Below are 231398 nucleotides of genomic sequence, written 5' to 3'. Positions count from 1 at the left end.
GTCTGAAATATGTTTACTCATGTCATCAAATGTAGAGCTGTACTGATGAAGCCGATTTTGCCAATATTTAGTTGAATCGGTTTTTTTGCCGACTTCCGATACGCTTGTTAATTTTCGGCCGATATTACTGAAAAAAAACAAGAGAGACTGCCATAACCTAAAAATCCACGAGTACCCTTTTCACTTTTCGTAGTAGTACTGCATTCTTTCAGATCGCATTATTTCTTCGCAACATGTGCCAACCATACATATAAAAATTTAACATGCTTTTTTTTTTTCTTTCAATGTTCTTTAATTTTAATATGTCATAAATAAATGCATTTCCATCACAGTAAATATACATCTCGGTTGTTACGGTAATTATAGTGCAAATGTGGTAGCTATCTTGCTTCTGTAGTATTATGGTATCTACAAAGAATCTTTAGTTCTTTTTATGGTAATTATCATAAGATAATAATTGGGTTTGTACTGTAGTTATGGTACATCATCCATAATTCTTCGTAAGTTGTTGTTCATTTGTCTTTTCTTCATGTTTACGTGCTCCATTACTTGGCTGAAGATTTAAGGTGATTTTTACTACTTCTGTATACAGTCGTTACTGTTTTTATGACTGTTTCTGTCTAAGAAATGGTTATTTCTGCAAAATCTTTATGGTTAAACGATCATCTATTATAATTTATAGTGACAGGACCACATATTTTGTACGATCAATGCGGACAAAACGATAATTCGAACATCGGTACAAGCGGACTTTTTTAACCTTAGTTGTATGGCAATTTTGCCGGGACTGTAGACAGTATACGATAAACACGGACAATTGATACATGCAGGGTGTCTACCGACCCTGGAAAACCTGGAAAAATCAGGGAATTTATGTTTGGTAGGTTGTAGTTGGCAATATGTTTTTTTGTTTATTGATCAGCTTGCATTGACGTAGCATCAAGTGTATCCCCTCCCATTTTTATTTTTGAATGGCGAATAACGAACAGTTCCCACGTCCATTTTCTTTTATTTTCCATCGGATTTGGAAGTGGCTTCAAATCACGTGATACAAACTTATTCAAGCTGGTCTGTTATCCTGCTGATGTGACGTGCTGCAGCATGTAATTCCCACGTTCGGATTATACAGACAGGTGCATTTAATTTTAAGTATCTATGGATGCCCTCAACGTAAACTGGGCATTTTTTTAGCTTTGGAAATACGTATCACAGACACTTTTGGTGAAGATTCGCCATCGTTGCTACAAATTGGTAGCTGTGGGCTTCTTACGGTCCATGGTGCTTTCAAAACTGGAATTTCTGCTACACAATGGGATGTTGTTAGTTTTTTGAGGCACAGTTACTGTTTGTTCAAGCATGTACCTGCAAGGAGGGCAGATTACATTAGAATAACTGGATCAGAGAGAGCTTTTTTCCAAGAAATGTTGTGCAATTAGATGGAATACTGCAGTTGCTGAGCGTGCCATGAAAACGTTACCCCACCTAAAGAAATTTGTTAGTGAAGTTTCTATTTCAACTGTCTCAGTGTAGTGAAAAGTGCTCTTGAAGATAATCTTCTAGAAGTAAAATTGACATTCTTCAACTCTTTGGCATCAGAGCTGGAATTGTTTCTCACAATGTTCCAAAATGAAGCACCCATGGCACCTTTTCTCTATGATTCACTGGTATACACTTTATTAGCATTGGCAGGAAAGTTTTTGAAACCAGAGGTACTGAAGAGCTTTAGGGAGAAACGCAATGTATCTCGATTGGATGTAGATAACCAAGAAAATCTATTGACTGCTAACAATATCAAGCTAGGTTATGCAGTATGCCATGCCATCAAGAAAAAGTACCCGAAAAGTCTTGTCCTGTTACTGAAAAATGATGTTAGGACTTGTCTAAAGGTTATGGTAAAAAAACTTCAAGACAAAAGTCCCCTGAAGTACAAACTTACCTAGGGAATTTCCTGCTTATGTCCGTCTGTGGCTTTAATAAATTCGGGTGTGAGGAAACAGCGTGTGTAGTACAGTTTAGAATATTCTCTTTGAAACAGGTGGCTATCAGGACAAGAAGCTGATAACATTGAGTGATCATGTCGGTTGGTATGTTCCTCACAAGATTCTGAAGCACTGTTCTCGTCTTTTTCTCGAGAAGACTGGCGCCTTGCTCATTCTTAAGGCACATACAGTAGCTGCCAAAACAGGTCTTCTAAAGTTTGTGAGGATGATGTTGGTACTTTCCCATGGAAATGTATCATTGAAAAGAGGATTTTCAGTGAATTCTAATCTTCTGACTGAAAACTTGCAGGAAGAAATACTGATCGCACAAAGACAGATGTACGACTTTGTTCAACGTTCTGGAGGTGTAGAGCATGTTGATATCACCAAGTCCATGTTTCACTATGTAAGAAATGCTAGTTGTAGGCTTAAGTAAGCCCTGCAAACACAACAAAAAAGAAAAGGAAGCTACAGACAAGAAGGCAAAAAAAAAAGAGTTGAAGAGGAGATCAAGGCATTGCAGTTGAAGAAGGCTCGAGTGTTGGATTTGGCTCGTTCTGAAGCAAGTTCAATAGACGCAAAAGTTGAGTCACTGCGAAATTGATGGGAGCTTCCTTTTACTAATGGTTTTGAAAAAGTAAGTGTGTGAAATATTTGTAGCAGTGTGTTTTATTTGCCATCAATTGAGTCATTTTGGCCACGTCTGTAAGAAGGTAATTTTTTTTACTAATTGAGTTGAAATACTTTGAAACCCGTCAATGCACTGTTATGCAGTTTTTTCAGTTTCGTGAAATGTCGTAATTGTTTTAAAGAAAACCTGGAAAAATTCAGTTTTAGACCTGGAAAACCTGGAAAAATCAGGGAATTTCATTTACTAGATCTGGTAGACACCCTGTACATGGCCAGTTCGATAGATAGAGGCTTGACTGTAGTAAACTATTTCAAACCTTTAGTGATGAATAACTTACTTTCATTGAATTTAATATTCAAAAGATTACACATTTTTCATTAGTTAAGTTTCAATTGAAAATATGTACTGATTATTTGCATGATTTTAATTGCATTTGAATGCTTTGTGGTGTATTAACTTGAATTTCAGTGTTGCATTGTGTATTGACAAGTTTTTCGATGTTTGGATTTTTATTGCAATCCACCATGTAATTTTATCCCTAGTATGAGACTATGTAATTTTTTGACTAAGCTGTTCCTATCTCTGTTAATTCTTGTCTTTCAGTGGCAAGATTCAAGTTTGCGATTATGTGACCTCTGCTTTTAGGTTCAGTTTTGTTAATCCCTACATATTTGGGTACATACAAAATCATTATTGTATTGAAAAAGAAGCACATAGAAACCGTTTGTAGTGCTTCTCCAGACATTTGTTGTAGTTTTGGTGTAAATATTCCTCTGTAATAGCACTTCGTTCTCAGAAGAGGATTATGGTTGGGAAACAGGTTAAGAAAGTGATGCATGTCTGGTGGAATGCTTTTTTTTTGTACTCTTGTACCATTTCCTTCCCCAAGAGAGAGAAAAGATGACAGTGTTGTTGACATGAAATGTTGCAGTAGAAGGCAGGGGAAATCTCACCCGAAAAACAATGTTTGAATACATTTGCATCAAAAAAAACCTGTTGAGATAGATGTGATTGTGTAGGGTGCCAGTTCAGACACTTACCATGATAAGAGGCTGGATAGTTTTTAGATTTTCCTCTCTAGCCGAGGGCCAGCCCAGTGGCAGACGGCAAAGTCGTGCAGCCGTCCTACAGCCGGACACAGCTTAACAGCACAGTTCACGATGCTTTATATGCACTGCTGAGATATTTTAACTTAACAATTTACACTTACTCGTAATACATTTATTAAAATCAACAGGCTGGTTAGTTATGTACGTACATATTCAACCACACAGTGAAATATTAATTTTTTTGACCCCAAATAAAAAAATTGGCATAAAATGTGCGACCTAAAAACTGGTAAATACAGTACAGGCCTATTAAAATAAATATATACAATATATTACTGGCCTATTGTCAAGTCATGTTATTTTTCATTGGAATTTAATTTAATACTAACAGAAATAAAGCGTTATTTAAACTCGAATGGGAAATATGCAGCACAGGCGTTCCGAGCAAAAAAATGTGTTTGTGAGAAATGGTTTGTAAATGAACTACAGTCCAAGGATATTAAATTTGTTTCTGCAATTAGTGATGTCAAACAGGGTCTTAAGTATTAACAAAAGTTATATTTGCAATTTTTCATTACCTACTTGACATTTTACCTACATGAATGTTATGTAAATTTTCGCTGTGTAGAAATTTGAGACTTATTTAATTGTGTTTTGTAATATGTTCTATTACATAGTTTCCTTATAATTTAATACTTTTTTTTCACACTAAATATAGCAAAAATGTGTCATGTTTTGATTAAAACAGAACTGTGGTGGTAGACTATGCACATTTATTCATGCAAAAGGATATGTATTCCGGGTTTGACATGCACGCCAATTCAGTTACAATTGATTGGGAAAATAAAGGTTATATTTACCCCTCCCTATCTCACAGGCAAAAATCAATTTTCACCCCCAGTATACACAAAAATTGATACAAGTTGTAGCCATGTAAGAAGTAACTAGACTAAAACAAAAGAGGTCTAACCAACATAAATAAAGGGTAAGGACAGATGAACAGAATACAGAAGAATTTACACATTTTCATGAGATTCTTTCCTCATTATGATCGGCCATTTACCAGTGTTATCAACACAAATCAACTATGCCACTTCCAAAGTGACTTTTCTTTAACCTGTAACTGTCTGTTGATATCCACTTAAGCGATTTCAAGAATAGGCTTTTAGGTTCTCTACCGGAATGAAACTACTGGATCATTCCCTAGAGGAATTCTGACAGCATCCTGCACTCCTTTATCTATCTGTTCTTCCCACCTCCTGTTTGGGGTCTCCCCCCCTGTGTACTTGAAATCCATAATCTTCCTGGGCCGCCCCTTTTCTCTTCACGTGACCTAACCATCTCATTCTTGCATCATTCAAGTTCTGTATTCCTACTCTTGTTGGCACCATCCTGTCTACTTGTACTTTCAACATAGTCATGATAAATTTAATACAGTATTTACTCATATGGATGGCACATTTTATACTGATTTTTAGTTTAAAAAATGTAGTGCCACACTTATGTGAGAATTTTACTTTGGGTTAAAAAATATTGTACTGTGCAGATAAGTAATCTATGTTGGTTTTTAATAAATATAACTACAAGTGAGTTTAACTTGTTTAATTAACATATCTCAGCAGTAGTGTGAAGCTCCGTGAGCAGCACATGTCTTCTGTGTCTGCAGACTGCTCAGTCGGTGCCTGGAGGCAAGGCGGGGAAAATCTAAAACAATAAACTAGAGAGAGCATGTGTGTGCGTGTGGCCATTTGGCAGTGTTGGTTCTCCTGTTTCACCCTACACAATTAATATATCTGGACCCCCCCCCCCCCCCCCCAAAAAATTGTTTTGGCAGGAGATCCCAAACTTTCGGCTGAAACATTCTGTAACAAAACTGCAGCCATCATTGGTGTTTTTATATTCCTCCAGCCCTCCACAAGTTTACCGATAATATGAGTGCTAGTTTAAATATAGGAGGAACTGACAAAAGAGTGATGCGGTAAATGGATGGGTAAAAAAAAAAATAATACAATAGACGAAAGTGAAACAAAGGTGCATGTATTATCTTAAGTTTTATCTTCTAATGCTGGGTTGGCCACAACTAAATTTTCTAGAGTCTATCTCACATTGTATTGCGTCAATGAAATGATTCTTTTTTGTTAAAAATCTGCGCAACTATACTTCCTGGAGCAAGGATACTCTCATAATTTTATTTTCTTCCTTGTTTAGGAACTTAACTAGCCTTTCAATTAGGGATGGGGCGACCGAATCCAATATCCGCCGAATCCTAGGGATTCGAAGGTTCGGCGGGTCTGATATAGGATTCGTCAAAGGATTCGGTTGTTTACTATTTACGGGGAAAAAATTCAGTAAAACTTGCTTACGAGGTCCCGCATGGTAGGTTTTTCCGTATAAAGCGTTTAAATTGCCCGAGGTCTCATCATTTACGCCATTAAATGTGTGATATAATGTCCGTTAAAATTTTTTCTGAAACTTCCTGTCTCAAATAATGGCCCACGTAAATATAAAGAAATGACAAATGAACAACATACGAAGAAATATGGATGATGTACCATAACTACAGTACAAACCCAATAGTTATTTTAAGATAATTACCATAAAAATAACTATTAAGATTCTTTGTAGAATACCATAATTACTACAGAAGCATGATAGCTACCATATTTGCACTATAGTTACCGTAACAACTGAGATGTATATTTACCGTGATAGTAATGTATTATTTATTTATGACATATTAAATTAAAGAACATTGTTGGGAAAAAGAAGGATGTTAAACTTTGATATGTAAGGTTGGCACATGTTGATAAGAAATAATGCAATCTGAAAGAATGCAGTACTACTACGAAAATTGAAAATGGTACTCGTGGATTTTTAGGTTATGGCAGTCTTTCGTTTTTCAGTAATATCGGCCGAAAATTAACGAGCGTACTGTATCGGAAGTCGGCAGAAATGCCGATTCAACTAAATATTGGCAAAATCGGCTTCTTCAATACAGCTCTACATTTAATGACATGAGTAAACATATTTCAGACTTCAGGATATTGAAAAAGACTTTAATTTCCATGTAGGTTTATTGTGTGTATGTTTTTTCGCAAGTGTAAATTGAATGAAGTAAAATGCTTTTATTTTTATTACTTTCAATTGATTAAACTTTAATGACCAGTTACAGATATTTATGACACTAATTTTGAGGTTAAGCAATTTTACTAAAGCATTCCAGCCAAGCAGATTGCCAGCGAGAGACGCTTCTCTTTTGCTGGAAACACTATCTCCAATCGTAGAGCTAATTTAACTCCTGAACGTGCAGAACAAATTATTGTTCTGCATGATAGATTAAAGAACAGAATTTAATACTCTGTGACAATCTCTCTCAGAATTATTGTGCTGAAAAGTGGAAATGTTGAAACAACATGATTTTTGATGCTAAGTTTGTTGAAGCTCAGTAAAGACTCCAGAAAAATTGACAAAGATGAAATTTTTCCAAAGATCATACTTGGTTATGTTAGTTGGATGATATCAGTTACTAATTAACCAATGGAAACAGGTAAGATTCAATGGAAAAAAATATTTTTTTTATGGCAGTGCAATATGTAAACACACTCTGTAATTAGTTACCCAAAATTAATAAGCCCACTTCATTTTAATACTTTATTCCAACATTATACTAAGTTTAAGATAAAAATAATTTCCCAAAAGTGAAACTGCACACAAAAGCTCGAGCTAGGCTCGAAGTAAAATTCTTAGGCTCGCAGACCTCTAGCTTATTTATAGAAAAAATCCTAACTGCTAATCTGTACTAAAACTGAAATTTCTCACGAAAAATTTTTTGTCTTTACATACACTTATACCAGAAATGTACCAAACTACATGTGATAAAAGTCAAGGGACTTTTAGTGCAAGCAGAATACATCTCACTTACATTAGATATGTGGACATCATCTATTAAAAGATTCAGGTTTGGGTTCGAGATTCGGCAATTCCAGTCAAGGATTTGAGTTAAGATTCGGATTCGAGGAAATCAGGATTCGCCCCATCCCTACTTTCAATTCTCATTTTCTATTTTATTAGGTTAATTTCATAACACAAGCATTCCTGCCTTCCACAAGGTTTATTTCATGTACATATTTTTTGTCCTTCCTCCAGTTTTATTGACAAGTAAAATACATGTCTGCACATAATCCTTAACCACCCAATGGGTTACGATTCTTGTTGTCCCAAACATCCTGTTTGTTTACTGCATAACCAACACACAATCTCACACTCCCACCCATTGCCATAGCTGCCAACCTAGATATTTTTCACCACAATGTATTACATTACAAAGACTGAGGGACATGGTTAATGGCAAGCCCTCAAATGTGAAATACAATTGGATGATGCCTCAGTGACCCATATAACAAGACAGTTGAAAATGTATCCCATTTTAACGATAATTCGGACCACTTTTAGCATTTGATGCGTGTACCTGTCATTGTCTACCAAAGGAGAATCAAGGTTTTTATTTATTAAACTGGAAGGCATAGTGGGCGACTGCTTACAATTCAATTTTTAAAACATGTGTACCGTATTTACTCGCATATAGGTCGCCATCGCATATAAGTCGCACCCATAATTTGAGGTCTTGAATTTGGTATTTAAGATTACCCCCCCCCCCCCCCCATATAGGTCACACCGGTAATTCATTACACATACACATTGCACCACAGTAAAAAAAAAAATTTAAAAAAAAAAAAAGGGCCGCAAATTGATGGAAATTTACCGTCAATAGCACGCCGTGCGCAGAGAAAGGTCATTGTACTCAATCAGCTGTTGTTATGGCGCGGCGTAGCCGCCGGCTGGCTCTCTCTGTTCTCTGAGTTGCGCTTGCGCAGTATAACTCACTCTATGCTCCGCCCAGACTCGTGACGACCTTCCATCAGCAGCCAGCCAATAGATGCGAGCTTAGCGGAAAAAAATATAAGCTCCACCTCCCGTGTACCAGTTTTGTCCAGTTCTAATACCAGTTTATTGGTATATGCACTAGTTTTCTCGCTGCCGTGACATGTTCAAGTTTAAGTTCATCTTGATACCAATAATTAATTAATTAATTACGATCCCCAGAAATAAATTGTTAGTTTGAAAAATATGTGTCAACTGTACAATACTTCCGAAATTATAAAATACGTATAAAACAGTTACCAAGACTCCGTTCATTTTATCTTGTGAAGTTTGTCTCTTACCAGTATTTCGGCTAAGTTGTGACATAAATACAGTATCAGAACTTAACAATCAGCCACGTTTATACATTCGTGAGTTTACGTTTTTCCCTCGTGCATTTTAGATTGTCTCCTGCTATAATTACTCGGACTTCTACACGCACAGGCTTAAATTATTACATGTTTAGGAATAAAAGCAACTTTTCATGTTATAAAATATGAATATTTTGCGATTTAAAATGTTCATTGCCGACTATAAACGTTACGTTTTTCACGATGTTTTTAGGCCTACTAGCTAATCTTATCTACTCTTAAAGTACCCACAGTATTTTCTGGTTGTTTATGGTTGTTACGTGATGTAAATAGCAGGATGGATTTGATTTTTGAGACATAATTCACATGAAAGTATTGTATTGAACTAAATAGGCACTAAACGGGACCTGAAGAATATAGTGCAAATAACGGGAAAACGTAAATACGGGGTTTCGTTGTATGTGTACATTGTAAATAAATTTGCCTATACCTATATAAACTTCTTTTTTGCATTTTAAAGCAAAATATTGCAAAAAAAAATCAACAATTTTAAAAAATTTTTCCTCACATATAGGTTGCACTTCATTTCCCCCCCGTCAAATCTGGTAAAATTGCCGCGACCTATATGCGAGTAAATACGGTATTCACGATTGTGTTGAAACCAGTGAACATAGGGTTAGAAGTCATGGACCTTGTACTCTATAACAGTTACTGGCTTAAGTGAAACAATGATAATACTAATTCAAGCTGTATGCTATACTTCAAAACATTAAAGTTTGGCTTTTGTTAAAAAAGTTATTTAATGTGAGTTTATGTTTTGAGTCACCATGAAAAATGCTGCCAAATTATGTTTAGGAAAAATAACTTTATTGTAAATTGATATAGTATTTTAATTTATTGGAATTTAATACTTGGAATCATTTTTATTACCTTGTTTTATCGCATAATCGTCACCAATATTTTAGGGCATCAAAATTTGGATTAAAAAATCTCTCAAATAAACTTCGCATGATGTTTTTGGTCCTGCTATTAGATTCTGAGCACTTTGTGTAGGTAATTTTTGTATAAAACTATGTATTTTAAAGTAGAAATATAATATTTGTTGAGACATTACCAATTATTTAATTAACTGAAATACGAAGTTGTCTGATGTGTAAATTTTCTTTTAAAGACATTTTTAAACGTTAACAATGTTTGTCTGCGTTGCTGTGGTGTACCGCTTGTAAAAATATAGCCAGCGCTAGTTGGCATCATTCATGTTTGATTATGTTTCTTCCCGTATAGAGCGCTCACACGTAGTCGAATATCGATATTGATATCTCGCTGATTGCATGCAATGTGCACACTCTGTTGATGCCCGCAATCTTTCGTGGTCTTTAGTTATGCATTAGTTCAGGCTCGCAAACCAGATTTAGTTTTTCTATTTTAAGTTGAAGAAAGGTTTTTGTTGCACAACTTATTAATTTAACTGTTTGGCGTGCTGTTTAAATAAATGTACTTTCCGTGGGTGGGTTTTGTTTTTATGAATAACTTTACCTAACAAACCAAAAAAAAATTTTGAATAAAAATAGCACCCCTACTTTTCAAACTTCATTTTGGTATAAAATGTGTGACAATCATGCAATACAACACGGTAGTCATAAACATTCAACAAAACATCTTTGAAAAAACCTGGAATTAGTATTACCAGGATAATGGCCACCCTGCACTTGCTTATTTTAAAATATTTTAAATCAAAATCAGAGCTTAGATAACATTAGGTCAAACAGTAAAATATACAGTATATAACAGTAAAACAATAAAATATACACAATATTATTTACATATATAACATTTTGATACTTTTAAAAATACTAATACTTTCTTTACTAAAATCTAAAATATACCTAGTGGTATCACAAAACTTGTACTTTTGCTCCCACTTGTATGTTATAAGATGGGTTTTCACTGCACTGCTGTGTGAAATACACTCCGAACCTCATCTTTCCTTGGAGACAAGCTGCCAGTGTCCGTAGTGGCTCCACTGTTTTCTCACCGGTCGACTGGTCGATGCATATCATTTGGCATCGAGTACACAAACCTGCCGACTGAAACACGTGGTTATAATTATTATAATATCAGCATGAAAGAAACTATGACTATCTGACAGCAACAATGTAATTTTACCTTTAATATAGCATCACCAATTCGAACTTTCTCCCAATCATGCTCTTCAAATGGCATACCACCATAAACCACCAGGTTACATCTGAATCTATGGAGCAAACTCTCCTGCAAAAAAAAAACACATACAAGTAGCTTAATAAATAATAAATACGTGTGTGTATGCTGACAGCACACAGTTCATTACAAGGATGTAAACAGACTGTATATAAGGGCTGTTCGACAGTATGTTGTTTAACCCTAGAACTATGTCTACCAGTATTCAATATCAATCACTAAAGTATATGCTTTAAAAGCACATATATAATTTTTGATTGTATGTAGCCTTTTTTCATCCTGTCAATTTTTGTTGCATGTTGCGTGCACATCATAAAAATTCATTCTCAACGTTTTTTTTTTTTTTTTTTTTTCGTAATGCACCTAAAGTATAACCTTACCTCACTTACATACACACACTTGAAAAAGTTTATAAACACAACTATTACTAATATTCACAATAAATAAATGTTTTTTTTTTATAAATATATGGACCAGTTTTCAATATCAATTATGAAAGTACGAGATTTAAAAGCACATGTAATTTGATTCAAAAGCACATGTAATTTTTTTATGTAGCCTTTTTTTCATCCTATGTAAATTTTGTTGTATAGTGCATGTGCATCGTAGAAATTCACTCTCATAATTTTTTTCATAATGTGTTTATAAGTATCACTTCAAAAAATGTATAAACAATTAAATATGGTTATGAAATTATTTAAAACAATGTGCAAAACCACAAAATATTAAAGGCAAAGTAATTTAGGATACTACCCTCCCAGGCTGCTTTGTCCTCGTCTGCCATAACATGTTTTCATTTGCACTCACCTTGCCTCCACAACTAGTCTGGTGTCTGCATCGTGCAACCAATACTGGGCCAGACATTGTACTAGATAAGATAACTGATGAAACAGCTGTCAGCTAGGTGCTCACAAATTAAGTCAGACCGACGTCATGACCCTTGCCATACGATCATCATGACAGTGATCACTGCCACTAAGGTAAGCGGTCAAGCACTTTTTAGAAAATGGTTAAGTATTTTAGAGCTTACAAATAATTTTAAAAAAGGTAAAGCTGAAAATACAATAGTCAGTCACCTTTGTCCATCACGTGATGTTCAGCCAATCATATGGCCCAAAAAATTCCTTACGTTCATAGCTTGGTTAATTTCATAATTTTTATGGACGGATGGATGAGTTTATTACAGTAAGTCCTCTATTTACGTCGTACCGATTTACGTCGTTTCGGATTAACGTCGCTAATGTTTGAGTACTCATGTTTCAATTTAAGTTGTTGCCAATTCACAATAACGTCGTTTACAATGACCGTAAATCTTTATTTTAACCAAAACACTGTATATAATTCGTTTATAATTCTTTGTTTCCTTCGGTAGTTAATTTATGCTATGTAGCGTAAGCTACACGTTCACCGCCTTATCATACATCATGAGGGATGCTTCTTTCTCTTATGTACAGTATGTACTATATATCTGTTTTTATATTTCAGTCAATAAAGGTAATAAAGCAGCTGGTTAAATAACCATTCTATAAAGCTGAGAAGTACTAGTTGGACTTGTTTCCCACACTGTCGGTTGTCATTTGCTGATAAAATTGCCTGTTGTCACGTCTGTATGCCAGCGCTTCCGGCCGACCTTGGACCGTGGCCGGCCGGTGGCATGAAACATGGCTCATTTGGCGTAGTTTCTATTTACGTCGCGGTTTTCAGGAACGTAACCCCGACGTAAACCGAGGACTTACTGTACCTCCAAATGGTTGCAAGGGTTTTGCATGTCAAATTTTATGATATTACTGCAGACTTGCCAACCTTTACGATTTTTTCGTAAAATGTAGGAAAATCACGTCTGTTTTATGATTGTACGAGGATGTCTGCATTTTTTACGAATTTTAAGTACGAGACGTTTATTAAAACATGTTTTTTCCGTCTGTCTTAAATGTTTTATTGTATGGTTTGTGAAAGCTGTTGCCATGTGATTTTGCTGTGGAAACGAGTGCGGTAATTGAGTTATATTATTGGTCGAAGGCCAGCGAACCACGTAATTTGTTGTTCAATTGTATATCCTTCCTTGTTGGCCGCCTGAGTTACATTGATGCACTTACAACCAATCACGAACCAGTTTAAATAGCATTTTTAGTTTGGCAATATGGTGTCGTGCATAAGCTTATGTCAGTTAAAGTTGAGCCAATTTTGATTTTGTTTATTACAGGTTAGGAAACAAATGTATTGCATGTTTTTAATAAAAACGTGTTATGTGCACAATTAACAGAAGTGGAATCAAGTGAAGAAGAAAATGCATTATTCTCAGGCATTTTGTGATGCATACACGCGGGATTTTCCGTGTATTCTTAAATCAAGCAAGGGAACACAGTTCACATTTTTTTCAGTGTGTAGATGCGACATCAACATTGGGCACGGCGGAAGATATGACATCAATCTCCACGTGAACTGTTCAAAACATCTTGCAAATGTTAAAAGTGTCGCAGTCAGTTCAAAGGTTAGTGATTAGTTCGCTAAAAATAACAGCACAGACAATGCTGTAATACGTGCAGAATGTATGTTTACAAACTTTTTGGTTGAACATAATATTCCTTTAAATGTTTCGGATCACGCCGGCCCGTTATTCAGAAAAATGTTTTCAAATCCTGAAGTAGCAAAAAAAATTTGGTTGCGCAAGAACAAACTCGACTGCTTCGTGAAAGAAATGGCAATAGATGCAACTATAAAATTGTTTGTATTTACAAACTGTGGCATTTTCAGTCGCGACCGACGGCAGCAATGACTCTGAATCCAAATTATATCCACTAGTAGTAACATTTTGTGATGCAAGTTTGAAAATGATAGTGTCAAGGTTGCTTTCATTGCCAGTACTCCAGGGAGATTCTACTGAAAGTTAACTGATATCAGTGTATATTGTAACAAAGGTACAATCTGTTGATTTGTAGGGTACCACAAGGAACGAAGTTTTTTCTTTGATGTGATACTAAGCAAAAATGTTTCCATAATGGTAAATAATGAGAATGATTGTTGGTCTGCAATGTTATTGTATGTTAAAACGATTACATAATTTCGATTTCTAGAAAAAATGTGATATCATGAAAGTTTATTAATTTTTTCAATTGCCGCGAGCAGTTTACGCGTGTTACATTATTTTTTATGTATTTTACTAATTGAGGGTTTCAAAAGTTGGCATTTCTGCCAAGGTTTTGAAATTTTTTTTAAATCTTCAGATGCCTAAATAATAATTTTTTAAATTATTTTTGAACACATTTTAAAGTATGTGTTTCTAAACTATGTATAATTGTCTGATTCACAAAAGTGTAATCATTTACGCATAACTGAAAATGTTGAATTAAAAAAAAAAAAGTGAGAGGTAATGAGGTATTTAAGTGTAAAGCTTACATAATTGTCAACCTAATCTAATTGTACAAGATAAATTTCCTCCAAAATTTAAGTTTTCTGAACAGTTGGCAGCATATATGAGGGAAAATTTTATGATGGATAAATGGAGTGTTGTAAATCGCTCTATGGCCAACATACAAACGGATGAAGGGCAATGGACAGACGCAACTGGCTATAGTAATTCTGGATTTAGAGAGATTGGTGAACAGCTCCCCAATGGAACACCAGGTCTTTAAAATATATTGCAATTTTTGAGAAATGAAAACTGGCTCTCTCCTTTGAAAGAGCTGTGAACTAGCTGCATATTGTGTGTTGGGCACACATTATCTCACTTTGGTACAGTCAGAATCATCTTCTATCTTCTCTCCAAGCCAGTCAATGGTACGTTGATTGAGAAGCAGAAACTGTGCTTGATTGGACAGTGAGAGTGATGGTTTCTGGTCACCACCTGTTAACATGCATAAATAAACAGTGTACGAAGTTTGGAAAGTTAGCTTAAAACACCTCCCCAGAATAAGTATAGATAAAGTGACAGGTTATTTGAATATACATAATAGCAAAGAACATACATAAAGTTGCAATACCGGTTAAAGCAGCGTGTCTTCAGAGTTTAAAAGTAAAGTAGAAAGATACACATATTTTGGCAACTCATGAGTTAAATTCTTTTAACAGACCTCTATTCAATGGTGTTTGTTTTGGTCTACGACTGTATAGCTGGCCCTCAGATTGAATGAATAAAAAAATTAGAAATTTTACTATGGCTTATTTTCATTTTTAAAATTTATATTTTTGTTCCTAAAAATTGTATTTTTATTAATATTGTTACTAATCGTGCACTAAGTGTGCCAGGTTCGGAGCTGGCTGACGGCCCTGCACTGCCACTAGCATCACACGCCGATCACGTGCCGTCCACTGACATGCCACGCGTGCCTGGCCGGATTACAAGGATCGACGCTACACCCTCGCCCCTCCGCTCCCTGCACATCGTCCTGCCTCGACGCTGTCATCTATCTCTGAGCGGCCTTGGGAATGAATGGACGCCACCCTTCTGGACTGTTCGGGCGAAGGGTCGGTCCGGGATGACGCGACTCGTCACAGCTGCTCTCGTAGGTTCTGGAAGGACAACCCACTAGTATTCAAGCAGCGACGCTGGCCTCCTAGGCAGTTCCGAGTGAGTTCCGTGAGTGAAGGGAAGTGCGACATCGGTGAAGAGGGTGAGAGACCCCCCCGCCGAGAGTGGCGCAACGCGGAGTTCAACTAGATCGCGAGAGTGCGACTGAGTGGCGCGAGGCTGTGTGTGTGAGGACAGGCGCGAGGTAAGGGACGAACCACTGTTGAGCCTAGCTCCAGCGAGGAGTGTGAACCCAGGAACTTGACTGACATTGAGTGACTTGAGAATAAAAATTTTTTTAAGTGCCAGTGATTTATGATCGGGAAATTTTAAGTACAATTATTTATTATTGTGACGCCGCCGTCGGTGCTCCCTCTGAGAGCACAGGCTGTTATGTGACCTCAACACCTGAGCCAGTGTCAGTGCGCCGAACACGCCCGCGCGGGTAGCTTAGTGCAGTGCCTCGAACGGCGTGACGTCAGTCACGGCTGGCTAGGTGTACAAAGCGCCCGGCCGGGTGTGGCAATGCGCATATGTAATCCAGTGCACATGTAAATTATTTAACAAACAGAAACTAACAATTTTAATAAGCATAAAAATTGTCGTTAATTAATTAATGGTGTCATATGTTTCCGCTCACAAAACTGGCCGGCATCGCCTTCTCGCGCTCCGTCGTTTTTCCCGCGGGTTTTCCTCCCCTCCCTGGCCCGGTTGCCAGGGAGAGTCGTCAGTCGCCATCCAGCACTCGCCAGGGCCGGCAGCTCCACGCACGGGGAGCCTCCAATTTTCGCGCCAGTTTCCACGCTTAGCATCAATAAGTAATTATCTCCGAATCCTCTTTCTACAGCTCCCCGGTTGGCCCTAACCGGCCATACAACATATCGTGCGGCCCTTAGATAAAGTGTGCAACCCGACCACAGGTTTTTCAGCGTAATATGTAATTCTGTGTTTTTAGGCGGCCCGCCGAGGCGTCTGCGCCTCACGCTATAAAACCTCCCCACTGAGGATTAGAACTTTTCCCATGCAGGGCGGCATTGTGCCAAATGCGTAAATGAACTTACGAACGCTTCAACCCCTGGGACGTGCAACGGACATGAACGAGAGACCACGTTGGGTCCCGTCGCGCCAGTTCACAGTTTAAACGTGGCTCACGCCACTGCGAGAACCAGTCTCGCATCACGTGATCATTAGACGTCTGGAGACCGTCCCCACCTCGAGTCCGGGACGTACTCATAATTATTCAGTGTTAATTGCCGTGTTTAGATTAGTGTGTGTCGTCATCATCATGTCCATGTGTAAGTCAGTATTAATTGTTAATCCGCATAGACAGTAACAGATTCACGTAGTACGTGTATCACGAAATATTACGTGTTATGCACCAGACGTGCTGCGCCACGAATAGTCATCACCGTAGCTCAGGTTAGCCTGCACCCCTCAGTGGAGCAGTCCTCGGAACACCGTGAGACGTAATCAGTGCCGCCATTCGAGGGCCGTGTAGGCAGAGTGAAGGTTGACGACAATACGGCCAGTCACGTGCCAGTGCCTTGTGTAACGTTCTGTAACGTGTGCTACCGGAATAAAACAATCAAAGTTACGTATTTATTTCACTGATACGGCGTCCTGGGAGGCCATAACAGCCCGGGGGGCCCTTGTCGACGCGTCCCTGCCTGCAGCCACGAGGCCAGGAACCCCGCCCTTGAGACCAAAATTCACTTTATATAATTTTAATTAACCAAATTTCAGGACAGGCAGCGTCAAATGTAAATATTAGTAATTAATAAAACTGTGAAAAAACCTAATTGGGCTATCCCTTACGAACCCAGTCCTCACCACATAGGTCGCACAATACACCAATCCCTCACTTAGCACGACTAATTCGTTCCTAAAAATGTTCGTGTTAATCGAAATCGCGTATTCTGAAGCATTAGTCCACATAAATATAAGGCTAAATTATTTAATGTGTTCCAAGATGTGTAGGGAAGTAATCTTTACATAATATAAATGCGTAGAATAATACTTGAAAATGCATATGTCATATCATTTATCTTTTTAAGCCTACCACCGAATACGTTAGATAAAGAAAACATGGCACAGTGTAACGGGAGATAAGTGGTAACATATTTACCGTCAGTCAGCAGGTTGGCTTGCCCGCCCAGGCGTGACCTTCAACACGCGCGCGCGTCTGTCTGCCTGCTGTTGCAAGCAGCTGGATCCTTTGTTATTACGTTTAAAACTTAACAAAATTAAAACACTTTAATGAAATTAAGAACCGGTTTTATATAACTTTAAAACACACAGCCATATGTAAACATTTAGTTTGTTATGCACACCTCTTATAAAAGCGGCTATGTAAACAAATCAGTTAACAGATAAACAGATTTAGATTTTCCCTAGAGCACAAACATAACATTAAAATACGGGTACACTCCCTATTTAACGCGGTTGTCAGGGTACATAACTTTTACCCGCGTTGTTGCATAACCGCGATGTTTCGATGTGACCAAGGTCAAAAGGCATAAAACACCGCCTGTGTTCTAATAGGTCGGCAAGCACGCACAGTATAGACGGCCCGCCTTTGTGCGGACTTTGCATCCGCAGTTTCCACTAAACACGGGTGAAAAAATAAAAATAATAAATTTTACAGATAAATATTAAATGTTGAATTGTTTTTATTTTTCCGCGTGCCGCGCACAGTTTGTCGCACGGCCTACGAGCGCGCCACACGCCGCCATACACATGTGCGGCACACAAGCTGCTGCTGCCAGTCTCGTGATGTTAGCCACAGTATCTGCTTCGTCAGTGTCCGTAACAAAGTAAGTGCAGTGTGTGCGGTTACACACGATTCTGTGGTCAAAGTCTTCTAAAAAGAAAGGCCGTAGTGATACTTCAAACCGAATATGAATCGCAAAGTACCGAGTTTGATTGACAAAATAAAAATTCTAGATTTACTTACAGATAGCTTGTCTTTTGTAGAAGCAGGCCGCAGATACAGGAAAAAAACGATTCTAGCATTCGTACAATAAAAAATAGTCTATCGTGTCAAGTGGTTAAACTTTATTATCCATGCTTACAGTAAATTATAAATGGTCACATGTGGGAAACAAAAATTGCGCCAATTTAATTTTAGCGCCAATTTAATTTTAGCGCAATCAGTGACGCCGTATTAAAAACCGTGTTAAACTTTGTCTTTACTTATTTCACCAAATGCTGTGTCGAGTTGCTGAGTGTTGTGGCTCGGATCGGCAAGTGTTATATTCCCCAGCCTCTGTTTAAAGGTCGGGAGACCGCTACACATAAACATTTCCGGGACTTGTTTACTACCTCACGGCAAAAGTGGTACAGTATGGTTCACGTAAATATTGGACCACTGGGAATTCCTGGGCAAAGATTAAAAATACGCTAGCCGATTTACTTTACTATTTAATGTTAAAACATTATACCAAAGTAAAAAGATGAACTTGTATAATACAATGAATTACCCAATAATATTACGTCTGTAGGTTTAAGTTGTAACAAAACATTTATATACAGATGTCCAGTAAAGTACCAATTAAGATTCTGGAGTGGAATTTTAAACACCGGACTACCTGATTTTGCCTTGTACGCAGCGACGCTGCTCAGTCAAGTGACTCATGCTCTGCCTGTGTGCTGTGTGAACACATTCCCTCCCCCACTCCCCCTGGTGTTTCTGCCCGCTCTAATCTCTACCTCTCTCCATGTTCTCGGCTCGCCTCTCCCTACCCAGCGCTTGCCGACAACCAAGCCTATCCAACATACATCCCTAGCCGAGTTACACTGGACAATGTCGCTGGATGGTGGGCTTTATCAGGTCCCCTGTCCGATGCTTCATTTGTGAGATAAAGCGACGTTAAGAACTAGTGTTTCAGAAAATATCACTGGGCTGGATTGGACCATAATTTGAAAACCCTACAAGCTAGAGTAATAATGTACGGAGATATCTTGTTTAGAATTTTACTGCGGACATTTTCTACGCCTAGGCTTTTTTCTGCCCGATGCTTAGTTTGTTAGTTACAACGCAAAATTATCCTAATCGGCTGTCAACCATTTATTCCATTATTATTATTCATTTCTGACTGGGGGACATGGTTTGACCCGCGATATACCCGATTCTGCGATCAATCGGGGCGCAATATACCGGGAGTTTACTGTATGTACAATATGTACATATACAAAACATAAAAGTTAGTTAAATATTTTCTGGGGTGAAATTAACACTATCATCTTGCTTTTTTTTAAAAAACGTGTCCAGTTTCATTTGCTTTGGTTTCTGGTCTGCGGCCGGGCATCAACAGTATGGCCCGGTGTTTGTTTATCTGCGTGCGCATCTCTTTCCCCTCGCATTCCAAACCACTCTTCCCCCCTCGAATTCCATACCTGACGTCGCGTCGTTTCCGAGATTTTTTTTAGCCTGTGGCGATTTCGTGCTAACTGAAATTTACAGACGTGCTATTCGAGACTAGGGCAGTAAAATTTACATCGTGCTAACTGAATTCGCATTAAGTGAAGACGTGCTATGCGAGGGATTGGTGTACACGTTTTTTTTAAAAAAAAAGCAAGATGATAGTGTTAATTTCACCACCAATCCCTCGCATAGCACGTCTTCACTTAATGCGAATTCAGTTAGCACGATGTAAATTTTACTGCCCTAGTCTCGAATAGCACGTCTGTAAATTTCAGTTAGCACGAAATCGCCACAGGCTAAAAAAAATCTCGGAAACGACGCGACGTCAGGTATGGAATTCGAGGGGGGAAGAGTGGTTTGGAATGCGAGGGGAAAGAGATGCGCACGCAGATAAACAAACACCGGGCCGTACTGTTGATGCCCGGCCGCAGACCAGGCCGTACCGTTGATGCCCGGCTGCAGACCAGGCCGTACCGTACAGAAACCAAAGCAGATGAAATTGGACACGTTTTTTTTAAAAAAAAGCAAGATGATAGTGTTAATTTCACCCCAGAAAATATTTAACTAACTTTTATGTTTTGTATATGTACATATTGTACATACAGTAAACTCCCGGTATATCGCGCCCCGATTGATCGCAGAATCGGGTATATCGCGGGTCAAACCATGTCCCCCAGTCAGAAATGAATAATAATAATGGAATAAATGGTTGACAGCCGATTAGGATAATTTTGCGTTGTAACTAACAAACTAAGCATCGGGCAGAAAAAAGCCTAGGCGTAGAAAATGTCCGCAGTAAAATTCTAAACAAGATATCTCCGTACATTATTCCTCTAGCTTGTAGGGTTTTCAAATTATGGTCCAATCCAGCCCAGTGATATTTTCTGAAACACTAGTTCTTAACGTCGCTTTATCTCACAAATGAAGCATCGGACAGGGGACCTGATAAAGCCCACCATCCAGCGACATTGTCCAGTGTAACTCGGCTAGGGATGTATGTTGGATAGGCTTGGTTGTCGGCAAGCGCTGGGTAGGGAGAGGCGAGCCGAGAACATGGAGAGAGGTAGAGATTAGAGCGGGCAGAAACACCAGGGGGAGTGGGGGAGGGAATGTGTTCACACAGCACACAGGCAGAGCATGAGTCACTTGACTGAGCAGCGTCGCTGCGTACAAGGCAAAATCAGGTAGTCCGGTGTTTAAAATTCCACTCCAGAATCTTAATTGGTACTTTACTGGACATCTGTATATAAATGTTTTGTTACAACTTAAACCTACAGACGTAATATTATTGGGTAATTCATTGTATTATACAAGTTCATCTTTTTACTTTGGTATAATGTTTTAACATTAAATAGTAAAGTAAATCGGCTAGCGTATTTTTAATCTTTGCCCAGGAATTCCCAGTGGTCCAATATTTACGTGAACCATACTGTACCACTTTTGCCGTGAGGTAGTAAACAAGTCCCGGAAATGTTTATGTGTAGCGGTCTCCCGACCTTTAAACAGAGGCTGGGGAATATAACACTTGCCGATCCGAGCCACACACACTCAGCAACTCGACACAGCGTTTGGTGAAATAAGTAAAGACAAAGTTTAACACGGTTTTTAATACGGCGTCACTGATTGCGCTAAAATTAAATTGGCGCAATTTTTGTTTCCCACATGTGACCATTTATAATTTACTGTAAGCATGGATAATAAAGTTTAACCACTTGACACGATAGACGATTCTTTATTTTTTATTGTACGAATGCTAGAATCGTTTTTTTTTCCCTGTATCTGCGGCCTGCTTCTACAAAAGACAAGCTATCTGTAAGTAAATCTAGAATTTTTATTTTGTCAATCAAACTCGGTACTTTGCGATTCATATTCGGTTTGAAGTATCACTACTGCCTTTCTTTTTAGAAGACTTTGACCACAGAATCGTGTGTAACCGCACACACTGCACTTACTTTGTTACGGACACTGACGAAGCAGATACTGTGGCTAACACCACGAGACTGGCAGCAGCAGCTTGTGTGCCGCACATGTGTATGGAGGCGTGTGGCGCGCTCGTAGGCCGTGCGACAAACTGTGCGCGGCACGCGGAAAATTAAAAACAATTCAACATTTAATATTTATCTTTAAAATTTATTATTTTATTTTTTCACCCGTGTTTAGTGGAAACTGCGGATGCAAAGTCCGCACAAAGGCGGGCCGTCTATACTGTGCGTGCTTGCCGACCTATTAGAACACAGGCGGTGTTTTATGCCTTTTGACCTTGGTCACATCGAAACATTGCGGTTATGCAACAACGCGGGTAAAAGTTATGTCCCCCGACAACCGCGTTAAATAGGGAGTGTACCCGTATTTTAATGTTATGTTTGTGCTCTAGGGAAAATCTAAATCTGTTTATCTGTTAACTGATTTGTTTAAATAGCCGCTTTTATAAGAGGTGTGCATAACAAATTAAATGTTTACATATGGCTGTGTGTTTTAAAGTTATATAAAACCGGTTCTTAATTTCATAAGTGTTTTAATTTTGTTAAGTTTTAAACGTAATAACAAAGGATCCAGCTGCTTGCAACAGCAGGCAGACACGCGCGCGCGTGTTGAAGGTCACGCCTGGGCGGGCAAGCCAACCTGCTGACTGACGGTAAATATGTTACCACTTATCTCCCGTTACACTGTGCCATGTTTTCTTTATCTAACGTATTCGGTGGTAGGCTTAAAAAGATAAATGATATGACATATGCATTTTCAAGTATTATTCTACGCATTTATATTATGTAAAGATTACTTCCCTACACATCTTGGAACACATTAAATAATTTAGCCTTATATTTAAGGGGACTAATGCTTCAGAATACACGATTTCGATTAACACGAACATTTTTAGGAACGAATTAGTCGTGCTAAGTGAGGGATTGGTGTACTATTTATTTTAAAAAGAGCACTATTTTAAATGAATAAGTAGACAATTATTTTGTAATAATTGTTTCAAGATGCATTTTTCAAAGGAAATCATTTCTATATGCCTTTTTAGGGCACATTCACTATGTATAATACCATCAAATTGGCAAGCAATTATCAGCAACCTACAAAACTAACCAAACTTAAAGTCTGTTGTGTTTCATGCACACAACCACCGATACGGCAAACCACATAACTGGAATCCAGTGTATCTCACTGTACACTCTAATGACTCCCATAAAAAAATTATATTCTGGACTTATATTCATTGACATTTCATGACCACATGCAGACACAGCTACGAATGTTGGGAAGGGCGAATGACAGAATAGTTTAAGTGGATGGAATACCTCCAGTTACATGAGGAGTCCAAAATTTCGAGAGAAAAAATAATAGTATTAGTCCCTTAAACTGCTATTTTAATGACATTTACAACACCTTGGAAAATCATTTTCAAGACTACATTTTATCTAATTTTTAAGAGTAGTAAGATTAAAAGAAATACTTGCAGTAAAGTAGCATTTAAAAAAAATGTAATATAATACGTTCTTACACAAAAATTTGAATCAAATTAATAGATGAGGTGCCAACTGGAGTAGATTACTGATAATTATCTCAATTTTTTTGTTTAGGAGGGGTTAAGGGGGTGAGGTAGGTGATTGCCCACATTGCTTTTTCCATAGGACCGCCACTGGCATGTTCTGCGTATAAAACCAGTTTTAAAGTAGTTTTTTTTATTTTTTTAGTTATAGAATATAAATGACAAGTTCATAACTTTTTCAATTAAAATACTAATAAATAAAGAGGGAAAAAAAAAATTAGCGTGTTAAGTACGTGAAGTAAAATTAAAAAGGAGATGTGAATGTCAAGAACAATCCAGTGAAGAGTGAGGGAAGCTCACCGCCGCGGCTGGCGACTCTGGAAGGGCCGTCCAGCTGCCTGATGAGGCGCACCCCGTCCCGGAGCAAGGCCTGGGACAGCCAGCACGCCACCTCTTCCCCGCAGTCCGCCGCCTGCACCCTGTCCCGGCACACCTTGCTGTGGCACACGCCCCCCTCAGCTCCCGCGTCCAGGGGCACGTCCGCGGGGGGCATCCCTGCAACAAGCTGCACGCCTCACGCACGGCCGGGTGCAGTCTCACTCCCATCAGCCCGACAGCGCTCAAGATACATCGTCACGGTACACTTCTGACTGGTTAGGGTCCCGCCTAGTCAGGGGCGTATTTGTGTTAACGAGGCGCTGCATCTAGCGCGGTATCGCCTCTAAGCTCACTGCTCTGAACTGGCACGCAGTCTCCTCGTCGTGCATGGGGCAAACGTGAAATTCGAGTGGTATATGGTGGATAAATTATGACAAAATATGTAATGCAAGGCCCTTGAGTGTTTTCAAGGATCTGTACCTGGTGTTTCATACCTAAACATTTTTTTTCTGAAAACACACACTTTAGCCCTTTTCAGATACAGAAATGCAGATTGAAAACAAAATACGGAAACAACACTACTCATCCGCCTTTAGTGTATTCTTAAATACTTTTCGTAAACAGACCTCAATCAGATATCTTATCAGGTTTTAGGTAGAGTTAAAAGAATTACTACCCATTGTGGCCATTACCATGGTGCAACTTCCAGAAAACTTTTATGTAGTTTTTCGTTTCATGGTCCACAGACCCCAAAACCATCAACTCAAAACTTTATATGTATATATATCACAATTTTGTGGACACAATAACTGTGCCAATTATTCTCAAATCACTTCCAAACTGATACACAAAATCTAGTAGTGGAAACTCTCTGTCGAATTCGTTGATGGGCAATATCCAACCAAAGAAGTAGAAATGGGGAAGGTTTTTTTAAAAAACAGAAAAATCGTTCTAACTCCCGTAATATGGAAAATATCACATCCGTTTGAGCATTTTATAACTCATAGGAGTAATGTCAAAATCTTTTGATTCAACAAATTTTTGATACGACCAAACATAACTGCAAGGGATTGAAAAAACAGGGGTTGGCGGACAAAAAAAATCATAATCCTGTTTGTAGACATAGCATTGAATTTTTACTAGTTATGAATTAATCTTATAATTATTATCTAGTTAAAAAAATAAGGGTTAAAATTTAAAAAAAATATATAACTCCCTTAGTAGATATATCAAATCCATTCAAATTGTTTATATATCTTATAATTCGTACCTAAAACTTTTGTCTGAAACAATTTTTGATAAGACAAACTGTTATTGCAGGGAGTCGAAAAAATAAAGGGGAAGAATTTTAACAATTTTATATTTTTGTACTATGACAACTGTTAAATCCATTCTGTTTTACTATAAAACATTAAATATTATCTACAACTTTCATCAGAATAATTTTTATACGACCAACCATTACTGCCCACAACACGTGGACCAACGAGTGTTCCGGATAGGCTGCAAACCTCTATAGCTCTCCAACGCGGGTGCGTCTCTTGACAAGCCACACTGGGCTGAACAGTCCACACTCTGCCTCACTGTGAGGCTGCTCTCCCCTGAGGGCTGGCGCTGAGCAATCGTCACTATCATCATCAAAACCTGCTGGGTGACGTCCGCCACAACTCCACACACTCCTGGTGGAGACCGGCCCGCGTCAATAAAACTGAAGCTGAGCTTCATGGTAAAGCTATCTCAGTGCAACAAATTCTTTTGTCCCCTAAAATTCAGAAGAAGACTGCATACTGAAATATATTTAAATTTCATAATATTCCAAAACAAAATATCTAATTTTTCTGCACGAAGCCACTCAAAATGGATACTGTGCACACACATCGCAATAAGTTATATGGTGCAAAAACATTTTTTGCAGACAACCAGAATTTGTATATTCTTTAGGCAGTATGTATTACATTATGTAAAAGTTTTCTTATTGTCTTAAATTCATATTACAAAAATAAAACGCTACTTAAAATGGACATTGTGTGTGTGTTATCATCGCTAACTGATATTGCTAGTTTCGTGGCACTTGGTGATTATTCAGCCATTATTTTTACGATAACAGGAAGTTGTTTATGTCATTTTGAAGTATAGTTTTTCAGTAACATATGCCTATTGAAATGTATACTTAGTCAATAATAATGCTGGGTATTTTTGTCATGAAGGAAAAAATTAAATAGGAAATTACTTGTGAATCTTAAGCTGCAATTTAGTCTGCGCTTAACTTGGCTTTTGTACATTTAAAAAGGTAATAGGAGATTGTAAACTCATTATAATGTCTACATATTGATTAACATATCTATCGTGATTTTTCTGACTATATATTTGTATTGTATTATTCTTAAAATATTGGTCATGTAAAGTAAATTAATTTTTAAATAATAAAAACTTTGAAATTCTCACATGATGCCACTGACAACAGATATTGCACAAGCTGGTCACTGAAACATATGATGGGCTTGGTGTAAACACTTTTTTTTTCCTTGCAACATTAGGAGAGAACTAGTTCTGACGGACCCTGAAAATAATTTTGTGCAACGGGAAAGAATAGAAAATTATGAGAACGTGAAGTAAAAAAAGCAAGAGAGGCAGTCAAGACTATAGCAAAGCTTGCTAATTCCAATATATCAATGCATGTGACATATCTGGTTCCATATCTTTCACCACAGAATAATATTCCAGAAATGTTTGGAAAGAATTGAGCATTAGATGGTTTAGGGGGAGGATTTAAGAATAGGGTGTTACATCGCACAGTTACACACAGAGGCTTCAATAATGACAGGATAAAATTATAGTGGGCTCCGTACCACTTGCATTTTGACATAATCACTTTGGTGCGGCTACCCAAGAGCATGTGCGGTAAGAGTATGAGGTAAAGAAGCTGAAGTTGAGAATCCAACATTTTTTTTCCACACTTTTTTCTCAGCAAAAATCTACTTAAATGTTAAAATATGTTAATTTTAAGATCACACTGATAATTTCTAGCATGTAGTGGCAGATAAATGAAAAGGAAAATATAGGATTTTTTCTTCTAAGTCCTGCCTAGGTGGAATCTCCAAGATGGGAGAGGGCTTCAAACCCAGTGGGTACCAACTTGCAAACATGTGTGCACTGTTCCAGGCATGGGACCACAGTGGTTGAGTGGTCTGATCACTCGTTTCCCACCAAGCCAATACAGATTTCATTCCTAGCAGGGTCAAACCCAGATTGTTTGCAAGTGGGAAACGTGACAAGACGTTACTGTGAACATCAATTAGGTACATTCTCAAGAAGAACAAACCCCACATACCTGGATAGTTTAGGCGCAGCCGATTTCTTTCCAAATCGATGAACGGTTGAATCAAACACAGCTTGGTTTCCTGTTTCTGAGTGAGACACACTCCTGAAGCAGTCACAACCATCCACTCGCGGTCGTAGATGAGACCGCGCGGCCCTATGGTCCAGCTAGAGACGGCCAAAGCCGCACACGACTTGACAGGATACAAGAAAATGTGCGTCAGAGTCATGTGCTCTGCCAGAGTGGAATTTCCTGCATCTTTTGGTCTTTCTTGGTCACCCGCAGTAACGTCCATGCATAAGGCAAGACTGAGAGATGGCACATCACTGCAACTGTCCGATCCATTCTTTCTCTGAGAATGGATTCCGTTATTATTTGTACCAACTTGTTCCACGTCTGTGCACTCAGGCTCCTTAAAAAATTTGCTCCTGTACATCTCCACATGTGATGCCCACCACTCTGGTATTTTATTTATAGCAGGTTTTTCAACGAAGCAGTTGATCACCAATGACAGCAGTTTGTCAACATCTTCCTTACTGGACATGTACCCAAAAGAAACCCTCACAGATCCTGTTGGCTGCCCGTCCACTAGATCTCTGTCATCTCCACAGACATGACCAGCCTGCAACACCAAACAGACACATATGAAATGTGGCAAGATATCATTCTTTAAAAGTGAATTGAAGTGAAGAAAAAAAAAAGACATTAAATTTTTTTAAAATAAATACAAGTCAAATAAACATTCTTGAAATAATGTTTGATACGAAAAAATCTGGCACATTAAAAGAGTTTGTGCCATCCTTCAAAAACATTTTTTAACTTAATTATTATATACTAGCTGATGTACCTGTGCTTCGCTACGGAAGTCTACAGGCAAAAGTGAATGAGTGAGTGAGTGAGTGAGTGAGTGAGTGAGTGAGTGAGTGTGTGTATTAATCAAATTCTGAAAATTCCCTAAACCACCCCGCTTCGCCAAAAATTTCACTATTCCAAGAGTTGTTATTGCAGGTTTTCATCTGATTTTATAAGTTTTTGTCACTATTATAAAATAAAATACATTTATAGTGAGTGAAAGTTCTAACTCTTAACATCATAAATTAATAAACGTTACTCCTTCATACTCATATTAAAATAATTTTACTTCAAGTTTCATTAACAACATTATTTTACTATTAAAAAATATTGGTTAAAACAGCTGAAAATTTTTCTAAATCTTCACTTTTATCAAATACAAGCACTAACAAAAATGTTATATTATGGTATGATTATAATTATTAAGACCTCTATTTACTGAAATTAATTTATAACAAAAAAATATTATCAAAGTATCCTGTAAAGAACCATGGAAAATGTACTTCACATAAGCAATACTAAAACTATGGATTTCTTTGTGACAAAATTGGCAGTTTTGTGAAAATTAAAAGTTGACTATACTCCCCTGTGATAAAATTTTGATAGTAAGACTATGACCGTAAAAGATATTTCATCTTGCAATAAGGCACAGAATATAGACGCAATTTCTTGTCTACACACCGGTTCTGCACTTAACATCAAAACACGTCAGTAGGTACAAGGGGAAATATCTCTCTCCTACCCCCTCGTCCTAGTTCATGATAACAAGTATGATGTCATCGAGAGGAAGGGTGACTTGCATGATTGCACACTTGCATACATGCATACTTGCACACTTGCAAACTTTGCATACTTGTGCAATAGCATAATTCAATGCTGCCATAATTGCATAAATTTGTTTTTGATCTGCAACCTCCGCCAAAGAGAATTATTTCTTATACCTAATAATGTAATAATATAATAAGCAAGAAGTTTCACTTCTGTCACACATGGACTCAACGCACAATTTTTTTTTGTATCTGCAGTTATTTTTAGTTATGGGGGTAGTTGGGATGGGGAGCAGGCAATTACTCCCATAAGAGCACCACTGAATGAAGCTAGGGTCACTAGTATCAACAAGTACAAATGAATGTGATGGCCTGTGTGCCAACATTACGAGCAATTGTGTTTGTTGAAGCAGGATATTTAATGCTATCTTCCTCTTTAAATTTGGGTAGAAGTAAATGCTTATTAGTTGACAACAGGTGATACCTGGAAGTGATGCTTGACGTCTTGCGAAGAGTGTCCCAAGTGTTTCTGACAAGCTCCGGGGTTACAGAAACAACCTGTACGAAGCTGAATTCCATGAAGATTGGCCATGTTAAGAATCTGAAAACATTTTGTGCATTATACTTGGAGGACATTATTAAACACATAAAACTCACAAAAAATATGTAACACTTTTTAATGTACATACATATATATTACTGTTGAGTTTTATCAGGAGGGATTACACATGGTATCTTTATTTTAGAATTCAGAAGTATATATCTATGAACAATGATAAAATGATTTGGTTTAAACTAATACACCAATTAATGGGAAAACACAAACAAATTATCTATTAAAATTTTTTTTATAAAAACCTGTACCTCAATAAATATGTTATATGAAATTACAGAGTTTAGTTGTATCTATCAATACTATTTTTAAATTTTATTTCAAAATAATTAAAATCACCTAATGCTGTCAGAAAAACACTGTAAATTAAATTTAAAATTAGGTCATAAAGTTAAGATAATGAAAATTTAATTTTTTTAGATAGAATTCTGTTATGTAAAATCCACCCATTTTTAAGCTTTAACTATAATTTTTTTCAGGTCCAGTTAGATACTTATATATTTCATTAAATATTAAAAACAACAATGTGGGAATGTCATACACAAGCCAGCTGTGCTGTGCAAAAATATTCTGATGTCACATCAATTTAAGTAATCTCTCCCCATCTGATTGGGGAGAGCTAGAGGGAGCTAGAGGCAGAGCTAGAGAGAGAGATAGACAGGGACGGATCTAGAGCAGACGAGGGGAGGAACCTACCCTGGGCATCAGGTCAAAAGGGGCGCAAGATGGGCCAATCAATTTTTTGTAGACTAAATAATTATACAATATCCACGAATTATTTTATTTTACTCATTATCAATAATCATGTTTTCAGTGAAGATCTTTAATACTCAATTTATCATTAATTTTTATTTGAGTTTTTCTAGCTACATGATTGAGTAGACAAATTATTATTATTTTAATATTTGAATTTCCATTGAATCTTGAACACTACATATTGGTATAAATACAGTACGTGAAACATACACTGGTAAGTACAAAGGGTGTCATAAAATCTAACTTAAAATAATGCAAGTGGTGTTCACAGATGCAAAATAAATTTTACCTGGTATGTTTATTGCTGTGTATGTAAGAAAGGGGGGGGGGGGGGGGGGGAAGGTGGGCACTAATCATAATTTCTGTCCCGGAGGGAAGAAAGCCCAGATCCATCCATGGATATAGAGAGAAAAAAAGAGTGAGAGAGAATAAAGTCAAGCCTGACATTTGGGTCCGTTGTCACTAGGATTAGCAGTTGTTGAATCATCCCCGTTTATTCCATTTGTCATGTGAAAAAACACAACGCTTATTCTGTAGGTGATAAGCTAAAAATATTTGATAGCATGAACAAACAAAAGACTAAAGTGAGTTCATAACATGAGTGGAACTACTTTATGTACAAGAATATCATCCACCAGTCCAATTTTACATTAAATTATCTTTTCTCTTTCACATGACGCTCAGCACCAATCTATGTAAATATATTTTAAAAAAATTAAAGGTTATTTTGTAGCGCTTGACAATGGGTCAAAAAATGGTGAGTTTTTATATTTATTTATCAAAGCATATTACATAACTAAGCAACTATTCTAAATCATAAAAAAAACTCTTTTCAATACAGTATGTGCTATCTCAATAAAATTGTTGGATAGTTTTTTTATTATGGTGGAGAGTGGCAACACAAATATAATCTTTATACCTCTAATTGTTTGATAACAAATGAGAAACAATCTAAATGCAATTATAGCTTGTGATAATTTGACTCAAAATGCCTATTTCAAACCGATGACTGACAAGCATGATTGAAGGTCTCTAAAGGACAAATTGCATCTCTTTTACATAAGTATCAACACCACAAATCTCTATGTAAGAATTTTCTGCTGCTGACTTTAATAAAGCATTCATCATTATTGAAGAATCAATAATTCCAGGTTTAACTATTGCTTCAATATTATTTATTTGTATTGAAAACTTCTAATCAAAAATTGAAAACATAAAAATAATTATTTTATTGCATTTTTTTATTATTTTTATTTTATGTGAGTCTAATTAGTTCATAACTAAATTCATTATTTAAAATATAAAGGTAAATTGTCTTCAGAAATTACAATAAATTTATAGTTCATTATCATATCCCTATACATAAATTTGAGTATTCCCTAGTTTCATTAGTTGGTGAAAATTATTGCCTTTCAAAGTTTTCTACGGTGTAAAGATATATACCAAGCAAAAACTATATTTTATTTATAAAAGATAAAGTGAAATACCCAAAAAACAATTTTCAATAGTGAAATTACAAATGAACAGAGATGAAATCATTAAAAAAAAAAAAAACACTGAACTTTTAAGTTTTTCCTTTGCTCTATTAATTACCATATTTACCTGAATATAATGCTACAATTATTACCCAAAGTATGGAAACCAAAATCGGGGGTCACAATATAATATAATTACAAACTCTATCATTCCATTGGGAATGGCTTAGTTGAAAAACTACAGGCTCTGCCTCTTAAATGTGTCACTTATGCCACTTTAGACTGACAGATGAGTTTGTCAGTGGTTTATTTCTGATGTTCTTCACTGTGACTGCTGGTGAAGGCGATACCTCCCACTCCTCTTTCACCCTCTCAGACAACCACCGTACATCATCACATTCTTTGCTTTCTGAACAGCCACCGCTTTTGAACTGCAGTCCTAAAACACAATTTTTTTCTAACTATGGCTAAGTATTTAAAAAGAGACCATGTTAATCAATCTACTGGCAAAAGTGGCACCAGAAAGGTTCAAGTAAATGTGAAATAAATTTATTAGTTTAAATAATTTTCAAGTGCTATGTACTTCTATTGCGATTTACAATCCATAAAGTCTTTTCATTAACTCATAATCAAAACATTCGGGGTCATGTTACATTCAGAGCCGCATTATTTTCGGGTAAATATGGCAGAAAATTTTTCTATAAGACAACAAACTTAGTGATAAAAATAAAAGCCAGTTATAAAATAATTCATACTGACATTGTCTGGGGCTTCGCCCCTACTGAGCCCGATGTAACACCACCCCTCACTACCCTCCTATCCTCATGGCACTTCCCACCACGACAAATGTACTTGAATGCCCCTAACCCCTGTAACTTCCTCAAGAGGGTGGATTAATGTCAGTGCCTCTTCCATAAAAAACTAATTCATACTGTTGCACTGTAGTTAGCGACAAGGTTGGCCAGACAGTCCTTACGCAATGCAAGTAGTGCCCGCCCATCTTCTACCAGCACCAGTAATCAGATTAGCGCGGCACCCCTCTCTACCTCCCACAAAGGTTTGGCACATTTCCAGAGCATCGTCTGCGTAAAGTGGTGTAACTAGAATGCCATTGTTTTTGGAGCTTTGAGTGTTAAGTCGAGAATTCTGATGACGCAACACTTCAAAGGGCTACTAGATGGCAAGGCTGACCTGCAAGGTAGTAAAGAGGGTAGGTGACCCCTTGGCAAGCAATAACAAGCAAGCTTCATGTAAGAAGGCTGGTGTATCTGGGCCTGTGTAGCGGCATGAACAGGTGAGTAGTGCAGAGCAGTATATTGGGACCGAGGTGCACGGAAAGAGACGACCAGTAGCGATAGCCACTTTCAAGCCCAGCTCCAGTGGAGAGAGTGAATAGTGAACTGATTAAAAGTGTGATTACTTTGTGGATAGACAATAAAATTGTTATGATTTAATTAATAGCATAATTATTGGTTAGTAAATAAAACTGTAGTTAATTAATTGGGCTATCCTTTCAGACCTGTTTTCCCCACTCGTAACAATATTATAAACCTTTCTTTTTCACCCCAAGTGTTGTGTGTTTGTTTCAGGATCCTACAAACATTCTACATGTTTATTATATTTAAATTATATTAACTACAAAAACGGGCCCAAACTTGCCAAAGTATTTTATAATTTTGAACAGTAATCTTTACACATAAATCATTACATAACTTTTATGCTTAAATATCTTTACAATAATTTTGTGAGTATAACTGTGTTTTTACTTTAATACGATAACTGTATGAATTTGAATGACTTAACTGTCCATTTAACTTGGTGTCAGTACTTCGTCCAGAGCCCCCAGAGGCCAGCTCTCGCCTGAGTCACATTGCATTGCCACCCGAGGTAAGACGCCTTCCCCACTCCGTGGACTTAACAATTTTGTACCTCAAGTGGTCTTCGCCATCCCAATAAAAATAATTAATCTGATTCGCTTTTAACTTTCCTCGGAACTTACTTCGGTATATCTACTGTTTAGTTAATTTAATTGTAATCCTCTAGCCGGAGTTCAGACATCACGCAAGAAACTTTATCCAACTACAAAGTGGCTCTGGACATCATGCAAACCGATTTGTGCCGTTAGGCTTTTCTACAGTTGTCATTTGTGGCTTCAATGTATGAGAAGCATGAGATGCGAGGCAGTGTAATAAATCTCATCAACAAATCACGTGTACTTATTTCTGTGTTCATCCATTGTGGGATGCCTATAAGACAACTTAATTAATAACATCTGTAAGCATACATGACACTGAGAGCGGGACCGGTCCTGGCACATCAAAGTATTTGCACCAGCAGGACATGAGTCACGCTTCCACATGGGCAATGTCATGTCCAGAGAACAGTCTCCGCCAGGTCTATATCACCTTAATATGGTGCACCCATAGTTTCCGCATTCATATCTTAAGCGAATACTGATTACATTGATACAAACACCAAATAAACATCTGTAAGACCAGAGCTAACAATATTCAACAATAAATAGCTTCCAGGCTAAATGATTATAAAACAATCAAGAATTCAATAAACTATTAAACTATTAAATTATAAAATAGGCTTTTAACTCAAATATGCATGCATCAAAACCACTCACAGCATAAATGCAGAGATCCATGCTCAAAGCAGTTACACATAACAGTGTTTAAGCCCATTACCTATGCTATAACACTTACAGCAAAAAGATAAAAGAGAGAAACAAAATTTAAATACAGTAAAACTTTGATTAACCGTGACTCATTTAAGTGTCAGCTTCTGTTATCTGTCATTGTCAAAAAAAGTGTGAATACAAACAAACCAACAGACATCTTTAAACACTTACTGTATAAAGCTCGAAGTATATGTGTGTACTATTTAATTTTAAATAGTACAATGAAATTATGTAACTGTACATATGTATTTAAATATTTCTGCTATCCATCTATTCAGTTATCCATCACAGCCCTGGTCCGGACAGTGACCATTAATCTAAGTTTTACTGTAATCAATTAATTAATACAGCATTTTAATAAAGAGACTGTGAGGCAATCTATCCCATTGCATTACCAGGTCTAAAGGGACGTGCGTCCAATCCATGATAGCATTCTAAACACATTAAATGTTGGAAGTCATCATCATGCTGACTTGAAAAACGATGAGAAGTGACGGAATAGTACTTATTCAAAATAAGGTGAAATGACTTTTCACAGAATTTCAATGCTCAGGAAAGATGACACAGCAAAAACCTACATAAATCAAGAGAATACATAACACGTAAGAACACCAAGTACCGAACCCTAAACATAGACAGAGCAAACAAACATTAATTAGTTAATAAATATTATGATATTCTTAAAAAATTACCAACTAGGCCTAATGTAACCATTTATTACTTTGCATGCAAATTTTATATAATAAGTAGGGCCAGTATTTTTCATGAAAAAATATGATCGCTCATCAGACAGCAGTAAGGTATGCCAACATTAGCGATTGTTTCCATGTGATTCGCAGCTGTCCCCAAGAGAAGCCCTATCTGGGCGGGAAAATCAGGACTTGTGTGCTTCTGCACTGGATGGCTGTGATTGGTGTGCTGACAGTAAACATGTACCTTGAAATAAACCCAGCCAACCTCGAAACAGACAATGCTACAAAAATTTACACACACACAGCTGGTCTGGAAATCATTTCACGAAAAATACATGGCCCTAATATTAAGCTAACATGATAACTGTTATTTCATAAAGCACTCATTGCAAAATTAATCTGTAAAGTGCAAGTGCAAATGGAACCACAAAATGACATGCAAGTGAGTACAACAAGAGATAAACCCCCACTCACCGTAAAAGTGACATTGTCTAACCTCAACGAAGCCCACATACTCCTTGTTGGCCCTCAGCAAGTTGAAGTTGACGATACCGCCCTGCGTCGACTGGTCCCGATAGTCCGTGTCCCCGTACAGGACGGCAGCCGGCCGGCCGTTGGAGTGGTGCAGCGTGAGCAGGCTGTGGAACAGCCTCTGGGCCAAAGCAAACGTGTGCTCTGCCACGCTCTGCATGTCTCCGACGAGACGCTTCAACGTGTCGAAACCATGCTGAACGGACGCTATTGAGAGGAATGGTATAGTGCCATCTTCAAACCTGTGGGAGGTGTGTGTTCAATTGTTACTATTTTTTTTTCCATTAATCAGTACCTTAGTCGATTAATAAAGGTTTCTGGCTTACTAAAAGGAGTTTTGTTTGAATTTTCACTGTTTTGGTTAAATAATGAAGCTATAAAATTAAATGGAAACCAATTCAATTAATAATGGCTTATATCATTAAAAACATTGGTAATGAGTGAAATTTCTAACACTTAATTTCATAAATTAATAAACCCCACTTTTTCATACTTTATTTATATTTTATTTACGATTCAGTTAGTTTTTTATAGCAAGTTCCCATCATATATTAAATTTAATCATTCAATGAATTTTTGCTACGAGTATAAAATTACAGAAAATTTATGTAACATAAATACTGTTACTTAATATATTAGGTTGAATATATTTTAAAATAAAATACAAATATCTTCGGTTTTGTACCTGTACAACAGAAACACTGACACCGGCACACACAAATAAATGCATTTTGGGACTTTCAGGTAATTGAAAGTATAATGTCCCATCTTTATGAGCTAATTATTATTATTTGTAGTTATAAATACATAAAGGTTTTTATATCCAAGTACAAAGCTCAAAAGAAGTTTTATTAGCATTAGGCCTATTTAAAGAGAATACAATCTGATTGAATTACGATTCTTTAAGAAATGTGCTATCTTAAAAACTTTTTCCATATGTATATGTATTAACATTCTTTTCAGCTTCACTATCAAGGATGAATTCCAAACTCATAAATAACGCTGTAAAAGCACGTGTCAAACATTTTAAACAATATTATTTGTCATAATTTTTTGTAATATACAATTAGGGCCATGTACTTTTTGCAAAAATATTTCCAGACAGCTATGTGTTTAAAATTTGCAACATTATCTGTGTTTCGTGGTTGGCTGGGTTTATTTCAGGCACATGTCTGCTGCCAGCACACTAATCACAGCCATCCGGTGCTGAAGCAAACGCTTCCTGAATGGCCAAATAAGGAAATGGCTTCTCTCGCAAACAGCCGCCAATCACAAGGAAACATTCACTAGCACTGGCATACCTTACTGCAGTCTAATGACCTATCAGATTATTTCATGAAAAATACATGCCCCTATGTATGAGCCATTAAAATTTTCTCATTTCAGATACATTAGTAGCAATGTAGTGCTCACCTGTCACTCAGGAGCGGTCGTGGCACGTGAAAGTTTTCACAGCTCAGTGCTATTAGCACGGTCCCACCACCAAAATACTTCTTACGTAAAACATTAGCGCTGGTGTTCCGCACCAGCAGAGCTCCAAGTCCTGTTGGGTAGCCAAACATCTTGTAGAACGAAATGCACAAGAAATCCGGTTTAACCCGAGAGAGATCTATCGTCTGAGTGGTCACGTGAGATGCTGCGTCCAGCATGCAAAACCATCTAGAGCATTTATTTTCCCTTTTATTCCCGGCAGATCTGCTGCATAAGACCGTCTCCAGACGGCCATCTTGAGCCTGAGCTATCCACGAGAGAGGATACTTTACTCCTGAGAAATTACTTTGCGCTGGGTACACGAAGAGTGAGTTGCCTGCGTGGGCAGCCCCGTGAGTCGACTCATCTTCAATGCAATTCGTTGAAAATGCATCGAACACATCAGAGTCTGACAAACAATAAACACTTCCACACTTTTCCGCTGCCGGCACTCTCATTCCAAGGACGGAGGTGTGGTTGTCCTGCAAGTACACAAAATCACCTGCCTCACCAGTGTAGCACGGTCGTTTCATTTCCTTCTTCTCCTCGCGTTTCCTTGTAATTTCACCATTTTTTATGGTGGTGATATTACCAGTACCATTTCGCGAAACACCTGACTCCTCTCCCTCCAGATCTACGCCGTGTGGGTTTTCTGTTCCTTCAAAGTATTCCTCCGTCCAATCAAAGCACTCTGCCACCATTTTCAAAGCTGCTGTTGCGCCAGATGTGAACACCACACTGTACTCTTGCGAGTCTGTGTTAAAATGTTGAAGAATCCTGAAAAAGTGAATACAAATTATGCAAACTTCAAAAAACAGCATGCTAAATAATTGCACCTACACTACGGAAGCCACAAAGCTTGACCGAGTAACAAAACAATTTTTGTAAAGGATCTTTGCTAGAAATATACAATAATTATTTAGCTGATAATGCTATGTAAACAATTTAGGTTACAGATTAAATAATTATTGCTTATTTTGCATACACTACATGAATTTCCAGGGGAGTAGCTATCGGGATGTATCCATCACCCCCTCCTACTACAACTCATAGTTCTGCATAATAGAGGCACTCTTTGTTATTGCAGTTTCTCTTGCGTAGTAGGGACAGGGGCACAGAGGCTCATGCCCTTAACCACCCTTCCCTTCCGGAGGACCAAAAAATACACAGACTAAAATTATACCAATATTTAAACATTTTTAAAATGTTTATTTTATGACAACAAACATCCCAACCTGATGTGAAATGTACCACAGCCACTGTGTATCATTGCCACTTCTCCTTCGTGAGTGCAGCGATAAGGCGCAGTTGTAAGATGAAGATGATGGACTCACATTCCAGGCGACTTGGAATTACCTGTCTGGCCATCCTGATTTTGGTTTCCAATGATTATTCCAAAATCAATCCAGCAATTGCTGGGACGGTTCCATAGTACAGATCATGGCAGACCCCTTCCCCAGTTTACTTGCACTGCGTTGCTGAGTTTATCCATCACTAATTAACTCACTGGCAACAAAATGTTAAAACCAAATATATTTTTAAAAAAGCCTCCACTTGAGTTTGCTAAAAAAAATTACTGGTGCGTCTTTCTACGTTATTCTTGATCACTACGGCGAGCCCTTAAATTGCTGAACACTCCGTATCAAGGCCGTCGAGTGTCAGTAAAAGCCCTGGGTCATAAAAAATTCAATCATTTGTAATTTTTTTTTGTCCTTGGAAACGTATGCATTTAGTGTCTTCTCACAACGATATAGTGCACTTTCTTCTGATTGAATATGATAAAAAAAAATTGTTATATGTTTGCGATTGGCAAAAGTTTCGTGTTGTCACATAGGCAGTGTAGTTTCTAAAGCAACAATAATAACATTGGGTTTTTGTCACTCTATAATCAATCCTGGATCTGCGCTTGTACAAGTGCGTGCCCTAAAACCCTCACACCAGAATCTGGCTCATGTTTCTTCCACCTGAAACAGGGATGTTGGCTAAGAAAAAAGAGTTCAATAGAAACATGTTCCAAACAAAACTACTTGCCAATCACTGGCTTTCGCAAAGTTAAAAGTTCTTTCAGAATCATAATATACCACTACACAACACAGTGATAGGCTAATTGAAAGTAAGCTTCCTTATCCTTGCTTCAGATGTACTTTAGTGTGTTAAAAGTTGTGCTGTAGATATTTTTACCAAAACTGTAGTACCATCATTTGGGCCAAATAGCGGACTAGGTAGTTGTTCGTTATAAAGTGGCAGCAGAAAAAAATTGCAATTCCTATTAATAATTCACAGCCATTGGCAGGCTAGTCAGTCTAACCTGTTTATGTAGAAGAAAATATTTCTAATTATAGTTCATAATTATTTCAAGATCAACATTGCCAGAAGTCATTATCTCTGTTAACTCGTGGACAACAACATTTTTGCTCCTTTAAATGATTAGATGCGATTATTTTTTATTTCATGAACTCATATGTCTAAAATTACATGATTAGATTCTTTGTATGGCTATACTGTAGAATAAAGTATATGACTGCTAATTATAATTTGTAGTGTTTTCAACCAAAAGGCTGATGAATATTCTTCAAGAAAATTATGTAGTCTTTAAAACTATTTGTAATCATTAATTCTTGTTTTCATGTTTACAAGTTGCTTCAAAATTTTAATAGGCAAAAAGCACTTCATAGTGACACCTGACTAGGTTAAGAAGCATGTGGTGCTAGTCTGCAACAGGACCAATCCCATCCAACCCCACAAACAGGTAGATACATACAAGTTGCTACCTGAAGTGAAGTACCTTGGTAACATCACACACCCTAACCTAGCCACACGGACGTGTGTGAAACGCTCTCAACGTTCATCAACACACTGATTGGCTATTGACCATGCTATTGTAAAAGCCACCATAGAGACAACCTAACTGACTAAGCTCATGCAAACAACGGCATGATAACAAAATTGACTTTTTGATGTCATACTTTTAAGAAAATAAACTTTATTTTGGAGATTTGTAAAAATTATGATATTTCCGAGCATTGGCTGCCTGAAAAAATGCTGTATTTTTGACAGGGTTTCATACAATTCAATCATTTGGTTTATCATAAGTTTCTTATTAGCTTCAAGTCTTCAAGTGCAGTCCATCAGGCAAACTAAAGAAAACAAATGAAAAATTTTTGTGCTCAAGAATGCTGCCAAATAATAAAGCATACACTGCACATCCCTGCCTGTTCTCTAACATGACAGCCTCGCATAAAATTTCTTCTTTATTCATTGATTTGTTCGTATTAAAATTTTTATTAAATTTTTATTTTTTTTCCATCTATGAGGTCATTAAAGACGGAGACATGAATCTCTCTTAAGGGATATTGGGATAGGACTTAGCATGGCCTGTGATACAGATGACTGAAATAACATAATATGAAATTTACATGTACCCAACATTTTCAAGATATTGGAAGAAAGATTTTTTAATTCAGTTCTGCATATAACATATCATTGGTTTTGTAACAACAAAATATGTTATTTTACCCCTTTAGAGTACAAGAGTTGACTAACGGTAATGCAGGTTTGTAACAATGCACCGGTGCTGTGAATCAATGGTACGGTTTCCTCATGTCTATCCACAGTTCTCTAACTTCCCCTCTACAGCCAAGAAGTGTACATGCAGGAATACAGCACAGGGACATTCATATTCTACCCCTACAGCAAGGGGAGAAGGTGGTTTAGAGCCAGGATGTGGTTCAAAGAACAGATAATTGGCCATGTTGAAAAATTAACAACTAATAATTCATGTTGAAAAAACTAAACATTTCTAGATTTAATTATGTAGCAAATAACAATACCTTTATAATGTTTGATTTTTATGGTTACCATCATGAAAGTAGTTGTAGTTAATAAGCTTACAGTTGTTTAAGTTACCACTGCAACTTGTAATGTTAGTATTCCGTGACAAGTAGCCTACCTACTTGTCACATTCAGCATGCATTTACAAATAAAAAAAATGCATACCTGTATCTGACTTGGTCTATCACATCTGTGGTATAGCGACTGCTCAGAGACAGAGAATGTGGATTCCCGTACACATTATTACACAGATCTTTAGTGACTGCTTCAAGCTGACGTTCAGAATATAATGTTGCTCCTGCATGATCCAAGTAACATATATCTGAAAGATTAAAAAACACTTATAAGCCTGGGCAAAACCAAATTATTGAGCTTTCAAATATGATCATTATGACTATAATTAGCATTAAAACGTACATCTAGACTTAAGGTGAAGAAATAACCATAACTTTTATTTCTTTACATATGATACCCAATTACTTTGAAATTTAAGCAGGGTCTAAACACATGTAGTTTTAAACTCAACTTTTAGGTTTCTTAAGTTTACTCTGGTCCATGTGCAAAGTAAAAAAAAGCACAATAAAAGCTCATTTCTTATTTGTTACAAACAATATTAACATTTCCACTATGTAGCGCCAGGGTTCGAAGACACAAACTAAATACCTTAAGATCGGTAAGCACAACCAATAACTTAAGATAACAAATTAAATTAAAATAAACTTATTACTCTTTCCTTACACTTCACGACCTTTTGAAAATACCGCGTCCAAAAATGAGAATATAGATAAAATAATCACTTACTTTTAAGTCTAGAAAATTCATGGCGTATTTTTTCTTCTTTATTTCCGGAAAACATTAAGCGGTTAGTGTCAAATGATTTAAATTCCAGATACGGAATTATTAAAACTTATTTTTTTCTCCAGCTTATAATTGACTTTCAAGCGGATTAACCACAGGCTTGACAACTGCCTCGACGGGAGATGCTATATGCTGTTTTCTGCCTTGGTTGCAAACGAAACCGAAATGCGCTGTTACAACGTCATACGTGCTGTTTTGACAAGACTGGACACAATGTGTAGCTAACGAACCAAAACAACAGGAAATGTTTCCCCATTATCAACTTACATGCTATGCATTACGTAATGTTAGGTTATCGGTTGTATTGCAAAATAGACAACAGAAACCAGTTACGCGCAGGATGTGGATATGTTTTTTTAACGCATTATTCGAGATTTTTTTTATTGAAAACATAGCATTTGTTCTATAAAAGATTATAAGTAGGTACCGTCCACAAAACCACTTCATTATAATATACTGTGTTTTAAAAAGTTTAAAACACGAACGTTGAGATACGATACGGTAAAGGCAAGTGGAATAAATTTCTCAGGAAATTTACGACTTTACGACCAATTAACGCTCTCTCTTATTATTGAAAAACTTTTGTAAATACAAATAAAAAATATTTTTGACACTTAGACGCCCGAATAATCCAAATTTCAAAGAACCGCTTACGTATATTTTCGGATTTAAAAAAAAAAGTAAAATTAGGTTGTCGTTGTTGCAATAGAACTCAGTTTCGCAAATAAAGTTCTAACTAAAAATTTGTTCTTCTTTTTTCAATAAATATGTTTACCAATGAAAATAATTTCATAATATCATGTATTTTATTATAAGTGATAGAAATAACAAGAACCTGTTTTGTGTTAATGCATTGACACAGTGATATTTAAATTATTTTAAGATATTAAAATTAACACAAAATGTTCGTCTGAAATTTATTTTACGAAGGTAAGTTGTCGCATGTCTAAATGATTGTAAATTAAATCTAAAGTTGGTTTAGTTATATGGGAAATATTTTTAATAGGAACTCTAAAATCAACTTCTTCGAATGATTATTGCAGAGGGAAAAAACAAAATTTATATAAATAAATATATATGTTTTCTCGAAATAAATAACAATTATTCTTCTGTTAACGCACGACCAAACCAAATCTGTCGGAATGATACGCCAGTTTCATACTGATAGACAGCTAAACATAAATTCTTGAAATTACTATAGTGGCTATCGGAATCATCATTATCGGATTGATGAAAAGTCTCAATAGAAGTGTGGCAATGTTGCTTTTAGTATTGACGACACGGACCATTTCTCATGAAAGTGTGTCTATTTTTGACGTGACAACGTCTAATAAATCGATGAACGCCGGCTGCACGCACGAAAAAGTGTCCCATTACGCACATTTTCCCGTTACACTGTGTCCCATTTTGCTCATCGTACGCTTGTGCTGTATCTATCTCTCTTCCACTCGATTGGAACAACCATCGATTTGACTGTTTCGAGGCACATTAAACTTGAAACACTCCCATTTGTTTCCTACTTTTCCTATCATCGTCCTATCCTTAACAGAATAACCCAGATTGGAAGAAGTTAAATGGCAAACATGTATAAAAGTTATAGTTAAAATTATCTCTTCGTTAATGTAATAAACATATTTGAATTAATGAGTGCAGATAAAAGTAAATTTATCAAATAAATTGTAGATTTCATTTAACTTGACGACAATCGTCGTACCCTCCCAGATGCAGAAGCCGTACCTGGCCACCGACGTGGGCCTGAGGGAGTTTGTCCCCCCAGTGCACCATCGGTGAAGTGCGACGGCCAGGGACGCACCCGCGTGCGCCCTAGCATGCCAGTGAGCTTCTTTTGTGTGATAAATAATTCTGTGTTTTATATATTTTTTCCAAATGGTCACGAGCCTTGATAACTGTGGATATTTGTAATCATAACTAATTATCTGATGTGTAAATTCGCTGTTTGATTAATGTCTCGCTAAGTTGTGTAAATAATTTTGTAACTTCTCTCAAATGTTTCGCAGTGTTAGTAATGTAATCGCAGCCTGGCGCGTCGCGGAGTGGGGCCTCTCCCACGCCGGCCGATTTCTCCTCCCCTCCTCCGCGGCCCGCGGGCGTCCGCCTGCTAGCGGGCGGGGAAGGGCAGTGGTGTTCAGGGCGCGATCAGAGACAGACGTGCACGCCGCTCCGCGCTGCTCGCGAGGCGCGTCTTCTGAGCTCGTGGTCCGACGACAGGGTAACTTCACGGGTTGTCGCGGCAGCTGTGCTGCATCCGTCGAGTCGCTCGCCCTGTTGAGTTTTACGAGTTTTACGAGTTACGTCACCAGTCGAACGTCCTAGAACGCGTAAGCGCAGTTACGAACCGCCGAACCTTCACCGTCATTACGAGACTTTTTACGTAACGGACCGCGCACGTGTTGAGCATCTTTGCGGATCAACCTAAATCGGGGACATTGTTACGTGGGAAAATTTCCAGTTTGTGTCGGGACATGTTAACGGACGGGACGGTCTTCCGGGAGTCCGGGTCATCGCGAAAGGGGCGCTCGTTCTGCGACAGGTCCGCCAGGCTGCGGCAGGCTCTCAAAACGACAATAAAAGGGGCTCGTGGAACTGTTAACACCGAGTTATCCTTGGAACCGCCTACCATTCTTCCTCCTCACCTCACTCTCCCTCCAGGTCCCGTAGTTCCCGGTCCCGACCACGTTGGCCTGGACCCACACCTCACCGACGAGAGCAGTACGGCCACAACAGGACAATTACGTAAACGGGGAATCAGGGACCTAAAGTCGAGGGATGTCAAACTCCTTCATTGTATCCATACAAAATAGTGATAATTCAATAAAAATGATTCAATTTTATTCATAAAAGTATGCAATCATTTCATAAATGTTTTGTTATGACATCACATTAAACTATCGTCTGTAAACCGACTTTACAGACAATTTTTTTTTATGTACAGTAGGAAAAAATGTAAATAACGAAAAATTGTATATATAACATTCGTTGCCAAAAATTTAAAAAACTGATGTTGTCAATCACAGAAACAAAATTATATTTTAAGCCTTTCAATTGTTGCTCAATTACAAGCTATTTCTCGTCACGAACATATGAACTTTAAAGGTTGAGTTGGCACTTGTGTTGCAATTTTTGAATAAAGTAAATTGAATATATTCTTAAATCCATTGCATATGAGTTTATATACATTTTTTATTTATTACATATATTATTTTTTAACTTTAAGGGCGCGGTTCAAGTCGAAAAAATCGTCACTGTTCCGAAACATTATTTTGCGGTCGTGATGTCATTAGGGGTCTCAAAGCGATGTCCCCCACTACTCCGCGCGCTTGTATTTAGGCTAGGGCCGGTCCCAGCTCGGTTCAGTCGCGAGAGAGTCGTCTAGCGGGGAGGATGTATCGCTTCTCTGTTCGGCCTTGAAACCGGAGCACGCGAGCTCTGGGAAAACTCCCTTCTCCCCTCGCCCATGTGTGCCAACCACCTCCGCGCAGCGTTGCCAGCTTGCTCCCTCCCCTCCCCGGGGCGCGCGGCTGTCAAGCCCGGGCGGCCGCTGAACGCGGTCCGTATGGTGTAGCGAGGTTAGGAGAATGGACGGGACAAACAATATATCAAAAGAACTTTATGAAAGACACATTATCTTACACTATGATTATATTCTCATTATCCTTTTATGTTGATTTGCAAGTGACGGTAGACATTATTTCATAGCCAGATATTCGTTGCGACATCCATTATTTTACTGGCGCTGTCACTGCTAGTAATTCTGTTGGTAAATAACCTTTAAAAATAAACTTCACGAAGGTTGTTAAGTTACAATTACTTTATTATCCTACAAAAATGTTACATATATTTGGCTGCACATTATATTTAGTGTCACGTCATGAAACAGTATAAAAATGAGGTAGTAATTAATGTCCAGGCATAGATGCAAATCATAGGCCCGATGAAATTAGTAGTAGTTACCAAGTTACCCTATATTAATTTACAAATTTGGGAACAATAAATGTAAAACATTAGACACATATTAATTAATCTACAAAAACAAGCCACATCAAAATACTCACATTTGCAACAAAAAAAATGGTTTTCTCTAAAAGTACCATAGCATGCATGCAGAACAGACATAGGAAAAATGTATACACAACACTTCAAATTATTGTAACACGCAAATCATGTTTTGCAACGGACCAACATTTGTAGGATGCAATGTCTTAGTAGGCATGGGCCAGCCAGTAACATGGAGATGGTGTTACAATCTCACATGGAAGATACATAAGTCGGATATTCTCCTGAATAAGATCATGCTACAACTGGCGCTACTGAACCTCCAAATACATAGTAGTTGTCACTGGCCATGTTTGCGGACCAACATTATGGTTCCAAACGTTCTCGTTGAACGAACAGTCTAGATCCCTTGCATGTTCACTGGACTTGGCTCGGAGGGTCACAGTCCTCGGCTACTATGATCTTACTCTGTGTATTGCAGCTATAAATTATTGAGGGATACTATGTCCGAAGTGGTACATCCGCACATGTATTCTACATAAAACGCGAATGGGACACATGTTAGGCTACTGCGATACAGTGCGACAACCTTTGTTGTACGAATACTAGCGCCATAAGCTCATGCAGTTCTGTTTTTTGTATGTTTTAAGAAATGAGTTTATTTTAACTGCTTGAAACAAAGGCTGATAATAAATAAATTACAAAAAAAAACGTTTCAGTGTTGCAGAAACAAATAACAATTAAGGTTAATTACTTTGGTAACTTTTTCTATTGTAGGCACATAGTGCATTTCACTTCATAGGCCGTAATTTTTAACTTTGAATTCCGAAAATATGAAAACAGTGATTCACTAAAGTAACATTAATTATCGGTATAAAAAGTAAAACGATAAAGTTCTGCATGAAAAACGTTTTAAACACTGTTATATTCAAAATGGACAAATGCCCATTATCTTGATGGTAGTGAGTCATTGTCAAAGGTATCACGGTAATTTATTACGACTGAAATAACAACTATTTCACAAACATCAGCAGAGATCAAAAAGATTCATGCACAGTCTGCTACTAATCAAGTGTGTAATATCGTAAATGCTACAGGAAAACTGACAGAGAGCCATTTGTGAAAGTGGGGATTTCATGTTTAAAAAAAAAGAGGTTTACATCCCCGACACTGATCGTTACATTATGTTTCATCCGAAAATCGGACGCTTAGCAAGTAGTAGTTTAAGACTAATTTTAGAAACTGAAGCCAGTAGTACATTAGTGTAATTACTTTTCTTTTTAGTCATGGAAACATTACCTTAGTTTCAATTACAGTAACCTTCAAAACATTTTATTACTAATTTTTGTATTTTAATCACAACATTTCCTGCAGAATTGCCTCAACGAAAATAGTTAATCATTAAAAACAGAAGCTACTACTATAATAGCTGTGAAAATGATACGGGTTTGATTCCGGGTCGGGCAAACAATTTTTTTTTCAATCGTCTTAACAAAGTTGTTGGTCGGCTGGTTTTCGCAAGGACCACAATTTTTTCTTCTCCCTTTCGTTCAACTATTCCATGTTTGAACCATTCATCACACATCTTAAATATAGCTGCTGGTCCCTTCCGACTTCCAATCAATAAATAACTATGTGTGTATATATATACACACACTCTCTCAATTATAAAAAGATTGACTGTTGCTGTTATCGTGAGGAGAGAAATCGAAATGCCATGTACGTGCTACATGTGGAGAAGCACGGAAGTGTTTCATAAAATTTAAACCAAACAATATAGAATTATGTATATATCATACTTATGTATAACAAAGGGTGAGATATCACGCGAGGCAGACATAAGATAGTGCGCACCGCCAAATTGTAGGATGTCGCAGGAGAAAATGACTTTGGCGAGGGGAAGGAACAGGCGGGCCGAAACGACACAGCAACACGCACAACTGCAGCTCGTCGCGGCTGTAACAGTATATTTCACTCAAATTTTTTTAAACAGTCAGTAACTTATCGCAGTTTCTTCGTATTTTGCAACTTTTAGGTGCTCAAATAAGCAAAAAGTAAGTAAAATAAGCTTTTGTAGTCAAAGGATACATCAGTTTGCAAAATGCTTACATAAATTTGTGTATGGTATGGCAGTACATATTTTTTTTTCAAAGTGTTCAGTTAGGAATTATTTGAATACTTTGCACCAGTTAAAACTAACTCCCTATCAGGGCCTTGACCCCTCCCCCTTCGGCAAATGATATTACCATACTATTACTTATTGAAAGCGTGATCTGCCACGAAGGCAGGTATCGACCCGAGAGGCGTCGGGGAGAGAACCACTGCCCTCCAAGGTTCTCTACGTGACATGTTTCTGCGATGGTTTCGCTATTGCCTTCCGCAGTATGGCGTGAAGAACAAACACCACAACAGCTCTGCCCGAGCCGGGATCCGAGCCCGGGTCCTCGTGCACCGCAGGCCGGCGCCTAGCCCACACTGGCCGCTGCCATTCAAGTGTTTACATTTATACAGTTCTGCAACTATTATTAGTATGGTAAAGTTAGAATTCTAGAATAAATAAAATTTACAAACAAGAAACGAAGTTCTCAATTATATCCTTCACTTGTATTTTTTTTTTTTAAGAAAATGTGTTCATCCTGAAAACAATAACCACTTGGAATATTTCGAGCAACTGCAATTAACTTACGTGAAAAACATAAAACAAACACTATGTTACCTAATTCTATGTTAGCGTAACAATAAGCATAACTAACAAAACTGTTTATAACAGTGATGCAAGCGGCGATTGCTCAATATCTTCAGTGTTATCGTCATTTGATTTTTCAATTTTCTTATTCCGAAAGTAAAATTCTCTTGCGACAGCTTTCTTTGATTTCATTAACCGGTGATAAGAGCTTTTCTCTGTGCCCATTCTCGTGAAAATGAACTAATTTTTACATTATTAATTAAATCAGAGACTAAATTTGCAAAGTTTGTTTAAGTAGTCTCCCTCACAAGGTAATTATTCAAAATACGTTATTTAAATATATATGTTATAATAATAACTGCAGAATTAAAATTGTGCTAAATATCACATTTACTGCAAAGCAATACGGCAGCAGATCTCAAAATTCTCGTTCTTCTCTCTCTGTGAAGACACAAACTTTGGACTTGGCAACACTGAGCGTGGCCTTCGCCGTTTACTACTAGTAGCTAGAGGTGGGTCGAAAAGTATAAAACTGATACTTTGGCACTGATACGCGCCTGTATCAGGAACGGCAAACGAGTACACTTGAAAAGTATCAGAGATTTTAGTATCAGTACAGAATTCACCTGGAACAACACCACGGCCAATGAGCGCAGTACCCGATCGCACGGAGCTTGTGAAAGGGGAGGGAGCAGGAACGACGAATAAGGGATAAAGAAGGGAAAGAATGTAGGGGAGGAAGCGCAGGGGAAGGCGTTGAAGCCTTGAAGGAGAGGCGCAAAGCGATATTGTTACAAGCAGGGCTGCCACTCATGGGTTTTTCCACCCAGATCTGGGTTTTTCCAATGGTGTTTGGGTTTCTGGGTTTTTAAATAATGAATTCCAACAATTCTAGGTTTTTTTATAATTTTAATTATTTTTATACCTAAAACAATAATAAAGGTAGTAGCTACTGTATCTGTTGCAATATCTGTTTGATAAATGCAAACAAGTCTATGTGTTTCACACACAAAAATACATATAAACACAAAACTAGTTTTCAAGAAGCTAAGTCGAATATTAAATTAGACACATTCTTCAAAGAGGCTTGCAGAACACAAAACCAATGCAACAATTAACCTTCAAACCAATCTTGTAGAATCAGACTCTGAATAAAGACTAACGTACATGATGCAGTTTTATAAAAACAATTACCGGTTTAAAGAATGCAGTGATGGTGTTTGTTTTGTCATGTATATATTTGTAGGTTTTTTTATGATATGTGCTGGTCCAAGAATTACTTATACAGCCATTTTGCTGCAGTGTAATTTTCTTGTATTGGTTGTATTTAACCGTTTTCAGTCTTGTAAGGTTGTTTTATATTAAAACCAGTTATGTTTATATTTTTGAATTAGTACGCAAACATTTTCAACGATAGCATTTTAGACGCATCTGGGTTTTTTACCCATGTGTCTGGGTTTTTTTGTAGGTTATCTAGGTTTTTCATGAATATCAGAGTGGCAGCCCTGGTTACAAGTCGTTTTGTTTATTGTCCTACTTCAAAGTACGCTCAGTGCGCAGTGCGTGCACCGTCTCGTTCAATAATAAAACTAATGAAATTTTAATATTAAAAAGTACATTAATACAAGATATAATATTTATATTTGTGCACCTAACAGCTATGAAAATGCAAATAAATTCTCAGTTGACACTAATAACAGATGTAATCAACATATGGACTTTCTTTTTTCGAAAACAATTAGTAACTAGTGTTTTTATGCATTAAAAAATTAACGATTTTATCAAAAATAAAAAATAAAAAAAACATATAGGTACATTAGTGAGCATACTATATCAATGTTTACGTTTCAAATGTTTCTTCAGATTAGTCGATGATTTATAACTCAGTTTTTGTTTACACAAATTACAATTAGCAAACTCATTATTTTCCGTGAAAAAATTCCACACAAATGAAGTCTTTTTCGTCGGCCAGGACGAACTGCAGTGAATGTTGAATGATTTATACTGGTTGTATCAGGTGGGCATGAGAGTATCAGAGGTAGAGAATTACCAGGCGTGATAAATAATGTATCAGAATCTCCTTCCGGTCGCACGGTCTGCGTACGCGGAGCTTTGTTGCCTCCTGGGACCGTCTGATACAGAAGTATCTGAGACTTGTAACATGGTACAATGCTGTATCAGTGTCAGGTTGTTACAGATACCGAAAATCGCTGTCACAACCCACCTCTATGCTGTAGGGGATCTAACTCCCCGGGTGTCGCAGAGCTCGTTGGTCGTCAATAACTTATTACCTTAACCTTTACAGCACAACTGTTAACGCTAGAGGTGGGTCGAAAAATATAAAACTGATACTTTGGCACTGATACGCGCCTGTATCAGGAACGGCAAACGAGTACACTTGAAAAGTATCAGAGATTTTAGTATCAGTACAGAATTCACCTGGAACAACACCACGGCCAATGAGCGCAGTACCCGATCGCACGGAGCTTGTGAAAGGGGAGGGAGCAGGAACGACGAATAAGGGATAAAGAAGGGAAAGAATGTAGGGGAGGAAGCGCAGGGGAAGGCGTTGAAGCCTTGAAGGAGAGGCGCAAAGCGATATTGTTACAAGCAGGGCTGCCACTCATGGGTTTTTCCACCCAGATCTGGGTTTTTCCAATGGTGTTTGGGTTTCTGGGTTTTTAAATAATGAATTCCAACAATTCTAGGTTTTTTTATAATTTTAATTATTTTTATACCTAAAACAATAATAAAGGTAGTAGCTACTGTATCTGTTGCAATATCTGTTTGATAAATGCAAACAAGTCTATGTGTTTCACACACAAAAATACATATAAACACAAAACTAGTTTTCAAGAAGCTAAGTCGAATATTAAATTAGACACATTCTTCAAAGAGGCTTGCAGAACACAAAACCAATGCAACAATTAACCTTCAAACCAATCTTGTAGAATCAGACTCTGAATAAAGACTAACGTACATGATGCAGTTTTATAAAAACAATTACCGGTTTAAAGAATGCAGTGATGGTGTTTGTTTTGTCATGTATATATTTGTAGGTTTTTTTATGATATGTGCTGGTCCAAGAATTACTTATACAGCCATTTTGCTGCAGTGTAATTTTCTTGTATTGGTTGTATTTAACCGTTTTCAGTCTTGTAAGGTTGTTTTATATTAAAACCAGTTATGTTTATATTTTTGAATTAGTACGCAAACATTTTCAACGATAGCATTTTAGACGCATCTGGGTTTTTTACCCATGTGTCTGGGTTTTTTTGTAGGTTATCTAGGTTTTTCATGAATATCAGAGTGGCAGCCCTGGTTACAAGTCGTTTTGTTTATTGTCCTACTTCAAAGTACGCTCAGTGCGCAGTGCGTGCACCGTCTCGTTCAATAATAAAACTAATGAAATTTTAATATTAAAAAGTTAATTAATACAAGATATAATATTTATATTTGTGCACCTAACAGCTATGAAAATGCAAATAAATTCTCAGTTGACACTAATAACAGATGTAATCAACATATGGACTTTCTTTTTTCGAAAACAATTAGTAACTAGTGTTTTTATACATTAAAAATTCACGATTTTATAAAAAAAAAAAAACAGATAGGTACATTAGTGAGCATACTATATCAATGTTTTTTCAAATGTTTCTTCAGATTAGTTGATGATTTATAACTCAGTTTTTGTTTACACAAATTACAATTAGCAAACTCATTATTTTCCGTGAAAAAATTCCACATAAATGAAGTCTTTTTCGTTCACTTATCCATTCCTTATTTCACTATAAAGATACTAACTACAAAGCATGACAGCCGGCAACAATGTACATGGTGATACACGGCCAGGACGAACTGCAGTGAATGTTGAACTGATTGATACTGGCTGTATCAGGCGGGCATGAGAGTAACAGAGGTAGAGAATTACCGGGCGTGATAAATAATGTATCAGATTCTCCTTCCGGTCGCACGGTCTGCGTACGCGGAGCTTTGTTGCCACCTGGGACCGTCTGATACAGAAGTATCAGAGACTTGTACCTAGGTACATCACTGTATCAGTATCAGGTTGGGACTGATACCGAAAATTGCTGTCCCAACCCACCTCTAGTAACGCCTGTGCGCACTAGGCACACAGGCACCTTTCAAAGATCGTCTGCTGCCAGCTGTGATAACACTGAGAAGTGCTATCAACAACTGTACAAGCAAGACCGCTGGAGCTGCTCCGGGACATGTCCGTCGTCAACGAAGGCCATTTCCGATGTACTCACGATTTTTTTCCTAACCTAACTAACAACTAAGTGTGTTTGGGAGGGGTCCGGGTTAGGGAGGGACCTAAGTGCATCTCAGGCCGAAGCCTATCACGCCTTAGTCATGCTGGAAATAGCCATGCAGGGAGAGGGTCACATGCATCGTGTGCTAGGAGGGGATTGGCCAGCCATGGCAGCGATTGTTGCCATGACTAACTCCCCTCGCTCTTATCTCTAGTCTAAGCTTCAAGTTAAGTTGGGCCCAGGTAAAACCTGCATAGACACAGGGAAAACACCCCAGGCACTTTCATGTACTCACCAATTTGTATCTAGCTTAAATACAACTCCTCCATATAATGGTTACTGATACAAGCAATACACATTATAAAACAGGTCATCAGTTGTCCACTCAGTAACCCGCAATCAAGAACACTATTTATTTATAATATCACATAGAACTGACAAGCATCTTACATTGTACATTAATTATAAAATACATACGTACTGTAATAAATGTCAATAATGCTTAATGCTATCTAGGTTTTGGTTGCGGTACCACTCATCGTCTATAACCCAAGGCTTGCGTAGAGAAGCCTGTGGGATACTGCGTTTTTTGGGGGGCGGCCATGTTGGTTTCAGAGGGGAGCATGTCGTACTCGCACAAGGGGCCGAGGCCAATTGCAGGACACGACAAAGCCTTTACTGTCTCATAAAATGGTGTGGTTTCCCGCAGGAATTTGATCGTAAGAAATGATGAAAGTAATCTAAGCATAATTTTTGAAATAAGTATATGAAAGTATATCAGAAAAAAATAGCTAAATAAGTTTTGTTAATTAAGTTTTAGGTTAGCTTAAAAATGTTGTTTTAAAGAATTTAATTCTCAAAAATTTTAAGGTCGGATGACTATTCCATAACTCGTCTACATTTTTAAGTATCCTGCTGCTAAAAGTGGGTTTACTATTGAAAATTAAGAATTAAGACTTAAGACTTAGTCGTGTACTTACCATATGACTCTATGTAAACTAGTGGAATGGTTTATGATTGTCGTGTGTGAATTTTGACGGGTCGTGTGCGAACCATATGATGACTTAAGACTTAACAGAAATGGTTATATTTTATATTTTTCGTTAAGACTTTTAAGGGAAGCGACCAATCACAACAAACCGGAACCTTTCAACCGGAAGTTTATGTCTTATTATTGGACCGAGCGAGGTAGTATTTTGGGTTAGAATTCGTATATTTGTCATTTGTAATCATCATCCATTTCGAAAAATAGATATCCCATTTGTCAATAACCTATTTCAAATCTGCTTCTCAGTTTCGAACAAAGGCCGACCATGTTTTTTGTGCTGTGATTGGTTAGAATTAACGACCTCTATGTGAATCATAAACTGGCAAATGTAGTTTTGACTTAGGGCGCGGTTACACGGGAGTCTGAACTACTTCAGGTGAACATGTTCAGCTGTGGAGTGCGGTTACACACAGTCTGAACATGTTTCGTTCGAGGCCATTTCTCATTTAACTTAAACAGGTTGGCAAAGTAGTTCAGATCGACATATCTTCTACATTAGCCTCTGATTGGCTGGTTAGAATATAAACAGTCTTTTGCAGAAATTCTAGATGGAAAGTGTTTCTGGCACAAGTTCGAGTAATATTTTACCGAATGCAACAAAAAAACCAACAGATAATTATACATATTTTTTAATTTATCCTGACCTTAATTTTCTTAAAACTGAGATAGGTACTCTCGCTCAAAAAATAATAAAAAATAAGTTTAAAAATTTTACTGTGCATGTTTGAATTCCCGATTTGTAAAAAAATATTGAGCAATATGTAAACACATTTCATTTCTGCTGATAATGCTGTATAAACAAGTGAGAAAATCCCGCGTTTTCTGGATGCAATTAAAAAATAGAGATCAACAACACAGTCATTCGTTGACAGTAGACAATCGGTTTTAGAGCTAAACACACTTTTCAGCAACTACCGTGTAACCGCACACTTTCGCGTTTGTAAACGTGTTTACTTAAACATGTTCACCTGAAGTAGTTCAGGGTCCCGTGTAACCGCGCCCTTAATCGTGTGCTCGATGTTAAGTTATAATTCTTAAGGAAATCAATCGTAAACCCAGCTTTAAGGCCCTTTCCAAAAATATAATGGTCCCGCAAAAGAAAATATCCCATGGCCCTGAAAAATCTAGGATTGCCATATGAGCCAACATTGCGAGATTGAATCATAGGTGGATATATTGTTATTTTGTTTATTATAATTGAATATTTACAATATTTTGACGAATTGATGTTGATTTATGTTCTTTAAATATACATATATTTATGTGTATTTATAAATTTAAACTTAGGAAGAAAACAACTTTATAAGTTGGATTAAACATATATATTTTTGGAAATAATTTATTTTTAAGGTTTATGTAATAACTTTGGTATAATGAATATTTAAATATTAATTATTTTAGGAATTCTATATCGTGCAGATTAACATAAAATGCACTCGAATTTGAACCAGTTTCCTTTGTATCTCGTTTTCGCTCAGCCCGTTTATCTATGGACCCGACTACTTGGCCATTGGCTATGCTATTTTGAGCTTCGAAGTCGCCATTTTAACGTTATCATCATATTCATCGCGCTGATTGGGTCTCTTGGGTCATTGCTGCCAGGCTGTCATTCCAGTGTTTCCTTCACTTGTGACCTGTATCCTGGAAACAATTCCCGGCTTATCCTGGACCTGCCAGTTAAATCCTGAAACAATCAAGGTATGTCTTTAGTACTTTTCCTTGTTCCATTTTTTGGTTCTGTAGTGAACACTCCTGCAAGCAATAGACCCATTTCTACTCAACATTAAATTGTTCCACAAAAGTTTACATTGTGATGTTATTGTATTAATTAACTCACTTGTTGCCGTATGTGTTCACAATAATTTTTTTTTTTTAAAAATCGATTTTGTTAGTATTTATGGGAAAGAAAACAATTGTCTTCACGTGGTGATGTATAGATATGGCAGCACGCCGCATACCCTTGACCTCGAAATATATTGTAGGTTTTAAATATCGGCACTTATTTTGGGAATGATTAAAATTAAACTTATTTTAGCTGCATGGTAGGCTAAGCTTCGTCGGTATAAGTGTTAAGTAAAACGATAGTTCCTTATTGCGTATCCAGTTTAATTATATTAAAGCTTTTTTAGTTTTTCAAAATCAAATATGATTTTGCCATGTTACCCTGGGAATAATAATTCCATGAAACGTGTCCAATTGTAGCTAACGCATAATATTAAAATATAGTATACATTTAAATATTTGTTGCAAAACAGTACCATAACCGAAATCATTGTTTTGTAAACATGAATTATGAATCTTTGATAAAAACTGGATACGCAGTAAAGAACGATTTCCCAAACCCATTTAACTTTACGTTAAATCAACCTATACTTCAAACACACATGAGTAAAAGCTTTAACATGTAAGGCCAGGCAAAAAGTGTTGGCATTCTTAAAGCAGTCTTGTACTATTAACAAAGTGGCAAGACAAATGGCGTAAACAAAACATTTCTTAAGCAGTTGTCTAGAACAAGGATTGCCTTAGGTCAGTGGTCAACAGACCGCGGCTTGCTTGAAGCATGTGGCTCTTTTCCTATGATTTTACGGCTCAACAACTCGATGCGCTTCCGCAGCAAAAAAAAAAAAAAAAAAAAAAACTGAACAAAATTTAATGGCACAATCAAAAAGCATGTCGTTCTAAATGTGTGCGCTCGCACCCCTTCCATTGCACCACCCTGTTACTGCACCTGCCCAGGTGCTTTTTATTTGAATAATTATTTAAAATAATTAAGGTTTTATCAGTAGAGCTCAACTAATGACTACCATATTTTTTTTTTTTTACATTTGTGTGTTTTTTTCCTAGTCTTTATTTTTAAGACTTTATGTTGACTTTATGAATAAAATATTTTGATTTATCTCCTTTTTTTATAATCTTTAAATTTTATGTAGATACAGAGAAAATACATTTTGTGGCACTTTTAAAATTTTGGAGATTCTGTTTACTTACTTATTATTTGGCTCATTTCACTTGAAAGTTTGCAACCCCTGCCTTAGGTAAATGTGTATGTAGGAAAAAATAGTTAGTTGCTTACTGTCCACTCACCATGAAAATGTGCCTTAAGTAAGAAAAAGATACTTTGCCTTCCAATGTCTTTGCCTGCCTGAAGGATGGCTTGACTGCAGCTGCGGACATACTGGATAGCATCTCTACCTATGCCTTGTGTGCAGCTTGTAGCACCGCGATGGAAGATCTCTGTGGATCCTTCTTGTTTCGCAGGCTGATGGCTGGGCTCCATGGAGAGTAGTTACTCGCCCTCGTGTTGGCACTTCTTTCTCGGGTGTTGTCCTGGCATCCTCGAACCACTGGGGTGGTACACCTCCGTAGACAGCGCCACTCGCTGAGCAAGTGATTACTTACTCAACATGTAGCTACTCGCTCCTCAAGTATCCTGTTTTGATGCCCCCAGTGTGGCATGAAGACGTGGCCATTTTGAATTGTTTATATAAGTGCTGAGTTCTACTTAAAAATTCAGTGCCCTGCCCAGGACTTCACTGGTTGCTATTGGTGCCGGATCTCCTTTCTCCTCCTTCCAGGTTTCCTGTTGACTGCCAACACAAGTGGAAAATACTGTACACTCTCGGGACCATCGATTACTCGCTCCATTCATTGTCTTGGAGTTGTCGTGTTTCATCATTAACCCTCAAAACAACTGCTTTGCAGACTGCAACTAACACTTGCTGTATACTTCCTCCATCACATTAGAGTCAGGGTCCGACCATCCTCAGAGACTTATGACGATCTGACTCCTGACTAAATATAAAAGCCCACTCAAGGCCTTGTATACCCCCAAGACTGTTGTGCAATTGATTCCAGAATGTTTGATACAATTCTAACTGCTTGCAGGTTCTCACTTGTTCCCTCATGTTCCCGAAGATTTGGCGTTAGTTTCACTGACTGCTACTGAGTGCAGCCATGTCACTGCTTCACCAACTCACAGTAGAGTAGATGGGCGGGCTCCTAGCAATCATTTCATGGAAATGAGTAGACTTTCTTTGTGAATGTGCAACAAAATAATACAAATTTATTTTGGTAGTTATTGAGTCAATTGGAAATTGTTCTATTTAAAACTATTAAAACATACTTTTTTCTTTTTTTTTTAAATTTAAATGGTAAACATCCTATTACATAAGCCTACTCAAAAATGTGCCTAGATATCTGGGTTGGAAAAAAAAACAGTTTTTTTTGTTTAAAACAATATCGTTGACTAAGCTCTCTAAAATAAACACACAAGCCGATACAGGTAAACAATTAATAGTGGCGGCAGTGGCATTTTACAGATATTGAAATATGAGCTATAAAATGGTATTTCTCAGAAACTAGTTGTAAATTAGTAACACTGTTTACAGGAAGATCTCTAGTGTTAGAAAATGGTATTTTCGTAATTTTATTTTTACTTTGCTGAAAAGCTGCGATGTAAGATATTTACAAGTATTTCCCCACAGGAAGAAGATTCTTCATAGATTGGGTGTTTCCCACAGAAAGGAGATTTACAGTAGTCGGGGATTTCCCACAAAATAGGATTTTTTTTTTAAAATAATAAATTTAATTATTATTTTTTTTACTTTTGACTACAATTTACAAATTAATTTAATTTTAGATAGTATTTAGCTGGCTTTAACTTACAACTTATTCAGATAATTTAAATAAGATCTTTATTAGTATATAATTATTTGTTCCTTTATGTTAAGAACATAATGAGCAAAGTGTTGTTTTTAGAGTGAAATTAGACCTTTCATTAAAATTTATTAAGATAATATATTAAAAAGTTAGTTAAAAAATATTTGGTTTTTATAAAAAAAACACTTTATATAAACCATGGTTTAAACCATTGTGGTTTAAATTAGCTAACCTGGCTAGATATAGTAAGTGGTTAAAGTTATTGAAAACTGACTGCAATCACACTGCCATCTATTATCTTTTGGAGTTCAGTGGAACTTAAATTAACTGCCAGACGTAGTGTTGAATATTGGCTCAGCGGTGCAGCCGTTTGAATCTGATTGAAGGACAAACATTCAAATAAACATCTTTTAGTAAATCACATTAGGTTTGGGATAATGAAAAGTATTCTATGTCCTATTTCACAATGTAATTGACTTCTATACCAATTTTTATTTGAATATATTCAGCCATTTGAGTGTAATTGAGGGATAAACATTCAAACATATTTTCAAATTTATAACATTGTCGCAAAATGGTAAACCGTACAGGAATAATTTAAATAAAATCGGTAGGTAGGATTCTATAAAGAGTTGACTTTATAACTTTTTTGGGGGAAACTGTAACTCGAGGTAAACTCGCTTGGCATCTACTTAAAATTTGCGAAAGGCATTAGTCTTATAGCCTAATGCCTCTTAACTCTCTACTCTCTACTTTAATTGATCTAGAATCTGCACCACGTATGGGATGTCTAGAGAGATATAAATAACTTAACACTATTTCAAAACCAACTTACATTTATTATAAAATTTCTAAGGTTCTAAACCAGTATCTAGCAGCAGGTAGTCTTTACAGGTTATGATTAAAATTACATTTATAGTTCACAACAATTATCATTCAGTAATGACTCGTAAAAAAAAAGACTGAACAACCAAGCAATAGAGAGATTCTCACTAAACTCTACCCTAATCCTTTTTTTGACACTTTATTTTAAGAATCTATAAAACCATAATTTATTAATATAGTTTGGAACTCTCATTTCTGAAGAAGCAGAACATTTCCCACTCTTTAACACTTAAAATCATTCATTATGGCCTCTTCTGTCCTTGAAACTTAAATGAACTCTACCACTTAGTTACTCAGACGGGCAGCATCAAAACCTGGAAGCCTACACGTTAGTTACATCTCTAACAAGGGTACTCGTTGCCTCCGACGAGAGGCGTAGCCTCCGCCGGAGTGAGCCCCAACCTCTCTCTAACTGCTGCTTAGATCTTTGTGCACTGCCGCACCTATCAAAACAATTCATGGTTATTGACTCCAAATTTACAAACAACTAACCAGGACAGCTGAGCAGGCTACCCTCTGCACCCAGACGTGCGGCCACACAGCGTGGCCTGTTGTTACAGCCTGCGGCTAGACAAACAAACTAACTTCAAAAGAATGTGCAATCTGCAAGCCAGCAGCCAGCCCATAGTCCCATCAGTAAAGTCCCCAAATTTGATTTCAAAAACTCTGGAAAATTTCAAATTGCAACAATATTATTAGGATTAGGATATTAGGATGGTTACTGCTCCACTTACTCTCAAGGCTTCCACTACAGTGATGAGAGAAAATCTAAGTAGTTTGATTCGTATATGCTTTCCGCAGTCAGTGTTAAAATAGCATAAAATTAAGTCATTGTATTCTGAAAATCTGATATGCAGGTGTTTTTTTTGTCTAAATCACTGAAACTTAAATATATCTAGCTTAAAAATAGTACTAATTTGTATCTCCATAAACACTCAACTGTTAAGTTTTTAGTAGTTCCTTTTTTGTAGCGGCCTTAACGGGAAGGGAGGGGCAAGAAGTTATAGTGTAGGGCTTTGATGGACACTACCATTCAGCTTGTGCACAAAAATTGTGCTTGTCTGTTGCAACCTTCTATTTACCAACCTTGGGCTAAGCATTGAGTGTGACTATAGCCCGTCCCACTCTTAGATTGCAGTACACGGCTTATGGCGCGCTTTTACCAAATCTCTAACACATTACGAATTTCAGGAGATGCGTGTCTTTGTAATTCGGATCGAACAAGAAGCATTTTAAGAAATCATATCGTAATTTATAATATTTGATACTATTACACACATAAATTTGTAATGCCACTTTTATGTAAATTTCAAATAAAAACTACCTATTGTAGACGAAAATTTCTTATAGTTTTTTTTATGTTCTAAAAATCCCATATATATATACATACATATATACACACACACACACACACATATATACACACACACACACACACACATATATATATATATATACATATACATATACATACACACATACATATATATACATATATACATATATACAGTAGAACCCCTGTCATACACTTTTCAACGGAGGGCACAAAAATGGTGTATGATGCGGGAAAGTGTATGAAAAGGGAATGGCAATAATAAAAAAAAATTTCAATCTAGCATACCAGCCCAATGTCAGATTAAACTTAAATACATAATGTGTAAATAATTTTTTTTTATTTTTTTTATTTATAAGCCTCCATTTCTCCAGGCAGATATGAATTCATCATTATATATACATGTAATAAAACTACCAGAAATGTAAAATACAGTCCATAATCAAGTAAAGCAGTCCTTTCTTGGAGAGGGGAAAAGTCACCAAGCCTAAATTATAAATAAAAAAATTAGGCTATTGTAAAAAGTAAAACAGAAATTTTTGCTGGTTTGTTTCATTTTACAAACAACTTTATGCAACAGAACAATTTTTAATAAAATTTTAACTTGAGAAACGTAAAATATAAAACAATCCGATCGTAAGAAAACAATAACAAACAAGTATATTCAGTTCAAAGATTAATGAATGCACAAAATATGAGATCCGTGCCTTGGTAAATCGCGTGCACCATTTTCATAATCATTCGCGCCACTAGTCTCGCTTGGTGCTGGCCATAGATGCTAATAGCGAAGTGCACAGTCTTCCCGATACTATCCATATCTATGGTGCGATAAAGTTATTTTCTTACGTTTGCAAAGGTAAACAATGAACGTTTTTCAAAATAAAAGCATTAAAACGTAGTTTATCAGGAGGAATATAACAAAAAAATTTGTGAATTTTAGGACTTTTCCACTTCGAAAAACTTATGAAACGGGAAATTAAAGATTTTATAAGTGTATGTTCCGGGAAAGTAAACCATTGTAAATATAGAACTTTCGGCGGGACCAAAATTAATCGGCGTATGACACGGGAAAATGTATGAAACGGGAACGTATCATCGAGGTTCTACTGTATATATATATAAAATCACATTTTCATGGGCCCGATAAATGCCGTATTTTTGGGCAAGTCATGTCCAAAATGATAAATAAAATACGTTAATGGAAATTCTCGGTCGAGTAAGTTATGGGAAAAATTCGAACAATTGGCTCGAAATGGGGAAGATTTTTTGAAAAACAGAAAAATCGCAACAACTGCCATACTATGAATAATGTCGAATCGGTTTTAACGTATGATAACTCGGAGTATCTAATGCCGAAAAATGTTTTCTAAATAAATTTTTGATACGACCAGCCATAACTGCATGGGTTCGAAAAAAATTTTCACAGGACAACAAACAAAAAAGCAACGTAACTGCCTTAGTAGACACATTATCAAATCTGTTTAAATTGTTTGTAAATATCATAATTATTTTCCAAAACTTTGTCTAAAACAATGTTTGATAAGATGCTTGGTGTTGAGAAGGATAGAAAAATAATTCAAAATTTTGTACCATGATCGCTATTAAATTCCTTCGTATTTATTTCATACATTTTACATATTATGTTCAAGAATCGATTAAAATATTTTTGTTGACTAAGGAAGCCATGTATTTGAAATTTGCTTGTAGGACAGAACCCCAGTTATCTAAACACACGACCCTGTTTCCTCTTACGGCGGCAGCGCGCACTCTTGTACTGATGACACATCTTTAACAGCTATTTCCACAGAAACTGTAGAAGCAATTGAGATGGAGCTGCTTTTAAAAACTAATTCAATTCATTGTGAACATTTTTCACGCTTTCGTCCCCCATTAATCTTTAATAGAAAAAAAAATTTCCGCTGGTCAACTCTTTGATGTGTCAGTTTGTGAGAAAATGCATTTCAATATATTAAAAAAATTATTGATGTGAAACCTGTACAGTTTTTGTCTTAACATTTGTTGGGTGGCGTCCTAAGGCATTAATTTATTAATAAAAAAATCTGAATGAAATACACATATAGGTTTTTTTTTTGATGTGAAACATATCGGAATACTTCAAAACTGTTCGCAGCGATTAAGTTATGTTTTTTTAATTTTTTCAAACACTTAAAATATTGTTAAGTATTCAAAATAAGCATTGCCTGATGCGTATTTTGATGCTATACAATATGAAAAAAAGCTTGGTCCAAAAATTAAAATTTTAATTTTGTTTGATATTTGCAACAACGCACGAAGAAACAAGGACAGTGCTAACAGCAATCGGTGTGTGTTAGAGAGAGAGAGAATGCGCCCATTTACTTCCACACTGCAATCTAAGAGTGGGATGCTCTATAGTATCGTATATAACTTAGTTTTGCCTGAATAGGTTTTTATAATATTTATTTATTCAATACATTGTTAAAGCTGCGATAGAGATTTCAGTATTAAGGGGACTCTGAATTGTGGACTATTTAATGTTGTAGTTAGAATATGTTTAAGTGCTAAATGTATTGTCAATCTTGTTCCTAGAAGTCCTTTTGTGACCAGATCCTTTTTAACCACCTTACAATGCAAATTGTAGCTTGGCTTTAAATTCCAACAAATATGGTTAGTTTGATATATTGGTTTTTTTTTCTTGGCATGTGGTGTGTTACCATTTGTTTACGATAAATGTTTGTCTAAAGTCAATGATGAAGATATAACTGATTATTGAATGTTTTGATATTGTGTTGAATTTTTTTTTCAATAATTGTTGGAATTTTAGTTTAGCTCTTTGCATTTGTAATAATTTTACCAATAGCCTCTTGATCTGTGTCTAGCTATGAAGTTCCTGGATCCAATCAACCCTTGTGCCCTGTTTTTACCTCTCCAGTATATTTGCAGTTGATAGCTACCTCACATGGCCATTCTGTCATTTCATCCCGGAGCATGTCCAAACCTTTGCCCACCTTATCAGCCAACTTCATAATATAACTGGATCAACTTTGTCCAGCAAAATGCTAGTGGATTTGGCCCCTTTTTTTTTCTCTTCCAAACCTATGTCTGAATCCTTTTTGCCTGCTACCCTTGCTTGTTAATTTGGGTTTCCTCTTGGAAAATTACCAGCCTGACAGCCTAAAAGATCAAATCTTGTTGGAGGAAAAAATAAAAAATAAAGAAATTAATAGTACATATCTTTTTGATTTACACCTATTCCAGCCATAAAAATTTATATTAGTTCTTACTTGAAAGAAAATTAAAAGATTTTTTTTGTATAAAAAAGAAAGTACTCATCCTCATTGTGTAAGATGCAGAACTAGAAAGAACTTCACGGCATCATTTAACAGCCATGGTCTGGCCAGAAAGGGTTTTTGGGTTTGGAGGTGAGTAGCATTACCACTAAATGGTACATGCGTTATATGTAACAACATACATGTCAAGGGTTAATTGGACCAGGATCAATACAGCTGATGTATAGTAAGATGTTGCTTTTGTATTTCTACACACTCATTTACCAAGCCATAGAACTTGCACAGTTAAAATTGTTTTGCTTTGTGACACCCAGTGTAGTTTTTGCTTTAAAGTTAATGCTGTTCGGAAGCATACTATCCATGTTTACTAGCTTTTAGTGATTTTTCTTAGTGCAGATATACTTATACAGAAAATTTTTTATGACATCAGATCTGCATAGTCCATACGACAGTAAAAGGCATGTGCTAAGTGAGCTTTTTTTTGCTATTTGCATTAACAGCCATTTAATTTTTGCAAATTTTAATGTAGGCTACCTACTCTTGCCACATACAGTATGAGGTAAATACTTGATCATTAAATTATTGTTGAATTGTTGCATACACATTACATTCCTTATGTATAAAATTATGTAATTGAAATTGTGCAAATAAGTTTACGTGACATCTTTTTTATCTGTCCAAGTGGAATCAAGGAAAGACTTCATGAGCAACTATATTAGCGTTTCTATTTTCATAACTAAATATAATATGCCTACAGTTGAGTTACAATTGTGTTATTTTGGTTATAGAACTTTTTCAACCAAATGCTAATCATTGAAGTCTTAGTAGGGGACCAGACATGTGTATTTTGTATAAAACTACAGTGGAAGGTTTTTATCTGGCACATTTGGAATCTCCGCCATGCTGGATTATCAAATGTTAATGTATTTTAAATGTGAATACTAAATAAAAATTAATATACACTATTCTCCGTTCACTCTTAGCTGAGTTCTGAAATAAACAAACACCGCCGTATCACTGCGCCGCGTCAGCAAGTGATAGGCTGAATTCATCTGGCGCGCCAAGCACTAGTTGCAACACACACACTTCAGTACAGTCGGTGCTAATAAAATAACGGAGATGTAATATAACAGGAAGCACCGTAGCACTTTGTTCAGCGTAGGTGGTTCATTTGCGAAGAAAAAAACTTAACGCCTAATAACCGTCTTCACAAAATCATCACAAGTTTTTATAACAGGATACTCAAGTTTCCTTTTCTTCCCGGAAGATGTTAATGTCCCGGTGTCCTGTAATTATTTCCTTGCAAGAAAAACACTGCTCTTCGAAACACGCCTAAATTCCGCAGTTAAACTCGCGATATCGTTCACACGACAATCTGGATATTTGTCTGAAAATGTTTTAAAAACATTCAACACAATAGTTTTCTGTGCACTTTTCAAAGGCTTTCCCGTTCTGTGTTTTACAAAACTCGGTCCGACGTCAGCCATAACAAACCGTGCGCGCGCGAATCCGAAAAGCAACTGTTGCGCCGGGCATCAACTGTACACTTTACAGTACCTTTTGTCTATGCCACCGTACACACGGCGTCTGCTAACATAATTGTAAGTACATACTTGCTGACACATTAAACTGTATTGGAAATTAATGATGAATCGCTATAATGCTATATATCAACAATTGTTATAAAAAAGACAGTGTAAAAATACTTACAAATGGTACGTAACCAAGGGACTATTTATTGCGCACGAATAATGTGCGCGGAGGCCGGCAGCCAATGAAAATGTTTGTTTACAAGAGGCTTTGTTTATTCCAAAACTCAGGTAAGAGTGAACGGAGAATACAATCGTATATGAAATACATTGTAATAAACTGGTGTATAGAAAGAAAACAATATAAATAAGCATAGGTCTTGATTAAAAAATCATTAATGAAATCTTCCAGTGAAATGTGAAAACTAACCTGTTAGAAAAAAGAAAACAATGTACTGAAATGAAAACCGACAGTAGTGTCGAATTCTGAGGGAACTAAAAACAGCGCAGTAATGGAACCTGGTGGTCAAGGTTTACTGCCGGAATCCACCCAATAAAATCTGTACGCCAGCTGTTTGATGGATGCCGGATTACAGAATGTGTTGCCGATTAAAGACCTTTCATTGTATGTACTACGTGTGCTACAATTTTGCGTTGCCAAAGGGTTCATAGTATGCAGATGAAAAAGTTTTTTTCGCATGTGAAATAATAGATGTTCACGAGATGTTACACATTTTCAGAATGAATGAAGTTCTGGCCTAAAGTTTCTTTGACATTCATTGATGTCATTAGATACGATGGGGGATGATCTGTTGTGAATGGAGCATTGACAGAAGTTAAGGGAGGAAATGGGAGAGGATACATTGAGAAAACTCACCAGCTCATGGCAATATCTGCCATGTTGTGAGCTCAACAACACCAGGAATTGAACATGGATTGCCTGGATGGGACCCAAGTGATCTGACCACTCAAATCACCATGGCCCCTCAGTAGTTTAGGAACTCTTTTAAGGCTAGAAAAGTTGTGGGTCACACATGAAACTCTTGACTGTGCTTTATCTGTTTTGGAGTTGTAAAATTATTCAAGGATTCATAATACTTTTATTTATGATTGAATAATATTTGATACTATAAGACTTTCTGCATACATAGGGATGTGTCCAAAGTGCACACACCCTTACATCCTTAAGAAAAATGCAGCAGCAATGGCAAGGACACAGTTTACAAAGTTCGACAATGTCTGAATACAAGGTTATTGCACTAAAATTGATGGTGCTTTTTTGTGTTGTGATTTATTTATGCAATTTAATAGTAACATTAATAGTATTACAATATTTGGGAGCTTCATAGATGTTCTAAAATTGTTGGATTCAAACCAGAATGTGGTTACAATTGTTGAAATAATAAATTAGTTTTTATTATTTTTATACATCGCTCTTATTTTGTTTTCAAACAAAATACATTACCTTTACTGCCCATAAGTTGGTGCAAGTGTATCTCACTTGAGTTTTGTGGATGCATGTTGGCATCCATTGTGTCTATTCAGAAGCAGCACGAAGATGGTAACATCCACTACCATGGACACCTTTGCCAGGGTGTCCAGCTACTATTTGGAAACAAGAATCTGTTTTAACTATTATTAAAGGTAGAATAAGATAAATGGCCTTATTTCATTTGAAAGAATTCAGCAAGTTTCTTCCCTTTAATTGCAGTAACACAGTTTAAACCCTTCTTAGTGGCCTTATTAATATGACAATCAAGGTTGGGAGTTAAGGCATTTTCACACAAAAATATTTATTGATTTCTAAAGCTGGTGTGAAATCCAATGTGAAACTTTTAAACTGCTTCTTGACCATTGCAATTCATTAATTGTTTTTAATGTAAACAAATTTTTATTTTGCGATATGTCTATTTGATCAAATATGAATTTAAAACATTTAAGAAAATTATTTAGATAGTTATGGGATATGTTTAGTTCCCAAAAGTTTTTAATACAATTAAAAGTCAAGACTGAAAAGTCATAGTCAAGATAATTTAGAAAAAGTCTGAAAATACAATTTTTTAGAGGTTTCAGTTCGTTCAGTCCCTTAAACAACGAGATGGCTGTGGTTGTGATGTTTCAGTTGTCATGTGCCAGTCAAGGGGTTTAACTAAAAGAAAAATTAATGCAATAAAACAAAAAGTGAACGTATGGATATTTGGGTGACGGAGGGTGGGGAGGACATTGGTTTAGCCGGAACTAGTCCCAAGCCTATAATGCCCACATTTTCATTTTAAGTTGTAATGTGTTTACAAGTGTAAAGTCACCAACAGTATAGGTGTATTTATATTTTTGTATATCAAGTCCTCTGTGCAGAATGTTTGGAAGGACAATCCACGTCAGTTTGCTGCCCAACTAATTGTTCCACAGACACCTATTGTTGATAGCTAAATAATTTGTAAATACTCCAAATATATTCGCATGGGATATTTTTAAAATATAGACGTATAGCTCGCGGGGTTCCTTACTGTGTCTGTGAAGGGTGCACTCTGGGCGGGCCTGTTTTCCGATTCTCTAAGCCCGATGGTGCCTACAACCATTATGAAATGAGCCGTTGCAACAAAACGCCCCTGCAACTTTGAATTTTGTATATTTCTCGGTAATTTAAGAACTTAAGAATTTACTGTTCAAACAATGGCCGCTCCAGGACACGCATACTTTTTTCCTCTTGTTATTAAATTCATCATTTTTAGCTGCAGTTTATTTTCTCACTCCTGTATTCATAATCAGATGTAACTAATTATTTTAATTTCAGAATAATGGATTAAATTTTGCAGTAATGAATATCATAAAACGTACCCTTATTACCTTTTATATGTTGAGGCTTAAATTTTTATTTGTCTTGCATAAATGGTAATTCGAGATTTGAATCACTTTAAACTTGGCAAAATATATTTTTTAACCGACGTTTGAAAAGTATAATATAATAAAAAAAAACGTCAGATGGGTGTTTAATAAAGATGCGTTACCGTTTTTGCTTCATTATACGTTTAGGATGGAGGCTCAATGATAAACGCACAGCTTTCAACAAAAGCAAACTAATGAATACAGTGTAAGCATGTATTTTATCATCCATTGAGTAGGGCCGACAAGCCCTCAGGCTCAGCTCGTTAAATGGCAAGTTCGGTATTGAATTCTAGAAATTATGGTTCTTTTTAACGACCTACCGTCATTCTACTCCATGGACGTTAGCTCTGATGGCTCTGGGCCTGGTTTTGTAAACCACGCAAGAAATGCAAGACAAAAATTTCTTTAACGACGTTTTCAAAGACTTTATTATAAACTATGCAACACGCAAAACGCAAAGCAGGCATCGCCAAAATTTCAACGTCTTGCCTTCCATATTCGAAATAGTGTTCAAAAACCATTTTTTTTTCTTAAATTATATGGTCAACAGCTTTTCGGCAACGACCAAGCACAAATCCTTATTCTAAACTCTTTATAATATCTTTATAAATCATGTATTTTCAATTTTACACCCATGCCCTACCCGGGATTCGCACCCAGAATCCCTCGCAACGTAAGTTGATGTGCATCCGACTAAGCTACGGAGATAATGTTTGCAGGCTTTCACGGCCATTGTCTGAAATAGCTTTGCTTCTGGGTTGTAGCCGTGTCCTTGGCGAATAATTCAACCCAGAAGCCAAGCTACTTAAGCTACGGAGGTTGACAGAGAACTATTGAAGACGCAAACGTCATGTGCATGATAGAAGGCCACGAATAATTTTTATTATATAGGCCTACGTAAACTTTTCATTTTTAAAATTTTCGCACAGTGTAGGAAAATATCATCTTCGAATCAAATTCTTGACGATTTCTAATGTTTTCATTATTAACATGAATTAACAAAAGAGGCCCGGGGAAGGAATTCGTTTTCTGGTGTTTTACGATTTCAAGTTTCAGGGTTGGTGACGTCTGGCGACTTAGTGTTTTATAAACGATCGTGATATTTTTTTTATCGGTTGCGGGTTTTATTACGTAGTTGCGTTCCTTGCATAGGACAGAGGGAGTATCAAATGGTAGAACTCAAGATACAAAGTGATTCACCCATTGTAGCTGTTCGAGTTGTTCCTCGGCCATTTTACATTAAGCTGACATTCAAACAAGTTGGCGTTGGGTTCTGCTGGGCTTGATCTATTTGGATAAACATTTGATCGTTTGTTTCAATATGCTTAGTGATATATTGACGTTTTGTTTTGTATTGATGCTCGTTTATTGATCGCAAAACGTTTCTTATTTTTTAAATTCCACTGTCTTGTTTTAGGAGAATATTTATCATGTGATAGATGTTAGTATGATATTACATTTTAATAACCACCAAAAGTTTTTATGATACGAATTATGAAAACAGAATTCGACTTGTTAATGTAAAAAAATTATTTTAAGTGTTGTGCAGTCTTCAAATTTCTCCAAGGACGAACCGCAAGTTAGCCTACACATCGCAGAAAGAAGTGAATAACTTCGATCATCTTCGATAAGGTCTTGTCAATCTGTTAACTTTTCGGCACCAACTATATTTGACAATAATTTTTAGGCGTTATATTTGTCGGAATCCGTAAAAAATATTTTAACCTTTAGCAAATAAAGTTTGACACATAACCACAAACATATATTAAATCCTCTCTGTATCAAAGTTTATTTTTGACCGATTTATTTAGTATTAAGACATTAAAATTTTCCCAGCGAAATTACTTTTCAGATAAGATCCATTCGATTGCATTTTTATCTTCATAACCTCTAATGTATGTCGTATCAATCGACATAAAAAAAAAACGTTGAAATTGAAACATACACTTTCTCGGTTTTCACCAGTCACAATTCTGATTGGCTGATACCGTCAGACATCCCAATTATTATTATTTTTTTATTTTTAGAAAACTGCCCTGTAAAATACACTATATTTGATAGAAACAAGAGCCATCAAACCTGAAACTAGGCTGCGCTAGTGACGTTTTCGGTGTCGTCATTATTATCATCGTTTGAGCGACGTTATTGGGGAGACATTGGAAGCGAAAGTGTGTTAGGGCGTATAGCATTTCTCACTTGAGTAAAGCGTGCTTCACAATAATATTTCGGCTGGAGCTGTGAGGCAAACGACGTGCATCGAGCGTGTTTCCACGAACACTGGACGTTGCGTTCATTGCGCATAGCATACGAACAATAGGTAGTTCGTTTAGTTATCATAAAAAAAAGTGCTTATAGTTGAGGTTATATTACGTTCAGGAATACTCCCCGTACGTTTATACTTCTGCAAGTGGTTTGTTATTGCCCAATTATATACTTTCCCACGAGTATGGCAGCGCAGCTATTCTCGCCGGCAGTACTTAAGGCTCTGTCTTATTAATATTGTCATTCATATTAATTAAGGAATTTTCCTGCAAATATAATTATTTCGATAGCTCTCTTGCATTTGTGGTTGGGTCACAAATTTATTCACCAGATATTTACTGAAAGTATGGTTACATGCGTGCTAGGAGGCAAGGCCGCGACGCGGACCTTCCAGTGAGCCTGGCCAGCGGCCCCGCGCGGGCGCTGACGTCACACATGCCACGCGTGCCCGGCCTGATTACAAGGGTCTGGCTAACCATCCTCCTCCGCTCCCCGCTTTAAGTGGCCTGGGAATAACACGGTTTTCCCGAGGCCGCCGCGCGGAGTGGCGCGAGTAAACGCCGCTTTTCTGGACTTTTCGGGGGTCGGGTCGGCCCGGGATGACGCGACACGTCACGGCCGCTCTCGCCTCTTCGAGGAGGACGCCACGGGTGTATAAGCAACGACGCCGGCCTCCGCGGGAGTTCCGAGAGTGAAGGGAAGTGCGACATCGGCGAGGAGAGTTAGAGATCCATTTGAAAGCGACACGACGAGGAGGGACGGGACCGTGAGAGTGCGACTGAGTGGCGCGAGGCTGTATGTGTGTGGACAGGCGCGAGGTAAGGGGGCGAAACACTGTCGAGCCTAGCTCCAGCGAGGAGTGCGAACAGTAGAACTCGACAGACATTGACTGACTTGCGAATAAACATTTTTAATTACCAGTGATTGGTGATCAGACATTTTTAAGTACAATTATTTATTAGTAATGTAAATATTAGTTATTAATAAAACTAATAAAACCTTTTTGGGCTATCCCTTACCAACCCAGTTCCCCCACATTATACTCGTAACAGTATTTTTTTCAAGCTATAAAGGGCCATGAAAGTGAGTCTTGTTAGCAACACGCATGACATTTTACAGCTTCTAGACAATATTGTATACCTGTAAAGAAAACTGGACGCGAAACATAAAATGAAAGGGAACTTTCGTGATAAATTTACAGTAAAAGCCTTCGCATAATCGTAATGACAATAAAATGAAATAACCGACATTGCGCGTGAGACTTGAGTCTTAAGGGATAGTATCCTAAATTCTTTAGCTTCTATTGTTTCGTGCTTTTCACGTTTTTTGATAGTTAGAATTTACTTTTTTTATTGGTTCATAGAAGTGGTTAACGTACCAAAACAAGTCTTTTTTTGATGATGTTTATGAACTTAATAGCAAGTTTTTGTCAGTCCTTGCACGCACGGAAATCATGGTATACAGTTTTAGATTAACCGGCCGTATGCAGTCTTCGTCCTAAAACTCTTCATTATTTTATAATTAAATATTAAAAAAAAAACGTTTTTTTTTTCGAAATCATAAACATAGGATTTTTTCCCAGAATTTTGGGAAAACGCAATTTTTATTGATTTATGAATGATAAAACAAAAATGAGTTTATTTTTAAAGACAACTTAAACATACGAACGGTTGATCCAAAACTATGTAATCTCGTACATAACAATTTGCCTCTTAAGTTCATAAGAACCATTATGCAAGGAATTGTCTAGTTGAAGAGACCCCTTACAAGCAAATATGGTAATGTAATGGAATGAGTGAAAATCGTGCAGCGAAATGATTGACGCAGTGTTGTGAAAGCACGGAACAGTCGTTGGCGTCGCACGCACCGCGGCAGTGTCCCGGCGGGGTCGAGGGGTGACTTTGTAGTTCGGCGAGCCGTGCCGGCGACCGCCCACAAGGGACCGCCCGCTCCCCGCACGAGGGCGCGGGTTAGTGCCGGCTCGCCGCGCGCTCGTTTTTAGACCCCGCCTTGTCGGCCGGCTGCGTCGCCTCCTCTGTTCCCGGCGATCGATACTGCTTTGGCTTAGCCATCTCCGTGTCCACGTCCGTCCATCTTTATGTTGCTGCCTCAATAACACACGTAATGAGCTGACTGACGTTTCTATTCCCTACGAGATTCCACGTGAATCTTAACGAACACCGTGATGATTGGTTATATACGCTGTCTAGTGCCTTTGAATATATATATACTGTATAGAAGTCGCGAGTGGATAGGATTTACTCTACGTTTTTCAGAAGCGTATGATGAGCAGCTTGGGAACTTCACCGCTGCAGTGCGCTGCCGTAACGCCCTGTATCGTCTTAGTTGTTATTTACACGTTATAGCGCAGCACTGTCGCCCGCTGTCATTCCCCGCTCCCCCCGCCCACCATTCCCTTCAGCTCGAGGTCGTTCAACGGGAGGGGGAAGGGGTGTTTGAAGAGTTCGACACTTGTCCGCTAGGGATCACCACAAGTCGATGCCCTAGAGATGGTAGCGATTGCGGCGGTGAATTAACCAACTACCTCAAAACCGTATTAGAAATTTTAACCTGGGCTGGCGACTTCTATACAGTATATATATTCAAAGCTAGTGCATACCGCGATTGACGTAGCGACGGCCTAGCCGGCATACTGCACTTTTACAATTCTTCTCGGCAGGTATTTTAACTCAGCCACTAACTATATTCGATAGGTTGTTGCTCGGTGGGAAAATAGAACTATGATAGAAGCATAAATAAAACTCTCATGTATCGCGCAATAAAATAGGCCGTATAAACTCTTGTAACGAAATGTGAACCGGTGTACTTATGTTAATGCGTCGTGTCTTTCTTTATAGCAGCTAAACAGGGCTTCGCTTTTCTTTAGAACGAGAATGTTAGCTTGCATGATGACTATATAAAGTTTTTTTTTAAAACAACACTATGATACTTCGTAATTATGTTAGCAGATATTCTGTATGAAAGTGCAGTAGTTTGTATCGGGAAGCCTTCAGTGTACAACTTTCCAAGAAATCTTTACACTGTTGAGTGGTTAGTTATTGTCTTAGATTTATTTTTCTCCTGGGTTGTTTTGAAATCTGTGATCAGAGTAGCAACTGTAATATAACATATAAAACAGTTTGTATGTTTCGTAGAATCGCTGCAGAAGTTCGCAGATACGCAGAATACTGAACAAAGAGCAGTATTGTCAAACAGAATACACAGAAAAAACCACAGTGCTTCATTCTGTATTCGAAATACAACGAAGCAGTGTATAGAATTTTGTTGTAACCAAACATTTAGCTGCAAAGAAGTGGTTTTAAGCAACTTGTACGTGCTCTAAGTCTATAAAGCGTTGTAAGTGGCGAAATTGTTGCAATTAAATTTTATGATAGGATAATAACGATGGATAGGCTATATGCTGAAAGAACGTGTATCGCTCGATAATTTTCTTTTTGATTAAGAGGGAAAATTTGTAAGGATGTTGAAATTTTTTAAAATGTTGTTTGGAATCATACGCCACTCAGAATTGTTGAGCAGATCTAAAAATAAATGTCTCTTACTTAAAACTAACGCGAGTGTTCATGAATATGAACACCAGCGTGGTTTTTTTTTTGACGTGACAACGTCTAATAAATCGAACACCGACTGCACGCACGAAAAAGTGTCCCGTTACGCTGTGTCCCGTTACGCTGTTTGTACGCTTGCGCCGCATCTATCTCTCTCCCACTCGATTGGAACAACCATCGATTTGACTTTTTCGAGGCACATTAAACTTGAAACACTCCCATTCGTTTCCTACTTTTCTGATCATCGTCCTATCCTTAACAGAATAACACAGTTTGGAAGAAGTTAAATAGCAAACATGTATAAAAGTTATAGTTAAAATAATCTTTTCGTTAAAGTATTAAACATATTTGAATTAATGAGTGCAAATAAAATTAAATTTATCAATTAAATTGTAGATTTCATTTCATTCCTTCTTTGTATCCATACAAAATAGTGATAATTCAATAAAAAAATGATTCAATTTTATTCATAAAAGTATGCAATCATTTCATCAATGTTTTGTTATGATGTTGTCACGTTAAACTATTGTCCGTAAACCGACTTTTCAGACAATTTTTTTTTACAAATGACTTTTATTACACATCTGGTGACAAAATTGGCTACCAAACAACAAATACAAAGAGAGATCTCGATAAATGTACAGGATGGTCCATACACTAAAGATTTTGACAGTAAAATGGCATGCACGTTGACTTCGAGATGTTGAGAGAAGGCGACGTGCGTGGCCCGGCCTACCTGCCTGCCTGCCAGCAGACATCTCGATCGTGCCATTACATTGCCGCGGGGTTGTATCCTCGATTGTTATTTTTAGCCTTGATCCAGGGGCGCCGCCCGTTGTCTCCGTCCCTGGCGGCCGACCAAGGGCTGTTTGGAGGCTTTGTCAACTGCAGCGTTTCTCCCAAGATAGCCCGGGACCGCACGCTCGCCCCGCGCCGTTATACCTGGGCGCCCGCGCGGGCCTCGGCGCACGTTCGCCACGTTTCAGGCACTATCGCACTGTCGTACTATCGCGTCTGCGGCAGGGGAATGGCAAACAATAAGATTGCATTTCAAGGTTACGAAATATTAATTTAATTCAAATACACACACATATGGACGGTCTCCGGGTAAAAGGTAACAAGTCAAGAATTCACTTTTTGCAGGAGAAACAAAAAAACTCTTAGATAAAAATTGAATTTAAATAAAAATTTTCTTGCATTGTTCTTTTATTTACCAACATAGTTGCCAATGATTAATGCATTACACATTCTAAGTATACTTAAGAGTTTAAGTGACTTGTTCTCTAAAAATCACCAAAATGTGACTTGTTACCTTTTACCCGGAGATCGTCCATATAATGCTTCGAGATCATAGCACGGGCAGAATTTACATGTATAACAACAATTAACGTCTAAGTAATAGGCATTCTTGTACTTGAAACAAATTTTAACGTAATGTTCGCAGGCTTTCACGGCCATTGTCTGAAGTAGCTTGGCTTCTGGGTTGTAGCCGCGTCCTTGGCGAATAATTCACCGACTGCGATGTCGGCCGAAACGTCGGTGAATTATTCGCCAAGGACACGGCTACAACCCAGAAGCCAAGCTACTTCAAATTTTAACGTATTCAGAAGATAAACTAGGCTTCTGTTGGTCTAACGGAGCAAGGTAAACGGATGTGCTCAGCATCGCCGAGCTAATCCGTACGTGTCTGTCTGCGTGCTGTTCCGTGAGATCCATTTCCCGTTTACGTTATCCGTCTCCGCTTACGTGTCGTTGTAGAACGGGCCTTAGCACTCAACAACACTGTATTTCATTTTTCGTTTCATTGGTCAGCTGGCAGTCTTTCAGCTACACTGCAAAAGGAAAAGGAGCGATATCATTTATTCTGGGAAATAGCCCTGTTTTATAAATATTTTCTAATGGATTATATTAATTTTACGTATTTATGCTGGAACACATGCACATTTTAATGTACCGGAGAAAGTGATCAGTGCATTCGCGAAACTGATTTTAGGGGAAACATGACTGAGGTCCAAGTCTCCCGCCTGAATGGCGCTTGAATTACCCAGCAGCATTTTGTAAAACCCGAGGTTTAGTCACAGTATGCATTACAATGATTTTTTTTCCTAACTTAACTAAAACTAAATGGATAATTTTGGGAGGGGTCTGGGCTAGGAAAGACTCTAGTGCGTCTCAGGCCGAAGCCTATGCGCCTAATCATGCTGGGTTACAGCCACGCAGAAAGGGCAGCATGCGTCATGTGCTTTGTTTGGGGATTGGCCAGCCATGGTAGCAATTTATGCCATGACTAACTACTCTATCTTAAACTCTAGTCTTTTAACTAGTTAGGTTTGGGCCCAGGTAAAAGCTGCATAGATAGACACAGGGCAAATCGTGGGCTCATTCATGCGGGGTTAGAGTTGAAAGTATTAAGCAGGCAGGTTCAATACAGGGTTAGAAGGATGGTCCAGGAAGAAGAGTTGGTCAGGGCAGAAAGTTTCAACCATGCTGGGGTCGGGAGCTTGGGCCTTGCGGTCGGCGTTGTGTGCTCGTAATATAAATGAGCCACGTCTCGGATGTCGGACTAACCGTTTCAAACCATGTTCCTAGTAGTAAACATTCCAGATGACCCTTTTATTTGCTCGCCTACATTGGCTGAAGTGTTACTCTGCTTGTCAGCTTACATATTTACAGAATTAACTTCTTTAATTCGTAGAGTTGTTGCTTTTAAAATGTTCAAGGGTAGCAGACTTATACGAAACGCTTTTATAACCCAAGATTATTCAGCGTCATTCAAAATTAATTTTATTATTACTCTATGGATGAGGAGAAAGTTATATTGCATTCAGATTAAGGAAAACAACCCTCATGTTCGCCATGTGGTTTTACGTGTTTTGAATTTACCTACATTTACTTACTGTTTTTTTTATTATGTGAATTCGTTGTTGTGTTTGCTGTGGCATTGGTTGGTGTCAACTTTTGGGTGTACTGGTCTCATAAACTCATTTCAAAATATCGCATAAGGTATAAAAGTTCTTTTGTTATATTATAAGTTTTGGAAATTATTTTTGACATTTACACTGTTGGATCGTCATGGTGTAAGTTGTAATGCCATATTGACAATTTGAAAGTTGTGGGTTCGATTTCCTATAGGCTGGCTACATGGACGTTAATTTTTGCGCGTAAATTTTAGATGTGAATAAAATTCGAATGCAAACCGTTTGATTTTAGAATCCTTGTCACTGGCGATTCATTTAGCATATAATTGTAATAAACTAATAAGGGGAAAAGGTTAAAAAGAAAGTTCTGAACGTAGTGATTCAAGAAGTACCTAAAGTTCTGTTATTTTGTGTAAGGCATGTTGCATCTGTCCTCTTTTATTTAGCGACAGACATGTCAGTTGTAGAAGGTACGCTAAAAGAACATTTTTTTGAAAGATGTGAAAAAGTTCTATTTTTTTCGTGCAGGTAAAATTTAATTGAATGATATAACTTTAGCAAGTTTTATTAATAGTGCACATTCCAAGTAAGTTTTTGAGGTAGGACAAGTAATTGACAGGAAGAAACTCGCGGTTTTTTACTTGCGACCTTGCAAATGTCAGTTGCCTTTATGGTGTACTTGAATATGGACGGATTCAATGTTTGGTTTCTTCAAATAATACTAGCCAGCCAAACAAGTTAATTTTTTTTTTCAAAATAAATTTTATTGGTAAAATACAATGTTAACTGAAAGAAACAATTCGTAACACTTCATTAGTGTTGCATGAATTTAAGGCAAATTTACTTTAGTATTTTAATTTTGTTGTGTAGTTACGTTCGGTATGCGTGTGCATGTATTTATTGAAACTTCTTCCTTATAAACATGTTTAAATGTTTATTTTTTTACAGTTTATAAATTTGATACCAATCATAAATATAAAGTGAAAATAATTTAACATGTTGTAAATTACTTAAATATTATATCAAGTATAAGTACTCGAGAGGTACACATATTTTTTTACTTGCATACTTCACTTCCAGTTTGGCCAGCCTTGTGATGTCATTTTCAGGGGAAAGTACATACGAGTTTATACTTCAGGAGAATTCTGACTCAGCTTTATTTTAACATTGCTTGTTTCAATGCTATGCAGTTCAGAGTATTATTTAAATAATTTACGTATTTTTATTATAAATCTGTTTTGTCAAACAATCGGACGTTACACATATATTGGATGCACATAACTGAATTAGTGTTAAATTATATTTCTTACTGTGTTGTGTGGACGTGTTTGGTTCATTGTAAAACGGGTCCTTACTGTTGAAAGCTTTCTGTTAGTATTTCCTGCCCATCGCACACGTAGTTTTGATCAGTTTTGAGTCGGAAAGTTACTTGAACATTGTTTTTGTTACTGTCGTTCTTACTCTGACGTACTATGTAAAAAAAAAATCTTTCGTTTAACATATTACGTGTGCAGGAAGATGTAGATGTTCAGATACTAAGGCCGAGTCCTAATTCGCCTGAAGTACCTATCTGCTTATATGTACTTGTCTCCGGAAATGGTATCACGAGGGTTGTCCGTACTGGAACGGGAAGTATTAAACGAATTACGTACCAGGAAAAGAAAGGTCGCCATCATAATAACATTAGTTAGGTTATATTTGATTGTTTGGAACACTTTGGACATTAATTTACTCAAATTAATTTTTTTGCCCTGTAGTTTACCAAGATTAACTTTTACGAAGTTCCAACAAATTTATGCACTTACCTATGCCGATCATAGCTTTAAGGAAAATAAAATGTTTATTAAAAATAGCTGGCTTGTATCATTTTAATAAAGGTTATAATTGAATTTGCTCTAACGCGGGGTTGCACATATCTGTGTACTTGAACTCGTGTCGGCCTGAAAGTAACGTTACCAACTTCGCCAACTTGACAATTTTTTTTAGTTGAATGGCAAGCAGTTTCTAAAGTAAATGAGCCACGCGAACCGTGAACCAACCTGCGCCGTGCAAGAGGGCGCGAGTGGCGAGCGATGCACCGGGCTGAAAAGCACGCCCCGCCGTCAGCTGTGCGGTGGTCCAGGTGAGCGCACAGGTAGCGGGGCTGGGGCTGCGGATGCTGGGGGTTGTTGGTCGGGGGGGGGGGGGGGGAGCGAGGCTCTCCCGGGCCGGTCTGCTCTCTCTCCCGGTCCGGAGATCAATAGTACGTGACTGGCTTCCCTGCTGCTCCTCCGACCCACGGCCGCCCGCGCTCCGTGTCCGCCCCCTTCGCCCGCGCACACGGAACACGAACACGCCGGCACTTAGTCCCCAAGTTTCACCGCGCCGCAGGAAGGAGTCCCGCCAAATTGATTTATTCCCTTCCGCGCTTCCTTGTTACCAGTTATTAGCCCCGCCTCCCGCCTCTGGCCGGGTAACTGAGTTTTAATTCATCTTTGGCGAGAGTTTCCCCCCCCCCCCCCATCCCGGAGTTCGCCTTAAGGGGATTGGTGCACCAGCATCGTATTAAAAAAAACAATATATTTGTTAATGATTCAGCTTCTAGAGAAGATTTGAACCATTCTGGTGTAAAATTATTTTTTTTATTTTTTTATTTTAATTAAGTTATTGCTGATTTTCGGGAATTTCTTTAATTCAAGCTTTATTAATAAACTATAAAGAATTCAGTGGTAAAACTTTCACAGATAAATTTTCAGACACGGGAGATATGACTGTGACCATTATTTTATCTGTAATCATTATTAATTTAACGTATTTACAATTTGAATTTTAATAAATGAGCTGCTACGAAATTGCGTGATATTCATTTGCGAATTTAATAACATTCGCGTTTTCATTTGTAATTCAAACGCCAATATATCTGTCGGCTGAATGATTGACTTTATTTTAGTCTTTAGCTTATTGCAGTCGGACCTAAAGTAAAAACGTAACTGTAGAAGTTTGAGCAGCGTGCAAGCTCGGATACGAGAAATTATGGAGCGCGCTGGACAGTAGTGACACCTTGCGACAGTTTCCCGAACTGTTTGCAGCCAGTGTTTTCTCTCGTTCCCACCCTGCCTCAGCTGTCTGCTGTTTACGAAGGGGAGACGGGATTTCGCGCGAAACTGATATGAAGGTCAACGTACTCATTTTCAGTAGATAAGAGAACGTGTTTGGTCTAGCTCGGCGTATAATTGAATGGTTATTCTCTGTTATTATTTAGCACAGTGATTTAGCTAGATGTTTTTTGTTGTAAGCGTGAGATTTATTCAGGAATAAAATGCCGAAGAAACCTCCACCAAGCATAGTACACAAAAGAACAAAACTATCGAAAGCCATTAGAGCGCTTAGAAAAAAGAATAAAGAAAGATAAGAGATTATTTTATTATAGCTTTTTTACCATACATTTATTTTTCAGAGTTGCGTATGTACAACGCGATGGACGCGATGCGACAACATAAAGATGTGTAAAATTGTAAACATGCTTTTTTTTTCCAGCAATGCGTGAACCATTCATAAACTATACTCAACATGTATCCGTATGATTACGTTTGAATTTTTTTTATGACAGGCATCAATGTTAACAAGTTTATTAAGCCACAATATACTTTTTTTCAGAAAAATAAGTGTAGCAGAAAACACTCAACATAGTCTCACACAAAAACAGTTTACATGAATGCAGTTTTAAGAAGTAAGCTACGTAAATAATAGTTAAACATTATTTAATATATGCTGGTAACGTTTCCAAAGTATCAGCTTCGCCTTCATTCACGAACAATATTCGTGGCCTTATTTATTTATTTTGCTGGCGTTTCGTTGGTGACTGTTAGGACTGCAAAATTAGTAAACATTTTTCACCCTATCCTGAGTTAAATCTAAGTGTGCGCGGTTAGATGAGGACCAGATGTGTATCATGCTTACGCCTTTACACTCTACTCAGGGGTGCCCACAAGGGGGGGGGTAACGACGCAGACTGCGTCATTAATATTTCAGGGGGGGGGGGTGGTTAAAAGACGAGAAAAATGTATATATTATTTACATAATTATAGCTTCTAATGTGAAAATACGATTCTGGTGCTTTGATAAATGAAAGGGATCTTGTAAATCAAATTGGCAACCCCGCACTTTCCTCAACAAAAGCAGTTTGGCATCTGTCGGTTCAGGATGGAAATATTACCTGATATTACCAAAATTATTATTAGAAAATCAGTTTTAATTAATGCAAAATGTGATAAAATATAATACTAAAAAAGTATAATATTATAAAATAATTGAGTAAATCATTTAGAAAATGGCATAAAAAAATTCGGGGGGGGGGGGGCATAATTAGTTTAGGGGGGGTTGAGTCGTAGTGTTTGGGGGGGGGGGGGGAGAGGTGGGCACCTCTGCTCTACTCATGCGGGTATTAACCATGCGCGTAAGGGCGTGTTGTTAATGACCTGTACGATAGTCAATCCTCTACGGACTCGAAAAATGTCACCTGCTCATTGGCTACTTGACTTGTGACAACTGTTTGTTATAATGCCTGTGATTCATCGTTGATTTTGTTGAGGAGTTTTCAGGGATTCAGAGCCTCCCATTTAACTGTGGCCGAATTGAAGAAGCAGTACAAATGTTACATGCTTGAATTCATAGCGAATGGAAACCACAAATATTTACTGATGTAGTGGTTGGTAAAAAAAAAATATTCGTATCGCGTCCATCGCTTCGCGCCATGGTGGCTCCTATATTATATGGATTTACAAAATATAACGATTCACTTACGACACTTAAGATAAGGTGTGTAGAATTTTAAGAATTCACTTGAATTAATATTTAAGAACATATTTCAGGATAACTTGTGAAGACGCTCGTACAGACGGCACCGGTTGTGATGACTCATTGTTAGGGACACCTGTATTTCGAGAATACATTTCGTGTCAAGGTATTTCACAAAATACTGTAGCTTTTCTCCTGTGGTTATTGGCTGAGAGCGGTGAGAGGTGTCGTCCCGCTCTTGACGAGGCCAATGAGAATGTGGTCACAGTACTGCTGCACCCTCACAATTTGCCTTTCCTCTTATAAAAAGCTACAGTATTTTGTGAAATACCTTGACACGAAATGTATTCGCGAAATACAGGTGTCCCTACTAATTGTTACCAGAGCAGGGGCCATCTCGTGTACACGAAGTGGCATGCGAAACCTCAACACAACTCGAAAATCAGTGAGTGTTACATTGAAATGTGTCCGCTACAAATGTTCAGGAATTATAATTTTGAAATCGAGTAGAAATATTCCTGCAATTAGCATTAGGTATATTTTAATAGACATTGAAAGCGAATCATTAAGTAGCTTCAAAATCCAAATACCGGAATACAGATAGTCTGTAACAATACAGACCTCACCGACTAGATATGGTCCAGATTGTTAATACTAACACATTTGAAAAAAAAACTGACTAGTTAATGAATATGTTGAAATTTTGTAAACCTGTTACTTAAGATGATTGGTGATGTAATAATGTCTCTTGGAAACTACATAAGATTTTAACTGCTTTTATTTCTCCATAAATTCGCAAATCACCATGGCGGCCAATTTACGATCACGATTTAGTTCTTAAATTTTAAATTAGTTTATTTGTTGAGAGCCTGGTACAATGTATCTGACCACTAAAGCGATCCGAGCCGCGTAGTGTATACTACTGCGAGGTTGCAGAAGTAGGCTCGGGTCGGGACGAATTTCGCTGTGAAGAAACAAAGGTTTTTAATACATAGAAAATTATCTCAAAGCCGAAATTTGTACAGTAGTAGAATGAACATTTCTTAGTAACACGTCAAAAGTGTAAGTACTGCCGCAAACCTTGTGTGTCACACCGAAAACGAGTAGTTAATTCCAAAATTAAATTTTTTTGCAACGATCCACAATAATGGATATTGCAAATGCAGTTTATGGAATAGACCTCAGTATGGAACCCAAAATAATCTAGAAACATTGCCCTATCTGAGGATAGTGATAAAAAGCACAAAGTTTAACATGTTTCTATAAAATAGACCTTTTAAATCATTAAAGTTAACGAATTCACTTTCATTCAATTTTAAGGAAATATAAATACATCTTACATAAACTTAAAGAGCCCAACGTGGAAATCGCTTAAAGTAATCGTTGTTGCATATTTATTCATCTTTAAATTGGTATATTTTTTAAGTGTCTCATACAATTAGTCTGACCACTAAAGCGATCCGAGCCGCGTAGTGTATACTACTGCGAGGTTGTCGAAGTAGGTTCGGGTCGAGACGAATTTCGCTGTTAAGAAACAAAAATTTTTAATACATGGAAAATTATCCCAAAGAAAAAATTTTTTACAGTAGTAGAATGAACATTTCTTAGTAACACGTCAAAAGTTTACCGATGAAACCTTGTGATCACACCAATAAATGAGCAGTTGAGTCCTTAATGATAATTTCTACAATGATCCACAAAAATGTTTCGTAAATTTAATAACTTTAATACTTTTTTAAGTCGGTTCTCATTATGGCACCAAAGTAATATAAAATAATGTCCTACATGGTAACTGTGATAAACACCTCAAAGTTAAAACGTCCTATTATTAAATTGGTAATTTTAATCATAAAAGGTAAGAAATAAATATATTTTTTTATAGAAATTTGACTACATGTTACATAAATATGTTGAGCGTAACGTCAAAATCACTTCATAAATATTGTCTGTGTTTTTTTTTTTTAAGGTTTAAATGTGTATATTTTGAGTGTCTGGTACAATAGTCTGACCACTGATGTATTTCAAGCTGCGTAGTGTGTGGTGCAGCAGTGTTAAAGTCGCTCGTGCTGGGACGTTTTTTGCTCCAGAAAACTAAGGTTTTTAATGTATGGTAATTCCAGACTGAATTTTACTCTGAAAGAATAAAAGTTTCCTAACTGCAAGTGATTTTTGCTGCAAACGTAGATAAAAATCTTCCAGGATGCAATTTGCTTAGGTAAAAATGTTAGTATGATCGACTCTTTAATTTCTAAATTATAAATAAATAACAACAATAGAACTTCCCGGAAAGTTGTGATAAACTGACGATATTGCGCGAGTAGCAGACCCGTACGTGACTACAGAGAAAGGCTATTTTCCTTGACCGTTAGGATTTCTGGGACGAACACCCTCTCACAGCTGGGGTCATAAAATACGGTCAAACTCTTGCAAAAACATCCACCAACGCTCTTTGCCACTAGCAATTCAACGAAGTAAGCTAGGCGCAGCACTCCAATGAATTAACTTAGAAAAAAAATTACTAAATATGTAATTCTATCAATACATTTTACAACACAACTTATGTATTATTTATTTTCTGGAAAAAAATAATATTATCATCCGAATTATGTTATAAAAGTGACAAAACTCAACAAGCACATTAACGGTGTATCGTTTTCTTCAATTGTTATATAGTAAAATAATTTCATACAATTAAATATATATATATATTTTATAATATAGGCTACATTAAAATTTTGCACAGTTCTGATCTAAAATAATATAATGTATTAGAAATAAAAAATAATTTTTAATAATAAAATTTTTGTAACAAAATACGAACACACATATATAAAATCAGAGGTCCTCTAGAATTTTGATTTACAAGTTCCAAGCAGAAATTGTTTATTGTTAATTTTATTGTATCAAAAATCATTCATATATAAAAAAATAATATGTATATCTCAATAGATGTAACATGAATACACCCTATCATATGCATTAAATATATTTTAAGTAATCCATAAATAAGACCAAGTTTATTGAGTGTCGCAGTACGCAGCGTGTTTCAAAGCCCGCCGGCCGTGAAAGATCAGTACGGCCGCAGTACACTGCAACGCTCGGGTAGCTTTAATGAGGCAACTAATTATGCTAGACTCTTTATAAATATACTATATTAAAGCTAAAAGTATAATTAAAAACATGTATTTAGACATTTTTTCGCATTGGGCTCTTCAAATCGGTGTAAATCGTATTTTTATCTGGGTGGCAAAGATAAAAAAAAAATATGTCGTGAATTAATCGCTTTATATCATATATACTAAAAATTTAAATTTTTTCTAACATTAATGGGTGTATTAAAGTTTCTAGATTATTTTGGTAAGTTTATGGACAGTCTAAATTAAAAACTGTATAAATGGGTAGCATTTTAATGGACTGATGTAAGTTGCTGTCACCTAGGACTTAAATGCAAATTTTCGGTGATAACGCACAAGGTCTACAGTGGTAAACTTTCGGTATGTTATTAAGCATAGTCAACTCTACCACAGTACAAAAATTCAGCTTTGGACAAATTGTTCACAGGTTGTCTTGGTTTCCTGGAGTAACACGAAAGTCTACGCGGGGAAGGGCGGCTACCTGATCCGAGAATGAAGGATAAGGCGAGATGGGAAGCGATAAGAGCTGGTTGGGTGTCCGTGTTGGAGAGAGAGATAGAGAGAGAAAGGCGGTATTGTGTAAGACCTTCGAAAGATTCCCGCTAGATGGCAGGCCTCAGAGCTGCAACATTTGACAACCTCCCCTCACAGAAGCTCTCTCGCCACTAACCTGCCAAATCTCACCCGCTAGCTTATATACGTGCTGGCTGGCCATACAGTAGTAATAAACAAGCATTTATGAAACACTTAAGCTCATTTCCAACAAATTCTGACGAATGACTGTTTTTTGTCCTGCACCAATCCCCTTAACCTGCCGCGTTTCAGGCAGGAACGGGCCGCGCCGTAGTTTTGACGTCGTCGCTAGCAAACTGTTGCGCCGAAAGCGAGAGCTCCGTGTGGTCCCCCCCCCCCCCCCTTCCCGACACTGCCGCTTGTCATTTAACAAACTTGATAACAAGATTCAGGATACCTTATACCCGTCCCCTCCCCTTAGTGTTTCGAGATGATGCTGGTCCTCGTTGACGGTGATATTTAAGGTGTCGCAGCCCAACACATGAGTCTCATTCATTTCAGAAGTCCAATGTGAAAAAAAAGTTCACTAAACGATGATTAGCGGGAAGCCTTCTTTTCACAGACGAGAGAGCCAAACGCCCGATCGTGCATCTTCGTTTTTTTTTGTTCTTTGTAAATAAATATGGCCGTGTTGATAAAAGGATACTAATGGTCAATTAGGTTAGGTTAGCTACATTATAAATACTTTAAAACATTGTGGACGGTTGATTTGGTTAGGATAGCTGCATTAAAGATACGGGAAAAAAACATGAACTTCGGGGATCTTCGGGTTTTGGCTCTCTCGTCTGTGAAAAGAAGGCTTCCCATGGTTAGCTAGATTATATTTTTAGCAAGAGTTTAACATCTTGTATAAACACTGTATAAATGGACCTTATTGTGGTACGTGGTTTATTTTTAAACCACCAGTATTAGGGGACACGGGAGGTCGTTTCCATTAATTTTTCTTACAACCAAAAACAACATTGATATCGAAAGCGATAGCTCGCCGATAGCATGCAACGCGCACGCTCTGTCTCGTGCCGAGTGAACTACATTTAATAACCCCGCATTCTTTCGTGGTTAGTCTGTACTACGACGATGGTATGGCGAGATTTCACCAAGAATAATTTAATTATGCTTTAAGATTTTGTTTTATCGAAATCTCACCTCGACGGCGACCTTCCCCTTGTTTCGAAGGTCAAGTGTGCAAAGTTTCAACTCACTCGGATGAACGATGCGTGAGCGTATAGAAGACGAACACACACACACACACACATGTTTATTTATAAGATTGAGCAAGGTTCGGTTTTACATGCAATATTGGTTATTTCACTTTATTACTCTCATTTGCTTTATTTTAGGGCTATTATTTTTGTGAATATAACACCATACTCTGGTTATTTTTTTTTGTTCGGCAGCAAATGTATACTAAATATCATCGTATAATGTTAAAAAAAAATTCACGCAATTTATCATATCGATGATTAGTTACGAGTCAACGAGTAATGACATGTGTTGATTTATAGTGGGATTAATAATTTCAAGTGTTAGCTATTCGACTGTGTCTTTGCAATACAAGTAGATATTTTATTTTGAAAAGAGAAAAAAAAACTAAGCATTAAGGTTAGCCAAGTATTAGTACTGTAATCATGTTACGTAATTTTTAAAAATATTTCAACATTTAATTTTTTTTGCAAACATAATAAAAAAAATAGGGGTGTGGCTGTGTCATGGACACGGCCGTGTTATGTACGTGGATACGTGTACGTTACAGGTAATATTTTCCAACAGTATAAGATCTCTGTATTTGGATTTGGCTTTTTGACGCGTATAAGCCGACATTATATATTTTTGATTATATATTTTTATTTTAACACCATATATATTCACTGTAACTATTTTACACTAATTTTTTATGCAATCGATAGATTTTGACGAGAGCTGACGATTGAAACTCAAACGAACGTCGTAGCTTCTCCTAGTCAAAAGTTATACTAAATGGAAATATCGAAACGCAGCAAAATGGGGCGACTGAATTGCTGCCCCTTGGAAGGGCAGCCCTTCAGGATTTTTCTGGCAATGGTTTGTTTTTACAGCGACTGGAAGGGCAGCCCATCAGGATTTTTCTGACAGTAGTGTTTTTGAAAGGTTGTCTGAATTGTTGCCCCTTGGATGGGCAGCCCTTCAGGATTTTTCTGACAGTGGTGTTTTTGAAAGGTTGTCTGAATTGTTGCTCCTTGGAAGGGCAGCCCTTCAGGATTTTTCTGACAGTAGTGTTTTTGAAAGGTTGTCTGAATTGTTGCCCCTTGGATGGGCAGCCCTTCAGGATTTTTCTGACAGTGGTTAGTTTGTAAAGTGACCTAACCTAACCTAAACTAACCACTGTCAGAAAAATCCTGAAGGGCTGCCCATCCAAGGGGCAACAATTCAGACAACCTTTCAAAAACACTACTGTCAGAAAAATCCTGATGGGCTGCCCTTCCAAGGGGCAAGGTTCCAGGATTATTTAAACATTTAAAGAAACGTGTTTTCAGAAATTGGATGGGCTGCCCTTCCAGTCGCTGTACAAACAAACCATTGCCAGAGAAATCCTGAAGGGCTGCCCTTCCAAGGGGCAACAATTCTGCTCCCCCAGCAAAATGACCTCAAAATGGCGGCGCTTCCCCCTCCACCGCGCGCGATGCGTCACAGTCCCCACTTAGCGTAACGAATTCTTTGATCCTTTAGCTATCCAGTGGTGTAATTAAATTTTGTATGGAGATGATAGATATGTAGCTGCAACACCAAACTGTAGGCCCCGATTTTTTATTCGTTTTTTGAATTGATTCCCGCTATGGAAGCAATTTTAAAGACGTATTCACGTCAAAAGTATGTCGTTAGCAGCAGCTGAACCTTACGCCGTAGTGCTGCGGCAGAAATTTTCCTACTGAATACGCACATGGTGTTTTTCAACTGCAGGGTTTAGAGAACGGCGTGAGATTACCGCGAGCGGTGGTCAGTCAGAAACCCAACCCGTGCCGAGATACCGCGCTCGCCGGGCGAGACAGCTGGGGCGGAGTGTCTGGTATTGTGCACGGGTTATTGGAAGTGACGTGACAGCCGACTATCGGGAGCCAGCATCACATTTCCTCGGCTGCTGCTGCGGCGGCGGCGGCGGCGGCGGCCGTCGGGAGTTCCGGCGACACCGGAGCGGCGCGATACCGACCGTCTGCTGCCATTCACGGAGCGGCCCGTGCGCGTACCAGCCGCACTCTCCAACACATGCCCGAACTTTGCTTCTGATAGCTCGTGTTTTGGCACGTGATTTTAAATTAATTCGTGATACATATAACCATATTTATGAAAGTTTTTTCCCCCTACTGAACAAGTCCTTACTTAATTAAAAGGAAAATATTTATGTCAGTGTTAGCATGTATTGAAGGCATGAAATCATGTATAAGTTTCGCATTCAAACACTTTATTTTTTAGTATACCTATATCGTTAATCATTCTAAAAAAAAAACATATTTTCCCAAAACCCTGAAATATTAAGGCTTCTGTGGTTTAGGTAAAACCTAATTTTTATTATTTTATGAATGCTATGTGTTTGAAAATGGATTACATACGAAACGTTAATCCAGAACTGTACACCACAGGAATGTTATGCTTTCAGTATATGTGCTAGGACTTACATAAAAAAATTTCCATTTAGTTAATAAAAATCATTAAATAAGAACTTGTTTAGTATATAAAGCCTTTTATAAATTTTCGAATTTATTTAAAATCATGTGCAAAAATACATAATTTAGGATACTATCCCTTCAATTTTAGTATTCGCAGTGAGGTTGTCGAAGCAAGTTGCAGCTGCAGTGATCATCGTCCTAGGAGAATGTGGTGTGTTAAAAGTAGTAAAAAAAAATAATTAGGAAAGTTTTGGTAAGGTAGTTGCACTGACGAACACGATTCATACGCTCACATTTAATTAATTACATCTGACATTGCAGTCCTGATTACAAATGTTGTTGTGGAATAACTGACGAGAATATGGAGTATTTGCTTGGGAAAGTAACTCTGCTTATATTGAAACAAGATGCTCGGATGTGAAATTATCCTGTGACCTGCCACGAAACCGGTTAATTGACGAAAGTCGTCTTTCTTCGACCTGGCGGCCGACATGATTCTTCGCCACAACGGCGCACAGACTGCAGTGCCTGGCGTGTTGGAACCCCGAGCCCGGCTCGCACTTCCCCACACGCGCACGAGCCAATGTCGAGCCGTGCCAGACTCGTCACAGCCACGATTTTTTTCCCTTCCTAACCTAACTGAAACTAAGTGTATTTGTAGGAGGGGTTCGGGCTATGGAGGGATCTAGGTGCGTATCAGGCTGAAGTCTATGCGCCTAGTCATGCAGGGAGAGGGTCGTATGCATCGTGTGCTTTATGCGGGGATCGGCCTGCCGTGGCAGCGATTGATGCCATGACAACTCCTCTTATCTGAAATTTAGTTTAAAACTTTTAAGTCGGGCCCAGGTAAAACCTGCATGGACATATTGGAAACCCTTGGCACGGACATGCAGGGTGCAATTAATATCGTAGGAGAAAACAGGAGATAGAGGATGGTCTGGATGAAGGTAGGTCGGGGCAGAAACGTGTTTGCCGTGCGTGGATTGAAGGCTCTTGAGCGCTAGGCCCGTTTTCATGTTTTCATGCACATCTGGGTTGGTAACTAGAATTGCGGCCGCACCTGGTGGTGGGCGGCTTCACACCCACATCTTCGGAGTCGCCACCAGCATGTGTGATGTTCAGTCGTTTGCTGTGATTTAATTGTGAGCGTTTTATCCCAATTTTTGGCAAGACGAGGCATTAGTCATTATATTCCCAAGCCTTTACGCATGGTTGGAATGTGATACATCCTGTAATCGACATAATAATAATCACACCGGTTCGAAAAGTATCCAAAGGTAAGTCATATGCCTTTACGAGCTAAATGTTATAATACGGAAGCTGTGGTAAATCATTGGAAAATCCAAGATGGCGGGGCTCACACCCATGTTAATTATTTCAATTTTAAGAAATTGCATTGGTTTATTAGGCTTCCTGTCAATTCATTACAATAGCTCTTTAACTTTTTGTTGCTTGGTCATCAATATTAACAGATTTTCAGAAAACGTTACTTGTGAGCTGTAGAATGTCACGCAAGTGGTCATAATCACGTTGCTGGACTTTTTACCGTTTTTAAGTAACACTTAGTCTGGTGACAAAACATAAAGTGCAAGAGAGCTGTTGCGAAAAAACAAAAAACATGACTTTAAATAATAGTGACGATAAAATGAAATGATCTACAATGTGCGTGGACTGAGATTTTCGCATACAAATCTTTTTTTTTTTGAGCTATCCTGTTTCGTCAGGAAAATAGAAAAAAAACCACTTCACTAGAGTTGCACCTTATTATTTGGCCAGAATAGGCGTAAACACCTTTAAATAACTGTCTAAATATGTTTGGATGTTTTCAAAGGGCCGTGAAGTAAAAGGTTAGCATTATGAACTATTAAACGACGCAACCCTAGTTTACTCTGTTGCAATGGAAATATCTCGTATCGATTGAATATTATCGCCTGAAATCTGTATGCGCTCTGTGATCCTTCTCGGTACAAGGCAACGTGTGACCACCAGTCAGCTATTATGTCAGTTTATTCTCTTTATCACGTTCTACCTTAAATTTCGTTTCTTATAATAAGTGTATTTGCAACATGAGAACACATGAATTAGCTCTTACATATGTTAGATGTTACACATCTCTGGCGAGTACTGAAGGACTTGCTCACATGTGTTTTTCTTTTCTAACGTGTATTTATTTAATGTTCGGGAACAATAAAAAAATCATTTAGGACTATTTTTTGTAACTTAATTTTTACGGAATAATGAATGTCGAGAGAAACCTTGCATGAACTATTAAGGGTTAGAATTCCAGACTTGAATTTATGAAATGATCCAGTGGACAGATTGTTTCAAATACTATTCACCAACCAGTAATCACTTTTTTTTTGTACGTTAAAAGTGCGCCGTGTGCTTTATATACCCTGCGCGACTGTTGCGACGGATGACAGAGGGCGCAACTGTTTCCGACGATCTTTTTTCGTCTCTCTATTATTAACTCCGCGCAGAATTAATCCATGCTGCAGACATTCCAGCTGTGACATGTCGCTGGAGGGGCGTACCTCATTGCTATACGTAATTTCAATCATAGTTTTTACATTATTTTATCCACCAAATACGCGCTTATTAAATTTTGCGGACATAACAATTTTCTCGCGGCCGTTAAGTACGGCCAGGCTCCAAATTTCTAAGATTTCATTAATCGCCAGTGTTAAATCGCAAGTGTTTGAAAGGTTACTTAGCTTAGGAACGATTTCGTTTTTCTATTTATCTACTGAGATAACGAAGTCCTCTGCACGAATTTTTGTTGAATGGATGTTTGCTGCAAATTGCAAATTGTGTGTGAATAGGCAACCTTACGGTTTGTACAAAATGTGAAACAAAGATCGTTTGGATGACGCGCTGAGATTAGGACGATCACACTTTTATGATTCTAACAAGCTCGTACCAAAGAAAATACTTAAAAAAAAAAAAAAAAAAAGCTTGTCACGTATTTTGAGACGGCTTAGGCATTATAACGGAAGTGTTCATATAATTAAAAAAAAAGTCAGAATCACAGTACCCAGTTACGATATCTGTGCTACGAGTCATCGTATTAGTTGTGTAATGATGTATGTGGCTTTGGTATATTATAACATAATGATTTAAATTCTTGACATTTCTTTAAAGAATAAATAAAAAATCATGGTTTTGGTCGATATCGTATATTTTGTAGCACTATTCGCTCTGTGAATAATGTAGTCGTAACCTACATTTTATTTTGCTGTTACCTCATTCGTAGAGAATAGGTGACATTAATATGTACTATTTTTTTCCAAGTGTGACACTTTACAGAGAGTTTTGGGTAGATCGAGAGTTAAGTGATTGCATTTTTATGGAGTCTGTATTTCCCTTAGCTGCGACGGAAGTACTGCCGTATGAGATCTAGCTTAAGTGTAGATGCACCTTGTTATTGGGGGAGTGGTGCAGTTCTGGTAGCGCGCCGTGGCGATCTATCCTTAGCCCGCAGGCGAAGATTGGTCACTAACGAGGAATCACTACTTCACTACTCAGTTCAAACAAGATAAATAGCACAATCTTGCAAAATTAAAATTTTTAAGTTTATTTTCTTGCTACGTCTGGGAGTTGGGTTGTGAATGTTTTAATGCTTAGTTGCTTGTACTCATGTTCTGACACAAAGAATATGGAAGGTTTATTTTTGATACTAGGAAGCAAGGGCGAAAATCGGTAGGAATTAAGTTTATAATTCCTGCTTCACAGTTACGATTTCGCAAGCGCAAGCTGGCCTCCGCAATGAGGGGCTTTTAAATTTTAAGGGGGTTGGGGGAGGGTACCCATAGCCCCCCAGGATCTAGATGTTTAAATTTTGGTGATTGACCATTATTTTCTTAAGGATAGCCACTCATTTATTGTTCCGGCAGGTAACTTTATCTACGTTTTAAATTTGACAGCTGGATTCTCGTTCATCATCCGTGAGAAAACTACTGGTAGATGTTTGGCCAACCTAGTGTAGGAAGCTGAGTACTTGTAATATTCTGCGTATATGTGGCTGTGAAAGCGCGCTGGTTCACGGGATGGACACGGACGAGGCGACGGCGGCTGCGTGGACCAAGGCGTGCGCTCTGCCGCTGACGTCACCGCCCGTGCGTGCCGACAGTGCGCGGTGGAACCTGCTTGGGCGGCCGGGCACGTATCGACGCCGCGCCGCCCTCCCCATGCCGATCGCTGCGAATCGCTCGATACATCGATCGCGACGTGTTTCGGCGTGGGCGGTGGGAAAAGGGCTGTGGGGGGAGAGTATTCTCCGGTATTTGCGAGGAAGAGCACTCTTGGAGATGGAGGGGACTGTCCATTTTGATTGCTCTGGAAGCTGTCGGTGTCAAACCTCTTTAAGGCTCGGTCTCTCACGTCATGCTGATTCTCTTCATTTTCTCGCCATTGCTGTTATTTGAAAGGCTCTTTGTGAAACTGTTCCACATCCCCCTTGCATTTGTTGTTCTGTCGCAAATATTAACTAAGTTTAATGTAGTCGATGTAAAAAGTTACGCAGTGTTCGTAATTATTATCACATGTGAGACCTTTTGCAGCCATAGTATTAAACTTAGTGCATATCTGTTTAACACATTTTTGACGGAAAAACAAATGTGAGGGAGATGTGGTGTTACAAGTTCAGAAATAGCCCTTAAATAATAGTAATGGCGAGAAAATTAAAAAAGGACGTGACATCAAGCCTTAAGAAGAATTTCTACTTCATGTTCCTGATTCATTTTCTACATTATTTAAACAGTTCTGTATAATTAAAATTCTTTTAAAAAGTTTTCAGGGTTAATAAAAATATTTTGGTAACTTCAAATTTTTTTAATACAGCGATAGGTGACCGATAGTTTAATCGACTCGCATTCGGTAAGTCCTGGGTCGATCCCGGCAACCTCAGTAGTTCATACATTTGTTTCCCCTCTCTCTCGTTTTTCACGCAAATGTAAGTTCAAGACACCTCCGTAATATGCCCGCTTTATAATTCCAGTTCAAACATTGAAATTTTAAGTTTATAAAAATAATTAAACCTAGCTTTCTTACCTTAAAATGTTAGGTTCATTGAATTCAGCACAGTTTATGCTTCTTGGTGGCCTTGCATACTGAAGCACCTAGCTCATGTGGCGAAGTAAGGGCATGACCACGTCCAATTTTCGGCACCCAAATACGTGTTTTTTTTTCTGTGCACAACCATACAACACCAAGTTTTATCGTCACTTTTTTGAGTGTACCAACCTTGCTGCCATTATTTCAGTCGTGAATGGGATTATCGGTTACCAACGGGAAACCTGCCATGTTTCCCCACTTAGAACAATCTTGGTTTGACCCCCTTCATAAATCAAATCCGGATCGACTTGTTTATAAGTTCCCACCCCCAGAGTTCTGGGGGAAGCATGTTATCCAACTAGGTCTGAACTTGGAGGGAAACATGAAAGCTATGCTGCTTCGCTGTTTTTTCATTTGGAGAAAGGGCTAAGATATTTGGTTTCATGGTGGTTACAGACTTTACAAAGGGATGGTACTGGAAAGAGTTGAGAGAAGTCTCCTTTGGTTATGCACCATACTATTTGAAGAAACACAGCCAACTTCAATGTCGCGTGGAGAGAACATGGGCTTTTGGAAAGTTGTACAAAACTGACCTATTCCTTTCGAAATGCTGCTGACTTCGTGTCTCATCCTGTGAAAGCACGCAGGAAGAGGATGTGCCTGAGACCAAGTTGTTGCAGCTTCTTTTATGAGTATGTGCTTACCTTTATTTTTCCACAGCAAGTCTTTAAGATGATTTATTGAGTTTCTGGTGTTGAAGCCATTATTTGTATAATGGGGCGAACTTCTCCAATCACTGCAAAATTCTATGTCTTTTGGAGAATCGATGAAGATGGGTTACAAAGTGATGAATATTGTACAAAACGAGATGAAGACAGACCAAGGAGAGTCGAAGTCGGAGACAAAAGAGAGGAAGAATTGCCGAGAAGAACTGGAGAAAAGCCGAGAAGTGATGTTCATGAGTCAATGAGAGATGTGGAAATGCAAAGAAGAGATGAAGAAAGACCAAGAAGAGATGAAAGATCAAGTAGTCATTAAGATGGTACAATGAGAAACTAAGAGTAGTCCAGACGAGATTCCGAAGAACTAAGAAGAGATGAGAAAGAACCAATAATATACGAAAAAGGACCAGGAAGAAATGCTGTGTGAACAAGTAGCTACGATAGAAGAAATCGAGAGGAAAAGGGAAGATACAAGTAAAATGATGAAAAGTAAAGGGCAATGGTTGGCCCATCTCGGGCAGCTGACCGAACGACGTGCGGCGGCTGCGACAAGGTAGTGTCACCGGGTGACGAGAGAGGCTACAGCTGCTGCGGGAGAGGGATATCTGGTGAGGCTGTACAGTCCACAACGGAGGAAAGGCAGGCGTTCTAAAACTTCGAGTAGCATGGGGACACACTGGAAGAGATGCGTTAACCTGTTCGGGACGAACAGGTTTAAGGAGGTAGTAATGTTATGCTGGCCGCCAACTGCCGCGGAGTCCGGGAGGCCACGGTCCCTTCCCACCCCCCAGCGAGGGAGGTGTGTGTGTCGCCTGGCCATTACACACAGCCTTCCCCCTCCACGCGCACCACCGCGCAAGTCATGGAGCCCAGCCGAGAGGTCTGGAGAATTCTGGAGTCGTCACCTCGGGAATGGGCGAGGCGTGCGTCATCTGGTCAGGGACACTTGTGAAGTCAAACGCGGAGTCTGGGTGTTTCCACGCCTAACCAGGGATGCTTACACGCAGCTTCTGGGCGGGTATAAAAGGGCCCAGCCTCAGAGTGGAGAGGAGTGGAGTGGAGAGAGTCTCTGCCCACCGGCGAGTGTAACCGGCGATACCCGCGCGGCGGCATCGGAGCGACTGTTCGGCGGCTACCAGGAAGAGTCTGGTGGCGATACCTGCGAGGGTGACCCGCGAGAGTGTCTCGAGAGCCTCTTCGGAAGCGAGTCGGGGCGACAGTAGCGACAGTTCGGGACGGTGTTGCGGCGTGGCGTGGGCGAGTGGTGAGGTAGTCGTCGAAAACTGCGGTAAACGGACAGAGACTGGCAGAGGAGCGAGCTACTGTCGAGCCGATCTTCAGTGTGCAGGCTAATGTGTGAGTGATCGGCGTGAGACTGTTATGAACCTGTTACCCCCACGTACTCTTAACAATATTTTAATTTCGACGGAGGTAATCTTAATCTGTAAGACCAAGTTAATCGCACGATAAGATAATTTGGAGCCACTGCTGTGGAATTAAAAGCTCCATGAATCACATAACCTCCTGCCAAGGTTTTTGACGAGCTCTCGGTTAAATGTAAAAAATAATTTTGATCTTTAAAAGTCTGAGGAAAGTAAGTTCAGATGTTCCTCCGGTGGTTTTGCGCAATAGCGACAGATTTTTTTTTGGTGCGTAACCTTTATGTAGCGTCAGACTAAACCGACTTGTCCAGCCGAGGAACCATTGGGACTTGAACTTGGTCAGATAGAGAGTGATTAAGGCGAGAGAAGTGACATTGGGATGAAGTGTTGAAGAACATATTGTTATAATGGTGAAGGGGGTAGGGGAGTGTGACACCTACGAAGTTTGTGAATATGACTAGTCGCAAGAGATGTGAGCGGTGAATTCATTGCTCGCATTAGATTGTCCCATCCAGTCAATGATTGGGTGGTTTGTAAGCATGAATTTAGGGTCTTACGTCGCATGCCATGCATAGAGGTCCAAGGAGACGGGACCTGCGATATTATAGTGAGCTCCGAACCACTTGGCTACCGATTTGATGCTTGTAGATACGAGTCATCCCCGACGTGTTGTGGATTAAACCCGCGAACCTCTCCACTAGTGTAATACGTTACCACTCAACAGCCACAGAAACCGTACTTTTCGTGGTCCCCCTGGGAATACAGTATTTTTTATAATAGAAAGTTCCCGTTATAAATTTTAATAGTATCAACTGTAAGCATTGTAGAGTGTTGGTTCAAGGTTACAATTAAGTCACTCAAACAGTTTTAGATTAGCACATGCGCGAGTACTGCATTGTTTTCTTGCTTGCAGCACCACCTACGCAAAATGGCGTCTCCCGAGTATAAAGCGTTTTTTGTTCTGCAATTTGCTAAGAGTTAAACTGTGATCATTTCAACGTGCGTTTCCTTTAAAGTTTAATTGTGATCCCCCATGTAGCAAAAACATCCCTCGATGGTCGTGATGACAAAGCTAATTTTCGCTGGCCTCGCAAGTTCACCTGGCATAACGCCATGCGATTTTTTTTCCTCTGGGGCTTTATAAAAGATCGTTTTTACATTCCGCCGCTACCTAATGATTTGGCAGAGTTGAGATAGAATTGAAGAGGATATTACTTCCATTATTCCGGACTTGTTAACCAAAGTGTGGGAAGAATTGGACTTTATGTTGGATTTGTGCTGTATAACTAAAGATGTAGATATTGAACATTTGTAAGACAAAATATGTTAGTTTACCTTCAATTTGATGTACGATTTGTTGTAAATAGCTAAATTAAACTGTTATATTATACATTTGAAACTGGAACATTCTTTTATGGACATGCCTGTGTGATGACACATGTTTTTGTACTTCCAGGATGTGAGCAACGCTCGCAACTTGAAGAGAAGGCAGTATGTTGCATAATATTTGGACTTTTTGATTGGGAAGCTTTGGGAAATATGGAAATGTTACAACTTAAAAGAATCAGTTGAAGGGGAAATTTCAGCATCATTTGCGGCAGCCTAAGTAAATATTAAAAATTATCCCCGAAGCTGATTTTCTGACCAAGAACACTTCCACCGGACATAAGAAAGTCGCGTTATAGATCACGGCATTGTATCACTGTAAAAAAAACCCGCCAAATTACTAATGCAAGTGATACAAATACAATTTTACATTTTTAACATGTAATTAAAAAAAAAAAAACTCCAAGCAAATCGTGTAATTTAACACAAAATGTATGTGGCAGCAGGGTTTCTACCAATGCTAGTGTAATTTTATTCTTACATATGTGTTTTTATTTTTACTCTTGCGTGTAAGTAAAAATACACCAACATGTGTAGGTGTAAAATTACACTTAGATACATTGGTGCTATGGTTAGGTAAGTATGCTATAGTTGTTGGTGTAAACGCAGGCATTTGTAAATTTACCACAACTGTCAGCTACTTTTACCGCATCATTTTTTAAATTTACACTACTTCCAAAAATAGTTTACTGTTTGTAGCTTAGAGCTGTTAGAGGGCATTCATTAATTACGCGAGGAAATTTTGGCGATATTTCGACCCCCCCCCCCCAATGCCACACGTAATTAATGGACGCCCCCTTATTGAACAATGTGTACTTTGGATTTATTTTTAATTTTATGACATTTTAATGATCAAGTACTTCCTTTAATCTGAGAGACTTAGCAGAGGATAGAAACCTTTGGATTATGAGTCAAGCGCTAACATTTCAACCATCTTGCACAATAATAAAGAAGAAATTGGACTATGTCAGGCGTAACCTAATTTAAATTAAAACTTTTTTTGTCAGTAAGAATGCTAAAATAAATTGTATTTTTGTAGTTCTTAATCGTTGTAAATTTGTGTGTTGTGACGAATTTTAGCACTTCCAACGACTTAAGTGTGTATAATACCTATACAACTATAGTGTGCTGACAAATAAGATTAATTTAACATTTTTTTTGTTTGTGTTATTTCACATAAACATCCAAATGTGTTATTATCATGTAAGTTATTGAACTAAAAATATTTACTTTTGTGTATTTTTATATAAAAAAAATTTAGTTATCGAGAAAAATTAGTGTAAAATTAAACAAACTATTTGTTTTTAAAAATTACACTACAAAAATGTAGAGTTACGGAATGTTTTGTATATGTAATTTTACGAAATATTTTTACGGCGTAGGTAAAAACTTTCCAAAGAATCGTTACGTTACACCTCAAGTGTTACTTTTTCACCAATGTTAAGTTTTTAGAATATCAACGTAAATTTAGTGTAAAATTACACGATGGGTAACTTTGCACTATGAATGTTGCCTGGGCATACAGGGATAGACGTGAAAAAATTTACACTTGCTTGTAGTGTTTTAAAATTCGTACTGTTGGTGTAAAATTAGATACCGAATTCGTGTATTATCATCAAAACATCACGTGCGAAATTTTACTCCAAGATTGTGGGTGTAGATATATCAGATAAAATTTTTTTTACACGGCAACTATGTTTTATTACACCAATGTTTATTTTTTTAGAATATTAATCTACATTTGGTGTAAACTTTGAAGATACAGTTAAAATACATTAACACCGATTGCGTAAATCTACAAAAAAAAATTTACTGTGTTTGGTGTGATTTTACATAAATATTTGTAATAAAACCTAATAGTCTTACAAGCTTCGGTAAAAATTCACGATTGTACACATGTTATTACAATTACTAATGTGTAAAATTACACTTTTGGATGTAGATATGAAATTACACTTACCACAAGTGATCTTTTTTTGTCAATACGTTGTACTTGTACACGTACGTAATTGTAAGAGTGGAAAAAATTTGTGAGAGGAAATTTACAGCTACCAAGGAACTGCATATATATATATATATAATATGTATGTATGTATAATATGTATGTATAATATGTATGTATGTATAATATGTATGTATAATATGTATGTATAATATGTATGTATGTATAATATGTATGTATAATATGGCAATTTTTCTGACAAAATCCCATTTAATTTACATTAGGTTACAAAAGTTGAATTCCCATTACACAATGATTTATTAGTGTACACAGTGGACTATATGTTAAGACGCTAGACTAACAACCTAAATGTCGTTGGTTCGGTACTCCGGTAAGTCACTCAGATTCTTAGAAGTTTTTATTTCAATTACAAATTAAAAATCACTCTGAAATACACACTGTTCAATAACAACTGTACGATACAAAAGTTTTTTTTTTGGAAGCAGTACAACTAACATATTAATTGTTATTACATATTTATTCAACAGTGTCGTGAAGTTAACCGACAGCTGTGGTAAAAATTCACGAACAGCTTTGACATATTTACCAAACAATAGAAATTTTTATAGTGTTTTTACTTGAGCACAAGAAAAAAAATACATAATATGTAGGTGTAAAATTACACTAACATCAGTCGAGACTGCTGTCACATGCATTTTGTGTAAAATTCACAAATTTTTCAGTGTACCTTATTACACAGCTTTGGATGTATTCATTTTAATTCATGTGGTAATTGAGTACAAACGAAATCGGGCAAATACGTGTTAATACTCTTATTAAATGTTTTATGTAGTTAAGTTAAAATTTGCGTACTAATGACGCGATTTTCTGTAAAGTTGCATTTGGCCGAACCTTTCTGGGTTGGCTAAAATAAAGAAAAGGCACCTTGGCACCGCTTTAGCGGCATCGTCTAAGACGCACGTGTTGTTGTCTCTGTTTGCCAAGTCCTGCTTTTAGTGACACACATAAAGTCATCGCGTAGATTTTATTCGTCTTGTGTGGCTTGGAGCAAAGTTTGTGTGACCGACGTTAAGCTCTTGCTAATTGTTTGAAACGAAGGGAATAATAGACTGCAATAATTCACCTCTGAACAGCCGCGTAAGCTGTTACTAAAATCTGTTATTTATATTGTACTAACTGTTACGATCGAGCTCATAAGTCCCAGAAGGGTTACATGCGTCAAGATTCTGAGTTAGCAATTAATTTAGTTACTGTTGACATCCTGAAGTTATTGAAGGTAGGGGTCCGCCTAGTCATGGATGAATTTGTCAGTGAGGCGGAATGAAAGTCTGACGCTCGCTGGTGTTACTAGCGCGGTATTGCCTCTTAAGCGCAAGACTTTGAACTAGCTGGCAGTCATAACATCGTACATACATACATACATACATACAAACAACTGTATTTGTATGGGGAACATTTGTTTTTTTGGCACAGAAATGAAGATAAAGGTCCATCCATTGAGTTTCAAGGATTTTCTTCGGGATTTTCATGCCTAAAAATTATTCTGAAAATACGCATTTTAGTCGTTTTCACACTCCTAAAAAATATCTACGTATTGATCACTAAATCCGGAAACTGAACACCTAATCCTATTTCAGCGTATTTTAAAATGATTTTCGGAAACAGACGCCAATTTGATATCTTTCAAACAGTTTTAAAATAGCGTGTGTTTTTAAAAGCTCTTCACACCGCATGTGTGCCCACATTTAAGTATTTCACCATGTTGGATATATTCAAGTATATACCCATTACTTGCCGTATGCGTACATAAATTTTCAAAATTTACATTTAAGTACGGTTTAGAAACTTCTAGAAGTTGCCATTCTCATTTTCTATCGCTCGCGTGATGAAATATTTTTTTTCCCAGGTGATTACAGACAAGGAGTAATGTGTTTACCAAGTTATCAAACCTTTACATCTTTCATACCAATAAATTATAATATAAAATCAGGGTTCATACGCTTAATTAATATATTTAAAAAGTCCTTGGCTAAAACTGAACAAGGGCCCTTAATTCTTAAATATCATTTATAATCCTTAAAAAATCTTCTTAATGAAGACTGATAGCTTGCAAATAAAAACTATATAAGCTTCAAAAGACTGAGTCAAGTAATTAGTTTTTGTGTGCACATAAAAAAAACTATTTTAAACGATAAAAAAAAAGCAGGCTCTTTAATTTTAACTAATTGAAATTGGCTTTGAAACTGTTGTTTGGAACGAAACAATCCCGACGATTGTTTCTGTAACGAACTAAAAGACACGGTGCGTGCAATGAAACGTCCCTGATAACGCAGCCCGACGCAAAATAAATGCGGCAGGCAAGTTTGAAAGGAGTCTTGGATTGCTCGCAATCGCCGTGCGTGTATTGTTCCCGCGGTGTGCGGAGCGGCGCGCGGTTCACGTGACCGCGCATGCGAGCGGCTCGCGTAGTGGATGCTGGCGCCTGCGACAGATCAATAAGCGGGCCCGCCTGGTCTCTCGGTCCACGGCCCGTGGTGAAGGGGGGGGGGAGGAAGGGAGGAGGGAGGCTGTAGTCTGTGGCGCCGCTAGCCAGCTTGGAGCCGCACCCCGGGTCACGGCCGACCTCCCTCTTCCGTCCTCTCTCTCTCTCTCTCTCTCTCTCTCTCTCTCTCTCTCTCTCTCTCTCTCTCTCTCTCTTTCCCTCTTTCCCCCTTCCTCCCACGTGCTCCAGTCTGCCGTCACCCAGACCGAGAAACAGCTTCTCTTTAGATTTTTAAAAATGCTAGGTTTGCTACATTAAAAATACTATGGATTCATGGTTAGGTAAATAAAATCTAAAAGATAATGTACACATCAGAAAGTTACACACAAACACAGTACCTAAAATAACAACACATTTAATCAAATTAATTACTTCTTAAATAAGTGTAAGAGTGATACTTATATATAATTGGATGCGTGTGCGCCTATATTTCACTCTGCAGCCAAAACTACACATCGTAGAACGAATGGTGTTTGTGTGTGGTAGTATAGCCCCGAGTCTCCCGTCGTGCACTATGGTAGTTTGCGCGTCGATAGCTGCAAGGGTGTGGAAGATATGGGACGCACACGCTTCATTTGATTTTTCATAAGAGTATACGAATAAAGGAAAACAGTAGAAAGTGAAAAAAAACACGAATAGTAAAGCGTGAAAAGTAAAAATAAAAACAAGATGCCAAAGTGTAAGAAAGAATTTTTCACAATATTCAGTACCTTGTATCTATAGCTGGAAAACACGGACTGAATTGACTGTTTGTGAAAGCATTTATGCCTGGATTATTGGTAACATTCGAGGACTATGTGATGGTTGCTGAGATTATAGAAGGTGAAATGTGAAGCGCATGCTTCAGTTGATTTTTCATAAGAGTATACGAATAAAGGAAAACAGTAGAAAGTGAAAAACATGAATAGTAAAGTGTGAAAAGTAAAAATAAAATAAAATGCCAAAGTGTAAGAAAGAATTTTCCACAATATTCAGTAACATTCGAGGACTATGTGTGAGTAGTGGAGATGGCTGTTGAGATTATAGAAGGCAAAATGTGACGCGCATGCTTAGTTTTATTTTTCATAAGATAAAGTGTACGAATAAAATCTATTTGTGTATGCACCAGACAACAAAACATATATGTGTATAATGATTTATTTTAGTACAATTATTCAGTATATGTAAGATATTTGTGTATGCTTAGTATGTATATGTAAGGTATTTATGTAAAAAAAATAATCAAAGAAGTCTTTTAACACATTTATTTTACACAAAAAACTGTATTAGATATAAATAATTAAATGTAGATAAAAAACAGCGAAGCGGGTACTTGCAGCTGTTATGTATATAAATACGCAGGTGATTATAAGTACAAGAGTTTGCATAATGCAAAGTTATGTTTGAACTAGACCAGCTATGGTCGTATGGGGATGACGGGGGTTGGGTTTTCTTTTGTCTCTTTTAGAAAATTGCAAAATAGGAAAATTGTTTGTAAAAAAAAATAGCCAGGGAAATGTGTAATTTTGGTCTTAGAAGTCAGTGTATAGTTCGGCAAAATTTATTAGATTTTTGTATGGAAACCTTGTGCTGTGTTTTAAGTCGAACGACGCGCAGACGCGGACGAGAGTGACTGTCGCGGAAGTCTATTCCAAAACGTTCGTATTAGTTGGAACACACTATACGTATGCGGAGTCTGGTGCCTCGGCGCACATAATTTTGTAAGCGCCCACGAAGTTGCTTTAGTTATGCAAAGTTAATTTGTTAATGAATAAAGGTTTTTTAGAACACGAAATTATTTTGCCATCACAAATTACTTTGTCAGACGTATGACAAAAAAATAGAGGTATCCGCATCGTTATTTTTAAAGTGCGTTATACTATAAACAAGCCAAGAATGAACGAAGCTTGGTGCAGGACCTCAGTTGGTATAGGCTCGATGTTTTCTTTTCCCGATAAAAAAAATATAAAGTGATTGCTACCAAATCGGTATTTTTGTTTAATGTACAGTAGAGTAAAACAGGAATACGAGATACGTGTGCTAGTTTATATGTTTCAGGAAATGCAACGATTAGAACTTTCGACACGGGGCCAAAATAGTAAAATGGTCTAGATTTTTAGGTTGTGGGGGTTCGTATTATATTAATCTCCTACAGAAGACATAAGGAAGTCGCCTATAGTGTGTCTTCCTTCCCTCCCGGCCACTTCTGTTTCTGCAACACCGGAATAAGCAGCCTGAAGTTGACAGTTTGGTGTTCACATTAGGCCAATCCTGGGAGGGCCATCAGTGTCATCGACGCTTGCTTACGTGGTCACGGACGATTGCAAGTCGCTAGGACTGTGTGAATAGATGCCTCACGGCGGGAGGATACGTAATCGAACTATAAGATCAGACATAAACCAAACAGGGCTTTTCGTAAATGTTTTAATTCGGCCGGGACATCATTCCAAATACATCACACCTTGAGACACGTTGATCATTCCGGGAGGACCTAGTCCGAATTCCGGTCCGGCCATTTGATTTCCCGTTTTCCGTGTCTCCCGAATAAAAACTCCAGGCGATGGTTCCTTACCATAGGCCGTGGCGGATTGTTCTTTGTTCGTTTCTTTATTCTTGTTATTCTATTATTCATTCTTTCAATATCTTTTTTTTTTTACGTCGCTAATGACGCCGATGTTGGCTAGAATTTCAGCTCAATTGAAATCTGATGAAAATGTGGTGCGCTTCGCGAGGCAGACTCGTGTTCGCCGGGGCTCTGCTGCGCTTCATCTGCATCCCCCGAGGGGCGTAAGCCGAGAGAGTTGTGCCCCTAGTCTTCCTGGCCCCGGGGGGGGGGAGGAGTTATAGATCCTCGTTGGGGTGGAGCTCGTGGGGTCACGGCATTTGTGCAACTGTAACTCAGTGACTACATTGTCGAATATCATTACAATTAGGAGTGGAACTTTGGCAGATAAGTCTATTTATACCACCTTTGCGTGTCCGACATTACGCATTATCCGACGTCCCGCCGCAAAAAAAAAAATCTTTAAATCTCAACACTACTGACCTTTTAAAGTTCTTTATTTTAATTCATACAATTCGGTAATTCATTTGTTTTGTTTTGTTGTAAAACATAATAATTTTGAAGTTTAATACGCTTTTTTTTTTTAACGTATCCCTACTATCCGACGTTTGCGCTTTTCCGGCGTTCTGGCCCGTTAATGTAGGATATGCAAGACACCAGTATGTCATCAAGGAACCAGAGCCGAACAAGTAGGATGGCCGTACCAGGATTCGAACCCTAGTTTCCCGACGGAATGCGAGTGACATGTTTCACCACTGCGCCACCTCTTTCGTATCTATGTAGGATGTCAAAAGTGATTTGACTTTAACAGTAGAATGTTTGAGTAATGTAATCCACTTTGACTCATCACGGGTACGTCACCAGCATATAAAAAAGAATTGGAGTGGGGGGTTGTGTCTCGGGACACTCGGCCGTTGGGTTTAATGTGAAACGTCCGTGTCAGCGATTCGCTCTTGGTGTAATGGATTGGAATGAAAACGAGACGTTGACTGCGTACTAAAAACTGGTGCTCTCTTCACTCGACATGTCCACTCGTGCAGGTACAACAGTGGTAGGGGTGCTCGTGGAGTAGGCGTCGTTCACTGAGCGCGCCGCGGCAGCTTTGAGACGCTCGCGCTCCCGAGACAGTCTCGCTCGCTCGCTACCGGACACTGGGGCGTATTTGCGTGGCCCGCAGCCTCCTCTGTCAAGCGATAGGCTGGCTCTTGCACGGGTTGGGGCTGACTTACCTTTTATTTTTATAAGCTTGCTTTGCATTTTTACATGTAAATGTTGTCCAAAATACCACGCTTTCAATAGCTTGACCTGTATGTATGAACGAACGAATGAATGAGCTATGTAATAAAATCTTTCCATTCAATTCTTTACCCACTTTTCGACGTCCGAATTTTGCAGACATATAAAGAACCTCTGCCAATACAATATTTTGATAACTTCAGACCTCAATAGTTAAGGGAGTAGAGGGTAAAAAAAAACCTAATTTCGAGCAATGGGTAATAACCATGCTTTTTGTGTATCCATGAGGTCAGGGCATGGTGGGAATTTGCTCCGGGGTAGACTTACCTTTAGGGGAAGAGGGGGGGGGGTTTAAAAGACTCAAAATTTCGAAAATTTTAAAACTCAAAGCTTTTTCGATTTTGTGTGTTTCCGATCGAAAGGGTCTGTTTATGGTGAAAATTTTCCCGGGTGAAACAAAAAAAGGGGGAGGGGCGTAATTCCCCCACATTTTGTACATTTTAAAAGTATAAGTATTCTTTTCGATTTAGGGTGTTTCGAAGGTCGAGTTATAGTGGAAAATGTTCCTTGGGTTCGTTAATGGCAATATGGGTATTACATCTGAAATTATCTGGTCATTCTTCCGGCGTGATCAAGTGTGATACGGACATTCCATTAGTCTGAGTTGATTTCGGCACAGATGGTGTACATGTGATGAAACCAATTGCCATTCTGTTTCCAGCGAAATACAGCTATGGTACTGCTGAAAGGCGAATGTTGCCATTACTACTGAGTTGGGCATCTACCGTGCATAAAATGCTGCACTGTAGATAATGCAGTTGTTTATTTGGAATCGTGTCTCTTAGCTGCCGGACAGGCTGATGTAGCTATTAGTTGCGTTAAGTCACTGGATGGTTTCCAAGTAGAAGAGTTTGATTGCTCTAAGATAACAAGAAAAGTTCCATGTTGACGCATTAGCTAAAATGGCTAGATTACGTGAACATTTATGACTAATTTTAAGTTTATTGTAACAAATACATACTTTAATCACTCAAATTAATATTTTTAATTTGTTTCAATTACTCATATTCAAATTTTTATATTTTATTTTGAGACAAAAAAAACTTATTTGAAAAACTAAAAAAAAAAATGCCGCTTTTATTTTTGAATGAACTAAAATTGACAAAAAATTTAAATTTTATTTTTTAAACAGCCAAATAATGCACCGCAACTCTATAAACTAAAAGCGTTGGGTGCTCTATTTTTTTTTTCATTTTCGTAATGGCTCTATCCTAAAATTAGTGATAGAATATTTAAGACAAATGATATCAAACACCTTCTGGACGTAGATCAGGTTGGAGGGGGGCAGGGTGTCCCCCCCCCCCTAGAATTAACAAGCCCATAACTAAAGGGGGCCGGCCTGCACTTGCAAAAGCATGACAATGAAACGTGTTTGATGCCAAAACTATGTCTAATGGAAAACTTTATGTACATTAAAATTTTTTCTTCTTATTGCATGCACGCAGGCCAAAATAAGGGCAGTGTACAACATACGGACACCGCATCCAGATATGACGTGTCGGTTAACCCTAAGTGCAAAGTTCTCTCTTACACCCCCCTCCCTCTTTTGTAAGTTTCCGTGGGCCCCACTTGCGAATCCTACAGAGTTGTGCCCCTGAAGCACCCCGTTACTAATTATAAGTTCATTATTGTTATTAAGTTCGTATATTCATTTTCGTAATGATATATCCTAAAATTTTCGCATTGACTATATCTTAAAATTAGTGATAGAAAATCTATTACAAATCATATTGTTATTAGGATGTTACTGTGAGTAAACAAAGCAGTGCTATTTAGATAGTATCTAGTTCGAAGTTGTCTGTGAAAACACCCGTTGAAAATGTGTAAAAGAAAATTGCGAAACAGGTGGCAATATTGCATGAAAGATTGTGAAACAAATAAGATATAAGGCTTCTTCGCTTGTGAAAAGCAACAAATCAAATAATGCGTCTCTTTTTCATTCGTTCCAACTGCGCTCTTGTTTTCATCAGTCTACAACGAAGATTTAAGCCACGTTTCAATCCTTTCTTATCCTGTGCTCCCGAGGTTTCCTTAAATATTTTACCCAAGATAAGTAATGTGCAATCACTTATATATTATATAACAAGCTGCTAGATGCGTATCGAACTGTATTAAAAAAAATGGATATGGCTTGCAGAAGCCAAGATAACAGGGAGTCATTTTTGCCCGATGTTGCGTCTCGTTGGTGCAAGCCTCATTGCTAATTAGGTCCTCATGGCCCGGTGGTGGTGGGGATTATGCGGTGGTTTGTTATTGTCTTTTGCAATTTGGTGATGGAGGGGCACAAGAACCAGTCGCGAACTTCGTCAGTGGCAAATCACCCGGACGGAATCGAACCGTAGACTCGAGGCCCATCAGACAAATGCCTTGTTCCAGTAAGCCACAAGAGTGGTCGGCCCCTTTCGAAGGAGAGAGCGATGCCGTTGGTTGTAAATTTTGAAATATATAGTACTCTGCAATTAATATTTTATAGAAGTTATTATTGGGCAGGAAGATGTATAGGTTAAAGGTGTTTCATAGTCGTGAAGAGGTCAGACGATGTCGTATCGTGATACAAAGAGGCTTTAGCTTGTAGTTGTCATTGGCTGCAGTCGGTTCGGAGCCAGGGTGTGCAGAAGGGAGATTGCCGACACGGGCCGAGAACCACGCAGGTGTTCTGAATGGCAGCGATGCTGTGGCGTGTACAGGGAGGCAGCATCCCTGTACAGGAGCAGTGTCGAGGGAGTCGGGCGGCAGCTGTCGGGGAAGGGAGCGCGCGCGCCCTATCTGCGCGCTGCAGGCGCTCTTCGCCCGCCTGAATGGTCCTCGAGCAGGGGGGTGTGAGAGGGGGCGCCGCGCCGGTCGATGAATGCCTGTAACCGCCTTGATTAGTGTGTTACGCGGACTGGCGCCCGCGCGCTCTGGTTGGTCGGCGTGGGCCGTGGGGGCGGCGCGCATGCGCAGAAGTGGCGAGCACTAGTCGGCAAACCTAGTGGTTCGGTTGCCTGAAGGGGGTAGTGTCCTAAGTTATTTTACCTATAATATGTCGTGCTTTTTCCAATGATTTCATAACATCTTAGCCCTCGGTATACGGCATTTGGTGGGAGTGATTTCGCGAATGCGACGGAAGTCGAGGAACGGAAATGTGTAACGACGCCGGTGCTGCCATCTGTGGCGGATCCGGATGGCGCGAACCAAAGTTCACAAATACAAAGGGAAACGTTGCATTATTAACTTTTTAATGAATTTTAAAACATGGGCAGTAGTTTAATCAAATTCCTTGTCGGTAATAATGTCTAAAGCCGGGGTTTAGTATTTTTTACAAGTCTCTTTCGCTTTTATCGGAGCCGTTTCATTATATAGTTAGAAATTTCTGTCTGCTGAACAATTGATTCAATAGTCGGCGTAGCTGTTCCGGCAGCGAATTCTAGCGGCGGGTGCGGAAAAAACGCGTGATTCGCGACCAGAAATGTAGTTGAACAAACTATTTGCGTATATTTATCACGTTCGGCATTTAAAAGAATTCTACGTTAAATGTCGTGTCCAAGTTTCGTATTTTAAATGTACTTGCAACATTAGAACACACAAATTTGTTCGTTTCGGAGGTTAGATGTTAGACATCACTGGCGAGTACTGAGAGACTAGCTCACAATTATTTCTGCTGATATAAATCGTCAACTAATGATTTTTATGAATAAAGGCAAATTTAATGAACTGAAAGCATGAACTTATGCGATACCTATACAGTTTTGGTTCAACTGTTCGTATGTAGCCTTCGTCTTCAAACTTTTTATCTTTAGTATATCAGTCATGAATCAATGAAAATCAGTCATTCCCAAAACTCTGCAAAATTCGGGTTTAATTTAAATATAAATAGTTGGAAGAAGACCACACAATTTCATGCTTTCAGTACATGCTAAGATTGACACCAATTTGCCAAGTTCATAAAACCCATTAAATAAGGAATTGTTTAATAGAAAAACCGTTAATGAACAATTACATATTGTAATATTATGAGTTTATTTAAAATCAAAAACACAAGTTCTTAGAAACAAAATAATTAAGCCTAAGTGTGATGTTAAAATCGTATATTTCAAATCGAAATTGCCAGTGCCACAGAAAACAATTATCACTGAAGAAAGAAATATAGAATTTAAAAGACTCCAATTTGAACTCAACAGTTGTAGGGAAATAACATTTTTACTATTATAAAAATACGCCTTCGTTAAGATAGAGAGCTTACATTAAGAGATTCTTTGAGACTCTAAAATAGTGTCCGTTCAATTTATTAATTACAGTTGTAAACCTTCTCAACAATTAATTCCATACCTATCCTCTGTGATTTATCGAAGTGGTTTTTCAATATTTAACTATAACCCATCTTGAGGTATCATTTTCGTGCTGACTACCTTGCACTGTGATATTACTGTTTCTAAAATTTATATGTAGGTACATATTACTTACATGTCTTACCATTGTAGGGAATCAAATTTAAAATCTTTAATTATTTTACTGAATGTGCTTAAGCGATTTACACATTGCTGTGCAGAGAGATGAATTGAAATGAATAAATTAAGGAACTTGATTGGATGGCTACTGTAAATTTACAAACGACTGTGATTGATGTTCCAGGTATGTATGGCGTCAATACGTAGATGGCGAGAGAGCCGCTTGCGTGTCGGTTTTTGTTTGTGGCCTTATCCGGTGTTAGTCGGGTTCTAGAAGTCTATTGTGCTGTTTGGAGTGAAGTGTCACTTAGTGTCCAGCCGAGAGAAATGGATTTGGTAGAGGTCAATATAGGACTGGCAGGATCGCCGCTGATAGCAAAATATACTATGTACAATGGACGTGCAATAATATGTATATTGCCGTGTTACATACGACACGCGCGAGTTCGATCGAAGTGGTTCTCGAGTGACCGGCGTCAGGGACATGAGTGTGCCGCGCCACGACGTGATCCTCAGAAGTTCAAGGCAGGTAGACTCCGTGAACGACCGCCTGCCAGCCCGAAGCTAGTGATTCAACCAGTTCATTTTCTCGGCGACGCTGTGGCCGAGATCACAGCTCGTCGAGCTCATCCCTAAATCTTTGTTTCGAGCTAGAGACGTTTGCATCGCGGATAAGAATAGTCTTGATTGCGAGGTTGTTAATTTGTTTGGATCACGTTAACGTCCCCCGCCTTATGTTGGGATGCTTTGTGGAGAACGGCGTAAGTACCTACTGATTCTTATAAAAAAATATTAATGACCAAGATGGGACTCGAACCCATTACCCCAGGGCATGGGGTGGTAAGACACTGGACTCGCATCCTGGAAGACCCGGGTTGGATGGAATCCCTGTCTGGCCAATATGGTTTCCCGAATTCACTGCAGGCAAAGTGGTCTTGTTGGCAGGAACGCTGGCCCGAGATTGGCATGATTCAACGTTACTTGGTACCATTTATAGTTTTCCGTATTGCACGACGAAATGGGATTCTTAGCTTCCACAGTAGAGTGCATTTTTTTTTTTATCTCCGCTGTTGGCTAGCCGACACATGGGAGTGCAGACTGATTAGTAAATAAAACAAAATAAAAAATAACATACAAATTTTAACTTCCAAAATTTAAGTGATGGAAGAAAAAGCCAAATATGTACGTATTGTTAAACTTAATAATTTAAGTGATGTCACTTCAAGGCGTTACTAACTTAAGATACAATTAAATAAATAAATACTCATAGAAAAAAAACTTTTTTCGATTTTCTTTTTTCTGGAAAAATACCTTTTCTTGAAACATATACAAAGCTATAGACCGTCTCACGCTTAGATTGCAATACACGGCTTACGGCGTTTGGTGTTGCCAGATCTATAACACTTAACAACGAAGTTTAGGAGATGTACTTCTTTTGATTTTTGATTGCTTGATTAACATTTTAGAAATCCACATAGTTATTTATAATGTTTTAGGCGATCACGCTTATAAATCTGTAATAAGTCAACTTGTTAATGAAATTAATAAAATCACATCCCTTAAATTAAAAATACGTATGGTATTTGGCAACAGCGCACTCAGAACTGCGCTAACGGCAATCTACTATTTGCTTTCACACTGCAATCTAAAAGTGAGGCGCTGTATAGGCTAGACGACTGCAGCGAGCTGTTACAGACTTAAGAAAATTCTAGGGCTTCGTGAAGTCCTACAGTTGCACAAGCCCACAGTTTTGCCCATATAGGTGTTACATTACGCGAATCAGTGAGTGTCACCATTAAAGCGTTCCAAGGAGTCTGCACTTCAATGTTTACTTCCGTTCACTTCGAAGACTAGCTCGGCGCCCTTGCTACCTTCCCGCCCCGAGCTGTGTCTGGGCGAAGTTTAGCAATCCAGTCTGGAGGCGGGCCAACCGCGTGCTTTGTTGCCGTGCCGGCACTTGTATTTGATACATCAGCTGACGTCACTTTCCCAGCGCCCATTTTCAATCCGGCCGGCGCGGCGTCTCCCCTCCCCTCCCGGCGTCGCGCGCACCCTCGGACCCTCCCCTCCTCCGGGGTCGACGGGGGGGGGGGGGGCGGCCAGCCAGCCCGCGGCCTGGGGTTCAGTTCGCGTCGTCCGCTCCACACAATACCACCTCTACGCCTTGCATGACACCCTGCTAGCCCTCCCCCCTTTACTCCGTCTCTGCCGCCGCGTCTTTATTTTTAGCTTTTTCCCCCCCACTTCTCTGTCTCACCTGTCCCCCCCCCCTCCTCTGTGCCCGGCTCTCGCGGTCCAGTCGGTGGTGTGTGTGTGCGGCCGTCGCGTGAGTGGCTGTGCGCTGAGCTGTTGGCTGTTGTGGTGGCTGCTTCCTCGGCGCTAGCGGCCGTCGTCGGTTCATGGTGAGTGGCTCCTCGCGTCGCTGTCCGATAGCGCCCTTGCATATGCGGACACTCCCCCTCGTCAGCGCCGAGAGCAGTAGGCCACAACCGCACGTACTTGCAGTGACCAAAACAGATGCAATCCACCGCACAAGTGAACAACTAATGACATAGTAAATCATAACACAAAAAAAAAATACAATAAAACATATGTATTTACTAACATTAACCAACTGTTAAAGGACACAAACAACTCTGTATTCATTTCGCCGCTTGAGAATTGGAGTGTTCTATGTCCAATTTTTAGGTTTTTTTTTATGCTATGGACACGAAATTAATATCAGTATTCATTTGTACGATATCCACACACGTCTACGCACATAAAAATGTTCGTTCTTAATTTAAGACAAATACTATTTTGTTTTATGTCATGATATTCATAGTTATTTGAACTTTCAAATGCTTATATCTCAGTTCCGACTTAAATGGACATAGAACACTCCAATTCTCGGGCGACGATTTTGAAGCGGAATCAAACATCCACAGTCTTTGGCCTGTTTACAACCAATAATGTGTCATTTCAAAGTTTTGGCGAAACGTATTCCATTTGTTATCTTTTTTTTTTGAGACTGTAAGGTTTGTTTATTAGTGATGATGGAAATAAAAGTGCAAACTACATGGTGTGTGCAGGAGAACATTGTATAGTCAGTTTTGAATGTTATGTTATGTTTGTCGAAATGGATCATGATAGTTATTTGTATTGTAGTATATCTATATATTATTTTTTTCCAGAAAGACCGATGAGAGACGGGGATAAAAAGGTCAGATGTGTCAGGGAAACTCCAGGAAAATGAACTGCCCAAATAAGAGAGCGGAAACCCTATTTATGTTTCATCTCAAATGTTTCTCAACAGATATTTACTAATTGTATCATTTCATAGTGTTAAAAATGACGTAAGTGTTCACAATTATGATCACTTGCGTGACCTTTTAAATCTAAAAAAATTACGTTTAGTAATTATCTGGTAAAAAATTAATCAACTAACAAAACATGAAAGTGAGCTATCGGAATAAATTTGCAGGAAAATCCCTTAAATAATTGTAATAACAAGAACATGAACAACGAACCGAGCCTTATTATTCAATGTACTTCATGGATTTTAATGGCAACGCGCATCAGGGTAAAAAAAATACCGGGTTTAAGTCTATAATTACGTAATGTTTACCGAATGTGTAACGTGAAATTTGTTTTTTGGACTAATCTGAAGTTTGTATTCTTTTAGGAAAAAAAAAATTCTAAAATAACTTTTAGTTGCTTCCTGTAAAGTGTTTAAAAGACAACCACATCTTAGTTCACGTGACTGACGCCTTTTCGTCTAGAAATTTATTGCGGTGAGTCCGACTGATTATTATGTAGATTATATAAATGCAACAAATGTGTATTTTCATGCTACAGCTCTACGTCGCTTTTCTCACGTGAATAAATATTTACAAGATATTTGACAGAACCATTTTATGAACTGGTTACTTAATTTTTTTTTTAAACGATGGGTGTTGTTTATTGCTATCTTCGTTCAAGGAGGTTGTCCTCTGAAATTTTTTTTGTATAAATCTTTTCTGAAGGCCGTTTGTGTGAACCAGAAGCTAGTGGATATAAGGTCGATTAATTTTTCCGAAGGTGGCATAAACGTCGCAAGTTCATGGGATATATATTTTTTTCATTTATGCCTTCTATAAATCAGCAAATGTTGATTTCACTCAGGTTGTTTCACCGGTGATGTAAGAAACGGGGAACAGCTCGAGCCTATTACGCAAGCAGCAGATCGGGTCCGCAGCAGTCTCTAGACGCGAGTCCGCACGAATGTCGACTGACTACTTAAATGGAGTCATGTACACCTAGCGGATGTGTTCGGACCGCACACTCACTTTGGCTTGAGGTCTGCTTGTGTTTTTTTCTCTCATTTCACGAAACTGGCTTCTGCTTGTATTTATTCTAGAACATTGAAGAGTGCTTTTCGCTGTCTGGCATTTGTGCATTGGAGGTGGAACGCGGTGTTGCTATTAAATTAAGCTTTTATCATTCCATTGGAAGGCTCATTCGTTTTTTTGGAAACAAGGCACCGGGAGATTATTTCAATTTATTTTTATACTATGTATACACACTCACATGGCGTTTGATCAAGAGTTCCATGTGGAATTCTAAGGTTTGCCAAGAGAAAAGGAAGATGTTGTGCTGAATACCTTCTAAGAATTGCAATAAATTTCATCTGTTTCTGGCTCGAAGTTACATTTTTTTTAAGGCGGGATAGTGAAAAATGTTCGTGAATTAATTGAATGGAGTATAGAAATAGTGATTTGTGTAACATTTTTCAATCGGAGAATAAAATGGGTGAACATATTTAATTTACACTTTTTTAAAATAAGGTTTATGTAAAATGTACCCACATCAATGTTAAAATATTTAAAATTGTGCCCTTAGGAAATTTCTTAAAATTTTTGTGGGGTTCTTATTTCACATGGTTTTATTTATAATGTATGTACGAGTCAAAAGTCAAGAGCATGCAAAGCCAGTATGCGTATAATATGCTAGCATTAAGTATTTCCAGATTTACTTAGTAAGCAAATTTCATTTAATGTCTTGAGCATTTATATTAAATTTTATACACATACATATACAACCAATATTGTATACATTGTCGCTTGGATACAGTAAAATCAACATTATGGATTCCTATGTCTGTACGCTATGGTATGGCGAGCTCAGTTTCGTATCCCATAACAGCATAGCCCAGGAATAAAATAATAGTGTACATTTTTGATGTGCAAGGTCTTTTGTGGGATCCAGTATTTTAAAAAAGCGTTAGTAATTTTCGTCTACTATACCCATAAGTGCAGAAGAAAAACATTATACGGATCTAATATTTAGTCAGTATGCTATCGCGTGTAGGATCTTCTAAATGTACTATCTGTCCCGTGCAATTATCTCACGTGTCGAGGTTGCGTCAAGTTTCTCTTTCATCAAAGTCAATAAAGAAACCTACATATATTTCTTCCATGTCTGATGCTATAGACTAGATACAGACAAGTTGGCTGTCATATTTTGATTAGATATATTTCTTTGTATTCCTGTAGCCTCAAACTTATTCAAATTAAATTTAAAGCGAAATTATTTTAATTAAAAAAAGTCTCGAAAATAAAGAAAATAGAAATTTTAAGCACTTATTACCCTTAACGAGTTTGCAAAGATGTTTCACTCCAGATGTATCGGCTGGTGGAAATTTTAACGTACGAGCCGAGTTAGATAAATTGATGGTGACTGATGTAAAATTCCCCTTGTATTCAAAGGATTAAAAAACAAAAACAAAATTGTATATAGAATAACTTTATAGCGAGCTATACAAGGTGAATTAAACAATATTTCTTATTTCGTTTTACCACCACGTTTTATTCATAACGGCAAGGAAAAGGGTTCGTAATAAAAATAGCATTGGTGTTTACCTATTTATGTAAAATACATTTAGCAAATCTCACGGGCGGATAAAATGCGGTGCCTTTCGACAGTAATATAAATACATAAGAACACAGCACTATATATATATATATATATATATATACTAGCTGCCCGACCCGGCTTCGCACGGCTCTACTAATGGAAAAAGAATTATGCCACATCTCCCATTTACAGTAATGGTAAATATAAAAAATTCATTGAAAATTTATTACAATGCTGTATAATGTACCGGAGAAAAAATGAATAGCACCGATGGTTTCCCGACTCGTGCACGCAACGTACAACTGATATACCCGTTATTCGCTACGGCAGTCTACAGGCAGATCACTCTTGCGCCGCTCATTATACATGCCCCTCCTTGTGGGTACGCCACTGCCGCGCGATGCCCGTTGCCATGGAGACGCAGAAGGCATGAACAATGCAAAATACTGTTCTCATGCAGACAAAGTACCCACTGTTGCCTGGTTTTAACCACCTATGCTATGGGATCTAATTTTCGGAAAATGTCATCCTGCGTAACATAAGGAACATTACTGTGAAGTTTCAAGTCTGTAAAATATATATACTTGAAAAAAAAGGGCAATTTTTGATATTTAAAGTACTTGCAAAATTTCAACGGTGATGAGGACTGCACTAACAATGAAATAGCCGTTGCCATAGAGACGAATGAAGCATCAACAAAGCAACAGCCGTTGCCATGGTGATTTCCTACCAAAAACTGGAAATTAAAAAAAAATTAGGGGTGGACTACCCCTAACATTTAGGGGGATGAAAAATAGATGTTGGCCGATTCTCATAGATACCGGATAAGCACAAAAAATTTCATCAAAATCGGTCAAGCCGTTTCGGAGGAGTATGGCAACGAAAACTGTGACACGAGAATTTTATATATAAGATATTGCCAGGAACTGCTAGTTTGTAGTTAACGGCCACTTCTGGGTGAAATTATTGTAAAAACTACCCAAAAGTTTTATTATTTGTTTTTAGTAATATTTGTGCTACCGTAATTTGGTAATCACATAAGTCATAACTTTGCAGATAAAGCTCATTGGTGAATTCGCAGTATTATTTTACACAAATTATTCCAGATAATCAAAGTGATCTACATGCCTCAGTTAAAAATAGGCTAAAATACATGAATGTACATCTTTAAATACAACTTATTAAATTGTTATATTGTACATTTTGATGTAAAGTAATAAATATTCGATGTACATTTTAATTGTATGGTCACTTAAGTCATTGCAAAGGAACATAATATTCTTCAGAGTAAATTTACAACGACCAAGTTTCTACAAATATACATCCATATATTAATCTTAAAATATTTTTTTTTTAAATTGAAGTATAATATTTAATTTTTTATAACACTAGTACAATGCATTCTAGAGGACAAGACATTTGACTGACAATATACGTACCGAAAGATCTATTTTTCACCAGTTTACTTTGTTATTTAGAAGAATTATTTGGACCATCAAGTAATGATAAAAAAAAAAGCTTTGACATACACACTATACATTAGCAGGTTGAAGCTAAAAAATAACAGGAAGAACTACAGTTTTGCATATTCTTAGTCTGTGTACTAAGTATTGTACTAAAAATAAACGAGTAATTGTAAATATACACGTAAATTGCATACATAAGTGTATAAATTATATATAAATACTCCCAGCAGCTATGGCATATCTACCATATCATAGTAACTTTACTTTTACCCTTTTAGTAGTATTTTTACTTTAAAAAAATCCAAACAAATTACCTTCTAAATGGTTTCCTAAAGAATGACCAAAAACATTCTGCGTTTTAGTCTCTCTCGTGTAGCTTTTCCCAAATTTGACAGTTCTTAAAAGTAGTACTTGTTCTTTTGCAATTTTTTTTCTGTCGGCAGAGTTTTTAAACAACTTACTTGCCCTCTTGCCATTGTTTTTGTGAAGCAGTTTTTTTTCAACAACTTAAAGCGATTGTCGGTGTTTGCAAACAAACATCACGTGACAGTTTGGAAGTGGTTATCACTTGTACATACTATTTTTGAGGACTGGCTAAGACAAGTTACATGGCACAGACAGTATCAGTCGCCTAGCTATCGGAGCGGCTTGGTGCCTGGGGTGGGCAGTGCCGGTGGGCGGTTATTGATAACGCCACATCTGCTCTGCGGAGATCTCGTTTGATATGTGTCGCAAATTCACATTTTACATGCTGGAGCGAGTCCGGAGGAAAAAAAAAAACACCCTCTGAATGATGGGCATACCAGAATTTTCTTTGGTGTCTAGGTCTGCGCATAAATTTAGCTCTTACCATACTTATTGAGTTGGTTTTTACGGTACCTGCGCCTGTTTCTCCACCACCCCTCTTCCCTTATTGACTATTTCCCCTGTATAGGCTTTGCTTTTAGCACTCTGATCGAAGAAGTCGTGGCCCCAATGCCGGCACATGCCTTCTCAGCTTCTCCATAGCCGCGATACACGCATTTAGTGAAAAACAAGCCTTGATAAGATACAATAATTCTTTCGACGCTTACATAACCTGGTGTATCGACAACCAAATACTTTTAGGCAATAATTTGCTTGCATGTAAGAAAAATACACAGTATATTTTCAGGCAGTTTTTTTTTAATGTTTACTCATTAAAGTCAATCTTTTACAGTAATAGTAGTTTGGCTAAGCCAGCGGTTCCCAAAAGGTGTTCCGCGGAACCCTGTGGTTCCGTGAGTCAGGACGAATGTCATATAAAGCAGGCACAATTATTGTCAAATAACTTTCTTTGAAGGAGTTGGAGTTCCGTCAAAAGAAAAGTCGATCATAGGGTTCACTGGCCGAAAAACATTTGGACACTACGAGGCTAAGCAACAGGCTATAGTTACATCTTTACTAAAATATACAGCCGCAAACCTCCCAAAAGGCCACAAGGGTGCATGGAAGGACGCGAGCGGAAAGTCCTTTGGTTATAGGCTGCATCGGAAATTATGTAAGGATAGTTACAACTATTCGGAAGGTCAACAAAGTTGGCTGACATCCTTTTCGATATAATTTTCAAGAATGCTATAGGCTACATGGTCCTTTAAGGAGGTATTCGGAAACAGCAAGTGTAGTAGTTGAAGGTTACACGTGATAACCTTTGATATATCGCACGAGCTTCAAGGCTAGGGTGTTTTAAGAAGGTATTCGGAAAAAGCAAGTGTCGCAGTTGGAGGTTACGAGTGAAAACGAATGTCTGCGATGTTCGTTTGAATCGTATATTTTAGTTACTTGCTGTGAATGTTCAAGTTAAACTTTCTCACGCAATCACCCCGTGTTTAAAAATATAGCAACCAGGAAGAGCATTTTGTTGTTTTTTTTTCCTTCCGAAATGTGAGCAGTGATATTCAGGATTTACATACGATAATCTCGTAACAACTTGGTCATAGGATCCGTGTTTGGACACCAAGACAATGCACTATTTGGCTGCTGGGAGCGCACTGTATGTACACCGATTTTTTTTTACACCGATTGGTGTTTGTGACCTGGTGACCGACTATCTTCTATGCCTTGAACTTTGACAGCGATCACTTTTTTTTCCCCTGTGGCCGTTTCCGTTCTCGTGTGTCCCATAAAAGTATGCAAGTATTTCATATTTGTGCAATTATTCATAGGGCGGGGCTGTTTTTTCGTAATTAGATGATATAAAACAAAGTAGAACGTGCTGGTATCAGGCATTGTGGCTACGTGAAAATAAAACACTGGTGTACATCTGAAGGGGAAAAAAAGGTAAAGCAGACGACGAAAACTAATTAGCACATATCGTGGGAGTTGTCGCAGTGGCAATTTCTCGAACTCTCATTAGGAAAGGTGCGAGTTAGAATTTCGGTCCAGCTGGTGTGGTTTCTGTTTTCTATGGTTTCCCTAAACCACCAGAGAATGTTGGGATATTTCCTCGCTAGGCCATGTTCGATTATTCACCGATATTTGTTTCTGTTGAGAGTTTGTGTCTCCAATAACCTCATGGATGAAACTTAAAACTATGTATATACAGTAGAATAAAAACTTATTTCAATTTATTTTTTATTTTTTTGAAAGCTTTAAGTTAAAGGTTAGGGCACAACAGTTGCAGATAAAATGTATTTGTATAGATACTTGTGACGCTTTCGTACTAGAATATTACTATAGTTACTCATGAAAGCTCCAAATTCAGATAGTGATATGATAAGGTATCCATCATCTTTCGAAGTATTTGTTTTCTAAATAATAAATATAGGATTTCTGTTTGGTTTTATGGTTCGTTGTTTTTGAGATGCGTTTGCCACCCAGACTTGGAAACGAAAGTCTGAAAATAGGTAAATAAACTATGAACATACCTAAAATGTTTTTACGTATTTGACTGCTTTAATACTATAAAAAAGTATTGGCAGTTAAAAAGTAAAAATGGGTGCGTTTATTTATCTAACTTCAATTTTGCATAATTAATATAAATAAAATAATAAAAGGACTGGAGTTATATTATAAATACGGTTGGTAAAGTATAAATTCAATCAAACAAAAAAAATAATTAAATAAATACTCGGTCTTCTATATTAATATAAACATGTTTACAAAATTATTTAACATATTAAAATAATCGAGATACATTTTAGCTAATAATGAAAATCAATACATATTCTGAATGCTTATTCTATTTTATTATTTAAATTATTTATTCCATAATAATTTAATAATTTACAATACAAATAAATTATAAATACGAGATCATTACTTAAGTTATATAAATAGGCTGGAAAACTTTTATAAACACAATTAATATCACTAATATTTCCAATACATGAATGCTTTAAATGATATAGACCGGTATTCAATATCAATCACTAAAATATAAGATTTAAAACATATATAATTTTAATTCTTATGTAGTCTTTTGTTCATCCTGTGAAAATTTCGTACATGGTGCGCGCGCTTCGTAAAAATTCACTCATCATTTTTTTTCATAACGCGCCTTAAGCAGTACAAACCATTTTGATGATTCATCCAGTTGTTTATTGAGGATTTAATTTTGTTAATTTTTTCACCGGATAAACAAGGGCAGACCGAAACTTTTAACTGTTGTTTACGAAATTTTTAACTGTTGTTTACGAAAACCTTTTTCTGGGTGGAATGGTTTGTGCGTATATGGCTTGCACAGTTGAATTTCGATTGAAGCGGATTTATTAACATAGTGTATTTTAGGACGTAAGTTTCCCATGACCTTTGACTGGAAGCATGTATACCATTCCAGATAACAAATGCGTGTGGCGGTGCGTTGCGTCACGTTTTGAATATACACAGCACGGGTGACAATCATAGAAGAAATAAGGTGACAACCATAGTGGAAAGAGGGTGACAACTGAGCCGCCAAACTGATGCTCTCCCGTTCCTACTTTCGAGGGCACAATTTTTGCTAAGGCATGTATTGCAAGAGACAAACGTAAGGGTTTAAGCGTTGAATATGCTACACGTGTAACCTAACCGCGTTCCTAGTGCCAATTACCGCTTCCAAACCCTTAAGAAATAGGTCACGGCCAGCCCCTTTATTTTAGGGGACGGATTAGGGTGTCGTATCCGTGACCAATCTGTGCCCAAATTACTGCGCATGCGCAGAGCTCACTTTTTAGATGATATCGTCCAGATGGTGGACCCGCGTGCGGCGACATGAACTCGTATATATTCGCTTTCGTGAACATCGGGGGACGTTCCAAGAATTAAACTCTATCATATAGAATTTATCATGGAATACACTTTGTACATTTTTAATTGCCATGGGAAGCAATAGTCGGAACTTAAAAACATACTTGAGGAATACATAGTTTCGTCGCTATAACTGACGTGTGTCTGTAGCTAATTGGTAAAGTGCGTAGTATCCGAGAGAAAATGTATGGTGGCAGGACGTTCAAATTCCCTCTCCGGGATATTCTTTTGACTTGTTATAAAACTTATTATTGCATTATGAACACCATAATACACGTAACATATATTAATAATTGTAATTTGTTTGAGTAATTGCTATAACAACTTATAATTCATAGCTCAATCCGTTGGTTTGGTTATTTCGTATAAGGTAGGCCTATCTCCCCTCTATTTTTTAGTATAAATTAATCATATAAACACTATGCATATAATCAATTCTACATATTTTTCAGTTACAAAAATTGTGTTGCCAAATTTTGATTAGAAATAAAAATATACTTTTCATCAGGTGTAAACCTGACACGCTGATTTTGTCGTCTTCCATTATTCTAATGTAGACGTAAACAAACAAATGTGTAGAGGTAAGTCAAGTAGCGTGCTCGTTTTGTGATGTGCAACTTTCTAGCCTCGCGCACCGTTTATTAAAACAACTGCCAATCTGTTAACTTATTGTGATTGGATTTGGACACGTTTTGGAATACGATACGAGAGTTAGGTTCCCGTTGTGGCCTAACATGGCAGTGATTAATCGCTACCTTACCCGAACGTTTTGTAATACAGAGTCTGAAGTTGTGTTCGCATTTGCTAAAATGCAGTCGTTTTTCGAAGCTGATAATTTTCTCTCGCATTGTAGCCTACTTATAATATAATTGTAGATGATTTCTGTTACCCTTTAACATTATAATACTTTTGTTCTTAACTATTGATTTTTAGCCCAAGTTGTCCTTGTACCTAAGGGTATCTAGACTATGCAAGTTCTATAAGCATTTGATGCCTTGATGCTGAAGGTATCGAACTGAAGTGAAATAATGATTCTACAGTAACAATTTAATTCCTAAAAATAATGGCAGAAACACCTGTTAAAACTTTTTCAACACAAAAAGAAAAAAATCACACACGGTAGAAACTAGAAAATAATTCTTCTATACAGATGTTAACAGATTTTGGGATGATGTTCCTAACAAATCATAATTTATAAATAACGAGTAGATTTCTTGGGCTTTTCTACTAAATTGTTTTGAGTTTCGAACGCTGCGCTGTTTTTTTTATTTTTTATTTTTTTTTATAGATACACTTAAGGTTTAACTAAAGGTTGCAATCCAAAAGGTACATCGTGTATGTGCACAGTTTTAATTTAAAAATCTTTTAAAACATTAAAACAAAAATAAAACTTTAAAATAGTGTTCATAGGTACACGCACAATTTTTTTAAAATTTACTCTTTTCCCCTCAATACTACGAGGTTATTATTCTGATATTTTAAAACATGTATACACTACCACTTCTTTATTCGTCAATTTCGGAGCCACATGGCCGGCAGGTATTAATGGGATTCTGAAGGAAGCCAGTTATTGATGTTGCATCACTAAACGCCATATTGAAGAGACACCTAAAATACTGGACTGGACACTGATGCAAACCACCGTCCGCTTCTTAGGTGTAGCTACAGGATTCTCATTACGTAGAATGTTACTAAAAGGAGCTTTACCTATCACAGCGAGGATCCACGACTATTCGTAACTTCCCGAGTCTATTGGTGACATTCTTAGTTCGTGGTTCATATTTAAGGCTCGGTGTCCCACGCCTTTATCATTACTATTATTTGAGGGATGTTTATTTAAATTTAACGCAACAAAGCTCTTGCATACTATGTTTCGTTTTAAATTATCCCAACAGATATTTACTTGAGGTTATCCAATGGTGTTAGAAAGTCACGCAAGTGTTCACAATTTATTTTAATCACTCGCGGGACCTTTTACGGATCGAAAATAACCAGCTCGGCTAGTCAGAGGTGTATCTGCGTTGTTAATGCGAGGTAATACGTGCGACGCTCGCTGGTTCTTCTAGCGCGGTATCGCCTCTAGACGCAATGCTCTGAACCGGTGCGCAGTCTTCGCGTCGTGCATAGGGAAACTATGAAATTAGTGCTGAAACCATAACATCAGATGGCGGAGGAATGATGATACAGTCAAATATTTTAGTAGAACAATGTAGGAAACTCATGCCTTTTAACATGGCGAACGCTGGCGACATCTGAATGCAGCGAACCTAGTGGCTTTGCCAGAACGCCCGCGAAATTCAAATTCCCTTGTATTACAATGGGCGATATCGGCACTGATTTTCTCTCGTCGTTTGAAATATTGTTGTCGTAGAGGAATGAATCCATACTCCATTTGTATGAAAACAGTGTATTCATAATCGAAACGATGTCGGTTTTATTGTGTTTAAAGCTTTGTAAAGTAGTTTCAAACTCTCAGTATATTTTCCGGTGGTTTCAAACAACTGCAACTTCTTTTTTAATGTTGCTCTTAATTTTTTTTCTAAGGATTTCAGGTACATTTTCTTCGATTTTTTTGATTTACCTGTTCCATTTGACTTTGAAATGACTCGTCGGATTCGTTGTGTATTGTAGAGCTACTGGTACTAGGTTCGGTGTCCATTATTTACAATTCTGGCGTTTGGATACGAGGGATATTGTCAAAACGTCTGCAATACAGTTCTTCCGCAAAAGTAATAAATGCAGTTTTACTCAAATTCGAAGTAAAAAAATTCGTATTTTGGGATTGTGAGTTGTGGTTGCCAGTGTGCAAATATTTTAACAAACACATTAACCTGCTGTGGTCTTTTTTCTTCTAGGCGAGCTTTCAAAGTTTCAAAGAACCGTTTCGCCAGATTATAATTTGTTGTTGCCAATTGAATTTTTTTCAGCAACACATCAATTATTGCTTCAGCTGTGAGTAATGAAGAGTTTTGTCTGCGTAAGGTTTCTACAGCGGTCTTGACTGGCTGCAATAAATCAACGATTGACTGCAAAAGAAGATTGTCTTCATTCCATTCGTCTAACATGTTTAAATCAATAAACACTTTCTTTACGCAATTTTTGATCTTTAGAAACCATTCTGCCATTACAATGATACAGTTACACATCGTCTTGACATCTAGTAATAAACTGAGTACTTTCCCAATTACAGACTTCACATATTTCTGTAATTGGCTGTTTTTCAGTAGACTCTTTCTAAACAATTTTACCAGGAATCGAATTTCATCAAGCAGTCTTTTAATTTCTTCAATTGGTTGTACTTGTAATGGGCAGTTTGTTTCGTAGCTGCCATTGCAGTCCATTTCTTCATCAGACACGGTTTCATCGTCACTATCATCAGTTTCAGTATCTTCGGAGGTAGAAGCTGCGGATGACTGTAGCCTTTATTTATTTATTTGTAAAATGTGTCTTAAATTAAACTCCTAGATGTATTGTGTGGTTCCAGCATAGCATCATCTCGCTTGGGCTTGCCCTACCAAACTTCTTCATTACGCTTAGACCATCGATGGTGATGACCACAATATGTTTTTCCAAATCCAATTGAAATGTTTTCAAAATATCTTCGACTATTTGTCTGGTCTCTTCGGCACCGAATTTATCTCGTATATACACTATTCCCAAATTGAAAACTTTTCCGTTCACGCCATTTAGACACACGCTGGTCCATTCGTCGACTGAAAGGCTGAAACGTGTACCAGAAGCGACAAAATCTTTAAAAGTCTGAATAATTTCTCCTTTTTTCTCTTCATAATAACCTTGCTGGATAATACTCTCACGAATGAATTTACTCCTTGTGATACCCCTTGTTGTAAGTCCATCCTCTGCCGCCAAGCGGGAAATAATTTCAGACATTGGCTTTTTTGCAACATATTCTGTTATTTCAGACTGCTTTTCAGTTTCAATTTTTTTTTTCTGCTTCCGGTTCGCAAGATGTCCCAGGCTGTATAACAGATTTTGATTCTTCCTTCTGATTTACAATAAAATTGTAGACTCTTTGGAGGTGCCTGTCATGGCCTGTAGTATTCGACCCTTTGCATGAAATTTGTTTTGGATGTAACGAGTACTGTGCGGTTGATTCGTTTATTTTTTTATAATGTTTCCACACTTTTGCTGTATGTTCCATCTTAAATGATCTATTTAAATTTGTTAACTATCTGTAACAATAACAAACTAACAACAATTAATCCAAAATTATGTTATATTTTGTTCAATGAGTATCACTATCGTATCATATTGTTACAATTTACCGCGGGTTTGTAAAGGATAGCCCAATTAAAGATTTTATTACACTACACAGTTTTATTTATTGCCACTACTTATGCCACTTAAAAAATAATCTTCTAAAATGGCAAATGATTTTATTACACTTAAATAAATGTCTATTCCCCAGTAACTCGTTCCATACACCTCGCTGGGCCGCATATGTGGCGCAACTCTCGCTGCAGCACCCCTCTTGGATCTCTGCCGCGGGACTCCGTCGCCGCACTCCGCCGCTGACGCACTTGCCTTCGCCGAGGATCCGCTCGACGCCTAGCTCGCAACTTCGCTGGGGACTCCGCCGCGCCCGCGAAACTATCGCCCGGAACTAAACTCTTCGCCCTGGAACCTTCGTCCAATGACTTCGCCACTCTGCCGCACCCGCGGCACTATCGCCCCGGAAACTCCACCGCGGGAAAGCTCCCGCCTGAACTCTCACTGACTCTAAGGCCGGCGTCCCGGACACATATAGACCCAGACACCTTCCAGAACTCTCGAGCACGGCTGGGGCCAGTCTCGTCATTCCGCGCCGACCCGACGGCAGAAATCTCTCGAAACACGTGTCGGCGGCTCGCGTAACTCCGCAGCTGTCAGGTTTCGGATGTCAAACTAACAGCGCCGCGCGGAGAGTGAAGGGCTGGAGGGAGGGGAAGCGGCGACCCAGGTTCGCATGGCACATCTCATGTTACGGCGTGGACCTGCGCGTGACGCGGCCTTGCTCACGTTCGTAACAATATATTTATAAAATAACAAGTCTCATCCAATGTAAACGTCTAACCTAAGTAACTGAAGTAAACAAAATGTAGTGTTTACACTTAAATTAGATGCGCGTAGTCGTTGTCACAAGTGTGTCGCAATCGCAGTCGCAATCGCAACACAACCACGCACAGCACTTCACCTCATAAATTGAAATTGGACGACTCACTGACTGAGCTGAGTCACAAATATCACGAATCACGATCTCATAAACAAATGTCACAAAACACCAATATGGCGGCGAACGCATTTACGAGTATTTTGTTTTGTGTAGGTATCAAGTAATTTTTTGTTAAGCTAATGGAGGGCACTTTCAAAGGAAGAGTGCGGGGAGCTAATAAAGTTTATGTATGACCTTTTGAAAATAAAATTATTACAATGCAATTTCAACAATCGTGTCTCGAGTCTTGACCCGAAAATCAAATTTATAAAAAGTCCCTAGACTTCGAGACACGAGTCGTCCCGGGACCCGAACCCTAGTTGAAACAGACGAGATTCGACCCCAAGTACTTTTGTACATCAGGCACGCTTAATACTAAATGTATATGACTATCACAAATGTATAGTCCAAAAATTATAGCGTATTTTATAAATTGCGACTATTTATTTGTGTGACACTTAAAGTTTATAAAATGTATCCCAGGGCATTTCTGATATCACAGAGGTTTATTTACACACCGATAAGCTTAATATGTTCGGTGTTCATATAAGCGATTATATGTATATAGGTTAATGCCGCTACACGCGCCTAAGGAATTTTAACTTCAAAAACGACTTCGTGCAGTTATCAACATCGTAATTGTTGCAACCAAACATTGCAGGAACTTTTCCAGCCAAATTAAATAATCAAAACTGTAGAAAACGTGGAAAAATCTTATTTCTTAAATGGCCAACATACCCTTATCACATATGCGCTAACGGTGTAGGATCAGGCCTTGCCGCTAGAATGCAATGCATAATGTTTCTGCTGTTTTTTTTTGTGATGATTTTTCTAAATAGTTCTACTACAATATTTTATAAAGTTGTAACGCAAGGTCCATGGGTGCTTTCGAGAATCTTTACCTGGTTTTTTTATGTCTAAAAAAATATTCTGAAAACATGCGTTTTAGCCCTTTTTCACTCCCATAAAAATACAGTTTAAAAACGACATACGGAAAAAGCTCTCAGCGTATTCTTAAATGCTCTTCGCGAAGCTCTGCACACCGAATGTGTGCCTAGGTGGTCGGGGCCCTTAATGACAGTGTTATTTCGACGGAAAGGGTGACAATTATGGGTTGATCAGCCCCGGGGGCCTGTGTGGATACCCGCGGGTAGGGTGACTCTTGGGGTGACTAGATGGTTCCCCGGTGCCCTCCCAACATGAAGGTGAAGCGACATTTCACCCAGTTCCGAAAGGAGTCTACCAAGGGACCTTAAGAGGCCACTCCAGTGTTTCAGGGGCACTACGCAACCCGCGTTAACATCATAAGATTCAATGCTATTTTTATTTTGCTTATAACTTATTAACTAATATAGATTTCGAAATGATGCTTGCTTGATATGTAAGACAACGATGCTCTTATCAAAGCCCCTTTCTCCAAAAATGTGCATAAATTATGGTTCAAATCTAGACAATACACTTATGCATATTAGTAAAGATTAGTATAAAACCATAATTTATGCACGTTTTTGAAGAAAGGGGCTTTGATAAGAGCATCGTTGTCTTACATATCAAGCAAGCATCATTTCGAAATCTATATTAGTTAATAAGTTATAAGCAAAATGAAAATAGCATTGAATCTTATGAGGTTAACGCGGGTTGCGTTGTACCCCTGAAACACTGGAGTGGCCTCTTAATCTCGGCAGCCAAGAGCCGGACTTGGAGCATCATACATCGCGTGTGTTCTGCGGTGACCGCGAACGGACTCGGAGAGTCCGCTCCCGGCGCCCGCTGTCTGGAATCGGCTGCACCATATCTGTCATGGCAGGTGCGTAACAGTCGAGCGATGTAATAATAAACTCGGCTTGCCCGAGAAACTGGCTTCCTGCCCTCTCCCAGACATTATCTGCGCCGCCTCATCGTCCAGGCGGCGCGCGATCTGTCTGCAGCTCCGTCGGCAGCCCTGTCGCCGGGTCGTCATTTCCGCGCCCCTGCGCGCAGCATGATCGGACTAGAGGACACTTTTTCAATTAGAGCCTAGGATTGTTTGTTTTGCTTTTTATTTGCTGATTTAATGTGTTTTTTTTCTCAGTGAACTTTATGATTCCTTACCATCATGGCAAAGCATTTTAGAGTATTTATAAAATACCATAAATGTTTAAACTTTATTAAAATTCATTTACTTTCAATTAAATTATGTTATATATATATATATATATATATATATATATGAACAAGCTAAACCTGTTAGTGAAAATTCTGTAGCCGATGTTTTGATAAAAATAAAAAAAAGAGATAAATCCACTTAGTTATCTACCATACTTAACAAATCATTTATTTTAAAATTTTAAAATATGCGAATTTCACGAAGATTGATTAAGTTAAGTAACACGGACCTCAGTTATAGGGCACGTGCTCAGTTGTGCAGTGCACATTGTGCGTTCATGTGTAAACAAAATACAACAAATATTTATGAACACCCACCGACTAGTGCAACATATAACATTTTGAAAACATGCTAAACTTTTAAAAAATATAAAAACAAATTTATAGATTGGCAGCAGTTGCTTAAGCAGTTCCTCATTTGTAGCTAATCTTAATTTTTTTTGTATATATTACCCCGAATCTCCTACATTCTTTATACCGGGTTTTTAGGGCTTTTTCAGTCAGCTATCAAATGGGCAGGAAACATGATTCGATGGTGTCATGACCATGTACCAAGATTTTGTGAACAGTAACAGGCATATGTAACCACGAATAAAGACCAAAGTAAATCTTCGTGGTCTGTTCAGCACATTTTTTGAACACCTCAATATTTCTACTGAACTTCTTGAAATGGCTTCTAGGATAACAGGAAAATTAATAACAAGGGTTTCGTTCATTCCAGTTGTAGATGCGACTTCACAAGCTTTTAATCTGAACCTACTGGCAGTATTTTCATAATTTGTGTTTTTACTACCAGGTGTTGGTTGTCAACCACAACAACCATCTTTCTTTTAAAACTTTGATCGATCACTTGCTCTTCTGACCTGCCACTTATATCCACCCTGTACCATTTATGCATACAATTTGAAGCAACTAATCTAGGTATGGAGTGTAGACAGACTAAATGTATACATTGCTAGATCTACATTTTTTCAAGTGATATTTTGTTTTTGTTAATGTGTTTAGGAGACGCTTTTGTGATGCCTTTTGTGATGTCAAAGCATTGCATACTTTTCCATCAACCACAGTCATCATCATTGTTTGACGAATTACATTACAGTGTAGTGTAGTACCAGGTTAAACCATTGCCAGCACTTCATTTCCTGTTTTGAACCCACTGGAAATTTCTCTGCACAAATCCATCATAATGCCTGTTACTTTGCTCCCAACATTTATTCAGGTTAATTAAAAACAAACTCACACTATTGTTTCATATTTTCTTAATGTTTCTTTAAGATTTATTCCAAAACAAAGAATCTCTTTGCATGTTTACAATCTTCTTCGTGCCTTTTCGTCTTCTCACTGCGCAACCAAATGTTAAAGATGTCGTCACATGATGTGCGAAGCACTTCTGAAAAAGAAAAAAAAAACTAACTAAAAAACACAAATTGCGCAGCTATGCAAAAGCAAAATAATTAAAATGCAAATGTTAAGCTCTATAGTGCAAAAGTTCGTTGTCATTCAAAGAAGACTTTCGGAGTACATGAGGACCAGTTTTTTTTTGTTTAATCATTGGTTTCAAAAGTGTTCACAAGTATGCCATGTAAGCCTAATGAAAGTACTCTCTGCCGTCACGTGCAGGATGAGCCGCGATATAGTTCTCGGACATGCCGAGCACTGCGCCCGCGTGGCACGGACGGTCGGGGAGAGATCCGAGACCTGGTTCGGCTGTCCATTGTGTGGACTTCCTGCCGCTTTGCTCTTATGGTCTGTTTGTTACCCGCGGTGCACACCATCGCATCGCGGGACTGGGTCATGCGCCGCAAACACACCGCCTTACTGCGACGCCCGCAACGTTCCCCACTCGCGAAACCCGCTGGAAATCGAATTCTTGGTTGCAGGCGAGGCCCTGTTGGCTATCAACCTTTCAACACTGTTACGATCACCTTGACGTGCGAAAACATAGGCCTACCCTCCCGCTAGGATGGTGGGGAGGGGAGGGATCGAAGAAATAATTTCTGCGAGAATTGTTTTATGCAATTCACCTGACAAACTTTTTAACGGCATAAATGTTAACTTGGTTGTGCGCATAGTCCGACTGCAATTCTTTTACATATTCATTATATTTCCCCCCTCTCCTCTGTCAGTTATGGGCGATTTCATCGTACAGTGCCGTAATCATCGCCGGTATGCGAGGTAACATCATTTTAGTAAATATTTTCTTAATTTTGTAGATACGATTTTCAGTATTTTTTTTACAGTTTACTGTCGTTATTTATGCCGTTACTTTACTTTTTTTTTTACTTGATGGAGTGTGAAACGTAACGTGGAACATTATGTTTTCATTAGAAAGCAATATTTGCACGAAACTGCAAAAAAAAAAATTAATTTTGTAAACAGTTTACTTCTGATTCGATATCAGAAACAAGAGTTCTTGAAATATGAGCAATGGGTCGTATGAACTTAGGACGTAAAAGAAAGGAAAATCCTACGTTGTGTGTAGTAAAACTTACCAAGAAAACAGAAAGCGGCTTAAAGGAAAGGAAGTGGAAGTGTTCATAAACTGCGAGGAGAGTTATTTGTGAAGAAAAGTGACAAGGCGAAGTTGCGGGAAACCTACCACGAACAAGCAAGGCGACCCGATGTCTCAGATACACGTTAGCCAAATATCACGCAGATAAAACTTTTGGTTTCTCGCAAACTGCAATACTTTGGACGAGAGTAAAATAATTTTTTTTTTCACCAAAAAGAGAGTGGTTGATGACTCCTAAATAAAAATTGATACCTACGGTAGTACTTCCCTCTATTCAGTGTGTATTTAAGATAATTTATTAAGGATTAGAGTTTATATACCCCCATGTCATTTATAATCCACTGCTAAAATTTAATGGTTGGCGAAAATTTTCTTGGAAGATGTTTCCGGAAATTTTCTTTTCTTCAATCTGTGACTACTTATTTGAAGGGTTTCGGTGAACTCATCATGGACATTTAAATGCATTAACAAATCTTCTGGCACTTCAACATTTTTCGCTTTGGTTTTATTGCCTTGAAAAAAGCTGTCACTACGAAAGCCATTAATTTTTTTTTGCAGTGTAATCATTATAATATATTTTGTTCCCATTCTCAAGAAATATGTTCCCTTTTGATTATAAAGGCCATAGCCGGCTAAGTAGGGGTGAGCGGCCCCCACGCTCATTCGTTCCAAATTTTGGCCAATAGTTGCGTCTGATGGGTTACAAACACACCCCAAATTTCAACCTTGTAGCTGCACTAGGAACAAAGATAAAAATACCACTAGTATTTTTGATAAAGATTTTTTTTTTCTCAGGATCTACTGGACCGATTTTTATGAAAAAAAACAACATATATTGTAAATATATTCAAGGTGATTCACAAAACAAAACAAGAACATAATCTAATGAAAGTAACTACCCGAAAAAATTATTGTATTTTTCATGATTTTTTTTTGGTCACTCGCTCACGAGATACAATTACCAGTTTTTTTCTGTTAGACAATCGGACCTCTTTCTACAACATATAATTTTTACAAGTTGATCGAAGAGGTGTAGCATAGTTAACAAAATTAAAATACACGTTCATTCTGGATCGTGGCTTTCGTGATGTGAAATCTTTTTTCGCGCGGAATTGTGCTTTTTTCCTGCGTCTGCGTTTTATAAAGTCTGATTTCTCTCAGTATTGTTCTTTAAATGGTCAAGTCGACAGAAAATTTAATTGAAATATCCATGTTTATGGAATAAATCGATGGAAGGATATAGAAGGCAGGATATGCAGGATAAGAGTGGGATTTGATTCCAAGGGGATGCTATCAAACTGAGTTGAATTTATCCTGAAATAATCCATAAATTTGGTCTCGTCCAACAAGCAACTGTTTCATAAAAAGATGAAATTCTTCAAATCCTTTTGTTTTTATATTAAACTCGCTAATGCCGGCATGTGTTGCAATGCATCTTTCATTCTATATATTCAGTCAGTTCGTCGAAAAGGTATTAAACTAACAGAATATTTTCTTCAATTGTTTTGAAATAAACAACATTTTAGTAACACAACGAACTTAATGAAATAATTCGGAATTGATTTTTTTGATATTCATCTGTTGTGTTTTTTATTGCTTTCATTGCAACGCTTGGTGATGAACGATATATTTGTCTTTCCGTCCGGAGAGAAAACGAATAGTGCCGATGGTTTACCGACTCTCGAGCACGTCACGTACAACTGCCCATGGGAAAAACACGGCATTTCAGTATTTATTCCACACCCTTCACACCCTTCACACCCTTCACACCCTTCCTACGATTTGCATTGTGATTTATTAATCGTCATTGCGAATGCAAGGTAAACTGGAAACTGGACACACTTAAATTAAAACGGCAAGTCGGTTGGAATCAGTGGTATTCTTGGAATTAGAACTTCCTCGCCTTCGCAATTTTCTATAATAATCGTTGCTGCAATTACGTTTTTCATCAGATTCTTAACAGCGAGTCTTGTTCCATTGCACAGTTTCGGTTGGTTCAGATTATGTAACATGATTATCGCTGAACTGACATTGAGCTGCAAATTGTGCGGGGGCATTCCTGCTAAATCCCATGAATTCAGGAATTCAATTGGATAGTTGAAGACTTCATCTGGATCGATAATGGAATCGATCGACTTAAATAAATTCAATCGGCCAGCGATTTAAGTTTGCATTTTTAAATTAAATCGTCTACGGTTTCGCAGATTCGCTGAAAGTTATCACAATCAAGCCATCGAATCACAACGTTGACAGACACCAAATTCTCGCCAACAACCAAAATGGAAACTTCATTTAACGCCGGTGCATTGAAGCGTCATTCATGTTCGCCTGCTGGTATTTGATCTCCTTTGATCACTATTTTGTGATTATCCGAAGGCATAAATTCCAGCGCAGTCTTGAATAATGTGACCAATTGAATGTGTTCATGCAAGAGTTGTTGCAGTTGCACAACACTGATTATTGATTTCATCATCAGAATTTCTAAGGAAATAAATCTGAAGAAATTTGTAATTACCATTCACTGACGGCAACAATACTCCTGCAGGATGTGGTGAATTTGTCCTTGAACCTGTAAAATAGAAAACAACTACTTGATTTATGAGCCTCGGTGAAACGTTGTGTGGTGTGTTTGTCGAAAAAGAATTTATCTTAAAAGTTATGTTGAAACCTCATTCTTCGATAATATTCGCCCCAAACGATGTCATTTGAAACGTGTTCTACTTTTGTATATTATGCAAGAAATTATTTTATATAGGCTCTTGTCCAGAAAGCAATGATGCCAGTGGCTCTGGTGGTGGTGGTGGTGTTAATTATTGTAATTTGACTTTTCCGCTCGCACAACATAATCCTAGTGGTTCATGTATAAATCTCAAAGCATTGCATTGTTGACAAACAGTGCTCATTGTTCCGAAGTCGACCGATACATCCGCGGCGTAATTGACAGTTGTTAATATATGAATTAATATATGAATGCCAAACGTTTATGTCGTAATGTCACGCTTGGCAGTCTGTTTTGTCGCCTTTCATTATTATTTTGTGTGTAGGCTCCAACTGAAGAGAGTCGAACTTGACTGTATCCGTTGTTCTGGAGTCATAATGGATCGCGGTTTTCTTCCAAACTGTGTCCGCTCTTCGTCAGTCTCATTTACTCGATGATTATGTAGTTGGCTTGCGTTGCGCGTACGCAGACCGATATTTCGATGCCTCACCGGTGGCATTTATATCAATTAACTCCGAACTGGAATCAATTGAATGTTCCAATTTGCTAATTTTACGGGTATGCTATGCTATGAAAACATGTTACTGTTTTGAATTCACCAAATATACGATAACCTCTGATTAAACACTGAAATATTAAATGCGAAATTTGTTTTTGTTATGAAAACCTATAACAGCAGAACTCTCGAACTAAACTAATATTTTCATTATTTTCCGGTGGATTTTTCAAAAATCCTCTTTCATACAATCCCTGTCTTGACAATTACGAAAACAAAAAAAAAATCATGTCGGTCGAGCAGTTCTCAAGTGATGATATTTCATTCATGCAGCAATTGATATATATATATATATAATATATATATATTATATATATATAAGTATTTGGACAATGGTAGAATCATTTATGTGATGAGCAACTGACGTATCCGCAGACACAAGGCCCCTCCACATAAAATCGCTAAGTGTCGTCGTATAATTACAATCACGGCGTCAAATATCAATGTAGTTAATGCCATTTTTTGTTACTCTGATTGGTGACGGCCATTCCTTTGCCTTACTGTACCGGTTGTAAAGAAGTTTATTTTGACTTTTATATATGTAATATTGGTAAGCTAAACTAATTATTTCTTCACCTACATTGTTCATAGATACTGTATACATAAATCAGCATCATTGCTGTTAAAAAAATCCAGCAAAATAAACATTACTCTGAAAGTAGTGCAATATTATTAAATTGAATGAGAAACATCTATTTCCGTAGTTCTGCGCAGTTAGACGCGCGACTACCTGGTGGCCCTGTTCAGTTCCGCGCGTTAATGACCCGTATTAAACATCGGGAAAGGGGGAGGGGGGAATATTCCTGTCCTGATTCGTTGCCATGGCGACCCGCTTCATCTCGCTCATCGATTGGCGGAGGCGCGGTGACGTGCGACGTGACGTCACTGATACCGACGCTTCCGCCGCCGTCGGGTGATTGGATTTTAAATTGGTTTCTTTTGTGCCCGAGAATTGCAGACGTTTAGGCTCACTGCCTTTGTTTATTTTAAATCATCATAGAGTTTTGAACGTTGTTGGGGCCTTAGTGGAATTTAAAGAAATTTTTTTTTTTATACCGTCCATCCGACCGAACAGCTGTATCTGTAGTCCGCAGGTTGTTATTCATTTTAAGTGTGTTTATGGAATGAATTCCAGTTAATCAGTCACGAATCTTGCGTTTGTTTTAAATATCATTGATGGGGTTGAATATCACACTTGTTGATGAGGTCTAAATCGGAGGCTTTCGTGGCCAGTCACTAACTCAACTGCTTCTTGGCTTTTGGATTGAAGCCACATCCATGAAAAAAATTTGATGTGATTGACGTTTTGGCATACGTAGTTAAAGCCATCTTCAAGTGTGATTAACAATGCAAATAGGCATGCCGAAACATCGAGCTTATCTGTTTTACAAATGTGACCCTAAAACAAGCCAAGATAAAGTTATGAAAGGCTGTTACTAATTTTAAATAAATGTGAGCTAATCTTTAGTACTCGTCCGTACTCGGTAACGAGCAAATTCACGTGTTCTCATGTTGCAAATACACTTGTAATACGAAACTCGGGCACGGAATTTAAAGTAGAATATTTTAAAACAATCTCGAGTGTAATAAATAGACGTAAATTGTGGTTTTTCAACTATATTTCTCGACGCGAATCACAAGTAGTTTTCGAACCCGCCGGTAGAATTCGATGCCGGCGCAGCTACGTCGACTACCGAATCATCGATTTGCAGAGCGAAATTTGAAACTATATTATGATGAAACGGTTCCGATAAAAGTGAAAAAAAAAAAAAACTTAAAAAAAAAGACTAAACCCCGGCTTTAGACCTGATTTTCGACAAGGAATTTTTATTAAAATACTGCCCATCTTGTAAAAATTCATTAAGCAGTTAGTACTATAAAGTTTTCCTTTGTATTTGTGAACTTTCTTTCGCGCCATCCGCCACAGATGGTAGCACCGTGGTTGTTACACATTTCCGTTCCTTAACTTCCGTCGCATTCACGAAATTATTCCCACCAAATGCCGTACACCGATAGCTAAGGTGTTACACATCTAAAATTATACAAGTAAAGTTTCACAGGGCTGGGTCAACAAGGGAGAAGGGGGAGGGGGAGTTCCCTCCTTCACCGGTAAGTAAACGTAATTCCACTAGAAACATTATTTAAAGATCTCAGTATTTGTTCTCCCCCCCCCCCCCCAACCCAAAAATTAGAATACTTGGCATGTCCCTGAGTTAAACAAATGTTACATATCCAAACATTTTGTACATTATTAATATAAAAATAAAGATTGAAAATATGTGTTATAGTTAGACTATTTCGTATACAAAAAAGGGGGGGGGGGGGCGTGTAGTTAAGTACACGCGTTAGAAGTTATACTTTTATGGCATTACTAAAATATTAACATGAAACACATATAAAACTTAATAATAAATACCTATATGTTTGTATATTTGTTTTTGCCTAAACGACTAAAATCAGTCTTTAAATACTTCCTACAAACAAACCTAACTTAATTGAGCTGATTCAACATTTAAGATTTAACAGTAAAAATTTCATCATGAAATTATTTTGTTTTTCATGACGTCGAATGTATGTAGCTAACAATTTGTTGTGTATCTACAGTACGATGAACGCTGCGCCATCTATACATTTCAATGTTAGCTAAGGTTTTGATGCCAGAATTCTAATGTATTTTTTAAAATGTAATTTCATTTTATGACTATAAATTATAACATAAATTATTAAATATTAGTTGTACTGTTATGAAGTTTTATTTTTTAATACCTATGCGCTGTGGAAAAACTGCAATGTTTACGAAAGCAAAAACATGGATAAATCATGTGGGTCCGCCATCATTTCGAAATTTATGAGACTTCCACAGATGGCAGCACCGTGTTTACACATTTCAGTTCCAATCGACTTCGTACCATTCAAAAAAAATTACTCCTACCAAATGCCGTATACCGAGCGCTAATATGTTGCACATCAAAAGTTGTGCAGAAAATTTTTGCTAGGGTTTTTTGGTACTGGAGACACGATATTCTGTCAAACGTTACGTATTAGATTGGTTTTTCTAGTTATTGGACACTGGGACTGAAAAGGGTTATGCAGGCCAAAGAATTTTGTTTAATTAACTGGTTTCATCGTGGTTCGATTTAATTTTCTGCTGCACCACTGTTTTGAGCGTCGAACGAAGATCATATGGAACTTACGGACGAAACTAGCAACCTGGCGTTTCATGCCTATGATTTCGGGTCGACATAATGCTAGCAGATATGTCTGGAATCTGAATCGAATTTGTGTAGGTTATTATTGTAATCAGACGTACGTAAATAATGCTGCTTCCTTGAACATTACAAACATTTCCAACATGTAATACCCATATTTTAAGTGTTGGAATGCTCTTATTTAAGTTCAGTGCTTCGATAAGGCGTTTTATTTCGTTAGAATTATTTTCATATTAAATTGAGGATGTTTATTAACAAGACCTATTCGTATTTTTAGACTTTGTATTGTAGCAGTTTTTATAATACCAGTATATGTTTTTTAGTCGGTACCAAAAATCATCACCTACGATATTTTTATCTCAATAACCTAATCTGTGTGTTTGGGATGGGCCCTGGTGGTTAGGGGAAGAACTGTAGGGTGTCGGTCAGGCACATCAATGTGCTGAGTTTTAACCATGCGAGAAATAAAAAGACTCGTGCCTTTTAGAGTGTTTACTTTGGGAAATTCTAGTCAACTATGGCAGCGCCATGGCTGGTCCCTATTCTACGCCCTAGCCAAAAGCTAGCTGCTGAGGTCCAGGTGAAACCTGCATAGACACAGGGAAAATACTGGGCCAAGTTATGCGGGATCAGTCACATGCATCAAGTGCAAGCAGGTACCACTGCATAAGAAGGAAAGGTCCAGGCGGGCGGGCGTTGGGTACTTTGGTCTTTCGGCCCGCATTGAATGTGTTAACGCCTCTGGAAGTGGGCGACTACTGTCGTCAACCCGCCCAGCTGCCAGTCAGCTGCACATTATATATATGTACGGCTCCAGCAGAATCTGCAGTAGTGGAAGACGGTGAGGGTGAAGCAAGCATCGCAAGCGCGCAGACTCAATATTCGCCGTAACAAGCGCCAGGCGCAGCTCCGAGGAGTGCTCTCGTCGGCGGACAATCGAGCCAGAAGACCGGCTCCAACTGCGGGCGCGCAAGAATGCAGCCATCCAGTCGTGGCTTCATCTTCGTCCACTACACTTCACAGCCTGCAACAGCGATGCACTTTTCTGAAATTGTTGGAACAAGTGACAGTGTGTTTTCCTTAAGTTTTCTCACATACTTTACATAGACTTTAAAAAAAAAAAATTTGTTCTTTCTTAGTTACCGAGTTCGTGGGGTTAGGGGGGGGGGGGGATATACCCTCCTCCCTGATTCTTAAGACATCCTAAAAAATCTATCATTCCCACCAACAAAAGGAAATAATTTGAAAGCAAACACCAGGCAAGGAGGTTCTATTCCCCCCTCCCCACCCGAAATGAAATCATGCGTACGCTCTTGACCACGAGCAACTGGGATCAGGTGTGCCTGGCCTTGATTCCGTACTCGGGTGTTCAATGCCTTTTCATTGGTTCGCCTCGCTCCATACCACTCTTATACCCGACTTGGGCACATGGCATGTATTCTTTATCAACACCCAAAATATGAATTAGTGTTTAATGTATCGTCGACATCATCGAGGGGGTTAAGGACGGTAAACGGTTGTGCCCCAAGAAAAACAGAAGGCTGACGGAAACGTTCGCCATGTTTCCCCTTCCCGATAAATCCGGGCTTAACCCGCCGGTGATAATAACTCAGATCGTCCTGATACAGCGGCCACTTCAAATATGTCTAGTTAGGGGCTTTTCCGTCTTATCCTTTTTTATATATATATCCTGAAGCGTAAGATATCAGGAATTGCGCGTAATTTACTGTGCGAAATAGTACAGCCAAACTGTCGTTACAAAATAAATCGCAACAGTGCATAACTATTTATATTGACGTAACAACAGTTTTTAACTAAAGTACGGGTCAGTGAAGCATATATATATATAAATAAATATATGTGTGTATGTATATATGTGTGTGTATATAAAATTTGAATTTTGGATGTACGGCTTTTAGATGACTAGCATACTGGAAAACGAATCAACATAGTGGCGGTGAAACCAGAAGCTCTCAAGGGAGAGGATTTGTTATCAGAAACCAATGCACCCTCCCCCTTCCCTTTTTTCATTTCTCTTGTCCAAAGGAATCGTCGGTCATTCCCAAGTAAGTTGCGTGGAGAATGTTTGTAACCGCTCGAGCTCAGATCTGGCACCCGGATGCACGCAGCACAAAGCAGGGTTATTGGGGGGAGTGAATCGTTCGTGGCCTACTTTGAAGAACTCTTGCGTGGAGTTATTTTTGGGGGGAAGCTCGAGATGGCGGCGATGAGGAGGGTCGGAAGTGCAACTCCCCGCTCCCTTCCTGTGCGTGCCACCTTTGAAGGTCCTTTTCACGAGTGGGTTGTAGTCGCTGTCGGAAAGCACCGCCCGGCCGCGGGCGACCACGTCCGCCCCGGGGCAAAGGCCCCAGCCCCCTCGACGCAGACGCCGGTCGGGGCGCGCTGGTAGACGCCCGGCGCCCGCTCTGGGTCTGGCGCGCGGCCAGCGGCACGCGGCGCCGTCTCCGTCTCCGGTGGCCTTGGACACTTGCTGAAGTACCACCCAGTTTACCCGAATCCGAGCATAAACCTGCAAATAATAAAGCCTGATACCAGTTTTACATCAACAGTCAAACCCTCAGTAATACAAACCCGAAGGAAACATAATTTTTGTCACTTTACAACAAGTTTTGTATCAACCAAAGTACTACAAAATTTAATCACCTTTCATATAATTTATCAATCAATTCAATAAAGTTTTAAAAATTTTTTTTCAGTACATACACAAAACACCTTTAAATTAGAAAATGATACAAGGAAAATCACACACAACTTTACACAGCACCGAATGTACTGTTTTTAGGGATTGTATAATGAAATTATACCTGTTTAAATTTTTTAAAAGCATTAACAGTCAAACCCTCAGTAATAGAAACCCGAAGGAACAATAATTTGGTCACTTTACAACAACAAGGTTTGTATCAACCAAAGTACTACACAATTTTAATAACTTTTTATATAATTTATAAATCACATTCAGTAAATTTAAAAAATAATTCCTCATTTAGTACATGCACTAAAACACCTAAAAAAAAAAAAAAAAAAAAAAAAAAAGAATTTGATACAAGGAAAATTGCACGCAATTTTATACAGCACCACTGTTTTTAGGGATTGTAAAATGAAATTTTAGGATGATTAGGCCTGTGGCTCAAAAATATATTTCATTGTACTATTTTAACTTAAAAAAAAAGACACACACACACCATCATTTTGGAAGAATATGTTATTTCTAAGCTTTTTTTTTCCAACCTACATTGAACCAAAAAAAATAATTTGAAACTTCACATTGTTCATTTACATTATTGTGAGATGTTTGTATTAACCATCCTTTACTACGTGTATTTGTGTAGCCTTGAACCAATATTACTTTGTTTTACATAATAACCATACTTTTGTATTAAATTAATAAACATTAATTGGCACTATAACTCCAATGTAATTTTTAGGGACCGTAAACACTTTTTATTTATGATAGTTTTGTATTAACAGAGTTTTTTTATGAATGAGGTTTCACAGTATAATTTTTAAATCTCAGTAATTTTTAAACTTTTTAATGAATGCATTAATTTGTTGCGGTATTATTTTGTAGCATGTAGTATTGGGTGGAAACTTCATCGCATTTGCTGTACTTGTGTTTTATTGCATGCATATATGTGATTACTGATGGGCGTGCCCAGAAGTTGGCAGCACTGAACATGTCGGGGTAAGGTTTCAACATTACCTCTCGAAGCTAGTCACCCTACACATAGAAATATTTACCTTACACTTAACAAATCATTTTCACTATTCTCAATGTAAAGACGTAATGAAAATTGTTTTGTATTTAACTAACATTTTTTTATTTATTGCTGCTGGGAATGGGAGTGCTGCTTTTATCAACCAAGGGAATATCTAACCTGGAATTCAGTCTCATCCATACTTCTTAGACTGGTAAAGAAATATAGTTTTCTATTTCCTGATAAAGGTACTGAAGCTATAAAAAACTACTTTTTACATTCACAATTAATAACTACACAAAATTTTGTTCGTTTCAAAATATTTTCTTGAGAATTTGGGAAGGGACGTTTCACCTACGTTGCCTTTCCCAGCTTAGCCACTGGGCACGTAGCTGGATGGATATTTTGGAATTTGGTTCATCATAAGTGAATCATGTCGAGGGTGACATTTTGAGGCCAAAATTTTGGGATCAATATGTAAAGATTGACAGTTTTGAAACTGTAGAATTTTTTTGGAAATGTTGTCTCAGCACGTAACATTTGACAGCAGCTGATATTGGCTCTTTCTCCATATGCGTCTGTACTAACTAGTCATCTTTGCTACCCATTTCTAAAGTTTTTTTGTACGAACCAGCATAAACCAGTAATGGGGTGTGTCCATGATGGTTTTTGTTAAATCACTTTTGCCCATTTCAAGAATAATCGAAAGAACATATTTTTGAAACTGTCACTGGTATCATTGATATTGAAATCTCGATCTTAAATCAACATATGGAAGATTCTGATGATCTACAAGTTCCTGATGTCACATAGCTAGCGGAGATGCCGGCTTGGACATCAGGCGCTTCTATGTCAGAAGTGTAAACCTCTTAAACGCGAGGTGGCCCGTAGAAATGAATAGACTGAAGAGAAGCGCCACAGAGGAAAGTAGTTTGGCCATGGACTCCGATGATGCTCTTCTCCATGGTCTAATCGTACGTCGTCGGTTTCGTTGTAGGCAACAGCGATCATTATAGATGCACGCAAGTACATCATAACTGTTGCCTAGCGGACATTTCCACGCACATGCAAATTCAATACGGTAAAAAAAATAAAAAAATCTTTCACCCAGAAGAAAATTTTCAATTACCAACTTTCGTGAGCGGGATGTCACATAGAATGTTCTTTTGGAATTCTTACAAATAAATGACGTATTCTCCACAGGCCGCTGAATGTAACCACGCGGAATGCTGAAACCACCATAAAGGCGTGTTGCAAACTACACAACTTTGTAAGATAGAGGGATGTTGTAGACTTTGACAGCACTGTGAATGTTGTTGGACTAGGCGAAGGTAGAACTGTAGTGGAAAAAGGTGGTCCACGATCAGCTTTAATGATCAGAGAAAAGTTTTGAAGATTATTTTTGTAGTGCAGATGGATCAGTGCCGAGGCAGAATCAAATGTGTGTTTGAAAATTCTTTTATAAAAACAATCTGAGTTTCGTCGTTGTGTTCTAGATTTTTTATTATTGAAACTGCGCCAGTTTTCGGTTTACTTAGTACTTACTTTAGAACAGTTAGGCTTAAATGATTGTTCTTTAATATTGTTAACATGTGTGGCAAAACACGACAGTGCAAATTCTAGTATGAATGTCTTTGTTTTATATTTCAAGAAATTTGCAATAGCATTTTATCACCTAGCAATTTATATTTGTCCAAAAAGCTAAGCTTTTCTCCATGAATGTGATGATTTAAACTTTTTACTTTAAAAATACACATACAGAATATTGCTTATATAGGTACCTGCTTCGTTCTTTCTTGCAGCCGCCAGGTCAACAAAATCGGTACAACCATTGCTCACACCTTCCACCCAAAACCTTTCCGCGTAAAGTTTTATCGTTGTAGGCACCAGATCTGGACTTTCAACACGGTGTGAACCAAAGAGACCATTTTAAAACAACCCGCGCTCTCCTGAGCAACAATAATGTTGACCGCCACCGTGAGACGCGGGGATCCGCGTCAGCACGCCACAGACGCGCGCCATGTGGCGCGAGCATCGACTAAAAACACCTCCTCCTTCCCCCCCCCTCACCCCAAGGATATGTTGCTTTGATTTGTGATACCACAAGTACAAGCAACACAGCATTAGTCAAGTCAAACCGCAGATTTAATTTACAGCTACAAAATTTAATATTTAAATTTAAATTTGTAAAAAAAAGTATTAAGATGTTTTATTTAAATTGATTGAGCAGTTAAATAGGGATGTTCTGTTAGCATGAAGGGCCATTGCCCGGGCCCAGGGTGGGCCTAAAATGAACTACAGGCCATGGGTCGGTCACAGCTGCTCTATGCATTGCTAGTTTTTTTTAAAATTAAACAACGAACAGAGTTTTAAGTAGCAGTGTTGATGAAAATATGTTAAACATTTACCTTCATGGGATAAGTTAGAGTTATATTTAATGATAAAAGGAATATACGTAGTGGGTGAGTAAAGTCTGATAATGACCATCAAATTTTATTCTAATCACCATTGACCATATTTTAACCATAATGATTGTATATACAAGTGTAAGTGAAATAGTTCCAGATGTAACCAATTAAACATTTTTGAAAATCACTCATGAAAGGGTCTTCTTAATGCAGCATGTTGTAATATCCCCATATCTTTTATATAATGTATGCCCAGAACTACATTATAAACAGTGTTTTCAATCATAGCAGATACTTAAGTTGGAAACCTTACTTAGCACACAGAATTAAAAAAAGAATCAGGCTAAACAGAAACAAAATAGAAGAGAGACTGAAGAGTAATGCAGTAATCTGTTGGTGAGGAAAAAAATGAAGGTTTCGAATGGCGCAGGGAAAGTAAAGAGCTTGCCTGGACGTAGGTAGCTTGGGAGCATTTGGTAGTTGTAGGGTATCTTGAGGGAGCGCGACACTAGTAGGGTAGCATGGGTGTTATCCTGTTGGCTTACTGCTCCTCAGTTCGATACAGTGCTTGGGCTGAGAGGTACGTATGCAGGCACAATGAGCTTGTGCGTTAAACATTTATAACTATCGCTGCAGAGTATTCCTGTTAGCTTGTATAGTTTTACAGCTCTTGGAAAATTTAAAAGGTAAATGTTAAAATTTACCTAATTAAACATTTTACAGCTAGCATTTGAAAAGTGTTCAGATTAAAGAAAGTGTAACTAAGCATGATTTTAGTCTATTTGAAATAATTTTGTGATTTGATTATAAAAATTGAGGATTACACATTACCATATACATACTTACCTTTTATGTTTACAGATGTTATATACTAACTAGATGTGCCTTGCTGTAGCAGTCCACAGGCAGAACACTCTCACATTGCTCAATATACCTGCTCCTTTAACTAAATAAAATTATGAAAATTAAGTTATGAAATATAAAAAAGATTGATACAATATTAACAGGAAAAAAAACCATATCTGGGATTCAACAATTTTAAGGTCTTAAGTATAATTAAATTAGCTTTTATTTTTAAAGTGAAAGAATTTAATAAATAACACACAAATAGCACAGAAGAAATATTAAAATGTAACTTATTTTATTCTGAACTTGAATAAAAACTGCAGTGTTATCGGCCTCACAGGACTGCAGTAAAGAAAGAAATCATATGTAAAAGTTAAATTTGCTGTGAATTAAATTTCACAATTATAACAAATATGGCAACAAAAACCTGCAAAGAGTTTTAAATACCTGACTTTTTTTATTCCTTTAATTATGGAAAGGTTTTTTGCACAGAATAGTGAGGGGCGAAAATCATTAAAAAATCTATTAAATAAAACTTAATGAAATTTTGAAAAGATCACTTTCAGGTGAAAACGGACCCTGCCTGAAGAATCTGCGTGTCAAATTTCACAGATCTAGACTTTTCTTTTCTTCATTACACAAACAATCAATTTCCTTGCACTTGTTGGTGTTTTGAGGCTGAGAACTATAGTTTATATTACTTCTATACTGTTAATTTTTTCCTGTTGACTTAGTTCAAATATGGTCGTTTTTGCAATGATGTAGTGATGGCTTAATTCCATAAAAATTGTGAGTAAATTTTTGGTTGATTTTGAGGTTTTGTTGTTTTGTGAAACATTAAGTTACACATGTGTACAAATCAAATGTGTGCAAACACATTACACCCAAATAAACTATCCAAGTCCAAAATTCATGTTGTTATATTACGTGAATCACACACAAATCAGTTTGCAAACAATTCAGTTCGTGAAATATCAACGTTATGAAAAGTGCCATATCATAAAAAATGTTATGCACTAAGCCATCAATATGTAATGTGTATACTTGAAATGAAGTTGTAGTAAGTATCTCTCTTTTGTGTGTTTTCAGAGTGAAGTGAGCTGAGTTGTAGCTCCACCAACCCCCTTTACCGGCCCCAACCGCCACATACCTTGTCACTCTTCACTAACACAATGGACACCATGGACAGCAAATCTATGCCTAATGACGACCCCAATGTCACTCTTACCATCCGGCTCATTATGCAGGGGAAGGTAAGATACTTGCATGCCGACTTTCGCAAAATGTTTACCTTGGGATTTTGAGGCTTGTCTTTTATGAGCTTTGATGTGTGTTGTTGGCCTAGGTTATACGCAATAATCACATTACACTGATGTTGAGTTTGTATGTTTGACTTTTAAAGGTTCAGTTTAGTTTCCTGGCACTTTATCATAGGATAGGCATGATAATTTATGTATTTCACCCTATAATTTTTATGATATTTTCTTTTAAACCTGATTTATTTATGATAATTGAGGTGAGAAAACTAAGTTCTATGGTAATACCTATGTATGTTATGGGCAAAAGCATATGTAATATTTTTGGTTCAAATTGATGAAAACAACTTTTTGTTACCTATTATGCATTATTTATTGCATGAAAATTGGTTTTGATACAGTTATTTACAACTAAAAAATAGGTTTTTATATGGTAATTTCTGTGTAATGATCAAACACTCTCAGATTGGTTTGTGGGCATAACTCTGATAGGTCACCCAAGAATGAATGTGATAAACTTCATATCAGGACATGCAGCAACTAAAGACTACCTATTATAAAAAGGAACAATCTGGTGGTTTGCTAAAAGTTGTTAAATAAAGATAATATATTAGCCTTTTATAATTCAAGTCAGCAGAACAAGCTTCGAAGACACACTGTGCTTTGGTGGCTCTTTTTAGTGTCAAGCTGCGTAAAAGTTTTTTTTTTTAGTAAAATAAAATTTTAGAAAAAAAATTTAGTACTGTATGTCTGTCTATTTTGTGTGCCACTAACTCCAGTGTGACGCACTGTGACGTTTACTTGCTCACATTTTACTGTGGCATGTGTACTGCTTGTCTTCTTGGTCTTCTTGCTACTGCTTACTGATAATACTCTACAGTCCCACACCAAATTATTTCTGAAATGTTTATTAAAAGTTCTATCACAGAATTTTACTTGCCAGGATTTGCACAAAAACCCCTTTACAGCTGCACTTCTCAGTTCTTTATCAGGGGCTGTTTTGTAACATCCAAACCTACGGCTAGCTCAAATTGGCCTGGCTTTTACCTGCATAAACATTTGAAGAAAATTTTATTGAAGGTTGATTGATATATTATTTAAGTTCCAGAAAATATATCTGGTTACCTTTTAGATTGTCTAGCATAAATAAAAGAAATAAAGTTTTATCATTAAGTTTTTCCTTTACCAAACACTGAACATGGCTGCCATTTTGCGATGCAATAACATTTATACCAAAGAAAAAAAACTATTTCATTTCTAATTACAAAAGCATAATGAATCTTTAATAAAGTCATTGACAAAGTTGCGAGGGCAGTAGCCTGAGTTGCTGCAATTTTAAGAGTTAATGGCAGCAATCACTTCCTAAATAAATTCTAATTAGGGCACTGATGTTTTAGAAAACAAATAAATGAAATTTCCAGTACTTATATCCATTGAAAGCATGCAGTAAGAGAGGTGGTGTCTGTGGGATTGGCTAGCACACCTTAGGCAGATGCAGTAGCGAGTGTGTGAGCTTCTTCCAAACTCTTAAAAGTGACCTTGAAATTTTTTTTTTCTCCGAACTCTATGTTTCACACCACAGCAATTTGGTACTCCATATATCTCCCCTAAATATTCTCGGTAGCACAGTTTATATTTAAAATTTCACTGGCCCTCAATTTGCAACTCTGCATCATACTCCCCAATTCAAAGCTGCTACATTTTAAAACTATATTCACAGAGACTTTAATTTCTTTCTGTAAAATTGCAATTTTTAAAAATATCAGTCAGTTAACACGCTTGCTCTTCGTAGCTCACTGCACTTAACTTGTTGCAACTCCTATTGCATGCCAACACAAGGATAACTAGGTCCATCCAACCGAATTCCCACTTTATGCGATAAGTCCACACCGCACCAAGTGTGGCTTACAATTCCTTGTTCCTCCGCGGTGCTACCCACGTCACACCACGCTGCCATGCCATTGTCGCCTAATCAGTTAATTTTCCGCCCCAGAAAATAGTTCTAGATGACATTCCATAAAAGTTTCTCAACTCAGCAAAATGATTAACTTAAATGCTACCTACAAATTGAAATTAATAAAATTAATAGATTAAAATACTTCATGGCAGTTCTTAATTATTAAAGAATCAAATTTTATATCATAAAACAATTACTGTATTCTTTTTTAAACAGCTGTAGTGTAAATTTCAAGAAAATCTAGTTAAAGCTTAAAAAATTGGAACTGTATGTATTTTTAATATTTTATCTCGTATGCTGCAGTTTGCAGGATTTTCTAGAGTGTTTATTAAGTGGAACTACTTTACTGCGTGGGTGAAGTTGCCACCTAATATAAGTGATAGTCAACTCAGAGTGCTCCTCAAAATGGCATATGCCTGTGGCTGGATGCATTATATTGCTTCATCTGGACTGCAGTTGAGGATGTCAAATTCCATTTAGCCACATACAATTACGTATGTAATATATTATTTTAAAGTAAAGTGGATTATGAAATAAATCAGTTAGTTGCCTTCAGGCAAAATCAAAAATACTTTGTGTTATTTACTTGTTTTTTTGTACTTTCAAGTATCTACCAAGTACATGTACACAAATTAAAAGTTAGTTTTTACTATCAAAATGTTAATATTGTATACTATACAAGGTATTTTTATCAACTTCTGGCTTTGCTTGTAGTCATGATGATCTAAACAATTGAAACCAACATTTGAAAAACATCCTGGCTCAAAAACACAAAATAAAACATTCACACACCCTTTCCAATGACAACACATTAGAACAAGTAGTTTCATGTCTGACAGTCTTATTGACTTGGAGGAAAGCAGAAGCTGGGATTTATAAGTGATTATTCTCTCATGAACCAACTATAATCATGTTGTTACCTTTTAGACTGATGACTTATAAAATACAATTTGTTAATGGTTTATGCATGAGATATCTGTAACTGACAGCATTGGAGATGTGTACCTTTTAGTTAACTTTTTTTTTTCTTTTCTGTTCAGCCACTAAAAATCCCTGTTGTATAGTATTGCATGTTCTATTTACAATTACATCATTAATTGTACTCGGTGTGGAGGGCATTTGCACCATTCTGCTCTTAAATTAAATATTTAATGATTTTTAGCCAAATAATGATTTAGGGATCAATCCTCCAAATGTTGCACACTGGGGCTGCATGATCCTTGCTCGCATAATTTTCCATTTGCGGCAGATGGCGAGAACAGTGTCAAAGAAATTGTAGTTGCATTGATTTCTATTGAATGCACTTGTGTAGTGTGTGGGTAATATAGAGACGACTTTTTTTTGTCCATTAGAGACAGTTTCACCTAGAGCTTGCATCACGTTGAGTGACACACCATATTGAGTGAGCACCGTACTGTTGGAAAAGGCAGCTTGGCTAAGGAAAAGCAAAGCGCTGCAGCATGTTCAAATATGAGTTTCAGTTATTTTTTTACGAAGAAAATTGGTTGTGTAATAAGTCCCACCAAAATTAATTTTTTGTAGTTTTGAGTTGTCTAGTACATCTTCCGTCATGCAGGGTAGGTAGTTGGCTCTGATCTCCAAATCGGATCAATATCACTGCATGGTTTTAAATGATCATTTGTGATGGTACCTGCTGCATGCTGTGGGGAAAAAGTGTGTGTTCCCCACCAACTGTGAAGACCACCTTGTGGACTAAATATAACACGTGAGCCCCAGCGAGATGCGTAGCTCGCATTAACTTGGGGTCGGGTCAGCCTCGCTAGATCTGCTGTATTTGCCAAGACTCCGCCTGAAGTCCTACAACAATGGATAGCTTCACTTTCTCTTCCGCTCCCCTCTCCAACAGTCCTGCATACCCGAAGACCCAGCCATGCACCGGGATAGGGTTTTACATGTTTTATAATATTTGGTATTATTCAGACATTTTTCACAATGGGGGTTTTTTCAACAAAAATCTCATTTGAAGTGGCTTAAAAAAAAGTATGTAAAAGTTAATTTTAAGTACGTGTTTTGCAGTGATTTTCCTATTTTGAAAACTTGGAAACACAAAACTAGAATAGTTCTTTTTTTTTTCTTTGTGTAAAAAAAATTGTGAAATTTTGCTGAATTGGATGTACTTATACTTATTGGATGTAGGCACTTTTACTTATCTAGTAAAACCCAATCTCAGGGCACGGCTTGTGGTTTCCCGAGTAGCCAGGCCCCTTCAAAGACAAAATAGTCTATTTATTCAATTTTTTTTTTGTTTTGGAATTATTATAAAAACCTTCATTCAAAATTTTATAGGCAACGTAATGTCATTTTGTCATCCATTTTTCACAATGGATTTCACTGTTAATAAATGTTAACAATATAAATTGATTGCCATTAGTTTACTAACAGTAATGGAACAGAATTTAATGTTTAAATGCTTCTGGTTTTAAAACTACATTATTTACTGGAGTAATAATGTTCTATCATTGTTCATATTATTTGAAAAGTTATGTTTTATGGCCATTGTGAAAACATATGTTTGGTAATTAGCATATAGTATTCTCAAAATGCTATGCAATTTTGTTTCAGGAGGTTGGAAGTATCATTGGAAAAAAGGGTGAAATCGTGAAAAGGTTTCGAGAAGAGGTAAGAATAACATGTAATGCTTTAGTTTTTAAATTGTTATGTAACAGTCATCTGAATATTTAATAATCACAGTCTATTTGGAAACACCTTAGTAGATACAGTTGTGGCTTCAGTTTTTTCCGTGCTATTTTGATATTAGCTTGTAAGTATGATACTAAAATGTCACTATAAGTTAACAGTTATATGTCTTTGAGTTTATATATGTATGTTAATTTAACATGTATATATTTTATTTATTTATTTATGGTGTTTATTTATTATTTATTTAATATTACTCTGTAATCAAGATCACTAGTGTGCTCATTTAGTGAGGGTGGTTGTTTGGACTGTAGTCCTTTGCATGACTTGAGTACGTAGTGATTCGGAGCCCACTTTTACTCTGGTGATTCTGTGACGATGTTCATAACTGAGTCATGTAAAACCGTACCATGGTGTGAGGTGGTGCGGTAAATCACTGTTCTTGCGTTCCAAAGACCCCTTGTTTGAATATCAGTTTGGTCAACCTATTTTGATTTTCTATGTTATTCTGAAATCACCCCAGAAAAAGGTTGAAATGTTTCTTTTCTTTAGGCTTTAGGCCCATGGCCAAGTCCTTTCCCAACACCCTTGTTCTGCTTCATTGTGTGTTGCCGTCTTTAAAATTATTTCTCTGTCAACAGGACGTTAACCCTGAACCCCCAAGTAAAAATAAAACTTTATATTATTACCTAGACTCAAGTGTAGCATTAACACATTCACAAATTTTGATAGTAATTTTTGATCAAAACAGAACAAGCTTATGAATATAAAATGTCTAGAATTGCTTGGTTTAGTTGCCATCAGTAAAGGAATCATAAATGTGGTAGGAAAAAATAAAGTTTCTGTATAATACAGCAATATTTGTAACTAAAAGTGGAGAAAAATCTATTCATTTTGTTCAGTGCAGTCCATAGTGGCATTACAGTTTCAATTCACATTTCTAGGGCTCATGGCGAAACCACTATAAAAAGTGCTAATATTCTTATCTCGTTGAGTGGTGTGGAATTATTATTATTTGTCGATTATCGCTTTCTGTTTTACTGTAAAATTGCTAATTAGTGTTCACAACATATTTTCTTCGAGGTAAAAGTTGTTTTTCATTATTTATTTTGTCTGTTATTCTACTTTAAAGCTTTCATTCATTTTTTAAAAAAAATAATTTTTACAAACTGAAATAGAGTTTTGTCATATATCGCAGTGAATGGGAAAACAATATTTGTGTAACACTTAATCATAAATATATTTTGTCTTGTGTAAAGAATAGGTTTACTGCTACACCTTACATCTGTGGATATAATCCAGTATTTCTGTTATTATCTTCGCAAACATATTGACACAGTATTGACTACTTAAATTTGAATTTGAAGCCTGTATATAAAAAAAAATAATTTAAAACTTGATATTAATTTCTTATCAGTCTTTTTATAGTGATTCTTAAAAGATAACTCACTCTAGCTAGCTAGTGAACACTAAAATACATTTACAATAATTCATAAACAGTGTTAATGTATTAGTTTTGTGTTATAGTTTAAACTCCTCAAATCACAATAAAAAATATACTTTTGATAAATTCATAACACACATATAAAATTTCTGATCATGAATTGTTGCATAATTAGAATGGAAAATGCCCCCAAATAGTTTTACAGGCTCTTAAAATTTGTTTGGCAAGGAGTTTGTTTATTGAGTGTACTACAGGTTTTCAGTCTTGGGGGAAAAATGATTGAAGCACTGCAGTCATCAAATCTGGTTCTTTGTCATTGAGCAACAAACAAATAGATATTAGAAAAAAATTCAGATTCATTTCACGACAGGCCGAAACTCAAATTCATTTTAATTGTACTACAGTATGTGTGGGGATTCGAGTACCAATAACAAACCTGGTGCTAAAGAAGTGCTGAATCATGAGCAACCCACTTAAAACAAAACTGTAGCAGCCAATGAACAGACGACTTTGAACCGAGGATGAAGAGGTCTATGGAGTCTATTTTTCTTGTTTATTGGTTGAGAAATAATTGTGTAGTAGTATAATGGAATTCTGTTATAGCTGCTTTTAAATCCAGAGTAAGAAAATGCTGCTGCAGCTAATCCGTTAGAGCCATGCTCTGTATATTAAGGCTCAGTCTCACACCATTTTGATTTTGTTTTTTCATCATTTTTATTTAAGGGCTATTTCTAAAATTTTAACTGTATACCTGCCTTGCATTTTTTGATCTGCTACAAATATTTTCAACAAATATTAAGTTTAATGTTACATAATGGGTATAAAAAGTTGCCCAAGTGATGATAATCAAATTATGACCATGATATTACTCTTTAAGTGAATATTTGTTGAAAAAAATTTGTGAAACAACAGCAGCAAGAGAGTTATCTAGATAAAATGTTAGAAATGGCCCTTAAGAGGGTGATAAAGGGCTTCATTTAGAGCTGTTTTAGTGGTCAATGCGACGGCAAGTAGAGGTCAAACCAGTTAATGCAGATGAATGAGATTTTTACACATCATTGAGGAAAGGTATAATGACTGATCCCAGTTGTCAGAATGCAGTTAATGTTGTTATTAATAAGCAAAATTAATTAGTAAAAAGGTTTATATTAGCGCAAATTTGACAACTTGCAGAAAATAAAGTAATCGGAATAACAAAAAAGTAAAAACTGAACAATTTACATGTAACATTCTTTTATAGTTGTATATGATTTTTGGAAATAATTATCTTCATACAATTGTGAATTACTTGCACACGCGTAAGTCACTGCACATTCATGTTTGAGCCGAAAATTTGCCACTTCACTGTTTGGAGATAGGACACTTTTATTCCATCCCTTCAGCAGGACCGAGCGCTGAAGATAATCCTCGCCATTAGAGTGGTCGGGTTCCCGCTGTTAACTGAACTGCGCCTTGTTGACGAATGTGTGGAAGGGGTGTAGAGGAAGTTCTGGTTTTCAATAACACATGTCTTGTCGGGTTACTCTGCATTTCTCTTGTCATTGCATTCGCGTCCACCTCATTTACATTATTCTTAGAGTATTCTTTGCACATAGCTATATATTTTACAGTACCTACCGTTTATTTACAAATATTTAACTGGATTGTGGATTTAAAATTAATAATTTTTAGTTGCTTTTAGGTTACTTGGCATACATCTTATTTTCAACCAAATAATAATAGTTGTATAAAAATTAAATGAACTAAATATACCGTGAGATATTACTTTGCAAGGCATTTATTGGGGGATAAGTTTTACAGATTTTGCAGTTCCAACACTAAAGCACAGCACAAAATACGAATAATTACACAAAACTGTAAAGCTGATTTGTAAACAAAATACGTAAGTTACAATAGTTTACCTCGCGGTTACATACAAATTGATAATATACATAAAAATATTTCAAGTTTTCAAAGCTATCATGTTGTTTCATTACGTAGCATATAAAAGTATCTCTTGTTTGTATCCCATTTAACACTAAAATGTATTTTATATATAATGTATCACATATATATAACACATGTATATTCCATGAATAGTAGTTACTGAAGTAAAAAGGTTTTTCCTTTATTACAAAATAAAATACACAATATAAACTATTCATAATGTAATTTCTTCTTGCTTTTAGCATTCTCAGATGTAGTTTCTGCAATTGGCGTACTTCAGTCTTTGTGCTTTCCTTTAACCTTAAATCAAGGTAAAAAAACACATGTTTTTATTAATAACACTGCCTGAAGCTATACATTGAAAATGACCCATGAATACTTTAAATAATTTGTGTACTTATTTCTCTCTCTCCAATTTGCTAGATTTTTACCTCTATTCCGTTTTCTTCGCACAGACAAATGCAATTTACCACGAGCATTACCTTTTACCAAACGTGCGTTTGTTTTCGCTATTTATAAATGAACATCCATTCATATATCCCGAGCTAACACAGAGATAGCAAGGAAAACTAAATCCGACTGTCTCGCAGTACCACCCCACCCCTTTCGGTCCTTATCGTGGGACTGAGAAGTGTCGCCTATCGCGAGGGACTCAGAGCAATATCGGTCTAACGTACAATATCAGGCGCACATGTTACGCTTCAAGCAGCTGGAATTTCTAGTAGATATTTATCCCACTCTTAAATAAAAGTAATTACAAAAGAATGAAAAAATCAAAATAGCGTGTGAGATCAAGCTTTAATGTGCTAGTTTGTGTACATATTTAGTAAATTATTTTTAATTATTTCAAAATATGTTAATAAATGTATAGATATGCAAGCAGGAATGTGTTTACAAATGTTTGCCACATTTACTTGCTGGAGGCAGAGGCAACAAAAGGAACATTTCACCGAAACCAACGTTTTGGGAATGCAGGCATTCCACATGCAAGCACCAGGATTGTGTCAGGTTGCATGGCTCAAAAAAAGATTTAAGATACTTATGCAGTTGAAGGTACAAATTTATAATTTTTCGAACACTTCATACATAAGTATTGTTCAGCCTGTGACTTCTTGCAGAATGAGGGTCTGTGGTAGTTGAGTGGTGAGGTCATTGGACTCCGACCAATGTGATCCGGGTTCTGTTCCTGGCTGCATCATAGACAGAGTTTTTGCAATTTAAAAATTGGCGGAAGTGTCCACGAGCCGGTGGTTTTCTTGGAATACTCTCATTTTCCCCTTCAATTCATTCCGACATTGCTTAGTATACCCCTCGTTATCAGTTATGTTTATCTTTTCCAAAATCCTGCATTGCTTGTAAAATACTTTTAGGCATGTACGGTTTTGCTATTGAAACAAAGCTTAAATCCTAGTGTTGTTCATAGTTCTTATTCAAGCATATCACTTTCATGGAACTTTTAAAAGCCTCATGTGTGTCATTTTTTATTTTTTTAATTAATATTAAAATTAATATTTGTAATTAATTTTTGTATTATTTTGTTACAGTCTGGTGCTAAAATCAACATATCTGATGGATCATGCCCAGAACGGATTGTTACTGTCACTGGTCCTACAAATGCTATTTTTAAAGCATTCACCCTCATTTGTAAGAAGTTTGAAGAGGTATTTGTTTTTTTTATTTTTTATCCTTATTTGTGATACCTAAGAGCACAAAATGAGTATTAAATCTATGTGTACTGAAAATTGTGGTGTTACGTGTTAATGTTCATCTAGCAGCAGTCACTTAGCTGGATTTTGTAGTCAAATTGTTTTTTATTGTGATATAAAAAAATACAGTATTATATTTGATAAGATTGGCATGACCAGTGAAGTTTGCTATAAATATAAATAATTAGTGGTGCACCGATATGACTTTACCGATTACCGATTCGATTACCAATTATGAGAGCAATAATCGGCAGATACCGATTCAGTTACCGATTATAATGAACAAATTTTTTTAAGTTTAATAATGCACACAAAAGTTTTTTCCCCCATGTGAATTTAATAACAAGATTAGGTAAAATTGAGAATACAGTTATAATAACAATATAAAAATATATAAAATATGCTATAAAGTCATTCCAAAGTGTAAATTAAATTAACTTCTATTTATGTTTGTTATTGTAAACAACTTGAACTACAGTCTAATAATTGTAATTTACAATGGGTAAGTTTTTGTTGCGGAAAACTAGCATTATTATTGACTATCACATAAGGTTACATCGAGAAATTACAGTTTAACAATGTAAACATGTTTCTTATTTTGTTCACTTGAGTTTATAGAAAAATGTTTCCACAATTCACTTTTTTTCTCCCTACTCGCCATCTCACTATAATTATATAAAAATGACTCAAAACCAATTCTAGCACATGTGATTTTATTTATGTTGACTGAATATATAAAATTATAAATACTTTTTCACTTTTCACGTCACATACAAATAACAACAACGGATAATGTTACCAAAGACACTCATAATGAGTTTGTAAAACCCAGTGATAAACTCTAGAAGGTATCGGGACCACGATTTTGAACCGCTACTACAACTCGAAAAGATCGATTGTCATAGAGTCCACTGCAACTGCTTGTGGTATTTTGATTGCGTGCCATCTATTTTACATCTCTGGCTATAGGTAATGTACAAGGCCACTAAACAAAAGACGAAACGTAAATAAACGTGTAGGAAAAACGTATTTGTTATTGTTCGAGGCAATGGGATTTATTAAACTTAACGAAATATCTGTAATCATGATATGACGGAGTTTGATGGATTTTGTAATATATACAAATATTACCGTATTTTGTCCTAAAATCTGTAACAAAATATTACACCGCAAAAACCTACTTAATTAAGCCGGGACGTAGATAATCGGCAAAGTAATCGTTAAGATAATCGCCGATTACGATTAATCGGAAAGTAACCATAATTGCCGATTACGATTCATCGGTATCCGCATCGGTGCACCACTATAAATAATTTTAGTTAGTCTATGTTTTTTCCATCATGTCTTTGTGTTTGATCGGTCAAGTTTTTTGTTTATAGAACTTAATGTAAAACCAATATTTCATCTATGGTATAAACAAACAGCTTTATAGATAATATTGCATCAAATTCTAGAATTTGTTAGCATTCATACAGTGCAGTGGTAACACTCGGGACACTAAGTCAGAACTCCCTTGTTCAAATCCTGGTCTGGCCATGCTGAGTTTAGTTTTCAATAGTTTCTCGAAATTACTCAAGGCAAATGCTAGTATGGATCTTACTAAAGGTCATAGCTGATTCATTCCTGTCTTCATAATTAGAGTTGTGTGTGTGTGTTGTTAAGACCTCACTATTGATGAGAAATAAAACTATCTTTCTTTAATTGATGTAATATTACCATTTTTAAGCCTTGACTTTGTGGCCTGATTTAAGCACATAAATTAATTTGCATTTCATGTAGATGCTGTAACTTTTTGTTATCTCTGTTTTATGCTATGTTATTTTGATGAGAGGCGAATATTCATTGGAAACAAGGAAACCGTCGGTTACCCTACAGATAAAATTCCTTTTTAATTGGATTCAGAATTTGTTATTCAAATACATTATTTTAGTAGAATTTTTTTTTCTCAAACTACCACTCTACTTTTTTGAGTTAGCGTACTTCTTCATTTGTCTCTTAAATGCTGCCATTCATTATCAGTTTGTTACGTTGTATGTTTTTTGCCCGGCTAACCACACATAGAAACGTAACAATACAAAACAAACAATGTTCCTGAGGTTCTGCTTTATTTGGAAATAAAAGAGTTTATTAAATTATCTTTGTTTATTTCTTTAAAAAAAATGTTTTTTCTCATCGTTACATGGCTTCAATACACAATTTTACAAATGAATTTAATTAGAAAAACTTCGTTACTTGTACAGTTTTTGTCTTTACTTATTCAAATTTTAACGACGTCTTTGAATTTTGATAGGATGAGGTCCAAATACATACCATACCAGACATTTTTCTGTTGATGGTCGTTGAGTCTTGTCGCTCACAAAAAAATAGAATTTATTACTGTCCCTTGGTTAGCGATGTAACTCAAGGTACGGTCGCGCACTGACCGAAGTCCCGCGAAGTTGGGCCGTTGCCGACGCCTAGGGCCTAAATTTCTAATACATTATTCCGAAAAAAAAATGAACTTAGTTTAAAAAATTACGGCCTGGCCCCAGCCCCTAGGCGTTAAATTGTCCCTTAGTGCAACTCCATAATATTGTGCGAGTTGCCGACGACGCGACCGGACTGGACGACAATCGAGCAACAACTGAGTTGGTAGACGAGATTACCTCCCTTGTATAGGTGAAGACAAGGGAAGCAACCCCGTGGGCCAACCGACCAATCACAGTACAGCATTCATCAACATGCCCAAATAAGGAATTTCGGCCGAGCGCATCACACCACGCCAGGACTCGCCCTGATTGGCTGGCTAGTGGTAGCCTCCAGAGACCCTTCCAGACGGTCGCTACAGCTGTGCGTACAACGTGACGCGTAAATCCCAAACACGCATTTACAAAGTGAAAAATAGCTTTCTGGCGCCAGAGTGTCGCGCCTGTCCGCTCTCCCTTCTGTACTTTCCAGACTATTCTCAAAATATTACACTAGCAATATCCAATAGAATATAAAATTACCCAAAAAATTCAAATACAATGTTAAAAATTTAGTAAACAAAGTTGAAATTCATATAAAAACTTTTGTTTAAAAATGATGTCCTGTAAAATTATAATATATACTGCTTTAAACAAAACAATTACTGACATTAATTATCAAATATCAACATTAATTATTATGAATTAGAGTTAACCCTCAAATTCATAATTAAGTATCTCAAGGAAATAAGTATTTTAAGGCTTTCACATGAAATTTAACCAAAGTAATTAATAACAATTCTTAACATATCTGAACTGTTTTCTATATCAACAAAAAAAAATATCCTTCACCTCAAATTTATTCTTAATATTCTTATGACCCATTTTGCAATGCTACAAGTTGTCCGCTTCATACTCGGAAACTCGTGGCCTGGCTATCTTCATGTATTCTGATTGTACCTGAAACTCAGGTCAAACTGGGGAATCAGCTCAGCGGTCTACTTTCCTTGCACCAACAGTAAACACACATGCACTACGAATGAATCTATTGTAAAAATATTAACTACAACAACTTATTACAGCAAATGTCTTTAAGATCCTCGATACGTGAAAAGGATTGTTGAAAAGAATGAAAATGTAAACTTGTCCCTCGGCAGGTCTAGGCCACAGTGCAAGGGAACCCAGAGCTGTCTCGCTTCCTCCAGCCATCCAGGCAGTGGAGGGGAAGTCGGGGAAAGGATGTGGTGTGTGCGTGTGTGGGGGGGGAGTAGGCATCTGTAGATACACATTCATAGATGCACTTTCATATTTATTGTCATTATAATCCATGTTTTTTGTAATTTGAGAATGGGGAAATTGTTGGAAGACGGGTTGTTGTGAGCGGGAGTCACGACAAGACGAGGCTAGCGAATTTCAGGATCGAGGCCCAGATCACAACTCAAATGGATAACATGTACTGAATCCACAAAGACAAGCAAACATTTAGAGACAATAATTGAGATGCATGAATGTAGTTACTTTAGTGAGTAGGAGTTGGGAAACGTAGTTCAGACTACCAGATTAAATTGTGAAAAGTATGTTAATGTTAGCCATTCAAGTCACACAACCAATTATATTGCTCAGCTCAAATGAGGCGGAAGTGAGGTTTCCACCACAGGGTGCAGAGGATAGAACACGTTTGTGCTATTAAGTGTTGTTATGGTACGAGTGCTCACTAGTGCACAAGTTTGTTAGTGGCGCATGTTTTTTTAAGGTTTTGAGATATTTACTGCAAATTTGTTCTCTTAAATTTGAGAGAAAGCATTTTAATTTTTACAATCATACAAATTAGAGCATGGTAAATCACAGATAAATTTTATGAAGTCCTTAGATCATTTGCTTTACATTTCTTTTATAGTGTGAAATTTTGTGGTTTTGTTTTGAGTTTTTCATTTGTTTGTAGCATGTGCCCCTAGGTAGCCACTGAATCTAATACATATGTTGTTTGAACCCCTAGTGGTGTTCCAAGTTCCAGGACATACAGGGTGCGTCAAATGGGTCTGGTCTGCCCCGCACTCCTATCACCCTGCGCCTTATCGTACCGGCATCACAGTGTGGCTCGCTCATTGGCAAAGGAGGCTCCAAGATCAAGGAGATACGGGAAGTGACCGGAGCCTCGATACAGGTGGCGTCGGAGATGCTGCCCAACTCCACGGAGCGAGCGGTCACTATCTCTGGAACTAGCGAAGCTATCACTCAGTGCATTTACCACATCTGCTGCGTCATGCTTGAGGTAGGATTTACTTTGGCACCTGGTTTTTGGGTCATTTGTACAGCATGAGTGGTGTATCCTGATGTTGGCAATTCGTAGATAATTTGAAAACTAAAAATTATATGTTTGGGACTTCAGTGCCGTTTTGCTGGCTACCATTTGTATTTGAAATATTATATATCCCAGGCCACTCGGATACTTTGGCAGAAATACTTAAAAGTTTTGGAATCATTCTGCAGGCAATCACTTTCAAAATAAAAATTTAAGTTACTGTTTGAAAGGCTTATATGTACCTAATTTTGGACCTATTTCCCTTTTAAATGGTTATTCCAAAGTATTTGATAAAAATCATTTTTAATAATCTTAGCTTCAAACTAAAAAATAAGCTCTCGGAGAACCTACATGGTTTCCGTAAACCAAAATTTTCTATCCTGTCCAGCTCCAGTTAAAATGGATTTCCTTTTATTTTCCCATGTAATTGAACACATGCAAAGTTATGAGAAATGTTTGTATGTCCTAATTATAAAATATAAATGGAGTAAAGGGACTTTATATAGTAAGAGAGTAAATTGTATTTCATCAGTTACTTATGCATGCACTTCTTTTTTGTTTAATAATGATTTGAAACTTATCACACAAACTAAATAATAATATGTTGTTGGGTGCAGAGCAGGTGCAAGTATTTTTGTGAGTGGATGCTATCAATATACAAGTGTGATGTGTTGGTGTGCTTTGTGTTGCAGTCCCCTCCTAAAGGTGCCACGATTCCCTACCGCCCCAAACCCCAAGTGGCTGGCCCTGTGATCCTAGCTGGCGGCCAGGCTTATACCATCCAGGGTAACTATGCCGTGCCAGCCCACGCCGACGTAAGTACTATGCCCTTGTTCCCTGGTTTGGCACCAGTTGCCGGACACCCCCCGTTGGGCCTGCCCCCCTCCCCGCTCCTACATACCGGGCTCGCAGACCCGCTGCTGAAGAACGGACATTTGCAGGCCGCCCTGCCACCAGCACATTTGGCTGTCGATGTAAGTCTTTGGGTGCGTTCCCCCCACTCCGCTCCTCCGCCCTTGCCGTCACGTACACACGTTTGTGTTCTGTTCTCGTTGTCCCCCTTCTCGCTTTTCTTTTCCGCCTTTCCACCGAGTGGGAAGTGGCAATTGCCGTGGTATGAGTAGCGAACGAAGAGCTACTCTGCTGCTCACACAGCCTTTAGTTCTGTACTTCGTCAAATAGTCTGCTCTCAGTAATTGCCATAGCCCATTGTTTGTTAACACAAAGTGGTTCGCAACTTCCATTTTTTTGTAACTCCAGCAATTAACTGTCATCCTTGTAGATAGTGCGTGTGCATGTTGTACTTTATGGTTTGGATCCCGTGGCTTTAGTGGTCTATTGCTTGTTAGTTATCTCACTTGTTTTGGCTTAAACACAGGAAGGTGAACACATCATTTGAAGCATTTCACCTCATATCCTTCATTGCTGAATTGATTGTATAGTAAGTACCCTTCATTTGAGGTGCTGTGTGATGATTTGCTGAATATAATTTATTTTGCTATGCAATTGATATACATTTAAGCAAACATAAAAAAAAAATTAACAACTTTTGCATTTTAGCAGCTCAGCTTCCTTTGTTTGTTGGTGAAAAGCACTTTGTCCTTGTCCTTTTACTAATTACTGTGCCTTACATGTAGTTTATGTGAATGTCAGTCTGTCTTTCAAACTGCGTTGGCAAAATCTAATGGAAATATTATTTTCCCCTGTCCCCAATATTCATTGTTTCCTAAATTGTGTACAGTATTAAAGTTTTTAGCTGTACATTCAAGAATTAATAACTCAATTTTGTAAATTGTTCAATAAATTATGTAGAAATTATTATTAACTACTTTCGTCTGTTCAATAGAATGGCATTTTGAAAGACTCGTAAACACTTTTTTGTTTGAAATTTGAAATTTACAGTTATGTGTAGATACTCAAATTATCATTTTTAATTTACATTCAATTAACCATTTGTATTGTTGATGTACTTATCATTCTTTAATTTGGAGGGTAATTCACAGTGATTTCAAATATTTAAAGTGCTTTTTTTTTTCGTTGGGCAAACATTGTAGTCTAACTGACTGGGTTGTGGGCATTGTTTTGTAGCTTTGTTGCTTTCTTTCTTGTATTGCTTCTGTCATTGGGGTTTTCTCACTTGTATTTGGAAGCAAGGTTTCTTCATGCACACATTTTCCCTGAAGGCAGCGCTAACGCTCAGGGTGTGTGAAAAGCTATGACGTAAAAGGCTTCCTTGTTGCAGCAGACAAGAAGAGGAAAGTGTAATGGAAGCATAAAATTGAGCAAGGATCTTACAAAAAACAAAGTTATGCATGGCTTTTAATGACAATGTGTTGCACCACATGTAATGTTCTGGTGGCAATTACACACAAACACTGTTGTAATTGCAGATCGTGAAATTGTGCGTAATGGTTGAAGAGTTGCTAGCTAAATTAATTTTTTTTACCTGCACAGAGGGGAGAGTGGCACAGGTACCCAACGGGGCGTTCCCCAATACTGCTTGAGTATGTGATTTCACTAGTGTTTAGATACTTAAATGAAACCAATAGAACATGTAAGTGTCCACACTTTTGCTGTGACCCGTTTTTTTCCACAGTCGTGTATCTCGTGACATTTTGCTGTTTTGGCATTAGTATTGTTTAAAACAGTGGTTTAATATATCCATGCACATTGTTTCAGGTTTGTAAATATTTCCATAATTAGGTAGTGCTACAATTTTTGTGCATATATATTTTTTTTATATTTATGCTTGTGGTAATCTGATAATTGGAATAAAATAATTAGTTGGTTAAACTTTTTAATGATTCCTGCAGTATGTGCTTGGATGTTAAACAACTTACCTAATAGTATTTCCTTCCTCAAAATATTTTTTGTGGTGTTGAGTATGCTAGTGTTTACTCTTATCCTTTGTCACCTTGTAGTCATTTCCTCAACAAATGTATGCACAATGGCTGACTATACCGAGTATTGATTTTAGGTGTCAATGTTTTCCTCCCAGTTTGTTTTGTTATGTTTTGTTGGGACATCTGTTTATTTTTTTTGCCATATGAGCATAAGGCAATGATTTAGCAACATTGTATTTAGCCTAATGTCTAGGGACAAGATTTTCCTGTGAATTGCAATAACATCGAAGAGAATGTCAATGCACCACAAAAAAAAAACAACAAAAATCCCAGTTAATAGACTTTATATAGCACCAAAATGCAACTAAAATAACAAAATTAACCAGTATTTTAACCAAACCTCTCATATCACAAAAATGTAATCTTTTAAAGTATTTAATTCATGAATGTTATTTATTCAGCATGAAGTTTGTACCAAAATGTATGGATAGTAAAAACTTAACCTAACCTTACTCAGGGCCATCTTAGGCCACACAGGAGCCCTTGGGCACACAGAATTCGAGGCACTATTAGAAAGTAAAAAAAAAATGTGATTGATAACATCAGTACATTTATACTTTTATTTATTGACTTTATGTTTATTATGGTTAGCTTTATACAAATCAAAGTGAAGTGATTACTGTTGTGAGAATTGGACTTAAGTTAATGATAATGGATTCTTCCAGGATTTTGGGGCCCTGGGCTTGTGCCTTATGTGCCCTTATGGAAAAGATGGAACTGATCTTATTTATTCATTTTCATATCATACTAATTTATATTTATTATTCAAACTAATTCTGACCAATACAAGCATTAAACAAATTATTTTATTCTAAAAATGTGTTGGTTTACATCATAACTGCGAAATTGAAACATACACACACCAATATCTCCTGTTTTGAAAATTAAATTGGCCGAAGAACTAGAACCATAAAATCTTGTCTCTTCTATTGCCCCTTATAAAATTGTTTTATACAAATTTTTTCACAACAAAAGTTATTTGATAGTGTTTTTCTACCCCGTTTGTTGTGTGTTTTCATCCATTTAGAATGTTTCAGTTTACACAATGCAAGTATATTTCATACATACCATTATGTTTACCAAATCTTTTGTTAAGCATTTAGTTTCTTGCAACTCTTGGTAAGTTTCAAGTGTCTCTTTTCTCCAATCTTTTGGTATTCACACACACCCAAGCAGTTGTTCGTCCAACCATGATCATTGACCTATCATATTGGTTGCAGTTTAAATGTTTTAGTGTATAAACTACACATTTTCAGAGTTGTTGGTTGCAGTGTGTTAATATTATTTTTATTTGGTTACACTTAGGAGTTGCTTGATATTGTTATTAGAGTAAAGGTGGGTCTGAGATTTCCACCAGCACCTTCTTTAACGTAATAAACAGGAGTTAAATGAAACCATAAATATTCATTACTGTTTTACTGATTGGAGTCTGTGCCAAAAGGTTCAATTAGCTGCAGTTTGTCTTGAAAATGACTGGAATTTTCCCATTTTTATGTTGAGGAAACCTGGAAAATACAGGCAAAATTGATCCTGACATTTTGTAGTGACCACGATTTTTGTAGTTCCTATACAATAAAATAATCATGAAAATACAAGAAAGAACTTCCACCCCTAAAGATAAAATTTTTTAGATCTTTCAGATTTGTGAAACTCAGACATTTACAAATATTACGGGTTTAAATTGAATACGGTACTAATGCATTACTACTTAAGTTAGTAATTTGACATAAGGTGTGAGTAATATATTACATAACTATAAATTCATCAATATTATTGAAATATAAGCTGCAGCTCCTTGTTAACACATTTTACAAAAACATTTCAGCAGTGGTTTCTTAAATCTTAAGAAGTGAGATGCTAATGGCTTGAATGTTTTTAAAATAATATTACAGAAGTGCAAACATAAGTAAATAACTTAAACATCAGGGAGGGGGGGGGATATGATTTACAAATGTGTGCTTGTGTAATAAAAGTACATAGTGCACTAGAGTTATCACATTCAAAATCTTGTTAGAGTAAACATTTTCAAATACTCGTAAATTTCTTTTAAGTGTTTTTGTACTGGTCACAGTCTTACTGTATTCGGTAAATTGTGGTAAGTATTAAAATTTTTAAAAATAAATGTGTAGTTGTTATGTATGATAGAAAACTCTCTCTCAATAATAATTGTTATTTTTTCACATATGTTTCCTTAAGTGTGGACATTTACATTATTGTTGATTTTTAAGAATTGTGTAGTGAATGTGTTGGATAAATTCTAGTTTGGTGAATTGTGGGGGGGCTGATGGGATTATGCATCATATTCCTTTTTACTGCCAGAAGCTATCAAACTTAGTAAGGCTGTTTTGTGTACTTTTTGCTACTGTTAACTTGCACTGACATCTGCACACGTAGTTAAATCATCATAAAAGATTAGATAATAAGTTCAAAGCATTGCAATTAAAATAATTGTATCATCATTGCCACGGTTTGGAGATGACATTACCTATGCTGAGGTATGGGGAAATATTAGTAAGTTGTGCAAATTAATGGGTCATAATCATGAATTTCATCAGCTTGGGGTAACTGACATTTCAGTGATTGTAAACTCTTTTTAAAATTAAAATATCTTTTGTCTTAATGGTAATTTCAGATTTTTGAAAGCAACCTTACAGGAAAAAAAAACTTATTAGCTAGCTGTAATTTCTTCTACAATTTATTAATTTTTTAATAAATGATCTACAGTAGTCACTTTTGGACCACTTTTACATGTCACTAAGTTGAAATTGAAATGTTTTAGTCTGTATCATGTAACTTGTCTCATATTTTAGTTCTCAAAAATGCTACCATTGGTACCCATTTCTCATTTGCCACTTGGTGACAAGTCACAATCATGCCCAGCTAAGACGACAATCGTTCCTTGCACAGAAAACACTTGAATATTCCATCGGAGGTTGCAGGTAGTGGGGTGTAAAGTTCTATTAATTACTGTTGATTCTCTCAAAACTATTAATGGTTATTTTCAGAGCAAGAGTTTAAATGACTTTGGGTAATTTATTCTCCTCACGTTGAAACTACAAGTCCTTCATATGATTCCATAAGGCACCAGAAAATATATAAACACTCAATTTGGCCGATTGCTTCTCAAAGTCCTTGTAACTTTCTGAGTACTAACTCTAAATGCTAATTGTGTTGGTGTAGTTCATAGACAAGAACATCATCTACGTGACAACACCAACAACCTTTCATTCCTATGGCATTTCTTGCAATCTGCATTGGTAATGTGCTCTGGCCCTGAACTTATACCAAATGACAGGCATTCTGATAAATCATCTTCCAAATGGTTTGATGAATGTTCTTTGCCAGAGGCACTTGCCAAAATCCTTTTGTAGTATCCGGTTTGGTGAACCCTTTTGCTTTTCCTGTGGCGATTCATCCATGGTAGAAGCTGAAGACTTTTTTGATGTACGAACTTATTCAATTCTGTACAATCAATGCAATTTTTGACAAAACCATTTGTTTTTGACACCGTTACCATTGGTGCACACTATTCTGTTGAGTTTTTCAATGGATGTTATTACACATTCTTCTAAGCTTTTCTCTAAGGTGCTAGGTAACTCGTCTTAATGAAGCAATCACACAGGGCTTGTGGCTCTCATATAAACTTTTTAATATTATTTCTAAGTTTCACTTATCCTGTAAACATCTTTTTAAATCTATTGATAACTTTACTCACTCCATTTTCCTTAACTTCCTGAAATACTGTGTTGCCATTTGCAGTAATGGTTTTCAAAGTACGTAGAGCCAATCTTCCTAGAAATGGAATTTTTTGACCTTCACCCACATATGTTTTTTGGTCTGTTACCTGCGCCAAACAAGTTTTGTTTTTTTTTCCGTTCTGTTCCTGGATGTTCACTTTTCCAATGACAGTGATATCTGCTTTAGTGTCTACACTTAATTTTAATCCTCACTCTTCCAACACATAACTGGAGAAACCATCACTTTGAACGAACTTCCAAACCATTAACCTCTTCCATATAATACTCAACTAGTTGTCAGTTGTGTCTAAATCTTTTACTTGTGCCATAAACCATTAACTTTGAGTGAACTTTTTTATTTGACCTTATCTGCTGGGCATCGAAACCATACGTTATGCTGCATTTTGTGCACTGCTGGCTACAAAAAAAAAGTTCACTCTGAAAGTTAATGTATGATGGCACAAGTAAAAGATTTAGGCACAACTGACAACTAGTTGAGTATTATATGGAAGAGGTTAATGGTTTGGAAGTTTGTTCAAAGTGATGACTAGGCCTACTCCTTGTTTTCATGAATTTCTGTCTGATTTTGCCCTGCAATTTCTCGTGAGTGCAGATAATAATCCGTTTTACTGTTTCAAATTGCATCATTAGAAATCTCAGCACTGCTTGTTGTTGTTTTTAAAGTTGTCAGATTTTCTTCACTGTTCATTTGTCAATGCACTATTCATCTGTAGTGACTTTGGTAATCTGTTACACACGTCTATGCTAGCTTAAATACGTCATTAATGAATTTGCCATTGGCTTCACCTGTCTTTGTTAAAATTACTTTGGTTGATTGAAAGAATGAGTCATACTGACCTTTTATAGTATCACATGTTTTTTGTTAGCTCTTCTTTCAAAACAAATGATTCCAGCATGTGGTCCCATGCAGCTAAGCAACATTTTGACCTATGCTTCTTCTGATTTTCCTAGTAGGTTAGATGCGATTGAGTATCTTTGAAATCATATCCACTTACTCCGTTTGAATGGTGAGCAAAAGTAAACATTTTCCATTTGCATTGTTTGAAACAATTGTGAAAACTAAGTCAGTGCTTTCCCTGTTTATCACCACACCTTTAACCATACAGTAATTAAATGTTATCCACCCCAAAATATTAGTTTGCTAACATTGCCCTGTTAAAGCTGCAATAATTGTTTAAAACTCCTGACACCATCTTCTATTATAATACACACTGTTCCCACCTTGTTGACAAATTAGCTCTTTTGCAAGCCAGATAACCTGGCCTGTTAATATCCCTGCCTTACTGCAGTAAGAACTATTCAAAATTAAATGTATTTGCTTACAATCATTCTATTTTATATTAACAAAATGTTCATGGAAAATAAACCTTTTCCTTTGGGAGTTTAGGTAAATACAACTGAAATAAATTTATAAACAATGTTTTCCATCAGGATTTAGGAAAGTGTTCTAAATAGGATTTTAATTGAGATTTTTTTTTCTTTTTGATGAAATCTTTTTATAACTAGAAGAATTGAAGAGGGAAAAAAAGAAGTATTATTTTAAGATTTTGGTTTTTAAAACCTAACCTTATGTGTATTAATTATTTTCAGTGTGCAATGCAACCAGCATCGGTTGTTTAGTCTACACAATTCATTATTAAAACCAATATGTTTGAAATTTTCTAGAAAACCAAGACTAATATGTAATGCGTACTTACTTTCTGGAATAAATTACAAAATACATATATAAACCTTTAGATTTATATATGACTTGGTAATATGCTCAGTTGCTAAAGCAGCTCTGATGAAGTAGTGGCAAGAAGTGCTTGCTCCGGTTCCAAAGTCTTCTGGTGAGGTACAACCTGAAAATCCAGTAGCATAGCTTTATTCTCAAAAAAATATTGGACATATTTGCAGTTTGCCCCTCCCTATGACCAACAGAACTGGTCTTCAGACTTGTCGATGTTGGACGCCACAAATGCAGTTGAAGTCGCTAACGTGCTTGTGAACGGAACGGCCGGGTGGCGTGGCTGGGGGTGGAAGCGAGATGTCAGTGCAAGTTGGCAGGGCGGGTGGTGCGGAGCATGGACACAATGCAGGCAATGCTTCCAGAAGATGGGGATGGGCAGTTCTCCATTAGCTGGCTTGGCAGCTCTCGGCCTGGGAGGACTCACGGCGGGGAACTCCGGGGGCCTCAACCCTGCAGGTCAGTACTGTGCAGCGCGTCGTCCAGCCTAGAGGTGTAGTCGCACATCCAGATGTACTGTACAAGAACTATGTTAAAGGGCTTAAAATTGCAGTTCTAGAGAGAGGCAAAAAAAAAAAATTGTTTTAGAAAGACATGCTCTGACAAAAAATAAAAACAAAAAGGTAAACTCGTATGTCATAATTAAGATGCAACCAAAATACGTAGACAGCATATTTTTATACAAGAACTTGAGCTCACGATGATTTCATATTCCCGTTCTGTAGTTTTGATGCTGAATTATCTCCTTTGGTGTTAAACCGAAATAAGATTAGGTAAGTTGGTGAATATCAAATGAGAAGAAATAATTTTAATGTTAATTTCATTATGTTCTTTTTTGGATTATTTGTTGTATTTGTTTGAGTTTAGTGGTTTTACATGTAAACTTATATAATTACAAACACTACTAAACATAATTAATTACTGAAGTCCAACCTCATTAATACAAACCTGAAGGGACCATAATTTTGGCACTTTGTAACAATTAGGTTTTGTAGTAATCAAACTACATATTGTTAAACTAGCTTAATCACAAATTTTACTTAATTTCTAAATTAAATTCAATTAATTTTTTTCCCTCAGCACATGCCCTACAGTCCTAAAGTAGAATGTGTTACATGAAAACTTGCTTATATGTAGTAATTAAAAATAAAATATACCTTTTTTTATGGCCAAATGATTCAAATTTTATATTAGGTACACTTGTGATTAAAAAAAATATTTATGCGCTTCTCATTAATTGACATTTATGACAGCATAATGCTACAAAGCTTCAGAAATAACCTACAAGGGGTTACATAATTCTGTGTGTTCTTTCTTAAGCTGTGTTCCCCCTCTTACACTGAACCATCGGTATTTATTCATCATTCTATTTTGCATGTTCTTAACATTCTATAATACCTGTAATTGTTTCTCAGAACATAATAGCTCAATGTAATTTCAATAGACTGTAACAGCACATGTGCTAATGGGAGTTTTGTATAAACAGGGTTTTAATTAACGAGGTTTCACTGTACTATAGACAGGATGAGTACTGACCCTGGAAAACCTGGAAAAATCGGGGAATAATATAATCAGTGAAAAATCAGGGAATTTTTTTAAATATCAGGGAATTTTTGTTTGGTAGGTTGTAGTTGGCAATACATTTTTTGTTTATTGATCTGCTTGCATTGACATAGCATCAAGTGTATCGGTCCCATTTTTTTATTTTTGTATGGAAAATAACGAACAGTTCCCACGTCCATTTTCTTTTATTTACCATCGGTTTCGGAAGTGGCGTTAAATCACGTGATACAAACTGGTTCAAGCTGGTCTGTTATCCTGCTGACGTACGTACTGCAGCATGTGCTTCCCACGTTCGGATTATACCGACAGGTGCATTTAATTTTAAGTATCTATGGATGCCCTCAACGTAAACGGGGCATTTTTGTTAGCTTTGAAAATACATATCACAGACACTTTTGGTGAAGATTCGCCATCGTTGCTAAAAATTGGTAGCTGTGGGCTTCATACGGTCCATGGTGCTTTCAAAACTGGAATTTCTGCTATACAATTGGACGTTGTTAGTTTTTTCAGGCACAGTTACTATTTGTTTATGCATGTACCTGCAAGGAGGGCAGATTACATTAGAATAACTGGATCAGAGCTTTTTTCCAAGAAATTTTGTGCAATCAGATGGAATACTGCAGTTGCTGAGTGTGCCATGAAAACGTTACCCCACCTAAAGAAATTTGTTAGTGAAGTTTCTATTTCATCTGTGTCTTTCAGTGTAGTGAAAAGTGCTCTTGAAGATAATCTTCTAGAAGTAAAATTGACATTCTTCTACTCTTTGGCATCAGAGCTGGAATTGTTTCTCACAATGTTCCAAAGTGAAGCACTCATGGCACCTTTTCTCTATGATTCACTGGTAGACGTTTTATTAGCTTTGGCAGGAAAGTTTTTGAAACCAGAGGTACTGAAGAGCTTTAGGGAGAAACGCAATGTATCTCGATTGGATGTAGATAACCAGGAAAATCTATTGACTGCTAACAATATCAAGTTGGGTTATGCAGTACGCCATGCCATCAAGAAAGAGAAAGTACCAGTAAAGTCTGTCCTGTTACTGAAAAATGATGTTAGGACTTGTCTAAAGGTTATGGTAAAAAAACTTCAAGACAAAAGTCCCCTGAAGTACAAACTTACCAAGGTAATTTACTGCTTATGTCTGTCTGTGGCTTTAAATTCGGGTGTGAGGAAACAGCGTGTGAATTACAGTTTAGAATGTTGTCTTCAAAACAAGTGGCTATAAGGACAGGAAGCTGATAACATTGAGTGATCATATCAGTTTGTATGTTCCTCGCAAGATTCTGAAGCACTGTTCTCGTCTTTTTCTCGAGAAGACTGGCGCTTTGATCACTTGTGGATGCTCATTCTAAAGGCACATACAGTAGCTGCCAAACAGGCCTTCTAAAGTTTATGAGGATGATGTTGGTACTTTCCCATAGAAATGCATCATTGGAAAGAGGATTTTCAGTGAATTCTAATCTGCTGACTGAAAACTTGCAGGAAGAAATACTGATCACACAAAGACAGATGTACGACTTGTTCAACGTTCTGGAGGTGTAAAGCATGTTGATATCACCAAGTCCATGTTACAGTATGTAAGAAATGCTAGTTGTAGGCGTAAGGAAGCCCTGCAAACAAAACAAAAAGAAAAGGAAGCTACAGACAAGAAGAAGGCAGAAAAAGAAGAGTTGAAGAGGAGATCAAGGCATTGCAGTTGAAGAAGGCTCGAGTGTTGGATTTGGCTCGTTGAGTCACTGCGAAATTGATGGGAGCTTCCTTTTACTTATGTTTTTGCAAAAGTAAGTGTGTGAAATATTTGTAGCAGCATGTTTTATATGCCATCAATTGAGTCACCTTGGACACGTCTGGAAGAATGATTTTTTTTTACTAATTTAAGTGAGTTGAAATACTTTGAAACCCGTCAATGTAATGTTATGCAGTTTTTTCAGTTTTGTGGAATGTCGTAATTGTTACAGAAAACCTGGAAAAGTTCAGTTTTAGACCTGGAAAACCTGGAAAAATCAGGGAATTTAATTTTCTAGATCTGGTAGACATCCTGTATAGATGAAATTTAAAAAAATTAAAACAGTGAATAGCAAGGGAATTTAAGAGTAATAGAAAGCCTGAAACACTCGGGGAATTATTTAAGAGAACAAAGATTTTTTGTCAAATGCGGAATGTGGAAATATCAACACTGACATAATGCAGCACACTTGTCTTTAACTAGTGCTTGCGATAAAATAAATGCAGTTAACAGTGCTAGTGTTTAGTAGATTTTGTGTTAATGCGGGGAAATACCTATTGTGTACTATGGTGAAGCACAGCTGTGCTTCTTGATAGTATTGAGAGGTAAATACTTATTATCATACAGATTGATGCTGATCTGGTAAAAACATCACAGTTTTGGTGATTGATGTATGTTAGAGAAAAGAAAGTTAAGATTTCTCTGGTAAATCTGAAGTGGCAGGGGATTTTATAATTCTAATTATTTAGCCTCCTGGCAATTCTTCATCATACAGTAGATGCCAGATGATCTGGCACCAGCGAGGAATGTCCGGACTTAAGCCAACTAAGCCAACTTAAGCTGAAAACCTATTATTTTCAACTAAGGTCGAAAACATTTTTATATTACGCGCATAGCAGTTGTCAAAAGTGCTTTACGTGGTCCGAGATTAGTCTGAAGCGTTCATCGCAATTCGAGATCGCCCAGAAGTGATCACCGCGCTTCTAGTTTCTTTAATCTTGTCACTTTAGCTCAGTGGTTCAATGTGTGGTATCTTATTTCAAATCTCATTTCTTCAGTAGAACTCAGCAGCAATTGGTTAAAATTTAGTTATAGTCTGTTCAGTGTTGAAATGATCATCCTTGTGTCTCTTCTGACCCGTATGAACAATAATTGCTGCCAAACACCATCGTACAAATGCATTTGCTCAACAACTTAGTGTTCACTGATCACGGGAGATGCCGCTCGATAATCCGGCATTTTCAGTTATCCGGCACCCGTCAGGAAAGGGGTATTATGCCAAGCAGAGAGCATTATCAACATCTGTGGCATCCTTACTTCTTTGAGATTGTCGTAAATTTTCATATTGTTCAGCAGATAGAAAGATAACACTACAAAACCCTTCATGGAATGAGCAGATGACGTCAAGTTGGAGCCATTTCCAAGGTCCGTTTGCTCAAGACACCACCAGTGACTCCTGTCCTCTTGTGAGGCTCCTACACTTTCCATGCTACACATTAAGTCTGTTCTATGGTCATGTCTGACCATACTCCTGAAAAAGCTAACAATTTTTTTTGCATTGTGAAGTACCCCTGATCTGAAAATTTTCTAAATTCATTTGGGGGTTTTCTGAATGGCAGGCAGCATGAAATGTAATTTGTTGTACACACTTGAGGTGAATATTCCAATCATCCTCATGTTCAGCGCTGATGTAATATTTCTTCAGTCTTACCATGTTTGTGTACTGGATCCAAAGGGTCGATGCCTGTTTATTTTTCTACAGTTGGTACAAATTTTTCCTTATTTTTACAGCTAGTAAGATGTTGATTTTGGTTAAGTAAATCTTTAAGATAACTATCATTTAGGAATTCATCAAGATTTATTTAAATTTTGTACTGTGTAATTTTTTTATAGCTGTCTGGATCAGTAAATGAGTTCATACTGCCTTACCAAACACATTCCCTAGAATCAACTTCTTGAATGACACTGGGGCTGGGATGGTGTTAATTAATTCTTTCAATCTACTTCTGCCCCAATGAGATACCCCGCACATTCCAAAATAAGAAAGTCATCAGTAGGTGGAATTCACAAAGCCTCACAACACACTTTGACCACAGTGAGTCACTTGAAGCTGAAGCCACTACTTTCTACATGAATAGTTTACTGGCTGGTTGAATTTGATGATTACTGCATTTTGATTTGACTTGTGCAGGACTCGGGACGTGAACAGTATCGCTGTGTGAATTACAATTGGAGGGGCATTAATGAATTGGAAAAGGGGGGGGGGGGGGAGAGGTTTTAAATAACCAAAAATTCAAAAATATAATAAATTAATCCTTTTTTGATTAAGGTTGGATAATGGTGGGAAATGTGCCCGGGGAAGGGGATGAAATTTTGAAATTTTGAAAATTATAAAAACATATTACCTATTTCTGATTTATTTATTTATTGCCTTATTTTAAGTGGCGAAGTTAAGGTGTACCGCCTTGTCTTACACTTATCCACATACATCTTTACTAACTAGGTACATGCAAAGTAAACCTGATAAATGTTATAGCCTACACATACCAAAAATTGTCACAAACACATTTAAATAAAAATAAAAACTAGGCTGCAGTCCTAGAAATGTGTCTTGTGCCTGTGTAAATGAGTGTGTCGTAAGTTAAATGTATGTGTATCTCCATACTAATTGGTTTGAAACCAACAAAAATATAACTAAACACAGCCTTGTTTGTTTATTTGTTTCTGGGATGTTTGTAGCCCTTGCGGCACTGGCTGGCAGTCAACTGCGATCAAACAATCAGAACAGAAATCAGCCAGGAGCCAACCAGCAGACTCATGAAATGACTGTGCCAAATGAGCTTATTGGTTGCATTATTGGCAAAGGGGGCACTAAAATAGCAGAAATCAGGTAAGCTCTTGTGTGCGTATGTTTTACGTTTATTGTATGTGTTTTTGGGCCTTGGAAGCAAAATTTAGAACATTTGCATTTTGACTTCATCTTTGCCACCTTCATTTGTGTACTCACTCATTCATATTTTATTAAGTATCATATACGATCATTATTTATCTCACATAGAGCAGCTGTTGCTTTGTTGCAGTCAATATCTGGTACATGTAAGCACAGAATTAGGAAACTCTCAACTTATGAAAAATCACATACACAAAAGTTTTTACTGATGTGCCAATGCCAACTTGGGTGCCTTGATACTTGTGCATGTTCATATCTGCTGGTTGTACACAGTTGTCCGCTTATCATCTCTTGCTGTGCACTTGTCATGCACTTTATATTATTTGTAATGAATCTACTAAAACACTCATACCAGTTTAAAAAAAAAAATAACTTTTTTTTTTTAAAGTTTTCTTACAAACAGTAAAATAAAAATAAAAACACTTTTTTCTGGGGTGGTAGACCAAATTTGTCAACAAAATATATGTTCCTCAAAAGATAAACTTAAATGAGGGACTTTCTCTAGAGTCATCATAGTTGAAATGTATCTTCATGACTTCATCTAGTCCAGCAATGGCCAACTCTGCACTTTTTAAGGACCAGATATTATTGAAACTAATCTGACGTCCAGATACATTAGAATGTATGTCCTATGTATGGTGTGTAATGAAGAAATAATAATAAAAAAATTATAATCCCCTAAATATGGTATTTACAAAAATAAAATCCATAATCTAAGAAGAATTACTGTGAAACATTCATATAATACATTAATATAAAAAATTATAGCTTCATAACGGTGTCAGCTGACAACTTATTGTACTAACTCATACATGATAGTTACCTATACCTGCCAATATTTCTTTGTTGTAAGATTGCTTAAGCAGCTTTGCTAAATGATTTTGTAAGCCAGATCTGGCCCATGGGCCTCCAGTTAGGCATCTGATCTAGTCAAAATGGTGGACAGCTTTACAGTGGCGGATCCAGGATTTTGGTTTTGGAGGGGCTTGACCCAGATGAGGCTAGGCTTTATCAAGGCAAACACTAAAACAATAGTGGACCTAGATGCTTTTGGAGGGGGCTTGAGCCCCTTAGCCCCCCCTCTGGATCCGCTACTGCAGCTTTATATTTATTAATAACAAATGTTATATATTTTACACCTCGTTAAATGTCACATATTAAATTTTTTTAATATGGGGTATGGCGTTGCTTAAGTATTGTCATTTTTGAAGCTGGAGAAATTTTTTTCTAGTATTTGGTGGAACAAAAAGGGAAAATAAAATTAGTGTTAACCTTCTTTGGTTTACAGTGGGTACCACGTTTGCTCACTCTGGAATAAAATGTGTTTGAATGAACATTTACAACACTTTATTGGCACAGTTTAAACACAATAAGTCAGATTTTTTTGCGCCAATTAATTACTGTAGATGAAACTTGGATTCACCATTACAGTTCGGAAATAAAAAACAGGCAAAACAGTGGATTGCAAATGGGGGAATCACCACCAAAAAAGGCATAGACTGTTTCTTCGGCCAGGAAAGTGATGGCGAATGTTTTCTGGGATAGTTAAGGAGTTCGTCTTAATTGATTATCTTGAAAAGTGAAAAACCATGATGGGAGCATACTACACATCATTGCTTGACAAGTTGAAAGTAGAAATTGCAGAAACACAACCACATTTGTAGAAAAAAATTTTTGTTTCTCCAAGAAAATGCAAATCTCACACTTCAGCAGTTGCTGTAGTGAAAAATCTACGAATTGCAGTTTGAACTGCTTGACCTCCCTCCATACTCACCAGATCTAGCCCAGGTGACTTTTTTTGTTCCCTAGGCTAAAAGTTGCGCTCGAAGAACAGATTTTTGTCGACTGAGAAGGCTATCATGTTCGTAAACAACTATTTTGCAGAGGATCATGCAAATGATTGTAAAAAAAACAAAAAAAAAAAAAAACAAAAAAAAAAAAACTAAGGATCTAAAATAGCTGAAATTTCAGAGTATATTCAAAAGCATGCACAAATTGTTGATGAGTGCTGCCATCTTCGTGTTGAGGTTGGAAACTTTTCAAAAACCCTCGTACGTGAAAGCACATAAAAATGTAACTTCATAAATAAACAAACGGGTAAAAATAAATTTATGTTGATTATTCACCATAAAGTGAGCAAATAATTAGCAATAACAAAAACACTCAAAACAATATAATTATTATCATAAAACACATTGCAAATGCACAAATACTCTCCAAAGAATAAACAGCTGTTATTTCAATGATATCAAAAATTTTTAACAGATACTGAATATGATCAGACAACAAAACAAATTTTTAGTCAAACTGTTTGATAACAAGTTGGGAGGTCTGTTGTCTGGGTTGTTACAACATCTGACCTTTACTTTACTTCCTGTCTGTCCATGTCCACTAGACAGATGGCTTTTTATTCCTTGTCCGAATGAAAATTTACTTGTCTCTGCCAGGTGGACAGGTGTTAAAATCTAACCCTGCCTGGAAGATACAGATACTACCAACATTAACGATAAAAAATCTGAGTATTTGACTAATTAGAATACTATATTGCTTCAAAAAACAAATAACCTTAAATGAAGGTAGACTTGGAGTGTGTTAATAAATCTAAAATGAATATTCTTTTTTTACACTACTACACATAGCAATGTTAACAATATTTTGCATGCTTAAAATAAATTTTAATCTCATTTATAAGCATTATTTTGCATTTATCTAAATAGCAAATAATTAGGGATAAGATAACATGGTGATTAGTGATAAAACAGAAAGATCACTGAAAAACATGTCAAAATGCCTCATAACACAGAAATGCAAGTTAATAATCATATAGCACCGAAATGCAAGTTATATCATGGAATTAAGTAGCATTTAGCTAAAACTTAATTAAAATCATAAAAAATGGAAACATTTAATGTTTTGAAATTCAAGGAATGTTATTTCAGGACAAATAATTGTATCAATGTGCATGGATTAGAAATATTAATTTAATTTGTTTGATTGCACATTTCTTACTGAATCAATTTTAACCATAAATGCTTGCTAATTGGTTTTTATTCTTCTGAATGCATCTGTTTTAGACCAATTTTTAAAAAGAAATATTTTGCCTTAAAAATGCTGCATATAAATTTTACGCCTATTTTGTTGGAGTAAGTATTAAAAAACAGCTTTAATAAAAATGAAAACAATGACAACAACACTGAAATCTCTGTTTTAAAAATGATCTGGACTAAAAATAAAACCATAAAATTGTGTGTCTACAAATAATACACATCTCATGAAGATATAGCTGATAAATGTTTGGCTTTATAATTTATATATCTTGTTTAATCGAATATATGTTTGTATTTCAGGCAAATCAGTGGTGCAATGATAAGAATCTCTAATTGCGAAGAACGAGAAGGTGGCACCACAGACAGAACCATTACTATTACGGGTAACCCCGATTCTGTCGCCCTGGCACAGTACCTGATAAACATGAGGTGAGCATTCACGACCTGTTGAGGCAGCAAGCCAGTGCCGTGACGCTCTTTGCCTCAAGGCACTTGCTCTCTGTGTTTTTGTGTTGTATGAAATAGTGCTAGAGTTGGGAAAAATTAAAGGAAGTTTGGAAAATTACGTACATTGCACTAGTTGGCAAACAAGTAAGACAGTTAATAGTTTGTCAGTAATTAATTTGTTGTCCATAAAACAACGAAATTTTTCCCAACCCTTAGGGTGATTCAATATTTTCAGGTCTTTTTTCGAAAAAAAAAATTGCGCCAGGAATTTAAAATTCAGCTTTGGTACATCTGATACTCGTAGCGACAAGCAGCAGTTAATATCCACGCATTGCAACGTAACCTAAGTGTTCCCTGCTTCCAGTTCCCACCCTCCTCACCGTCGAGAACACATCTTCTGCAGTTTCCCTCTTCCTGTCCATCCAAGATGTGCAAGCTGCTAGTTGGCTCTTTTGTTTATTATCCGTGTACTGTTGTTATTTAGTGCATGCGAGTGTTTGTGGAGTCATTAACCAACTTTTTTTTTTTAATGAATGGTATGTAAAACATTTTGTCATGGTTTACGTTAATTAGTTTTTATTTAAACTTTTATTATTTTTTCTTTGAATATTTGTGAAATATTTACTTGCAGTAGCTGTGACAAGTTGTAATCTGGTGTCATTCTAGTGTATTTTCACAGTATTGGGCCTTTTTTTAACATGGCTACTTGAATTTTTGAATTGGTAATGTGGACTCATTTAATTTCTTAACAATGATCTTAACAAATTAAACAGCTTTCATACATTTCTACATCAATGAAGTGTTACTGAAATAATTTTCTTTTTGAACTTCTTCAAAGATTTTTTTTTGTGTTCAGTATGTTTCAAACTTTAATTTAGTTTGTATTATTTCTAAAATGATTGTACTCCTTAGAGTGAGGTAGAACAGCATTAAGAAACTGGACCACATTTCAGAGGACGTAGGTTTTAATTCCAATCCGGCCATTAGGCCTGTGTGAATACTAGTTTTTTTATGTGAAGCGAATACCAAATTGAACGTTTAAAATATTCTTGAAGTCTAATCGATTTGCAAATATTGTTCTTGGCGAAGCTGTAGTACACTTATTTTATAAAATACAGGATTTATATAAAAAATAATAATCGTTAAACGTTTGTAATGTTTGAACTGATTGAATAATTAACCAATTGGGCCCAATATATATAACATCATTCAATAAAATTATAAAATAACCATGCATAATATTAATATTGAGCATTCATAAAAGCAAATGGAGTGCCTTCTTTTGATCTTTTTAAGTAACCAACTTTATTCAAGCAAAACATACAACAAAAAAAAAACTAAATATTTTCATGAGAAAATGTTAGGCTTCCAATGTTTGAAAGCTTTGCAGCAAGTGGGATGCTTCACAGCAGACACATAGCTTTGCATGACAACCAAAGATTCAAATAAAATGTAGTAAATTTTGTGACAAAGTGAAATTGTATATATTAAAAAGAGTTTGATTGATTCGCATAGTTGAAGCTTTGCACAGACCTACTGGCCATAACTAATTTATGTTTCTTATGGTTTCACCCAAATTACCTTCCTTTATGTCTTGATTACAATATTTTCACTAAATAAAAGCCATATGAAGCTCTAGACCTTCAGACATCATGAGGCAGCTCTTCTGTAGCCTTCTTCGCTTCATACCTGTTCCTGGATTGATGGGTTTTGCTCTCTTATGCTCAGCAAAGCCCCGGCAATCATCTGGTAGGGAACTTCTCCCTCTGATTGGCAAGAGACTGAATTCCTCTTCAGTTGTGGATCAGGCAGTTGAGTATCTGCTAATTCCCATGTCTTCCTGTTACTGCAATGGCTTTGCTTTCTACGCACACTTGCCCTCCCTAGTGTTATATTTTCTACACTCATATTTTGACTCATATCTCATATCTCTCTCAGACTTCCGCAAGCTGCTTCCGGTTTGTGCTCTTGTTCCTGCTGCCATTCTATGTACTGTACCACTGCGGCTAGTTGGCTAATCGAACCACAGTGTCATATCTGCGCATGTCTGATCTGTACACATGTACCTAGGATCAATAGGTTCAACTTCCCAAGGCAATATAGAATAGATTCATGTTTCAAATAATCCTAGATATTGGACAAAAAAGATTCTGCTTGGTGCATGAGGATCAACCTCTACAAAATCAAATTCATTAGTACTTAACTCTTGAGTACACATTTTCTCAGAGAATTTATAGAATCAAGGAATCGAAGAATGAATTTGACCCATCTCTAGTTTTTATTCTTGTACACAGCTTATTTTGCCACCTAATCAGCACTTTCTGCTTCACCATTAGTCCACAGAGATTTAGTACTTGAAATGTGTTAACCCATATTCCGGTGAAAGCTTTTTAAATTCATGAATGATAAACTGAGTGCCCTCATCAATACAAACTGTTTCTGGGTTTTTATAACAAGCAAATATGTTTTTCTTGTGCAAAATCATAGCTTTTGATGCAAGTCAGTCTGTACTGCTTCAAAGTATCTTAAAAGGTAATCTTCCACTACCAGATAATCCACATTAGTCAATTAAAAATGGCCCATTCCTACTAAAAACCATGGCCTGCCAGGTAATGTGGTAGGTTGCATGGTTTAGCTCGTTGAACTCACTGTTGCAGGCTTTGATGGCAGTTTGTACTAGTCTTTTAACATCTGTCATAATGTATTATTACCAAAATGACTTTTGGGCCCCATGACGACACTTAACTAACGTGACCTTCATGAATTATATTAAGCATGTCTGTCCATAGTTGCCTAGGTGTGGTCTTTTCATTGGAAGCCCTTTTTGTTGTGCTAACTATTCTCTGAACTGCTAGAATGGTCTGTGCTTATTTTCAAAACCAGGTATTTCTTCAGAACTAGACATTCCTTGACCTCCTATTCCACTTTCTTGATGCACTGTAGTTTGAATCAGAAAATGAGGTTTCTTTTAATAATGCTTTGACAAACAACTCTTGTTTTGTTATGGCACAATTGTCTTCAGTTTACTGATTGATGACAACTCTGGAAAGTTCATCTGTCACACAGAACTATTCCTGGCCATATGTTCTATGGCATACTCAAAACAAATGAGGCACATTCTCATCCTTTGAAGTCAAGTTGTCAATATTGTTAAATGTTTTGTAGCCCATAGAGTTACCTGTAGTTTGTGGACTGGCCTAATTTTGAATTTGATGCCCAATACATATTCCCTGAATTCCTTACATGCCAAGATAACTGCAAATGTTTCCTTCTCTATATGCACATAATATGATTCTACTTCACTAAGGCTTCGTGATGCAAATTTAAGGTTTCTATTGGCAGGGTTGGTGTTATCCCAACACGCTTCCCATGAGAAACATGTGCTAACACACTTGTTTTCACTTTTGTTTATATAGTGCCAGTGTGGGCTGATGATATACTTCCTCCTTCAATTGTTGATCCTTTATGCTGAGGCTTTTCCCAGCAGAGCAAGGCTCTAATATCTGTGTTTTTTTCTGCTTAGTGTGGGATGAATTTTATTACGTTTGTAACCATACAAAAAATTTTTCTGAGTTTGTGGGTTGTCGGTTTTGGCATGTTCTTGATCGCTCTGGTTTTGTCTAGCTGAACTGAACCCTCTCGTATTACTTGTCCCAAAAACTTAAGTGTGTTCATTAGAAGCTGGCATTTTGCTTTCTTGAGAGTAATTCAATTCACCAATAACTTATTGAGTACTGCTGTTATCCGTCAGTCATGTTCTTCAGCTGTACGGCCACCAATCTGTATCTCATCCAAATTGCTGTTGACATGCCTGTCATTGCTGCATCAGACACTGGTAGTGCTCAAGGCTTGAATTTAATCCAAATATTTGTTGATTAAAACAACTTTGTCCAAATATGGTGAGTTGTGCACTAGCTTGTTAGTGAAATCTGCCGAAAACCATTGGCAAAATCCAAAGCTGTAAAACCATTCAGAATCTTCTAATTGCGCAGTTTTTGAAGCTTTTGTGAATTGGTTAGTTTCTGGAAGTATATGCAAATCATTACGGAATGAACCGTTCTTCTTCGGAACCAGCACACCATTAGTGCATGTCAATCGGTTCACTCCTGGACTGTTTTCATCACTCCCATCAGCCACCATTCTATCAATGTCCTCCTTCACTTTGCTTCGCAGTGTTGGTGGTACAAGTCATAGCGCCACCACAGCATTTGGGGGGGGGGGGGGGGGTTCCTCTTCTTGAAGTTGAATATGGTACTGATTTTTAAACTTTACCAGATCTTCAATGACACAGGCAAACTTATTGACAAATATGTGCTCTTTTTTTTGTTTCTTAACTAGTTGTTAAATGGAAAACAAAAATTGCTTTTATGGTAGGGTAGCCCAGCCCAGTAATGGAATTTGTTACCCTATAACCACTAAAGTTTTTCTGTGTAATTATTCTCGCCTGTATACCGTAATGTTTCGTTGGTATTACTCACCAATTCAATAGTAATTTTTCCTGTTCCTGTTTCTTTTCTGTTGGTTTAACAACTAGGTTTATATTAGAAGAAAGATGCTCACTGAGCACTGTAACATCTGTGCCTGCATTGATTTTAAACAATATTTTTTTTTCAGGAGCTTTAGTTTGACATTTGTAAGATACAGAAAATTTTTATTACCACCTCCCATGTAATAACTTGATGAGATGCTTGTGGCTCTTGGGTTGTTGTGGAGGTTTGACTATCTTTTTGTTCTACATATAACTCTTGTACTAAACTAAAACACAGACATTAACACCAATAACAATAATAAACAAGGCCAATTACAGAAACAAGGACATGACATATAGAATATTATATACAAAGTCTACTTAACCACAATACGTGTAAAATATACTGATATTATATTAAAATTAAATAAGGGATAGCAAATTCTTTTTTACACTATCTGTTTATAAAGTGAAAAAAACAAAAAAAAACAACAACATAACTGTCAAATTATTAAAATGTGTTATGAATCTGTTCAAAATGTCCTACCGTATTTACCAGAATAAGCAGTGCCCTGAAATAAGCTTCGCATCCCTAATAAACCTATTAACAAGTTTACCGTGATGCTAGGAAATACGTAATTGTCATGAATGTAAAATAGTTACCACCTGCAGCTGTTTATTTACTGCGTTGAAGCGCAATTGACTTCTTGGCAACATACTTTTCAAATTAATGCTTTGTTACAAAGATTGTAAACAAAATAAATTGGGGAATTGCTGAAGAAACACACACAAACACATTTTCAAATTTTTTTTGCAATACCACCATCACTCAAACACGTATCTAATTTTTATCTTCGGTCGGGTATATGACTTTCTGCGACAACATACTAATTTTTTACTGCCACATGTATTTCCACTTCTGGAGCATTTTGAATCATTTTAGGTTTTATTTGCAACCGTAGAAGCTCAAAACAGCAAACCTTTAATGAAATTACAGTATCTTTTTCACAAAAACACACTTATAAACCACATGTAAGATGTCTGTCATCCATTAAGCATTACACAGGTTAACAAACCTTGAAGCTGGATGGAACTTGTGCTATGCAGCATTTTAAAGTCTTGAATAAGGCACACATATTGTTTTTTAAACACCTATTTTATGAAAAATTGTGTGTGGTTTATTTGAGTACATACAGTAATTATTGTTTAAAGTTCATAATAAAGTTTGTTGATGACTGTCGAAAGGTGGAACTTTAATGCCAGTGGTTTAAAGTATAAAGTATATAGTTGTAGTTCAAGTTATATTTATAGCAGTTAAGAATAAATATTGCTGCTAGTATTTCTCGTTTTAAAGAGAACTAAGAAGTGTAACTCTACATTATTTGACTTTTTTTAACTTTATAAAGTTAAAAAGTTTGTGACTATAAGTTTTATTAATGTTTTTCCAAATAGTAGAGCCATATATTAGTTAAGATCTACGTAAGCTATTTAGATTAATTATGGAATCTATTTAAATAAATTAGTTTATGTAATTTATTTAAAAGGAGCAAAGGCTCTATTAGTATTTGATGTAAGTAATTCAATGTTATGATGAAAATGTAAATAAAAATCAAGTGAGGAACTCAGTATTAAAAATTTATGGGGATTTCATAATTCTTTTGATATACTATTTTATATACTAAATATTCTGGGATGCATTTTCATAGAGGTTGTCGTGATTAGGGTCTTTACGGTGATGAGAGATGGTAGGCGCCACCACATGGAAGGGCACATGGACCCGGCTGAGACCCGCTTCAGGGCGTAACGTTGCCCATGTGAGGCAAGATTCGACCCTCAGTTGCTACACGTAATTCGATCAGACCTGGCCCGCTCTCAGCGTCGGGCACGCTTATACTATATTAATGAATCGTGGGCTCTCAAGGCGTACCACACGCCTTCTCACGGTGGATAGGTCGCCACGTGGTCGGTAAAAGAAAAGAAGTAAGGTAGTTTCATACTTCAGGTATTTAATGTATGTATACACGTGCTCCCATACACAGCTTCGAGATGATACAGTTCAAAGGCCCAAGGCACTCAATTGATTTAGGGTAGTAAGACCCACGCACATGGCTGCACAAAGTAATTACGTAGTATGTGTTTAAAAGGAGTCTCGTTAAGAGCTAAGAAAGATTTAATAAAGCAGTCCCTCGACCGAGGCAAGCCCCGGGGATAACGCGAAATTGATTGATAATTGATTAAAGATAAAGCAGACCTACGGCTCAGAGTACAAAGGGTGAAGTCCGGGGTGCGGGAGGCTGCGTCTTACCTCGGTCATTGGCGGCGGAGAACTGGCTGAGCGCTGGGCTCTCTTGGAACATCATGGCGCCTTCCCGCTAGACTAGATTACAGCTACGCTCTTATGATTAAGTGCCTTGAAATCTTACGTAGGACAAATACAAAAACCCTTTTATAATAATTATGGCACACTCTCCCACGTCTCTGCTATCACTAAACAAACAGTTATTAATTTATTAGATTAAAATAAAGGCCGACTTTGGCTTACGTTCGGGTCTACTCGGGTCCGTCCAGCAACGTCTTTATATTAAACAAATAAAATTATATATTGAACCAAAAACAAAACCCCGCCCATCAGTGGTGACACAAATTCACTGGAAAAAAATAAAAGATTAACAATATATTTACTATAAATTTAAGGGGACACAGCACTGCCGCTACAGCGCCCTCTTGTGGTAGTTTGTGGCGCGCTATTCAAACACACGACTACATAGTTTCGTGACGGTACGAATGCCAGTGAGAGAAGTGGGATGTTGGCGAGGGGAAAGGAGGCATAGGCTGACCAGGCTCCTGGGGTGCAGGCCCGGTTGACGTTAAGGTTATGGTAGTAGTTTTTCATGATTATAATAAACATAAGTTTAACGTTACATCACTCTACAATAGAAAAATGTAACTCTAAAGCAAGTGACAGTCATGTAAGGAAATAATTTTTCCATGTATTGTTGCATCATCTGCAATTAGAAGATTAACAGTATGGTTGAATAGGTACTTTAATTACATTATCAATGAAGATATTGAATTAAAAAGGTGACAAGGTACCTCATTGTGGAACCCTAGATACTGCAACATGTAATTCGGAATCAGAGTTATTGGTTGAAATAGAGAAACGTTTTTCCTTCAAATAACTTTAACCATTTTAAGTTTTAGCTGCTTAATCCAGATGATGCTTAATGAGATGATTTCTCAAGTAATTTTACGATGATTAACTGTCAAAGGTGTTTACTAAACTAAAATAGCAAGCTTCTATCTGACCACGTGTTATTAGTTTAAAATTAATAGGGATAAGAAATGTTACCTAGTCAATATTTTTTTGAACTATTCTACACCATGTTGACATTCTGAGAGTTTATGTTTTTAAGTTTGAAACCATGTTTTTTAATATGATTTTGTCTAAGATTTTATCAATCCTATACAAAAGTGATATAGGTCAATGATACAAAACATTTAGTTTGCTGCTTAGTGACCTTAGCTATTTTCCATTTTTGATATACACCACTGTAACTTAAGGTTTACTGTAGGAGAGAAACAGAGCATCCTTGTTTTTTAAATTTGGGAATACCATCGAAATCTATTGACACTCTAGATTTAAAGGAGTTTATTCCTGAAGTACAATTCTTTCTGTGATGATAAACATTGGACTGTAATAATTGGTTGTATCGGATCTGAAAAAATTCTGCAAGATGATTAGCATTCCTTATCTCTTTGTATCTCTTGAATTTTAAGTACTCTTTCAATTGTTATTTGTGAATGTGTGTAGTTATAAAATGACAATAATATCTAGAAAATTGCGAAAAATCAGGTATTCGAGGATATCATTGAACATTTCTAGACTTTCTTTTTGGGACATGACACATGTCAATGCTACCCTTCCTTGTCTCGCCTACATTTTCCAATATATTCTTCTTTTCTTTCCACCTGCCTTCCTTCTCTCTCCCTTCCCCCCTTTCCCCTATTCCATTGTTTTTAAACAAAGCTTTAAAATAAAAACACCAAGTGAAGACTAATTTTTAAAGATAGGTCTGTGCAATGTTAATTTTTTGAGTGGTTTCTTTTAAGAGATTTTTTTTACTTAATATATTTATGTAATACTTTCAAACAAATGCAAGCATAAACATAAATTTCTGTCTAACTTATAGTGCAATAAGCACTTCCAATGTTTCTTGTGACAAAATAAGCTCATTAGTAATGCTATGTTTTTTATTTCAGTAGGATATAAACTGAATTTAATACTTTTGATTGACACTAATATAGCAGACACACCAAGTGTGTCATAACTTTCAGTGAGTTGTGCATATGACGTATATTTTACGTGGTTTCTTGCAGCAAAGTTATTGATCACATAATGATGTTAAAATAGATAGTTTTTTTAAAAACTGAAATGATGCATGTAAGGTAAAAAAAAATGTCATTTCACTTCTGGTAATCATACGAAAGTCTGGAAATTTCAGAATTCCAGGTTTGAAGCAATGCTACATAAGTTTTAATAGAATCTAGATCTGTATACGTAAAATTCATTTACATTTTTAACTGAAAAGAAGCTGCTCAAAAGAATAGATGGTCACAAGAGGGAAAGCTCTTTATTTTACTAGTACAGTAAAGCTCTTTAATCTGACATTACTTGGTTTGGCATATTCTGAAATTCAGCATTGGTCAGTATGCTCACATTAAGTTATTTCTCAGGAATTCAGTGTCTGAAATCCCATATAAAATAGAAGAAATAGCATAAAAATTAATTGAACATATTTTAGCTACTTAGTGACTATTGAATCAGGGTAGCCATTCCACTGGGAAAATTTGGAAACCTTGAATTAGCATTGAATTGTTTTGGTGCCGGAAAATCTGCGAGAAGAGTAAACTGGTGAATTTTGAAAGCCATTGGGATTTATCTGTTGTTTAGCAAGTTGATAAGAGCTGTGAGTAAAAAAATACTCCTCATTGTGGTGCGTACAGTCTGCATCACTTTTACTATTTTTGAGTGCTGTTTACAGTTTAGTTTAAAAACTACACATCTTGCCTACAAACTGTGACACTTATACCATTTTTGAGATCTGTTTTTCTGGTGATCCCTCACAGCGGATATGAGGAATGTAACACTTGTGTTCACCAGTCGCAGTCGTGTGTTCATAGCTGTAGGACGTGTTCACGCACGGTCCTCAGCTTACTTGATCTTTCTTTCGTGTAGCATCGTTTGTAGTATCTTAGCAATATTGATTCTTCAATCTCTGCTCAATCTGAATTCTGGGGCTTTATTTTCCCTCATAATGAGCTTTTTCTCCATAACTAGAAAAAACTGACCAAATGTGTTTAGAATGTCTCTCGAGAAAACGGGATCCAGTCTGGCAAGAAGCCAGCGACAATCTAAGATGGATGTTAAGTTTGAAAATTTTGATGTAGAAGATTTAATTATTAATTAAGGTAGATTTTATTGTGCCAAGGTTAATGACTTATGAAGTGAGAATGTGATACTGAAGACTCTGCCGATGGATTCACGCTCCGAAACGGTGGATAAAGCCTATGCTCAAGCTCTTATGAAATCACAGAGTCGCGAGATGACAGAACTTGTTTCAACTCCCAATGTCTTGGGCATCAGTAGTTCGTCCCGTGACCTACATCCGACGCAGCAGGAAAAGTGCAGTGTCACGTGCACCATCAACTCCATCCAACATACTGATGAAGACGGATTCACAGTTGTGCAACGTGCTCGTAAACCTAAAAACAATGTGAACATTGGGAACAGGATTACAAAAAAAGTGCCCATGCAAGCAGGCACAAGGAACATCTCTACTCTCAAAACAGTCAGCAAACCTACACCCCCCCCCTTTCCCCCCCCCAAAAAAAACAACATTGTTTGATACTTGTTTCGATTTGTCAGTCCAGGAAAATGATATTGTAGGTTATATTTCCAATGAGCTTAACCTAATTCATGTTAAAGTAGCCAAACTTCGAAAAAAATTTTTATTTGTATGCTTCCTTTCATATTTCTGTTTTTTTAAGAGGATTTCAAAAGAATCAACAACATAGTGTTTTGGCATAGCAGGTGCTTAATTAGCCTGCTTTACAGGAAACTCCATCCTGAAGAAATTGCTGTTTATGATTCTATGTCTGTCTATGGGTAGGACTAGTCCCAAACCTATTCCAGCAAGTGTGACTGCTTCGACCTCATCCCAAGTGTCTTGAGGAGCATCATAAATTACCTCTGTGATTTCTAACCCTAAGGAGTGGGAATTACTATATAAAAATGTCAGAGGTCTAAGAACTAATTCTATTGAATTCTCTAAAAATCTTGCCAATCCTCATTATTTGTCTTACTGAAACCTGGTTTAATAAATTTAGTATAAACTTGCACTACTTTACTCACCAATTATCATCTATAGAAATGATATCAAAATAATGCGGTAGTGGTGTCTTAATAGCAGCCTCAACAAACTCAAATTTATATCTATTCAACCTATTGTTATGACCTATGTGGGGAGAACTGGGTTCTTAAGGGATAGCACAATTAAATTTTCCAATAAGTTTTATTACAGTTTTATTAATTACTAATATTTACAATACTAATAAATAATTGTAATTAAAAATGTCCGATCACCAATCACTGGCACTTAAAACTGTTTATTCGCAAGTCATTCAGTGTCTGTCAAGTTCCACAGTTCGCACTCCTCGCTGGAGCTAGGCTCGACAGTGGTTCGCCCCTCACCTCGCGCCTGTCCTCACACACACAGCCTCGCGCCACTCAGTCGCCGCACTCTCTCGATCTTGTCGCTCTGCGTTGTGCCACTTTGGAGGGGTTGGGGGGGGGGGGGGAGGGGCGTCTTTCTCACCTCCTTTGCCGATGTTGCACTTGCGGAACTCTCTGAACTGTCGCCCGGAACTCTCGTGGCACTCTCGCGTAGGCTGGCGTCACTGCTCAAGTACCTGGGGGCGCCCTTCTCGAACCAACGAGAGTGGCCTTGACGAGTCGCATCATCCCGGGCCGACCCGACACTCGAAAAGTCCAGAAAGGTCGTGTTTATTCGTGGCGCTCCGCGCGGATGCCCGTGGGATTTCCAAGGCCGCTCAGCGATAGATAACAGCACCGAGGAAGGACGACGATACGCGGGGAGCGGAGGGGAGGAGGGTGGTAGCGAATTAGCGATGACCCTTGTAATCCGGCCAGGCATGCGTGGCGTGTCTTACGTCGGTGGACGGCACATATCACTGTGCGTAACGCCAGTGGCTGTGCAGGACCGTCCATCCAGCTCTGAACCTGGCACGCGTTGTGGTCTTGTAACACTATGTACACTCTTGATTACCCTGGTGTTGAAGCCGTCTGGTAAAAATCAATTTATCACCAACTTAAGTTTTTATTCTTGGCAATGTCTATTTATTTTAAAAATCTTCAAATACATATTTTTCAATTTTGAAGCTTTAGAAGATAAATTTGCCTCACATCAATTTTTCTGGTGTTGACTGGACCGATCATCAAGCCGCCAATATTTTACATAAGCACATTAAAAACAAGGCACATCTTTTGATCAATTTTATTTCTAGTCTTGGTTTATCTCAGTAAATGAAACCCTATCATCTAAAAATCTTTTCTACTTTTTTTTTTACTTATATTTCTTAATGTCTAATAACTCAAGCCGATGAAGGACTAGTCAAAAAAGATTCAGATCATCCTGCCTTAAATATCATGTTAACATTGGATAGTTTCCCTCACTTGATTAATTCTTCCATTTTTTTTTAAGTCCTATAAAATGGGTGCTTATGATCTTGTATAATGCTACTAGAAATTAGTCTACCTTTTATAAATATCCAAGTAAAGTTTTTTTTTTCAATGACTTATTACAATTAAGCATTTTATTATGACAGTGTGTGTAGATCTTATGTCCTTATTTATAGTTTTATGTAACTTTTAATAAAAATTATCTTAGGAACACTATATAAATAAGCTTTTATTGCTTCTCCTAAACATTAAAAAATTAGTAGAAAACAAGTTTTGTAAAAATACCCCTCAATTTGTGAAGGATTTTAAAATTTATTTTAACATTAAAAAATAATATCTTATGATCAAATAAAACATAATTAAAGATAACAGTGTTTAACAAACACTTCTCTTATTCAATGTTCTCCAAGATATCACCTTTTAAGTTGTAACAGAGTGAATATTATTTATAAAATTAAATACAGATGTATAAAACACAGAATCAGTATTGGCGAGATGAATTTGAATTCAATATAAATGTAAGTTTATTATAAATATTTTGGATTTCATATCTGCTACAAATAAATGGGATGAGTTTGGTTTTATTTGGTTAATGGATATTGTCATCTATATATATAAAAAATAGAATGTTGGTATGTATGAAATTGATAAATCTGATTCTGTTTGACTGATCGTCATGAAAGTTGGCACATTGAAGTATTTTTTTATGGAGAAGGTTTTTATGCTATCAATTGTTTTGTAACTTGCCACTATATGGCGCTGCATCGCATCAACTTACAAACCGTTCAACCAATAGCCATGGGTAAACAGAAAATCATAGGTCTTAGACATACAAACAGCAATTGTGTGTCATTTCTCTATGTCCACCACATTGTCATATAGCGCTATCCATTTTGCTTTAATTCGTGGACAATATATCTCCCTATGTTCAGCCCGGACAATGCTGGGTACTGCAGCTAGTATTATGCACATAGGCATTCCAGTGGGAAAAGAAAAGAGGAGTGAAAATTTTGGGAACTTGTAATACTGACTTACTAAGTATAACTAAGAATCAGCTCATACGTGTCAAACTGTACTCAACATTTAAAATAAAAATCTTAAATAACGTAGGTATCTGTAGTTCGGTGAAATTATTTAACAATTCTAAGCCTAGTTATAACCAAAATAAATGAAAGTGTAAGTATAAAAAATGGCATAATCATAATTAAAATGAAATAGGCATGTGTTTCACAATGTTTGAATTGGCGACTTTCATGAAATGCAAAGTAATTGTAATTTCATCTACATAAAATATATCTTGTAATAGTACACTGAAAAAGGGGTTAAAAAAAGGGTACTCAATCTATACCAAAAATGAAAAAGGCTTATACATAAATACTTTACGAAATATAATTCTTAAATGGTTTGGTTATGAATTTATTCTCTCATACTCCTGAAAATTTATTACGTCTGTTTCTTTAGTAAAAATGTTTGGAATTATTCACATACTTTTCTTACAATGATAAAATAAAAATTTTTTAAAAAAAATTAAAAAAAAAAACCCTGAAACTGTGTGAGCGAAGCTGTAGGTTATTAGCTAGTTCAAAAATAAATTTTTCGCTAACATATCATCTGTATCCATAAACTACAACTAAATGATCATAGTAAATATTTAAAAAGTGTGAGATTAAATCATTTACTAGGCCTGTTTATCATATGCATATCAACTTTGAACACTATAATTTTTTTTTTGTAATCCCTTCAAAATTATTTTGACGTTCAATAATCTAGCTAAATTTCTAAAATGGTTGCAGTCCCAAACATTTATGATAAAAGAGATTTTGCTGTATGTATATGCTTACAAAATATCATTATCTAGGTAATATTTATTTTATGGGTGTGGGTTAATGGCTAACTAATTTATGCATGTTGTGATCATAAATATTGTAGATAGACCATACACAGTTTGCTTGTTTATATTTACTGCATTGTACTGTCAATTCGTAATTATACTTCACTTACTGGCTGTAATTTGGGATGGAACAAGGTTTATGTTGAAAATTTTTAATATGATAATGGGAATAGTGATTAGTTCTGGTTATCGTGGGTGTTCTCAAAAAACTTGTGGTTTCAATTTTTATAGAATACTCTTTGGAATATGTACAGCAAACAAGAATGGCATTATGATTGCCAGTGGGGAATATGGTGGATGTAACAAACCAACCCCATTTCCTGAAGTTATGAAAAAATTACAAAATATCAGTGAAGACAGCATGTTACTGTGTGAGAAGCCATGTTGCCTATGGTTACTGCTGTTGGCCCATATGTCTGTGTGTTCGTTTCAGTAGTAATGTAGATATTTTTAAATTTGCAAGACTTATTTGAAGGCCTTTAATGCAAATTGTATCAGTTCTGATCATTAATTAGTAAAAATTTGTGAAAGGAAATAAAACCAATAACATGAAAATGTCACTTTGTATTATTTAAATATTAATTTTTCTTACAGACTGATATCTTGCGAAGATAATTTGTGCTCTATAAACTAACAACCTTTACTTGATGCAAAAATAATTTTAAAAAATGATGTGCTCTGTACTTTTTAATGAGTGTGCACAAAGTGCATTTTCAGTGAAGATGGTTCTGTGATAAGACACATGATTCATATTCGAGAACACTTGGTTTCAAAGCACGGTTCAACTATCCTGATTAATTTTTTCAGTGTTTGCCCAAAATCACCCCAAGCAAAGTTCTTGGATAGTTCATTACCCTGAGCGTCTGAGCCATTGCCGATTCCTAGCCTGTGTTGATGAGTCTCTAATGACCACACTGTCAACAATTTATGAAGAGGGAAGGGGTGGGTTGTTAAACATAGGAAGGTAAGGGGTGGGTTGCCAAACGTAGGTAGTGAAGGAGTGGTTTGCTGAACTTAGGGGGAAGGGGTGGGTTACTAAACATAGAAGTAAAAGGGCATGTTGCCAAATTTAGGGTAAGGGGTGGGTTACCAAATGAAGGGGTGTGGGAGGGTGAGTAGGGTGGGTTGCCCAATGAAGGAAAAAAGGGGAGGATTGCCAAACATAGAAGCAAAGGGGTGGGTTGCTTAATGCATGTGCAGGGAGGGGAAAGTGCTACATAACTTTGACTGGTAAGCATTGTAGTGGTGAATAGGGTTCAGGCACTGATTTTCCAGACCGCTGGAGGAACGTCTGCTGCGAAGTGGTGTGTTAGTGCAGAGCAATAAATGTGCAACTGTCAAATCTCATGATTAGCCACTCCCATACTGCCCGTGACCTTGCGTAGATAACAAGTGCTGCTGGGTAATACAGCAACCGCAAAAAGCATTACAACATGCAGCACTCAAAATAAATGCTACAACATCCTTTTGCCTTAATGTTCTGACTGTGTAAACCTAAATGTTTATGGTGCTCAAACAAGGGCTGTTTTTTGAGGGGTGAAGAGGGTTTGTAGACTTAAGTTGACTTATTTTCTACAAAATGTCTGGAATTTATTGTAGCCACTAAAAACAGAATACACGTTTGAATCAGAATATTAATGTAATATTTTTCAAAACATATTTAACTATATCAAATTGTGTTCTTTCTAATGATATCTTTATTTACAAATTTTATTTCCTTATTTTTCTTATGATGTTTTTGAGAATTTGAATTATTATGTACTGTACAGTCAGTATTATATACTAATAAAACAGTAAGTTATGAATAACAAGAGTGGAGTATGTTTTCCTTCATATGGATTTTTGAAACAAAATAATTTATAAAGAATTACTACTTTATGCGTTCATAAAGGTTTTTTTTCTTATGCTCGAAAAATGTTTTTCTACCATATTTACATTAATGATTGTATTTTTTATCCGGTTCTGTGTACCCTAAATAGAAAATATTAGCTTCCCTACTTAACTTACAAATAATGTTTCTAATACATAGTATACTATTAATAAAATATTAGGTAATACTTAGCGTGCAATAATGCTACCATTTATTATTGTTTTAATAAGTGCACAAATGGTAATAAGGAAGTTCTATGGAAATATGAAGTGATTATGTTTGTACATGTCATCGTTTGTGTAAGGCAGTAAGTTAAAAAACACAATGGTTTAAAAAACACAATGTTAATGAAAATCCACTATTGATAACTGACAAAAGTTTTTAACATTGGGTCTTATATACAATATACTTAGTTTGTTTTGTGGGTCTGTTGCTCATATAAATTAGTTTCTTCATTTTAGTTTTTTTAAAAAACTTGACTCCAAAGTTTTGTTTACCTCTTTCGATTTTTATTTTGTTTAACTTGCTACAAGCACATTATTTTTTAAATTATTTATGTGCCCTGTTTTCTGCAAAATGCACATATTGGTGCTAACTCATGAGCAGCAAATGTGCGTTGAATTGACAGTAATGTCATCACTCCTGTCATGTTCAAGCGACTACCTCCCCTACATATTAGTATCACTGTGCATAGCTTTTGGTCAGTTGCACCCTTAAGAGTTAAATCGTGATATCATTTCATAAACTGGTTTTTGATCATGGTTCAACTAGGGGCTTTCCCTTCTCTCTCTCTTTCCAATTCTGATAATACATTTATTTGTCCTGAGTTCCCATGTTCGGCGGGGACCATTTCTGCCTCTCTCTTGCACTTCAAGGCAACATCTGTCTCTCTCTATCTCATGCCTGTCACATTGTATCATCATGCTTTCAGACAAAGAATGATAGCAAAACAAGTGAAGAAAGATATATTTGACTACACTGAAAACTTAACCAACCAGCCAAATAGGCAATAATATAACTTTGAGCAGCTTTAACAGTTTAAATTTCGTAAATTAACAGACATACTTACAAACATGAACTAATGAGAATGAGAGCAAAACAACACATTATCAACATACAACTACCTCTGAAACACACAATCAGCCATTATTTACCGTGAAACAGAAAATGTAACCTAGTACTGAAAATTATCATAAAAAATAGAATTATTTATGCCAATTTTTTTATATGCTAAGATGGTAAAGGCTTTCAATGCTACAGCTTGTTTTTTAAAAAAACCTATTCATATTTCAGACTTCTTGGATTTATATTTACTTCCAAATACCAATATGGGTTTTCAGTTGGTAATAAAAATCAACAGAGATAAATAACTGCTGCACGGGTTGCCATCTTGTGGCAACCACATCAACCATTTGCTCACAGAATCAGAACCAATTGTAATGAGTATGTCGTTCCAACCCACCAATAAAAATGCACTAAACATTTCTGCGACACTATAGCTGCTGGTTGCCATAGATTGAAAATATATGAATTTTGTTTCATGCGAGCAAAGATAGCATAGCTTCAGTGTGTGTTGGTGTAATGGATTGACACCTAGATAAATTCTTGGGCTAAGATCATTGGATTGCAGATCGAAGAGCAGAATGGTGCAACTGGCCATGAGAAATTTGTTTTTGCTGGCTACTTTATTGGTGAGGAAATTTAAAGCTAAAAGCACAAAGCTTTTGTAAATAAAATTTAACACGTTATCGGGAAAGGAAACTTAAGTGTATGGCAAATTTGCTAGGACATAGTATGCTGTGGAAGTTACGACATTCTTGTGTGTTCCATCTCCCATTTGGTAGTACATTTATAAGGTCATGTAAGGTGTTCTGTAGAGTGTTGAAGAGAAATCTATAAGCTCACATCTAGCAACCGGCTTTCATGAACAGCAATGATAATGGCCATATGAACTTGTTTACACATATAGTAGATGAATATGAAAAGTCATTTTTTAACTTGCAATAAATTTGTACAACCTTATCACGTTTTAAGTTGAAAAGTTTATAAAAGATGGCAAGGGAATGTCTGAGTAGACATTAAATGAATGGAAGTGAACAAATTTAAAACAAATCACACATTTTCTTTTTTGTATACCTGTTATTACATAACGGTTCAAGGTATCATACACCTCTGAAATGTGACTGGCTTAAAATTGCTGTTGCAAAAATTTGTAACGATCTGATGTAAGCTGATGCATGTTTATGTCTGTGGCAGCACAAGGTTATCTGCTAGTTATTTTCTTTTATGCTGTGCATTATTCCCACTCGTGTTTGTTTATTTTAACCAGGACTCGCTTACTTATTATAATATTTATGTTCTATCACTGAAAACTTTCTTGTAAACTGTGAAACACTGTTCTAAAGCCTATGACTGGTCTTAAATTTGACAGCTCTCAAAAGTAGTACCAGTGGTACCCATTTTCCAATTGTCACTTGCAAAGCATAACTGGGTGTTTGTGTAGGAACACTGAAAATTACATGAAGTTGTTTACAAACACTGTTGACAGAATGCAAGGGGCAGAAGGGTATGTAGGTAGACCTTTGGTACTACTTTTAAAAACTGTCAAAATTGTGACAAGTTACATGGCACAGTATATCAGGTGTGGGATGCTAGGCCAGTTTGTAATCTGTTTTATATTTATCTTTATGGTTAACATTACTTGTATATCCACTTAGAGTATATATTTTAAACTGAACACCCCCTGTATGTAAATATATTTATGTTTCATTTGTAAAAGATTCTTATATTCAAAGACAAAAAATAGTTTGATCTTTGTTTGACATAGTATGTTAGGTAGAATCACTGCTCAGTTTATTTGCTAGTTCTGACTTATTCAACTACCCTATCTGCACAGTTGGGTATTATTTTACTAAGAACATTCAAACCTACAAATTGAAATATTTTATTTGTAAAAAGTGTAATATTTCCCAGCAGAAGACTGTAACTATATTCTTTGCAACTTGGTAGTTAAAATGGGAAATCTTCATGGCATTTTGCTGTTTAGGGATACCAATTTTTTTTAAATTTTGGTCTGGTGCAATTTAGAAAAAAATTTATCTTACAACACTTGGCTCAAGCATAGGCATTTAGTATAAGATGAGGTTATACTGCTATGCTTATTGATGCATGACTTGACTGAGAACTTGATAAATAATTAATGATTTGCAATATTTCCTTGTGTCTGCACCACATTTTCTAGTGCCTAAATTCTGTTCACTCCATGTTTAAGTGACATAGAGTAGTGTAATTTTTGAATCATTATTTCCTAGTATTGCTACAGTATTTGATAATATTTTTGATGAGTGTGACTATTGCATGATAACTCATGTTTATGTAGAAATAATTGTCTGTGTTCAGCATGGTGCATGCATTATGTGGTTAACAGGACACACCTGATATCTCACGGTTGGGCCTAAACACAAGTTAGTACCAGGTATTTTATATGCCAGTGCATCACAAGGTGACTATTATCTCTACCTTTGTAGGTGAAACACTTAATATGTTGCAGCAGCCTTAAAATAGTGCCAGGGGGATTATAAAGTACTTTTTAGGTATAAAATTTGGTATAGCATTTCTGTTCTTTCCTTGTGCACAGGATTCCATTGCTGTTTTAATATTTTAATTTTCTGGTGCACTATGACTTCATTATAAACTTGGAGCCTCCATTGCCAGCAAAGTATTATATACAAAGAGAATTTAAAAGTTGCTTATTTATTAATTTATAAAATGGTTTGGTCGAGCATCAAGGAGCCAAGGGAAGTAATGATGTCACAGTCGCCACTTTTTTTCTCTCTGCAACCTGATTTTAATCCTCGCCGTATGTCCGTGTCTCTTTTCCCTCCAGTGTCGAACTGCAGAAAGCTAACCTTGAGGCCCAAAATCCCGCAAACCCCGGAGGCCCCGGCTCTTCGACTCCCGGCTCCAGCTCGAGTGGTCCCTCCTCCGCGGCCGCCTCCCCCCTCGCCAGTGCCATCCCTCTCGCCCAGCTGCTGTCCAAACCTGGTGCCCTCAACGCTCTGTCGAGCCTGAGCGCCCTGGGAGGGCTGTCGGACCTGCTGGGCGGCGGCGGGTCCTCGCCGGTCCAGACCACTGGCGTCCACCGCGCCCACAAAACCTTCACCCCCCGCCTGCGCAGCCCGGGCTCGAGCATGGGGCCCCAGGACGGAGCCAAGCTCAACAAGTCGGAGCGCAGCAAGTTCGCTCCGTACTAGCCGTCCCGTGGCCCTCGCTCCAGCGCGGGCTGTCGCCAGGCCGAAACCTCCTTAATGCTCGCTGCTCTTAACGAGGTTTCTCCTAGTTCGTAAGCTCAGCTCGTTGTGTCTTTAGACTACCTAGCCTTTTCTTTGAGAACTCCGTACGTCGGATTCACTTTTCAAGTAACCGTTTCTTTTAACGCTGCAATATATCTGCAATCTTTGGAAAAATCAGATGCTGGAATTGTAAAACACCTGTTGAACAAAGACTGCAATTAGTGAGGTTTTTTTTTCTCTAGTTTTTAAGACAATGTATTCAATTATGTTGACACACGGATGGTTACTGACGTTAACTGTGTGCTTGGATCACCGGTAAAAATATGTTATGACTACTTTATTTTGAAGTGTATTTTTTTTTATTCAATTATTTTTCATGCTTGTGATTTTTGTGTTTACTTACTCCATATATCAAAGTTTGGAAGTGATTTTTGATGTGTTAATCGTGTACAATGCTAGATATAATAGATGTTTCCTATCTTTTAATGTCGTATTACGATAAGATATTTTAAGTTTTTCGGTGTTGTAGTTTTCTTATGTTTTTTCTAGAGTTTTTTTCTCAAGTCTATTTCATTAGAATAATTTTTATTAGTCAGCAGACTTTTTTTTATAAATATGGACAGGTGAATATTGTGGAATCATATTTGGAGACACAGTGGAATTACTGTTTTATCTCCTTCATTGATTAGTAGATGTGTCTGCTTAATGTATCATTTTATATAAAAGTGTTTAATTTTTATTTTGTTATTACTGTTTTCTTGAAAAGTTTTTACAACATATCATATAAATCTTTGTGTCATACTTGAAATTACAGTCAAACATTTATATTATTTCGTGTACGTAGTTGGTTTTTGTTCAGATTTAAACATTTTGTAATTCAACATTTACAATAATGTATAGAAGTACAATAAAAGTATGTATTCAAGTAAAAATATTTTAGGTTTATTTTATTTTCTTCAAGTGAATTTGTTCATGCAACAACAAGTGGTGTGTTTTTTTTGTTAAAGAAATTGGGAACCTTTTTTGTTTGGGTTTTTCATTAAATTTTTAAAATACATGCATGTGAGCCCTTGCCACTCGGCAGTTCTTATTATTAAACTAGTATTAAAAATAGTATGGTCGTGAAATTAAAAAAAAAAAGAAATGTTTATTCCAGTTGTGCTTTTTCTGAAATTTTGATCTAAAAGTAGACTATGTATATGACTGACTTTTCTTATTTTATTTTCATTTCATCTTCTGACATGGAAGTTCATTTTTAATATATTAGTTAACCATGCAATTGAACATTTGTCTGGAAACGAAACCCTGCAAAGTTACTAGCGTGAGCCGTAATGTGCATATTTGAATTGGCGGGCTTCAAAGAACTCTCCAAACAACAATAGCCCGGCGTACTTTGTATTCTCAGAGAAGACCGCTATGTTAATGGTGTACGGGCGGGCAAAAAAAAAATTGCTGGAGAAGCAGTGCACATTTACCAACAGACTTGTACCGGATGGGAAGACATTCTCTCGACCAGCAACTGCTGGAAACTGGGAGTTTCATTCCAAGAAGGGTGATGTACACCAAACTGCATGTGGCTGTCTCTAAATGTCTGCGCCCAACTCGTCACCAGCTTGCCACGGAGCATTTGAACGCCAAGGCACTGCGATCACGCCATCTCAGCCAGTGGAGAAGCCTCCCTGAAGCCCACCAAATTAAAATTTGCGCACTACTGTTTGCACCTGTAACTTTGCAGGGTTTTGTTTATGGACATGTGTATGTCCCTTAAGAAAAATAGCCTTTTGTTGCCATTCCATGCCGTCAATTAAATTTATGCCCTGCTTGTATATTAAACTGTAAGATAAACTCTTATAAAGACTGTAGAAGTATAGTATTAACATCATCATTTAGTTTACTACAATAGGAATTATTCATAAAAAAAAATTAAATATTTTCTAGTTCATGTGTCATTTAAAAAAATATCTGCAGGACACACATACTCTTTCTCACCCGTCATAGGGAAGACACTTCATCGGTTGACAGTGTGGCTACTTTTCACACTATCAGTGAGTAACCACAGTCCCTGAACCCCACCAGAAGGAGTGTCTCTCACTTGCAACATCCTCATAAATCAAAATCACACGAATACTCTATAGCTGCTTCAGTTCCTTGACCCACTCTTACACCAAAACGGATGTGAGCAAAAATAATTATTTTTAATTAATCAAGTTTAGCAGAGCAAAAGATGTTTGAGGAGGAATAGTAGTAGGCAGTAGTAAAATTATAGAATGGAAATAATGCATATTTAATACCACCAAAAAAAGTAAAAATAAATCTTGCATACTGACTGGTATAAAATAATACAGGCAAACAATAGTTTCGGTGCCGGGGTATTTGGAGCTGATTTCATATGAATTTGATGCCCTAAATTCAAATATGTTTTGGTCCCTAGGAGGTCAAATTTCTAAGATATAACATATTAGGGAAATGTACGTTTTACGTTATTTTAGGTTAAATCCATGAATCAAATCTAAAAATTATAAACAAAATTCTTAGTATATTACACATATTATATTTTAAAAATATCTGTATTATACAAATATCATTATATTATACAAATATTATTAGTACATACATCATTGGTGGAACCAACTAGTCACTCATCACTTTGGAAGCTTCTTTTTTGTGAAATTCTTGAATATATCTTTGGAACAGTCTCTTTTTAAATAATCTGCCATCATGTGCATTTCCCATCTTCCTTGATAGCGGTCCTCCATAATTTTAATATCTTAATGAAATCTTTCACCTTGCTCCTCACTGCTGTCTCCTTTCTAAATTTTCAGGAAAACGTTCCAGGTGGCTGTGTAAATAGTGCACCTCAAAACTCATGCTGCAACCAAGGGATTTGAAATTTTTTAGCATATCGTTTACCAGTTCAACATGGTTTTCTGCATTTTGTTGGCCCAGAAAATGTCCAACAAATGCAACAAATGAAGTCCAGGATTTTTGCTCTGCTTTAATTTTTTCCATACTCAAGTAAGGTACTTTTTCCCCTATAAATGCAAAGCTTAATCAGTCCCTATCAAGAGCCTTTACAAATGGCTTCATAAGGCCCAGCTTGATATGCAGTGGAGGAAAGATGATTATCTCTCGTTCAACTAAGGGTTCGTTAATAACATTTTTCCTCCAACGACCATGTCTTCTCTCTTAGGCCACTCTTATCTAACCCATATCAGGATATTTTACAAAACTCCTTCTACTGAAACTCATTTTTTTATCAACTTCAATCTATCCTGCACGGCTAAAACCCACAAACTGATCTCAAATTTAGTTGAAGCGTTTAAATGAAGGATGGGATTCTCATCCTGGGATATCCCGTTGACGAAGTGGGGATTCCCAGCCTGGGGTATCCCTGTGATGAAGTGGCTTGAGTCAAGCAGGTGGTTTTACTTCTTTCTTCACACTTATCTCAAAAAGTAGAGCTGCTAGAAAAAAACTAATTTCATATTTGGATTAAGCACCCCAAATATAGCAAAATCCTAGGCACCTAAATTTTTTTTCCTTGTTGGCTTGTGTAATTAACCTGGTTATATGCGTACATATTAGCACTCAAATTAAAAAAAATATATTAACTTTGTGCATACAATCTCTTAAATAATTACCATGATTATTATAAAAAAAATGGTACCATTCAAAAGGATTTTCAAAACATAATGCATATTGCTTACAAAAAAATAACAATAATGGGATACACCAAATATTTAATAATTCTAATGTCGGGATTTAAATATTACGTTAAAAAGTTCCAGTTCGTATTAAGTGTGAGTATAGTCAACAATATTAGCAAAATTACTTCCGTGACTCACGTTAATCAGCTTGAAACGTGTCCTAAAAATTTAAAGCCTTATATAAAATATGTTTTAAACTCCATTGACAAGTATCCATGCTTTTCATTTAACAGGGCTTTCACTGCATTGAACATTCCTGGGAGAAATATTTGGAATTCTACTACATTTTACACCAAAACTAAAATATCCGAGACGTGTCATTCCAAAGGACTGAAGGGCAGGTTAATTCTTCGGCTGCGGACACACATGAATGGGATCGAGCCACAATTACTTGCACACAATATCATGCAAAATTACACGCCAGATGACAAAAGCTGGGCACACACCATTAAGTGTGCCATCTCTACCCGGGCACACATAGGCCCTAAGGTGTACTGAGCTTCAGGAAAAACAATGCAATTTCAAAACTACTCAAGATATCCGAGTGGGGTCTGTTTACGAAAAGCATTTAATAATTCAATTCATTGAATATCTTAACAAATTTCATATTATGCCTACTAAGGTAGTTATGCAATTATGTTTGACTTTCAAACACTATTTTTAATCACTTGCACTAATATGCGGTCGTATAAAAAATTTTTTGAACAAGGGTTTAAGGTAATATTAAGATTGTTAAAGGCAAATTCTCTAAGAAAGTTTTAAAACATTTTTTTTATATTTCAACCCTGGTTTTTATGGTAATAGTTAGTATCATCAAAAATTGGTTCAGCCAAAGGTTTTAAATAAAATTTAGGAAATTTACAATATAAATTATAATGGATTTGATATTATGTATAGGTATTAAAAAAAAAGTAGTGACGTTTTGTCTTTCTGCCCTTATTTCCATTCCTTAGTGTAATGGATTGTTATATAAAATTTACTTTAGCAACAAAAGTTTTCAAAAATATTTTAAATGTTAAATATAAACATGAATTTGATAGAGTACTTGGTAAGTAAGTTTTTTTTTTCAACCCTAGGCTTTTTAAACCTTGCAGTAATGGTTTGTATTATCAAAAATTGTTTCAGACAAAAGTTTTTATTTAAAATTATGAGATATACAAACAATGTGAATGGATTTGAAGGTATGCCTGCTAAGGGAATTACTAATTTATTATTGTATTTTAACACCTCTTTATCCACCCCATGCAGAAATAGTTGGTTTTATCAACAATTATTTCAGTCAAACGTTTTGATAATATTTATAAGGTTTACAAACAATTGGGACAGATTTGATAGTGTACCTACTAAGGGAGCTATGAATTTTTTTGTCATTCAACCTTTTTTTTATTCCATCCTTTGCAGTAATGGTTGGTCATAAAAAAATTATTATTCTAATGAATGTTATAGATAATGTAAGGTTTTTACAAACAATTTGTACAAATTTGATGTGCCTACGAAGAGAGTTAAGATTTTTTTGTCCTCTAATCCTGGATTTTTCAACCCCTTGCAGTTATGATTGGTTGTATAAAAATTTATTCATACAAAAGATTTAGGTATTACTTCTACAAGTTATAATACATTCAAACTAATGTGATATTTTCCATATTGTGGGAGTTAACAGCGATTTTTCTGTTTTTCAAAAAACCTTCCCCAATTCTACCCCTTTGGTCGGATATTGTCCAGTAACAAATTAAACAGAGATTATCTTTAATAGATTTTATGTATTAGTTTGAAAGTGCTTTATGATAAATTGTGGCAGTTGCTGTGTCCATTATGTATATAAATTGTGTAGCTGTAAGAAAATTGATTAGTCCATTGCTTGTTATCGTTTTGTGGCTATCATTGGTGTGACCAGCGTTGAATTGTGTATTCTGCTAGTATCACTGCAGTTTGAAAATTAAGTAGTATCCATACATTGGCCGCTTAGCACATTTACAATACTCAGTTCAAAGCTATGTATGCTCTTAGAACGCAGGTATGAAAAATTATAGTTTTAAGGCCTTTTCAATGTAAGTTGTTAGGAAATAAAAAGGTTCAGATAGTTATTCTTATATGTTTATCCAACAGCTTTCGTCCAGTTATTACCTAATTTTTAACTGGATTTTAAAAAAACTATGCTTTACCAAAAGTATGACATATTATTGAGGTTCTCCGTAGTAAATAATAACATTATGTGATTCCGTAAATGGGTTTCTAAATCAGTTATAATAACGGAAAATCCGTAATACTTGGAAGCATTGCTACAAACATATTTGGGGAAGCACTAAACTTTACTAATCATTTTGGTAACAGATGGTTCAGTGATATTACCCAACCATTTTTGGAGAAAAACACATTACAAGTTTTGGTCTAAAGCTCCATGAAAAGTGATCCTGATCGTTAAATAGTAGTAGCCTTAATTAGGGGTTGGGACATATTATAGTTAGATCATTATTAAGGTATTTTTAGGTTTACTTTAAGATGTTATGTATGAATATGGTCATGTTTCTCTTGTGTCTGATACTAAATCATTACAACACAGCATGTATAACTGAAACATTCTGATATCAGAACTGTTAAAATATCCTTTTTTACTAACACATTAGAGCATTTCATAACTTGACAAACATTTAAGATTTGTTTGGCATAAATAAATTAAATATTTGGTTACTTCTGCTTACGTATTATGTTCAAAATTGTTGTTTTGCTATGAATGTAGAGTACAAAATTGCAAAATTTAGTAGTGCCATACTTAATGCTTTCTTTCTACACTTCGTTACCTCTTAAATGTGTTTGGTCTATGAACATAAATAGTATTTAATTAGAGTCTGAAAATGATGTTTGAAATAAGTGAACTTGAACCATTTTTTCATAAGTCTTCACAGTCTCTGGTATATATTCATTAAATCAGTATCTGTGTTTATTTTTTTAAGAAAATACTTTTATCACATGTAAAAATATTTAGTAATGCAATTTTTTTGTGTTTGATTTTGGCAAAAAACTAACCCATTTTAAAAATAAAGAAAAAAATGTGCGTGGCCACGCTGCATGTGAGAAATTAAATTTCACACATCAATAATCACTTGAATGATAAAACAAAATATTCAATAATTTGATTGAACTAAACAATTATTGTAACTGTAACGTACATGGTGGCGAAAATCCTGCATAGTGTCTTATAGTTTTCTGACCCTCCAAGTTGTTTGTTATTTCTTCTTCCTCTTTCCCTTCCCCTCTCTGCCATTGTTTGAGTGCCCCACTCTTTGTTATGCTCTGGCGATCTAAAGAAGTTTCACTTCAGAATTAATTTATTCTTTTAGGTAGAAGATGTCTTCAGAAAAAGAAAATGAATATTGGAGGAAATACTTAACTTTGTCTTGTCTAAAAAAATTTCTTGGTTACCAAATGCCTCATTACTGTTAGAAACTTGTACTCCAGAATAGTAATTTTACTAGTTTTCTTAGGATAAGTTTAGCCTTTTGATAATAAAAAATTTAATCATGTTTATAAATAACTTTTTTTTTTTACTATAAAAGGAAATAAGTTATTGACCTGTCATTAATGAAAGAAAGCATGTACACTGAGTGCTGCCTACTTTTTAGAGAGCAGCTGGCTTAAAGTTCATTTTCAGTGTTTGATGCTAAACAGTAAGATAATTAATAATTTACTATTGAAATATTAATGAATATCATGTTCTACCACTCATTGTCAATCAAAAGAATAAGCTTGTAGTTTTTACAACTTCATATTAGATACTGTGCATGATACCCATTTTAATTAGTGTCTCTTGAGAAAGTTAGGTACCTTGTTATTTAGACATTGTTTAGATTGGATGGTAGCCAGTAATACAGAAGATACCTTTTTTCAATGGTGGATCCAGCTTCGAAGTTTTGGAAGGGTGGGTGATCAGAGCTTTGTAGATGGCATGGAGTACCTCCAAGTTAAATGAAGGTTCGGGAATTCTGAAAAAATAATAGCCCCTTTAAAGGCTATTTGAACACATTCTTTAAGTCTTCACAAGACATCATCAAAACTATAGTGCCCCATTTTTTTAGAGTATTAAAGCTGAAAAAAAATCAAAACAATACATTTTTAAGAAAAATAATGAATCGACTTCTGTCAGGTGCAGACTGGATAGTGTTTTGTTAGCTATACAGTTTTAATATGTTTTATAGGATTTTCAGGGGTGAAAGGATTGTCCCCATAAGACCACCGTTGCCATCCCTCAAGAAAAAAAAGTCAAAAATACTGAACTGTACAAGACAAACTTAGTATGTAGGACAGTACATTGTGAGCATGCCTATTGTATAGTGAGCTCAAATTTCTTTAAGCTGACTCAAGTTTTTTTTTAACTGAAAGTTTAGAGTACAGAATAAATAAGTAACACAGCTTCTGTGTGCAAGACACATTGTCTGCCTATATTCCCCCTTCCCCCCCCCCCCTCCACATAGATTTGAGATTATGGTCTTTGTTAATATAAATATATATTCAATAAACTATTATGATGAAAAAAAATGAGTAGGAAAGGGTGGGGCGATAGGTCACAACATGACAGCACAGTAAAAGAATGCAGCTCCTATTTGCCAAGTCATTCTGACACAAAGCCAGCATGAACTGCTCATATGCCAGGTAAGGCAGGCAGTAGTGCAAGCAGTGTTAAAGCAGAGAACAAAGAGCTAGCTGATGTCGGGGACGCACCACAATGCCGAAATGCCAAATTGACCACACGCAGACAGCTAGAAAACTGCTGTGTACCACAACGCCAAATTACCACAACGCCGAAATACACTAACGCCGAAAAATGTCACTGCAGGACTGCCACAAAGGTTAGGTTAGGTTAGACTAGGTTAGGTTAGGTTAGGTTAGGTTAGACTAGGTTAGGTTAGGTTAGGTTAGGTTAGACTAGGTTAGGTTATATTATGCTAGGTTAGGTTATATTATGCTAGGTTAGGTTAGGTTAGGTTAGTTAAGGTTAGGTTAGGTTAGGTTAGTTAGGTAAGGTTAGGTTAGGTTAGGTTTGATTGTGGTATTTCAGCATTAAGGTACATTTAAGAAACACACAAATTCATTCAGTTGTTATTTCGGCATTGTGGTACACAGCAGTTTTCTAGCTGTCTGCGTTGTGGTCAATTTTGACATTCAGCGTAATGGTATTTCGGCGTTGTGGTAACGACCCGCTGATGTCTTAATAGACATGCGAATGAGTGCCCATAACTAAGATTTGTCTGTCATGTTTGGCATTATCTACTCTGAGGTTTTATCCTTAAAAGTTGAATGGAAATGGTGATGATGTACTGTGTGTGAATTTCAATGGATGTAGAGGAAGTACAGTGGTCAAGTATTCAATACTTACAAAAAAAACATTAATCAACAAGGTTATTACTCACTTAAAAATAACTGCTCAGGATATCAATAATTATTGATCAATCAATAATGATTAACTAACAATAATTATTACTCACTGTCGAAATACTCACACGATGAAGAAAAACTGTGCGTGTTTACTGTTTCTTCAAACAATTCTGCCTTTTGGAGCACGGCAATCGCTGAATGAAATATGAAAATCATAACAGGTAGTCATATTTCCGCAGGAAATGCAGAACTGTCTCAATGGTGCTGTGTAAGCTGCTGTTTGAACAAGGAGGAAGTGAGCATACTGGTAGAAAATATAAAATTTAAGGCACTCACAACTGACTGTATAGGGTACCTATATCCATTTCTGAAACAAGCACATGCACATACACTGTCTTATTCTTTCGTCCATCTACATATCTATATATCTCTCGGTTCTTTTTTTTTTTTTTTTTGGTTAGGGACTAATCATTGCACAAAGAGGAGAACGAAAACAAGCTCAGCAACGTATATAGCATAGTGCTCTCTTTATATCTCTCTGTTCGTTTCGTATCAGAAATGTTTCACAACAATGTTTCACAAAAACATTGCATTAAAATTCGGCCTTGAATTTTGACTCCCATCGCACCCAAAGAAGTTTCCTTCAAAAACATAACGAGTTATATTAATGTGAATGTGATGGCACAGGCTAAAAGTAATGAAATGAGGAAAATCATGATATAATATGAGCACTTTCACTATAACATACAGCCCTACAGTATGAAAACAAAACACAACATACCAAAATAACACCACCGACACTCGCACCGCGGCCAATCCTTGGCAGTTGAAGGCTCGCTGTTTGAATAGCCACCTGCGCGCACGCACCAGACCAGAGACACACTGCATCGGACCTGGGGAAGGGAGCGGATAATGTCAAACTTAAATGTGGACATACACATTGTTATTTTTTCTTTCTTCCCTTTTATGGACATCACCATCATCATTATGGAAAAAAATATATACTTAAGGTATAAAAATAATTGACAAAAAAAGGTTCATAGGGGAAAAATTTGTAATAAAATACAAAAATTGTTGGAAGACTTTGAATAGTGCTCAATCCATCAGCTGTATTGCCGGAACCTGCTGTAAAAAAGTGTATGATGGATAATGTGCCGTACCAATCGGTAAAAGAAAATAAACCACATTTAGAGTTCGCAGTGGAAACGGAAATGGTAACATGGTTGACTAAGAACAATGTGCCATTCTGTCTTGACATGCAAGAACAATACCTTTTCTGCTTAATGTTACAGTTTGAAAAAAATTAGCTCTCGCCCTTTTAATAAAATTTCCCTGTTAATAATTCTGAATTTATAACTAGCTTAGGAAACTTCTTAACAGAGTTTTACTGTATTATGTAAATTTTCATATAAAGCTTGATTTGTATAGTGTACGGATTTTCCACCCTTTATGCATAAGTTTCAAAATGCTATATCTCATGAATTCGAGTGTGTTTGGTGTAACATATGCAGGTCCATATTCTCTGTAGTTTGCAAGCATTCTTCAGTTTCTAACTGTGTCATGTTAATAACTTCGGGAGAGTTGAAAACAGCTCTAAAAATAACCAGTAAATGTGTAGATTTTAAATATGCAGTTTAAAAAGTTGAACAGTGCAAAAATTAGTGTGAAGCCAAAAATTGCTATGGACATAATATTTGTTCCTCCAAGAATAACATACGTACGTAGTTAAGGGTGTTTGTCCTGCTGCAGGTCATTATTTTATATACACGGTTAATCTTTACTACTTTTTGAGTGGCTGAACTTTCACAAAATGAAATAATATAAATACATATATACACATCATTAAATTTTTGCATAATTAGCTGGCAAAGTTGAATTTTTAACATTTTTGTGCAATATAAATAAATAGAATGAAATGGAATTTTAAACTGGAACTTTTTATGTATGGTCAATTTTACTGGCTGCTAATGTGATATGGTTTAATTTATTTTAAAATAATAGTTTTTTTTACCTAGCCTTTTATGATTTGAAAATGGCTAAATAAAAAAATTAATTTTTTTAAAGAATTTTTAACCATGCCTTGCCTTAGCTCCAGCATTGCCTTTAAACCCAAAAATTTTAAGTTATTTGTTCCATTTGGCTCTCCTTATCCATACTGCACAAAAATGTTAAAAATTCAACTTTGCCAGCTAATTATGCAAAAATTATGTAGGTACCTACTTTATATGTTTGTTAAATTTTTTTGAAGTTTGGCCACTCAATAATTCTACCAAGATTAACCGTGTTAAAAGTAAATTTAAAATAGTGACCTGGAACCATGTTTTTTTTACGAGTAATATGGAATTAAGATGATTTTCAATTGTTCTGTACCAAATTATTTGAAAAGAAAAAAAAAACATTTGTTTAAAAAATTGTTACCAACAAAGAAAGCAGTTTTTATCAGAACATTTCTGTCAGAAGAAACTGATCTGAATCATAAGTTCTATGATCTTATTTTTGTATTTCCACATCATTCTTATGTATTTAGTGTACCATTAGTACAAATTCAATTTTGTTTGTAGTTGACTGCCAACTCTAATAAATCAATATATAGGTTGTCCATAAAAGAATGTCTCAGTTTCAATGGCATACTATAACAGTTTAATTTAGACTATTTACAACAAATAATATATCAAATTGAAGGTAAACTAACCTAGGTTTTTTTATTTTTTTTTTATTTTTTTTTTTACAAATGTTCAATATGTGCACCTTTAGTTATACGGCACGCATCCAACCTAAAGTTTGGTTAACACGTCCGGAGTAATGGAAGCAATCTCCTCTTCAATTCTGTGTCCCAACTGTCAAATCATTAGGTAGCGGTCAAACGTAGACATAAACATAAAGCCCAAGAGCAATAAATCACATGACATTATGTTAGGTGAATGTGGAAACCAGAGAAAAACAGCTATGTCATCTTGACCATTACGACCAATCCAATGGTCAGGGACTTCAATGTTCAACCACTCTCGTACAAAAAGATTCCAATGGGAGGGGCTCCATCCTGTTGCCAAATAAAGTTTACAGGTTCACCCTCTTCTAATTGCCATTTTGCGTAGGTGGCATTGCAAGTGAGAAAACAACAAAGCAGTTCTTGTGCATGCACTTATCTAAAACTGAGGTACTCTTTAATTTTTACCTTGAACCAAAACTCTACAACATACAGTTGATACTATTAAAATTTAAAACTGGAACATTCTTTCATGGACATACTCTATATCCAAATAGGTATAAATATAAACAGAAGTAACCATATAAAATTACAAAATACATGTATAGATCAAAACATAGCCAAAACAAATGCAATGTGTATGTACTGCAATATGTGTAATAGAAAGTGTTCTGTACTTTTAACTTTACTGAAGACTTGAATTATATTGGCCTGTATCATACGCCCTTGCAGTTAATATTTTACAATTTATTGGATGTTTTAAAACTTTTTCTAAGTTTTCATTGTGTTGCAAGTAGATATGATTCTATAATATGGAGTCATGAATTAGTTACCAATGCTTCAGGCACAGTCATTGCATTTTTGTGTCATTATTATTTTTATTTCATTGTAATTTTTATGGATTTTGAATGAGACATGCATTGCTGACTAGAAAATTCATTTTTGTTGTTGATTTTTGCTCTAGATATATTATACAAGTTATTTTCTATTTTTTTTAAAAGCCAGGTATATATTCATAATGAAGCCCGTGGTCCATATATTGTAGACAATAAAATACTAATATTACCATAAATTATTTATCAGGTCATTTCCTGGAGTATCAGTTACTTTATTGTCGGGAAGGTACTACTAGATGCAAATTGAAAAATGTGGAGAGAGTGAATTGTGAATTTTTTTTTCATGAAAATAATATATCTTACATAGCATCTGCAAATAGTTCTCTTGTGTATTTTGTCTCTTTCTTGTTTTATTCATTAAATTTCTAAATATAAGGGTGAGTATTGACAAACTGATAATTTTACAAATTTTTCTCTAGGTTATTTCTGCTATTTGAAAAGTGTGATTTATTATAAGTAGAATGTGAGTTTTATTTTTTATTAATTAATTTTATCCTTATTTTATTTTATTATTTTCTCTAAATATGTAAGGGAAAGTGTCTGAGACTAAAAATAGGGTATTTTATGTCTGTGTCATTAAGTAAGTATCTTACATGTTTTTTTCTTAAGCATCTGTGTTTACATTTTAGTTTTGTCTGTGAAATGTCTGCACATCTCATATAGTTCATCATTTTAAAAATAAAAAATAAAAAAATAAAATTAAGTGCTTATTCTATATTTAGCTCAGTTATTTTGTAACTTTATATTGCATGCATGATTTGGAAATCTATGAAGGAAAAAATTTCATTGTTTAGTGACAAATTCTCTTGTCCGACGTGAGTGACATTTTACCATTCAACATGGTTCCAACACGGTCATGACATGGCCTTTACCATTTTCAGTTCAGTGACTGTTAAAACTGAATATGTGTGCGAGGATTCCAGCTTCATATTTAAAATGAATCTTTTGTGTTAAGGTTGGTTTGATTGGGCTTCTGATTCCGCTCCTCGGGAGTTGTGGTTGAGAGTGGCTCTCAGTGTAAAATGAGTTATGTATCTCCTCGATACCAAATAAATGTTGCAGACAGAAACTAAACATATCAATATTACCATTGAAAAAATATATATATATATAGATATATAATTTATTAAAATATAAGCATTTTGTGAGATCAAATTAAGAAGGGGGACACATTTAATTTTCTTTGAAGGAAAGCATGAAACATTGATGGATTATATTTGAATAGTTGCCATATCAAGAGGCAAAACTATAGGTTTGTTGAATTGGCTGTCCCTTCTAGATCTTTGGTTTCATTCACGTTTGATTTACTGAAAGCAGTATGATGGCGAGCGTTGGTCTGCTGATATCAAAATGCTTCCGGTGTCGTTAGGTCACGGCCTTGCAAATCTTCCGATTAGAAGTTGCAAGGACACACCATAGCTATATTACAAACAAGAGCACCAAACCTAATAAATAGGCTGTTCATTAGATGAAATTTAGATTTTCAAGCTTTATTTCTGGGGAAACGTTTGTAATAGATGAGTATCTAAATATGAATATAGAAATACATATATGTATAATACATGTATAATGAACTTGGAAAGACATCCAACACGTTTCATCTGTCTAACCCAAATAAGTACCATGTTATTTACAAAACTACAGTCGTGGTTTAAAAAAATCAATGTCTCAATATGCTAAATTATTTAAAATTTGATAAAAATATTTTTTTTTTGGGCTATAAAATAATTTGTTTAAATTCTGATAAAATTTTAAGTGGGGGAAAAAAAGTTGGTAATTTTTTTAATATCTTATTCTCCTGTTTGTACAATCTTTGTTTTTAGCTGTAAAGATTATGATTTTATTTTTATGCACACATTTTTTTGTTCCAGAATATCAATGGAAACTGCAGGAATGCCAATCCCTGGGTACCACTACATTGCTCCAAATCATATTGTCAAAGCGCCAATACATTAATCAAAATGAATTTGTTAATGCCGTAAGTTACTCTTCGAGTGTGTTGTTGATTTTAATTTTGTTTCCAGTCACAGTTTTATATTGTTCATAGGGATTTTAGAAGTACATAAAATAATGTGCTTAGTAAAGCATTCTAAATGATGCAGTAAATTGTGTCAACTACTATGCAGGTTTTACTATGAATTTTTGGTTCACCATAAAAATGTGCAACTCATGACATCTGTTTGCACTTGTTATACCATAAATGGAGTTACATTTGTGTGTTAAAGGGAACAAGCCAAAGATGTGATTTTTTTAAATCAAATGAAATTGTTAATTGTTATTAATTTATTTATATATTTATTGATATTATTTTGTTGCTATTGCAATTGTGGAGTATATTTAAGACATTTATGATTGAAAGAATCTCACACTTAAATTTGTTTCTCAAATGCCAAACCATAACTACTGTGAGAGTCATCATGCAATGCAATATTTAGTACAACTATTTTGGCTTGTTATTTATTGTCATATGTGCTAGTTATTGTTATTTTTTATATTTAAATAAAGTAATGTAAATAATTTTTAGGTAATTGTTTTGTTTAATATCTTTTGCCAGTTAGTTAAATGTATTCTTGTCATACTGTTCCCTCAGATTATAAGATACCGTATATAGTGACACTGTGTATAATTAAAATATTTTATGTACAAGACAGTGAATTACTGTTAGTTTTTGTTTGTATGTTCACTTAATAAGTAGATATCAGTTCTTGAATCTTTACAATGGCATTTTCAGAACTCTGTCAAATTTAGTTACATTGCTGCTGTACAAATGCTATTGACGTGTATGTTAGAAACTTTATTCTTAGGGAATCATGGGCCAATGTCAGGTCAACAATATGTGGGACAATACAGTTATTTAGATTAGCAATATATATTTATAGTTTGAGTGAGTAAAATCAAATTTACACTACAATATTGTTGTGACGAAAGTTAGTCAAAGTAATGAAACAATGTTCCCACAGAATATACTCATAACAGTGATAACGTGGCTAATGACGAGGACTGAAGGTTGTGAAACCTGTGGATAGAGAATGTGATCAGGTTAAATCACAAAAAAAAAGAAAAAGATTATTTCCCACAAAATGTGATTCCACTGATATCTTCCATTTTCCAGTTTCAAGAAGCTTCCTTGATTATTAAATAATTAGGTATGTGCCAAATCTAATTTTACCTGTTTTTGTATTACAAAGATAACTGTCCTATTGCATTGCTCATGTGTTTCTTAAGTGGCAGTTTAATCACAGAACTGCATTGCAGTTTTTTGCAGTGTAGCAGTAATAATGACTTTTTTAAATGTGTAAAATAGAAACTTTATTTTGTGTGAAGATTCTTTGTCTAAGATTGTATTATTGTTGTTTTAGTGGAAGAACTATTTATGTATCTTAATAACAGCACTGTAAGCAAAGCCAAGTTTATATTCAGACTGGCAGATCATTGTTGCTGTGATTAGAAATAGCCTCAAGTTTATTGTAATGTAATTTTTTTAAAGTAAAGACATTATTCATGCAATAGAATCTCGGTTTTAAACACTTAACTTTGCAACACGGCTTTGAATTGTTGAAACTACTGGTTTTGTATGTGGGAAACACTGTATGGATGGACAATTCAAGTAATGTGTACAAATTTCTGTGATTTTAAAGTGTTTCAGTTTAAAACCGAGATTTTATATCAGTACATACTTGTATCGTTCAAATGCGGAATGATTGTGTAAGTGGACTTTTACAATTAATGAAGTATTGTGTGTAGATAGGTACCCTGTTTAAACTAACATTTTAACCCTTAAGTTGTGTCACAACAGGTAGACTTGATATGACTATGTCTCTTAGGTAAGCTCTCACAGTCTGGTAACGAGAATGTAAGGAAAACTTTGCAGTTTGTAATGAAATGTAGAGACAATTTTCTTTTGCTCCAGTTATGACTGTGCAAAACATTCTGAATCTATTGTTGGTTCAATGTTACACCAAACACAGTCTGATACAGAGACTTAATCATGAAAATGTCACCTAAATAAACTTTAATGGACACAATTTGTTAAAGCATCATCATATTTGTTTCTATAACATATCTATTAAGCAGTATTTTTCATACCAAACATTTTCTAATGTACATCCACACGAGAAGTTTTTTTTGCAAACATGTTATTACATTCACTTCAAGTATCAAAATCTGACATATCTATTCTATTTGAAAATATCATTTTTATATACTTCCATATCATACACTGTCGTACAATAAACAACTTCACTCTGGCAACTATTAGAAGTAGTGAGTTCAAAAAGTAAATCTTGAATCATATCAGGTAATTTGTAGTGCATGAAGGGGAAGTTGAATAGCATATCAGAATTTTAGCATCCAGCTCACTGCTATAAGTTGAAATTAATGCTGTTGCAGGTAAAACACGGGACAATCCGTTAGTTGCTTTGTGCATGTAAAAGTTGTTGATACATGTGAGAGAATACTTTGTAATACTATAATAAAGAGAATGAATGTTAATATAAATGTATACTTTGTTGTGTTGTTAGCTGAAGAGATTGTTTTAATATATTTCTTTCAAATTTTTAGAATAAGCATTAAGATTGTGGCATTGGATTGCTGATTCAGCCGCACTGTGTTATCTAATTTTCTGTGACGTATGAAAACAAAGTAGGTAGGCTCTTCACATTTTGACTACAAGCCAAAAGTGTAATTTCATATCTAAAAGAAATTTGTCCTCAATATGTGTGAATATATTTTGGAGATCATAACATATAATAACTTGTATCTGGCATTCAAGTATATTATTTGATAATGCTAAAATATTTTTCGCATTGAACCCAGATTTTTTAGCCCATTTCTCCTGCCTGTACTCTTTGCCAAACTACACTCGATTGTAACACATGTGAATGCCAATAAGCTTGTAAAGATGATATTGATAATCTGCAATCATTAAGAACATTATTCGCTGGATGACCACGTTGCAGTATACGTTTTAAAAATTGCAGACATAATTTATTCATATCTCCTTGTTTAATCTTTAATTTTTGAATATCATTAATACATTCTAAATTTCTCTTGTATTCGTAAGTTACAGTTTATGATTTTTTTGCATGTATAGTTACCATATTTAAAAATTTCCTGAATGCCAGCAGTAATGTTTTTTTTTAAACTAATCAATGTTTATAATTTAATTTTATTTCTATGGCAGAAAATTACCACCTTTTGTGTGTGAATTCTCCCTTTTTGTACTATTTTGTACTTGAAATTAAAAAAAAAACTGTAATATTTCTCCATTGGGACCTGAATTTTCATCTCCAGATGAGGGAGTCTCAGGTGTTCACCTTGTGCGACTCTTTTTAATGCTTAGCTAATTGCTTTTGCTTGCAGCACTTGCAAGCAGCGGAACTCTGCACAGTGTTTGGCAGTTTAGGATCACTGTAACTTAGAAGTTTAAGGTCAGTTATAATACGCAAACACAGCAGCTGTAAGTAACCAATTAGCTTTTGAAGAAGTGTTCTTTCGTGGAAGCTTTTAAACAATTTTTACTTTATTTCGGTACGTCTTTTTTACTTTTCTTGAATCTCGAAATAAAAAAAAAGCATATCCAATTGATGAATGCCATATGATTTGTATTTAATGTAACTGTGTATGTTTGGAACCTGTGCATACACATTAAGTAACTTTCTTTGTTGCCAGAATAAATAGGTGTCCTCTTTCTAGCAAAAGATTTTGTCCCTAGATAATTACTACACATTTACTAATGAAATTAACTTCCCGCGCATTGCAACGTTTCCATTTTCAAATAAGACTTTACATTTATGAGGTCTGGAATGTTTCTAGACTCTTGCACTCTTTCACTTGTTATTGATGTTTTGGTTTCTGACTTGTCAAGTGAATAACTAACAGCTTTTTTCACACTTATACCATTACTGTACTAAGAAATAAAGTAACTGTTGGCTGTGGGTCATATGTATTAAAATAAATATCACTTTGTAATCATTAAAATAAAAAAAAATTTAATCCATATCTTAAAACATAATTACTCTTGTAGGCCCTGTGTAGTACAATAGTATAGAAGTTTCTTTCACTGAATAAGAGGTGAAACAATTCAGTAGAGTTATGTATGGTTAGCCTTTTTTTTTGATAGACTTAACGTAAGGAAAGTTGTATTACGAGTGAAATTTGGCAACCTTGGTGAAGTAGACAAACCATCCCTCTGTCCTCCCATCTTGAGACTGTCCCTAAAAAAAACAGAGTGTCTTAATGCCACCGTGATGTGACCTGAAACCTGTGGATCTGCCTGACGTCATGATGCGTTCCCTTCTCACAGTCATTGCATGATGCCCGACGCCCGATTGCAGCTCCTTCCCTCCCGACCTCGGGTGTGAATCATCGTTAGCCACCAACCCGAAATTATTCCAGCAAAAAAAAAATATATATGCTCAGAGCAATAATTAGATATCTGGACTTCGTTGCATTTTCAGTCGATGCAACTGAAGAGAGGCATATTTACTGGAGCACAGGGGCCTTAAAAATGTGAAGTTTTTTTATTCAATTCCTTTTCTTTCCTTTCCACTGTAAGTAAGCCCAAAGAAACAAAATCTTGTATATGCAAGGCAATCAAATAATTAATGTTTTTATTACTAATAGATTTTTCTTCAAAATGAAAAAAAAAAGAATATATATACATGTATATTTTAAAAAAAATGTTTAATCATGTTAATACTTTATTAAGAATATAAAATAATGTTTGTAAACTAAAATAGACCTCGTTTAAAAATTCTTTTTCTAGACTTTGAAATGTTTGTGTTATAAGTGGAGTATTATATTTGAGCAGCATAAATAAGGAATCTTAATAGACACTGCAAACAATATCTCATTCAACAGTGTGTGATAATAACTGGGATAACAATGCATGGCGATTGTTTAGTTTGCCGATTTTTGCTGGTGTAAGACTTTTTTGAGAATTGTATTTGTGTATGTATGGGTTTTATATTGAGTGTTAATATACATACATTCCGGTTATCATTATTTAATATACCATGTTTTGCTATCGTCTGATACACCTGGACGTGTTCTTTGTACAGAAAAATAGTTTTATTTGTAAATAAGTCTAACATATACGTAATATTTTGTATTTTTAGCTTTTTCATAGTTCTAAATCTGCCTCTGTGTGTGATTTTATACAATTTATAAATTATTTTTACAAAAAAAATTTGAAAATTTAGGCTTTTGGTTTGGAATGTTGATAATATGAAAAGATTAAATTCATCAGTGTGAGTAATTTACATCTCCAAAGTGTAATGATGACTAATGAGAAAGTGTTAAGTCTATTCATATTAGAAAGTGAAGACCCTTTTTTTTCTTCTGTTAAGTAAAGTGTGAGGTAAAATGTGGTTTAAAATGAATTTTTTGTCTGTAATCATACACCTGTATTATTTTAAACGCAAGGACAGTTAGAAATGTGTATTTGTAGGTGAGGCACCATTTATAGATGATGTAGGTTTCAGATTGGCTAAGGAATTATTTGGTAATGAATTACTACTTATGTGTAAAAGATGTTTTGAAACCATACTTTGAAAAGTGCTTCTTCGTACATTATTTTCAAAACATATATATATAAAAAAAACTGCAGCTGAACTTACCGATTGAGCTTGTCGTCAGGATTTGGTTATATTTTCATCAGAATTAGGTTATGTTGCCCCTTCCGAGCCTTTCTATACTTACCTTGTTAATTATAAACAATTGGAAGACACTATTAAACATACAACCTAATTGCATAGCGAAATAGTAAGTGGCAGACATTACAAAACTGTTATTATTTATGTGGCTGTAGCATATTCAAGGGGACTCCTTCCCCCTACCCTAGTTTCCTTTCAGAGCTTTAAGATTTTATTAACTAATTAGTTGTGCTTATAAGTTTTTTTTTTAGTGAATGATACATTGTTTCCTCAGTAAGTAAATTATATGTATGCTCTATAATCGGTTCTCCATGGTTATATTTTGCATTTTCTTGTCTTGGCTCAGAATGACAAGGGAAAGGCTAGTGCCAGGTAATTTTCAGATATTGACAGTCACAAATTTTTTTTTTTGTAAAATGTAATTGAGAAACACACTCGTTAAAAAACAGGATATCTCCTGTAGGTGTTAAAAAAAATTAGGTACTTGAAAGTCTGACAAAGGCAAGGCTGGACACAAATACACTGGCTGGAAATGGTCCAGATGTTAATATGGGGAGGTTTAAATGTTTCCCCTTGATAAAGTTTGACCATGGCTTTAATAAGAGCCCTGCTGAATACGTATGTGGCAGAACGTGAAGTTTCCTGTTTGAAACTTGAACCAAGCAACTGGCGAGGCAGTGCTAAAAAAATCGTCCGATAATCTAGTGAGGAATTAATATAAGGTTTGGTCAAGTGATTGGGTTTTTATTTAATTTTTTAAATTTAAAAATTTTGTATTAAGTAGCTTTTAGTAACATTTAGCTTTGGGTACTTGTATTTTATTCTGTCCAGTAAATTGGCATCAAGAATTGTCATGCCCATATCAAACCTTCATACCTGAGTATGTTTATGCAATGGATTTTGTTTACAGAAAGGTGCACATGACTGCAGGAGAATGCAAACACTGGTATTCTCAAGCCAATGTTATGTGCCAAAATAAAATAAAAAAATCTTTAAATTAGCACTTGTTTTTACAATGCACTTAAATGATCACATAAATTTTGTTTGATGTATCTGTCTGAAATAATTGCTCAACTTTATAGGTTTTTCTAATGTAGGTAATGTAGGAACAGATTTGAAGTAGTTTGCTTAAAAGGGTGTGAATATCTCTGACATCCTTGAATGAAGTAATGGACTATTGGATATTCATATATAATGTAGGCTAGAAAAAAAAAATTCTAATGTATTTAAAATAAACTAAAATTCTAATGTACTTGAATTGTAGCTGTCATGTGTGCCTTGAAAGCAATTTTTTCATTGCATAGACAGACTGGTATGTAAAACATTTTCCTTTAAATTTCTGGTTCTCCCAGTATTGTTTTTTTAATTTAACTGTGGAATAAACCAAAACTAATATAGTTTTTTGTAGTTTTCTTTTTAAAAAAAATAGTGTTAAGCAATAAAATAAATTTATGCTTATTTTCCAATTTGTGTTAAAAAATATCTTTAAAGGTATCTTGTAATATTGAATATTTAGTGTCATACCACTTAAAGTTAAGTATCAAGCCAAGTTAAGAAGTATTAATTTCAGCCACAATGGATTTTTAAATATTTTTTGTTATAATTTCAGTTTTTAGCCATATCAAAACTTTGGACTGACTACATAAATCTTTGTTTCCCAAGCGTTTATTCCTTGTTATAATGTGATATAAACTAACATGTTTCAGTCTTTAACCGCTAGGAGTAAATAACTGCTTATTTCACACGGGCAACCACGACTTGTAATAACCACCTCAGTCCTCGGATTTTGACTTGAAAAAGAACCTTGTAGAGCCATAAAATATTATACGGAAGCTTTATTGTAAGTTAGGAGAAATTTTTATAAGACCCCAGATGCCAGGGCCTGATCCCCCTTAAGTGACTGTACAGTGGCGTGATCTTGTTAGCTCGTGTTACGTACCCATACAAAACAATAGTAAAATTGTCACTTAAAAGTTGGAGGTTGCTAGGAAACAAGTTGCAGTTTTGTCATCTTAATGTTTAAAACATTTGTAGGAGTTTGTTTTTACTTGTTCTGAGGAAAGTTCGAAGAGTATGCTAGTCAAAAATATGATCTGACACCTTACATTTTTTGATGAAAGAAGATAAATTGCTTAAGCAAATACTTGCCTGCAGTTTTAAGACTTAACTTCTGCCCTCAAAGTTTTGTGCTGCTATACCACCATACTTTCTTTGAACGCAAAGGAAACGAAGGTCAGAATAGAGAACTGCAATGAAATGCACGTGTACGCTCCTTTAAAGTACCATCAGTTTTGAAGGACACTACGGTCTGAGGATTGTTCTTTTGATGCAAGCTGGTACCCTTACAACTTCTGCGGTCTTGCTGTTGACAAGTTCAAGGCAGTCTCAGTCTTGTCAACCCACAGGTCCACCGTCCAATGTTGGGTATCGACTTCGCGCAGCTGTTGCTCTGGAGCATTTATAACAATTTTGTTCATCTGGCTTGACTTTTTTCTGCAAACTTTGCCTTGCACAGATTTTCCGTGAGTTGCTGAAAAGTTTTGTGTTGTTTTGTACTAATTTATTTTTGTTTTACTTACTTGTTTCTTTTTTTTGTACTTTATTGCTCATAAATAAAAAGTAATTAATGTTTCTTTTGAGAAATATAAATTGTTAACTTTGTTTATCTAACTCAAAAATGTGAAATATGAATTCTACATAACATTGAGTTACAATACGAATGTACATAATAGTTTGTTGAAGTTGATATTTAACTCGAAAGATTACTGTGCTCCAAAAGCAGGAAAGTTGAAGCTAAGTTACTGATATTCATTGAAGATAAGTTAGTATATTTTAAAAACTGCTAAGGAAAAAAAGGTGAGAACTTGCACTGAATACAAAGTGATTCTTATATGTTATAATATGTAACCAGTATGCCAGGTAATGTTCAACTTAAATCCACTAGCGTACTCACTAAAGAGATTTTGGGGTACATTAAAATGAAATAAAGTTGTTATAGACATTCATTTTGTTACAATAAGCCAACTTGCAGTCCGTACTGATGCAAGCACAGAAGGGGTTCGATTAGTAAAAATAATTATGTATTATGTTATGTAGTAAACTCGAACTTAAATAACACCACGTTAGAGACTTGCAAAACTAGCATTATTATTTGGGAACAGGCTGGAATACATGTCGTTGTACATTTGAAGTAACTTTCTAACTGGATGAGTGATAACTGGAAACGCTGATCGGTGATCCCAAGTCTATGGGTTGGGTGAAGTGCCCTGTAGCTGTACTGATAATGACCACATATGCTGCACACTTAACTTGCTTCAGTCACAAGGTCGTCTTCACAACACGCACACGCACTGGCAGAGTCATACCACTGAATATGTTGACTTTTGTTACTCTCTAATTGTAGCCCTAAGTTTTTAACAGTTTACTCATGCATCACACTATGGCCGTGTTTGACAGTTTTATTGTTTGCTTGCACTTTTGCAGAGTTATGTTTTAGTGATGTCTTTTGTCTGCTTGTTGGATGGAAGTTGTGTTTTGTAGATGCTGCTGTGTTAGAGATTGATCTAGATGCTTTTAATCCACAAGTCACATGTGTGTAGTAATATTCTCTCTTTTTTTTTCCTTGAGAAAAAGAAGCTTCCTTTTATATCAATACATTTTTTTTAAGAAGTTATTTGAATATTTATTTCATTTATTTTGATTTTATTTGTTTATTTAAATTGTAACATGTCTACCAACAGCAAAGGGTCAAGGTGGTAGACACTGTACATATATACCAACAAATACGAACAAAGATACAAATACAAAAACAAAAATGAAAAAATAAATTTGTAGTTATTTTATATTTTAAAAAAAATTATAAAATTTTACTCTATTTTTAATCATCATGAACTTATATGTTCATTAAAATTATATTAATGTAACTGTAGCACTTAAAGTGTCATAGTTTACAGAATGAATGATTTCCGCTTGATGTCTCGTCGATGTTGGTTTCATTAGAGATGGAGACGGGTGACGAGATGGGATTGGAGCTTTGTTGGAATGAATGTGTGGGGAAAACTGGAGAACCCAGAAAAAACTCACCTGCTCACGGCAACGCCTGCCATGTTCCTCCGCTTGCGAATAATCTCTGCATTTCATTTATCACTTTGGAAGTCAGTTGTGCAAAATTATGGCAATTATTGTGTCCGTAAAAATTATATACACATACACTCAACCACTTTTGAGTTGACAATGGTTTAGGGTATAGGAACCATGAAACGAAACACTAGGTGGAAATTTTCCTTAAGTTACACTATGTAAATGACTGCAATAAGTAATCTTTCTTTAAATCTACTTGAAAGGGCTGCATTTTACTGATGGATATAATTTTCAATTCTCTCTAGTAAGTATTGCTCTTAGAATAGTCAGTTTATAATATGACCAAATGTTGGCTTTACTTAATGTTGGATGAGGTTAGGAAAACGGTACGTGGACAGTTTTGTGTCATACTTCAGGAAGGGCTCGCACTAGGAGATAAAAAGAAGGCTCAGTGAATTAGGGTTCTTATGGTCATTGTCGGCTATTTTATGGTTAATGTGACTTCGATCAGGAATTTCTCTTGAAAATATCGTTAGATGGAAGTTCAACCTCATAATCCATTAAAAAAATTGAATTAATTTTTTTTATACAATGTATTTACTTTGGCTAATATAGTTTTATTTTTAGTTTTGGAATGAAATTTATTACATGACATGTGACTTATGTTTTGTGTTATTGTATTTTGATGAATATGTAAACTTTTTTTTTGTTGATTTGAAAGTGAAACTGCTGTGGCCAAAATAGTAATTGTTAATGGTTGTTGTGTTTTTGAAAGTTTTGCGACTATGGTAAGGTTTGTTGGGAATGGGGAAAACGAAAGATGACTAGTGAGGGGCAGAGAACACAAGTGCGTCGTTTCTCTGCTACCATTCATAAAATTACTGCTTCTGCCACAGCCAAGCCGCTGGTAGTTATCCCATTTATTACAATGTGTGGGAAGGAGAGAGAAAGAGAGAGAGAGTGTGTCATGTACAACTAGCCTTCAATGAACAGGGTCAAAACTTAATATTTAAAATAACTGCTAACTACATAATTTTTAAGTAAGTAGTTGTGTACAAATGATGTTAACTACATGTTTGTAATGTGGTTATCATGGTTTTTAAAGCGCTGTATTGTTTTATATGTTAATATTTTGCGCAGGGGGGTAAAAATAAAATGAGAATGGGTAGCTTTTGGGTTGCCCTGTTCTCAGGAATGAAAATTATGCGACAGTGCTATCAAAACCGAAAACTTGCGTTTTGCGAACTGGAAGGAGAAATTATATCTAGGTTTACAATAAGGAAATTTCAGGCTTCATAAATCTGAATCTATGTAGTTATTTAGTCCGTATGTATAATACCTGTTAACACACAAAAGGTAGGGGAAATTAGAATATTTGGGAACATTATCACTTAGTGGTTACACTTTTAAGTGTGTATTGATGTAGCATATTTATTTCTGCAAACATAATAATTTATTTACAGTAGTAAGTTATTTATGGTTGCGAATATTTCCCTTTCATTCATAAGGAAATCTGTGACAAGAGTTTAGTAATAATTCAGTTGTGTTGCTTGCAAGTTAGATATTTCACTTACAAAAGGAAATATTTTGCACTCATTAAGTTATTACCAATCTCATTAAACACAGCAGCCAGTTTCACTGAAAGTTAGTGGCTAAGTCTGCTATGCTAGGGCTGCAGGCATTTTAAAGGGTACGACAGTTTCCAGCCAATTAAGAATGTGGGCCTCTTGAGAGTAGGGTTGTGTCTTAAAGCATAGTGGGAGTCGGTGTTGTGTTTTCAAGCTTGTGCATTCTCATGAACAGCAGGACCTTCAGGCCAAAGATTATTCAATAATGCACTCCCACAAAAAGGAAGCACACATTTGAATCCCACAAAGACTATCGGGTAGGACGTGATCTGGAGGCCAAGGTGCGCTAATATTGTGTTACGAGATTGGCCTCAAAGTTTGCGTTCTCACGAAGGAGGCCAGCAGGGCAGTGTCACCTGTCGAGTTGTTGCCATGTCAAATGGGTCGCACGTCCTCCAACAGTCGAGAGTTTGGTGGAGAACCCGTGTTTGGTATGTACTGTGGCAAGAAGTTCATCTGTCTCGCTCCAGTTTGGCGGGCACCAGAAGACAGACGACATCAGGCAAAACAATGCCGAGGTTTGATTTCATGTAGCTTGACCAAAGAGGATCTTTGACTTCAAATATTGGACCTCATCCCCAGCCAACAGGAGAATTAGCATGATCTTTGTAAATGGAGCTTACCTGAGCAACAGCACTGTGTGTCTGGGTTGAAATGACAGGCGACTGGCGATGTTACTTTGGTATTGTACGTAGATTCAGTTTTTGACAGGAAACCCACGGACTCACGAGAGAAAAGAGCGAAGCAGCGCTCGCGGAATTGTAGAGAGGATGCCGTACATCTGTGCACTGGCATTCGTCCTTGCCAAGACAAGTGTGCAGGTTCTTGTTCCGACAATACAGTACGGCTGAGAACTGTCTAGAAAGAGGACGGAGTGTAAGCTTCGAGTGGCATTTTTTCTCTGGGGGAGGGGGGGTTGCCAGTTTACGTTAGTAATGGACGCAATGCAGCTCTAAGAGGAATGTCCGCTGCTGCATGTAACGCAATTATGCAACTTTGCCTATGCTAGCCATTACTGAACTGGTTTCCATGTTTTCACGGTTTAGTGCACGGAAGTATGAAACCATAACATTGTGCAATCATCTATTATGTGTGTGTACATTTGAGATGCAGCAGACGGGTGTTGGAGGTGTCTGTAATTGTTTATGGACCATTCCGTAGTCAACTGAAGTTGTTATAATTTTTTTTGAAAAGCATTTTGTGAACACCTAAAATGTTTTCATTGAACAGCATGCAAGTATGCTAACGCAGTTCAGGCACTGGGCACATTTCTTAAGTTGTATGTATTGGTTGTTGCTCAGGGCCTGACAAACACCGTCGGGGGAGACTGCTTGTTTTAAAATTTGCTGTTTCAGTGTGTGCCATACCTGCTGTGTGCTGGTTGGCCCTTGTAGGAGTCGGGTGTAAGGCGGTGGGGGCGGGTGGGTGGGGAGTGGCCTTCACACGCTAACAGAGTGAACTGCAGCCAAGCATGGAAACATTAACTCAGGTACTGATTAAGTAAATTAACCCACAAAAGTTTGAATAACGCAGGGGAACGACGGAAGTCCTCAATTAAACTGTGTTGGCCCATCATTTCATCGCCAACTGATGAGTTCACTGCAGGTGTTCTGTTTTGAAGCACTGTGGCAGATCTTGTTTCGTCATTGCTCATTGAATCTAGTCATTCAGGGATATCTTTTATTTTGAAACATTATTGGGAGGGAAGATGGATGGAAAAATGCATTGTAAATAATTAGTTCAAACAAATATTTACAAATGATGGAAATATAAAGCCATGTTGTAATGAAATTATGCTTTTTATGTTAATAAGAATAGATAGCAGTGTCTGCCGTAAGTTACAAATGGTTAAGCACTGCTTGTTCAATGCTCTCTATATTTTTTACTGAGCATGCCATAAATTTTGAAAAGTAACAGTTGTAGTTTATATGTGTTTGTAATGCTATAAATCATGCATTATGTCAGTAAACGTTTGCAATATCTGCTGTGAAATGAGATCATTATTGGCTTACTTAAGAAGCATCATGTAATTTTTCCTGGCATTAGGTTGGACAAAAAATAGACCTTGTTTGACATGTGAAAAGATTTGAAAAGTACAAAGAAATCTATGCTTCATGAGGCCATACATACAAACATGGAGTGGTTGATCCCCATTATTGTTTCTACTATTATTACTACAATGCATAAAATGCTGTTTTAAGAAAAACACTTTTGTATCATCATTTTATTTATTTGTTTTAAGTTGAATGAACATGATGTTTTGAAAGTAAGCAAGTAAGTCATGTTGGCATATTTATCACAATCGAAAATAAATATACTCAGCAGTAAAATTTTCGAACATGTAACTAGTAATTACTATAAATATGATGTTGCTTCATATGGGTTAAGTAATGCCATACAGGTAACTCTTTCAGTATTATTGTTGAAATATCATGTATATTTTGTGTACACTGACAGTGTAATTTGTTGATAGTTTCTGAACTGAAAGATGTTAGGAAAACAGTTTCACATTAATTTTTTTCTGTATTAAAATAAATTGCTAGTGCAAAGAGTTTTTGTCAGTGTAAAATGGGTAGAAAATGTGTTTAGGTAGTAAAATAATAATTGGAAACTGATGTGAATACCGGTTGCATGGATTTATAATAATACTACTACTATCTGAGTAGTATTGCATTACAGGGCAATAAATATCTAAGTTATAAAAAACACATGCATAAAAAGACAGTTTTAGTATTGCACATTTTGTTCAATGTTCTCTGAAATGTTAATATTAACAAGTCATGTACTGTTTGTTTTGGTTATTAAAGTGTGTATATTTAGAAATGATGTATTTATTATAGTTTTATAGAACACACATTTTATGTTATCCTTGTCACTACTCATTCATTTGTATTATGTTGAAACAATGCTTATGAGATCACCCTTCATCTGTGTGCATTAACGTAACAAATTATTTTGAGTTATCTTTCAATATCTCAAAACTTAAAGAAAAAAATGCCTTGAAGTTTTATGTTCTATTCACAATAATCTACTACCTATTAATATTATAATTTCATTTAAATAATCATGATTTAAAGTTTTCTAGCTTTTGTTGCAATTACGTATCTCTACAAAAGCATAACAAACTATTGTTACAGTATTTTTGATAGCTTTGTGAATTGATTTTGTTCCCTGTCTAAATATAGTGCTTAGTCACCTAATATAAAAATAAGGTGACTTGGTGGAGTACCATTAAACTTCTTCACCAAGCAGAATCTTGGTACAAGTTTTTTAAAATTTTTTTATTACTTTTTGTTTTTGGCATTTTTTCTGCAAAATATTTAGCAATCTGTTTTTACAGGGAGGTTCCAATAGTAAAACTATTGCTGGTGACACTGAAATAAGTATAGGTATGCAAGTATGATATTCAGGAAAGTGTAGTTAAACTATAACAAGCAGAATCAATCAAAATGTTGGTTTTCACTTTCACTATTCTTAAACATTTTGCATACATACTTGTGTAATAATTTCTCTGTACGGTTGGAAGCCTCTAAAAAAGGACCGTGCTTGAGAATTGAAAGCTGGGATCTGAAGCTAAGTGGGGTTCTCGGTGGTTCGGTTGCCAGATCACTCGCCTCTCACCAAGGCGATACTTGACCGAGTTAAACCTGGATTTTTCGCCAGTGAGAAACGTGGCGGATGTTGCCTGGAACCAGTTAGTAATCATGGGATGATAGAGATCCCACAAACTATGCATTCTGTTAATTCTTCATTCTCATCTGACAGGCCATCGAGAAGGAGGGGAGGTAGGGCAAAATACCCTGTCATCAGGGCGTGTCCGGTTAAAATCCATGCTATTTTTTAACACATGAGTTTACACTGATGCAATGAGAAATCATAAACTCAATTGCTAATATAATTCATTGGAAACTTTAGAAATTATGCATATGCTCCCATCACATTCACAGCTTGGCTACAGTAACATTTGAATATATATATATATATATATATATATATATATATATATATATATATATATATGGTTACTATAACCAACAGGTGATGAGACTATCAAGAAAACAAAGGCCCAATGATCTTTGGGCACCCTCCCCATTACTTAACACACAACTTTTTGAATCTTCAAAACTTTATATATATATATATATCCAAACATCCTTGGGCCTTTGTTTTCTTGATAGTCTCATCACCTGTTGGTTATAATAACCACAATGTTACTACTGGGTTTACCCTGATTAATTATTAATTAATTCACTCATACCTACCTAACTTATCTGAAGTCAGATTGAAAATTATATTTAACAGAACTTGGAAGTCTGTTCTTCAGCTTGTTTTGGCATCTGAGGATCCCCTGAAAATAACTTGTGCACTGGGATAGAATCAGTAGCACTGTCTGAATTGGGCAAAATCCACACACCTCTGACATTCTTGTGGACTGACCAAAGTTACAAATTAGTTGCCACATCTCTTGTATTTTACTTTACATCCAAAACATTAAATACAATTTTATTTGGCATTAAAAAAAAACTAGATAGAGACATAAAATAGTGGCAAATTTTGTAATATCAGTATGCTTGGTCGAAACTTCCAGCTTCTCTGGAAGGATTGAATTTTCATTTGTTTCAAAGATTGAATTTCCATTTGTTTCAGTGTAAGATACGACTGTCGCTTGAATTTTTAGGCACTCATGTACACCTTAAATTAAAGTTTCAAAAAGTTAAGTTAGTGTTTGATGTGAGTGACACAAAATTGCATTTTCATTGCAATTTTGAACCCTATGTATGCAATTAAAGTTTATTTTAAAATGTCAGTTTGAGTGTACATAAATAGTGTGTGGCATAAATTGTTAGCCAAGATTCAAGAATGGACAGGAAAATACTTTAGTGGAGTGGCACCGATAAATGTTAATGATTTTGCCATTTTAATTTCTGGAAGCTAATGTTTAGTTATTCAGGCAGCCATATGTTTTACTGTATCCTTTTTATTAAAATTTTATTTGTGCTTTATATCTTCGTGATGAGTTCTTTAAAGATGGACTCATAAAATTTACACAGTGCATGTAAATTGGGGCAGAAATAATTCAGGGTTGCTGCAGACAAGAAAAATCTGGAACAAAGGGAACACTCAGGGATTTGAAAAAGTATCTTCAAACCCTGGGGGGGGGGGGGGGAGATTAAAAAAACCCACAGGGAAATTGATAAAATGTTAAGTTAAAAAACTAGATTAGTGTATTAATAATAATTTGTTTCTTTATTGTCATAATCTTTCTGTATTTTAATCACAAATAGACTGCTTTGGTTTGATAGCAGAGGTGGAAATAATGGTGCAAACTGTGTTTTGTATGGGAAAAAAATGTATGGTCTATTGGACATGATGTGTGTGGTTGAGATGTGTTTTTAAAATTAATTGTGGTTCAATAATTTTATGATAACTTGCGAGATGAAATTATGAGACAGGGAAAAAAAAATTTGGCGGACAGATAAAATTGGAAAGATCAGGGAATTGAGTTGATGTAAGAGTGTGAAAACGCTGTAGTTGCCCTTGGCCAATTGTACAGGAACCAGCCCAGCTTTTCCCTGTGGGGATTTCAGGGAACTAAGAAAAACTGATAGTATCACCTGGATCCTCTTGAATTGATTTGAATCTCAACAGTTTATGCAAATTTGTCAACCTAATCTTTAAAACATTTTATTTCACACCAATCACTTACTGCTTCTGCATCAACCATTTACTGAGGCAGTGCACCAACATGCCAGTTTCTTTATTTATAAAAACCATATTAAATAGTGAATTTCTAATTTTAGCACACTTAATTTGTGCAACACAAGATA

The 231398-nt window shown here is 36.5% G+C and overlaps 2 protein-coding genes across 14 annotated transcripts; one reads left to right on the top strand and one right to left on the bottom strand.

Annotated features, from left to right (window-relative positions):
* Positions 1-5676: 5676 nt before the first annotated feature.
* Positions 5677-42441, bottom strand: LOC134533156 (molybdenum cofactor sulfurase 3). The gene is made up of 10 exons (XM_063370513.1): positions 41705-42441; positions 41069-41225; positions 37016-37849; positions 35568-35844; positions 29334-29450; positions 27243-27852; positions 23894-24088; positions 14839-14954; positions 11057-11161; positions 5677-10977 (listed from the first exon to the last, which is right to left on the bottom strand). The coding sequence occupies exons 1-10, from the start codon at positions 41757-41759 to the stop codon at positions 10786-10788; spliced, it is 2658 nt and encodes an 885-aa protein (XP_063226583.1). The 5' UTR covers positions 41760-42441; the 3' UTR covers positions 5677-10785.
* A 12808-nt stretch (positions 42442-55249) lies between these two features.
* On the top strand, positions 55250-217350 carry LOC134533152 (poly(rC)-binding protein 3). Of its 13 annotated transcripts, XM_063370475.1 has the most exons (11): positions 60835-64061; positions 112829-112931; positions 146527-146690; positions 151234-151290; positions 156223-156339; positions 160825-161100; positions 161823-161945; positions 169886-169976; positions 175543-175693; positions 179101-179229; positions 199122-201962. In XM_063370475.1, the coding sequence occupies exons 3-11, from the start codon at positions 146610-146612 to the stop codon at positions 199486-199488; spliced, it is 1392 nt and encodes a 463-aa protein (XP_063226545.1). In that variant the 5' UTR covers positions 60835-64061; positions 112829-112931; positions 146527-146609; the 3' UTR covers positions 199489-201962. The 13 variants fall into 13 exon arrangements, with proteins under 13 accessions (XP_063226547.1, XP_063226549.1, XP_063226548.1 ...); XM_063370477.1 differs by lacking the exons at positions 60835-64061; positions 112829-112931 and adding an exon at positions 55250-55481 and having other exon boundaries at positions 199122-201960; XM_063370479.1 differs by lacking the exons at positions 60835-64061; positions 112829-112931; positions 199122-201962 and adding exons at positions 55292-55481; positions 214079-217350 and having other exon boundaries at positions 161823-162104.
* Positions 217351-231398: the final 14048 nt, after the last annotated feature.

Source organism: Bacillus rossius, chromosome 6, assembly GCF_032445375.1.
Source record: "Bacillus rossius redtenbacheri isolate Brsri chromosome 6, Brsri_v3, whole genome shotgun sequence".
NCBI classification, from domain to species: domain Eukaryota; kingdom Metazoa; phylum Arthropoda; class Insecta; order Phasmatodea; family Bacillidae; genus Bacillus; species Bacillus rossius.
Note: the sequence above shows the minus strand (reverse complement) of the source record. Positions and strands in the feature narration are given on the sequence as shown.

Coding starts and splice junctions, on each gene's coding strand:
- LOC134533156 (XM_063370513.1), bottom strand. CDS start 41,759: ATGTTTTCCGGAAATAAAGAAGAAAAAATACGCCATGAATTTTCTAGA. Junction 27,853..29,333: donor ACGTCAAGCATCACTTCCAG/GTATCACCTGTT, acceptor TTGGTGTTGCAG/GCTGGTCATGTCTGTGGAGA. Junction 11,162..14,838: donor ATGATTCTGACTGTACCAAA/GTGAGATAATGT, acceptor TTTTTTTTGCAG/GAGAGTTTGCTCCATAGATT.
- LOC134533152 (XM_063370469.1), top strand. CDS start 146,610: ATGGACACCATGGACAGCAAATCTATGCCTAATGACGACCCCAATGTC. Junction 146,691..151,233: donor GGCTCATTATGCAGGGGAAG/GTAAGATACTTG, acceptor ATTTTGTTTCAG/GAGGTTGGAAGTATCATTGG. Junction 156,340..160,824: donor TTTGTAAGAAGTTTGAAGAG/GTATTTGTTTTT, acceptor TTGAACCCCTAG/TGGTGTTCCAAGTTCCAGGA.